Source organism: Trachypithecus francoisi, unplaced genomic scaffold (genome assembly GCF_009764315.1).
Source record: "Trachypithecus francoisi isolate TF-2019V2 unplaced genomic scaffold, Tfra_2.0 Lachesis_group7, whole genome shotgun sequence".
Lineage (NCBI taxonomy): Eukaryota > Metazoa > Chordata > Mammalia > Primates > Cercopithecidae > Trachypithecus > Trachypithecus francoisi.
Window position 1 is genome coordinate 56,352,812 of NW_022681472.1, and position 278,356 is coordinate 56,631,167.

The 278,356-nt window shown below is 42.6% G+C and overlaps 2 protein-coding genes, 2 long non-coding RNA genes and 2 pseudogenes across 6 annotated transcripts; 1 reads left to right on the forward strand and 5 right to left on the reverse strand.

Annotated features, from left to right (window-relative positions):
* Positions 1-18,473: 18,473 nt before the first annotated feature.
* LOC117079195 lies at positions 18,474-20,475 on the reverse strand. Its single transcript, XR_004435305.1, has 2 exons — positions 20,216-20,475; positions 18,474-18,567 (listed from the first exon to the last, which is right to left on the reverse strand). It is a non-coding gene; the product is annotated as an uncharacterized LOC117079195 (long non-coding RNA).
* Positions 20,476-78,956: 58,481 nt separating this feature from the next.
* ANKRD46 (ankyrin repeat domain 46) lies at positions 78,957-121,802 on the reverse strand. Its single transcript, XM_033202390.1, has 4 exons — positions 121,730-121,802; positions 88,104-88,441; positions 86,434-86,592; positions 78,957-80,948 (listed from the first exon to the last, which is right to left on the reverse strand). The coding sequence occupies exons 2-4, from the start codon at positions 88,412-88,414 to the stop codon at positions 80,732-80,734; spliced, it is 687 nt and encodes a 228-aa protein (XP_033058281.1). The 5' UTR covers positions 88,415-88,441; positions 121,730-121,802; the 3' UTR covers positions 78,957-80,731.
* LOC117078875 lies at positions 109,990-111,164 on the reverse strand (annotated as a pseudogene).
* Positions 121,803-143,641: 21,839 nt separating the features above from the next.
* On the reverse strand, positions 143,642-221,988 carry SNX31 (sorting nexin 31). Of its 3 annotated transcripts, XM_033203177.1 has the most exons (14): positions 221,772-221,988; positions 221,599-221,673; positions 201,735-201,849; positions 196,114-196,178; positions 188,165-188,275; positions 183,277-183,367; positions 181,964-182,051; positions 178,502-178,571; positions 170,321-170,413; positions 166,604-166,807; positions 158,656-158,769; positions 153,894-153,971; positions 147,625-147,681; positions 143,642-144,570 (listed from the first exon to the last, which is right to left on the reverse strand). In XM_033203177.1, the coding sequence occupies exons 1-14, from the start codon at positions 221,835-221,837 to the stop codon at positions 144,475-144,477; spliced, it is 1,323 nt and encodes a 440-aa protein (XP_033059068.1). In that variant the 5' UTR covers positions 221,838-221,988; the 3' UTR covers positions 143,642-144,474. The 3 variants fall into 3 exon arrangements, with proteins under 3 accessions (XP_033059068.1, XP_033059067.1, XP_033059066.1); XM_033203176.1 differs by lacking the exon at positions 158,656-158,769 and having other exon boundaries at positions 147,621-147,681; XM_033203175.1 differs by lacking the exons at positions 143,642-144,570; positions 147,625-147,681; positions 158,656-158,769 and having other exon boundaries at positions 153,696-153,971.
* Positions 221,989-260,815: 38,827 nt separating this feature from the next.
* On the forward strand, positions 260,816-260,915 carry LOC117079674 (annotated as a pseudogene).
* Positions 260,916-262,645: 1,730 nt separating this feature from the next.
* Positions 262,646-272,347, reverse strand: LOC117079212. Its single transcript, XR_004435318.1, has 3 exons — positions 271,223-272,347; positions 268,983-269,075; positions 262,646-263,194 (listed from the first exon to the last, which is right to left on the reverse strand). It is a non-coding gene; the product is annotated as an uncharacterized LOC117079212 (long non-coding RNA).
* Positions 272,348-278,356: the final 6,009 nt, after the last annotated feature.

A 278,356-nucleotide genomic window follows, 5' to 3' on the forward strand; every position in this document is an offset into this window, starting at 1 on the left:
CCAGATATGCCCAAAGCCAGGATGTCCCCCTAACAGAAGAAACATAGCACTCCTTTTGCAGGCTGTTCATACAATCACTAAGGACCGCCTAGAGAAGATTTGAAATGTGTTGGGGAAAGGAATTTATCCCAAAGATAACTCAGGGACTTCTGGGAAACTTTTTATGCCTGTGATGCAGAGAACTCCCAAACCTCTTGAGTATAGTATGGTTGGAAAAAGCCTAAGATTGACTTTGGTGAGATGGACGTCAAAATAGCAAAAACAAGAATCACTGTAGAATTTAAGAAAAGCAAAATAATGTCTTTTCTTGGGGCTAACACTCCTACTTTAACTATAGCCCTGGTGGTGTGTTCCCTGTAATTTTCAGGGTGTCTGACTCTGTGTATGAGAGGCTTCCCATTTCAGTTTGACTCTGATATTAGTGGTCCAGGCATAATTGCTGTTCAAACACTAACAGGCAGGACAGGGATGCAATGTTTGACATGGGAGTGACATCCATTTATTCATGCAACCAGCATTTCTGTGAATGTATTAGTGCCAGGTATTTCCTCAGGCCTGTTATCTCTAATGGTCTTTGGACTAGTTCATCCCTCATTGTTAAGATTAGGAAGTCATGTTGCCAAAGTTGTTTCTGTGGCTGGCAGCAGTTGGGTCTCTTTCCTTCTTTGGGGGATCATCAGTGCAGCAGGGGCTGGGTATAGAATATTGTGAAGGAGGCCTCTGAGCATACAGGAGGCTCTGCACCAGCTTCTGTAGTTGGAGCCTCAGCTTGAGGAGGCAGTGTGGCCACCGGGAAGAAGCTCGCACAAATCCATTTCCTAGGTGTGACCTCAGACAAGGCCCTTTACTTCTCTTTGAGCCTAGCTTCCCTTGACTGCACGGTACAAGCAATTAAACCTTCCTCACTGGATTGTGGTGAGGATGATATGAAATAATAAGCAGCAAAGTTGAGGGCAAGTTTTAATGACCCTATATATAATTTTTGGTAATTACAAATTTTCCAAAACATTTAGGTCTCATAAACACCGTCCACTTTCTTTTTTTTTAATTAAAAAAAGGAGGGAAGGCAAGGGCAGGGGAAGAATGAAATACTACCTATTGGGTACAATGGGTACTATTGGGATGATGGGCACAACCAAAGCCCAAATTTTACCACTGCACAGTATATTTATGTGGCACAGCTGCAATTGTACCCACTAAATCTATTTACATTTTTTTTTAAGTTAAGGAAAAAAGAAAGGAGATTAGGGCATCTAAAGCTTTGATTTCTGGCATACAGCAAGCCAGCACAAAACTTAACTATTAATGAGCAGAACACCCCCCGGATGCAGGCTTGTCGAAGCAAGTCTGGGGAACTGGAGAATCTAGCCTTCCATGGTTATATTTGTGCGATGGTCTGAGGCTCCTCTTAGGAGAGAATTTGTGCTAAAGGAAGAGAATTAAAGTTCGCAAGTTTGATGGAGGGCAGTGGATAAAAGCTGAAGGGCACAGGTATTAATACTTCTGAGCACAGCCCTGTGTTTATCCCCCTAATTCCTCACTCTACCTCCTCTTCTAGCCCCCATGGACTCCTGCCTGAGCTCCAGGGGAGGAGTAACAAAGCTGAAAAGCCATTTCTTAAAAGCTCTTCTATACTTTGAGGACTTTAGGCAGTCCAGCTTGTGACCTTTTAACACAGTATACATGTTGGGGGACAGAGGGTGTATCTCTTCTCTGATGCCAGGAGGTGTCTGTTGGAGTCTGCAGTACGGGAATCAGAAACTCAGATGTCTCAGTACAGTAACCTGCAAGGCAGTTTTTATTGTAGGGAGAAAATACAGCAGCCACATGGTACCTAAGGAAATTTCCAAAGCACACCTGGGACATCTCTCTAGGGTTGCCAGATCTATTTAGGAAAATCTTTTTGGAGAAGTCAGAGTATAACTGCATGGTCACCTGAGGCAGAGAAAGCCTGGGGCCTGGGCCAGGGAGGGGTGGGGTCTCCTGAGGGGGCCTGGGCCAGGGAGGGGTGGATTCTCCTGAGGGCCTGCTCTGTTGGCTGGTGGGTAAACAAGTGAACCTGTCTTGTTTTCCTCTATTGGGTTTTCCTTAATGGCCTTAATAATGACTGAGTTAACAAGATATCTTTAAAAATACTGACAAGAGCCAGCCTGTAATCCCAGCACTTTGGATGGCAGGAAGATGGTTTGAGGCCAGGAGCTGGAGACCCTGGAGACCAGCCTGGGCAACATAGTATGAAATATAAAAAAGATTAGCTGGTCATAGTGGTGGAGGCCTTGCTGAAGCAGGAGGATTGTTTGAGCCAGGAGTTTCAGGCTGCAGTGAGCATTGATTGAGACAATGCACTTTAGCCTGGGTGATAGAGCAAGACCTGATATCATAGGAAAGGAAAGAAAGGGAGGGGAGGGGAGGGGAGGGAAAAAGAAAGGAAAGAAAAGAGAGTGGAGTGAGTTGTCAAAGAAGAAAGTGCCCCAGGAAAAGTAAGAGATCCCCTTCCTTTATCCCACCTATACTTTTTTTTTAATCGTGGTAAAATATCGATAACATAAGACTTGCCATTTTAACCATTTTTTCAATGTGCAATTCATTGGCATTAATTACATTGACAGTGTTGTACAACCATCACTGTTGTATTTCCAAAACTTTTTCATTGCTCCAAACAGAATCTCTGTAACCATCAAAGAATAACTCCCCATTCTCCCCTCCTCTAGTTCCTGGTGATCTCGAATCTACTTTCTGCTGCTGAGAATTTACCTATTTTGGATACTTCATGTAAGTGGAATCATATAATATTTGTTCTTTTGTGTTTTATTTCATTAGCACAATGTATTCAAGGTCATCCATGTTGTAGCATGTATTAGGACTTCACTCTTTTATCCAGCTGAATAATATTCCACTGTACGTATACAGCACATTTGGTTTATGGGTATCCATTATGTTCATCCATTTATGGACACTGGTGTTGTTTCTACCTTTTGGCTAATGTGAATAATGCTGCAATGAATATTGACATACAAGTATCAGTTTTTTGAGTCCTTCCTTTCAGCTCTTTTGGGCATATACTGAGGAATGAAGTTGTTGAATCATATGGTAATTCTATGTGTGACTTTTTGAGGAACCACTAAACGTTTTCCACACTGGCTGCATCATTTTACATTCCCACTAGCAATGTATGAAGGTTCCAACTTCCCATATTCTTGCCAACATTTGTTATTTTCTATTTTTTAAAAAATTATAACCGTCCTAGTAAGTATGAAGTGGTATCTTGTTGGAGTTTTGATTTGTATTTCCTTAATGACTACTGATGTTGAGCATCTTTTCGTGTGTTTATTGGCCACTTACGTATCTTCTTTGGAAAAATGTCTACTTAATCTTTTTTCTATTTTTAAATTTTTTTTTTCTGTTGTTGCATTGTAGGAGTTCTTTATTTATTCTGTATACTAATCTGTTATCAGATATATGACATGTGAATATTTTCTCCCCTCTGTGGGTTCTTTTGATTTTCTCAACAGTGTCCTTTGTGGCACAAAAATTCTTAATTTAGATGAAGCCCGATTTATCTATTTTTTCTTTTGTTGCCTGTTTTTGGTGTCTCATCCACAAAACCACTGCCAAATCCAATGTCATGAAGGTTTCCCCCAGTGTTTTCTCCTAAAAGTTTTATAGTTTTAGCTCTTAAACTTAGGTCTTTGATCCATTTTGAGTTAATTTTTGTAAATGGTATGTATAAGGTAAGAGTCTAACTTTTTTGTGTGTTCATCTTGTGCCCTGAAACTTTGCTGGCTTTGCTGGCTTTGTTTATTAGCTCTAGTAGATTTCTTGTGGATTCTTTGGGATTTTCTATATATAGGATCATGGCATCTACAAATAGAGATCGTTTTACATCTTCCTTTACAATTTGGATGCCTTTAATTTCTTTTCAATCTGGTAGCTAGAGCTTCCAGTACAATGTTGAATAGCAGCAGTGAAAGCAGGCATCCTTGCCTTGGTTCTGATCTTAGCGGGAGAGCTTTAGTCTTTCACCATTAAGTCCAATGTTATCTTTTTTTTTTTTCATTAGTACCCTTTATTATATTGAGAAAGTTCCCCTCTGTTCCTCATTTTCTAAGAGTTTTTTCTTATCATAAAAGGATATTAGATTTTTCCTCTATTATTGCCTTCTTTTGTGACTAATTGATTTTTTTTCATAGTGAAAGGTTTTGATTTCTTTTCATTTCCTTTTATCTATATTTTCTAAATATTTCCTTTGTGTTTATCTTGGAGATTACATTTAGCATCCTAAATTTATAATAATCTAAGTTGAGTTGATACCAATTTGCCTTCAACAGTGTGTAAAACCTACGCTCCCACATGGCTCTTTCCCCTCCTTGTATGTCATTGTTGTCAGAAATGACATTTCTTTACATATAATATTTCTAATACCGTAGATTTATAATTATTTTTATGCATGCGTCTTCTAAATCATGTAGGAAATTAAAAATGCAGTTACAGACCAAAAATACACAAATACTGGCTTTTATACTAGCCCATGTATTTCCCACGACCAGAGATCTTTATTTCCTCATAATGGCTTCATTATGGCAACAGCCTAGTGTCCTCTTATTTCAACCTGGAGGACTCCCTTTAGCAATCTTTAGGGCTAAACAAACTCCTTCAGCTTTTATCAGCTGGAGGCGAGAGTTTAGAGTCTTCCCATGTCTTTTCTGAGCATGCATCTTGCCCTGAGAATGTGCATGGTTTTCTAGATTCCCCCATACACCCAGGCACTTTTAAATGTCCTATTTTACAAAGAATTTGCCCCAGCTTTTCTTCCTGAGCCTCAGACAGTCTATTGAATATCTGTACCATAAGCTCTTTCCCCAGGTTTCTGTGAATGGTCAGTTCACCTTGCTGTATTTTTGAGCGATGGCCACCACTTTTCCGGCCTAAGTTAGGTGAAACCAATACAGGCATCTGTGTCAGTCTTTCACATAGTCCCCAGACAGGTTATAACAGACACATGGGATAATTTGTGAGTGAGATCTTCTCTGCTTCTTCTGGAACCTGGGACCAGAGTTCCTCTCTGGAAACATGGGCTGCTACCTCTTTAGGACTGTTGCTATGCTGGGGAGGAGGTGGGCAAGGACAGGAAAAAGTGCCACAAAGCTTTCCTACCATTTTCAAGTTGCTTTTTCTCAATTCAGCATTCTTATGGTTGCTGTAAACCTTTGGCTGTTTTCCAGAGTTCTGACAAAGTTGGTTCTGACAGTTTCTGCTTTTGTGTGTGTGTGTGTGTGTGTGTGTGTGTTCATGTGTGTTCATGTGTTTGTAGGGAGATGAGAGCTTGGAGCTACCCACTCCACCATTTGCTGACATCATTCCCCAGCTGTATTTTTAACAGTGACCTTATTTTTACCTGTATACTACTGTGGCCTGGGGAACTGGATTACACACATGAATCCACTTTGATCAAATCCTTGAACCTGGTGGATAATACTTGCATTTAGTGGAGTAAGTTAAAAAGGCCTTGGGAAACAGACCAGAGTCAAACAAAATAATCAGTCTCCACAGGTCACACTTTTACTTGTGTACAATTGTAAATACTGTGTAAGTGGCATCTACATTGTAGTGGAAAGATGGCTAAAGTTAGTCTTCATCTACAATTAAGACTAAAGGGACACTTTCTAAAATGTTTGCTTAAATATTCAACTTTTCTAGTTGGTCCCCCAGATCTGTGCTGGCAAATGGGTTTCATCTCTGATGGTGGTGGCTGCCTAATGCAATGTGTGATGGGTTATGAAGCCATGTTCAGGTTCAGGAGAAAAGAGTTCCATAACAAATGGTTATGGCACAGGAGGGTAGAGTGCCAATGTTTTTCTATTGCTCTGTAATGCGTTATCCCAAAACTTAGTGGTTTAAAACAATATCTCTCACAATTTTTATGGGTCAGGAGTATGGGAGTAGCTGGATTGCGTGAGTTTGGTTCAGGGTCTTTTATGAAGTTAAGTCAAGATATTGGCTGGGGCTGGGTGCAGTGGCTCATGCCCATAATCCCAGCACTTTGGGAGGCCAAGGTGGAAGGATTGCTTGAGCCCAGGAGTTTGAGATCAGCCTGGGCAATGTAGGGAGACAGCAATTTCACTACTGGGTGTCTATCTAAAGGGAAATAAATCATTTTATCAAAAAGACATCTGCACTTGTATGCTTATTGCAGCATTATTACAATAGCGTAGTCATGGAATCAACCTATTGTTGATTGGATAAAGAGAATGTGGTGTATATACATCATGAAATGCTATGCAGCCATAAAAAGAAAAAGAATGCCATCATGTCCTTTGCAGCAATATGGGTGGAGGTCATTATCCTAAGTGAACAAACTCAGAAACAGAAAATCAAATGCCCCATGTTCTCACTTATGTGAAAACTAAAAACTAGATTTATTAATGGCTAAACACATGAACATATTTCCAAAGATGTAAATAATAGACACTGGGGACTTCATAAAAGGGACAGAGTGGGAGGAACATGAGGGCTGAAAACTTACCTATTGGGTATAATATTGACTATTTGGATGACGGGTTCCCTGGAAGCTCAAACCTCACCATTATATAATATATCCATGTAAAAAACCTGCATGTGTATTGTCTGAACTTAAAATAAAATAAAATAACAAAAATAAATATAAAAAAATAAATTTCCTTAACATTAAAAAAAAAAATAGCTGGATGTGGTGGCATGTACCTGTAGTCTCAGCTCCTTGGGAGGCTGAGGTCAGAGAATTGCTTGAGCCTAGGAGGTTAAGGCTGCAGTAAGAAAAGAAAAAAATGAAACGAAACAAAAGATGTTGGCTGGGATTACAATCATCTGAATTCTTGATCGGGGTGGAGGATTCACTTCTAAGAGGGTTCACTCACATGACTGGCAAGTAGATGCTAACTCCTGGTGTGAGGTGCAACCCTTCAACACCTGGGCCTCTCCTGAGGGCTGCTCAGTGTTCCTACTACCCAGCAGTTGTCTTCCTCCAAGACAAGCAATACAAGAGTGAACCAGGCAGGAGTTACCGTTTTTATGACTTAACCTCACATTTCTGCCACATTCTCTTCATTTGCAATCAGTCAGTAAATCTGGCCACACTCAAGAAGGAAGGAATTAGGTTCTACTTCTTGAAGGAAGGCATGCCAAAGAATTTGTAGACATATTTTAATAACACCACATAACACTGTGACAGGTGTTTACTGACCTACTTCAGAACACCCAGAGGACATTCACACAATCTGAGCAACAAAAATTCGTCTTCTTTTATTTAAAAAAAATTACAGAGTTGGCTGCATGAAGCCTTTTTTAAAAAGTTCAGAGTCAAACATAGAGAATATGTGTGTGTGATGGAAGACGAAGAAAAATTTTCATCTTCTCAGTCAATTCTCCTGGTTTCTTAGAGAATTACTCAAAAACAGCTTAACTCCAACAATTTAACAGCTCACTGTCTCAAGGAGTGCTCCATCTAAAATCTATTTCTGCCAGGCGGCGGTGGCTCACACCTGTAATCCCAGCATGTTTGGAGGCCAACTTGGGCAGATCACCTGAGGTCAGGAATTCTAGACCAGCCTGACCAACATGGCGAAACCCCGTCTCTACTAAAAATACAAAAATTAGGTGGGTATAGTGGTGGGTGCCTGTAGTCCCAGTTACTCAGGAAGCTGAGGCAGGAAAATCGCTTGAACCCAGGAGGCGGAGGTTGCAGTGAGCTGAGATGGTGCCACTGCACTCCTGCCTGGGTGGCAGAGAGAGACTCTTTCTCAAAAAAAATACTAATAATAAATAAAATAAAATCTATCTCTTAGCATACTGGCAGAGGAAGGTGTGAAATGGCTCTGATGATACCCTCCTCACTTCTGTCCTCCACTAGAAGGCTATGCCACAGTTTTGGGATTTTAAGTCCTGGGGATGGCTCTAAGTTAAAACAAGGATATTTGAGCAGAACATCCTAGTTAGGTCAAGTCAATGTAAAGAGTTTCCTTGGTTAACAGAAATAACCCAACAAGCCAATGCCACCAGCAAACAGAATTGCAGTGTGGGAAGTACATATGCAAATGTGGACACCTGCTTTCAGTATTCCACACTCAGCCCAAGAGAAAAACAACTGCTCAAGCACAAAATGGTGATCCTGTTTTCTGAACATTTGGTCCTGAGTGTCATGTGGTCTGGTCTGTGGTGTCCTAGCTTTGAAATATGTCTTCTCTTATTTTCAGGAGACGATTCCTCTTAGCAAAACGGCACTGTGTACCCTCCACGGCTGGAAATGATAGGTTTAGGGCGAGGAGTGAAAATATTGTGCTGACAGCCCTTTGCCTGTGTAGAGCAGGGTTGTTTACTTGGGCTGGAGCACAGCTTTATTGAAGCAGAGAGTCATGGTCCCATCTTCAGGGTTGCCTAGCAACCGGTCTACGCCACACCACAGAGTTTCAGAATGGACTGGACCACAAGTACCCATTTTGGGGGATTTCCAGATGACAGCCCTACTCTCACTCCATCACATCACTTCTAAAATCTGAGTCACATAGAAAGACACAAGATTAATTGTTCAGCATCTCCCTTTCTTCTTTGAAAGTTGAAAAGAGTATTTGTTGGTTGAGTTATTGAGAATATCTTATCTTAGTTTAACCGGACCTTTTTCTCTCCAATTCCTTTAATATTTTATTTAATATGGTATTAAGAGCATAGTCTGTAACTGAATCTTATTATGACTAGACGGTTTAACATTCAGCAAAGTAACTGAATGTATACAATACACATTTTATCAACAAAGATGCATGGTACCACATGCATTTGAAAAGATACTTTGTCATTAAAAATGTTGCTACCAAGGCAACAAATCCTACATATGCATAAAGACACATTCTACTAAGCGACAGATTGAAGGAGTTGGACATGATAGAAAAACAAACAAAAAGACACATTTGTAACATCTCTTTAATAAACAAACATTTATGGACTGACCATTATATAGATGTGTCACTTACTGACATGGATACATTCTGAGAAATGTGTCATTAGATGATTTTGTTATCGTGCAACCATCACAGAGTGTACTTACATCAACCTACATGGCATAGCCTACTATACACCCAGGCTATACAGTATAGCCTGTTGCTCTTAGGCTGCAAACCTGTACAGCGGGTTACTGTGCTGAATACTGTAGGCAGATGCAACACAATGGTAAGTATTTGTGTATCTAAATACGAAAAAGTTAGGGTAAAAATATGGTATGAAAGATAAAAAATGATACACCTGCATAGGGCACTTACCACGAATGAAGCTTGCAGGACTGGAAGTTGCTCTGAGAGAGTCAGTGAGTGATGAGTGAATGTGAACGCCTAGGGCAGGGGTGTTCAATCTTTTGGCTTCCCTGAGCAACACTGGAAGAAGAATTGTCTTGGGCCACACATAAAATACATTGACACTAATGATAGTTGATGAAAGAAAGAAAGACAGACAGAGAGAGAGAGAGAGAGAGAGAGAGGAGGGAGGGAGGGAGGGAGGGAGGGAGGGAGGGAAAGAAAGGAGGGAAGAGGGGGGGAAGGAAGGAAAGAAGGAAGGAAGGAAGGAAATAAAGGAGAGAGAGAGAAAGAAGAAAGAAAGAGAGAGAGAGAGAAAGAAAGAAAAGAGAAAGAGAGAGGGAAGGAGGGAAAGAAGGAAGGAAGGAAGGAAAAGAAAGAAAGGAGGGAGGGAGGGGGAGAGAAAGAAAGAAAGAAGGAAAGAAAGAGAGAGAGAAAGAAAAAGAAAAAAGAAAAAAGAAAGAAAAAGAAAAGAAAAAGAAAGAAAGAAAGAAAAAAGATCTGTGCATAAATCTCATAATGTTTTAAGAAAGTTTATGAATTTGCGTTGGGCTGTATTCAAAGCTTGAGCCATATTCAAAGGCGTCCTTGGCTACATGCGGCCCATGGGCCATGGGTTGTACAAGCTTGGTCTAGGACATTACCGTACACTACTGCAGACCTTATAAACACTGTATTCATAGGGTATACTATATTTATTAATTATTTTTCTCTCTTCAGTGATAAATTAAACCTAGCTTACTCTAATTTTTATTTTATAAACTTTTAAAAAACATTATCTTTTATAATAACACTTAGCTTAAAATACACATGGTACAACTGAACAAAAATATTTCTCTCTTTACATCCTTATGCTACTAGCTTTGTTATATTTTTAAATTACTTTATTCTTTTTTCTTTAAATTTTTTTTTTTGTTAAAAACTAAGACAGAGGCCGGGCACGGTGGTTCATGCCTGTAATCCCAGCACCTTGGGAGGCTGAAGCAGGTGGATCACTTGAGGCCAGGAGCTCAAGACCAGCCTGGCCAACATGGTGAAACCCCATCTCTACTAAAAATACAAAAATTAGCTGGCATGGTAGCACATGCCTATAATCCCAGCTATTTGGGTGGTGAATCCTCATCTCTACTAAAAATACAAAAATTAGCTGGGCATGGTGGCATGTGCCTGTAGTCCAAGCTACTTGGGAGGCTGAGGCAGGAGAATCGCTTGAACCTGGGAGGTGGAGGTTGCAGTGAGCAGAGATTGTGCCACTGCACTCCAGCCTGGTGACACAGCAAGACCCCATCTCAAAAAAATTAATAAATAAAAATAAATAATCACAAATGTTGTGGGGAAAAAGACAATGAGTTTTTGGGAACCACAGTATGCAGAGGGAGAAGTTAAGGTCAAGGAGAAAGAGTCTGAAGATGAGACTGTGCTTGAGGACATTCTCCATGCTGGACAGTGATGATAGGGTATGCAGTACACCCCCACAGATACTCCTGAAAACAGAGCTCAACTGCAACATGCCTCCTTTCCCACCACTAGAAGATGAGCAGGTGATGGTATTTTTGTGGGGTACAGTGGTGGACCTGTGTATCTTTGTGGGGCAATTGCTATTGACATTGGCCCTGTTTTACAATATTTATGATTTGTAAAAGCAGTATTGATTTTATTATAAAGGAACTATTTTTCCTTGGAGGATTTGCTAATTTATGTTTGTTTCAGTTAAAGTTTCAATGTAGCCACTACTGATTTTTGTCACTTAATCTTTCTATCAAATGTTTTTATTAACGACTGTACATTTTATGTGTTCAGGAACTCAACGGCAAGTAGATTTATGGTCAGATCAGATTGAAGGCTTGGGTTAAAAAATAAGTGTAATTTTTTCTATGTCAGTCTTTAGACATTCTTCATGGTTAAAGATTAGCATGTTAATATCAATTTATGCCAGCTTGGGTCTTTACAAGAATATATACAAAGTAGATCATTGATCTTTAAATATTGCCTCTATTACCTCTTTAAGGGCATAATCTCAATCTTTCCAACTACTTTTTTGTTTCTTGTTTGTTTTGTTTTGTTTTTTTTGAGACAGAGTTTCACTCTTCCCAGGCTGGAGTACAATAGGTAAGATCTTGGCTCACTGGAACCTCCACCTCCTGGGTTCAAGCAATTCTCCTGCCTCAGCCTCCTGAGTAGCTAGGACTACAAACACATGCCACCACACCCGGCTAATTTTTTGTATTTTTAGTAGAGACGGGGTTTCACCATGTTAGCCAGGCTGGTCTCGAACTCCTGACTTCAGGTAATCCACCCACCTTGGCTTCCCAAAGTGCTGGGATTATAGGCGTGAGCCACCATGCCCGGCCCCGACTTACTTTTTATAGTAACTTTGACAAAACCATGTATAACAGACATTGGACATATACTTTTTGTGATGAGAATGACATATTCATTGTTGCTAATTGCAGAACTATGGCAAACATTAACTAGTTATTCAAACACCAGCAACATTTGCTGGGGATTTCTAACATTTTAGAGGAAGCCAGCAGTTCATGTTTATCTGGAAAGTTTGGAATATTCAGTTCAAGAATAGTTTCAAATCATAGTTGCTCATTTTATTTCCTGTTAAGATTATCAGTCTCATATCTAGCTAGTGTGCTTGGAGTGGCAAGGGCGGAGCGGAAAGGACTGGCAACATAGATATTATGTTTGAGTGACACAGTTGGATTACTGATAAGCTATTTTGAATAAATTACAATGAATAGGAATCTCAAAAGAGGTAAGGAATATTGAGGACTTAGACCAGATAATCTTGAGATAATCCAGCCTATCAACAAAATTATATAATTTTATATTTAAAGTAGAGAAAAATAAACATTGATGTTTCTTACCTGCTCAGTGTAGCTTTTGTTTCTGTTTTTGTGTAATGTTCAAATTTCACAGTACAAAGTGTGTTCTTGAGATCTGGGATTCTCTCCAAAATGGATAATCATTATTGGTTTTCTAAAGCAATGCCAAGACCATCAACAATGTAAGCTTAATTATTTATTGCTTTGCTTTTTCTTTAGCTTGGTCTTAAAAATGCTTCTCAATTTTCTCTGTATTATCACACAGAAATAGCATATGCCATGCATCTCCTTCAAAATTTCAATAATGTCAGGCATTATGTCTCTTTCAAAGATATTTCATTCATTCTCATCAATGTATATGTGCTAAGTGTTAGTAAAGGTTTTTTTCTTTCTTTTCTTTCTTTTCTTTCTTTTTTTTTTTTTTTTTTGAGACAGAGTCTTGCTCTGGCTGGAGTACAGTGGCACAATCTCAGCTCACTGCAACCTCTGCCTCCCGGGTTCAAGCAATACTCCTGCCTCAGCCTCCCTAATAGCTGGGATTACAGGTATGCACCACTACAGCCAGCTAATTTTTCTGTATTTTAGTAGAGGTGGGGTTTCACCATGTTGTCCAGGCTGATCTTGAACTCCTGAGCTCAGGCAATCCACCTGCCTCAGCCTCCCAAAATGCTAGGATTACAGGAAGTTGTTTTGGTTAGTTCACCAGGAATGGAAATGGTTGTAGAATTCTTTAAAACTTGGATCCCTTTGGAGTTGGACAGGCCTGGGCTCGCTTTATGTTATATGCACTTCACTTCCTACCCTGTGCTTCATCATGTGTAACCTCGGGCAAGGCAGTTAACCTCAAGCCTTCATCACCAATGTGTAATATGAGAAGAACGATGATGCCCACCATATGGGACTATTTTTAAGGGATAAATTCAAGTTAAGCATTCACTACAGTTTTAAACACTTCATAGGCTTTTGGGAAAGGTTGGCTCTTCTCGTCACTCACACTTGGTAGAGGCTGAATTGTGTCACCCTCAAAATTCATATGTTGAAGTCCTATCTCCCAGTACCTCAGAACGTGACTGCATTTGGAGATAGACTCTTAAAGAGATAATTAAAGTAAAATGCAGTCACAGGGGTAGACCCTAATCCCATGTGACTGGCATCCTCATAAGATGAGGGGATAAGGACGCAGATACACACAGAGGAAAGACCACATGAAGATGCAGGGAGAGGCCAGCCATCCACAAGCCATGGACAGAAGCTAAAAAAGACACCAACCCTGCTGCCACCTCGATCTTGGACTTCTAGCCTCTAGCACTGTGAAAAACAAATTTCTGTTGTTGGAGCCACCTGCTCTGTGGTACTCTGTTATGGCAACCCTAAAAAATTGATACTGATGAAGAGTCTATTTCTAAATTACATGTTAAACAGTGTGAGATAAGGATGTTTCTGAAAGTTACTGTATTTGTTCTGTTTGTATAATTTTCTTGCATGGGGAAATAAAACCAACTGCATATTCTGTTCTCTGGCCCTAAGCTGCCATCTGTGGGGTTCAGCCAGCCTGAGTTAGGCTGTAGCTGGAATACAGACACAAAGATCAGGCCGCCGTCGTGGTAACCAAGATGCCCCAGGACATGAAATCAACAGTGTAATGATTTAGCATTTGTTATGTCAATACCATGCTGGTTAGAGTAGCTAGCCTGGGATAAGCACATCAGAGGTAAATCAGAGTGAGCTCATATTTAAACACCACTCCGTTAGAACCATTTCTGCTTTTCTCCAAGCAGAGCTAAAGATGTTGTTTGTTCATTTAGCGTTATTATGGGAACAAAATCATTAAACTCTATAGATTTTATTTTATTTTCCTTAAACCAGATGGAATCCTGATTTCACTGGAATCGAGGATAATAATGTCCACAGGAATCATTGATTGCTCTTGGTGGATAACTCCCCTAACTCCACGTGACTCTTTCCTTCTCCCTGCTAATTTGCATTCTTTCTCTTTCCTGCTTCCAAGCCTATCCTTGGGGCTGCTCATCTGCCCTTTGTGCTGCTTTCTTTCCCATCTAGGCAAGGTGTGGACACAAGGACAACCCTGACAGCCTCGGAATCCAGGCCACTTGAATCCTTTTGTCCTGCTTTCATTCATCCTGGGTTCACCAACGCTAGGGACAGGGAGCAAGGACTTCCCCATCCTCACTACCTTCGGACCTTTCTGCAGCCACACTGAAGCCCTGACAGCTCTCTTGCTGATGAAAAGCAACTTGTCCATTGTCACGGGTGGGGAAAAAAGAGACCTAAATCATTAAAACATCGATCCCCGGAGTTTGGGGAGGTTGGCTCTCTGTAAGTGACACCAGGGTCCGGGTTCTTAAATTGGAGATGGTAAAAGGATAGAGTTTAGCATTTCCACTGCAGGGTCCACACTGAGAGTCAGGGCCTCCTGACATGCTGCGTCCCAGGTGCCCTGCTTGCTTGCCTCTGCTTGTCCTGCGATGTGCCCTGTGACTACTCCCCGCTGTTGGCAATCGTAACAAGGAGCAGCTGGCAGGGGGAGCGTGGTTGGCAGAGTCCCAGCTCCAGCATCCCAGAGTAGAGGCGGATTAGTGCTGAGAAACAATAGCTTAACAGCCAGCATAGTCACATAGGCTCTGTCACTTAGTTTGAACCTCATGACAATCCCGAGAAGTAGAGCAGGTACTGTCATCCCCATGACTCAGCTCAGAGACTTGCTGAGGTCTTGGGAGGAGATCTGGAGCTGGCCTTCGAGTCTTCTGAGTGTCCTGATGTTTCATCACCCCTCAGATCACGCCAAGGAGGCAGCTGCCCACTCAGCTGATCCACAGCCTGGCCTGATCCCCTCCCTCTGTCAAGAATATTGTGGGGCTGTGCCACGCTTTTAGCAAACCCAGCCTGCACAGTCTTACCCAACCCCTGGTTGCATCTTTTTCTTGTATCCTATGACATCAATTTCATTTACGGATAACTTTTCTTATTGCTGGATATCTGAGGGCTGCCTGAAATGTCCTGAGCACTTTATTTTCCAGAGTAGGGATTAGCAGGAAGTCTTTTATTTCTGCCAGCAAGAGCCACCTGAATCTCTCCGGCACAATGACTACCATGATCTGTTTCCTGCTGTATCTTGCATCCAGAAAAAGAAATGCAAAGAGTACAGGTTGGAAGTACAAATCCTAAGCCTGGATTTTTCCCAGCTGGGAAGGCCCAAACCTGGAAGTCATGCCCAGTGCCCTGGTGGCCACTATAACTTTGCCTGCCTTTGCTTTGTAGAAGTAGTTTGACCTGACAGAAGCTGCAAATTAAAACCATAAAAATTGAGCCAGGTGCGGTGTCTCACGCCTGTCATCCCAGAATTTTTGGAGGCTGAGGCAGGTGGATCACTGGAAGCCCGGAGTTCGAGACCAGCCTGGTCAACATGGTGAAACCCCGTCTCTACTAAAAATACAAAAATTAGCCAGGCGTGGTGCCTAATCCCAGCTACTCAGGAGGCTGAGGCAGGAGAATCGCTTGAATCTGGGAGGCAGAGGTTGCAGTGAGCCGAGATCACGCCACAGCACTCCAGCCTGGGCGATGGAGCAAGACTTTGTTAAAAGAAACAAAAACAAAAACATAAAAATTGACGTAGGGCCTGTTAGGTGATTATACATTGATTTTATACTTTGTGCCAAAACCTGTCAGATCTTGGCCTGCCTGTCTCCAGCTTACACAATTGGGCGCATTCCTCAGTGCTAGGGGTTGGCTGGGGCAACAGTGTTGGGGAAAGAAAATGAAGAAAAGCAAGGCGTTTTGTGCTGAGCCTCTCAATCTGTGTGCCAGCGTTCTTGAGCAACTGTTAGAGAAGCCAAGTCCAGGCAGCAGGCGGTTTATGGGGCTTGGAATTCCCCTACAGGTTCCCGTGGAGACTCCCCTAAGAGAGCTGCTCCCAGCAGCCCCAGTCGTGGAAGGAACAGGCAGAGCTTGGTAAAGGAGGAGAGAAGGTCTTAGGGATGGCAGCGTGGGAGCCCGGGCAGGTGACCTCTGTGCCTGCCTTGTTGGGAACTGACCTCGAGAAAAAGTGTTACTCCTGCTGAAAGGGGTGTTCCTGTGGTACCCTCTCTCCAGACATCATGTCCGTTTCCCTGGGACGGCCTGGGGGATCCTGGGAGGGGCAGGGTGTGCTCTGAAAGTGTGATTTCCCCTGCTGGTCCCAGCTGCTTCTGCTCCAGCCACACCCTTCAGGACTGCCAGGGTCTGGGCTGAAGGTGGCTGTGAAGCGGGAAGGTAGGTGCGGCTCTGTCACAGGTTCTCCTTCAGGCCCTGACTAGCTATTGGTAGTCTAGCTCTTGGTACCCATTGGCCACCTGGCTGCCATCCCAGCCACAAGCCCCACAGACCCAAGGAGACACCCTTATCCTGATCCACTCACATTTGGAGTGGGAAGGAAGACCAGGTCGGCTTTCGCAGTAGGACTTAACTGTTGTGAGAATGGAAACACGTGAATTAGAGGCAGGAATATTGGTGCCCAGATACCCTTTGAGCCTATTTGTTCATTCATTCATTTGAGTAGAGCTGCTGAGGCCTACTATGTGTCAGGTTGGATGCCAGGCCCTGGAGACAGAAAGGTAAGTAGGCCAAAGTTACTGCTGAGCCCACCATGAAGAAACAAAGTGAGTTTAAGCAATGACAGTCCAGTGTGGTAGGCGCTGAGATGAGAGCCTGGCCCACAAGCTGTAGGATACATTGGAGAATGGGCTTCCAACTCAGTCACACAAGACAGGGAAGAATTCCTGGAAGAAGCAACAGTGAAGCTGAGGCCTTGGGCTTGGTTTAAACCCTGGACTCCCACTTGGTCTGTCTGTATAGCCCATTTCTTGTCCTTCTATCCACATGTGTTCCTCTGCCTCTTTCCTCTGCTGATTTCCATCCCTGTCCACACCCCATATCAAGCCTCTTTTACTTCTAAATCTTTGTTGAGTGTTGACTCTGTGCATTGAGCTAGAAGCAACCATTGCCTCCTAGCAGCCCTACAAGATAATGATGTCAGACCACCTGGCTTCAAACCCCAGCTCAATCACTGCAAGCCATGAGATCTGGGGCAAGTTAGTGAACCTCTCTGTGTCTGTTTCCCTAACAGTACACCGAGCCTAATGACAGTACACACTCCACAGTGTTGGTGTGAGGTCTAAATGAGTTAATATATGTAAAATGCACAGAGAGACATCAGGGATATATTCAGAGCTGCACACGTGTTAGCTAATGTTGTGGTAGCCTCCACTTTATAGATGAGGAAGTCAAATTCAGAGACGTTAACCATTTGTCCAAAGCCACACAACTGGTAACGGGTCAGAGACAGGATTTTAAGTCAGGGTTTCTGACTTCATGTCCAAAGTTCCCTTTTCCATGACACCACAGCTGTCTACTCTACAGCTGCCTCTGATACCATCTCTGGTTCAGAGTCCCACCTGCCCCTGTGGCCAAGGTCGTGACCTCCTGCCGTGCTATCTCAGCTCTGTCCCACCAACCCATTGCGGCAGCTGAGCCTGGTCCTGTCCACCACAGCCCACATCTGGGCACTGGAACACACAAGAGTTTGGGCCCCCAAGACCACTCTCAGCCTGAGCCCTGCCCATTTAAACTGGCTGTTCTTGTGCAGAGAGGGAAGAGGGTCACCTGAGTGGCAGGAAGGGGGCATCAAGTAGGCAACTGAGAAAGCTGCAGTGTTGAAATGAGAGAAGTGTCAAGGTGTCATAGTGGAGGCATGGAGTGGAGTCAGGCAGGTGGAGTGAGGCTGATAGGTACACAAGGATTTCAAATAAAGGCAAACTTTCCTCTTTCGGAGGTGGTTTTGTTGTTGTTGTTGTTTGTTTTGGAGACAGGGTTTTGCTCCGTGGCCCAGGCTGGAGTGCAGTGGTATGATCACAGCTTACTGTCGCCTCAACCTCCTGGGCTCAAATGACCCTTTGGAGGCTTTTTAATGTGACTTTCTAATGCTAACTAAGGCACTGAGCACTAATTTCAAATGGAAATTCCTACAATTATCCTAAACGTTCTCATAACAACTCACTAGATCCCTATGAGTCTATCCTGTGTCCTTGATAGAAATTGACAAGGGGGTCAGAAATTGGGAATCAGAGTCTCCAAGTTCTGTGCTTGCCCCGTGACCTTGGAGAGATGTTTGTCTTTTTAAGAATCTGTTTCCTCATCTGGAAACCAAGGGAAATATTATGGTTTTCCTCTGAGGGGTATTTTCGCGGGTAGTTGTAGACCATCCTCCAAGTACAAAGCCTCAGATATGCAGAAAGAGAGCTGGCATTTCAGAAAATGTGGAGCTCAAGTGTTTTCAAATCCATTATTATTTCCATCTAGGAGCATTTTTTTTTTTTTAAAGGCCGGGTTAGTTCCAATGGATTCAATACTGTGTTCATCCACTCCTGAAAAACAATAATCAAAGTTCTTTATTTGAGTTTCGTTTGAGACATTTCAGCCCATTATCCCTGAGCCACTGAACCTACATTCAGAAATGAGAACCAGCTGACTAAATAAATAGTTGCATATGGAAAAGAAGCAGGAAACGCCTTTCCAAAACTAATAATATTAACAAACTTCCAAGAGACACACAATCCATAATTAATGACTATTTGAGGGGGGGGAAAAAGACATAAACCTTGGAATTTGAAATATGATTCTGAGAACAGCCTGGTGTGTTTTTTCTTGCTCAGAATCTGTCCACCCTTTTTTTTGGCCCCTTTCCCTTCTGACAGCCACATTAATTCAAATTCTTTCTCTACATGTCTGTAGGCTGCAAATTTAGATACTGGGATTCAATACTTCTTGCCTGAACTCTCAGAGTCGCCAGTCAACAAAGGCTTATTAAAAACCTCAGTATGTCATGTGACCAGACAGAACTGATTCTAACTCAGGCCACAGGAAGGATGGCCTTGCTCTCAGAAACCAAATCTCTGGCAAGGCTGCCTTGGGGTTCAGATTCAGTGACATTGGACTGTATGCCGGGGCAGACATACAGTCTGGGGAAGACATACAGATTGGGGCAGAGCCAATCAGTGTGCCTAGGCCAAGAGTCAGCAGGTCACAGATGCTTGGGGAATGAGCTTGACCCCCGGAGTCACTCCTTAAGAGAAGCACCCAGCCTACATCCCTGGGTTGTCCCACTTCTAACACAGCCCAAATAATGCTGAAATTCATGTGCCATTTACTAACCTCTGCCAGATCATCATATCACCCTCCCGTCTCTCAAGTGTGATAGAAATGGCTAGTTGACCCCTGAAAAGTCATGATCTCCTTGACTCCTTGATCGGCATAGTATGAACTTGCTGTTGAGAAGTAGGTGACTAACCAGGGACTCCATTTCCCAGCCTCTCAACCCATCCCATGTCCTTCATTCTGGCCGGTAAAATAAGAGCCTGAGAGATGTGTCACTTTCTGGCTGAGGGGGTTAAGTATCCAGTGTGGCTTTCCTCACTCTCTTCCCCAGCTTGTGTCACTAAGGGACAGAGGCCTGGAGCCCTGAGCCGCTGGGTGGAGGAAGAGCCCAGGACTGCTGCCTGACCAGGAATGTCTGATTAGAGTTTGTGCGAGTCGGAAATACATTTTTGTGTTCAGCTGTTAATATCGTGGGTTTTTTCTTACAGCGGTTTGCTGTGTTGACTAAGATAATGCCAATGCAGCATTTCCTAAGCAGCGCATCTCGTAACAGTGGGATTTTCCTATCTTTGTGCAGAGAGCACCAGTGCTGCCCACGTGCCCTGTGGCCTTGTTTGAGTCTCTGTATACCTCTCTTTTCACCCTCCGGAATGGAACGTTGCTTTGTGAAGAGGCAGTAGAGTGTGGGCAGAAGTTACAAGCATGGTTTCTGATCAGATTGCTTAGGTTCAAATCCTGACTCCACCACTTACGGACATGTGAGGCCTTGAGCAAATGACTTAACTTCTCTTAGCTTTAAATTCTCTCCCTAACAGAGGGAGAGTACCTTGCAGAGTTGTCATGCAGAATAAACAAAAGAGTGTAAAGTACCTGGCACATAATCCACACAGTAAATATTAGTATTGTTATAGCTCTTACCTACTGAGCCAGCTTCAGCATAATAGATATGCAGATTGACTGCAACCAATCAGCATCGTCGCCACTCTTCTCTCCTCCTTTCTTCTGTTCATGTCAGTAACTCCCACCTGTAATGCACAACTAAATTTTCTTTCACGGGTACTGATGTTTCTTCTAGCTCTGTCCCATGGTCACCACTGACCTTCTATTCTGAGGTGCCACAACAAATTTGAAATGTATAAGAATTTTTTTTTCAGAATGAGAAAGTAGGGTGGATCCCAAGGAAGTGGCCCCAAGCATGTGCTGGATGAACACTTACCTGCTTTGGTAAATATCTGGTCCTGCTCAGGAACAGCTGTCCTGATGGGTCAGCGCTGCCCTCCCTGCCTCTCATCAGGGTTCTGTGTTTCCAGCTCAGATGTTGGGAGCTTTGGTAATGCAGAAAGTCAAGTGAGTAGAAGGATAAGAAGCACCCAGACTAGTATTAGAGAGGGTTTCCCCGAGATTTCAGAGGCAAGAGAAGCTAGGGCATTTGTGGGTTAAGAAGGAAGCAGAGAAAAAGAGAAGGAGGGCTGAGAACTGTATTGCCTGACACCCATTTTCTTTAGGATGGCCAAGGAGTACAAATAAAGGCCTTATGTGATTTCTAATCGCTTTTTGGTGGCTAGACTGTCTTTCATGTATCGTGGTCTTACTCTGAGACTGGACTGTGAAGCCACAGCTTCAACAGGGTCATAACACTTTTTGCACAGATTGATAGTCATCCATCCTATATACAGATGATAAACCTTATTTGAGAAATTAAATGAACACCGCAGCATTTGTTCAGCTGAATGACAGGATTGAGGGGTTCCATCGGGGGCAACAAGTGGGGCAGAGCAGTGAGAAAAGCTGGCACATTCCCAGAGGAGGCAGCAGCCCCAACCTTGCTTCTAGCTCTCTGAATATTGAACAGACAAAGGCCAGCACAGACAGCATGAGACAGACATCCCTGATCCCACAGAGTCTCGGGCATTCACCTCCTAACGCCATGAGTAAACCAGCGCTGCCATCAGAATGTCTTGGCTCTTGGCACCAGAGCCGTGACTGTCATCCCATTTCAGGTTCTAGTTAGAATGCAGATAAGTTCACAGTTTACAGGCATTGAAGCCCTAACGGAACCTTTCTCCTCCACTGGGATTCTCATGAATTTGGGCCCAGAAGGACTTTAAAGGTCATATAGCCCTACTCCTTCATTTGAGAGAGGAGGGCACTTGAATTCCTGTGGATTCTCCTCTAACACATGCTTTGCTAACTGAGATGGTAACAGAAGCTGAACTTGGCCAGCAAGACCAAGGGGCTAGCATTTCCCTGGGTGTTAGGAGTAAAAGAGAAACATGCTCACTGGGACCTGGGGTGCTGAGACTTCACAGCCGTGGGCTGGGATGGCCTGGAAAATGGGCTCCCTTCCTCTAGGCTGATGGTCTGAATTGCCTGTGAGTGGAGGGCATCAGGGGTCCATTGGGTGCTGGTGTCACAGAGCTGCATTTCTGTTCACTCTATCGTGACCTGCCAGTGGCCTCCTGGAAAAGGCTGAGCTGATCCCCAGCAATCCTTAGCATGAGGGCTCAAAGGTGACTGATGTTTCACAACAGGAGACTCAGTCCTTTGGCTTAAGTCTACATCCTCTATTAAAATGCAAATATCCCTGAACAAGAGGTGCTATAGTGGGAGAGTAGAGAACTGGATGCTAGTGCCAATTCTGCTGTCGGCTCCTGGGTAACTGTGGGCAGCATTCTCACACTTGGAGCCTCAGCCTGTAGGTCACAGGACACTACCTCTGGGAGACCTGACAGTGCTGCTAGGATTCTAACATAACCAGAGAAGAATGAATGACCCCTCACACTTGACTGTGGTCCTTTTCTGGAGAGCAGCTTAGGGGAAAAGGGATGTGGAGAGTAATTGGGAACCTGGCTCAGAGCTGCACAACACAGGAAAGGCAATGCTCACGGCTCAGAGCCCACCAGTGCTGCTGGTCTGGACAGCGACATCTCGAGCCCTTATGAGGGGGCAGCTCCGTTCCCTGATGTGTGTCACTCAGAGTCCAAAGCGTCTGTCACTTCAGAGGAAGCTGGAGAGATGATTCTGGAATAGCTCCTCTCTCCTGTGTGAGACAAGGAATAAGTGAGCTCTTACAAGGAAAGGTGCCCAGCTAGGTGCGGTGACTCACGCCTGTAATCCCAGCACTTTGGGAGGCTGAGGCGGGTGGGTCACTTGAGGTCAAGAGTTTGAGACCAGCCTGGCCAACATGGTGAAAATCCATCTCTACGAAAAATACAAAAATTAGCCAGGCATGATGCTGCGCACCTATAATCCCAGCTACTTGGGAGGCTGAGACACAAGAATCTCTTGAACCTGGGAGGTGGAGGTTGCAGTGAGCTGAGATCGTGCCACGGTACTTCAGCCTGGGCGAGAGAGAGAAACTCTGTCTCCAACAAATAAATAAATCAACAAACAAACAAACAAACAAATAAATAAATAAATAAAAATAAACAAAAGGAGAGATCCCCATCGGTTTTTGTTTGTTTAAGACAGGGCCTCTGTCACCCAGGCTGGAGTGCAGTGGTACAAGCATAGCCCATGGCAGCCTTGAACTTCTGGGCTCAAGCGATCCTCCTGCCTTCCAAGTAGCCTGTAGTCTTGGCTGGAATGGGACATGCACCACCAAGCTGAGCTAATTTTTTAATTTTTTGTAGAGGCGGGAGTCTCCCTATGTTACCTAGGCTGGTTTGAACTCCTGGGCGCAAGTGATCCTTCCACCTTGGCCTCCCAAAACATTGGGATTACAGATGTGAGCCACCACGCCTGGCCCCACTGGGTTCTTGATAATTCTTTAATCAAGCAATCGCTCCCCAAAAGTTTTATACAATAAATACTCTTGCTAGTTTTCTCCAATAAAAGATGAGATGGCTTCTCTTTTGTTTGTTTGACTTTGGAGGGCCCATTACTGTTTGAACTTGAGTTTGAGCTACCCCCACTTCAGGCAGAAGAGGAGTCTTTTTAGCCTGCATGAGGGAGAGCTGAACTGTGTTAGGCAGGAGAATTTTGTTGTAGTTAATGTTGTGCTTAACATTGGTGGATGGTGGATGTTGGCTTTGGGGCCCATTAAGCAATTGAATGAAACAAACACCTGCCATGTTTCCTGGCTGTTCAGCAACTTTTTAAACTCACCTTTGCTCTACTTGGGAAATGTCCTGCTTTGTAAGTCCTACTTTCACCTGGAACAACCCAGAAAATTCAGTTTACAAACTCCTCTGCCATTAGCGCACAAGTAAGATGAGCTGGGTTCTCCCAATCAAGTTACCTGTGGGGGACCTGGACTTAGAAGTGAGGACCTTACAGAACCCAATTTGCTGGCAAGGCAGGTAACAGAGGTTTCTTTGCGAAGAAATGTGGTTAAGATGGCATCAGTGGAGTTACCTGGATGGGAACCCTTGCCCTGGTGGCAGCAGCTTCCTCATCAGGACAGGGCTGTAGCATATATTTGGACATCGTTCTATGAAATTGCTTCTCCAGGCTCCCGCTAAGTCTGTGCGTTAGCCAATTCCCTTTTCATAAACTCTTTTATTTGTTATTACCAGAGCTGGCCTTTGTGGCTTACTGTTGAAGCACCAAATACAAATCTCAAAAGAGACAAAGAAGACCATTACATAATGGTAAAGGGATCAACTCAATAAGAATAGCTAACTATCCTAAATATATATGCACCCAATACAGGAGCACCCAGATTCATAAAGCAAGTCCTTAGAGACTTACAAAGAGACTTAAACTCCCACACAATAATAATGGGAGACTTTACCACTCCACTGTCAACATTAGACAGATAAATGAGACAGAAAGTTAACAAGGATATCCAGGCCTCGAATTCAGCTCTGCACCAAGTGGACCTAATAGACATCTACAGAGCTCTTCACCCCAAATCAACAGAATATACATTCTTCTCAGCACCACAATGCACTTATTCCAAAATTGACCACACAGTTGGAGGTAAAGCACTCCTCAGTAAATGTAAAAGAACAGAAATTGTAACAAACTTGTCTCTCAGACCACAGTGCAATCAAACTAGAATTCAGGATTAAGAAACTCAATCAAAACCACTCAACTACGTGGAAACTGAACAACCTGCTCCTGAATGACTACTGTGTACATAATGAAATGAAAGCAGAAATAAAGATGTTCTTTGAAATCAGTGAGAACAAAGACACAACATACCAGAATCTCTGGGACACATCTAAAGTAGTGTGTAGAGGGAAATTTATAGCACTAAATGATGCCCACAAGAGAAAGCAGGAAAGATCTAAAATTAACACCCTAACATCACAATTAAAAGAACTAGAGAAGCAAGAGCAAACACATTCAAAAGCTAGCAGAAGGCAAGAAATAACTGAGATCAAAGCAGAACTGAAGGAGATAGACACAAAAAACGCCTCAAAAAATCAATGAATCCAGGAGCTGGGTTTTTTGTTTTTGTTTTTAAAGATCAACAAAATTGATAGCCTGCTAGAAAGACTAATAAAGAAGAAAAGAGAGAAGAATCAAACAGATGCAATAAAAAATGATAAAGGGGATATCACCACTGACCCACAGAAATACAAACTACCATCAGAGAATACTATAAACACCTCTACGCAAATCAACTAGAAAACCTAGAAGAAATGGATAATTTCCTGGATACATACACTCTCCCAAGACTAAACCAGGAAGAAGTTGAATCCCTGAATAGACCAATAACAGGCTCTGAAATTGAGGCAATAATTAATAGCCTACCAACCATAAAAAGTCCAGGACCAGACGGATTCACAGCCTAATTCTACCAGAGGTGTAAGGAGGAGCTGGTACCATTCTTTCTGAAACTATTCCAATCAATAGAAAAAGAGGGAATCCTCCCTAACTCATTTTATGAGGCCAACATCATCCTGATACCAAAGCCTGGCAGAGACACAACAAAAAAAGAGAATTTTAGACCAATATCCCTGATGAACATCGATGCAAAAATCCTCAATAAAATACTGGCAAACCGAATCCAGCAGCACATCAAAAAGCTTATCCACCATGATCAAGTGAGGGCTTCATCTCTGGGATGCAAGGCTGGTTCAACATACGCAAATCAATAAACATAATCTAGAATATAAACAGAACCAAAGACAAAAACCACATGATTATCTCAATAGATGCAGAAAAGGCCTTTGACAAAATTCAACAGTCTTTCATGCTAAAAACTCCCAATAAATTCAGTATTGATGGAACATATCTCAAAATAATAAGAGCTATTTATGACAGACCCACAGCCAATATCACACTGAATGGGCAAAAACTGGAAGCATTCCCTTTGAAAACTGGCACAAGACAGTGATGCCCTCTCTCACCACTCCTATTCAACATAGTGTTGGAAGTTCTGGCCAGGGCAATCAGGCAGGAGAAAGAAATAAAGGGTACTCAGTTAGGAAAAAAGGAAGTCAAATTGTCCCTCTTTGCAGATGACATGATTGCATATTTAGAAAACCCCATCATCTCAGCCCAAAATCTCCTTAAGCTGATAAGCAACTTCAGCAGTCTCAGGACACAAAATCAATGTGCAAAAATCACATTCTTATACACCAATAACAGATAAACAGATGTATAAGCATTCTTATACACCAATAACAGATAAACAGAGAGTCAAATCATGAGTGAACTCCCATTCACAATTGCTTCAAATAGAATAAAATACCTAGGAATCCAAATTACAAGGAATGTGAAGGACCTCTTCAAAGAGAACTACAAACCACTGCTCAATGAAATAAAAGAGGACACAAACAAATGGAAGAACATTCCATGCTCATGGATAGGAAGAATCAACATCATGAAAATGGCCATACTGCCCAAGGTAATTTATAGATTCAATGCCATCCCCATTAAACTACCAATGACTTTCTTCACAGAATTGGAAAAAACTACTTTAAAATTCATATGGAACTAAAAAAAGAGCCCGGATTGCCAAGTCAATCCTAAGCCAAAAGAACAAAGCTGGAGGCATCATGCTACCTGACTTCAAACTATACTACAAGGCCACAGTAACCAAAACAGCATGGTACTGGTACCAAAACAGATATATAGACCAATGGAACAGAACAGAGCCCTCAGAAATAATACCACACATCTACAACCATCTGATATTTGACAAACCTGACAAAAAAAAAAGAAATGGGAAAAGGGTTCCCTATTTAATAAATGGTTCTAGGAAAAGTGGCTAGCCATATGTAGAAAGTTGAAACTGGATCCCTTCTTTACACCTTATACAAAAATAAATTCAAGATGGATTAGAGACTTAAATGTTAGACCTAAAACCATAAAAATCCTAGAAGAAAACCTAAGCAATACCATTGAGGACATAGGCATGGGCAAGGACTTCATGTCTAAAACACCAAAAGCAATGGCAACAAAAGCCAAAATTGACAAATGGGATATCATTAAACAAAAGAGCTTCTGCACAGCAAAAGAAACTACCATCAGAGTGAACAGGCAATCTACAGAATGGGAGAACATTTTTGCAATCTACTTATCTAACAAAGGGCTGATATCCAGAACCTACAAAGAAGTCAAACAAATTTATAAGAAAAAAACAAACAACCCCATCAAAAAGTGGGCAAAGGATATGAACAGACACTTCTCAAAAGAAGACATTTATGTAGCCAATAGACACATGAAAAAATGCTCATCATCACTAGCCATCAGAGAAATGCAAATTAAAACCACAGTGAGATACCATCTCACACCAGTTAGAATGGCGATCATTAAAAAGTCAGGAAACAACAGGTGCTGGAGAGGATGTGGAGAAACAGGAACACTTTTACACTGTTGGTGGGACTATAAACTAGTTCAACCATTGTGGAAGACAGTGTGGCGATTCCTCAAGGATCTAGAGCTAGAAATACCATTTGACCCAGCCATCCCATTACTGGGTATATACCCAAAGGATTATAAATCATGCTGCCATAAAGACACATGCACACATATGTTTATTGTGGCACTGTTCACAATAGCAAAGACTTGGAACCAACCCAAATGTCCATCAGTGACAGACTGGATTAAGAAAATGTGGCACAGCCAGGCGCGGTGGCTCAAGCCTATAATCCCAGCACTTTGGGAGGCCGAGGCGGGCGGATCACGAGGTCAGGAGATCGAGACCATCCTGGCTAACACGGTGACACCCCGTCTCTACTAAAAAATACAAAAAACTAGCCGGGCGAGGTGGTGGGCGCCTATAGCCCCAGCTACTCGGGAGGCTGAGGCAGGAGAATGGCTTAAACCCGGGAGGCGGAGCTTGCAGTGAGCTGAGATCTGGCCACTGCACTCCAGCCTGGGCGACAGAGCGAGACTCCGTCTCAAAAAAAAAAAAAAAAAAAAAAAAAAAAAAAAAAAGTGGCACATAAACCCATGGAGTACTATGCAGCCATAAAAAAGGATGAGTTCATGTCCTTTGTAGGTACATCGCTGAAGCTGGAAACCATCATTCTCAGCAAACTATCGCAAGAACAGAAAACCAAACACCTCATGTTCTCACTCATAGGTGGGAATTGAACAATGAGAACACTTGGACACAGGAAGGGGAACATCACACACTGGGGCTTGTTGTTGGGTGGGGGGATGGGGGAGGGATAGCATTAGGAGATATACCTAATGTAAATGACCAGTTAATGGGTGCAGCACACCAACATGGCACATGTATACATATGTAGCAAACCTGCACGTTGTGCACATGTACCCTAGAACTTAAAGTATAATAATAAATAAATAAATAAATAAAAATAAGAAAAAAGAAAAAGAGTTGGTTCCTGAGCTGCTCTGCCATTTCAATGTAACAATATACTTTCTGGAGAAATACAAAATAATAGAAATAACTAGCACTTGATTGGTAGTTTATTGTAAACCAAGCAGTCGCATCTGAATGATCTCACTTAATCCTGGCAGCAGCCCTGCCAGGTACTAGGTACTAAGATATCAGTCTGAGACACGTGAAGTCTGAAGTTCAAAGAAGTTGGCAGTTTGTACTGGGCAAGTCCTGCGCTTGAACCCATTTATTCATATTCCAAATCCTGTAATAAAATTGTATTAGCACCACTGAAAAAAAATGTGTTGGCATTTTACACATTTTTATTCTAGAAAGCCCTGCAAAATCTCTACTATTTGCAAAGTACCTTGTTGTCTTCTTCTCCTTCTCCTTCTTCTTCTTTTAAAAAAAGGGGCAACAGTGTATATTGACATTTTTAGTTTTAAGTCTGCTTGAAACTGGTCTTCAATGTCTATATAAATTTAATACAAGCTTCCTGATGACATCACCCTCTTGCTGTGGCCTTTGGGAGATAGTGGAGAGTCTCACATCGAATGCATTTTTAGTCTGTGGTTGACAAGTATGTTGAAGCTTTTGCATGCATCACCTCAGTTATCCTTCAAGGACCTTGAAAGATACAAGTCATATAATAATTTCCATTTGACAGTTAACGAAAGTGGTACATAGAGAGGTTGATTTACTTACTAGTGAATGGTGGAGCCAAGATTCCAATCCAGTTCAGCTGACACCAGAGCCTGCGGACCTGACCATCGAGTGTTCTGAAACTGGTAGACCAGAGGGCTTCTGGGGCTCCTCTAGTGTCTATGTACACTAGAAAATGCTCAAAGATGATTGTCATCCCCAAATATTCAGCTCCTACTGTAAATCTCACAGCATCTACTAGAGGCACGATGATAACTTAGCCCAGGCAATAGTCATTGCTTCTAGGATGTTATTCTCTAGTCTTATACTCTAGCATGCCCCATCCACACAAATGCAACTTTTTAAAACCAATACTTCACAGCTGGGTGTGGTGGCTCACACCTGTAATCCTAGCTGCTTGGAAGGCTGAGGCGGGAGGATCACTGGAGCCCAGGAGTTTGAGACTAGCCTGGACAACATAGTGAGACCATGTCTCAAAAACTGAAATGAAATCAAGCATGTCTAGAAAATTCTCTGTGTGCTCACTCAACAGAATACAGAGGCCCAATTTCCCATCTTAGTTTTTAGCTCAAATGTTCTATGTCTTCTAACCTTGCTCTAAGCACATTGAATCCACTTTCAGAATTTCTTTGATGCCAGAGTTGCTCTGAATTGCCAAGTGACCTCAGTGGTAAAGGTTTGACGGTAACATTAGTTGCTTTAAATTGTCAGCAGGAAATACTTTATCACCAGTTACTCTAGTATTTCAAATTTATCTTCAATTTGCTGAAGAAAGTTTGCCTAGGCTGGGCACGGTGGCTCATTCCCATAATCCCAGCACTTTGGGAGGCTGAGGCAGGAGGATTGCTTGAGCCTAGGAGTTTGAGACCAGCCTGAGCAACATAGTGAGACCCTGTCTGTACAAAAAAAATAAAAATTAGCTGCGGTGGGTGGCACGAATCTGTGGTCTCAGCTACTCGGGAGGTGGAGGCAGGAGGATCACTTGAGCCTAGGAGGTTGAGGTTGCAGTGAGCTGTGATTGCACCACTGCACTCCAGCCTGGGTGACAGAGCAAAATCCTGTCTCAAACAGAAAAGAAAAAGAAGTGCCTGAATAGTTTAAACGCTTGTGGGAAATGGAGTGGCGTGGGGGATGAAGTGTTTCTTCCTCTATTTTCCAATTCCTTCACCTCTTATCCATCAAAGTAAGGATATGATATGATTTGGCTCTGTATCCCCACCCAAATCTCATCTTGTAACTCCCATAATTCCCACGTGTTGTAAGAGGGACCGGGTGGAAGATGACTGAGTCATGGGGGCGGGTCTTTCCATACTGTTCTGGTGATAGTGAACGGGTCTCACAAGATCTGATGGTTTTAAAAATGGGAGTTTCTTTGCACAAGCTCTCTCTTTGCCTGCTGCCATCCACCTAAGATGTGACTTGCTCCTCCTTGCCCTTCTGCCATGATGGTGAGGCTTCCCCAGCCACACAGAGTCTTTCCTTTGTAAATTGCCCATTCTCTGCTATGTCTTTATTAGCAACGTGAAAACGGACAAATATAGGATGTAATTTTCAGACTATTTTAAAGATAACAGCATCTCAGTCATAGAGCTCTTTTGAAATTAACTGTGAATACAAATAATTTTTCAGATGCTACAAACATATTAGTATGTTTGTGGAGAAGTTTGTTGTCATTGTCTAAGGCCCAGGTATAAGCAGGGCTTTGTTGAGATTAAGTCAGCTGATGAAGGCTCTTATTTTTACTTCCATCTTTTTTCACAAGAATGACACTTAGGGACAGTTTCCTTCTTAGGATGCTATGCTGAGAGCGTCTCCCAGGAGGGGAGCAAATGTTGTCCCTAGCTGATTCTGTATGGAAGCTCTTGACTTGGTCTGCTTGTGTTCCATTCTGCTACCCAAAGTCAAACCTAAAAATACAAATCTGAAATTATAGCCAGCACCAGGATATAAAAAAAAACAAGAACCAATAAAACCATTTCCACTTCTTTGCTAGAAGAGAAAGTTGTCCCCAAATAGAGGATGTGGATGCTTAGGTTTCAAAGAAAGGCCAAGAAAGGGTAATCCAGCACAGCTGAGGCAGGTTTTTTTTTGGGTGGGGGGGTGTGGAGTGCTGACTTCTCACACTTCTAAGAGGTTGCTAAGCAGGGCATCTTATTAAATGCCCAGCAATGGAAATCAGCCAAGTGTTCCCAGGGAGGGGGCCCTCTCCCTGTTCCAGACTCCCCTGGGAAAATAGATCTTAACAAAGCTCTTGATTATTTTGCCATGTCCATGATGTGGCATTTTTCCTGGAGTTGGAAAACAGCTGAGAACATTGAGCAAGTTCTTTTTGCTCATAGATAATTCCTTTAGTTTGGTTCTTACCACTTTTTTGAAACCAGGGACTGGCTCCAGCCTGTTCCTTATACGGATGGCACCTCTAATTTGGTTTCAGTTTGATTCATGCCAGGATCTAACTCACTATGGAGCTCAACTAAGAATTTTACAAACACTTTTTGATGCTAAGGATATGTGTCTCACAACCTAGACATCTGGACATAATGTCAAACAAATATTACCCAACACAAAAACCAGTTGGATCTGTTTGTGGTTACTTCAGCGCTGAGCAGTTCCTTCTTTAAAGGCTCTGACCTGATAAAGTAGTTTTGGGCCCCATCAGGCTGCTGACTAGGTGAGATAAAGCGATCCCTGAACCATTTGCTCTTTTTTTTTTTTTTCAGACCTACACTCTGAAGCTGGATGGCCCAGCCCCTCCCCAGCACAAAAACTTCACGTGGTCCTGTTGGTTAAGATGCTTTTTTCGGCCGGGCACGGTGGCTCAAGCCTGTAATCCCAGCACTTTGGGAGGCCGAGACGGGCGGATCACGAGGTCAGGAGATCGAGACCATCCTGGCTAACACGGTGAAACCCCGTCTCTACTAAAAATACAAAAAAAACTAGCCGGGCGAGGTGGCGGTGCCTGTAGTCCCAGCTACTCGGGAGGCTGAGGCAGGAGAATGGCGTGAACCCGGGAGGCAGAGCTTGCAGTGAGCTGAAATCTGGCCACTGCACTCCAGCCTGGGTGACAGAGCGAGACTCCGTCTCAAAAAAAAAAAAAAAAAAAAAGATGCTTTTTTCTGGGCCAGATTCTCCACAAAAGCAATGCAGGATTCGGATATGACGGTCATTTGCTTGGAGATCCAGGTGGTATTTGGAAGCGGCTTGCACAATCGCATCCCTATAGGAATTTACCTCCCATGTGCTTTTGGGAAAGTTTCCCACTCAACTTCATCCTCCCTGAATATAAGATAGAGGTCACAGGGGTTGATTCACCAGCACTTTCTAACCAAAGTTTCTTTACATTGTTTTTATATTACCCACAATCCTATTACGTCAATTACACTCACTATGCATATAAAGAATCATTAAACCTTTTTCATGCAAGATCTCATTTCCTTCTCATAACTGCCCTGTGAGCTGGGTATCACTGTTATTTTAGTGGGAATGGGTAGGGAAACTGAGGAAGAGTATGGTGTGTTAGCTTCCTCAAGAGCACACAGTTTATAAATAACAGAGCCACCACTAACCCAGGTCTGTCTGATCCCCAAATTCATGTTCTTAATCATGGCACTAGGCTGCCTGTCAAGTTAGGGTTAATGATAGAGAAAACAAACCCAAGTTTTATATAACTGATGTGAGTTATGTGACATGAGAGGCTCACATGAATAGTTCTTATTCATCCCCAGATCCCTCTCTTGGGGTGATCTTTCTCCCTTTCCCAGGATGCTGGAGGGCACAGGACTCCAGCTGGAGGAGGTAACAGGGTGAAGGTGTGGCTTAAAGATGCAGAGCGGTGGGAAGGGAAGGGGAATGTAGAGGGTAGAAGGGTGATTCTTGGGGAAATTCAGGGAGTGAAGGCCTCCGAACTGCATAAAAAGGGTCAAAGATCATCAGCTGAGGGATCATCTTGGAGCAAAGCTGCTGGTGCTGCCAATACAACCAGTGCTTTGACTGTGAGTTCCAGAATGTCCAGCCACCGGCACCTAGACACCTGAGGGGGTTGTGATAGCAGAGTGGCCTGGTGGGCTTCATGGAGGGGGTTTCTCAGTCCTATATTGCCCTGGCCTTAGCAGTCTCAGAGAGGTTTATGCTTTTTGAGGGTAGATTAGACTCCCTAGCTCTGTTTCCACCCCTACCCTTCCAACAGAAACTCACAGAAACCTCTCCCACCCTTTCTGCTTTGACCACACAGCAAAGGACTCCCCAGAAACAGCCCGAGCTTGTTGCCAGTAAGGCTGAAGAGCAGAGCACAGCAGGGTATCAGATTACCAAGACTTCTTTCCCTTGTATCCTCATTCTGCGGGACATTTTTAGTGGCTTATAAGTTTCGGCATAAATAATTAAAACTAGGTTAGCCTTGTCAGAGATGAACAGATGCAGCATGAGCTATCATTCAGTCTTGGAGGGCATGTGGGTTTTGTGTTTCTTGCTGATTTATAAACGTTGGTGATGCGCAGGCCCCCATTCCAAGGGTCACATTCCTGTATCTGTTGCACAGGACTGTGAATTTTATCCCCTTTAACCAAGCAGCTACCTGCAGCTGACGCAAGCTGCCACCGCCAGTGTGCCCTGGGGCAGCTGTGAGCTGTAAACCCATGGGTCTGGGTTAATGTTTACTGATGTTTTTACCTTACCTAATAGGTGGATGGAATTTGCCTAATGATTGTGTTTCCTTGAAAAGTTAATCAATGTCTAAGTGAGCCAGTCACAGACCACCTCGGAAGTACAGTGAAGTTGGACTCCCAGCACTTTTCCCCCAAGGTCATGTCCCTGGGGTCAGAGTGACAGGAAAGTTGTAGTGAGCAACAGATATGACCAGAGGGACCTGGGGGCTCTCTTAGTGGTGGGCTGCTGCACAACTTGTGCAAAGCTCTAGAGTCCAGACGTAAGGGGCAAACCCACAAGGCATAATGTGGCCTGGTCCACCAGCACTCCCAGCCACAGCCCTGCTTTCTTCAGGCCCTGTTATCACTTTAAATAGGGGACCTCTGTGCCCATGTCTTCAGGCCTTTTCATCCTGGAGTTGTCAGCCAGAAGGGACCCCTTCCTTCCTGCAAACATATCTCAAGCATGTATGCTGTGCCAGATCTTTACGATACTGAGAGGAAGAAAGCGGACGAGATCCAGCCCTCAAGCTGCTAATAGTTGCGAGAAAAGAAGCGAAAAGGCGGCCGGGCGCGGTGGCTCAAGCCTGTAATCCCAGCACTTTGGGAGGCCGAGACGGGCGGATCACGAGGTCAGGAGATCGAGACCATCCTGGCTAATACGCTGAAACCCCGTCTCTACTAAAAATACAAAAACTAGCCAGGCGAGGTGGCGGGCGCCTGTAGTCCCAGCTACTCGGGAGGCTGAGGCAGGAGAATGGCGTAAACCCGGGAGGCGGAGCTTGCAGTGAGCTGAGATCTGGCCACTGCACTCCAGTCCGGGCGACAGAGCGAGACTTCGCCTCAAAAAAAAAAAAAAACCAAAAAAAAGCAAAGAGAAGCGAAAAGGCAGTTACAATCCAGGGCACTTCAGGGCACTGCAGCAGGGAGCCAGGGGCTGTGGAGAGCAAAGGTGCACCCCCAACACAACCTTGGGGATCGGGGAGGCCACTCAGAGGAGAATGATGAAGTCTGAGCAGAACCTGGAAGGCAGACAGGGAGTTACCAGCTTGGTGAGTGTGGTAATCTCCAAAACATCTGCATCCTAATCACTGGAACCTATCAATGTCACCATATGTGGCATACAGAACATTGCAGATGTGACTGAATTAAGGGTTTTGAGGTAAGAGTTTGTCCTGGATTATCTGGGCAGCCCTGCATGTATCACCGGGGTTCTTAGAAGAGGGAGGCAGAGGAAGATTCGACCACAGAGGTAGAGAAGGCCTTGTGACCTCACTGACGGAGACTGGAGGGGTGTGCTTTGAAGCAGGAAGGGCTCACAAGCCTTGGAACACAGTGTCCCCCAGAAACCGATGAAGGCAAGAAAACAGGTTCCATCCTCAGAGCCTCCAGAAGGAGCCAGCCTGGCCAACACCTTGACTTCAGCCCTGTGAAACTGGTTTCAGGCTTCCGGCCTCCAGACCCTGACCTACTAAAAACAAAAATTTGTTTTTTGTTTTTGTTTTTGTTTTTGAGATGGAGTCTCACTCTGTCACCTAGGCTGAAGTGCAGTGGCGCGATCTCAGGTCATTGCAACCTCTGCCTCCCCCGTTCAAGTGATTCTCCTACCTCAGTTTCCCAAGTAGCTGGGATTAAAGGCACCTGCCACCACGCCCCACTAATTTTTATCTTTTTAGTAAAGATGAGGTTTCACCATGTTTGGCCAGGCTGGTTTCGAACTCTGACCTCAAGTGATCCACCAGCCTCGGCCTCCCAAAGTGCTGGGATTACAGGTGTGAGCCGCCACACCTGACCTGTTTTATTTTAAGCCACAAAGTCCGTGGAAATTTGTAACAGCAGCAATAGGAAACTGATCCAGTGGGGTGGGGCCAGGGGATGGCAGTGGCCCAGGTGGAGGGGACGACGGGGCCACAGGCTGGGCATGACACATCTTGTTATCCATGCAATGTTGGGGTCAGAGAGTGGAGAGATTGGTGTGGGGAGAGTGCAGGCTGAAGAGCTACCGAAGGTCAAAGTCCTGACTTATGAGCCAAGCCATCCATTTGGGATTTCTACCGAGGGCACCGGAAGTCATGAAGAGCATCTGAACGGTGAGTGAGGAAGATGTGTCTGGCCAGCCCTGTGGGACCCCGGTTAAGGAGTGGGGAAGTGGCATCACACTAGTCAGAGAGGCCCCAAGGGAGGCTGTCGCCACCATTCAATCCCTGATCTGTGACTCTAGAGCTCCACTAGAGTTCCAGGCTCTCCTCTGAAGTTCCAAGGACCTAGGGCAACCCCATTGCATTCCATAAACTCGAGTCGTTCTTGGCTTATATAGGGTTATCCAAGTTTGTTCTTTATGATCCTTGCCCACAAATGGCGCTGATGAGGCCTGAATTTTTGAGATATAAAATTAGGCTGTTCAGGTGGATGTTTCCAACTGTAGCTTGTGTGACCAGAAGGAGGAACCTAAATAATTTGTGAGAGCAGCTGGGTCTGGGAGTGGCAGGCTGAAACTTGGGGCCTACGAAGTGAGTTCCCATGTCTTGACCGGCCCCACTCAGATATGAATCTGTGGCTCAGGCTGTCTGGTTTTTGGACCCTTTATTCAGGTGCCAAGGGCCCAGCCAGCATGCAAGTTTTCTTGTACTCTTCTAGATGCCTGTAAATAGAACTTGCCACCAGGGCTACTAACCTAAATGCCTACTGGGGCAGCCAAAACACAATAGAGAGTGGCTGGACCTGAGAATCACTGGAGAGTTCTCATCCTGCCCAAAAGCATTTAAATCTGAATGTTCAAAAAATACATTTGAGGATCCCATTCAGCCTTCAACCAATTTTGTAACCCTAGTGAGACTACACCCTTGTCAAAATCATCCTTCTCTCACAGTCTCATTAGGAGGCAGGTATTTTAAAAGGAAACCCCACCACTGTAGGGTTTTTTTTGTTTGTTTGTTTGTTTTGTTTTGTTTTTGAGACGGAGTCTCTCAGCCTAGTGATTGGACTCGTGATAAAGTTTTGGGCAAGCTCGCGTACAGGAGTAAGGGAAATAGGTGGTGAGGGAAGGTGATGACAATGAAGTAAATTAGCAACGACTGAGAGGCTTGAAGACCACCATGTATGGCTTCTGTTTATAGTTTTGGCATCTTCAGTCTGGCAAAAAGTCACTAGATAAATTAAAATGTAATTCTAAAAACAAAATCTATTAAAACTGTAAAGAAAGCAGGAAGGAAGAGCAGGGGGAAAAGAAAAGATTAGACAAACTAAAAACAAATAATAAATAACTATATCAATGATTATATTAAATGTAAATTGACTAAAACACTACAGTTAAAAGTCAAGTATTATCAGATTGGGAAAAAAAATCAGGACCCAATTTTATGCTATCTACAAGCACAGAACAAATATAAAGTCAGAAATGGGTTGTAAATGTAAGGGTGGAAAAAGAGATATTACCTAAATTATTTTATAAAATAGAATAGGAGAGAATACTTCCCAATGCATTTTATGAGATCATCCAAACCCAAAGAAGGCTGATACCTGATACCTAAACCAAAGAAGGCTATTATAATAAAAGTAAATTACACACCAATATTTTTAATGAATATGGATATATAAAATTCTTAACTACTAGCAAGTTGAATCTCAAAAGTAAAAAGACAACTCCATTAAACATGGGCAAAAGATGTGAACAGATACTTCACAAAGGAAGACATAATACCGGCTAGTAAGCATGTGACAAAGTGCTCAATGCCATTAATCATCAGAGAAATATTAATTAAAATAATAATAAGATACCACTACATACCTACCTGAGAGGCTAAGATTAAGAAGACTGAAAAACTAAATGTTGGAAGGATGTCATGCAACCAGGACTCTCACACACATCTTTAGTAGGAGTGTAAAATGCCAAAACCGCTTTTGAAAAAATGTCAGTCAGTTTCTTATAAAACTAAACACATGCATACCCTACAACTCAGCAATTCTACTCCTAAGTATTTATGTAAGAGGCATAGAAACCTATAACCTCAAAAACCTTGCACAAGTTCATGGCAGCAGCTTCATTTATAATAACAAAAAAGAAGAGACAACCCAAATGTCCATCAACAAGAGAATTGGAGCATGAACTATGCTATAGTCATATAAATGAAATAACATCAATAAGAAAAAGGAATTAACTACTTTTTTTTGAGACAGGGTCTGGCTCATTCACTCAGATTGGAATGCAGTGGTTCAATCACAGCTCACAGCAGCCTCAACCTCCCAGGGTCAAGTGATCCTCCCACCTCAGCCCCCTGAGTAGCTGGAACTATAGGCATGCACCACCATGCCCCCAGCTAGTGTATATATATATATGTATCTGTGTATGTGTGTATATCTATACACACACACACATATATAGTAGCGACAAGTTTTTGCCATCTTGCCCAGGCTGGTCTTGAACTCCTGGGCTCAAGCAATCAGCCTACCTTGGCCTCCCAAAGTGCTGAGATTACAGGCATAAGCCACTGTGCCTGACCTGAAATGAATTACTTTTTAAAAACTTTTCTTGAGAAGAATAAAACATTAAAATACTATTTTATTCAGTGACAAAATCATAAAAGAGTAGATACTGAACAATGTCATTTATATGAAATTCTAGAATAGGCAAACCTAATCATCTAAGGTAGAAAAAAGTCAGAACAGTGTTCTGGAAGTGGGAATAGGGATTTAGGTACGTGGGAATGCTTTCAGGTAATGGAAATATTCTGTATCAGATGAGGATTTGGGTTACACAGGTATGTGAATTTGTCAAAGCACATTGAATAGTAGACTTATGATTTGTGCATTTGAGGTTTTGTAATTTTTTTCTTTATATTTTTTTACTTTTATTTTTGGAGACGGAGTCTCGCTCTGTCGCCCAGGCTGGAGTGCCGTGGTGCAGTCTCGGCTCACTTCAACTCCACCTCCCGGGTTCAATTAATTCTCCTGCCTCAGCCTCCCGAGTAGCTGGGACGACAGGCGTCTGCCACCATGCCCGGCTAATTTTTTGTATTTTTAGTAGAGATGGGGTTTCCCCATGTTAGCCAGGATGGTCACGATCTCCTGATCTTGTGATCCACCCGCCTTGGCCTCCCAAAGTGCTGGTATTACAGGCGTCAGCCACCGCGCCTGGCTGAGGTTTTATAGTTTTTTAAAAAAGAACTGCTGGGCCCAGCACTTTGGGAGACTGAGGTGGGTGGATCACTTGAGCCTAGGAGTTTGAGACCAGCCTGGGCAACTTAAGGAGACACATCTCTACCAGCCCCAAAGAAACTTAGCCAGGTATAGATAGTGGCATGAGCCTGTGGTCCTGGCTACTGAGAAGGCTGAGGTGGGACTATTGCTTGAGGCCAGGAGGTTGAGGCTGCTGTGAGCCATGATTGCACCACTGCACTCCAGCCTAGGTGACAGAGCAAGACTCTATCTTAAATAAATAAATAACAAAATTAAAAAATACAAAACAACCATTCACAAACATTGAACTTTAGATAATGATATGCATGCTAAACTGTTTATGGGTCAAGGATACTGAGGTCTTCCACTCACTTAGAAATACATCAGAAATTAGGATGGAAGGATGTTTGGACAGATGGTTGGATAGACAAAGGATAAAGCAAATACTATAGTGAAATGTTAACAAATGTATAATCTAGAGATAAGGCATATGCATGATTACTGTATAATTCTTTCAACTTTTCTGTATGTTTTGAAATTTTTTGGCTGGGCGCGGTGGCTCATGCCTGTAATCCCAGCACTTTGGGAGGCCGAGGCGGGCGGATCACAAGGTCAGGAGATCAAGACCACGGTGAAACCCCGTCTCTACTAACAATACAAAAAATTAGCTGGGTATGGTGGCGGGCGCCTGTAGTCCCAGCTACTCAGGAGGCTGAGGCAGGAGAATGGCATGAACCCGGGAGGCGAAGCTTGCAGTGAGCTGAGATCCGGCCACTGCACTCCAGCCTGGGCGACAGAGTGAGACTCCGTCTCAAAAAAAAAAAAAAAAAAAAAAAAAAAAAGAAAATTTTCATAGTAAAATGTTGGGGAAAAGGAGTAAAAAATGTGGTTAGGTGGGAAGAAAAATGAAGAGACAGTTTTAGGATATATAAGAAACCAAAGGAATATATGAGCAAAGTGAGGCATATTGAGAGGTCTAGGACACAGTTTCCAAATCTGCCTGTTCCCCAAAATATCCTGGAGAGCCTTTCAAAAATATGGATACCTCAGTTCTACTCATAGAAGTCCTGATTAAGTAGATCTGGGATGGATCTGGGAATCATTTTTAAAAGCTCACTAGTTGATGATCATCCATATTGGTCGTTGGTCTAAGGCCACACATAGTTGCTTTTCTCTACAAGGAGTATCATGAAAGATACTATGCACAAGCAAAAACAATTGATATTTTCATTTTTAATAATCTCTCTTCCCCAGGCTAAACTGACACTTTAAGGACAGTACAACATTGAGCAATTAGTAGCAACACATTTCAGCTCATTGTCACTCCAAGTGTAACAGAGTTGGGCTGTCAAAAGCTAGCCCTCCTCCTTCACTCACTCAGAGGAGTAGTGGTGATGCCACTGTCAGTTAAGACTACAGGGTGATGCTGAAGAGACTGTGTCAGATGGTAGATAAGATGGGTCCCAGCATGTCAGACCTTAATCCTACAGAGAGCTGGCATGTGAGAGAGGTCAGGCTGTCTCCTCACTGCCCCGACACTGTGTCAAGCTAACTCCCATCACTGTGTAGCTTCCCCAGGCTGAGGTCCCTCTCCACTCCTCCCCACCTCTCCCAAACCTTCACACTCTTCAAGGGCTCCCTTTTCATTAAGAATCCCCCAACTCCCACTGGGCAGAAGCTTATTATATTGATAACCAGCACAATGCCTAATCTGAATAATTCCTTTAAAAAAACATATAAATTGGCCAGGTGCAGTGGCTCACACCTGTAATTCTAGCACTTTGGGAAGCCGAGGCGGATGGATAGCTTAAGGCCAGGAGTTCAAGACCAGCTGGCCAACATGGTGAAACTCCGTCTCTACTAAAAATACAAAAAAATTAGCCAGGCATGGTGGCATGCACCTGTAATCTCAGCTACTTGGGAGGCTGAGACATGAGAATTGCTTGAATCCGAGAGGCAGAGGTTGCAGTGAACCGAGATTGTACTACTGCACTCCAGCCTGGGCAACAGAGTGAGACTCTGTCTCAGAAAAAAAAAAAAAAAAAAAACTGTTTGCTATTCTTTCACATTCATACTTCTTGTTCCTGTGCAAGATATGGGAGGTGTGGTGAACATACGTGATTGATTTTGGCTGCCTTGCACCTGAACCCCTTCCTATGTTTGTGAAATTCCGTGCCTCATGCATGGGTGCCCACCTCCCCTTAAAAACCAGAAACTTCCAGATACTCTATTTCCAGCTTCCCTTGCAGCTAGGATGTGGGCATGTGGCTCAGGACTCTGGCCCCAGACTTAGAGTTGACAACTAATGATTAAAAGAAACAGGGATTATAGAGAAGCTGCTCAAGTTTCAGTGGCAGCCAGGGCAGAGGCTCCACTGTGGTGTGCAGAGTCCAGTGCCAGGGTGTGGGTGGTGCAAACCCTGGAGTCCTGGATCTTGCTGTGATGACAATGGGGTTATTCCTTATTCCTGTATTTATTCCTGCAGTGTTACCCAGTGGTGCTTCCTGCTGTACAACCTCTCATAGTTTCTGCCTTTTTCTGAGCCTAGTTCCTTAACCTTTCAGGTACGTATTTACTACTATATTTCTTTTCATTTCAAGTCAGGTAAAGTTGCTTGCAACTGAGTACTCTATGACAAGTAGATTTCAACTATAGAAGTATGGAAGATACTGAAAAATTGAATATTTAGGATTCAAAGTAAGGCTCAGAATCTGAGCCTTTGAGGCCAGCGACTGTTCTGCATAGCTTTTGTACACTAGCAGAGAGGCTGGCCTGTAGTGAATGCTTGGTAAATGCTTGTTGATTGATTGAGACATGAATGAAGGTGATTTGCTTTTCACAAGCATGAATGAGCATGATCCTCATGGGCCAATCATTTGCACTTCTTCCCATGCTTGTGTTATGTGCATTTCCCAGATCCAGCAAGAGACCCTTCATTTTTGGTTGTTAGAGCGTTGTCCGAGGGCTATTTCAGACTTTTCTGATTTCCTTTTGGACTTTGACTTATGAGAAAATTGTATCCAGAGGATTTAAGTTTTCTCCAGGCCACATTCAAATACCTACTCTTCTTTTAAACTGAGCGATCCCAGGCCCCAGTCAGACCCTGCAAGAGGCTCAAAAATCCAGGAGTCCAGAGAAGCAAGGTCAGCTCATTTCCAGCAAGTTCCTTGGTTAGGCACCTCCCCCTCACCTTGAGTAAGTGAGAAAGGCCATCCCAGTCACTGACTCCCACATCATTCTGCTGGAAACTGGGAGGACTTGAGGGACAGCTGTAGACAGAAGCCATACATGATGCCTCCAAGCAGGCCTACAGGGCATTGCCAAACAGGCTGTTCATTGAGTAAGACCTGGCCATGACCTTTGCCATGGGATAGCCTCTCCCCATGACATTTTTGAGGACCAGAGTCCTTGTGGGAGTTTACCAGCCACACCAGAGGTATACCAAGGACAGCTGATATAACTCTAATGCTAGAGAACAATAGCCAAAACTGCCCACAGAAGTTCTGTCTGGCCATGTCATTGTTAAAAGCCCTCAAGGTTGACTTCATTCACTTACCAGTGTAGGCTCTTTCTCAGAAAACTCATCTGTGCTGATGTCTGCCTTTCCTGAGTCATGCCAAGGGTGTCCCTGCCCAGCTGAGAATCTATGAACAGTGAACATGAATGAAATAGCTTCTTCTGCCTCCAGAAACCACTGGAGGAGCCATGTGGCTGGGTGATAACTAAAGTGTCTGTCTCCTCTTCTCTTTACTTTTGTTGATACAGCCTGGACCCACGCCTTCATCAATCTACTGTCAGGAATAGATTGTGCACTTTCTGTGTCCCAGTCGGTGGCCCCCCAAAATAGAGCAGACAATGCCTGGCCTACAAGGGTACTGGTTTAGTTCAACAAATATCCATAGAATGCCCACTTAGGCAAAATGGCATAGGGCACATTGCCAAAATCAGGGTTGACTCAGCCTGGAGCCACGAAGTGGGTCCAACAGGTCTCTGAACTGAGGCGGGAGGCCCCAGGACCTCAAGGTATGCTGCAAGGCCCTTGATGACAGCATCTTGTGCCTAACACCTGACCACATCTGAGCCACTAGAGACGGTACCTGATAAGGATGCAGATGCCTGGGCCCTGCCTTCCAAAGTTCTTGTTCAGTAGGTTTGGGGAAGGCCAGCAATCTTCATTTTAACAAGTGGTCCAAGGACCACACCTGGAGAAACTTCCACCTCTAGAGGCAGCTGGGGTAAAAATTACACCCAAACCTCCTAAGGTCACAATATATTCCCCCCAACAAAGAAAGCAGTGACTTTTGGTCACAGCCCCTAGAGATGGGATTCCCCTGGGGTTTCTACACTGTCCTCTGTCCAAGGACAAAGTGTGCCTTACCCCACAACTGCTTTGTCGTTAAAAGCTTCTATTGAGGGATGATTTATTTACTTCTAGCCCTATGAAGCAATATAGCAGGGTTTTTATTCCCTTTGAATCCCAGTCATTCCCTTTTGTTCCCTTTGAATCCCAGAGTGGAGGACTCTGCTTAAGTACTACCCACCTGGGTCTGGTAAAAGCTACCCAAACCAATGGTCCTGAACAATTAATATGGTTTGACTATTCCCCTCCCCACCTCCAAATCTCATCTTGAATTGTAGTTCCTATAATCCCCACATGTTGCAGGAGGGACCTGGTGGGAGGTAATTGAATCATGGGGGTGGTTACCCTTATGTTCTCATGATAGTGAGTGAGTTCTCACAAGATCTGACGGTTTTATAAGGGGTTTTCCCCCTTTTGCTTGGCACTTCTTGCTGCCACCATGTAAAGAAGGACATGTTTGCTTCCCCTTGTGCCATGATTGTAAGTTTCCTGATGCCTCCCAAGCCATGCAGAACTGTGAGTCAATTAAACCTCTTTCCTTTAGAAATTACCCAGTCTCAGATGTGTCTTTATTAGCAGTGTGAGAATGGGTTAACACAATGAGATAGAACTTAAATTCCCTGCAGGCTTATCAGAGGAGGCTCCATGGAAGACCATGGACCTTGAACAAGGTGCAGGTAAGCCTAGACAAAATGCAATGGATCAGGGATTTCAGGCTGGGAAATCAGCGGGAAGGAAGGGGGACAGGTGGAAGTGGCCCTCAGTTCCTGTGTGGGCTCTGGCATCAGGCAGCACACAGGAGTCTTCCCTGCTGGTGGGGAGAGAAAGGAGCAGTAGAAGGGGTCCTGAGCTGGAAGGACCAGCAGCCACTGCAGACTGCTGATGGAGGCAGTGCCAGGGAGGAAGAGGGCAGTGCCTAATGGTGTCCAGGCCTTGGCATGCAGGATGCAGTTCAGGCACTGGTACCTGGGAGAGTTAAAACTGGGGGAAGGGGAGACAGCAGGGGGTTCTCACAAGGAATTTGGAGCAGAGGCCCAGGCAGGGAGCCATCAAGGTGGAGAGGACTGAACCTGGAAATGGAAGCTTTCCAAGTCACACATTGAAGAGTATCAGCAAGATCTTAAGCCCTGGAACAGTGATGGATGGCATCAGGACAGACTGAGGTCAGTGAGTGTGTTAGCAGCAGAATACCCAGCTCCAAATGGCACAAACTCCATCTGGGATGGGGAATCTAGCAGAAGACCTAGGAAGAATTTGAAGAGGACTCAGAGGTGAATTAGGGATGCTTATAGCTTTTGTGTGGGCAGTGCATTACCAGGGTGTAGTCCCCATTGAAGGCCCAAGATTCTGCCTCTAAGGGTGTAACTCTGCTGAATCCAGCTCCTGAGAGGCTATCCAGAGCAGGCAGGAGGTCAGCCGTCAGTCTGTGGGCCTGGTTTTAGAGTCAAAGTGAATTTCCAGTGGGGAAGACCAAAGCTAAAGTCCATCCTCCGGAGGGTGAGAGAAAGGAAGCGTGCAGCTCAGGCAGCTCAGGGAGTCTGTGGCAGCAAATGAACTCTGGACCGTGAAGTGGGGAGAGTGAGTCCTATTATCTCACCACAGTGCTCAGATCAGCTCAGAAACCAGGTGGGCACACAGCTGTGACAGGTGGGAGATGATTCCATGGGTACCTGGGATACCAGATTCATGCTGGGAAGTAGGATGGATGTGGTGGTTTGCAAAAGGCTTTGTCTGCTAAATTGAGGATACTGGATCACACCCCAAGAGAAAGGGAGCTCCAGTGGAAAAGCCATCTGCACCATGATGCTGCCTGTTACTTGACTGAGCGTTCCTGCTGACCAGAAGCTCCTGTTGTCCTCCCAACTGATGGGATGCTCTTGGACAGTGATGCCAGCTGGAATTAAGATTGGGTTTCCAAGGCCACTGTGACCAGCATGATTGATGTGAGTATCGCCAGGTCTTCTCCTCCATATAGGCCCCGTCAACATGGTTGTCCCCATAGCCCTGAGCCCAGCTTTTCCTGGTTTTCTGCCTCCTTTAGCAATCCCTACTGCTAGGGCTCCGATATGCCTCAGCCAGAAAGCTGTCATCTCTTTCCTGGGAACATTCCTTAAGAAAGAACCATCATGGGGTTGGATGGAACTAAACTTGCAAAGAAGGTGATGTGTAACCAGGTTGGAGTGTGGAGTGTCGGGTCAAAGATGATGGCATTCTGTGTGGGGACGCAGTGGTAGGAATAGAAGTGAGGAGGAAGAAATGAATCCAGGAGGCAGCGTGACAGAAAACACAGACTTTGCTGACTACATGTGAGCAGCTGTAAACTGATAAGAAGAAAAGATGTCTCCAGCATGTTTGGGTTAGTGTCATCAACCCATGGATCCTGCCCACAGCAAGACTTGGCCCAGCCACAACCCCCTTTCTAGCAATGTGGAGATAGATGCCTTCAACAGAAAGGGCTGGGAATCCCACGTGACAGCTGAGCTCTGTTCTGCCTTTGACAGAGTCTGATGCGACATGGAACATCTCAGGGAAGTGCCTTGCTGGCTTCGCCCACCTGGATCCTCAGGTGAAGTCTCAGGTGGGAGATGTTGATTTGAGAGGCCTGGGTATAAAAGTAATCCCAAGAAATCACACGATAGAATAATTTCTCTGAGGCACAAAGAGGGAGAAAAAAAAGAACAGAGCCCCTTAGCAGGGCACTCATAATAAGAAGAATTAGGAAAAGAAAAGGGAACCTGGGGTGACACAAAACTGGGGGAGTCTGTTATCACAAGGTAGACGGCTACCTCCAGTTGGACAAATTTCTGTGGACCACCATGCAATTTCTGGAGATGCCGCCTTTGATCCCCGCTTCTCCCTTTGCTCCTCCCCCATCTCCACACCCAAAGTGCACATTATTCAGATGTCTATCATGCCCCTAAATCAACTTGACTTCTGTTGTTCCTTGGCAGATTTGAGGACCAGCCTTCACTGGAGTTGGGGTGGAAGCTACACACTTGTATCAAAGGTTGCAATCCCAAGTCTGGTCCTGTTTTCTGCGAACAATATAATTGTAAATACATTGAATGTGTCTGAATGGGATTCACATAACCTATTCAAAGGTTATATCATAAGACTGATAGTGAGCTGGAAGCTCTGAAACATATTTGTGCTCAAGGAAGATATTTGCTAATGTTTGGCTTTTATTTCCCCTGGAACTTGTACACGTCAGTGAGGCCTGGAGATAATGAATAACAGCATGGACAATAAATTTTAAAACAAACAAAATAAAAACTCAAAGAACATTAATGTAGACCAGTGCTAGGATATGATGTGTGTTACAAGAGAGCACTGATTACTCCTTGGTGAGCAGATTCTATTATCTGCTTCTTAGGAGCAGTAGGTGGCTGCCTCTTGATTGTATTAGTCCTGGAGTTATAAAAACCTCAATCTTTTACATTGCAAGAGTGACACATGGGGCGAGTAGGCAGGTAAGAGAAGGAGCAATTGGAGGAAGAGAAATGGGATCTGTGGCAGGGACTGCTGGCTTTCCACTAAAACCCATTCTCTCCTTTTTGCTGGGCAAGAGCTAGGCAGTATTTACCAGCCCCTCTTGCATTTGGGGTGGCCACAAACTGAATTCTGGCCAGTGGAGTGAGGGGCTTCTGAGACAGCTGCCTGCCCCTTCCACACTCCTGTTCCCCTTGCAGTAGCTCAGAGCCCTTGGATGTTGATGGAATCATAGCGGGAAAAAGCCTGGGTCCCTGAGTCACCACACAGCACAGTCAGCTGCTGCCCTGGAGCCTCTACGCAAGAAGGTGGTCTAGAAATACACTTCCGTATTTCGGCCAGCATGCCTTGGGAATCTTCTTTTAATGGTGGTTCAGCCTACCCTAACTAAAACAGGGCCCACTCAGCACGCCCCACTCAGGGATTCTGGAATGGGAGCAGGGTCCACCGAAACTCTGCTTTTCAGAGAGCTCACACCCTAGGGGAGAAAAGGTGAGGACACCAGAGCTGGCAGTCAAGACCCAGGATGCCAAAATTAGGGCCCCTAAACACAGCAGGGAGGGTGAGCTATCCTCTTGTGAGGTGGGAGGAGGGTCCCCGTGAGCAGGGCTCTTCTTGAGCCACACCTGGGTCATGAGGAGGAGAGATGCTGAGTGTGACGTGCCATTCAAAATGGTGTCTGGAAACTTGAGTTTGTTTCTTCAGTGGAGGGCAGCACAGGTTAATCAGACAAACCAGCCATCAACAGGCGTCCTTTGAGGCGCTTGGTAAGAATAGAAAACCCAGGGCTGAGGGGCTTACAGCGCTTACAGAGCAGCACAGTATCAGGGGCCCAAGGCACCAGGAGCTCCTCTGGAAACTGGCAGGAACTGCTGGGGCAAAGCTGAGGTGACAGTACCCCTGGTGATGGGATGGCAGAGACCCTCCATGGTATAGGGAGTGGCGAGACCCCAAGCGACAGTGTGCAAGGACTCTGATGGCAGCAACAGACTTCTCTAGGAGCTGACGAGAAAGGCCTGGAATCCCAAGACTCGCCCCTGAGGTTCACCTCCTACCCTGATCATCTCCTCCAAGATTCTGTGACCTGGGGAAGTCAATAGTACATTTCAACACGTGTGAAGTCAGCATGTGAATGACATTCCAATGCTGCTCGTGGGGTCAACCCTGCAAAGATGAACTCAGTGGAAAGACCTTGTCAAACCGGAAGGAAAACAAGATACTTTTCTCCAAAATACTCATTCAATAAATATTTACTTAGGCATTACAAAGACAAATAAGACTGCCCCGCCTGTTAGAGGTATGCATGTCGAAAAAAGGAAGGGGCGATTCAATAAGAAAAACAGCATTCAGGGAAGAGAAAGAAGGAAAACATATAAAAATTCAGGTCATATTAGAATAATGTATATTACAATGAGTTTGACTATATTTCAGAAATTTCCCGAAATATTTCTCTCAAATTTGATTGACATTCGAAACTATTTAGCTTGATATAAATGAGATCTTTGTGTACCCTCAGCAGGAACTGCATCTTAGCTGGTTTTAAATCTCAACAATCACTTTCCTGCCTTGGAGAATGTATGAACTAGGCCATTTATGTAGAATCCAGGTGGGTTTGAGAGCAGCTTCAGCTGAATGGAGAATGACAGGGAGGCTGAGGAACGGAGGGAGGGGACCCTGGGCTGTCACACCCCAGGGACTTACGAAGGCTCTTGCTCTTGCTGGAAGGGTTGCAAATCCCTAAACCAAGTAATCTCGTTAAAACATGAAACATCCAGAGTAAAATTAAGTTTAAAATACTATTTGCAAAGTCAAACATGGTCTTACCATAGGATCCAGGCATCACACTCTTTGGTATTTACCCAAATGGGTTGGAAACTTCCATATAAAACCTGCACACGGGCCGGGCACAGTGGCTCACACCTGTAATCCCAGCACTTTGGGAGGCTGAGGTGGGCTGATCACCTGAGGTTGGGAGTTCGAGACCAGCCTGACCAACATGGAGAAACCCTATCTCTGCTAAAAATACAAAATTAACTGGGTGTGGTGGCACATGCCTGTAGTACCAGCTACTCGGGAGGCTGAAGCAGGAGAATCGCTTGAACCCAGGAGGCAGAGGTTGCGGTGAGCTGAGATTGTGCCATTGCACTCCAGCCTGGGCAACAAGAGCAAAACTCCGTCTCATAAAATAAATAAATAAATAAATAAATATAGAAATAAATAAATAAAAATAAACCTGCACACAGGCCAGGCGGGGTGGGTCACCCTGTAATCCCAGCACTTTGGGAGGCCGAGGCGGGTGGGGTGGATCAAGAGGTTGAGAGATTGAGACTATCTTGGCCAAGATGGTGAAACCCCATGTCTACTAAAAATACAAAATTTGCTGGGTGTGGTGGCACACACCTGTAATCCCAGCTACTCAGGAGGCTGAGACAGGAGAATCGCTTGAACCAGGGAGTCGGAGGTTGTGGTGAGCCAAGATCGCACTACTGCACTCCAGCCTGGCAACAGAGCAAGACTCCGTCTCAACAACAACAACAAAAAACCTGCACACAAATGTTCACGGTAGCTTTATTCATACTTGCCAAAACCTGGAAGCAACCAAGATGTCCTTCAATAGGTGAATGAGTAAATAAACTGTGGTACATTCAGACAATGCAATATTATTTGATGATTAAAAAAGAGAAATGAGTTAAAATCCTGAATATTTTTTTTTCTAATGAGCTATGAAGCCACAGAAAGACCTTAAATACATATTGTTAAGTGAAAGAAGCTCACCTGCAAAGCTACATCTAGATATGACTGTATGATAGTCTAGAAAAAGCAAAACTATAGAAACAGTGAAAACATCAGCGATTGCCAGGGGTTAAGAAGGAAGGATGAAAAGGCAGAGGACAGAGGATTTTAAGGCCGATGAAACAATTCCATATCATACCAGAATGGTGGATATGTGAGCTGGGGTTCGGAAAACAATACCCCCAAATGAATGCCTCAGAAGCAAAAGTTTCTCCTGCCCTCCCATCCCTGACCTCATTCTCCCCCGAGGTTAGCCATAGACATCAGAAGTCCTTTTTCCCAAGGTGAGTCATAGAAACTTTCAAACCCCTTCTCCCCAAAGCCAGTCACAAAACCTAAAAATGTTACTCTAACTTCCACCCCCCGACCACCCTTCCGTGTGAAAATGTGTCATAAGGAAATCATCTGACCCGCCTTGTTTGGTGGTAGGTCATAAGACCCCCATTCCAGAGAGGGCCCTGCCCCGTACCCAGCAGGAAGCAATGCTGCCTAGAGAGGACACGAGGAATCTAGACAGGGCTTGTGGGGGGCCCTACTCACTCTACGAGCGTTAGATCATTCCCTTTTTTTTGTCCAATCACATTTCTACATATTTTATTGTGCCTAAGCATAGAAGTGGGCAGTGTCCCCTGCATCTCTGGGTCTTCATTCTGAAGGCTCCCCTGTCATGTAAAATTATGACCAAATAGATGTGTGTGCCTTTTCTCCTATTCGTCTGCCTTTTGTCAGTTAATTTTCAGTGAAACTTCAGAGGGTGAAGGGGAAGTTTTCCTTGGCCCCTACACACGTCATTACAAGCCCATAGAATGTACAATACCAAGAGTGGACCTTAGTGCAAGCCAGGGACATTAGTCAGTAATAATGTTCCATGCTGACGCACAAATGAAAGTTATTTTATTTGTGTGAATAGGAGAGCTGACATGGTCTGTACTGATGCCTCCTGTGCAGGGAGGTGGTAGGCACGGCCCAAGAATTCTGACCTGCCAGCAGCCAGGCAGGTCTGCGTCCTGGAGCTTGACCAATTCAGCTGCCCAAGTTCTGGTCATGGGTCTGCAGCCCCCTGGCCTCTGCCTGCATAAGCAGGAGATGAACGAGAGAGAAGCACAGGACTGACACAGGAGGCAGGAGGAAGCCACCGGGAAGCTCACTGGCTCCAGGGGCAGCAGATCTGGGATGGGGTCCCAGTTCTCTCCTTCCTCATCCTTGAAATGGGCAACGATAGTACTTACTTCATTGGAGGTTCTTGGAGCACAGTCCCTGGCACACCGAAAAAGTTTAATAAATGTTACCAATTCATTGTTCTTAATATATAATGTCGTCCTCATGGGTTTTTGGGAAGGGATAAATCATAGGTGAGAAAATACATACAAAAACCTGACCGAGGAAAAACCTAGCTTATACACAAGAAGCGGCAGCTTGGTGAGCACACTGCTATGTTGTATTGTGCACAGTCATGACATAGCCAAGGACTGATGTAGGTGCTCCCGTAACCCATGTATGGATTCCTGCTAGGCTCTATTCACGAAGGTTGCGATTCTAATGTTTTTAAATCCGTGGATAAAACAGCTACCAGAAAATCCCATTTGGTTTTGCATGTTGTTCTTTGGCTTTGGTGGGCAGCAATCATGTCAGTTGCATTTCCCAAGCTAGAGCTCTGAGGCTTAGTCATCCCCCTCCCTGGCTGGCTTCCATGCTGTCTGCAGTGGGAGCATCTTTTATGAGATGACAGGAGGGGACTTCATAGCTGTGCAGCCTGGGCTGCTGGGACTGCCAGGACTGCAGGAGAGGGATGGTTGCTATTAATCCTCACAACGGGAGGGCCCAGTGGGCTGTCACGGCCCAGGCAGGGAATCACAGGCCTCCCTGGGTGACCAGCTGTCCTGGCTGCTACCAGATTCCGACTCCAGCCGGCTTTCCCTGGGGGCAGAGATGATCTTGATCTCTGGGCAGCTAGGCTTGGTGTCCTTGATATTTGTGGCTCTGCATTGTTGGGGCACAGGATGCAGAGCTGGGGATGGCTGAGCTTAAACACCTGCTGCTATGGAGGGCTGCCTCCTTGCCCTGAAAGCCCTGGGAGCCCATTTAAAAACACAGGTCCAAGGAGTGATAACATGAGGGGCAGCATCTCTGGCCCCTGATGGGGAAACCTGTCCAGCGGTACGTGCACAAGCAACATCTCCAGGCATTCCTTCCAGACAAGGCAAGAGGCCCCCGGGTGAGATATGTTAGCTACACACTGGTTTGGTCTGTACTGCAAATATGTACCCAGTGATGGGGCCATTAGATATTTGGCTCCTATGTTGCTGTGATGAAATTTACAAAGAATATTCATGGGGAAAACAGCTCCCATCCATGGGCAGCAAGGAATGTTGTCCAAGATTTACTTGGACAGGTAAGACTAAGGTCTCATCCCATCCCCAGCAGTTCTGTGACTTTTTACTGAACATAGGGAGGCAAGAAGGGAAATAAGCCTTAGTTAGCCTTGGGGAGAACCAAGCCAGGTCTGTTTAGGGTCACCACCCTCACTGAACTGCCCTCCACTGGAGGCTGTGCTAGGAACTACAGGACATGAGCTCAACATCAAAATAGTAAAAATAGTGGCAAATGTTTAGGAGTGTTCGCAACATATCAGGTGCCACAGCAACCTCTGCAGGAGAGGTGAGCAGCGCTAATATTTAGCAGGTGCACCCTTGTACTGGCTGCCTGCCATTTAATAGGTTAGTGCCTCAGCTGGTTATTGAATATTTTCAACATCGGCCTTGGGTCCTAGGATTGGTTCCCATTTTACTGATTAGGAAATCGAGGTTAAGAGAGGGTAGCCGACTTGCCTGAGATCACACAGCCTCGTGTGTGGCAGAGCCTTGGATTCCAAGCCAGGCTGTCTAATCCCAGATCTTCACAGCTAGCCTGCACCTCCACGGCACCCCGGACTTCCCCTTGGAGCACTGGCCAGTGAAACACACATGCCCTGGAGAAATGCCTGGGTGAGTGTGCTGTTTTCCTTGCACAGAGACGGGCCTCTTGCACCCCCTGCTTTCCTACTGTGGCTGGGGTGAGGTGGCGGGTAGAAGGGCATGGGTTGTAGCTCACTGTCTTCTTCAGGAGTCCCACAGTGGGTAGGAGCACCAGCTCTTCAACAAGAGAAGACCATTAGGCTTCAGGAGGGAGAGGGAGTTTTTTTGGGAAGGAGAGGACCAAGAGAAATGAGGCACAAGGGAGATCGGCCCTAAGGCTTGTCCTGAAAAAAGAACATCATCTTCTTCTAAGGTCCTGAGAGTGGGATTTGTCTGACACATTCTTCCACATGCTTATTGCAAGATGAGCATTGTGTTAAGTGCTTTGCGTGCATTATCTCATTTAAACCAAAAGCAACCCAGTGTGACTGAATGACTATATGATGTCCATGTTACAGATGAGGAAAGGGAGACTGAGAGAACTTCAAGGACACACCACTTGTGAGTGGCAGAGCTGGGATGCAAACCAGACCTGACTGCTGTTAAAGCTTGTGATGTTTGTAGTCATTCTTCTATACTGTCCCCTCACAGGCAGTTCAAAAACAGAGAGGGTGGGATTTGGTCTTTGGCTTTTGTTTAAATTTATGTTTTTATAGATATATTTCCTTGGCACATGCTATGAACCAGGAGCATCCATTTGTTTATTTAACTGATTTATTAAGCCTTTTTAGGGGCCAGCCCAGGTTCTGGGCACACACTGGGGAAGGAGAGCTGCTGCGATCCCTAACTCATGCCTCTTGCAGCAGTGAGTGGGTGGGAAGAAGGAGGAGGGGAGGAGATGTGAGAAGTCTGCTTCATGTTATTCAGAGTTTCCTGTGAGCCAGGCACGGCGCTTGGTGCTAAGTGATTATATCATTCAGCCCTCCCAATAGACTCTCAGGTAGACACTCTCTTATTTCCACTTTTTTCCATTTATAGATGGGGAAATTAAGACTTAGGAAACTTAGGTAATCTACCCGAAGTCTTATAGCCAATACATGGTAAAGCTGAGATTTGAACTCTAGTATCTCACTCCAAAGCCTGGGTTTTTTCACTTTCTCTCTCTTGCTCTCTCTCTCTTTTTTTTTTTTTTTTTTTTTGAGATAGGGTCTCACTCTGTCACCCAGGCTGGAGTGCAGTGGCGTGGTCATAACTCACTGTAATCTCAAACTCCTGGGCTCAGGTGATCCTCCTTCCTCAGCCTCCTGAGTATCTGGGACTACAGGTACACACTACTATGCCTCGGTAATTTTTGTAATTTTTTGTAAACAGGGTCTTACTGTGTTGCCCAGGCTGGTCTGGAACTCCTAGGCTCAAATGACCCTCCTGCCTTAGCCTCCCAAATTGCTGGGATTACAGGTGTGAGCCACTGTGCCCGGCCAAAGCCCGTGCTTTGATTTGCTGCCTAATCTTCCTCCCTTTTGTGTGTAATGTTAACCCTGAACCTGCAGGGTAGCCATTATCAGCCTCATTTAACTGACAAGGAAGCCCAGTCTCAGTGGGGAGGCTGCATGCCCAAGGCCTTGCTGGGCAGAATGGGATTCTGGGCTCAGGCACTCCAGGGCCAAGTCCAGGGTGTGCTTGGTACTCTGCAGTCCCTCTCTGTGACAAGAGCCTCACCGGGAACTCGGTGGGGGGCTCCCTCAAGCCTCGTGGCTGGACCCCATTCCAAGCGTTAGTGTAACAGATGTTGTGTGGCGGGAGTCTGTTGTGCTCCTGGTGTGTGGCTGGGATTTTCAGAGGTGTCTTGAAGCGCTCTAGGAAGACAGCAGGCGGGGCCGTGGCCGCAGGAGTGAGTTCAAGGGTGGGGAACACAGGGAGTCCCTTGACCAGAGGAGACTTTGGAGGCACTTGTGCTGTTCGCCTAAACTCCGCATCCACGGCCTACCCTGTGATTGTCATCACTTCTATGTGAGAAAAAAGCAGCTACTGATTCACAGTGAAAGGAAATGGACTAGGTTCTGAAACTTCCTGTTTGTCTGGTATCTGCAAAGATATCTGTGTTATGCAAATACCCTGACTCCCCAAAACTGCAGGTATGTACAGACACACACACACACGCACACGCCCCCTCTGCCTGGCCCCATGCAGTGGGTCTCCTCTGTACCCAGTAAACTGAAACATGACTCTGCTAACATAGTAGCCAGGACACTGGGGACACTGCTGTCGGAATCCCTGATCATAGGGGCAGCAGCCTTGGCCTTTGGCTCAAAGAACTTCACAGATGTCCCTTGTAGGCAAGTCCTGGCTCCAGCTCCTGGCCCACTGCAGAGCCTGGGAGTGAGGCAGGCAGATAGGCGAGGGGGTCTTGCCCAGGCCCAGGAACTCCATTTTCTCTCAGCTACATTCCTCCCTTTCTAGGCTCCCTGACCGTGCTAAACGCAGCTCCCAAGCAGGAGGAGAGTCCAGATAATGACAGATGTTGATTGTTTCCTTTTGGTTCACTGTGTCCTTTTGGCAAGCCTTTCTTTCTTTCAAAATATATTCAGGTTTGAGCCCAGTACTGCAGCTTGCTGACTGGGTCTATGTTTCTACAGAGCAGTGTGACTTGGGGCACAGGCCTGAGACCCAGCCTGCCTGCGGGCTGCTAGCTGGCAGCTACTTCTGCACTGGGAAGCTTTTTAAACAGCTGAATGTAAGCTTCAGCGTTAATAGGTGAAAGTGAAAATGACATGTGACTTCTAGACAGTTCTCATAGATTCAAAATAATTGTTCTCTGTAATAAGTAAAATAACACTCTTGCAACAGCTGAATGCTTTTCTCACATTCTGAGTTGCCCGAATTAGGGGAAATGGCAGTTTTGTCAGCTAGACACCTTTTTACAATTATATTTCATCCTTTAGTCTCTTCCTGCCCCACCCTAAGACCCTCACCTGGGAAGTGGGAGGATGGCTTGGAAGGCGATGAAGCTGAGGTTGCAGGAAAAGGAGTGATCTCCTGGCTCAGAGCTGGGCCCTAAAAGTCTAGGCCAGCGCCTGCCTCTTGTGAAAGAGAGCAGAAGGAGCAGGGGCTGAGACGGGTCAAACTGGGTGGAAAGCTGGGCTCTGCTGTTTAGAAGCTGTATGATCTTAAGCAAGTTGCTTAACCCTTGCTAAGCCTCAGTTTCCCTTCCTGCAGAAAGGGATTACTGTGGGGACGAAAGGGGATCCAGAACTGGGAGCGGAGGATGGGGTGGGTAAGTGGAAGGTGTCATGACCACCCTTTCCGAGGACGCCTCAGTCGCTGCAGCCGGTCACATGGTGCCTGAAACTCGTTTTTCGGAGTTGTGCTGGTTTGTGGAATGAAAAGCGAAGCCAGGCTTCCTTCTTACTAGCTCTGACTGCCTTGTTTTAAGGATCCTTCACCTTCCCTAAGGATGGGATAAAGCCTTCCTGTAGAGCAGACCGATCTCCTTCTTTATCCCTATGGTTCTCCCATGTGGCCATGGCCTTAGGGGCTGCTTTAACTCTTACATTTATATATCACTCCTACTTTCCCAGCCAGCAGGAGAGAGACCTGAGCAGGGAATTCTGCCTTATAAACGTTTCTTACACACAGTGCAGACAGGTTGTTTCTCTTTTACCAAGGAAGCTCCGGGCAATTCTGGTTGCAGAAATGTTAAGCACTGATAAAGAAGAGAAGATAAAATCTTCACCCTCCAGGGCCTGGTATTTCCCCATTCCTGAGCCCTGGCTTCCCTGTCTGAGATAGAGACTGTCAGTCACCTACCAATTCCCAATTTCTCTTTCTGCTTTACCAAAAGTACTTGATTTGAGATGGGGGTCGGGGGTGGCAGGCAGCAATACACCCAAGTAAAAGACTCTACTTCCCAAATCTCTTGCAACTAGGGACAGCCAATGAGGTATAAATGAAAATTATTGGGGCTGGGGTCCTAAAAGCTTCTCTTTTTTTTGAGACAGAGTCTCACTTTGTCATCCAGGCTGGAGTGCAGCGGCAGCATCACGGCTGTAAAATCAAAAGTGTCAAAGACAGGTCTCAATCAATTTAGAAAGCTTATTTGCTAAGGGCACACCCTTAACCTCAGGTGATCCTGACAGCATGTACCCAAGGTGGTTGGTGTCCAACTTGGTTTTATACATTTTAGGGAGCATAAGGCATCAATCGATATGTGTACGATGTACATTGGTTTGGTCTGGAAAGGTGGGACAACTGAAAGCTGGGACTTCCAAGTCTTAGATGGATTCAAAGATTTTCTGATTGGCAATTGGTTGAAAGAGTTATTATCCATAGAAAAGAATGTCGGGGTTATGATGAGGGGTTTTGAAGGGAGGAGGGTAGAATGAGGCATGTCTGACTCCCCCTTCCTGTCGTGGCCTGAACTAGTTTTTCAGGTTAACTTTGGAATGCCCTTGACTAAGAGGAAGGGTCCATTCAGATGGTTGAGGGGACTTAGAATTTTATTTTTGGCTTACGTGACTCGGTGCAGCCTTCACCTCCTGGGCTCAAATGATCCTCCTATCTCAGCCTCTTGAGTAGTTGTGACCACAGGCGCGTGCCACCATGCCTGGCTTTTTTTTTTTTTTTTTGGTAGATATGGGGTCTTGCCATGTTGCCCAGGCTGGTTTTGAATTCCCAGGCTCAAGTTACGCTCCTGTTACAGGAAAGGGGTCCTGATCCAGATCCCAAGGGTTTTAGCTGGCTTCTTTACAGCAGCCTGTTTTATCAGCAAGGTCTTTGTGACCTGTATCTTGTGCTGACCTCCCATCTCATCCCGTGACTTAGAATGCCTAACCTTCTGGGAATGCAGCCTAATAGGTCTCAGCCTTATTTTACCCAGCCCCTACTTAAGATGGAGTCCCTCTGGTTCAGATGCCTCTGACACTCCCACCTCAGCCTCCCAAAGTGTTGGGATTACAGGCTTGAGCCACTGCGCCAGGCCTTAAAAGCTTCTTAAAGGGATCTAAGAAATGTGCTGTTCACTCTCCCCATCCTCTTCTTAACTGTAAAACACTAATGTAATGGCTGGAGTTCTAGCAACCATATTGGGCCATAAGGCAACCTTGAAAAAGGAAGCCACAAACTAAAACATTGACTCTCAACCTTTAATGCTGAGAAAAGAAAAAGTATCCCCTGACATCCAGGAAATGGCCTGACACTTTGAGCTAGGGCTTAATCTTATTAAAAGCTTGCCTGGCTATTTTCACAAACACTGTTGTCAGTTGCCATTCTGCAACTGTGATGAAGAGGTCAAAAGAGACCCCTTCATAACTCTGTCTAAGCACAAACAAAAGACCCCAGAAAACACTAAACACACGCCCTCCTGGCTCATTAAGTGACAAGGGCCTCCTTATCAACTACAACTATAGGCTTGATCTTGTCTGCTGTCCTTAAAGATAAGATTTACTAACATACCCAGCCACAGAATTGTACCATTTCCAGACAGCAGACAATGCAGAGCAAGCCCTCCCCTCCTAGAGCATCCCCAAATTCACCTAACCAAAGCCCAAAGCCTATAAGTCCTTTCAAACACCTTTTACTGAAATAGTTCCCCCATGGTGTCTTCCTCGTTGCAACCAGTAATAAGGCCAACTTGTTCAACTACCAGTTTGCAAATAAATCACTTGGGGATTTGTTAAAAGGCAGACCATGGTTCAGTAGGTCTGGAGTAGAGTTCATTCAGTGTTTCTAACAAGCACCCAGTGAGGCACTTGCTCCTGGACCATGGTCCTACTTTTAGTAGCAAGGCAGTTAAGGGTGGTGGATTAGAATGCTGGACATTCTTAACCTTGACCATGGGACCACTGTATGCATCCTGTTCTGTTTCCCAGGGAAAAATGCCCATATTTCATGTAAGCCACCACTATATATGTTTGCTATTAGCAACTTAACCAATACATTGTCCTTGTCCTTAGAAAAATGTGTGGTTACAGGCAGATGTGTGCAGGCCTAGACCAGGCTTGGGGATTTATTGACAAAATGTGGTGCCTTTGAGGTGAAACCACAAGTAATCAGAGAAGTCGAGTCACTCCACTTAGCGGACCGGTGGAAAATTCTCAAATGGTCCAAAGCTGGCCCCAAGTTGGGCTGAGGACTAGAGACCTCAGAGGCTCCACTTGCCCATCCAATTGCAGGTGTCTGGGCCTGGCCCCACCTCGCCTTCCCGCTCCATTGCTCACCATTCCACACCCAAGGGCACCATGATGTTTTGTACCTTCTTGCTTTGCCTTTGCTCTTCCCTTTGCCAGGGATGCCCTTCCCACCTTCCTCCATGAGGCTAACCCTCCCTCAGCTCTGCTTCCAGGGTGTCTCCCCAGGTCCCCAAGGGCTGGCTAGGTGCCTCTTCTTTGCTCCCAGGGCATGCTGTGCCTTTCTCTGCCCCAGCTATTTCCCAGTTGTGTAGCAGTTATTTGTTTTGTGGTCATCTTCTCATTGGTCCTCAGCTCTTAGAGGGCAGGGATCATGTTTTGGGTTATTCGTCACTGCATCCCTGGCATAGTCCCCAACACTCGAGAACTATGAAACTGCACCAAAGGCTCCAGCTCCCCTACAGCCTGCCCTTAACGTTGACCCATTTGAAGGGTGATTATGAGACAATAGTGAAAGAAACGCTTCTCTAATGTTTTCCCCATTTAGGTTATGTGAAGTTGGCAGTTCCCAAGGGCTTTAGGCATGAAGCTGTGGGTCATACCCTTTGGAAACTTGGTCCCCAAAAGAAATGTATGCTTCTGAAAACCACAGGTGCATGAATCAGTGTTTAGTAAATGACTACTAAACTGAAATCAGGACTTATCTATATCTTGGCTTCTCAAACTTGAATATGCTTATCATCTGGATAGCAGAAGCATTCCTACACGTTGAGGCCTGCCAGCGTGGGTGTCACCCAGGAGCCACTCGGAAAGGTTCATCGGAAACCACCCCGGACCAACTGAGGCAGAATCTCTGGGGGAGGGACCCAGGCCTCAGCATAAAAACTCTAGGTGACGGAACAGCTCCCACCTAACAGGTGTGTTGACATTGTTGTAGGTGACTGACGTAGTTTCCCATCTCACAACTCTACCTCCACTAAGAAAAGTCATGGAAAATTGAGACGTTGGGCTGAGTGTGGCTCATTCCTGTAATCATTAGTGCTTTGGGAGGCTGAGGTGGGGGGATCGCTTGAGGCCAGGAATTTGAGGTCCGCCTGAGCAACCTCTTCAAAAAACTAAGTTTATTCTTTCCTCTTTTTTAGTTTTTATTTTTATTTTACACAGCTCACTGCGGCCTTGACCTCCCACACTCAAGCAATCCTCCTATCTCAACCTCTCAAGTATCTGGGAGCACAGGCATGCACCACCACACCTGGCTAATTTTTTTCTTCTTTGTTTTAAAGAGACAGAGTCTCACCATGTTGCCCAGGCCCTGTTGACCAGGAAAAAAAAAATTTTTTTTTTTTTTAAGAAAAAGAAAGAAAAGAGACTGAGAAACCACGGAAAGAAAGAAGTGCTGTTGACAATGCCTGCTTGCTGATGGTTCTGATGATCATAGCAGTGTACATTTTGTATGCATGAAGCCTGTGGCTATATAAACGTGTGGGGAAATATTTGTAAGGAAATAAGCAATTAATAAAATAAGCTAAAATCACAGTTGCTGGACTATGACTGATTTTTTCCCTTTCTGTCATTTAAAATTAAATATTTGTATGACTTGTATAATAGAAAAATACATGTATTCAATCTTAAAAAGATATTCTTATTTTATACTTTACGGGACAAAAGAGGTTGTGGGTTGGGATGGTTCAGTCTCCTTGTGACAACTCAAAACAGAGACCTTAAGCCTTTCTCAACCAACGTTGGGGGACAGACAGGCATGTGAGGTGACAATGCCATTAGGGTATTTTTTGGGAAAATTTTAGTGCAAGACACAAAAGCCAAATTCAAACTGACCTGAGCCAAAATAAGAAGGAAAGAGAGAAGTGGGGACGGAGGGAAGAAAGAAAAAGAAAAGGAAAGAAAAAGGGAGACATGTCAAAAGGCAAAATTACAACAAATTTAGTTAAATGATTGAATTAGTTTTTATTTGTAATTCATGAATTGGAGCAGCATCTCCTCTAAAACTTTAGGAGAAGTGTTCTGATGAGCTGAACAGAGAAGCTGGGCTTTTTAGGCAGAAAAGGGTGAAGAAAGCAGACACAGGGAACACAAAGCAGATTGGTGAGCTCAGGTTACTTCAGGTTACTTTCCTTAGGAAGATTAAAGTAGAGGGGACTTCCTTATCCTGCTGGTTACAACTGGCCTGTTTGGGGATTTGCATATTATCTCTCTCTGTCTTGAGTTCTGGGAAGGTCTGACGACTTAGTTTCATTTTGGTGATATCGAACTTAGCATGAGTGACTCCATCTTGGTTTGGTCTACTGGGGCCTCCTGCAGGAGCTCAGCCCAAATCAGTGACCTCCTATAAATTTCATTCAATAGAAAAGGAAGGAAGGAAGGAAGAAAGGAAGAAAGGGAGGGAGGGAGGGAAGGAGGGAGGGAAGGAAGGAAAGAAAGAAAGTTGCTTATAAGTTGCTTATAACTAAAAAGACCAGCTGGACCCAGGAGCTCTGAGGTTGCTTTCAGTCCTCTGTCCATCTCTTAATTTTCCATCCTCAGACAGGCTCTGCCCTGCATTACAGTCTAGCAGTGTTGGCCAAAGGTGACTGGCTGGTCCAGCTTGGGCTATATGTCCTTCGCTGTGGCCAGAGAGATGTACCTCTGTGATGGCCAGGCTTGGGTCACATACTCCTTCCCCTACCAGAATCACATGAAAAGAGGGAAGAAGAGCCGCTTTCCCCCAAAGGAAAACTGAAGTGCTATTGTCAGAGGGGTTGGTGGGCAGACCAAAAAGATGACAATATCTGCTCCAGTCACTCGGGTTGTTGGTGCTTGGCAGATTTGCCCCTACGTCACTTTTCAGATGTGGATAAGACTGAGAGTGACCACAGGCTTCCGAGAGGAAAGCTGCCATGAGGGGTGTGAGGGGAGGGGGAATTCTTACTCACCAAGGTTAACACTGTGCACACTGTTCTCCGAGGAAGTGGGAATTTCCACATGGTGAGTTCCTTTCCCTGTACAATGAATTACTATCTTGATGAGAAACCCGTGGGTAGCTGGTTGAGAAAAGTATTCTCTGAATGAGAGGGAATTTACCACCTTCCTTTCAATGGTGACAGGTTTTTCGGGTGTCACCGCAGGGTGTGGATTGATTCATATACAAATATACACATCTATATAGATGCCATTCTGCTAGCCTCTGCAAAATGCATGCCTGGAGACCATTTCTGCTGCCCAGGAGATGTCACCTTTGTCACCACCACTCTCTCTTCACCACTCCCACACCCTGCAAGGGCCAGGTGTGTGGGTGGGGAGCTCCCAAGCTGGAGGCCAGATTAGAGGTCTCTGTGTGGTGGGGATGTGGAGGGTGGGGTGAGAATGGGGTGGTAAGCCACTGGCAGTGGTCCAAGTTCCATCCAGGATTTGTCCTAGGCCTCTCCCCGGGCTGTCACTTCCACCATTGAATTTCTAACCTGGGTCTCTGAGGTTATGAATATCTCATTCCTGCATCCTGGGGTGCTCAGATCTGTCTCCCCTGAGGCCCCAGTTGGGCTTGTGGCTGTGACCATTGTCCTCAGAGTTCCATCCTCCCAACAAAGGGACAGAAGAAACACAGGACCCATTTTTCTGGATTCTGAGTTGGAGCCAAGAAATTCGATCTGCTGCTTCCTTCCTGTTGAATTATCCCCCACGAACCCTTAGCCCCTCCAGTCTCCTCCAGAGGCCTATAGCTGCCCCAGCTCCCCATGATGGATACCTGGCTCTTTCCTACCCAGAGGAAAATGCAGGCCCTTCCCCAGCCCTGCACTGAACTCCTGTGAGTGGCTGAGGAGATGAGGAGATGTGAAGAGTGAGTGCTGGGGAGAGAGGCGACCCCTGCCACCAGGTACCAAGGACTTCTGCCAGATCACCAGAACTGATACCTGGTTCCACCAGGCAGCTGTGAAGTATCTGCCCTGACATTAACAGCAGACCTCCTACAGGGCCTAAGGAAACAGAATTGTGGGTAAAAGAACATTTTTATTTATTTTATTTTTATAAATGTTTGGGAAGACAGTTTTGCCATGTTGCCAAGGCTGGGCTTGATCTCCTGACCTTAAGTGATCCTCCTGCCTTGGCCTCCTGTGCTGAGATTACAGGTGTGAACCACCATGCCTGGCCAAGAAGTGCATTTGTAAAAGACATGAGGAAAGGCCTGGTGGAAAGCTAACAGTGAAAAAAATTTTCAACACTTGCTGTAGAAACTAAAGAAACTCACAATAATTTGCTTTCTATTGGATCATTTCCATCAACATACAAATAAATACCTGTTATTTTTTCCATCTTTAAAAAAATGCCTTCATTATAAGTGATTCAACAAATAAATAAACAAGAAGGGAAAAATCTTCTCTATAGAAGAATTCCAAATAGCATATGTAGATACTCTCCCCTCCAGGAAGCCGAGCTTAAATCCACTCTCTTTGAGAGTGAACTGGATTTAGTGACTCGTTTCCAAAGAGTAGAGTATGGAAAGGGAAAATAGTAACTTTAAAGGCAAGAAACCCAGCACATACCTTGTTAACCAAATGATGGTTAACATCACCGCTGATAAGTCATGTTGCTATCATGCACCTGCTGATACGATCTCATGAGAAGGTCACTTCCCAACTGTGGTATTCTTCAAATCTTTTGAGTTATAAGAAAACATGAGATAAACCCAAATTGAGGAACATTCTACAGAATACATGACCAGTATTTTTCAAAGCCCTTAAGGTCATGATAAACAAGGGAAGACTAAGAAATGATCACAGATCGGGATGACTGAGACATGACGACAAAATGCAGAGCGGTATCTTGGAACAGAAAAAAGACATCAGTAAGAAAATTGAAAAAAATCTGATCAGAGTTTGTAGTTGGGCTATTAGTATTATACCAATGTGAATTTCTTAGTTTTGACAAATATACCTGAGGGAAAGCTAGGTGAAGGGCATATGGGAACTCTCTACCCTGTACTGTCTTTTCACCTTTTCTATGAATCTAAAGCTATTCCAAAGGTAAGTCTACTAAAAAACAAACAACAAAAACTTCCTCTAAAATTTAAAGATGGACAATATCAGGTGTTGATAAACCTGTGGAGCAATTGGAGCTCATACCTTGCTGGTGAGAATGTGAAATTATGTAGTCATTTTGGAAACCAGCTTGGTAGTTCTTATAAAATTAAAGATACATCACTAAATGACCCAACAATTCTACTCCTTGATATCTACCCAGTAGAAAGGAAATGTATATCCACACAAAGACTTGTATACAAATATTCATACCATTTTTCATCATAATGGGCATAAACTAGAAACAACTCAAATGTCCATCAACAAGTAATGGGTAGTCAAATTGTGGTACATGTATACAATGAAAGATAACTCAACAAGAAAACTACTCATAGATACAGCAACATGGATATTTCTCAAATATATGCTAAGCAAAAAAAGCAGACACAGGAGCACATCCTATATGATTCAGTTTATACGACATTTGAGAAAAGGCAAAACTAATCTCAGAGACAGAAAGCAGGTCTGTGACTGCCTAGAGCTGGGGACTGGGGAGGTAATGATGGGAAAGATTGACAAAAGGGGCACAGGGAACCTTTTGGGATGAAGTTAGTGATATATATCTTGATGTCATGGTTACTTGGATGCATACATTTGTCAAAAATCATTAAATTGTACACTTCAAATTTATTGTATGTAAATTATGCCTTAATAAAGCTGATTTTCTGAAAAGCTTTGTTTGATCCTACTTACCCTGCCAGCTTTTTGCAAGACTCCTGAAAGAGCTGTTGATACTCATTGTGTCCACTTCTACCCCATACATTCTTTCTGAAGCCCACCCCAGCCAGGCTTCTATTCCCATTGTGCCATGGAAACCATTCTCATCAAGGCGGCAGTGACCTCCATGTTGCTAAATCCAATGGTTGGTTCACATTTCCCATTCACATTTTATTTGACCTGTCAGGAGCATTCCATAGTGTTGACTCCTTTTTCTTCCTTTGGCTTCCAGGACACAGCAGTCTGTCGGTTTTCCGCCTACCTCTGATTACTCCTGTCCTCTTCTGTCTTCTGTGCTGATTCTCCTTACCTCTCCAAAACTCCTTCATGTTGGCTGCCTCAGGATTCCCCTTTCTGTGCTCCCTCCTCAGATGATTTCACCGAGTCCCAGGGCTGTAAATTCCACCTATATGCTGAGAATTTCCAATACGATTGAGAAATTCTCTCTCTGCCAGGCCCTTCTCCTAAATTTTGACTCATAATTCCAATGGCCTACTTGGCATTTCTCTTTGGATGTTGAATAGACATCTCCAACCTAACATGTCCCAAACCGAACTGATCTTCTCCCTTAAACCTGTTCCTGCTGCAGCCTTTCCTGAGCTGGCATCTTGCAATTTTCTCAAATTAAAAATCTAGGAGTCATCCTTGACTACCCTTTTTCATGCCCCACTAGCTCTACCTTCAAAATACATCCACAATCCATTGATCCTTCGGCATCTTCACTGCTACTACATTCAAAATCACATAGCAATTCTTCATTTCTCCCAAAATTAAAGCCAGTGCCCTGGCAATGGCCTGCAAGGCCCTAAATGATCTGCTTCTCCTTCCCGACATCTTACCTCTGTGATTTCAGCTCCCAACACTCTCGTCCTTGCCCAGTCTTCTCCAGACATTCAGGTCTTTTTGTAGTTTCTCGATCATGTCAGGCGTGCTCCCGCCCACCTGAGAGCCTCTGCTCTAGCTGTTCTCTCTGTTTGGGGTATGCTCCTGACCATCTCGCTCACTTCCTTCAACCCTGTGCATTCAAACTTCTCAAATCTCACCTTCTCCATGAGGCCAGCTCTGACCGCAGAATTTAATGTAACCTACCCCACTCCCAGCACTTCTTATTTCCTTACCTTGTTTTATTTTTCCTTTGTTTTCACAACACTCACTACTTTCCAGTACATTATTCAATCTGCTTGTTTATGCTGTTTACTTTTCATTGTCTATCTACTCAAAGGCAGGCAACTGTTTTGTTCACGGCTATATCCCAAGTCCTAGAGCAGAGCCTGGTCCGTCATAGCTGCCCAGTAGGTACTTGTTGAATGACGTAATAAAGTTTCACCAGCAGGAGCACACTTCCTACCTCTGGCCTATCAGCCCAGGTCTGAGCAGACTGAGACGACAGAGAAAAGGTGGATCTGGAGGGATCCTGCCCTGTCCCAGGACTGGGAGAATTGAGAGAGGCTCAGGACTCCTCCTGCATTGTCTTTGGTTGTGCCTCGTGACCTCAGACAGACCTGGGCCTCTGGTTCGCTAGGCTGCAGCTGTGTGCTCAGAGCCACTGCCCACTGCTTAGCGTCATAGTTCTTGGGGACCTTCCAGGAATACTCAGACGACATATGTCTATGACTGCACTGTCCACTGTAGCAGCCACTGGCCATGTGGCTACTGAGAACTTACTTGGCCAGTCCCAACTGAGATGTGTTGAAAGGGTAAAATTTCAAAGATTTAGTACAAAAAGAATGTAAAATATCTCATTAATAATTTTAAATATTGATTACATGTCAATACTATTTTGGGTATATTGGGTTAAATAAAATACATGATTAAAATTAAGTTCACTTCTTTCTTTTCTTTCTTTCTTTCTTTCTTTCTTTCTTTCTTTCTTTTCTTCTTCCTTTCTTTCTTTTCTTTCTTTCTTTCCTTCTTTCTTTCTTTCTTCTTTTTTCTTTCTTTCTTTCTTTCTTTTTTTTTTGATACAAGGTCTCACTCTGTCACCCAGGCCAGAGTGTGGTAGTGGAATCATGGCTCACTGAAGCCTCGACCTCCTGGGCTTAAGCAATCCTCCCACTTCAACCTCTGAGTAGCTGGGACCACAGGTGTGTGCCAACACACCTGGCCAAATTTTTGATATTTTGTAGAGACTGGGGGGGCGGGGAGGTTTCAATAGGTTGCCCAGGCTGGTCTCGAATTCCTAGGCTCAAACATTTCCCTCCTAGGCCTCCCAAAGTGCTGGGATTACAGACATGAGTCACCATGCCCAGCTGCTTGTATCTTATTACTCTTTTAATGTGACTACTAGAAAATTTAAAATGATACCAGTGGCTTGCATTATATTTCTACAGAATGGTTCTGGTGTATGAGGAAAAACAACTCACATCTAGAAATCAAATCCCAAGACCCTGAAAATCCACATTTCCTAAACCCAAACTGATGGCTCCTTTATTTCAAATGATACTGAGATACAGTAAAATTCCATTAAGATAAAAGCCACTTCAGAACATGACTAATTCAGTTAATGAGGCTTTCTTTAAAAGCTTTGGCTTTGTATTCTTATATCATCTTGTGATGCTTTGCCTGAGGAAGCCCTCACGAAACATTCAGAGTCTCCTCCATTTGTTCCTTAGACATTTATTGAACTCCTACAGTATGCCAGGAGCTGGGTAAGGAGTTGGGGATTCAACAAGCCTGGCTCCAGCCTCCCTTCCCTAAGCTTCCCTCCTAACATGGCACACGTGGTGGGTCACCCACTGAGGCTCACGCAGGCAGCCATGGAACTGGGGGCTGGGTGCCTGATCAGATCTGGGCCAGTGTCAGTACAGGCCTGGAAGAGGAGCTTGGGCCCTGAGCTCAGGCCTGTGGACAGGCTACTGGCGGCCGGCAGGGTATTCTAGAGGAAAGACTTGCAGGTTGAAGAGGTCTGCAGTATGCCACAGGACCATGTGGAGTATTTTGAGCTGAAGACATTTGAGAATCAACAGCTGCAGGAAGAGGCTCTTCGTGAACTCCCCTTATCTTCCTAAATGCAAAGCCTCCCCAAAGAATTCAACTATAATAAATCCCTTTCCCAGGAATTTCACAAGAAGAGAAGATTGACTCTTATCACTGAAGAGAAGTCAACACAAGGTATCACCTGAATAAGAAATTGCCTGAACGGATGTTGTCACAAAACTATCCCCGCAGTCCATGGAGACAATACATACTTCCCGTGGAGTCACCTAAGAATCTATTTATTTTTCCTAAGTTGTTTGGTCACATAGAAGTTCCCCTCTGCATCTGCCCACTCCCTATTAAGACGGCACATGAGCCCCAGATTCTAACCTCCTCAGCTTTTGTGTGTGTGTGTGAACTCTCACGTACATACAAATTTGAACAATAGTATGTTTTCTTTTTTTCTTTTTTTTCGGAGGCAGGGTCTCACTGTCACCCAGGCTAAAGTGCAGTGGCATGATCAGGGTTCACTGCAGCCTCGAATTCCTGGGCTTAAGCGATCCTCCTGCCTCAGCCTCCGGAGTCACTGTGATTACAGGCACGAGCCACACCATGCCTGGTTTTTCTTTTGCTAATCTGCCTTTTGTCAGTTTAATGTACAGGCCCCTAAACACTGAATGTAAGAGCATAGAAGAAAATTTTCCTCCCCAGCAACGGTCAGGCACTGACACCGCACGTGCTGCTCAGAGATCTGCGTGCTTTGTAGGCCAAGGGAAGGAGGCTTTGTGTTCTGAGGACTAAACGCAAGGGACCCATTGACTCTGGGAACTGTTTTGGGGATGGATATAAGAGGCTGTGGGAGAGTTTCAGGAAAGATGAGTCTGAGAGCCTGGGGAATGTCATGCAGCTGCGACTTCCTGGAGGCCAGGCCCAGGGGAGAAGGGTGCCCTAACAAAGCTAGGAGTCACAGGGGAGCAGGGAAGACAGAGAGGAGCTCAGTGGCCAACAGGACCTGGCACCAGGAAGACAAGTAATGAAAGGAGGGGGGGTCTAGAGAGACTTTCTCCTCTTTTCCAAGATTCTGTTATTTTGCCATATTGTTTTTATGGGATTAAAAAAATAAAGTGGGAGAATCCAGAGAGCAACATCTCTAGAAAAGTTGCGCCCTGGATCTAAGCTCTCTGGCCCTGGTCTTTCCCAGCAGGGATGATTCCTTCCTGACTTAGGGCTGAAGATGTGGACTGGGAATTACATGCTAAGTTTCTTATGAAAAGAGCAATAACATTTACCCTCTGTTTCTGCCTCTTTCTCACTGTGCCAAGTGTAAAGAAAAAAGAAAAGAGTAAGAAGGCAAAAAGGATTCACTAGAGATCGCAAGGCTAGAAAGCGAATAAGAAATGAAAACAACAAAATGTTATTTTAAATTTGCTTTAACAGCAACTCAGAGATGCAGGTCAACCATTTACGAGAGGGAAGTGACTGATACTTCAGGGATGGACTCTGGGCAGGAGACAATTTAGGATGAGAACCAGGGAAAACACATCCCCTGCCAACTTGCCACTGGGTCATGGAGAGTCTCCTTGGGGAAGGGGATTGCTTGGGATCTTGCCAGAACCATGCACACGTCTATCTGCTGGCAGAAGCGGGCTGCCAGTGGCGATGGGTGGGAGTGAAGGGGCTCAGCCTTGGGGGTGGGAAGTCTTTTCTTCCACCCAAATCCATTGTCTGAGTGTGAAAGTGCTTTCCTCAGCTGCAAACTGTATTTATGGCTTCTCGGAATTTTCCGAATGAAGTAACTTTTTTCCCCAGACCGTTTTCTTCACAACTGAAATTGGATCCACACAGTCCATGGAGACAAACAAAACAGCATGACATCACCCGCCTGGGGGTTGTCATTTCAGACACCATGGCAGCCTTTTGTTCAAGATCAAATGGATGTGATTTGCCTTGTGGAGGTGGCATCCTGCCCGGGTGGAGGAAGGGATAGTTCCTGGAGCTCCGTCTTGAGGATCTGGGAGGCCAGGAAGACAGCAGGTGCCTGGGCTGCCTGCAGGGCAGGACTGGAGAGGAGGGGACAGGTGGTAGCAGGTCCCTCTGCCTCCTAACTGCAGAGCTTTGTGATGATGCTCCATGACACGAGTCGTGACGGAGACAGCCCCACCTATCAGGGACGCTGACGTCTGTGTCCCTTCTTTCTTGCCTTCTGAGGCTCAGGAGCACGGGACACTGACCTGGAGGTTAGATGGCCTGGACTCAGCTTCTGTCTTGCCTTGCAAAGCGTCCAAGCCTCAGTGTCCTTCTCTGTAAATGTGGGGAAGGTTAAAAAAAAAAAAAAAAATCCCAGTTCTGTTAAGCTGCAGAGATGTGCCAGGACCAGATACAATCATAAATATATAGAACCAGAAAGCATGGGCTTGCTTCTCCTCTGCCCATCTCAGTTCTCAACGCTCACAAGAAGGGTCCTGCCACTCCACAGCTGTCCCTGGCTTCCAGTAGGGAAGGCTGGGAAGCTTGGCAGGGACTGTGTTCAATGTCCTCTTGAGCTAATAATTAAGGTATTATTTAATGAAAGCTCAAAGAAGAGCTGAAGCCATCTGGGAACCCAATCACCCAGTGCCTGCAGACCTAACCAATTACACAAGAATAGAGGTTGGCCTGTCTTTCAGCAAATAAATGCTTCCAAATGCAGCACAAGGCAGAGCTCTAGATTGTGCTTGGCCTAAAGAGGAAGTAATCATATAATTACACTGATTACTGAGAGCTGCTGTGCACCAACACCAGCGCTGAGTGGCTTACACATTGCAGTTGATCCCCTGGTTAGCGTTACTATTCACATGTAACAGATGATGAGCTGAGTCAGGAAGGAATATACCCATTAAACAGATGGTGCACCTGAGGCTAGGGGAGCGGGGGTAGGTAACCTGCCCAAGGCCACTTCATCATAATGTAGGCTGGGGATCCAAACCCAGGTCTGTCTGATTGCAAGACCCCTGTGTTCACCACTACACTCTTCTGCCTCGCAGTCACAGAAGAGGGGGTATCTGTGACAAGGAGTGCCTTATTTTCTTATGCGTCTGGTAAATGGTGAGGCAGACACCAAGTTGTGTGTATGTGTGTGTGTGTGTGTGTGTGTGTGTGTCCTGTGGGGTGCTGGCTGAGGGTCGGCATGGCGTCTCATCTTTTCACATCTATTCTTGTAACTCAGAAGCACTGTTTCCCATTACTACTTATTTTATCCAAATTAAATGACAAAAAACATCATATACACATACCTATTTTAAAAGGTTGACATTGAAATAAGTTGACTATCTGTATTTACTCCATGGCTGGGAATGTTATTTGAACAGTTGTAAACCGATAAACCAAAGTTAGGCTGTTGGCTGAGTCATTAGGATTCCTTTAAAGATAATGAAGACTTTCGGCTGGGCATGGTGGCTCACACCTATAATTCCAGCACTTTGGGAGGTCAGTGCGGGTGGATCACTTGAGGTCAGGAGTTCGAGACCATCCTGGCCAACAATGGTGAAACCCCAACTTTACTAAAAATACAAAAATTAGCTGGGTGGGGTGGCGCATGCCTATAACCCCAGCTACTCGGGAGGTTGAGTCAGAAGAATCACTCGAACCCAGAAGGCGGAGGCTGCAGTGAGCTGAGACTGCGCCTCTGTACTTCAGCCTGGGTTACAGAGTAAGACTCCATCTTAAACAAACAAAAAGACAATAAAGAATTTCAATCAGTAGGAGAAAGGGGGTAAGGAGGCTCTGCCACATAACTCTGGAATTGGAATAACTTCTTTATAGTGAGAGTGAATGTGCCTGTTTATTTAACAGAAACTGCATTCTGAGCAAGGTCAGGCGTTTGGTCTGTAGAACAGCATCATCTCGAGGGTGGGGAGCTCCAGGACCCTGGTATTTATAGCATTCTCTGAGCCAGGTGCAGGGAGCAAGGCGGCTGCTTACCTTCAAGCCTCTCTTCCACCTGCAGCTCAAGGTTAGGGCAGGGCAGGCCTTGAAAAGGTGTAGAATTTGTCAAGGAGAAACAGGATAGAGCTCTTCCACTGGGGACTGGGACTGGCACTTCCCAGAATGAGAATTCCAGAATGATGACCAGACAATAGCTGAAGGTGTTCATTGAGGATGTAGTGCATTCCTGTTTCTTGTGACCAACACATACTTTTTGAAGATTATAAGAAGTTTAGTGGATTTCTGAGCTCAGCCATTAGAACTCTTTTGTAAGTTCTAAGGCAAGATGATGTCACCACAGTTCTAGGGTCTTATAGTGTCAAAAATCGTGAGAGAACAGTTTCATGCTTCCTAAACAGAAAAAAAAATCTCAACCAGAAAGAAAATATAAGCTTCCATAATTCTCACTGACCCTTAGCTCTGAGAGTAGTTCTATTAGAGGAATACCTTTTGAATTTTGCAATGGTGACTACCAATATTTGAATTTTTGCTCATGGAACTAAATCAAAATCATCCTCTAGAGTGTCACAGGATGTGCACTGGGCATTGGAAAATTTCATGATTGGTTAAAAAGTATACACTTCCCTGTTCAGTGTAAACCTGAGATTGGCCAGTTTGGGGGTTAGAAGCCCGGGCATTTTCCTTCTCCCATCACTAGAAAGGTCTCTGGGCTCTCTTGAGGCTTTCTTTTTTTTTTTTTTTTGTTTGAGACGGAGTCTCACTCTGTCGCCCGGGCTGGAGTGCAGTGGCCGGATCTCAGCTCACTGCAAGCTCCGCCTCCCGGGTTCACGCCATTTTCCTGCCTCAGCCTCCGGAGTAGCTGGGACTACAGGCGCCGCCACCTCGCCCGGCTATTTTTTGTATTTTTAGTAGAGACGGGGTTTCACCGTGTTAGCCAGGATGGTCTCGATCTCCTGACCTTGTGATCCACCCGTCTCGGCCTCCCAAAGTGCTGGGATTACAGGCTTGAGCCACCGCACCCGGCCTCTTGAGGCTTTCTTGAGAAGAGACTGCTAGAGTTCCCGAGAGGATGCCTGGAAGGTTCCATGGGCTCTTACAAGGCCATTGCTATGAAAAACCCCGAACAGGATTTGTAACTGATAATGTTGTTATTAATACTTCCTCAGCATATCAGAAATTTTGAGATAGTATATAGATGAGTTGACCATAAGAAGCTGGAGTTTAGTCAATAAAACACATATAACAGACATTGAGTCCCTACAGAGTACCAGGTCCTTTCAGATGTGGGTCTTCCTTCAAAGAAGCACCATGAATGGCATAATAGTTGAGCACAAAATCACTGGAGTGAGTTAGGCAAAATCTGGTTTCAAAACTGACTCTACCCCCTGACTTTAGGATACATACTTAACTTCTGAAGCCTCACTTTCTTTATGGGGATAATAACAGTATCAATGCTGGTAGGGCCTAGTACATATGCAGCACTTAAATAACATAATTATTATTTTTATTAATCATGATAGGTCTGTGAGGTTGCTATTGTTTTAAACATGAAAACAGATTCAGAAAATGTATTTGACCAAGGTCAGTTCATATGAAGTCGGGATTTGTTGGCTCCAAGTCTACGTGTTTTCTTGTATAACCACAGCCTCCACTGTCTGATCCAAAATTGGAACTTACCTAAAATAACAAATAAATGTGGATTGTTCAATAAGGTGAAATACAGAACTGTTAGCTGGTTAAATATGCCTACCTTTCCCCTAAATCAGGGGATCTACAAAGAGAATTACCCAAACAAAAGTTCTAGTGTAAGAATGCAAAAGCACTTTTGGGGTTAGGGTAACATTTAAGGATCTCTAAATTTTCTTTTCTCCTAAACTTGAATCACAATCTAAAAGAACAGACTGTGCTGGTGGAATTGTACTAACTAGGACTATCCAAAGTAAGTTACAGATTTTTGCCAGCTTTCTGTGCCAGTGACCTAGAAACTACTTCAAAACCTATTTTTATTTCTTATGGGCTGAAATTTCGGTGAAACAGTCCAGACAACTGTGACCCAGAGTCTTCAAATTTAGAAATTAATCCCCAAAGAAAAGGAGCAACTTTTATTGTGGCAGAGAATAATCTTCTCATAGCCCAATCATAGGAAGAAATAACTAACTCTTCAATGCCACATTTCTTATTTGCAATTTATGATATAAAGATGCAAGAGAATTAGGCTAGCAATTATTCTTGAACCTCCAAAAAGTAATTTAGCCTAGGGACACATAAAAATACAAAAGCATTCTGTAAAGCTGATGTTGCATACCATAAAATTGTAAATGTACATAAAGGGATACTGTGAAAAAGAGGAAAACCATTGAAATTTGCCAAGATGTATCTATCCATAAAGTAATATACACAGACATTAATTTGTAATGATTCCAGCAAATATTTATCTATTTTTTTAATTTAGGAGATTTACTATTGTGCATTTTAAGTAGAAATTTCCCTAGGTCAGAGCTTATGTTTAAATTGATTCTTAAACTGATTCAGACATGAAAAAATAATCCAAGTTAAAAACAACAAAACAATAATAAATCTCTATGGAAAAAAGGGAGAAGAATCTATTCAACATCCTGAAAAAAAGTGATTCCTAAGCAGAAACAATGATACTTTTATCCTAAGTGTTCTTCCTCTTCCTGTTTTTTTTTTTTTTTTTTTTTTTTGAGACAGAGTCTCACTCTGTCGCCCAGGCTGGAGTGCAGTGGTGCAATCTCGGCTCACTGCAAGCTCCACCTCTGGGGCTCAAGTGATTCCCGGGGCTCGCTCAAGTGATTCTGGTGTCTCAACCTCCTGAGTAGCTGGGACTACAGACACGTGCCACGACACCTGGCTAATTTTTGTATTTTTAGTAGAGATGGGGTTTCGCCATATTGGCCAGGCTGGTCTCGAACTCCTGACCTCAAGTGATCCACCCACCTTGGCCTCCCAAAGTGCTGGGATTACAGGCGTAAGCCACCATGTCAAGCCCTATTCCCCCATCTTCACACATATTTCATTGCCTTTTCAGAGATGCTTCTAAAGATGTGGCAAAGGATACAGAGGAAAACATACTGAAGAGCTTAATTAATACCTTGAAGACATCTCTGGCAGACTGGAGAAACAGGCAGTAATTTTTTTTTTAATGCCATCAAAAAAGGCATTTTATAATCCCAGGGCTTAAGTTGACAAACGTTCCTGCAGCCATTGATCTTCTAACGTGAATCAAAAGTATGCAGCAGACAATGAGCTTGAATAAATAATTGCTTTCCTATTAAGAAAAGTATCGTGACTAGCCAGTGCAAAATGTAGTAACATCATGTCTGCTCTTGAAACCCTGGGGCCTGTTGCTCAGCTTCCTCACAGTATTTCCATGGTGCAAGGTGCTTTACAGAGAAAGTGCATTAATTGAAATGGATTTTTTTTTTTTTTTTGAGAAGTGGCAAAGTTTCTCAAAAGAAAATTGTTCATCAAGAGAAGGTAAGGTTAGAGTGAGTCTCCTGTTAACACAAAAATAGAAACTAGGTTACAGAAATCCACATCCTCAGCTATGACTATCAGTTTGATGAAAAGATCAGTCCGTATTTGGCCTATGAAAGTACACAGAACACACCAGACTATTGTAATTTTAATATTTAGAATGGCACACTGAGGTGGGGGGCCGGTGATGGCAGCATGTGAGGGGGGGCAGTATGGAAGAGGGAAGAGCAACAGACTGTGCCTGGATTCAAATAATGGTTCTGCTCCTTTCCTAAGAATGGGACCATAGTGATTCAGTTCCCCTTGGTCTCCCCATCCCTCTCTACTCCGGATGACTTCTAATGCCCCAGCTCTAAAATTCTATGATTCCAGTAACTTGTTAATATTCATTTTTCAGGCTTCATTCAAATGATTCATCAGAATGCTAGAACAGAACTCAGATCATTTGATTTCCATAGTTTAGAATAAGATCTGTTTATTCAGCTGAACATACATCCTTTTTTGGAACACAGAAAGACACAAATAAGGTAAACTGACATTTCCAGGTATGCTAGAAACCATAACTACATTTTGATTATGAGGCAACAAAGTATTGTTTCAAATTGCAAAAGGTCAATACATTTGCTGCTGTTATGTTCCAGAAATCAAAAAGTAATTTTATGGTAGTCATATCAACTCATACTAATAGCTGTCTAACTATCCACCACCCCCCATCATAATCTAAAAATAACTTAAGTAGGCTAAAGTGAACATTTAGAACAAGAAAATAAAACGAAAGATGAGGATTTAAAATACACAGGAATGAGGTTCTAGTAAATCATCATAATGACGTATATTACAGTTGCTTGTGGAAACCCAAATTTAGCATTAAGCTTTTCGGCATCCAGTGTGAAAGACGAATTCTACCTGATCCATTACGCAACTCCTAGAGAACATAAAACGACAGTAAGGTAACTGCTCAGCAGAAATGCAGTTGTGTGCAATAAGAAACAAAAGTTCCCTGTCAGGGGTCTTCATAAAGAATGGTGCCAACAGTATCCTCAGTAGCTTTCCTTTATAGATCCAATGGTTCAATCCACAGGGCAGAATGCAATTTTCACTTTAAGACAATCGCATCACAACTAAGTAGACAGGCATCACAGCATGATGGTGACAAGAGACCCCAGTTCCATACTGCTGAGTTCAAATCCCAGCTCTGCCGCTTACTGGTCATGTTGCCCTGGGCATGCTATTCAAACCTGCCTCATGTGCCTTAGTTTCTCTAATGGTGAGGTGCGGATAAGAACAGCATTTGTGAAGATTGAGTTAGTAAGTATAGCATTACCACTTATTAATGAAAAGTTCAGTAAAAGCATTTGGGGTGGGCACTACCATTAGCACAGTTCCAGTACCCAGCTCTCCACCAACCTGACTTGAACTCAAGGCAGTTTCCACAACAGTGTGGTCCCAGAGAACTTTCTGTAAAAATGGAATCTTCTTTACCTGTGCTGCCCAAAAGTACTAGAAATGTGGCTAATATAAGGAAGAAATGAATTTCTAATGTAATTTAAACAGCCACAGGTGGCAAGTGGCTACTGCATTGGACAGCATATAGAAAATTTTCAACGTTGCCAAGTTTGATTGGACAGTGTTGCTCTAAAACATCCTCCAAGCAATACTCTCTAAATACTGTTATCAGCTAAGCTTTTAAGGAGTGTTAGGTAATGAGGAACTCCAGATTGTAGTCCTGGATATCTAAGGAGTGTGGCCAAATCTCTGTCCCCAGGTGAATGCAGACACCCATGCCTCTGGCTGTGGAGCAGTCTGGTTGTGCTGTGAAACGTCAAGATTGAGCAGCAGAACAGAATGCCAGCCTATGTGTGCTTCGAGGGGAGCCAAGGCCGAGATCTGTCTCTAGAAAATTGTTTTGAATCTACTTGGAGCACAAAGGAATGAACCTCATCCCAAAGTTCTACTTTAGCACAGTTGGAATTGCTTCGTCCTGAACAATTTTAAAAGTGGTTTAATCAGATACTGGCCTCATTTTCCCAAAATGTTCTATTAACTTTGGGAAAAGCTACTTCCTGGTATTCACTCCAAGATAAACTATCTGGAAAAGGTACATCAAGATGACTAAACAAGGGTGGACGCAATGGTTCACATCTGTAATCCCAGCACTTTGGGAGGCCGAGACAGGCAGATCACTTGAGGTCAGAAGTTCAAGACCAGCCTGGCCAACATGACAAAACCCCATCTCTACTAAAAATACAAAAAGTAGCCAGGCGTGGTGGTGCACACCTGTAATCCCAGCTACTAGGCAGGCTGAGGCAGGAGAATAGCTTGAACCCAGAAGGCAGAGGTTGTAGTGAGCCTAGGTCATAGAACTGCACTCCAGCCTGGGTGAAAGAGTGAGACTCTGTCTTAAAAAAGATTAAATAAGTTAAGCTATATGATGGGTCTCAGATAAGTAGGAGTTAACAATTGTCAAAATCAATAAAATGATTTCACATAAATTATGTAATAGAAACACAAAATAAAGGGAAAGAAATTTATAATAAAGTGTATATTTCAATATGTAAATGCTCAGGCCCAACTACATTAGAAGAAACAACAAAGTCATTAATATCTGTAATAGAATTATGTTGATGACTTAAGTAGCACTGCTGTCAATAACAAGATTTTTGAAAAGTGGTGCAATTCTTGATAAAGTTTTGAACAAAATGAAGCCGATTCTTCTGTTAATTATCTTGTGGCTGTATTCTTGGAAAATTTATGATACATTAACACTATCCCAAATAATACCTTGTTTTAAAATGTGAACTGGCTGGGTTTTAGGTTCAGATATCTAAAATTGTTTGTTTTCTAAACACATGAATGTCCAGCAGAACATTCAAGAATCATGTGGGATGTAGAACAATCCTTTGTTAGGCTAAACTGTCCCATGTACTGTGGGATGTAAAACAACTATGGTCCCTGCCCACTGATTGCCAGGAGTGGCCCCAATCACTTCTAAAACCATTAGTCCAAGCCTAACATATGAATTCTACCAACCCCACCCCTGCCAATGACTGGTTCATCAATCCAGGCCTAAGTCAACCTGTGGAGGGTATTGGTTGGTTTGAGAATGGGGTATGTGATATAATGTCAGCCAATGAAACAGCTTAAGTTTGCATCAAAGTCCCCTAAGAGGGAGTCACAGGAAAGACGGTCTCTTCTCTATGTGGTTATAAATGGATGTGATGTCTAAAAATTCTGTACTCATCACAGAACCAGTTGGAGGAAGCAGTCAACAAAGAGGGCAAGGCAAGAGCACAAGGGAACTGGGCTAAAGATTCTGGATGATGTCACCCTTGGGGTCTACCCTACCTTTTTATGTAAATGGGCTTTATGTAACTGGACTTCCAGTTACATAAACAAATACATTTCCTATGGGGTAAGCTGTTTTGAATTTAGATTTTGGTTCTTGCAGCTGAAAGCACTTTGATACATGCATAAACAATTTCACAAGTCAAAGACTGAGGCCTGGTTTTGAAATAAAAACATCGAAACCAAAACAGCAGCAGTGGCAGGTGAACATTGTTTCTGGGCTTCTATACCAAGCAGTAAACTTGTGGCAGGTGCCGCTGATCAGAAGCCTGCATGCTCCACAGGTGCGGGGTCTCCACACTGCCAGCCTGTATAGTTAGTTCATCAAGCTACAGAAACGCTGTGGAAGGAGGACCAAACACAACTCACACCTGCAGCTTGTTGCGGGGGATGCATAAAAGGCAAAGAGCTATTCAACCTGAAAAGAAAAAATATAGCTACAGGTATAAAAGTAATGTTATTAGTATTTGTGTACAAAGAGCTCTACAGGATGCTCTGTGGACAGATGGGGTTATAAAAACAGACCAAGTCCCTGCTCTCATGAAGCTTACAATTAAACAAGTTAGAAAGAAAATCATGTTTACAGAGAAATAGATCAAGGAATGCAAAATACAAGTAATAAACCTGGGTGTGGTAAGTGGTGGGGAAAGGAGGGGTTGGGAAGGAGGCAGTCAGGTACGGTTAACTATGGAAGACTTTCTGACAAGCCAGGGTTGGAGTTTGAGTATTAAAGGTTCTATCGTTGGGAAGATGTGTAAAAAACGAAAAAAAGTAAGTATATAGGACCACGAGTGGAAAATTTAGTAATGTCCTGCTGAAATGGTATCAGGCGAGGTTCTGAATAAACATGGTTCCATTTCCAGATTCATGAGAGACAGTGGGACAGGAGGAAAGAGCAAGCATAATTGGGGCTGGAGCCTCAATATGGGATCCCTCTTCTACCAAGACCTACCTGTTTGACCTTGGACAAGTTCCTTAGCCTTCCCTGTGTCCATTTTCTCATCTTATAAACTGGGGACATGTAGTGCTCAAGGGAGCGTAGGGTAAAATGAGGGGAGGCATGCTAAAAACTTGCATAATTGGGAGGGGCTTAATTGTGGTAGTTATTATCATCACCCTTAAATCTACAAGCAATTCACTCAAATTAGTTTGAGTACATAAATGAAACTCCATATACCTATTACATTCGGTTTGAAAAACAGCTGTGTTTTAAAAAGCAGCTAATTGCAATCCGTTACAAAATCCCCAAATTACAAGAAAAACTATAATACACTTAAAAAAAAAAAAAAAGACAAATCATGATTAAGGGATATATAAATACATTTATTGGTAGTATTCCTGAATGATAAATGCAGAGAACAAATACAAAGAAATCAGCACATAAAAGGAACCATTAATCTTCAAAAATGCTATACACTTACATTTTGACCAATTTTGCATATTTGTTTAAATTTACAAACAAATGTAAAGCAAAGTTTTCTTCTGAATATACTTCAAATTTGAATTGTAGTGTTCTCCATTCTAAAGCCAGCTATTTTTTGCTGTATTTACACCAACTATGATTTACTTTGTTTGTATCTAACCTAAAAGCAAGACTCTGCAAGCTGATCCTGAAGCAGCCAGTTACTCAGGAATTTTACAACAGCTATTAGAGAGAGGATAAAGCCACATGAAAGAGCGAGCCTCAATACTAGATATATAGATACAAGAGAAAACATCAAGAAGCAAAAAGAATCACAGAAATACCAATTCTATTCTAAAGCATAATTTCTAATTCTAGCAGCAATTCAATTAGCAATAGCTTAGGTGCCTGTATTCCAAAAAACAAAACCATTAGTTCTTTCACTACAATTTCCTGACTTTACCCAATGAATAATTATCAAGCCTTCATATTCTTTTTTAATAACTCAAGAACATAATTCACACATTACAGGATCATTAACAAAAGAGGCCTTCAAATATACTGCTGAAAGCTGCAATATAGTTTGAGGGCCAGATTTCAATTTACATAATATTACCATTCATAAAGAGTTTATGACACCCAGTACAATACTTTTCAGCACTGTTAACTCAGAAATGCTCCATCCATTCTTGCCATCAGAGAATTACAGATATGGGCGGGATTGTTAAAAGTCTAACAGGGCCTCTAAATAGGACTGCACATGAAATAATTACCAACTATGATAAAACTGTGACAACACAGCTAGCTTATAGAACTGAGTTTTTCACTATAATAGCACTACAGATTTATGACAGTTAAATATCAGAATTATTTTTCCCTGCTAACTATTTAGTAGAAAAAGGATTTTCTGACTGTAATTCTGATGAACGGTTATCTCTGATGAACAGGGTACTAGGGAAAATTGGAAAGTGAACAAAATGAACTCGTTTCACAGATACTAACGAGCAAAGCAGTTTACAAAAAATCAAAAATTAACCTAAAAACAAATAAATATAAGATCAAATCAATCACCTTTGAACAAAATATAGCTCATTTTCAAAAGTTTTGTTTGGTTTGTGACTAGACTTAAAAATACTAAAATAAGCCGAATAGATTCTAACAATACTGATTTGCTACACAAGATTTGAAAAAAGTACTTCAAGTTTTAAATTATCTCTTATCCCTAGAGACAGTAAATAAAAAGTGGCTCTTGCAAAAATAAATGAAAACAAAACCACCAACAAAAACTAATCATATAAGATACTGTTTTTCTTTTTGAATACTTCAATTGGTCCTATATTAGGATAAGGTTTTGATAGCAAGGACTTCCTAGCCTCTTCCTTTATCTTCCATTCTCTAGTCATGTCTGTGTTTTTATCAAACAAGGCTATGTGTAGGTTTTCCTACAAAGTCAGGTTGAGTCAGAGGTAGCGTTAGGATGCAATATACTTGATCATAGTATGCAGTTAGTTCAAATGAACACATCGTTATCTAAAAGGATTACAATAATTAAAAATGCAAAAAGAAACATGTACCGCCCTCACTGCTTTGCACTAAGAAAAATTCCGAGAAACTGAGGACAAACATTGGAAGCCAGGAAATAGGCAATTAATTGCCTCATCTTCCATGAGCTCCTTTAATGCACCAGTTCAGGCTGGTTTTCCACAAAGGGTAGCACCCCACTCACATAATAGGCAATGCCAAGAGACAGCAAAGCAATGACGAAGATCAAAAGCAACACTCTCCAGAAGCCCAGATCCTCCACAAACTCCTGCCACGTGGTTCGGAAGCTGGAAAGGACTCCTTCACCTTGCTGCAGGTTGGGATTGAGGAGTGAATGGCTTTCCATAGCACTGTGGAAGAAGAAAGAGCAAAAAGGGCATTAAAAAACACAGCAATTCCAAAAACGTAAAACTATACGACTATTATTTAGAAAAGACCAAATACACACACACACACATATATATATACACTCTTACATGCTTATGTATCTGAACAATATATCCTAAACTGTAAATTGCTAAATGGTAATGAGTATGTTTCTCTTGGTTTAGAATTTAGTAAAGTCAAGTTAAAAATTCTATTTAAAAGGTCCTGGTTGGGCGTGGCGGCTCATGCCTGTAATCCTGGCACTTTTGGAGGCCAAGGAGGGAGGATCACTTGAGCCCAGGAGTTGGGGACCAGCCTGGGTAACATAGCGAGACCCCATCTCTATTTTTTTTAAGGTGTCCTGAGCAGAAGTCTTGAAATAGGTTAAATGAGTTGTTTCCATCAAGATATTAAACCACAACACATTATTATGTTAAATTTAGAAGATTCAAAGTGTAGACTCATAATTTAAGAATGTGTTAATATGAATAAGCAGACACGCAGGTGATGACACCTGAAGAGGACAGTCATCTACAAGTCAAGCAGGGAGGCCTTAGAAGAAACCAACTTTGTGACACCTTGATCTCAGACTTCTAGGCCCTAGAACTGAGAAAACAAACGTCTGTTTGAGGGGGCAGCGGAGGGAAAGATGGGTAAATCTAAAAAGTCACTTATATAGTGTGTGTGAATCTTAAAGTTAAAAGGGAATTTTTATTAATTTAGTTCAATAATCTGACCAATGGAGGAATTCCTTCTTTAAGTGTAATTCTCTAATAAGGGAAGCTTACTCCTCAGCCTGTTGTCCATGTGGACTTGTCTAGTTATCAGAATTTTTTTTTTTTTGGAGACAGAATCTCACTCTGCCGCCCAGGCTGGAATGCAGTGATGTGATCTCGGCTCACTGCAACCTCCACCTCCCCGGCTCAAGCAATCCTCCTGCCTCAGTCCCTGACTACAGGTGCACACCACCATGGCTTGGCTAATTTTTGTATTTTCAGTAGAGAGAGGGTTTCGACATGTTGCCCAGGTTGGTCTTGAACTCCTGAGCTTAGGTGATCCACCTGCCTTGACCTCCCAAAGTGCTAGGATTACAGGCATGAGCCACCACAGCTGGCCTAGTCATTAGGAATTCTTTTTTTTTTTTTTTTTTTTTTTTTTTTTTTGAGACGGAGTCTCGCTCTGTAGCCCAGGCTGGAGTGCAGTGGCCGGATCGGATCTCAGCTCACTGCCAGCTCCGCCTCCCTGGTTTACGCCATTCTCCTGCCTCAGCCTCCCGAGTAGCTGGGAATTCTTAATAGTTTCTTCCTACTGGTTTTAGTTCTATCTTATACAATAAGACAGAATATGTTCATTTCTCTTCTGCATAAAGGCTAGTCTAATTGAAAATAAGGTAGTGCAAATATCATAAAAACACTGATTCTGGTTTTCAGAACTTTATCAATGAGAAATATGACTACCACAAAGAGAAACTGCATCTGACTTTGGTACACGGAAGCACTAAGGGAAGAGCACCCATGGTTATGTCGCAACATACCGGCCCAATAAGAGGGTATCATTTAGACTAAAGCCACAATGACCATGATCATAGGAACCAACTATCTACTGGTTATCAAAGTTCATTACTATCCTTCCTAACTCCCACAAAACAATCTCTTAGAGTCTCATTCACTATGAACTATGAGTAAACATGCAAAACTGGCATTTTTTTAACCTACAACTTTATTTTACTTCTTGATACCATCAAACAAAAGTCCTTCAGCCTTTACCAGCATTAGAGGTCTTCTCTGATCATGGGAAACTGACTTCCTAATGGGCCAGTCTATTTAACACCCAAATTTTTTTTTTAAATAATTAAAACATGTTTATTCTCTGAATAAGAGATGATGTTTTCAGTGGGAATCTACAACAATACAGTAATTTCGGACAACTTGAGAGCAAGTTTAAAAATAAGATTAGAATTTTGACAAGGCCTAAAAAAGTAAAACTACAAATGGGTAACAAATTTCTGGAGAGGCTTAGTTTGGCCTATGTAAATTTATTGATTACGAGTTGACATGCCCTTATACTCAAACATGTTAGGTATAAAATGAAAATTCAATGAGCATTCTCTCATTGCTCTTCAGAGCTCATGAAGCACTGCCAACCAGGATTTTCTATAAAGACTTTATCCAATGAAATGCTTTCTACTGTCGAGGGAATATCTGATTCTAACATAATGGGGTGTGTGTATAACCCTTTTTTAAAAACATAGTATCTACACTGTCTTAGGGGGTTGTGTTTGTGTGTATTTTTTTAAAAAAATGTGACAGCTATACTGTTTTTGTTATCCCATACCTACAAAGTAAAAAGGAATTAAGAGTTTATATGGAGGAGTGGGGAAATATTTTTCATTAACTTGATTTATAGTTCCTTCTAAGGCCTGTAGAAGTTGTGCTGTCTCGGGGGACTCCTAAGAGAAAAGAAAAATATTATAGTAAACACATTTAAAACCCTGCTTTATCTTCTGCTCTAGAAAAAGCTGTTACACAATTATGCCATAATGCCATGTGCTAGCCAATCTCTTTAAACCTTTTCCTCTACTTTTTATTGAGATATAATTCACATCCCATAATATTTACCTTTTGAAACTGTACAATTCAGTGGCTTTTCATATATTCCCAAAATTGTACAACCATCTCTTCTAATTCCAGCACACTTTCAGCACCTCTATCAGAAACTCTGTACTATTAGCGGTCACTCCTCCACTGCCGCTTCTCCCAGCTCCTAGTCTACTTTCTCATCTACTTTCTGTCTCTATGGATTTGCTTATTCTGGATATTTCACATAAACAGAATCATATAATACGTGGCCTTTTGTGCCTGGCTTCTCCCATGTAGCATGTTTTCAAAATTTATCCATGCTGTAGCATGTATCAGTACAAAATAATCACATTAATAATATTCCACTGGATGAACAGATGATGTTTATTCCTTCATCAGCTGATGGATGTTTGGGTGGTATCCACGTTTTGGCTATTATGAATAATGATGCTATGAACATTCATATATGTTTTTGTGTGGACATGTTTCAGTTTTCTTTGGTATATTCCTAGAAGTGGCACTGCTGGTCAGACGGTAACTCTATGTGTAGCTTTTTGAAGGACTGCCAGACTTTTCCAAAGAAGCTGCTCTACTTTCCATTCCCATCAGCAGTGTATGAGGGGTTCCAATTTCTCCACATCCTCCAGAGCACTTGTTATTACCTTTTTAATGGCAGCTATCCTAGTGGGTGTGAAGTGGCATTTCACTGTGGTCCTCATCTGCATTTTCCTAATGACATTACCTTTCAACTTTCTGATTTAAGCTTCAACCACTGAATTTCTACCATGACACTGAGGGATAGGAGTAAGATAGGAAAACTAGGCAATAAAAGTGTTAATAACTCAATTTTTGAAAAACGAGCTTTACACAGTGTTACAATTAATACAAACTCTCATGCTGCAGTGAAATGGCAGGTATGTGAAGGAAGCAGGAGTACTTCAACTGCTCATCCAATGGAATATTATTTTGTACTAATCACTTCTTAGTAAATAATCACAACTGAGGCAAACTAATGCTAAAAGTATATTTCTGCTAAAGAGGTGCCAAGAAACTGGCAATTAACAAAATAAAGGCCCTAAAAATATACCAAACAAAAACACATTCTTGGCTGTTTTTCATGGTAAAGAAGCTTAAAGTACTTAATGTTATTTTATAAAAGGATAAAAATAAATTTCAAGTTATTTTGGAGGAACAAATCTTTAACAAATAATAGTTAACTCAATGTTGTTAAAGTGCTTATGCCATTCTGTCAATCCAAAGCACACAGGAGAGAAAAAAAAGGGCTTGTAAATACATCTCTGACTTCTTGTTTATCTGTCAGCTTTCAGTGATCACTCATGAGGAGTATGCACTGTTCCAGAAGTAAAGCTCCTGGATTTCTTCAGGACTGTACTAAGCGCTTGAAAGTATCTAAACAAAACAGACCTAAGCTTCAGAGCGGAATTAATGGTCCCCAAAGAGCACATCAACTGGCACACGAGAGGAGGAAAGCAAAAATGGGTACAAAGGAATCAAATGAACGGTGAGCTATGAAAAACAGAGAGGATTTCATTTAGAACTCACAGAAACAAGGATCCCAATGGTCTAAGTGGACTATGTGATTCGAAATCCAAGTCCTAGTCCATCAGCTAGGAGGTAAACAGCTGATGTGGGCCCTTGCTTATTCTACTTACAACCTACCGAGAATGTTGGGAAGAGACTATGGAAGCTCGGCATCCTTTTTCTTTCACTTGTATAAACTGCATGGGGGTCAACCAGACTATATGCTACTAGAATTAAGTCTGGCCTATTTAACTTTACGTGTTGAGCCCAGTGATGTCAGGAGAAAAGATGGTTTGCTACCTTTTTGGAGCTTCCTGAACTGTGTTCTCCATTGCTTCTACATGAGAAATGATGAGCTATTCAAGACCCGGTCAGTCACCACATCTTAGCTTCAATTACTTACAGGAGTCCAAATTTCATTAGCTCCAACTCATATGATCATCACTTTCGCTTTCACATCACTGAACTGTGCATGTGTTAAATACTATCGTGCTTTCCCTCTCCTATTTTCTTGCTTCTCAGCAGCCCACTTCCCTATCCTAGAAACTACCTTTTGGTCTTTTCTAAAATTGCCCAAGTTCTTGGCTTTACTTATACTTCTTTTTTTTTTGAAATTCCATTCTTTTTTTTTTTTTTTTTTTTTTTTGAGACAGAGTCTCGCTCTGTCGCCCGCGCTGGAGTGCAGTGGCCGGATCTCAGCTCACTGCAAGCTCCGCCTCCCGGGTTGAAGCCATTCTCCTGCCTCAGCCTCCCGAGTAGCTGGGACTACAGGCGCCCGCTGCCTCGCCTGGCTAGTTTTTTGTATTTTTTAGTAGAGACGGGGTTTCAGCATGTTAGCCAGGATGGTCTCGATCTCCTGACCTCGTGATCCGCCCGTCTCGGCCTCCCAAAGTGCTGGGATTACAGGCTTGAGCCACCGCGCCCGGCCTGAAATTCCATTCTTTTTGTGACCTGTACTTAAACTCCTCAAGCTCCGGGTTTCCTTCCCTTAGATTCACTTGTCACTATTTCTTCTTTGTACTGTCAATACAGCAAGTAGCTAACAGAACATTATGTGCACATGACATGTAGTACTTTCTGTTAATAGCTTCTCAATTGTAATCTGCAGCCATAAGGTCCTAGATAAAGTTCAAGTTGCACTTAAAAGCAAATGAATATTAAAGTTCACAAAGTTACCACAAATCCAGGTACTTAAAGTGACTTTCCCCTTAAAAAATCATATTATCTTGCTGGGAGTGGCTGCATGTGCCTATAGTCCCAGCTAGTCAGGAGGCTGAGGCAGGAGGAATGCCCAGGAGTTCAAGTCCAGCATAAATAATACAATGAGAGAAAAAAAAATTTCCAGTACCTTTCACTCTCAGCTGTCTGCATGGTCTCCAGTTTCGAGTGGGTTCCTCTGTTAAATCCTTTTACCTCCTGTTCTTCCAAAGATTCCAGCAATCGGATGACATCTTTATTTACTCCTCTGCGCTTTGCCAGAACTAAAGGGGTAGCACCTTGATGATTGCTAAAAAAAAGTTCATAAAAATAAAGAAGCCATCATAACATACTATATTGTCAGCTCCATTTTTAGTACCCATTTGTATAGATCTAAGTGAAGAAAGAATGGGCCCAATTAGGACCTACCCTAGGGCTGTGGGGAACTAAAGGAGTATTTGGCTCACTGCAACTCTTCCACCATAAGCCTTGACCAGCAGGCTGCAATCAGACCTTGCCTGATGGGATTTCTGCACAGTTCATCACAGAGGCCATTATCCTGTTACCCAAACACATCCCCCACTTCCAGCCCCATCCTCACACTGAATGTCTCCTCAACAGCAGATTGTGGTGGATATTATAGCCGTGTGCCTCCATTTTTTTTCTGAATTGTACTATAGAAAGTGTTTATGAAGAATAAACAAATCACCAGGGGGAAAAAAAAAAAAGGATGGGTCCAATTAACTCAAAAGTAAAACCCAGAGCTGAGCCAAACATCCAGTGGAGCTGAATTTTGAATTAACCCTTGTTTTTTTTTTTTTTTTTTTTTTTTTTACTTCCAGGGAAAAGGAAAAAGAGAACATATAGTCAAAAAAAGTGGATAAATCTAGTTCTAAACACATTCTTATTTGATATTTACATTTTATGAGATGAGTACTTTTTTTAACGTCTAAGAAAAAATGTCAAATAAGCTGCTGTGGTTCATACAGCTATTTAACACTAATAATAGGAGAGAACCACATTAAATCCTGCAGTCAATTCCTACCCCATTGTGTCCTGCAGAAACAGAAGCATTTACTGTCTTATTCAGATTTAGGGGCATTATAGCATCAATAAATTAGGGCAGTGTGTAACTGTAATTTAAAGGTCAAGCTCAGTTTTACAGGTGACTTGACATCGTTCCCACTGAAAAAGCAGAGTATCACCAAAACAAACAAAAAGCCCCATAACTTCCTCAAATTGTTCAGTTTAAAAAGGATCTTGGACTCCAGGGAGATTATGAAGCTCACATAGTGCATTACATGACAGAAGGCACATAAGCGTTGGAGTCAGCGGAACTAGGTTCAAATTCCAGCTCTGTCCCTTATAAACTGTGACCTTTTCAAATCCTCTATAAACTGTGTGAACTTTGTCCAATCCTTTTTTGTCTTAACTATCAAATCTGTAAAATGAAGAAAACACCTATCGTGAGAGCTCTTCATTCTGAGGACTAAATGAGCTAACAAGTAAACAGGGTCCAGCTCACAGATTTTCAACAAATGTTCTTTTCTTCTTCTTCCCTTGTTGTAACACTACATAATTAATTAGTAGCAGAAACTACCCACTATTTTCATAGAAAAAAATATGCTGCTTCAGCAAAAACCTAGAGGTCAGTCCCTCATTCCCTCACTTACCTAACAGAATTACACTGTCTTCAATGCCTTTCTGAACTTCTTTCAACTGATTAATGAGAAAACAAAATCCAAAGACCCAAGATAAGACTATCAGTTGAGAGACTAATGGGAAGAAATGACTAGACTTCTAAAACCATAGAGAACTTACCAAATATCAATTTTGAGTCCATTGGAAACCAAAAACTGGATAGTATCCACATGGCCACAGAGGTGAAGAGCCGTGTTTCCTTGATAATCTGTGGCCAGAAGATCAGCACCGAATTTATGCAGTAACTGGCAGATGTCTACATTTCCTCGAGCTGCTGCAAGGTGAAGGCCTGTTCTGCCCCTGCTGTCACGAATATTTGGGTCAAAGCCACTTTCCAAAAGCCGCTTGGAATAATTAAAGTCCCCATCAATACAGGCTTGTAGCAAGGGCACGTTAGTCTGAGAAGAATCATTTACAAAAACATACGACATTGTTCTGATGTGGTGGATGGAACACACCTGTAATGAGATAGGTGAGTGAGATGCCATGAAGACAAATGAAATCAAGGCAAAGGAGTCATTTAGAAAAGCACTATTTTTCATCCTTTTTGGCGTCCTGCCTCAAATAAATAAATTACTTTACCAAACATAAACAACAACAAATTTATCAATTATATTTTATTTTCCATTAAAACATTTTATTTTCTTCATATCTGCTGGATTAAAATTCTAATTCAATTACTGTAAAGCTCTATTTTGCTTTTCATCACGTAAAAAGATTAAGAGATATTTTTAAAGTTAAGCAAGATATAATAGCTTAGATTTAAGTATTACGTTGTCAGAACACATAGATAACATGATGTTTAAACATCAAAGAACTACCCATATATAAACGCTACTGCTGGTAGACATTCTTATTTAAACAAACTGATTCTCTTTGATATATTTGCTTCTTCTTGTATTTGAGATATTCTACATGGTAACTAAAACTACTTGCATGAAAAGAAGTTATACTCAAGAAAGACCTGTAGAATGTTATGTTTATAGCACAATTTTTTTTTTTTTTTTTTTTGAGATGGTATCTCGCTCTGTTGCCCAGGCTGGAGTGCAGTGGCGTGGTCTCAGCTTATCACAACCTCCACCTCCTGGGTTCAATTCTCCTGCCTCCGCCTCCCAAGTAGCTGGAATTACAGGCGCTTGCCACCATGCCTGGCTAATTTTTTGTATTTTTAGTAGAGATAGGGTTTTACCATGTTGGCCAGGCTGGTCTTGAACTCCTAACCTCATGATGTGCCCGCGTCAGCCTAGAAAAAGTGCTGGGACTACAGGTGTGAGCCACCGTGCCTGGCCTATAGCACAAATTTTAAGAGAAAGGCTAAGGAAAGTAACAAACTGAATTTAAAAATCAGAGCACGAAATCAATTCAGATTATGCTTCTTTTTACAGTATTGATCTTATTCTGCTGTGCTCTGTGGTTATCTCAATATGTGACTGTGCCAAATTCCCACTGTACAAAGACTGAGAGACGAGGAAAAAAAAAGTAAGGCTGTCTGGGAATACCAAGTCAGGACAAAGCAGCAATCTCAACCAGGTCCAATGTGAATTGCATCTCTGGGACTCATCCAGCTCACCAGTTTGCTCACATCTCTTTCACGGATGTTTCCCGGCCCCACTGGTGCACCTGAACTCAGGTGAGAGTTCAGCACCTGCCTGGTGCACCTGAACTCTCAGGACATTCTGCTCTACCAAAGTGCATACCACTAGGTCTCTCTCTCTTCCCCTAGGTTCATTTAAGAAAGAGTTAAAGCCTGTCAAAAGAAACTTCGCTACAAAATTGACAAGAAAACAAATAAGAAAACAGAAAGGCAGACACCAATGCTTTTCTAGAGATGGCTTTTAAATTCTTAGGTTACAAAAGCTTAGTCACAGAGGGACTTGGCTTATACAGCTGATCAGGTAAAGTCTCTTTCTGAAACACTGACGGAACTGGATGCTAGACCCATCTATTCTTGTGCCTAACCTCAAGGGGATTCAGGGAAGCCTGGTTACTGAGTTTGGTGAGACTGCTGCCCCTATTCATTTCAACTTGGCTTCTCAGCAAAGCCATTGTCCCAAAATCTGGGGCTGCCTTACACAAGGGCTCTGCTGCTACCACAGGCTCTCTGTGGGAAGAGTGGGCATTAACATATATTGAGACTCGTTCTGAGCCAGGTGCAAACTAGGAGGTTTTAATGAATTTAATTTAATCTTACTAACGCCACAGTAAGGTTTTTTTTATATCTGAATTTCAGTGAGGAGCCACTGAAGGATTTTTTGTTTTAAATTGAGACAGGTTCTCGCTCTGCCACCCAGGCTGGAGTGCGGTGGTACAATCATGGCTCACTGCAGCCTCAAACTCCTCGGTTCAAGCCATCCTCCCACATCAGCCTCCTAAATAGCTGGGACTACTATTTCAATGAGTCCAGCCCTTTGAAGGATTTTAAGTCAAAGAAATGGCACGGTCTTATTAGTCTTTCAGAAAGATTACTTGGATGGTAATATGGAGGGGTTAGATTGTAGAGAAAAAGACTGGAGGCAGGGAGATCAATCATTAGGTCATTGCAGCTATCTAGGCAAGAAATGAAAACCTGACCTAAGGCAGTGGCAGGCAGAAGGGGACACACTGGAGAGGAATAGAGAAGACAGAATTAGCGCAATTTAATGACTCACTGGATATGAAATGAAGAGTGAAAATGGGCTGTTAAGAATAATTTCAAATAAAAAAATATGTTTATGATTAAAGAATACAGAGATTAAAATAAACTTCAGATTATGATACATACGATGACTTTTTAAAAATCTGGCTGGGCACAGTGGCTCATACCTGTAATCCCAGCACTTTGGAAGGCCAAGACAGGAGGATAGCTTGAAGCCCAGGAGTTCAAAACTAGCCTGGGTAACATAGCGAGAGACCCTGTCTCTATAAAACATTTAAAAATTAGCCAGGCACGGTGGCGCGCGTCTTTCGTCCCACCTGTTCAAGACGCTGAGGTGAGAGGATCACTTGAGCCTGGGAGACTGAGGTTACGATGAGCTGAGATTGAGCCACGGCACTCCAGCCTGGGCATCAGAGTGAGACCCTGTCTCAAAAAAACAAACCAAACCAAACCAAACCAACAAACAGAAAAACTCAATAAGAAGAATTTACTCAATAAAAGAGTCAGAAATTCTTTTGTGAGGGTAATCTAAATATCTTCCCTTACAGCAAGGGTGTCCAACATTTTGGCTTCCCTGTGTCACACTGAAAGAAAAATTGTCTTGGGCTACACATAAAATACATAATGATAGCTGATAAGCTTTAAAAAATTGCAAAAAAAAAATCTCAGAATGTTTTTTAAAAGTTTATGAATTTGTGTTGGGCTACATTCAAAGCTGTTCTGGCCTGCAGGTTGGACGAGCTTGCACAGTATTGAATCACAAAAATGGAAAAGCTATCATAAACCTTTTTAAAAATGAAATGCCACATATGAAGTACTTTTCAAAAGGTAACGTGTTTTGGTTAAATTTTTAAGAATAATTTTTTAAATCTACTTGGTGTTTTTGATTCAAACACAGTAAGAATTCTTGTGGTTTGCAGACTAGGATTCTTCTCAATGTTGGCTCAGCAAGAAATACAAGTCTCTGTGTCTACTTTTCAGGTGAGAATAAGTGTGTATTTTGTCAGTTTCTCTGTGTCCCTGAGCAACTGCTAAACTTAATCCCACATTTAATAAGCCCAATGATAGATATTTTTCATCTTGATCACAGAACCAAATCTGCCCTAAAGTAGTTCACTGAAGGTTTCACATCTTGTGAGGAAGTCCACAGTAGTAAATACTCATGTAAGTCTAAAGATTAGATCTTTCGTTCAGTGGTCACTCAGCAGTTTCTCTGAATTCTCAAGAAGGTTCAACAAAAATATTCTGTAATGTGCTGGCAAGGATCTACAGGAAATAGAAAATTCAGTTATAACAGAAGTGTGGTGAGAAAAAGAACTCACTGTTCTATTAAATACAGACAGGTTACTGAGCCTGTAGAAATTCTCTAGAAAATCTGTAGGTGAGGCCAGAAAAATACATGACAAGTAACAAAGTAGTGAAAAGGCAGCAAAGAAGGGCTTAATAGAAGCTGCTCTGTGGCCCACAAACAAGAAAGCAAGACAGAAAGATAAAAGAATAAGAACCAAATTATGTGTCATCAGGAAAGAACAAATTGGGCTCCAAAAATTCTCTCTCAGTCATTACTTGGAATTCAGAATGCATATTTTTCACATTATAAATGGAGGCTAGATCCCAGATTAGTTCACAAAAGCATTTTTATAAATAAAATACTATTCATAATGGGGAAAAAATGAAAGTTTAAAAAGCTAATACTTATATTTAAACCAAACAGGATACATTTAAGAAAAAATATTTCTAATCTACCTTGAATGCTGATACTTAAATCTCTTTAAATCTGTTCCCTTCCCTGTTTTTTCAGTGTGAGAGAAAACATGGCCCAAATCTATCTGTAATCTTCTTTACATAGCCTGACCCTGCTCCCCCTTAACTGTGGTGCTGCCCCGCCCAGGCTACAGCCCTCTGCACTGAGAGAGGCTACAAGGGCACCCTGTCTACCTGCTCAGCTCTTCTCTGGAGGGACCGTGGAAGCAGGGCCATGGGCAGGCAGTAAGGCCCACAAAAATAGCAATATTAGTTCATGAAACAAACATTCACTGTATGCCTGAAACGTGCCAGATACCAAGCTATCAAGTCCAAATCCCAAATTCCTGGTCAGGGTGAAACACAGGTTAACTGTTTACTGGTCATCCACGCTCATCGTTATCGAATCCCCGTGAACAAATTTATATAGGGAAATAATTAATGGTATTTTACGGAGCTCCATTTACAATATGTAAGTCAGACTGTATCATAAAGGCTATCAGTGCTAAGCTGGAACTGATGACAATGGCTGACAAACGGTACGTGAGGACCAGTCCCACACGAGGGTCAGCAAATTTCACGGAGACACGATAATACACAAAACATCTACGCTCCTCATTTCCTACTTTTTTTTATGATACTACAGTATCAATTTAGATAAACTTCATATCACAGAGCCACTTGATTTCCTTAAACAAATATTATGTATTTACCCAAAGCCTAATATTTTTCCTCTCTTGTTCTGACAGCTAGAGCTGGGTCTTTAACAACTAGAGCCTGTCTCTAATGTATGATTTGGTTTCAATTTTCAATGTTAATTAAAATGGTGCAAGTGGGTTATTCTGGATGTGGTAGAGCTCACATTATGGAAAAAGAATAACTTTTGTTTTTTATCTAGAGATAGAATTATAGTTCATATGGTTATGCCCCCCAATAATCCTAATGTTCTCTTAAATCCACAAGAAAGACAATGCTTCTGTAATTTTCTTTTTCTTTTCTTTTTTTTTTTTTTCTTTTTGAGACAGAGTCTCGCTCTGTCGCTCATGCTGGAGTGCAGTGGTGCAATCTCAACTCACCTGTGGAGGTCTCCCACGTTCAAGTGATTATCCTGCCTCAGCCTCTCCAGTAGCTGGGACTACAGGCATGTGCCGTCATGCCTGGGTAATTTTTGTATTTTTAGTAGAGATGAGGTTTTGCCATGTTGGCTAGGCAGGTCTTGAACACCTGACCTCAGGATCCACCCACCTTGGCCTCCCAAAATGCTGGGATTACAGGTGTGAGCCACCGTACCCAGTCTGCCATTTTCTATGGATATTACAATGCCCCATAAGAAAAGATACTTGAACAAATGACAGATTTGTGTGACTTCATATTAATATTACACAAATTCATTAGACTAAATTACTAGAAACCTGCCAAGAAAACTTCCAAGACCTCAATTAGACCTTATTCACTAGACTCTATTAATAGCTGACCTAAGAAGTCATAAAGTGAATACAAATCAGAGCACATATTTAACGACTGTCAAATGAGTGAAGAGTAAAGACTTTTTTAAATTAAACTTTTTGAGATAATTATAAATTCGTATGCAATTGTATGAAATAACACAGAGTGATCCTGTGCACCCTTTACCCAGTTTCCCCAATGGTAACATCTTCCAAAACTATATTACAACATCGCGACCAGGATACTGACATTGATATAGTCAAGATACAGAACATTTCCATCACCACAAACCATCTCTCATATGTTGCCCTTTTATAGCTATTCCTGCTTCCCTCCCATTCCAGTCTCTCCTCAACACCTAGAAACGACTACTTAGTCTTCCATTTCTTTAATTCTGTCAATGTTGTGTAAATGGAGCCATACAGCACATACAGGAACCTTTTGGGATTGGCCTTTTTCACCCAGTATAACTCTCTGGAGATTCATCCAGGGTAGCTGTGTGTATCCAGAGTTTGTCCATTTTTTATTGCTGAACAGTATTCCATGGCATGGGTGTACCACAATGTAACAGTCCATCTACTGAAGGACGTCTGGTGTCTCCAGTTTTTGGCCATTGTTAAAATTTCTACAAACATTTGTTTGTATGTGGCTGTAAATCTTCGTTTCTCTAGGATAAATGGTCAGGAGAACAACTAGTGAGTTGTATGAAGGCCTAAAAGACTGTTGAGCATGATGGTGTCTATTTTCCCCATTCAAGAAGAATGTAAGGTCATCTTTGGAGTCATGTGTCTCAGTGTCAGGTTATTTATGGAAGAACCTGTAGGACCAAGCATTTCCAAGGTCACAGGTGGATATACTGGCATTTACCAAAGGGAGTGTTTAATAAAAACCATTCTACAAACAGAATTAGAGGCACTAATTGAAGTGTCAATAATGAACCAGTAATCTTTCAAGATTCACTGAGTCTGAGTCTGTGCCCCAGTGAATGGATGTGAAACCTAAGTAAACATAATGAAGTCTGCTTGCAGAGGTGGGAAAAGTAGGGGGGAGAGATATGTGACAGTCTGACTCTCCTGAAAGGCACTACTCTTATGAGTGTACCATAGAGAGACCATTTTCTTGTCAGATACTGTTAAAAGAACTTGATTACTCCACCCGGAATGTATATGGAGCTGGACTGCCTGGGTTTGAACCCCAGCTCAGCTACTTACTAGCTGTATGACTTAGCACTCAAAAATATGTTATTATCCTTTTCAGGCTAGCACAGCTCTGGGGAGACCGTCCTCAGCTGTACAGAAGCAAGCTTGCGTACAGCACTGATCCCCTGGGAATAGAGCAGCTTCTGATAATGGGGTGACATCTAGTGGGGAGTGAAGACCTCCAAGAAAGAAAAATAAAACAACTGGTTCCTGGCAGAGGAAAAACCACGTAGTCTAGTGCAAGAACAGTCAATATGGGAATAACCACGCCCCAGAAAGCACACTGGTTGCTGACCAGCGCCCTGGTTCCCAAGGAACAGTGTCCATGAGGAACAGTGTCCAATGACTGGTTCAGAGGCAGACTAGCTGGCATTGTTAAAAGCAGAACTTTGGGAGTCAGGTTTTAGAGGGCTGGTGCAGCCTGACACTTAAAACTCCTCACTCTGTGCTCTGTGGCACAGCCTGAGAGACTCAATGAAGATGGAGTCATTTATCCTTTCTTCACATGACGCAGTCACTTAGACTCAGCAACAAGAGCTTCTTACGTCAACCAGCTCGCTTGTCCCAACCCAAACAACAATAAAAAGATTTTGATGGAAGCTTGTGATTCACTGATTTGATGAAAAGTCATGCCTAATTTTCTTTTATATCTCAAATTCTGGATCCACAATCTTAGGTCAATCTGTAAAACTTTAAGATATAATAGTATTCTTAATGGTTAACAACTAATGGAGAAAATATGTTTGATTAATACATACTTATAACTAAAAATTGTTCTATATCCAATATCAACAAGAATACATAATAGATTGATTTTTCATTTTGAAAGGCCATTTGGAAAGGCAGGACTAAGTACCACATTCTTGCTTCAAATGGACTGACTACATTATGCCTACACAAGCAATTTTGGTCAGAGATCAAAGCAATAGACATTTCAGCAAAACGCAAGGAAAAAAACGACATAGTTGGAAAGATATTCTATCAGATCTTATTGCCTTTGCCATTTTCTAATGTCAAAGAAAAGTACTAAAACTGAAAAAATGAATGATCCACAGTAAATAAAACCCCAAATCTAGATTCTATCACTTGGTTATTCTTATCCTTTTACGAGGATGCAGTTGTTTCAAAATACAATCTCAGAGAACTATAAAACAAAAATTTCCAGTGAAGTCATTAAATCCTAACTGCTAGTACTTTAAAATTACTGTTCTTAAAACCTGAGCTCTGCAAAAATCCAAAGATACTGGGAAAGGAAAAAAGCCATGTTGAAAAGAAATTTAGCTGTAAGCACGTAAGAATTTCAACAATTTAAAATCCTTCCCAAAACATTAACAATATATTTCTTCAGTCTGCTTATCTTCAGCAGCTATTTAAACAGTAACTATTTCTCTAACAGAGTGATCTTAATTCCTAAGGCCCACAGGCATTGAGTCTAGGGCCATACTGCTTTAAGTGGCAGGGTGAGGCTTCATATTTAGTTTATATATTTTCAATGTGCCCTGCAGCCACTGTAAGTTGTCAAGATAATCAGGAGAAAACAGTTCATGCAAAACTTTGTTGCTTGTTCACAACTGTCCTAAAATTCCTGCCAGAATATGTTTCTAGAAGCCAAGAAATGGGTCTGATTTGTCTATATATACTGGCTGACTGCAATGCCTGGTACATTAATTTTTCTTGAAGTCTAGACATAGGGAAATGCAATAATTCTTTCCTGAATGTACACTCAATTAAGTTCATTGTCACAGGATTTTAAAGTAATATTTTTTTCTTATGACTAGTTCTGCAGTGCATTGTAAAAATTTTTAGGAAATAAGTATGAAAAAAGAGAAGAAACTAAAAGCTGCACACAATCAAATCAAATTCATGATTCAACCAACCATGAATCAAAAATATTCAGGGAAAAAAACTGCATCTGTGAATCTGGTAACTGCATGAGGTCCTGAAACCCATCCCCATGGATACTAAGGGATGACTGTATTCTGGGTATGTACCGTAATTTTATTGAATTCCTTAGCATATTAAAAGAGAATTTGTCCTATATTTTTCCTATCACATAGATTCACTGACATTTTTGGCTAATCAAAATGTAAACAGAATTTTGTGATGCAGATGAAAGCTGTCTAATGTATGGCTGTGGAACCAGTCTCTGACCGGTGAACAGTTTTACTGTGATGGCAATCTTGATGCAATGCTTTCTTTGCTCACTGCAAAACTTCTAAGATTCTGGTTTACGGCTCATCCTAAACCAGGCTGGATTTAAGTTCCTTATTTCTCTATTTTTTAGAAAACTGTATTACAAGGGCCTAGGAAGTAAATTCTCACTGATCATACGGCTAGGACCCCAGTTTTTAACCTTTTAGTGATCTGTCCTAAATAAAGATAAAATATGTGAATATTTATTTGGATTCTTAGGAAAAGAGTTGCTCTCTTTCTGCAGGAAGTAAATAAAAGAAGGAACTAAGAACACTATCCTTTTAGGATATCCCAGTACTATGAAGAACATTGGAAGGAAGTTTATAAGCAGAATCTTCTGAATTTTATTTCCAAGGCTCAATAATAACAGAAGTTCCAATTTTTAGCAATTTTTTGGAGCAATTTTAGGCAGATATGGATCTACCACAAACACACATTTTTATTTTATATCCAGCTTTGTAGAAAACACACATTTTGTGGTATTTCCAACATTTTAGTCTAATGTGGCTGTGTCTAAAATTAACTTCATGATGTCTTTAATACAAAGCTATTAGTAACTTCATAATTAAAACTATTAATGCAGTAAAAGTGAGGTTAATTTGAAGTATGTGAATTACAGAATGATACTTAAAGACAGGTCACTAGCCAGGTGCAGTGGCTTATACCTATAATCCCAGCACTTTGGGAGGCCAAGGTGAGAGGATTGCTTGAGCCCAGGAGTCCAAGACCAGCCTGGGCAACAATGTAAGACCCTGTCTCTACAAAAAACAAAAAAGGCCAGTTCATTGTGTTAAGTTCATATAATAATTAAAACTCAGTTAATCAGATATTACTTGGATGTTCTTCTGGAATTAAGCTTAATGAAAAGGGAAAAAAGAATTTCTTGTTTGTTATGTCTGGTATTACTATGCAAATAATTACTTGGCAACATTCGAGATACACAGTATTCTACATTTATTAAGTTACACTGCAGGCATAGTTCTAAGTGTTTTTCCTGTAATAACTCATTTAATCCTCATAGAAACCCTAACAAAGTACATGCATACTATTATTATAACCATTTCATGAGTTAAAAAAAAAAAAAGTCACTAAGTTTGTTTCATTAGATTTTTTGTCTAATGAATTAGCTTAGCAAATGTCTTCATCAAACATAAGGAAGAACACTAGTCTAGCGTATACATTCCATATAACTCTTTACAATCATTTCATTCAAAGTGAACTTCTTTTTAAATGGTAGAAACAATACTTGGAAATGTCTTTTACTTTACAGAAAATATTCTAGCACACATAAGCCAAATGAACTCTTTTTAATCATCTCATACAAAGTAACTTTTTAAAGTATGGAAAAATAACAATAAAATATTTTTGGAAAAATCTTCTACTTCACAGGTGACTAAATTCTTAGGTTCATTATTCTCAAGTACTTCTTACTGACTGGGATAACAAGAAAACACCTAAATTTTTCTTTCTCCTTCAGGAAATCAAAAAACACCAAACAAGGATTTCTGATATATTTCTGGCAATATTTATATTGCTTAACTATTATTTGTTTGCATTATTAAAGTTTAGTTACAATTCAACTTTTAGAAAAGGTACTGGCTTAAGACAAATCAAAATTAATTGTTCACAAAAGGAATGCTGGTTATTTTGGACATTTTATTTCACATTCTAATATCTTAGTATTTTCCAAAATCTTTACTATGTAATTTTACCATGTTTAAAATTCTTAGCAAGGGACTTCCTCCTCAGGAGGCTTCCAGTTTATTGTCTATCATTACATAATAAAGTTATTTGATTCTTTAGAACTGTTTTCTCTAGTTGCAACAGCACTTTATTTATATGGCCTAAGGGTGCCACCTTGTGGCCTGCGTAGGCTTTAAGTTCAACAGCATCTAGTATGGCATAAGGTGAGAAGACTGTTACCTCTGACGTTTCACTGTTCCATTTCAAGTTATTTACCATAATTCTCACTAACTGTGAATTTGTGAAAATCTAAAGTTGGGATGAAATTCAATTTTCCTTTTAAAAAAACTTTATCAAGAAAATTAATAGCAAAAATATGATTCCAGGCCTATTCAGAAATCTAAACCTCATTAAACTCACCTTAGCAGACTTTACATAAAGTGCTGCTTAAATGGCATTCTAACTTATTCATTTATTGTGTTGTTTCAAAATATAAGAATTGTGGCTTTTGCAAAATATTCATTATTTTCTAACTACTCTACAAAACTTAAATCAGACTTCACCCTAAATAAGTTTGAAGGTATGAGACTGTATTCTTAGAAGAAGCTTAACTGTAGTAGCCATGTGTCGCTTAATGATGGGGATATGTTCTGAGAATAGCACTGTCAGGTGCTTTCACTGTTATGTGAACATCAGAGTATCCTTAGGTTCCTACACAAGTCTAGAGGACATAGCCTACTTCATGCCCATGCTATACACGACTGTATTTCCACAAAATTCTTAGAGCTGGAAGGCTATCCAACATCATTTATTAACTCAATCTCATTATTTTACAAATAAGGACACTGCAACCAGAAAGGCTGTAACTTTGCTACTTTACACGTTACCCCTTATCCCCACAGGTTCGAGTCCTATTCATGATTCACCGTTGAAATACAAAATGCAGTCGTGCACTGCATAACAACATTTTGGTCAACGATGGACTGCATATATGAAGGTGGTCCCATAAGATTAGAATACAGTATTCCTACTATAACTTTTCTATGTTTAGATATACAAATATTCACCACAGTGTTAAAACTGCCTACAGTAGTCAGTACAGTAACATGCTGTATAGGGCTGTAGCCTAGGAACAACAGGCCATACCATATGGCCTGGGTGTGCAGTAGGCTCTTCTATCTAGGTTTGGGTAGTAAGTACACTCTGCAATGTTTACACAACAGTGAAATAATCTAACGGTGCATTTCTCAGAATGCATGTGCCTGTCATTAAGCAATGCATGACTGTACATCATCTTCAACATAATAGTTTATTTTTCACAATTCTATTGTAATTTGTTCCTTTCCATGCTCTAGATTATGTGCTAGATGGGTACAAGCATGTACTGCATCCTTCACACAAAACACACCTAACGACAGTAGGTGGACAAGGGCCCTCCTCCCTACACTATAAAACCCTGGAGGATCTAGTAGACTTCTTTAAGGTGGGGTCTGCTGTGTGTGAAGCTATGCAAATCACTCTAGCCTACATTTACCATATATACATTTATGGCCTAGGTAAACCCTTAAAATTCAGAATTCCTTATGTATCCTTATTTCACCCACATCCCACCTCACTCACTCCAACCTTCAGGGGCCCTCGTAAATAAGGATATACAACAAAAGACAACTGGACAGTGGACTAAAGAGATGGCTTAGTCAAACTGTATTTTTAAAATGGTATGTTTCTAGAACAGACGTGAAACAACTGAGGAACAGTAGAATGACTCATATGTGTGGTATTAGATGTATTTCTTTTCTCTCCACTGGAAATGTTGATTTAATGCTGAGACCTTTAGTAGAAAAGGAATAAATAGTCTTATATCTAAGGGAGTTGAGCAGTGTCTGTGGCTTTAAAGGGAATCTGTGGCTCTTTTCCTGCTGTCCCTGCTCTGGACTGGGGGTAACCTATTTTGGGAAGGAGTCTTTTTTGAAAAGAAAGTAGGAAGTACATGCTTAGAAATGGCTCCAGATTCACAAAAGAAAAACAGAGATTCGCTGCTCCCCAGGTTTTCTAGCCTAGTTTACGAGGATAGAAATAAAGGATTATAGGCAGAAGTTGTAACTTTTGGCTAGTGCCTTCTTCATGCTGCTAATTAGGAAGAGGTGGGGCAGGAAGCGGAAGACACCAATATTCTACAGCAGAGCTCAATCACCAGTCCTGATAACTTCTTCAGCAGAGTAATAATTTCAAGCAGAAGACAATGAATTATAGCAATTCTCTTTCTGACTGAGCCCTGGCCCCTACACACAGCCTCTCCTATTAAAATGGTGAATCTGTGAGTTAGCTCAGTTTACATGTGTGTACTCAGAGCATTCTGGACAATCTTTTAGAAATGGGAATAGAGGATGACAAGTTCCTGTATCAGTTTCCCATGGAGCTATTTTCGCAAACTGCCCAGAGACCAGAGACCTGCCCATTGTGACTAACATGGGAAAGAATGGTCAAAGACTATGGATCTTAAGTTTTAATAGCTACATAGCTCTTCCAGATTTGCTGCTTTCTAGGAAATGTCTTTAATAAACAGGCTTTGTTTGTTTAAACACTGTCAATTAAAATTAATTCCTAGTGTTAGCAACTGTTAATACAAACCTTATTTCCTTCTAATTCTTATTCTCAATCTCAAAACCATTTAATATTTTGCCATTTGTTCTATAACAAATCCTAAGGAAACTGGAAATAATATGGTAAATTTCTTTATCTCAAAAAACAATTTTCTAAATGACTTGTAGATAGGAGCAGGACACAATATAAAGCTGTTAAGAACTCGTTTTTAAAAGTCTGAACAACTGCTAAACTTTTGTCCTTGTACTCAAGAAAACTACAGTGTTAATCAAAGATAATTATGATTTAAAAATTGTTCTTTAAAATGCTATCAGAAGATAACGGCTTCACAGTCTTCAAACAATAAGAGAGTAAGTTTCCTGTTTTTAAATAAATAAAACAAATTACACTCTCAGGATTGACAAGCTTTGGATTTGGGGAAATTAACTATAATATAAAATGTTATATCTTAAGCTGTAGAGAAGTATAAGAAAAAACACACAAAAACAAATTAAAGGCAAACTTTCAGGTTTACGGTAGCTATTAAATTTACCACTAATATTTTTGCATGTCTTCTTCAGTGACAACTACCAAAATAAATCTATTCCAAATACATCTAAATATTTTATTCAAATAGTGTCCTTTCATACCATGTCTCTCTGGCCCAAATTTTTGTTTTTAATTCTATTTTATTGGATGGTTTCAGCAGTGTAACTGAAATCATTTAAAGATTAACCCCAGAGTTTTTAATGTCAAAGACCTTTATCTCCACATCACTTCCATCACTTAGTTGGACTTTGCACACTTAGAACTTAACTCCACCGCCCAGATCTTGACCCACAACTACCTTTTCTATTCCCTTACACTTTAGGAAATATTTCTCATTTATGTCTCTCAATCTCTCCCTTATCCTCCTTTTGGCTACCCCTAGCGGGAAGAAATCTGCCTGTACCACCATCCCTAACTCTCTTCAGCCAGCTTCTGGTCCATCTAAGGCTCAAAGCAGATCATTTCCCCTTCCACCAGGAAAGAAAAATCCCTTACCCATCCATGGGACCAAGACATACAGAAGCAAGGACAATGAACATAAGTATAAAGTTGAGGAGAGGCCTAGCAACTGGAGAAAAGACTATAATCAACATCTAGAAAGAACTGAGCATTGGATCAAATCTCAGTGTCAGGATTCTGCTAACCTCAAAGTACAACTTGCCTCTCACTCCAGACAAGGCTGAAGCTAGGAAAAACAATCAAGTGATCTTAAATGATAAATAGCGAAGGCAGACTTCCAGACTTGAATCAAGAGATCCATGATCTGTGAATTTATCAAGAATTTTTTTTTCAGGATAAGCACTAAGTACTACACACCAATCAAAAGGTTTGCATCTTAGGTCCTAACTCTGCCATTTTCTAAGGTGCTCTCTTGAGTAGTCCAACTCTAAGAGTCCCAGTTTCCTCATTTGCAAAACTGGGATAATATCTGTCTTACCTACTTCACAATATTTTTGTACAGAACTTTGAAAACTATAATGAAATATACAAATATAAGATGCCATACTTTTTTTATTAGTTTCTTAGTAAAAGTTCCCCTCAAAATAAGCTCACTTTGAGTTAAGGGTAAAATGATTTCCACATCTTCGTAACAACAAGTAAAAAGATCTCTGCCTTGAACGGGGTCAGGGCAACTTGTAGAGTTTGGTGCTCTTCACAGAGTGAACAAGCAGAGAAGCCCAAGGAGATAATAACAGTATTGTACACTGGCACAGGAGTACGTACATAGGGCAGATCAAAGTCCCAAATGGATATTTTGCCAAAGCTTTAATATCATATCTAAAACCAGCACTCCAGAGGCTGGGTGTGCTGACTCATGCCTGTAATCCCAGCACTTTGGGAGGCAGAGGTGGGAGAATTGCTTCAGCCCAGGCATTCGAGACAAGCCTGGGCAACATAGTGAGACCCTGTCTCTTAAAAAATATATATACGCGCACACACACACACACACACACACACACACACACAAAGACCGGTGGCACTTTGCCCCTGCCCTAGAGATCTGTGGAACTTTGAACTTGAGAGAGATGATTTAGGGTATCTGGCAGAAGAATATACATATATATGTGTGTGTGTGTGTATATATATATATTAGTTGGGTGTGGTGACACGCTAATCCCAGCTACTCAGGAGACTGAGATGTAGTCCCAACTACTAGGGAGACTGAGGTGGGAGGATGGTGATATTATTTGGCTTTGTGTCCTCACTCAAATCTCATTTTAAATTGTAGTCCCCACATGTCAAGGGAGGGACCTGGTGGGAGGGGAATGGAGCATAGGGGTGGTTTCTCCCATGCTGTTCTCATGATAGTGAGGGAGGGCTAACAAATCAGATGGTTTTAAAATTGACAGTTTCCCCCACACACTCTCTCTTGCCACCATGTAAGACGTTCCTTGCTTCTCCATAACCTTCTGCCATGATTCTAAGTTTCTTGAAGCCTCCCCAACCATGTGGAACCATGCGTCAATTAAACCTTTTGTTTATAAATTACCCAGCCTCAAGTAGTGTCTTTTCTTTTCTTTTTTTTTTTTTTTTTTTTGACACGGAGTCTTGCTCTGTCGCCCAGGCTGGAGGGCTGTGGCGCAATCTCGGCTCACTGCAAGCTCTAGTTCACGGGTTCACACCGTTCTCCTGCCTCAGCCTCCCAAGAAGCTGGGACTACAGGTGCCCGCCACCACGCCCGGCTAATTTTTTGTATTTTTTAGTACAGACGGTGTTTCACCATGTTAGCCAGGATGGTCTCAATCTCCTGACCTCGTGATCCACCCGCCTCGGCCTCCCAAAGTGCTGGGATTACAGGCGTGAGCCACCGTGCCCAGCCTCAAGTAGTATCTTTATAGCAGTGTGAAAACAGACTAATACAGAGAATTAGTACCAGGATTGGGGCGCTGCCATAAAAATAACTTGAAAAAATGGAAGTGACTTTGGAATTGGGTAACAGGCAAAGGTTGGAACAGTTTGGGGGGCTCAGAAGATATGGGAAAGCCTGGAACTTCCTAGAGACTTGCTGAATGATTTTAACCAAAATGCTGATAGTGATATGGACAATGAAATCAAGGCTGAGGTGGTCTCAGAAAGAGATGAGGAACTTATTGGGAACCGGAGTAAAGGTCACTCATGCTATGCTTTAATAAAAAGACCGGTGGCACTTTGCCCCGCCCTAGAGATCTGTGGAACTTTGAACTTGAGAGAGATGATTTAGGGTATCTGGCAGAAGAAATTTCTAAGCAGCAAAGCATTAAAGATGGGGCCTGGATTTTTCTGAGTGTACAAATGTGTTCACAAAGAGATAATCTGCAATTGGAATTTATGCTTAAAAGGGAAGCAGAGCATAAAAGTCTGGAAATTTGCAGCCTGAGTGGTAGAAAAGAAAACCCCATTTTCTGGGGAGAAACTCAAGCATGCTGCAAAAATTTGCCTAAAGAACAAGGAACAGAATGTTAATAGCCAAGAAAATGGGAAAAATTTCGCCAAGGCATGTCAGAGATCTTCATGGCAGCCCCTTCTATCACAGGCCAGAAGGCCTAGGAGGGAAAAATGGTTTTGTGGGCTGGGATCAGGCCCCTGCTGCTCTCTGCAGTCTCGGAATATGGTGTCCAGCGTCCCGGCTACTCCAGCTCCAGCCACGGCTAAAAGGGGCCAGACTACAGCTCAGACCACTGCTTCTGAGGGTGCGGGCCCCAAGCCTTGGCAGCTTCCATGTGGTGTTGGGCCTGCAGGTGTGCAGAAGAGTTGAGCTTTGGGAACCACCATCTAGATTTCAGAGGACATATGGAAATGCCTGGATGTCCAGACGGAAGTCTGCTGCAGGGGCAGAACCCTTATAGAGAACCTCTGCTAGGGCAGTGTGGAAGGGAAATGTGGGGATAGAGTCCCCACTGGGGCACTGCCTAGTGGAACTATGAGAAGAGGGCCACTGTCCTCCAGACCACAGAAAAGTAGATCTAATGACAGCTTGCACCGTGTGTCTGGAAAAGCAACAGGCATTCAATGCCAGCCCATGAAAGCACCGCAGGGGCTGTACCCTGCAGAGCCACAGAGGCAAAGCTGCCCAAGGTCGTGGGAGCACACCATTTGCATCAACGTACCCTGGGTGTGAGACATGGAGTTAAAAGAGATTTTGGAGTTTAAGATTTAATGACTGCGTGGCTGGGTTTCAGACTTGCATAGGGCCTGAGGCCCGTTTGTTTTGGCCAATTTCTCCCATTTGGAATGGGAGCATCTACCCAATGCCTGTGCCCCCATTGTATCTTGGAAGTAACTAACTTGCTTTTGATTTTACAGACTCATAGGTGGAAGAGACTTGCCTTGTCTCAGATCAGACTTTGGACTTGGACTTTAGGTTAATGCTGGAATGAACTAAGACTTTGGGGGACTATTGGGAAGGCATGATTGGTTTGAAATGTGAAAAGGACATATTTGGGAGGGGCCAGGGGCAGAACAATATGGTTTGGCTCTATATCCCCACCCAAATCTCACCTCAAATTGTAATCCCCACATGTCAAGGGAGGGACCTGCTGGGAGGTGACTGGATCATGGGGGAGGTTTCCCCCATGCTGTTTTCATGATACTGAGGGAGTGCTCATGAGATCTGATGGTTTTAAAAGTGGCATTTTCTCTCTCTCTCCTGTTGTCATATAAGATGTGCCTTGCTTACCTTTTACCTTCCTCAGGGATTCTAAGTTTCCCCAGGCCTCTCCAGCCATAAGGAACTGTTAGTCAATTGAACTTCTTTTGTTTATAAGTTATTTAGAGCAGTGTGAAAACAGACTAATTCAAATGGCTTAAGCCTGGGAGCTTGAGGCTGCAGTGAGCTGTGATCATGCCACAGCACTCTAGCCTGGGGAACAGAGTAAGACCTTGTCTCAAAAAATAGAATAAAATAAAACAAAACCAGTACTCCATACATATATTCCAAAGACACTGCTCCAAAATTCTCTGCCAATGGTAACAATACCTCCCTAGAAACCCTGTCTTCAAATCCTTGATGCTTTCTTTTCTCCTGACACTGAATCAGACACAAAGCCCTGTCAGTTCTTTCATTGTCTTGCAAATTCTTTTTCCATTTTATTGACACTGCCTTCACTCTTAATTTGTGCCCTAACAAACAATTTTATACATGAAGTTTTCCAATGTCTTCCTAACTAGTCTCTCAGTCTCTTTCTCTCTTCTGTCACCCCCTACTCCAGTCAATCGCATGAAGCTACCATACTCATTTTTTCATCCCATGCTTTGTGAACATCACTTCCACGCTAAAAGTACTTTTAGTAGCTCCCACGGCCCAAGCATGGCCTTCTACCTTAGCTATTCTCCATTTCCACTTTTGCCTCTCTACAATCTGTTCTCAATACAGGGGAAAAAAAAATCTTCCAAAAACACAAACCATTTCCTTACCTGAAATATGTCAATGGCAGCCCAATGCATTTAAAGCAACAGCCAAAATCCTTTAATAAAGGATAAATTATAAGGCTACAAAGCACTGATAATTTTGTTCCTGCCTACCTCTCCAAATTCATCTTTAACCATTCCCCTTTCTTGTTTTCTGTACTCTAACCATGACTTGCCTCCTTTACATTCCCTGAAGCTCCCTCCTGCCTAATGGGTGCACTTACTTTTCTTTCTGCTGGAATGTACTTCCCCTGGATGGAGAATCATTCAGGTCTCAGCTCAAATGTCACCTATTTCTCCCCACGTTACTTCTCACATTACCCTGCTTACTTTGAATTTGTTCGTGTTCTCATTACAATCTATAATTTTCTTTTCTTTTTTTTTTTTTTTTTTTGAGACGGAGTCTTGCTTTGCCACCCAGGCTGGAGTGCAGTGGCCGGATCTCAGCTCACTGCAAGCTCCGCCTCCCGGGTTTACGCCATTCTCCTGCCTCAGCCTCCCGAGTAGCTGGGACTACAGGCGCCCGCCTCGTCGCCCGGCTAGTTTTTTGTATTTTTAAGTAGAGACAGGGTTTCACCATATTAGCCAGGATGGTCTCGATCTCCTGACCTCGTGATCCGCCCGTCTCGGCCTCCCAAAGTGCTGGGATTACAGGCTTGAGCCACCGCGCCCGGCCACAATCTATAATTTTCTTATTTATGTGCTTAATCATGATGTACACATCTCCCCAGTTTGAAAGTAAACTTTGAGCGCATGAGTTTGTCTTGTTCCGCACTATCCACAGTAGTTCACATTACCTATTACACACTAAGTGCTCAACCTGTATCTTCTCTGTTAAGTGAATGTATGGTCCAAACACAAAATATGCATTCAAACAAGTCTTTCAGTGGACTCTGGAAGTCAATATAAATGCTTATATAATGACAATGAAAATGAAGGAATTGGCAGGGCACAGTGGCTCACGTCTGTAATCCCAGCACTTTGGGAGGCTGGGCAGGTGGATCACGAGGTCAGGAGATCGAGACCACCCTGGCTAACATGGTGAAACCCCGTCTCTACTAAAAATACAAAAAATTAGCCGGGTATGGTGGCGGGCGCCTGTAGTCCCAGCTTCTCGGGAGGCTGAGGCAGGAGGATGGCGTGAACCCGGGAGGGCGGAGCTTGCAGTGAGCTGAGATCACGCTACTGCACTCCAGCCTGGGTGACAGAGCGAGACTCCGTCTCAAAAAAAAAAAAAGAAAAGAAAATGAAGGCATTCACTGAAGATACCCAAAAAATATAACTAAACTAAAAATGTATGACAAAAACGGGGTACCAATAAAATTGGTATCACATTTAAAAAGAAATCATGTTCACATGACTACTTCTTGAACATCTTTTAATGTACGAGAAATAGGAGTATTTAGAAATAATAAACATTTGTTGACTCTTCCCATAAGCAGGTACATATTAGATAGAAATGCAATATGATATACACCTATTTATGTATCCACAAAAATTTTTAGAAATAAGAAATTTTTTAAAATTAAAAACAAATTTTAAAGATCTACTCAGAAATGAAAAAAAAAAGAAAGAAATGCAATAGCAATATGAAAGCAAAACAATAGTTTGTGTATTTCACACTTATTTTACATAATATGGAACACTAGCATTAATGCTGGTTTTTTTTTTTATTCAGATTTTTTTTTTTTAAACAGATAGTGTCTCACTATGCTGCCCAGGCTGGCCTCAAACTCCTGGGCTCAAGTGATCCTCCTGCCTTAACCTCCCAAAATGCTAGGACTACAGGTGTGAGCCACTGTGCCCAGCCTGGAATGTTTTAACAAGTTAAATATTCAACACATTTGAAGTAAAAAACAACATTTCAGAACATTAAAAACCCATAAATGTATAAAACTACAAGTGTTAAACATATATTGCCATTCTAATATAAATTAGGAAAAGAATAAAGTGAAACATTTTAAAAGAAACCATATAAAAATGGGGAAAATTTAAATAATCACCAAAAAATTGAGAATAACATTCTGATTTCTTCAAAAGCACAATTCTGCAAAAAAAAAAAAAAAAAAAAAAAAAACTGGATTACTAGTATCACAACTGAGCTGTCAGCATATTTTATTATTTATCTTTTTTAAAATGGTCTTTATTTTTTAGACCAGTTTTGGGTTCACAGCAACACTGAGCAGATTTCCCATATCCCCCACCCTGCCACCACCAGAGGGTACATCTGTTATGACTGATGATCCTACATTAACACATCATTATCACCCAGAGTCCATAGTTTACATTAGGGTTCACTCTTGGTGTTACACATTCTATGGGTTTAGACAAATGAGTAACGACATGTATTCATCATTACAGTATCACGCAGATTAGGTTCACTGCCCTAAAAATCTTCTGGGCTCTGCCTATGCATCCCTCCCTTTACCCAACCCCTGATATTTTTATTGTCTCTATCATTTTGCCTTTTCCAGAATGTCATATAATGGAAATCATACAGTATGTAGCTGTTTCAGATTGGCTTCTTTCTCTCATAATATGTGTTAAGTTTCCTGTATCTTTTCACGGCTTCATAGCTTCTCTTTAGGACTGCATAATATACTATTCTTTGTATGTATTACAGTTTATTGTTCACCTACTGAAAGACATCTTGGTTGCTTCCATGTTCTGGCAATTATGAATAAGGCTGATGTGAACATCCACATGCAGGTTTTTGTGTGGACAGGTTTTCACTCCTTTGGGTAAACACCAAGGAATGTGATTGCTGGATGGTAAGAGCATGTTTAGTTTTTTTTAAAAAAACCACCAAATTGTCTCCCAAAGTGGCTGTACCATTTTGCATTCCCACTAGCAATGAATAAGAGTTCCTGTTAATCCACATTCTCACCAGCATTTGGTGGTGGTGTCAGCATTCTAGATTTTAGCCATTTTAGTAAGTGTGTAGTGGGATCTCATTGTTTTATTTTGCATTTCCCTGATGACATATGACGTGGAGCATCTTTTTCATATGTTTATTTGCCATGTGTCTATCTTCTGTGATGAGGTGTCCATTAAGATCTTTGGCTTATTTTAAAAATCAGGTTGTTCATTTTCTTTCTTTTTTTTTTTTTTTTTGAGTACAGGGGACTTCATTGATGGTACACGACAAGGTAGAGCTCTTTGTGGGGTCTGCATGGAAATTGTGAGGAGGGGAGATTCCAAGTGTGGTGGGGTACTGAGCCTGACAGGGACTCCCCAGAAGCTGAAGGTCTCTCTCTTCCTCTTGTGCTCTCACTGGGGCTGGCTGTCAAGGAGTCTTACTCCTTGGAGGCCATATGGGCCACCACCCTGTTGCTGTAGCCAAATTCATTTTTGTATGAGGAAATGATCTTGACAAAGTGGTCACTGAGGGCAATGCCAGCCCCAGCACTGAAAGTGGAAGAGTGGGTGTCACTGTTAAAGTCAGAAGAAACAACCTGGTGTTCACCGTAGCCCAGGATGCCCTTGAGGGGCCCTCCGATGCCTGCTTCACCACCTCTTTGATGTCATATTTGGCAGGTTTCTCCAGATGGCAGGTCAGGTCCACAACACATTTGCAGAAGGGACACGGAAGGCCATGTCAGTGAGCTTCCTGTTCAGCTCGGGGATGGCCTTGCCTACAGTCTTGGCAGCACCAGTAGATGCAGGGACGATGTTCTGGAGAGCCCCACAGACATCAAGCCACAGTATCCCACAGAGGCCACCCAGTCTTCTGGGTCACGAGTCCTTCCACAATGCCAGAGTTGTCATGGATGGGCTTGGTCAGTGGGATTAAGCAGTTGGTAGTACAGGAGGCATTGCTGATGATCTTGAGGCTGTTTTCATACTTCTCATGGATCATGCCCATTATGAACAGGGGGGCATCAGCAGAGGGGGCAATGACCCTTTTGGCTCCCCTCTGTTACGTAAGCCCCAGCCTAGATTCTCCATGGTCGTGAAGATGCCAGTGGACTCCACAGCGTACTCAGCGTCAGCATCATCCCATCTGATTTTGATGGGATCTTGCTCCTGGAAGATGGTGATGGGATTTCCATTAATGACAAGCTTCCCATTCTCAGCCTTGACCGTGCAGTGGGATTTGCCATGGGTAGAAATACTGGAAGATGTTGACCATGTAGCTGAGGTCAATGAAGGGTCATTGATGGCAACAATATCCACTTTACTAGAGTTAAAAGCAGCCCTGGTGACCAGGTGCTCAATATGGCCAAATCTATTTACTCTGGCCTTCACCTTCACCATGGTGTCTCAGAGAATGGCTTTGAGAAGAGGATGGTGAGCACTGAGCAACCCCAGCCAGCGCCCATACCCACCTTTCTTTTTGTTGAGTTTTAAGAGTTCTTTGTGTATTTTGGATAACAGCCTTTATCATATATGTCTTTTGAAAACATTTTGGGCTGGGTGCGGTGGCTCACACCTGTAATCCCAGCACTTTGGGAGGCCGAGGTGCGCGGATCACCTGAGGTCAGGAGTTCGAGACCAGCCTGGCCAACATGGTGAAAACCCGTCTCTACTAAAAATACAAAAATTAGCCAGGCATGGTGGTGCACATCTGTAATTCCAGGAACTCAGGAGGCTGAGGCAGGAGAGGAGGTTGCAGTGAGCCAAGATCGCACCACTGCACTCCAGCCTGGGTGACAGAGTGAGACTCCGTCTCAAAAAAAAAAAAAAAAGAAAGAAAAGAAAACATTTCTCCCCATCTGTGCCTTTTATTTTTATTCTCTTAATGGTATCTCTGCAGAGCAGAGAATTTTAATTTTAATGTAGTCCAACTATCAATTCTTTCATACTGTACAATTTCAATTAAGTGACACTCTGGGAAGGATAAAATTAAAGAGACAGCAAAAATATCCATGGTTTGGGGTTAGAAAGGAGGGAGAAAAGAACAGGCAGGGCATAGACGATTTTTAGGGCAGTGAACCTAATCTGTATGATACTATAATATGGATACATGTCATTATAAATTTGTCCAAATACACAGAAAATGTAACACTGAGTGAACCCTAATCGTGAAAGAAATCATGCCTTTGGTGTCGTATCTAAAAGGTCATCACCAAACGCAAGGTCATCTGGATTTTCTCCTATGTTATCTTCTAGGAGTTTTACAGTTCTGTTTTACATTTAGGTCTGTGATCCATTTTCAGTTAATTTTTACGATGGGTGTAAAGTCTGTGTCGAGATCAAATTTTTTTGCATGTAAATGTCCAGTTGTTCCAGCATCATTTATTGAAAAACTATTTTTCTCCATTGTATCCTTTGCTTTTTTGTCAAAGATCAGCTGACTATATTTATGCAGGTCTATTTCTAGGCTTTCTATTTGGTTCCATTACCATAGCTTCACAGTAAATCCTGAAGGTGGGGAGTGTCAGTCTTCCAACTTTGCTCTCTTCCAATCTTGTGTTAGTTATTCTGGGTCTTTTGCCTTTCCACATAACCTTTATAATCAGTTTGTCAATATCCACAAAACAACTTGCTAGGATTTTGACTGGGATTGATTAGGAAAAAGTGACATCTTGACAATACTGAGTCTTTCTATACACAAGCCTGGAATATCTCTCCATTAGTTTAGTTCTTTTTTGATTTATTTAATCAGTTTTGTAGTTTTCCTCCTATAGTCTAATGCATATTTTGTTAGATTGCTTTTGGAGGGTGCTAATGTAAACAGTACTGTGTTTTTAATTACAAATTCCACTTGTTCATTGCTGTTATATAGGAAAGCAATTAATTTTTGCCTATTACCTTTGTATCCTGCATTTTTGCTATAATTGTTTATTAGTTCCAGGAGGGTTTTTGTCAGTTTATTCAGATTTTCTACATAGATGATCATGTCACCTGCAAATAAAGGTAGTTTTAATTCTTTATTCCCAATCTGTATAACTTTTATTTATTTTACTTTATGTTTTGAGATGGAGTCTCATGCTGTCACCCTGGCTGGAGTTTAGTGGTGCAATCTCGGCTCACTGCAACCTCTGCTTCCTGGGCTCAAGCGATTCTCCTGCCTCAGAATCCCAAGTAGCTGGGATTACAGGCATGAGCCACTGCGCCCGGCCTGTGTAATTTTTTCTTTTCTTTTCTTACTGCATTAGCTAGGACTTCCAATATGACATTGAAAAGCAGTGGTGAAAAGGAACATCCTTGCTTTGTTCCTCATCTCAGTGAGAAACCTCCAAGTTTCTCACCATTAGGTATGTTAGCTGTAGGGTTTTTGAAGATCTTTTTTTAATTGGGTTAAGGAAGTTCTCCTTTATTTGTAGTTTACTGAGAGTTTTTTCGTAATCATAAACAGGTTTTAGATTTTATTAAATGCTTTTCTTACACCTACTTATAGTATCATGTGATTTTTCTTCTTTAGCCTAATGAATGTGATGAATTACATTAACTGATTTTCAAATGTTGAAGCAGCCTGGCATATCTGGGATAAATTCCACTTGGTGAGGATGCTAAGTATTTTTGTACATTGTTAGATCTGATTTGCTAATACTTTGTTGAGGATTTTTGCATCTTTGTTCATGAGAAATATTAGTCTATAGTTTTATTTTCCTGTAATGTCTTTGGTTTTGGTATTAGGAGAATGTTGGCCTCACTGAATGAGTTAAGAAGTATTGCCTCTGCTTCTATCCTCTGAAAGAGGTTGTAGGGAGTTGGTATAACTTCTTCCTTACATGTGTGGTAGAATTCACCAGTGAACCCACCTGGGCCTGATCCTATTTTAGGAGGTTATGGATTTTTTATTAAATTTCTCTAATGAATGAATATAAGCCTATTCTGATGGTTTATTTCTTTTTGTGTGAATTTTGGTAGCTTGTGCTTTTCAAATAATTGGTGAATTTCATCTAGGTTATCAAATTTGTGGGCAGAGAGTTGTTCATAGTATTCCTTTATTATCCTTTTAATGTCCATGGGATCTCTAGTGATGTCCTCTCTCATTTCTGATATTAGTAATATATGTCCTCTCTTTTCTTAGTGTGGCTGTAGGCTTATTTTACTGATCTTTTCAAAGAACCAACTTTTGGTTTCCCTGATTTTCTCTATTGATTTCTATTTTCAGTTTTATTAATTTATGCTCTAATTCTTATTTCTTTTCTTCTGCTTACTTTGGGTTTAATTTGCTCTTCTTTTTCTAGTTTCATAAGGTGGAAGCTTTAGATGGTTGATTTTGGATGTTTCTTCGTTTCCAATATATACATTCAATGCTATAAATTTTCCTCTAAGCACTGCTTTTGCTGTATCCCACAAATGTCAGGCTATGTTTTCACTTTCATTTAGTTCAAAATATGTATTAATTTCTCTAGAGATTTCTTCATTGACTTATGTTATTTAGCAATGTGTTATTTAATTTCTAAGTATTCAGTGATTTTCCAGCTATCTTTCTGTTATCAAATTCTAATTCAATTCCTTTTGGTCTGAGATCAGATATTGGATGATTTCTATTTTGGCCAATTCCAAAACAGCTACAGCCTCACTCATTACTTTGTGCTTGTACTCTATAGAGATGGTTAACCTATTTACTATTCTGACTATACTTTAGTGCTTTTTTTTTTTCTCTCTCTCATCAGTTATTGCCAGGTGCCCAAACATGAATTTAATATATTATTTTGACTGAAAATCAACTATGTGTTTTTAATTTCCTCAGATGTGCACTGCCTACCTAGACTCCATTCCCGCCTGTTCCACTGGTACCCAGCTCTACTACTCTTCACTGCTCATGTGCTTTGGAGGGGTCAGTCTTCATTACCTAAAGCCATGTAACAGATCACATTCCCCCAGCTATTGTGGTTTATTTAAAGGTGAGCAAGTGACCAGTCCAATAAAAACTCTTTGCTTGGAATGCCAGAGAAATACATTCACTTTATTTTTCTAAAAATATGGTGTGTAAATGATATCTAAAACTGCTTTTGTCATTTTGATATATATTTCATAGACAGCAAGTATACAGAGTGAGGCAGAACAGATAAACAGGGCCAAGCCTTGGGCTTTTCATATTATGGGTATCAATAAAGGATCTTTTTAAGACAGTTTAAATTAGGTTTTCTGTTACTTAGAACAAAATATCTAAACGACACAGAATCTGAAGTGGTCATTACTATTTGATTTCCACTCTTATATGCTTCTGTCATTGCTTCCTAAAAAAGGAAAAAAATATTGTTTGTGGTACATGTTTCAGCAAAAGATAAAGGTCAAAGGAAGGGTGAAGTACACTGATATTTAACTCCCTTCGAGAAGGAGTTGAATTAAGGACTAAGAAATCTCATGTTCAGCACAGGAGATTGAACACTGACTGAGAACTTGGTAAATTCTAGGAAGTAACCAAGGAGATAACCTGAAGAACATGCTGAAAGGACATTCTGAACAAACAAGTGAAATAAAAATAAGCCTATTGTGAGAAGACTCTTTTATAAGCAATCCACAGTTTCTGTTGTGTTTAAAAAAAAGATCAGCATTAACAGTCAATGGGCAAAATACAGCCAAAAGACTGAGGAGAGGGCAGAAGGGCAGATTTAAATTAAAGTAGTAGCACTGCTGGGCTAATGGAAAAAAGATGACTGATAGTAGGACTAAAACTGCCACCAAAGTTTAAATGCCTATATAAGTTGTTTCAACAAAGTCACACTCAGAACATTTTTGTTTTTTCAATTAAACTTAGGCAGGTTGGGCTCGGTGGCTCATGCCTGTAATCTTAGCACTTTGGGAGGCCCCAGCAGATCACTTGAGGTCAGGAGTTTGAGACCAGCCTGGCCAATATAGTCAAACCCCGTCTCCACTAAAAATACAAAAATTAGCTGGGTGTGATGGCATGTGCCTGTAGTCACAGCTACTTGGGAGGCTGAGACAGGAGAATTGCTTCAACCCAGGAGGCAGAGGCTACAGTGAGCTGAGGTTGCACCACTGCACTCCAGCCTGTAGACAGAGCAAAATTCCATCTCAAAAACAAACAAACAAAAAACAAAAAAACTTAAGCGAACCAAAAAAAGGCATCATAATGTAATAAAAGAAAATATAGGTTATTTAGCTAGTTTTTCACATGTTTAGTTTAAAAATTAAAATATAGAGGGTATTGAATGTCATAAAGACCCAATATGGAAAGGTAGCTAAATAAACCATTTGTGCTCTTGCATTTGTTTCTGATTTACTTGGTACCATACTAAATAATATTGTGCACAAATCTTTTAATTGATTGTATTCAGAAATTTATTAAAAGTACCACTTACTAGATAGTTTATTAAATGCATGCAAGTATCTGTATATGATTTCTTTGGCATATGTGTGTTTAAGGCAACATAAGAGAGAGCTAGAGACAGGAAAGCTGTCCATTTTAAAATCAAATTGGTGTATATCTCTTGTTTATTCAGCATGTTTGGGTCTTGGAATTGTTTCTCTAATAATGTACTGGCAAGTCAGACATTCAGTTATTTAAGGTATCTAAACACTGATTTGGTGGAAGTGCTAACAATCCTTGTGAACAAAGATAAGCTTCAGAAAAACTCAACAGCACTAAAGAAAAGTATCTACTTTGGAAAATAATGATCCTTTGTAACTGATTTTGGTTTTAGATATAAAGTTTACATTAGTAATTCTAATGTCTGTTTACCAGTTTAATTTTTAAAAGTACTTGGCTGGGTGCAGTGACTCACACCTGTAGTCCCAGCACTTTTGGAAAACTGGAGCAAGAGGATCACTTGAGCCTAAGAATTCCAGACCAGCCTGGGCAACATAGTGTGAAACCCCATCTCTACAAAAAAATTTAAAAATAAACCTTGCATGGTGGTGTGTGCCTGTCGTCCCAGGTACTCCAGGCTAAGGCAGGAGGTCACTCGAGCCCAGGAGGTGGAGGGTGGTGCATTCAGCCATGATTGTGCCACTGCACTCCAGCCTGGGCAACAGAGCAAAACCCTGTCTCAAAAAAAAATACAAGGAAAAAAAAAAGGACTTAGCCAGGCACAGTGGCTCATGCCTATAATCCCAGCACTTTGAGAGGCTGAGGTGGATCACCTGAGGTCAGGAGTTAGAGACCAGCCTGGCCAACATGGTGAAACCTCATCTCTACTAAAAATACAAAAATTAGCTGGGTGTGGTGGTGTGTGCCTGTGGTCCCAGCTACTCAGGAGGCTGAGGCAGAAGAATCGTTTGATGCAGTGAGCCAAGATTGTGCCACTGCATTCCAACTTGGGTGACAGAGTGAGACTCCATCTCCAAAAAAAAAAGTACTTATCACAAAGACATAACCATAGACTTAAGTTTTAATAATACTGAAAGTTATTTTAAATAGAAATCTTTTACAAACATCACAATAGTGTTTTTTATAGAATGCCTAGACAAAACCCAATTCTCTATTTTCCGTATAGGAAATCTAGAGAAAATCTTTAGTAGAATGGTACTAGTATGACAAATTTAAAATTATAGTCTCAAAAGTTCTTTCATTTTTAAAGGATAAAAAAAAACAAACAAAAGAAAGTCAACATGGAGTCAGTGAAAAAATTCTACACCAGAAGCAAAGAGGTGCATTAGATCTACATGAAGAAAAGCACACCACTGAGAATTATTTACCATAAGAAAATGAAAAAAATCCAGAAAAATTCTGTGCTCTCAGGGACATACAAAAAATTAAGAACTCAGGGTAGAGGGAAAAACAGTATTGGAGAAGATTGGGACTTTAAAAAAAGACTAAGTTAAATAAAAACACAACAGAAATTTAAAATCCAAATTGCAAGCAGTAAGGAAATCAGTGATGGAAGGGCCTAACTTAAGAAGCTATGCAAAACAAAAAAGTTAGAAAGGATGTGTGAGATAACAGCAATGAGAACAAGAAAGGAAAGCCAACCAATGAAAAATTCCTGGAGAAAAAAGAAGAAAACAAAAGGTACCAACTTAATATTTCCCTCAGCTAAAAAGAAAAAAAGATTTCAATGTATAAAGGACCTGTCACCTTTTAGATTAAATTATTGGATTTAAAAAATCAGTAGCTATAACCCTAAACTTTGAAATATTTTAATCATTTTACATCTACAATGCAACAGATGGCTGTATTTGCTATGGAAAAGGCACATGTGTCCACTCAGGATGGTGTAAATCTGGTATTTTACTGCATACCTTGATTATTTTGTATTTGGGTTTGGACATTAACTTGCTGGGGCAGAAACAAGAACCTGAACTCATGTCTTAAGGTAAAAACTGCATTCTTTTTATACACTTACTACCTTTTGAAACTAAGCAGTGGCTCAGTCATGGCTCACTGAAGCCTCAATCTCCCAGGCCCATGAGATGCTTCCACCTCAGCCTCCCAAGCAGCTGGGACCACAGCTGTGTGCTACCACGCCCAATTAATTTTTAAATTTTTTGTAGAGATGAGCTCTCCCTATGTTGTCCAGGCTGGTCTCGAACTCCTGAGATCCTCCCATGTCAGCCTCCCAAAGTGCTGCGATTACAGGTATGAGCCACTGCGCCCAGCTCCCCCAAGCATTTTTATGGGCTCTGAAATGTACCACGTAAAAAGGACAAGCTTTATTGGTTTAGAAAGTTAAGTATACATTATTATTATGATTAGCAGTAGGATAGCTATTTTATTTCCACCAGTCATTGATAAAACAATTCAAGTGCAGTAGGTATTAATCAGTAGCTTAAGTTAGAAATAAAAATTTATTATGGGAATGACTACAGTGCTTTCAAATAACCGACATATGAAAAATTTACAGCTAACCTCTTCCAAAGAGCTGCCCATACTGCAGTCTCCAATTCCTTTCCTCCTGTTGTCTGCTGAAACCACACCAATCAGGTTTTCTTCCTCACTATTCTCCCGAAAATGCTCTTGCAAGGTTACCAAGGACCTTCCTATTACTATATCCAATGGTCATCTCCTAGTCTTCATCTTACTTGACTTGTCAATCAGCAGGAGGTGACACAGTTAGCCACTTTCTCCCTGAAATACTCTTTACTTGGCCTTCAGTACTCCATACTAGGCCCCTTTCCCTCCTACCTTCAAAAGCCTCTCCTCTGTAGTCTCCTTTGTAATTATTCATCTCTCCAATATCTGAAAGTGGAAAGCCCTAGGGCTCAACTGCCATTTCCTTACACTAGATCTCATAGGCTCATGGCTTTAAATACCACCCTTCCATGCAGGGGTGGCCTATCTTTTGGCTTTCCTGGGCCACAGTGGAAGAACAACTGTCTTGGGCCACACACATAACGATAGCCGATGAGCTTAAAAAAAAAATGCAAACCATCTCATAATGCTTTAAGAAAGTTTACAAATTTGGGTTGCACAAGCTTGCATTAGTGACTCCCAAACCTCTATTTCCAGTTGGACCTTTCTCTTCAACTCCCGTCTCTATAACCCCACTTGAACAGGCATCTCAAACCTGACTAAAACTGGCTCCACCTACCTTCACACTCAGTCTTCTCCATCTCAGTACACTGTAACTAAAGCCTTCCAATAGCTCAGGCCAAAAGCCACTGAGTCATGCTTCACCCTTTCTCTCATAAGCACATCCAAACCATAAGCAAATCCTATCAGCAATATTCAGAATACGACGGCTTCTTACTGCCTTTCTTACTACCCACCTGGTCTAAGCCACCATTCTCTCTGGCTTCCATTACTGCATCAACCTAACAGGTTGCCCTGCTTCCATCTTTGCCCTTACAGTCAACTCTGAACACAGCAGCCAGAATGATCCTTTAAAAATCCTCTCACTACTCTGCTCAAAACCCTCCAACCACCTCCCTTCTCACTCAAAGTAAAAGCAAAAGTCCTTACCTGGGCCCATTAGCTCTCTGACCTTGTCTCACCCTCCTTCCCTTCGGGTGCTCAAATCTACTGGCCCCCTTGCTGTTCCTCCAACGAGACTGACGGGTTCTGGGCTTTTGCCCTTGCTTGGTATGCTCTTTCCCTAGACAGCTGCACGGTGGTCCCCGATGCCTTCAGTTTTGCTTGAGTCTTTTCCATGGCACCGGTCCTTATTTTAAAACTGCACCTGTTCCTTCCTTGGTGCTTCCTATCCCCCCTTTGCTACTTTATTTTTCTTCTTAGTAACTGTTACCATCTGACTGCAGATACATTAACTTTCACAAATTCTGTTTATTGTCCCCAACCCCACCTTCCCCCAGTGACATGTTAGCTTCTGGAAGACAAGGACTTCATTTGTTCACTCTCACATCCCAAGTGCTTAGAACAGAGCCTGGCCATAGAAGGCACTCAATATATGCTTGCTATATGGATGCCGAATATGCAAATTCTTAAATCTATAATACGTAAGGCTAAGAAGTTTGGGACTATAAAGCCCAACTTCTTTCCACAATGGGAAATACAATTTCCCTTTTGACAAAGAACTGTGAGAATCCCTTGTTTTCCATAGTAACACAATTTACTCTAAATAACATGCCAAAAATTCCTTATCACTTCACAGCCTCTCTCCAATGCCTTTCCTGTATTCTGTAAAATATTAACTTACTATCATCAAAAAATATTTGATTTCCCTTTGGTACTGCTATCATAATATTGCAAAGGCAAAGTGAACTCATTAAAAATGGTATGGAAACATAAATAATGAAGAAATGTAATAAAGTGTGTTAACAACCAAACAAATTCATCTCGATTTCAAATCAAATTGTACTGGCACAGTGAGAACCCCAGTCCAAGTTTAACTTTATTATCACTATAGTCCTTAATGAGCTAACATTTTTCTTATTAAACTCCTTTTAAACTAAAAAGGAGTTCATATAGGACTCCTGCATATAGCCATGAAAACTAAGCCTGAGAGAAAACTGTTCAGGCTACAGATCTAATTGATAAAACTCTTAGCACTACATGTTTGGCTAGATAACAGACGCAGGGATACTGAGGTAAGGAAGATGAGACCAAATCTCGCTCAGCCTTTGCTAGCTGTCTGACCTTGGACAAGTCAGACTCTCGGTGCCTCAGTTTCCTTATCTGTATAATGGAAATGGTACCTGATAGGGTTGCTTCAAGGATTAAAGGTACTAGGTATTTAAAGCAATGGCACCGTGTCTGACATAAAATAAGCACTGAAAATATCTATTACTAGAGCATAAAAACAATCCCCACACCACTCACATTACAGCTCTTTAAGAGGCTCCTAAATACCACCGTCATTTTTTAAAGATTGAGAAGTGTTAATATTCAATGGCGTATTTTTACTTTATTACGTTCTGTAGCCAATTCCGAATACCGTGGAACGTTTTAAAAAACAGATTTTTTTTCTTGAGGTACTTTTGGGAAAACCTGAGAGAGAACGATCTGCTTTTTAGCATTGCACGCCAATTCAGAATGGACGTTTGCGATTACCCGAGCCCTAAGTGGAAGGTGTGCAAATCCTGCCTTTTAACACGGGCACCCCGTGTTAAATGTGCCATTCTGGAGAGCTCACTCACACCCCAACAGCTTGTCCCGGGGCCTGAACTGTGCGCTTCTCCAAGCACACGCCGCGAAAGCACCGTCTCGCACCGGCCGAGCGGCTGGACTTGCAGCGGGGCTTCCGCGCTCACTCCCAGATTAACCGCGAGCCAGCAATGCCCTCGCCGCCGAGGCGTTCCCCGTACCACAGCCCTAACCCGCAAGCGCAAACGAGAACCCTCGCAGGCCTCCTCCCGGCCCTCTTGAACACACAGACCGCGAAGAACCCATCACGGACCCGCGGTCGCTTCCTCGGCCCGGCTCCCTCCAGTCGCCGCGGAAGGTGCGGGAAGCCGGGGCACCCTCGCCCCCCCTCAGCCAGGCCTACTGGACCTCCAGTGCTACAGGGACGGTGCAAGAGGCAAGTGGCTCTCGCCTAGGCTCTGCCCATGGGCCCCGGGCCAGTTACCTGCGACTCCAACGAGCAGCGGCAACAGCAGCAGCTTCCCAGCGGTGGTGACGGGCGGAGGGGAGGGGCCAGACGGGGGCAGTCGGAGTCCCAGCTGGGCCAGAGCGGTCTCGCGCTGCAGCCCCCGGCGCGCCCCCTGCAGGTGGGCTGTCCTCACGTTGGCTCGGGCTGCTCTGAGTCAGAGACTCCGGGAAAGTTTGCTCTGAATTAGGGAAAGCGTCAAAACTGTGGCTTCAGAAGAGAAAGACAGCCTAGAAGAGGTTTATCCGATCTGAGTCCGGGAACATTTTGCACTTTTCACGTCCTATTCTAAATTCACATCCAATCCCCTTAGCTAAATGGGGGCTTCAAAGGCAAGGGCAGTTTCATTAGGTGCTATAAGTAAGCATCAATTAATAGTTGCTGGCCGCTAGGCAGGTCTTCTATAGACCCCAAATTGACATATCAGGAATAGCCACTAGTGATTGGCTGCGCTATTTCTAAAATATAACCCTGCATTTTAATTTATTTCAAAAGCAGTTTGAATTTTTTTTTTTTTTTAGACGGAGTCTCACTCTGTCGCTCAGGCTGAAGTGCAGTTGCGTAACCACGGCTCACTGCATACTCCAAACTCCGTCTTCTGAGTTCAAGCGATTCGGTTTTAATCCTTCCATCCTACTTTGTAGGGTTCCTTGGTTTATTGCAACATGTACAATTAAGACTAACTAAAAGCATGGTGGGACATTCATATGCTGGAAACATTCTTTCACGCAAAACTAGTTTTTTCTTTTTTTCAGTTTACCATCTCCAGTCCTACAGCCAAGACAACTCCCACTGCACAGTGACCGTCCTCTGATTTCTAACACCCTCATCCAACCAAGCCACACTCTATGGCAAACTTGTCCAACCCATGGCCCACACCTGCAGGCTGCATGCAGCCAAGACAGTTTAGAATGCAGCCCAACACAAATTCGTAACCTTTCTTAAAACATTATGAAGGTTTTTTTTTTGCAATTTTTTTTAGCTCATCAACAATTGCTGGTGTTAGTGTATTTTATGTGTGGCCCAAGACAATTCTTCTTCCAATGTGGCCCAGGGAAGCCAAAAGATTGGACACACCTGCTCTAGGGCATCTCATGGTTCATTCATTCAAGGACCATCTACCCCGTCCAATAATTTGTTCTTGAAAATGTCATGTAAAGGTTTAGGACTATTGTCATATTTGAGGAAATCACGATTAAATTTCTTTCATGTAAGAATTATAAGATCTGGCCATGCACAGTGGCTCACACCTGTAATCCCAGCACTTTGGGATGCTGGGGTGGGCAGATCATTTGAGGTCAGGAGTTCGAGACCAGCCTGGCCAACATGGTGAAACCCCGGTTCTACTAAAAATACAAAAATTAGCCAGGCATGGTGTTGCACACCTGTAATCCCAGCTACTCAGGAGGCTGAGGCACAAGAATCCTTGAATACCAAAAGGCTCACAATGAGCCGAGATCTCACCACTGCACTCCAGCCTGGGTAACAGAACAAGACTCCATCTCAAAAAAAAAAAAAAAAAAAAAGTTTTAAGATCTCAGGGCATTTCACATTTTATTGTGCTATGACTAATCAGCAATATTACTTGTTAAATTGATATTTATTAATCAGTTCGTTATTGATGTCCTCCTTGTGGTCATGTATTGAGTTTGTAATACCTCCACTGATGCCTACAAATTATGCCAAATTAGCAAGGAAATTAAAGCTTTTCCCAATGTATTCGTAAGATTTACTCTTCATTAGTTGACTCATCCAACAATCTAAGACCCTCTCCTTTTACTTCTATTCAAATTTATCTCTTCCTCTTCATGAATTACTGCTTTTGATTGATATGAAAAAATTTAGGGATGGTGAAGACAGCTTTTTCTCTGATGGGATTAAAGAAGTGAACTGCATGCTGCACATATTCTATGACTCCTTCATGTTACCACACCTGGGCACTTTGACACAGTGGCTGTTGGGAGCTGATATGGTTTGGCTGTGTCCCTGCCCAAAATCTCATCTTGAATTATAATAATACCCATAGGTCAAGGGCAGGACCAGGTGGAGATAATTGAATCATGGAGGCAGTTTCCCCTATGCTATTCTCATGAGAGCGAGTGAGTTCTCATGAGATCTGATGGTTTTATAAGGGGCTTCTCCTTTTGCTCAGCACTCATTCTGTCTCCTACCAGCCTGTCAAGAAATGCCTTCTGCCATGATTGTAAGTTTCCTAAGGCTGCCCCAGCCATACAGAACTGTGATTCAACTGTGAGTCAATTACATCTCTTTTCTTATAAATTACTCAGTCTTAGGTATTTCTTCATAGCAGTGTGAGAATGGACTAATACAGGAGCGTTCATAGAAGCCATTGCTACACTCCAGCAATAACTTAATGCTGCATGGAAGTGACGATGAATCACATGAACATGTCCCATTAAATGCAAACCGAAGTACCCCCAGCTGCATTTCTGCTTAACTGGATCCCAAAAATGCCTCTAGTCACTCCAATGTTAGCCAGTAGAAGAATACTCAGGAAGTCTGAGTGGAAAGAGAGAAATCTTAATCAATTGTAGGTAAAGTATTTTAATTTTGCAAGCTTTACAAAAACATATAATCATGTCAACACATTTCCAGACTGCTTCCCAGGGTCTTGGAAGGGGCCTGAACAAGGGAGGGCTGTATATTGGCTTCCTATTGTCACTGTAACAAATTCTCCTAAATTTAATAATTTAAAACAAGAATTATCTTACAGTTTAAGAGGTCAGAAGTCCAATATCAGTTTCAGTGAGCTAAAATCAAAGTGCGGGAACTGCTTTCCTTCTGGAGATTCTCTGGAGAGTTGGTTGCCATGCCTTCTCCAGCTCCTAGAAGCCACCTACATCTCCTGGCTCATGGCTCCTTTTTCCATCCTCGAAGCTAGCAGTGTAGCATCTTTTCTCCCCTCTGACTTCTGCTTCTGTCCTTGCATTTCCTCTATGATTCTCCTGCCTCCTTATAAGGACCCTTGTGATTATACTGGGCACACTTGGATAATCCAGAATAATCTCCCCATCTCAGGATCTTTCACTTAATCACATTTGCAAAGCCCTTTTTACCATGCAAAGCAACATATTCATAGATTCTGGGGATTAGGATTAGGATGTGGACATCTCTGAGGAACTGTTATCCAGCCTACCACAAGGGCCCTGAAGCTTAAACTTCATTCTCTTCAGGTAAGTCTGGCTCTTCTTACCAAATCTGCATGGAAGTGACCACGAACCACATGAACATGTCCCGTTAAATGCAAACCGAAGTACCCCCAACTGCATTTCTGCTTAGCTGGATCCCAAAAATGCCTCTAGTCAGTCTGATGTTAGCCAGAATTACCAAAATCTATTTGGTCCTGAGTTTTGATTGTGAGAGTTCCGATGGCGGGGGAATACCTGGAATTACAACTGGGATAAATGTCATGAAGGGAAAGAGAAAAGATTCCTTGAGGGCAAACAATATGGGAGTTAATTTAGATAGAAGGGCAACAATGTCTTTAAATAAGTGATATTTAATCTAAGATGCGAAGCATGAGGAATTAATTATGTAATGAACAGGGAGGTATTCTAGACAGAGGAGATGGTGTGTATGGCCTGTGAATGGTGATAGCAGAAAGCTGTCACCTTCTGTGGCAGTATCTCTACCACTGAATCCTTAGCACCACCACAGTGACTGGCAGATCAGACGTGTTCAGGAATATTAGCTTAGTAGTTTTCAACCTGGCAGCATGTTACAATCATGCAGCAGCTTAAAAAATACCAATGCCAGCCGGGCAAGGCATCTCATGCCTGTAATCCCAGCACTTTGTGAGGCCGAGGTGGGTGGATCATGAGATCAGGAGTTCAAGAGCAGCCTGGCCAAGATAGTGAAACCCCGTCTCTACTAAAGATACAAACTTATTCGGGCGTGGTGGTGGGCTCCTGTAATCCCAGCTACTTGGGAGGCTGAGGCAGAGACTTGCTTGAACCTGGGAGCTGGAGGTTGCAGTGAGCCAAGATCGCACCATTGCACTCCAGCCTGGGTGACAGGGCGAGACTCTGTCTCAAAAAACAAAAACAAAAACAAAAAAAACCAGTGCCTGGGCCCTAGCCAAGATCAAGTTAGAATTGTTTGGAAGTACGGCCCAGATATCTGCATTTTTTAAAGCTGCTCAGGGGACTCTAACGTGCAGCCAGGATTGAGTTGAGAATCGCTGTATTAGATACAATTGAGTGAATGAATGAATAAGTGAAAGGAAATATTTGCTTTGGGTAGGGTTTTCATTTAGAAAGTTTTCTGATTAGAGATAAGAAGGGTTTTGGCTTTATTTGTGATATAAGTTCCTATCCAGTCTTAAAAAATACAGACAGACTTTCTTTCTTTTTTTTTTTTTTTTTTTTTTTTGAGACGGAGTCTCGCTCTAGCCCAGGCTGGAGTGCAGTGGCCGGATCTCAGCTCACTGCAAGCTCCGCCTCCCGGGTTCACGCCATTCTCCTGCCTCAGCCTCCCGAGTAGCTGGGACTACAGGCGCCCGCCACCTCGCCCGGCTAGTTTTTTTGTATTTTTTAGTAGAGACGGGGTTTCACCGTGTTAGCCAGGATGGTCTCGACCTCCTGACCTCGTGATCCGCCCGTCTCGGCCTCCCAAAGTACTGGGATTACAGGCTTGAGCCACCGCGCCCGGCCAACTTTCAAAAATATTATACTTGAATGCTCATCAAGAGACAGAAAGTAATCTAGCAACTATCCCAAAGTAACTAGTTGTCTCTGTAGAAAGGAGATATGGTCAGAATGGGGAGGTGTTTGAAAAAAATACACCGCACCTACGAAGTAAGGGGTTTTGAGCTCTACTTTCCTGTTCCAGGATGCGTTTGGTTTCTGTAGTACTGATGAATGACCATGAGAGGGAGACATGCTCCTGACCGGTGTTGCTTCCATGGGTTCCCCCATCTCTCAAGCCTGGCTAGCACGAATCAGGTGTTTTCCACAACACTGAGTTCTGAGGCATAACAATGGAATGAGTAAGCCACAGGAGAGGAGACAAGTATCACATGTTTATCTACACCAAAGTTAGGGTCATTTCAGTTCCCCAACAATTTCAAACATTTAAACAACCAGAAAAAAAAAAACGAAGTGTTTTTTGTGCCGGACATATTTGCGAAACTGTTAGAGAAAACATTTGAAGCCCAGGAGAATAATATTTTCCTAGAGCAACTGGCACAACTAAAAAATATTCAAGCAAAACTTTCAGAAAGGGATCTCGTTTCTTAATTGCAACGTAAACATTTTAGATGTCCTTGAGTTTCTGAAATTACTAAGATAACAGTTGGACCCTTGGAAAGAAAAAAAAAAGATCTCAGCTCCTTGCCATAACATCCACCTGTCATTTCTCTTTCCACTTACCTACACATGCCAGAACCACACAGATTGTCACACACACACACACACACACACACACAGCGAAATAATGTGATGGGATGTAATTTAGGCAGGTTACCTAACATATGGTGCTCAGTTTTCTCATCCACAAAATTAGTTGTAAGAGCCTATATGTGTGCTGGATTATTTTTGTTTTATATCAGTTTGACTAAGTTGGAAACTACATTCCCCAGAATCCCCTCTCCCTGATTAATATTCCCTTCTAAAAATTAAGGAATTGATTGTAAGGAAATACCTTTTGCAAAAGTTTAAGCAAATGCTGTGTAAGGCCTGTAAAGGTGGTCAGTGAAATGCTGGTGTCAGTCAGGGAAGCAGAACTACTGTGTTATGGGATAACAGATTTATTCCAGGAATTCCACCTTACACAGCAGCAGCAGGGGTGCAGAAAGTGAAGGTTTGGGAGGGATTTTTCAAGGATCAGATAAAAAAATCACAAACTAGTCTGACGATTCTGGGAAGCCAAGCATGGCTTGGGTCCCTACTGATGTGGAGCCACTAAGAGGAAGCTGGTGGAATGGTCTGTGGATGCTGTTGCCTCTGTGTAGCTACTGCTTCTGAGAGGCCTCCACCAAGCATCTGGTGGTGGGCCTGGGGTTCTGGTGGTCTGAAGGGCCAGCAGTCAGGAAGAGCTGAATATGGACTGGAGGGTGTCAAGAGCAAGCTGGAGACTGCCAGGCACCTCTTCCTCTGCACGTCATCCTATGTGATTGTAAAACGACCTTCAGAGGGTATCAGCCATTCCCTATTGTCTCCCAACTTTCATGCAAAGTCCTCTTTGGGCTAAATCTAAACTGGAACCATATAGGAGAGGGGATTCTGGAAAAATGTAGTTCCCAACTTAGCCAAATTGACATAACACAAAAATAATCTAACACACATGTAGACTCTTACAACTAATTCTGCAGATGAGAAAACTGAGTACCATGTAAGTTAGGTAACTTGCCTAAATGTACATTGGTAACTAGAGGCAGAAGCAAGCGTAGAGTTCAGATCAGAGGGGTCATCTTCCACTGCACTGTCATGCCTCTCATCTTTTGTGGAACTTAAACACTTACGTTTTTCAAGCAGATAATCATAGAAATATTTTATGCGTCACTTCTGAGTTTCCTCCCTAGGCTAGGAGTCCATGAGTAGTTTCCATACCATCATTATGCCTAAGTTGGACTATCTAGATTCTGTCATCTCTGGGCACCTGGGTTACAGGAGATTTTTGGTGGGAAGTTATGCTTGTGGCCACCAGATCTCAAACTGAGTAGTGAGATACGACTATCAGGCGTTTTAAAGTAGTACAGTAGTCCCCGCTTACCTATGGAGGATAAGTTCCAAGACCCCCAGTGGATACCTGAAGCCATAGGTAGTATCAAATACTACATGTCCCATGTTTTTTCTTGTACATACATACCTATGATAAAATTTAATTTATAAATTAGGCACAGCAAAAAATTAATGAACAATTATAACAATACACTGTAATAAAAGTTATATGAGTATAATCTCTTTCTCTCTCAGAAGATCTTATTGTGGTGTATTTACCTAGTTTCAGACCACAGTTGACCACTGGTAACAAAAACCATGGAAAGTGAAACTGAGGATGAGAGCAGAACACTGTATCTTACTCGGGATTTAGAATATGAGAACTTGGATTCCAAAGTTCCTAAAAATGATACCAAAGAGCACTGTTGAATATCATTGAAAAAGTCAATGAAAACTCCAAAATGTGTAAGAAGTGATGATGCCCACGTATTTGGTCATTTATTTTACACTTCAGAACAAGCACCAGAAATTCTGGAAGTCAATAGGTGTCTTAGTCCATTTTGTGTTTCTATAACAGAATACTCAAGACTGGGTAATTTATAAAGAAAAGATACCTTTTTTATATACAATTCTGGAGGCTAGGAAGTCCAATATCAAGATGCTGGCCAGCATCTGGGGAGGACCTTCTTGCTGTGTCATCCCATGATGGAAGGCCAGAGGGTGAAAGAGAGAGCAAGAGATTGACCTTGAAGACTCAAGCCCTTTTATAAGCTGCATTAATCCATCCATGAAGTCAGGGTGGAGCTCTCATGTCCTATATACCCCCTAGCCCTGCTGCTTTGGGAATTAAGTTTCCAACACATGTTTTCTGAGGAACATATTCAAATCATAGCAAATAGTTTGATAAATTTGCTTAGAAGCAGGCAAGGAAAAGTAACAGAAGATAATACTAGAAAAGCTCGTGGTCCAGGCTCATCTTACCTTTCCTCCAGTTCCTTTCTGACCCTAGTTTCCTTTCTAATCTTGTAATATTTCAACTCCTTTGAGACCAGGATAGTTCATGGCTTGTTAAGTCTGGGCAAAGGTAAAGTTAAGGGATCATATGGGTCCCATAAGTCTCTGGGATAACCATTCAGTTCAGATAATGAGGAGATTTGAGGATTCCAGCAATCTGTGTTGTTAAAAGATTCACTTCAACCCTAAAATGGAACTTAACTTACCCCAGAGACTTAAACTGAACTGAAATCTTAGGCTTAGAGGGATCTTAACTCTCACATTAGCTCAAAACAAACTCCTGGCAATCATTGAAATAGAAGCAAAGCACATCTCCTGCTAAATCTTGAAACATATGCCAGGAGCTATATTAGACTTTGCCTCAGTTCTGCTCTCCTCCTCTCAGAACACTGATCCTGTGGTTTCATTTCCACCTTTACAAAATTGTGATGCCAATGTCAGGGTAAAGCCTGAGGCTATCCTACTCTGACTTTTGAGGATATAGTTATACTCTGACAACTATTTTCTGCAAATACAACTGAACAAACATATCTTTTGAACATACACTCCTGCCTTATTCCATTTAGGCTGCTATAATGAAATAACCACAGACTGAATAATTTAAAAAGAATAGAAATCGATTTCTCACAGCTCTGGAGGTTGGGAAGTCCAAGATCAAGGCACCAGCAGATTCTGTGTCTGGTGAAGGCTTCTCTCTGCTTCCAAGGTGGTGCCTTCTTGCTGTGTCCTCATGTGGCAGAAGTTGAAAGGGCAAAATGCACTAGGGTGTTCCCATCAACCGCCTTTATAAGAGCACTAATCCATTCATGAGGGAGGGCCCTCTTAACTTAGTCATTTTCCAAAAGGCCCTACCTTTTAGTACCATCACTTTGGGGTTTAAGCACCAACATATGAAATTTGGAGAGACACATACATTGAAACTATAGCAACTTGTGACCAGCAAGAAAGGAAACTTTTGACATTTTTATAAGAAAAACAAATAGGTAGATAAGTAATACAAATTGCTCTTAGCCTATGCATTTATTTTAAGGCAAACAGAATGAGAAAAGACTCTTAACAATGACTTCAAATTATTTTATTTTATTTTATTATTATTTTTTGAGATGGAGTCTTGCTCTGTTGCCCAGGCTGGAGTGCAGTGGTGCGATCTCGGCTCACTGCAAGCTCCACCTCCCAGGTTCAAGCCATTCTCCTGCCTCAGCCTCCCGAGTAGCTGGGACTACAGGTGCCCACCACCATGCCTGGCTAATTTTTTGTATTTTTAGTAGAGAAGGGGTTTCACCGTGTTGGTCTCAATCTCCTGACCTCGTGATCCTCCTGCCTCAGCCTCCCAAAGTGCTGGGATTACAGGCATGAGCCACCATGCCTGGCCTGACTTTTATTTTTCAGAGACCTGAAAACTGAATTTTATATGTTTATCTGGCAGGTCACAAGAGACATTAACAAAATAAATGGAGTTAGTTGCTTTTTGTGTTTTTGTTTTGTTAGTCACCCAACAGGATTTTTTAAGTCCCAGGTAGGAATTTGCAGTAGGGACCTCTTGAGATCAAGGCAAAGGGAGAAGGAACAACACGCACACTCCCTGCTGGATTTAGAGAGTACTGAGAGGAGGCTGCAGTTTAACTGGACCTTCCTTAGGATTTCCAGTACTACGTTGAAGAGGAGTGGTGAGAGTGGGCATCCTCGTCTTGTTCCAGTTCTCAAAAGGGATGTTTTCAGGGCAGAGCAAGATGGCCGAATAGGAACAGCTCCAGTCTCCAACTCTCAGCGTGAGCGACACAGAAGACCGGTGATTTCTGCATTTTCAACTGAGGTACTGGGGTCATCTCACTAGGGAGTGCCAGACAATCGGTGCTGGTCAGCTGCTGCAGCCCGACCAGCAAGAGCTGAAGCAGGGCGAGGCATCGCCTCACCTGGGAAGCACAAGGGGGAAGGGAATCCCTTTTCCTAGCCAGGGGAACTGAGACACACAACACCTGGAAAATCGGGTGACTCCCACCCCAATACTGCGCTTTAAGCAAATGGGCACACCAGAAGAATATATCCCACACCTGGCCGGGAGGGTCCCACGCCCACGGAGCCTCCCTCATTGCTAACACAGCAGTCTGCGATCTAACCGCAAGGCAGCAGCGAGGCTGGGGGAGGGGTGCCCGCCATTGCTGAGGCTTAAGTAGGTAAACAAAGCCGCTGGGAAGCTCGAACTGGGTGGAGCTCACAGCAGCTCAAGGAAACCTGCCCGTCTCTGTAGACTCCACCTCTGGGGACAGGGCACAGTTAACAACAACAACAACAAAAGCAGCAGGAACCTCTGAAGACGCAAACGACTCTGTCTGACAGCTTTGAAGAGAGCAGTGGATCTCCCAACACCGAGGTTGAGATCTGAGAAGGGACAGACTGCCTGCTCAGGTGAGTCCCTGACCCCTGAGTAGCCTAACTGGGAGACATCCCCCACTAGGGGCAGTCTGACACCCCACACCTCACAGGGTGGAATACACCCCTGAGAGGAAGCTTCCAAAGGAAGAATCAGACAGGTACACTCGCTGTTCAGCAATATTCTATCTTCTGCAACCTCTGCTGCTGATACCCAGGCAAACAGGGTCTGGAGTGGACCTCAAGCAATCTCCAACAGACCTATAGCTGAGGGTCCTGACTGTTAGAAGGAAAACTATCAAACAGGAAGGACACCTATACCAAAACACCATCAGTACGTCACCATCATCAAAGACCAGAGGCAGATAAAACCACAAAGATGTGGAAAAAACAGGGCAGAAAAGCTGGAAATTCAAAAAATAAGAGCGCATCTCCCCCTGCAAAGGAGCGCAGCCCATCGCCAGCAACGGATCAAAGCTGGTCAGAGAATGACTTTGACGAGATGAGAGAAGAAGGCTTCAGTCCATCAAACTTCTCAGAGCTAAAGGAGGAATTACGTACCCAGCGCAAAGAAACTAAAAATCTTGAAAAAAGAGTGGAAGAATTGACAGCTAGACTAATTAATGCAGAGAAGGTCATAAATGAAATGACAGAGATGAAAACCATGACACGAGAAATACCTGACAAATGCACAAGCTTCAGTAACTGACTCGATCAACTGGAAGAAAGAGTATCAGCGATTGAGGATCAAATGAATGAAATGAAGCGAGAAGAGAAACCAAAAGAAAAAAGAAGAAAAAGAAATGAACAAAGCCTGCAAGAAGTATGGGATTATGTAAAAAGACCAAATGTACGTCTGATTGGGGTGCCTGAAAGTGAGGGGGAAAATGGAACCAAGTTGGAAAACACTCTTCAGGATATCATCCAGGAGAACTTGCCCAACTTAGTAGGGCAGGCCAACATTCAAATTCAGGAAATACAGAGAACGCCACAAAGATACTCCTCCAGAAGAGCAACTCCAAGACACATAATTGCCAGATTCACCAAAGTTGAAATGAAGGAAAAAATCTTAAGGGCAGCCAGAGAGAAAGGTCGGGTTACCCACAAAGGGAAGCCCATCAGACTAACAGTAGATCTCTCGGCAGAAACTCTACAAGCCAGAAGAGAGTGGGGGCCAATATTCAATGTTCTTAAAGAAAAGAATTTTCAACCCAGAATTTCATATCCAGCCAAACTAAGTTTCATCAGTGAAGGAGAAATAAAATCCTTTACAGAGAAGCAAATGCTTAGAGATTTTGTCACCACCAGGCCTGCCTTACAAGAGACCCTGAAGGAAGCCCTAAACATGGAAAGGAACAACCAGTACCAGCCATTGCAAAAACATGACAAAATGTAAAGACCATCGAGGCTAGGAAGAAACTGCATCAACTAACGAGCAAAATAACCAGTTAATATCATAATGGCAGGATCAAGTTCACACATAACAATATTAACCTTAAATGTTAATGGACTAAATGCTGCAATTAAAAGACACAGACTGGCAAACTGGATAAAGAGTCAAGACCCATCAGTCTGCTGTATTCAAGAGATCCATCTCACATGCAGAGACATACATAGGCTCAAAATAAAGGGATGGAGGAAGATCTACCAAGCAAATGGAGAACAAAAAAAAGCAGGGGTTGCAATCCTAGTCTCTGATAAAACAGACTTTAAACCATCAAAGATCAAAAGAGACAAAGAAGGCCATTACATAATGGTTAAGGGATCAATTCAACAGGAAGAGCTAACTATCCTAAATATATATGCACCCAATACAGGAGCACCCAGATTTATAAAGCAAGTCCTTAGAGACTTACAAAGAGAATTAGACTCCGATACAATAATAATGAGAGACGTCAACACTCCACTGTCAACATTAGACAGATCAACGAGACAGAAAGTTAACAAGGATATCCAGGAATTGAACTCATCTCTGCACCAAGCAGACCTAATAGACATCTATAGAACTCTCCACCCCAAATCAACAGAATATACATTCTTCTCAGCACCACATCGCACTTATTCCAAAATCGACCACATAATGGAAGTAAAGCACTCCTCAGCAAATGTACAAGAACAGAAATTATAACAACTGTCTCTCAGACCACAGTGCAATCAAACTAGAACTCAGGATTAAGAAACTCAACCAAAACCACTCAACTACATGGAAACTGAACAACCTGCTCCTGAATGACTACTGGGTACATAACAAAATGAAGGCAAAAATAAATATGTTCTTTGAAACCAATAAGAACAAAGATACAACATACCAGAATCTCTGGGACACATTTAAAGCAGTGTGTAGAGGGAAATTTATAGCACTAAATGCCCACAAGAGAAAGCAGGAAAGATCTAAAATTGACACCCTAACATCACAATTAAAAGAACTAGAGAGGCAAGAGCAAACACATTCAAAAGCTAGCAGAAGGCAAGAAATAACTAAGATCAGAGCAGAACTGAAGGAGATAGAGACACAAAAAACCCTCCAAAAAATCAGTGAATCCAGGAGTTGGTTTTTTGAAAAGATCAACAAAATTGACAGACCGCTAGCAAGACTAATAAAGAAGAAAAGAGAGAGGAATCAAATAGACGCAATAAAAAATGATAAAGGGGATATCACCACCGACCCCACAGAAATACAAACTACCATCAGAGAATACTATAAACACCTCTACGCAAATCAACTAGAAAATCGAGAAGAAATGGATAATTTCCTGGACACTTACACTCTTCCAAGACTAAACCAGGAAGAAGTGGAATCCCTGAATAGACCAATAGCAGGCTCTGAAATTGAGGCAATAATTAATAGCCTACCAACCAAAAAAAGTCCAGGACCAGATGGATTCACAGCTGAATTCTACCAGAGGTACAAGGAGGAGCTGGTACCATTCCTTCTGAAACTATTCCAATCAATAGAAAAAGAGGGAATCCTCCCTAACTCATTTTATGAGGCCAACATCATCCTGATACCAAAGCCTGGCAGAGACACAACAAAAAAAGAGAATTTTAGACCAATATCCCTGATGAACATCGATGCAAAAATCCTCAATAAAATACTGGCAAATTGGATTCAGCAGCACATCCAAAAGCTTATCCACCATGATCAAGTGGGCTTCATCCCTGGGATGCAAGGCTGGTTCAACATTCGCAAATCAATAAACGTAATCCAGCATATAAACAGAACCAAAGACAAGAACCACATGATTATCTCAATAGATGCAGAAAAGGCTTTTGACAAAATTCAACAGCCCTTCATGCTAAAAACGCTCAATAAATTCGGTATTGATGGAACGTACCTCAAAATAATAAGAGCTATTTATGACAAACCCACAGCTAATATCATACTGAATGGGCAAAAACTGGAAAAATTCCCTTTGAAAACTGGCACAAGACAGGGATGCCCTCTCTCACCACTCCTATTCAACGTAGTGTTGGAAGTTCTGGCCAGGGCAATCAGGCAAGAGAAAGAAATCAAGGGTATTCAGTTAGGAAAAGAAGAAGTCAAATTGTCCCTGTTTGCAGATGACATGATTGTATATTTAGAAAACCCCATTGTCTCAGCCCAAAATCTCCTTAAGCTGATAAGCAACTTCAGCAAAGTCTCAGGATATACAATTAATGTGCAAAAATCACAAGCATTCTTATACACCAGTAACAGACAAGCAGAGAGCCAAATCAGGAATGAACTTCCATTCACAATTGCTTCAAAGAGAATAAATACCTAGGAATCCAACTTACAAGGGATGTAAAGGACCTCTTCAAGGAGAACTACAAACCACTGCTCAGTGAAATCAAAGAGGACACAAACAAATGGAAGAACATACCATGCTCATGGATAGGAAGAATCAATATCGTGAAAATGGCCATACTGCCCAGGTGATTTATAGATTCAATGCCATCCCCATCAAGCTACCAATGAGTTTCTTCACAGAATTGGAAAAAACTGCTTTAAAGTTCATATGGAACCAAAAAAGAGCCCGCACTGCCAAGACAATCCTAAGTCAAAAGGACAAAGCTGGAGGCGTCATGCTACCTGACTTCAAACTATACTACAAGGCTACAAAACAGCATGGTACTGGTACCAAAACAGAGATATAGACCAATGGAACAGAACAGAGTCCTCAGAAATAATACCACACATCTACAGCCATCTGATCTTTGACAAACCTGAGAGAAACAAGAAATGGGGAAAGGATTCCCTATTTAATAAATGATGCTGGGAAAATTGGCTAGCCATAAGTAGAAAGCTGAAACTGGATCCTTTCCTTACTCCTTATACAAAGATTAATTCAAGATGGATTAGAGACTTAAATGTTAGACTTAATACCATAAAAACCCTAGAAGAAAACCTAGGTAATACCATTCAGGAAATAGGCATGGGCAAGGACTTCATGTCTAAAACACCAAAAGCAATGGCAGCAAAAGCGAAAATTGACAAATGGGATCTCATTAAACTAAAGAGCTTCTGCACAGCAAAAGAAACTACCATCAGAGTGAACAGGCAACCTACAGAATGGGAGAAAATTTTTGCAATGTACTCATCTGACAAAGGGCTAATATCCAGAATCTACAAAGAACTCAAACAAAAAACAAACAACCCCATCAAAAAGTGGGGAAAGGATATGAAGAGACATTTCTCAAAAGAAGACATTCATACAGCCAACAGACACATGAAAAAATGCTCATCATCACTGGCCATCAGAGAAATGCAAATCAAAACCACAATGAGATACCATCTCACACCAGTGAGAATGGCAATCATTAAAAAATCAGGAAACAACAGGTGTTGGAGAGGATGTGGAGAAATAGGAACACTTTTACACTGTTGGTGGGATTGTAAAGTAGTTCAACCATTATGGAAAACAGTATGGCAATTCCTCAAGGATCTAGAATTAGATGTACCATATGACCCAGCCATCCCACTACTGGGTATATACCCAAAGGATTATAAATCATGCTGCTATAAAGACACATGCACACGTATGTTTATTGCGGCACTATTCACAATAGCAAAGACTTGGAATCAACCCAAATGTCCATCTGTGACAGACTGGATTAAGAAAATGTGGCACATATACACCATGGAATACTATGCAGCCATAAAAAAGGATGAGTTTGCGTCCTTTGTAGGGACATGGATGCAGCTGGAAACCATCATTCTTAGCAAACTATCACAAGAACAGAAAACCAAACACCGCATGTTCTCACTCATAGGTGGGAACTGAACAATGAGATCACTTGGACTGGGGAAGGGGAACATCACACACTGGGGCCTATCATGGGGAGGGGGAAGGGGGGAGGGATTGCATTGGGAGTTATACCTGATATAAATGATGAATTGATGGGTGCTGACGAGATGATGGGTGCAGCACACCAACATGGCACAAGTATACATATGTAACAAACCTGCACGTTATGCACATGTACCCTAGAACTTAAAGTATAATAATAATAAATAAATAAATAAATAAATAAATAAATAAATAAATAAAAGAGTTTGCAGTAGGGCAGTAAGGTTTTAGGATTTTTCTACAGTGAATTCACTGGCTGAGATTTCCTCATCCTATCTTCATTGTGAACCCCCGGACTGTATGCCTGTCACCTGTTTTAATTTTGACAAAGAAAAAGGGAAAACAGAGGCAGTTAAAAAAAGGAGGGGGATTTAAAAAAAAATCTATGAATCTATGACACAAACAACCCATAGTTAATTGCAAAAGAGTAACTAATACTTATATTACATGATTAGTAAAAATCCAGTTGCCTGTAAAAATGTTAGGTTTAACCACTATGACTTGTATCCAGTCAATAATTAAAAATAAGCCCTAATTTATCATCCCACCATTTTCTTCCTTAATGTGGTGCTATGCAAGTCATGGTAGTGGAATCACTTTCTCTTTGTGTGTAAGTGGGATACTTGTTGGCAATTTGCCTCTGGAGAGCATGATGCTCTACCAGCTATTGTGAGGCAACACCCAGGTATCAATTCAATAGCTGATTTTGGAACAGAATTTGCCTTCAGGTAGCTGACTTTTACAATATACCTAAGAAGTTTAATAACTGCCATTTCACTTGTTTTACTCAGCATTTTTGTTTTCTGGAAAATCAAATTCTGTACTTCCCCTGATCAGGACCCAAATATAGTAGTAGATTTCCATCTTCTCTTCCTCTGCACACTAGACACCATGACAAAGGGGATCTCCCCAGAAATTCTGCCAGGACCAGTTTCCAGTGAGGATAAGAGCATGCATGCCCACAGCAAAGGCAACTCAGGACGAGTTTCAGCCTGCTGCTCTGAGTGCCTCCACCCAGACAACTGCTGCAACTCGGAACCCATCAAATACATATGAGCTCATGCGGACAGATGGAAAACCCATTAGGAAGGACAGCCAACTGTGTGTTCCCACATTTCTGGGGAAAAAAAATCACATTTGGTGCAGGAGCAGTGCAAAATCACTAAGGTCAGCACCTTTAAATCAACAGAATGTCTAACTTCTTTCAAGCTATCACACAAGTAAAGCTATCTGGTTAGCTAAAGACTTTGCCCTACAGAAAAATACATGGGCTAGGGCTAGACCAAAGACCCAAGCCCACCAATGACATCATGTACTTTTCAGTAGCTGTCTAATTTTTCTTAAAATTGTGATACAAACAATTTACTTCATAAGAATACAACTGTTAGCTATTATAAAGTAACTTATGAGCAAAATATAATTATACCTCAATAAAGTGGGGAGAAAATACAATTAGAAAGCTTAAAAGCCACCTTGTAAGAAATCATTGGTTAGCGATACTTTTTTAAAGTTAACTCAGCATGTCTTTTTTTGTGTAACAGAAAATCATACTTACTTTTTGACATTTTTCTTGGACTGTGGGTGACAGGAAGGAGACCACCCTGCAAAGGAGAGGATTCCCATCTTCCACAGTCCTGTGTCCACACAAGCCACTCCCCTCAGCCTGCCTGATGGGCCACTGAATGCACACTGCAGGACAAGGGACAGCTAAAACAGCAGCTGAGAAGGTAGACTTGCCTCTATTTCTTTTGTAGTTTTCCTTTGTTTGGTATTTTAGAAACATTTTGCCACTGTTTTACCACCAAAGGTTGGCACCTACTTGTTTTTTCCACAATTAGGATCACCAACCTCATCTCAAATTTACTTTGAGGGTAATCTTAAGATAATTTCTAACTGAAATGTTTAATGCAAAATTTGCTTAAATGTCCATATAGGGATGTGTGCAAGCTGTATATTGTGTGCAAGATATACACATATATATCCCAGGGATTTTAGGAGTTAGAAGCGAGGAACCATGGATGAAAACATATATATATATATCATAACACCACCGGCCACTGATGGGGACAGTCCTTTAGTCCCTTCATGTTGAGTGTGAACACATACTTGTGAAGGCATGTAAGCCAGTCCTTCATACTTTTATCTCCCCGTTCTAGACAACCAATGCTCTAATTAGTTGTTCTACCTCTTTATTATTAAATGATTACTCTAAACTCTCAGGCCACCCCCTGGTTTTCAAACACAGATCCCTTACATCAAAAGAATATAGAGGTCAGGCATGGTGGCTCATGCCTGTCATTCCAGCACTTTGGGAGGCAGAGGTAGAAGGATCACTTCAGCCCAGGAGTTTGAGACCAGCCTAGGTAACATAGCAAGACCTTGTCTCTACAGAAAAATAATTTTTAAAAAAGGATATATAATTCAAAAGATACTGCCTTATTACTAGAATCCCATGTAGTAATTAATAATTAGTCCAGTCCATCATAGTGTATGAATGTCTCCCAGAGTGAAGTCACTCAGGTTTGCAAGTTTCCTCTCAATCTTGTCAGGTGCCAAAAACAGGAGTGGTCTTGGCAACTGTATAGTCTCACCCTTTCAGGCATCTAGAATAACTGAACTGAGACACCATGTCATCTTTTGCTCTGAGACTCTTTTGAGGTGTTAATGTAATATTGAATTTCTTTCCATTAATCACCATTTTTTTCTTTACTCTCAGCTACTATTTCTCCTTCTCTCCATTAATACTCAAACATTTTCACCTTTGGAAGGGACATAGAATTGCCACTGTGCTGGTCTAGATTGTGGGCAGAAATACTAGTCTAGCAAGTAGCTCCTCCTCAGTCCACTGCCATTCAGATAGGGTAAGGTTACACAGGTGCAGAACCAGTGAACTAGTTTTGCCACCAGAGAACATAGCTGCATTCACTCTTGATCCCAATTTCTTAGATGAGGTGAAGGCACAATCCGCCCCCATTATCCCGTTAGGAATTCAGATACAAACTTTAAAACTGTAGTTACAGCTTCTTGCTTAGAAATCATCCTTGCTTCCAGCACTTGTAGTTGTAGCCCTGGTCCTAGGATCATTGCATCAGGTAGAGGAGAGAAAAAAAAATTGAGGTTATTTCAGGAAGAAAGAGAAAATTATAGTCATTATACCAGTGTACTCCTCTCTTGGCAAGAATTGCATAGTGCTATCAGCATCCTCCCCAACCCCTCTTCCCCAGATCAACCAAAAAAAAAAAAAATTAAAAAACCAGAAAAATCTAGTGGGGACACTCCTTTAGTCCCACTCATGTTGAGTGTGAGCACCTACCTGTGAAGGCCTGTAAGCCAGCCCTTCATACTTTATCTCCCTGTTCTAGACAACCAAAGTTTTATACTTGTTCTGCTTCTCTATTACTAAACTATTACTCTAAGGAGGTATCTCTCTGCTCATCATTAGATATTATGGCTTATACATTGTTCCTTGGTCTGAAGAAATGACAGTAGTCTGTACAAATCCATGCGTGTCTTCCGTTCTTGTTTTTTTTTTTTTTATGGTGCTCTGAGCATTTTCATCTTCCACTAAGGAAGCAAAGCCCAGTCCAGAGTCAGTGTCTAATTCCTGTCAAGACCCATTTGTAGCCCCCCAGGGCTACCAGCATCAGTCTCACTTGCCAGCTCTGGTCAGGGCCTTCCCACCAGGCAATCTGCCCCACAGCCATCGGCAGTTTCTGTCTCTCTTGCTGACAAACAGGACAGTTCTTCTTATTGGCATTCTGTGCCTGCAAGGATGCAAAATGAACATGTTTCGATTCAGGCCATCTCTGTACTCTGCAGTACAGAGAATACTCTGCAGTATTCCTATATCCACTCCCTTCAGGGACCCAGGTGGCGACCACAAGGGCAGACACGGAGATAACTGCTTGTCTATTCCAGTCACCTTCCCATCCTGGGGAGGAAGTTCTTCTGATGGGCATTGACTTATTCTCCTTTAATGCACCCCTCAAATTTCTATAGGACTATGTCCCATATAGACATTCCTTTAATAGACCAGATTTCCATTGTCCTCTTGCCTGAGTGTATGGCCAGGTCATTGGTCACTGACCATGAATCAGTAAAAACCCAAACATGGGGGCTTCTACTACTGTTCAGTTCTTCCATTACTGTAAGAAAAACAGCATGCAGTTCAGCCCACTGAGCTGATCTGTTTTTACCTTCTTTGATCAAAGCAGCAGCCTTCCAAACAGGAGGATGTTGTCCATTCACTTTGGAAATGCTTTCTGTAAACAGAGCAGCTCCTTGTTGGTCAGTCAAGAGCTGTTCACAGGGCACCATCCAAGTGTCTATAGAAACCAGCAGCACCTCACAGTTTGTGTCAGTCCTGGGGGCAAAGAGGCTCCCTGCTCATGAGTATCTCCTTCTTGCATTCCCCAGATGGCATCATCCCCTAGAAACCATTTCCATGTTATTGTGGAACTCTTCTGGGCACTGCCACTCCCTGTAGCATGTTTGTCTGCTGTCAGCTCTTCAATCAAACCTGCACATGCTTCCCTCCATAGGTCCAAGGGGGCTCGGTGGGGCCTGACCACAATTTAATCACCTTTGTCCAATAGTTATCTCATTATGATTTGTGTGAAATTTTCAAACTCAGTTGTGTTTGCCTGTGGGCAAATTGCTTATGCTAGTTATTTTAGGAGTATAAACAGCAGTAAAATCTTATATGAATGTCTAGAAGTGGAAAGAAGTGGTGGTGGACATAGACACGGCAGGAGAAAATGTGGCTGCCTGGGGACCATTTTTGCAGAGATATGAGGAGTGAATCTGTGGACAAAGACTGGTAATTGGCAAAGTCATGTCACACCCCTTAGGTTTAGCAGTTACTGAAAGATATCAACAGTCACCTACCTGATAAAGCCATGCACCAGCTGACGGCTTCTCCAGTGCTGGGGCAGCTGTGCCGGTGGCAGGGACTGCCGCAGGCTGAGGTCCTCACCTCCCAGAGTGATGAGGGGGTCTCACTCACCATCTTCTCCCAGTCCCTGCAGCTGGGGAGCTCACTCTGGCAGCTGAAGTTCTGACTTTTTACGCAATGATCAAGTGTTTTGATCCAGAAGTGATTTAAACTCCTAAATTCCTAGATAAAACTAGGCCCAGTAATCCCAGAAAAAGGCTAATAGCTCCTTCTTTTCTCACATAACTAATAAGAAATGTATCATTTCACAAAATAAGTTTTGAATTTTGTTTGAATTTTTGTTTTGTTTATCAGGTGCTACCCTAGTTCCTTTATTCTTCATGTTATAATTATATACTGTAGAATGCATGTCATCAATTGTATTTTTCTTCTCATATTCTGACACTGATGATAATCTCAATGTTTGGGGAAAAAACTATTAAATAAAATGCTTCTGTTTTTGTCATCCTCAAAGGATAAACTGCTCTAAATATATTGTGGAGATGCTGCATTAGGATATGCATATATTTCTGATCCATCCCACCTCTTAGCTTTATCTCCTAACTACTCCCTTAACCTAAAACTTTGCTAGCACAGAGCAGGTTTACTCATTTTTTCTGCAATGACACATTTATTCTCCCATCTGTAACTATCCTTCCCTTTCTCTAGGGTGCCCCCACCTTTGCTCACATGGATCTACTCTTTCTTCAAAGTCCCTCTTCCCCTTGGGGCTTTCCTGATGGCCCGACTTCCTTTGACATGCAGGTCCACACTATGTTGTTGTTGTTGTTGTTGTTTTTTAATAGATATTGGGTCTCACCATGTTACCCAGGCTGGTCTTGAACTACTGGGCTCAAGTAATCCTCCCGCCTTGGCCTCCCAAAGTGCTGAGATTACAGGAGTGAGCCACTGTGCCCGGCTCACATACCACACTTTTAATACAAGCCACATGTTGTCTGGGATTACTCACTCTCTTATATATCAAGTTGAAATGTGAAATTGTCAACATAAAACTATTTTTGGCCTACAAGGACAGCAGTTGTATACAGTTCAATTTATGTGTCTTCTTATCCCAAATACAATTCTTTGCATTCTTGTTTTCTCTTATAGCCTCTTCCATTGTGTAGATGTTTGCTATTAAAAAGAGATAGAGCTTGACTACTCTTAAATTGGCAAAATAGTAGATAAACTTCCATTTTAATATGAAGAGGATCCTAGTCCATTAATACATTTACTTAGGATGATTTGACATGTTTGTGAGTCTCTGCAAAAACATCCTACTACAGCCTAAGATTTAAAAATAAAAACTTCCAGTACTAGGAGTTACGGCTATAGGCATATGTTTATAAATATTATAGAATTTTTAATATATTCTATATTTCAAAAAGATTATTCATGGAATTTTAATCAACAAATTTTATATTCACTAGAATTATTTTGTATTTATTATATAATTAGGTGTACACCCCAGTTAGAACATTAGAATATTACACTTTTTCTAATTACACTATACAGATTCCTCTGATCATCTTCTTTATTGTGGTCTTAATTCTATACATAATTACATTAATTACCATGAGAGAAATGAAGCTAGATAAGGAAAAACCTTGTGAGAAAGTATACATATTTTTAAAGCTAAGAGACTTATAAGGTATCTGATATCAGGTGCAGGGCCTTGTTGCTTTCCAAATTAAAACATTCCAAATAGCATGTTGATTATTGAACTGCTTTCAGTACTCTAAGGACAGAATACAATTATAACAATGATCAAGCAGAGAACGGGGCAGCCTTTTACTTTGAGTACATCCATACTGGTAGGCTCAGCCTGATGTGAGGAAACAAATCAGTATTTCATCACCTCCTTGCTCTAATTCTGTGTGGATAGATCAGAGAAACCCAGGTTTCTTCTTCAGTGATTCCACTTCTTAGAGCCATATTTTCCTCCGTTGAAGAGTCACATCTTTAGAAATTGACCCAAAATACATTTATGATATTTTATGAGACTTTCATTTATGTAAATCCAGAACACATAAAAGACTTCATGAAGCCATATAAACATGTATTTTAGAGAAAAAATAGAATGAACTTCATATGAGTTGATTTGAATTTGCCACTTGTCATTTATAAGACATTAAAAACAAACTCTATACGGTCATGACGAAGTGCAAAAATAAAATAAAAACTAACTCTATAACTTGGTTCCTTTTTTTTCTAATCTTGAGACTTCCATAGAGTGCTGTGGTATAATATCTTGATGAATACAGTCTATCTTAATGCTAAAACAATGGGAAGAGGTCAAATTTCCTCCACTGATGGTAGGTAGCCCACCTGAATCCCCAAGTTCTTTCACTGTCTTGAGATAGTCTCCAAGGATATTTTAAAATATGAGAGTTTTCTTCAGAGGTCTTCTTCCTTTATGTTCCCAAAAACGCAGTCATCTTTAGCTATCTTAATCTTGCTTTTTCTTGATAGAAAACTAGAATAGTCTTTCTGCTATGAAGTAAACAGAGAGGTCAGAAATATAAATGAAAGGAAATCATTTCCATAACAATAACAAAGTCACAGAGGTTAAAATAGTACTGAAAGGGCAACAGGAAGATTATATTTGTATAAGCAATGGTTATTTTAAACAGTTTTATTCTGTAGAAGCTTTATTTTGGGGTGAGTGTAAAAACACTCGTTACGGCTGAGAAGAGCGCCGCCTACTGGTTTGATGTGTCCTGAGCATCTTTTGGGGCCCTGTAATGTCTGTCACCCAGGTAACATTTAACTCTACCTGTCTTGCCTCTTTCCCCCTTAAAGCCATGCAACTTTCCATTTTTAACTTTGCCCAAAATCTTTAGTGCACATTCCACACAAACACAAATTTTAAAAAAGAGGCTGGGCGGCCGAGCGCAGTAGTTCACGCCTGTAATCCCAGTAGTTCACGCCTGTAATCCCAGCACTTTGGGAGGCCAAGGCAGGTGGCAGGCGGACCACGAGGTCAGGAGATCAAGACCATCCTGGCCAACATGGTGAAACACTGCCTCTACTAAAATACAAAAAAATTAGCTAAGCATGGTGGCTGGTGCCTGTGGTCCCAGCTACTCAGAAGGCTGAGGCAGGGGAATCGCTTGAACCCTGGAGGCAGAGGTTTCAGTGAGCCGAGATTATGCCACTGCACTCCAGCCTGGTGACAGAGTGACACTCCGTCTCAAGAAAAAAAAAAAAAAAGAGGCCTGGCACAGTGGCTCACTCCTGTAATCCCAGCACTTTGGGAGGCTGAGGCGGTGGATCACTTGAGGCCAGGAGTTCAAGACTAGCCTGGCCAACATGGTGAAACCCGTCTCTACCAAAACTACAAAAACTAGCCAGACGTGGTGGTGTGCTCCTCTAATCCCGGCTACTCAGGAGGCTGAGCTTGAACCTGGGAGGCAGAGGTTGTAGTGAGCCGAGATCATACCACCACACTCCAGCCTGGGTGAGAGAGCGAGACTCTGTCTCAATAAAAAAAAAAAAAAAAAAAAATGTATTACACTTAATACGTTTTAGATGTTAGGGTTACCGCAAATCTTTGATGAGTAATTTGCCTTCGGTACTTAAGAAATCTCAAAGACAGGGTTATGGAAAGTGGAAAGTGAAAAAAAACTGCAGAGCCCCTCAATGGGCAGGTGGGCTACAATTTTTTTTTTCTACGAGGGATTTGTTTGGATAGAGGGCCCGCACTCCCGAGTGGTTAAAGCAACAAACTAATTTTATTTGTTAAACAATGAATAAAGACTGCGTGGGTTCAAATACTGGCTCTGATGTTAACTGACTGTGTGACCTTGAGCAAGTGACTTAACCTTTCTGTGTTTCAGTTCTCTATGTGGATAACAACAGTGCTTTGGTTGTTTCTGGAATTAAAAGAGTTATACATAAAAAGTAATTATAGCAGTTCATGGCTCAGGATAAGGTCTATATAAGGGTTTGCAAAATAAATTAAAACTCAATACAGTTGGACATTAGGTCTCTTTCTGACCTGCTGGTCCTAGTCACAGCATGAGGTAGGTTGGCCTGTATTAGAGTTACCACTCATCTGAGAGGCCAGCTGAGCTGATCACAGTTGTGCTGAATGTTATCTGTTGTTCTAGGACAGTGGCTCTCAAACTTGAACATGCATCAGGTTTGTCTGGTGGGCTTATTAAAGAGATTGCTGCGGACTTCCCCCAGAGCTGCTGATCCAGTAGGTTTGGGGCCTGAGAATTTGCATTTCTAATAAGATCCACGTGATACAGATGCTGTTGGTCCAGGGACCACACACTGAGAACTGGTGTTCTAGGATAATGGTTCCAAGTCTGGTTGTATAATAGGACCACTTAGGGAGCTTTTAAAAATTCCATTGCCCAGGCCCCTCAGACCAATTAATTCCCAGTTTCTGAGGGTGGGACTCAAGCATTGGTTTTTAGAGGTCCCCAGGTGATTCCAATGTGCAGCCAAGGTTGAGAACCACAGCTCCATGCTGTCGGCATGCTGCTAAATGGGTGCATTAAAATGATGAAGTGATTACCATCTACATTTTACAGATAAAGAAATGGAAGTGCAGTGCAGTTAGGTTTTGGATCTGCCTAACAACACATAGCCAGTAAGCAGTGGAGTTCCTATCTCCTCTCTCTGTCCAAGCAGCCAGAAATGCTCTGATTATGAAGGAGAATGCTTTGCATTTATACTAGTTTATTTTTCCCTGACTGTATTCATTCAAGAAAGGATGTTATATACTTACATATTTATAAATACTGTACATATACACTAAGGATATTTACATACACACCAGTCTCTGTGGCAGGTGCTGGAGCAATAAGAAATCCCATTCAAATGCTACTTAGAAGTCACTTTTCTTTCATTCATCTACACTAGGATTTGGACTTAGAAAGGAAGAGTTAGTAAGGGCACAGTTAGTTAAGGGCACAGTTCCAGGGTCAGACTGCCTGCTTCCTTCCATCATTGACTGCTGTGCAACCTTTGGCAGGTCACATAAGCTCTCTGTGCCCTAATTTCCTCAACTTATTTACAGGGCTGTGAGGAATGTGTTAATTCACATAAAAGTGCTTAGAATACTGCCTGGCAATAATGAGTGCTCAAAAATGCCATTGATTTTGATTTTTTTCTTTTATTATCTGCACAGCAGACCTAAATGGTCAAAAAAGTATTTTATAAACTTAAAAGTTGCCTTATACAGAGTATACTGCAGAAAACCTATGAGACCAAAATATACTAGATATATAACATACACAAACTAGAGAGTTGCCTCCAAAAAAATGCATGGGGTGTACAAAAAAAAATCACCAAAGAAATTTTGTGTTTCTCTTGGAAATTTTCTATGTAAAAATTCTTGGTAGTGCTATGGGGTGCTACAATAAAAATACTATATTTCTGTGATGGCCTTCCAATTGGCCCAATCTACAAAGAGGAGCTTCTGAGAAACAGAATTCTGACTCATTATTGAAAGTGGGATGACTGGTTAAAGAGGAAAAAAGATCAGATTTATCAAAATTATAATATATCAGTTACATAATTTTACTCACAGACTTGGCTTTGTTGAATGTGGTATTTTTTACTTTTGCTTTGTTCCGGAACTTCAATCTGCTAAATAGATTAGTAAAATGTCAATCAGCTCAGCCCAGAGAAGCAAGCACACAAACAATCTATTTAACTAGCACATTTTCCCTTCCACGATAATCCTCTTAATGGTCCCAAAGGCTACCAGTCAGCAGGTACACCTGCTTGTCATCTGTGCATTCCTCTTTCATTTGTCAGGGTCTAAATGTTATAGAAATAAGAGTCCCCAAAAGTTAGGTAAAACTTAATGTTTCACATTAGTGGTTGCCTATGGATTTTGTGATTGAAGAAAGCTTTTAAAAGAACATCACACAAAATGAAATGTCCTTCTAAATCCTGAAATAATTCTTGGGGTTGCAATCCGTATGCTGACTCAAAGCCCAGCGGGGCTTTGGTTAATCAAAAGGCACCATTAATCAAACGAAGAATCAAAGCGAAGTTCAAGACACTTGAATATACTTCATGTACATAAGGTAAACTCAATATACCAGCAGGAAACAGATGGTGCAATCTTGGGGTAATTGAGGAGTATTTTAGGAAGGAACCGTTTAACTATTTAATGGAGGTGTGGGCAGGATTACATTGAATCCATGAAGGGATACTGGGGCCCCCAGGGGCTAGCAATGAGGGGGATTTCCAGAGGATTCTTACCACCTCTAGGCCTGAAGGGGCGAGGGAGCAGCTGTGGCTGGAACCAGAGAGTAGCTGTGGCTATAAGGAGGAGAGATTGCCTGACGGGAGCTGTAGCCCTCAGTAGAGGGACATTCCAACCACAGAGACCCAGCAGGTTCCAACGTGGAGAAATAAACACCCCACTGTCACTTTTCTCCCAGCCTCCAATCTCCTGCTGGGTTTCCCAATGAGTTATCCAGTGATGTCCAATCTTTTGGCTTTCCTGGACCACACTGGAAGAAGAGAATTGTCTTGGTCCCCACGTAACATAGCTAATGAGCTTTTTAAAAATCGCAAAAAAAAACTCAGTGTTTTAAGAAAGTTTATGAATTTGCATTAGACCACATTCAGACCTGTCCTGGGCTGCATGCAGCCCACAGGCTGTGAGTTGGACAAGCTTGAGTTATCCCACTGAGGGTAAGGTTGCAGTACACAGTCTCCCAGGGCACAGAGCAGAGTGGGAGTGAATCTGGAAAGGCAGAGTGCCTGGCACACCTAGTAAACACCACCTAGCCAGGTTTTTTGGGGAAAGAGTACTTAGATTCTTCTTAATGGGAAAGAAAAGAACTGCTATTAAACAACTGTGCATTAGGTATGTAACTCAAACAGGGCACAGTATTTATTTACTCTACAATTGTCAACATCTCTGTACTAATTGCCTTTCTCCTCCAACATAGTAGCTCTTTGACCCTGGATCCTCAGGTTTAGCCATCATACAGTACACACAGGCATTCATAAATGACAGAATGAAAGAGTGAATTAATTATTTATTATTGCTTACTTCTCATGAGAATGTAGACTGAGACACTTCAAAATAAGTGGGCTAAATAACATGACACTGCAAAAACACATTACCTTTTAACTATGGTTAACTTTGTTGTAAAATCAATTGCTTTAAGGAGGTGTGCATAAGACTTCCTTTAGGTTAGTATTCTTAATGGAAATGTTCACATATTCAAGCTTATTTCAATTATTTTGTTTTATTTTGAGACAGAGTCTTGCTGTGTTGCCCAGGCTAGAATGCAGTGGCACAATCTTGGCTCACTGCAACCTCCACCTCCTGGATTCAAACGATTCTCTTGCCTCAGCTTCCCAAGTAGCTGGGACTACAGGTACGCACCACCATGCCCATCTAATTTTTGTGTTTTTGGTAGAGATGCGGTTTCATCATGTTGGCCAGGCTGGTCTCAAACTCCTGACCTCAAGTTATCCACCTGCCTCGGCCTCCCAAAGTGGTGGGATTACAGGTGCGAGCCACCGTGCCCCGCCTCAATATTTTTTTAAAAACCAGTTATTAAGTCTTGGTAAATGAGAAATTAACACTCTGATGTCTTATGTGTTTTGCTACTATTATTATTATTTTGCAGTGTTACCTTAGAGTCTGTCAAGAGTCTTGCAGCCATGAAATACAGAACTTGGAGGAAAATTCTCAGATTTTCTCTCTCCTAGTCTCCTTCCCCTCCTGACCCCTATGTCAAAGTAAATAAAATAGAACCACTACAAATGTTAAGCGATTCCTGATATAATCAGCTTCCTTGACTTGTTGCAGTAAGACCTTCAATACTTTATATACTAGGGGGAACTAAAGCTGGGGAAACAAGCAAATCTTTTTTCATAATGCAGTATTCCTACACTTTCTTTTTCATCAATAGAATAGTTTCTGTTAATAACATAATCACTCCCCCTGACTCTCTAAAACTGTGTCCTCCTGCTATGCTCATACCATTATCCTGACTGCCATACTCAGTTTTTCCATTTTCTATATTGGACTAGCTCTTCAAAAGGCTAACATTCCTCAGATATCAGAGGCCACTGCCCTTGGTGTTTCCCCTCCACACCATATAATAGAAACATTTTTTAAATTGCCAGTTGCCTTTTCAATAGTTTCACCTTGCCTAAAAGGAAAGAAGAATGGAGGGAAAAATACATCTGGTGATGGTAGTCGAGGATGGAGTGAGAGATGAAAGGTAATCAGAAATCAGAAAGCCGTCTTGTTCTTTGCCATTTTTGAGGGAAACTAATTTTGAGATCAGATCTACTTTTAAGAAAATCAAAGGGAAAAATATACAAACTAGGTATAGATTATTAGAAATATAAATTGTTTCTTGCCAGGCATGGTGGCTTATACCTGTAATCCCAGCACTTTAGGAGGCCAAGACAGGCTGAGCTCAAGCTCAGGAGTTTGAGACAAGCTTGGGCAACATAGTGAGACCCCTGTCTCTACCAAAAATACAAAATTAGCCAGGCATGGTGGTGTGTGCCTATAGTACCAGCTACTTAGGAGACTGAGGTGGGGAGGATGGCTTTAACTTGGGAGGCGGAGGTTGCAGTGAGCTGAGATTGCACCACTGCACTCCAGCCTGGAGACAGAGCCTGTCAAAAAAAAAAAAGTCTTTTTAAGTCAGAAAATTATTCACCAGCATACTCCTGATGTACATCTCATATATCCAGATTATGGTTCAATATGTAAAACAATAATAATGCACTTTCAGAAATTCCTTAGGAACACATCTATTGCATAAAATACATCGACTTTCATTTCTTGGTGTCTTTTGGAATTCTCTAAACGGCAGAGATTGTTGGTAGTTTACTCCATTATCCATTCTGCCCTTCTTCCTTAGTAATTACACCCAGTTTTATTTGAACAGACAACACACCCTGCTAAAAGACTACATTTACCAGACTCCCTTGCAGCTAGGCGTGGGCCTGTGATGTGACTATCTTCTGGCCAATGGTCGCAGGGGACATTCTGTGTGAGACTTCTGAAAGTCCTCCTTAAAGAGAAGAAGTAAGCCCTGCTTCATATTTTCCTCATACTTGCTGCCTAGAATGTGGATGTAATGATGAATGTTCTGGCAGCCATTTTGGGCATGAGGTGAAGGCCACACACAGAAGATGGCACAACAGAAAGGTTTGTGTTGATATTATGGAGCCACCATCCAGCCCTAGACTGCCTACCTCTGAACTTCTTTTAGATGAGAGAGAAACAAACTTTTATTGTGTCTAAGACACTTGTTTTGTCTTCTATTTTCTATTATATGCAGCAAAACCTAAGTCTAACTATTATACTTTATTTTTAAATAAAGAACTCCTTTATAATTCTGCTCTAATTAAGATCAGCAAATATTAAGGAAATTGATTCAAGCTTTTGTACAGGAGCATAGCTGTAAGAAGAATGTTACACTTTTTTTTTCTTCTTCTTCTGGTTTATGGTTAATATTGCCTTTAAGGGCCAGGTACAGTGGCTCTTGTCTGTAATCTCAGCACTTTGGGAAGCCGAGGTGGGATGAGCTCAGGAGCTCAAGACCAGCCTGGGAAACATAGGGAGACCTTATCTCTACAAAAAAATAAAAATAAAAATAAAAAATTAGCTGGGTGTGGTGGCACATGCCAGTGGTCCCAGCTACTTGGGAGGCCGAAGTAAGAGAATCACCTCAGTCTGGGAAGTTGAGGCTGCAGTGAGCCATGACTGCACCACTGCACTCCAGCCTGGGTGACAGAGCGAGGCCCTGTCTTTAAAAAAATTGTATATATATGTGTGTGTGCCTCCCAAAGTGCTGGGACTACAGGCGTGAGCCACCATGCCTGGCTGGGAAACTTTTCCAACGTTTTCATTTAAATTTAGTCTAAGAGGGTGGGTGACATCTTTAGTTAACATTGATCTTTACTTGACTTTCCAGCTTTTTTCTAAGAAAATAGTTGTGTTTTGTAATCATTTCTCTTTTGTCTAGAACTGAACATACCTTTTCCAAGGAAAATAAATTCACTGCCTCTTGTTGATCGAACAATTCAAAATGTACTAGAGAGTAGTAAATGAAAGCAATAAAAGAATCAAGGAAACTCTTTTTAAAATAGTAGTATAATAAAATCCAACCTCTCAGGCAGGATGGACCCTCTTAGGCTGAGATTATTGTATGTATGAAAAAGAAGAAAGAAAAAAGTAATTAACTGAAGTAGCCTCATTAAAAGGGAGAAGTGCTCTCAAATGTGGATGAATAAAGTGTAAACTACTTGATTCAGGAAATACTTGTACAATGAGTAGCTAGAGTTAACTCAGTAAAATGGAGAAAGTAGTAATCCATTTAAAGTTTTCAAGAAAAACAACCACACTATATTCCTTAAGTTTGCACATGAGTTGAAATCTGTAATTTATCTCTGAGGTTAGCAAAATCAGCACATTAGTCAGTACCCTTGTATTGCTTTATCTAAATATTTAACACATTTTATTTCCGGAAACTCTTTATTTTTTTACTTATTTTGGCTCTTGGAATGAAAAGTTCAGACGTTTCATTTTGAAAATTGGGTTTCCAAGAGGATTTTGTAAGGATAGTCTGCATTTTAATCTCAAATTTTATCTACAAAGCTCTGGGTAGAATGGAACCTGGAAGGTAGAGAGAACAGACAGTTCGGTGTTTGAACTCTTCCTGAGTGCTGGGCGCCCTCACAAGTACAGTCAATTGAAGTCATTCTGTGGCTCAAGGAAACCATATAAATGTACCATGGTGACATTCCCTTGTTTTCCAGGGAAACACACCAAGTCAAAACTGACACATAGCACTTGTAGAAGGCTTGTATGGACTAGGACACAGAGGTCTGTATTTTTCAGGGCAGGTTCTGAGTTCAAGATTTTGATCATCTTAAAGAATCTGAAGCAGGGGAGAGAACTGTAATCAAATGAGCCCCATAAATAAGGCAGATGGTCCCCAGAAGCAGATTAAATAGTGCTAGTTTTATCCTAGTAAGAAGAAATGAGGGAAAAAAGAAATGTATTGTTAGCTTAGTTAGCTTTAGGTAATGTTTCAAAGATAAAACTTGTGCTCTGTTTATGAAGACATCATTAAAATTTTGGTCAAGCAAATGCACTGAAGAATAATGTAAACATACAGCCACAACAAAAATATATTAAGTTATTAAATTGTACTGTCTTGTTTGGGACATACTTGTATTATGAAGATGACTAGGCAATTAAAACAGTTTAAAATCTAATTTTTTCACAGCCTTCTCACCAACCTTTTTGATGAGTTACTAGGCCATTAATAAATAAATGTACACTAGAACAATAAAGTTTAATTTTATATTGAGGAAAAAAATAGCCTTGAGAGTTTATTTTACTCCTCTCAACTGTTAAAGGCATTTTCATTTGGCACAATGGAATTATCAAGAAGCTATGGATTCTTTCTAGAGACAAATTTATTATAAGATTATTGTGTTAAAGACCCCCTCAAGACCCTGAATTGAAGACGTAGCTTCTGTAATAAATCTGAAAGCCTCCATGTCAGAGAAGGCTGAAATAAAACAATACAAAGTCGAGGGTTAGAATTCTCAGTAACCCAAAGATGACTTCTCATTGGAAAAATGACTTTAATTCTAAAGACAGGCTTCCTTCTGCCCTGCCATCCTGAGCACTGAGCTACCAGTGGGAAGAAGAGCTTACTTCTATGGTTTGGAGTCCTCCCTTTAGGACCAGACCTGCTGGCCCGGAGAGCTCATGAGTGTAGATTGGTCTCCAACTGTTGGCTGATGGTGGGAACGTAAAGTGAAAAATATACACAGATAAGAGCACTCACCATTTCTGGATTCTTAGCAGCTAGCTTTACCATCTTTTCTGAGATCATCTTTTTCAAGCAGCTACTCAGCAAAAAAGCCTAAGAAATGCAGGAATAAAGAACTCTTGTAACTGAAGAAATCTTCACTCTCTTCCTTCCCTCCTCACACCACGAGGCAGATTTTGAGCTCTGCCCTCCAATAACACACATTCAAGAACTTAGATTTCTTCGTTAACTTCCAGAAGTTTTCTTAAGATCCAATTAGGAAGTAACTATAAATTTTCTCAATTATGTGGATATATTTACAGCAAATTTTTTAAAGAAATGAAAAATGTCCAGGATCTGACTATTAATATTTTTCCTCTTAAAACTCACCCCCTTGCATCCCATGTTTTCTATTATTTTGTAAGCAGATCGTGTTTTTTGAGCAACAAACAATAAAAACGAATTATTATTATTATAATGAGATGAACTGATGATGGTCAATCCTATATTTAATTCTAGACATTGTATACATAATTATTGAGAGACCTCTACTGAGCATAAATAGTAACTGGTTTGTTTGAAAGAATATATTAGCAACTTATTGCTTTTACTAAACTGAAAAAAAAGGTTAGCTGTTTTTCTTCACTTCACTTTCTTCTTTTTCTTTGTCTTTCTTTCTTTTTTTCTTTTTTTCTGAGACAGAGTCTTGCTCTGTCACCCAGGCTGGAGTGCTGTGGCTGCGATCTCGGCTCACAGCAGTCCCTGACTCCTGGGTTCAAGCGATTCTCCCACCTCAGCCCGCCACCACACCCAGCTAATTTTTTTGTATTTTTAGTAGAGACAGGGTTTCACCATGTTGGCCAGGCTGGTCTCGAACTCCTGACCTCAAGTGATCCACCCGCCTCGGCCTCCCAAAGTGCTGGGATTACAGGGGTGAGCCGCTGCATCTGGCCCACTTTCTTATTTTTCTAGTATCTTTAATCACTCATGTTCTAGACTGACGGTCACCTCCACTATCCTTCATGGCTTAATCATCAATGGTGCCAAGACACTCACAGTTGTACATCTTGCTACACAAAAGCTGGGCTTCCTTATTCCAGGCTTTGCACTACTATGAGCAAAATTGAAGGTTCCCTATAATTTTCCCATTTGCTCCTTTCCCACTAATCCTTTTTCTCTCTTGTCCTGCTCTTGATTCTTGGCTTGCTGTTTTCTCCTTTGGCCCTACTAAGGTTTGGGAAAACTGCCAATGAACGTTGAGGCTATAAGACCTTAGCACAGTGCTGTGTTCAGGGTTGGTTACTGTGTTGGAGGGGAGGATGGAAAGGAGAAGGGAGGAGACAGTGAGAGAAAGCACAGTCTGGGGTGGTAGCCAAGTAGAAAGTTCTTGGAGGGGACAACACGGAAAGCAGAATTAGAGGGAAAATGGGCTACATACAGTTCTCAGTGTCTTGCAGGGGTGTAGAGCATGATAGGAATTAATTTTATTTAAAAGGGGAAAAGAGGGAAGGAGAAAAAAGGACTGACATCAATTTTTAAAAGAATTAACAGATGTGGCATTTGTGCAAACATTTTGACTTCCCAGTTTTGCTAAGAACTAGCACTGTTTATATGTTCATATATGTAACCTATGCAAAACCAGATAATAAAATAAACAACAAAACCCTGAGCAAATGCACCTAGGTAGGACTTTTAACAGTGTCCAATAAGATGCAGACCAATTCCATATTCCTATACAATGTACACAAGTATGTAGGCCAGGACTCAGCTATAAACTGTCAGGTTTGTTAAATATGAAAAGATTGAAAATGAATAAAAAATTTTAAAAAGACAAAGTAATAGGATTGAGTTGTTGTGGTTTTTGGTTTTTTTTTTTTTTTTTTGAGACTGTCTTGCTCTGTCACCCAGGCTGGAGCACAGTGGTGTAATCTTGGCTCACTGCAACCTTCGCCTCCCAGGTTCATGGGATTCTCCTGCCTTAACCTCCCGAGTAGCTGGGATTACAGGTGCCTGCCACCATGCCAGGATAATTTTTGTTCTTTTAGTAGAGATGGTGTTTCACCATATTGACCAGGCTGGTCTCGAGCTCCCGACCTCAAGTGATCTGCCCGCCTTGGCCTCCCAAAGTGCTGGGATTACAGGATGAACCACCGCTTCTGGCCAAGGATTCAGATTTCATTTAAAAGGTCTCAAAAAGATTTGGGCCCAAGCCCTCATTTGTATTTGCAAAGCACACAAGTCACATCTCCAATTTTGCAAAACTAGCCCTTGAGTATGTGTAACTATTATATATCCATAAAAATTATAACTTCTTAAAAAGTAGCCCTTGGGTGTACATCAATAAAATTCACACTCCAGGGGAAATAAGACCTTAGTAGGAATCCTTTGAAAGAATGTTTATTGCACCTCTTTATGGTGGTTTAAACTCATTTGCTACTGACTAGATTTAAAAATCATAGTAAAATTTAACCGCACTTAGCATTCTGAGGTTGGGAGGTAGTTTCACTACCCAAAGCTCTCTGTGTCTCTCCAAGTGACTGACAATCTTGCCTCAGCAATCCAGTCTACCATTTCCCTAAAGATGTTTCATATTTAAGGTGAACCTAAGGACCCACTTCTTTAACCTAGAATTTCGGTTTAGTACTTCATGTTTTCAAAGGACTTTGATATAATGACTCAACTATACTAGAAGTAAAGAGTCGAAAGGGGCCTTGGTTTCTGAACCAGAACGTTCCATGGAACGTAGCCTGATCACCAGAGACTCAAGTTGAATATGACATTGATGCAAAGAGTACTTCACTATTTTGATTCATTTCAGAATATCTACAATTTTGGTTCCAATTTGAAATGGCTTAATTTAGTAAAAAGGACTTTTCAATTGGATTTGGTGTTTAGATGTTCTCTTTTTTAGCATTTCTACTCCAGTTTTAGTTAAAAGCCTGTGGTAGACATGGATAGTTGGCTACCCAACAGCCATCGCCCCTTCTTTCCTAAGAGATCCTGATTTTGTTTGGGACAATAACGTGCTCAGCCCCTGGCAATGGTTCATGCTTACTCTAAGCCAATCATAAAGCCTGTTTCTCTTTGCTAGATGCTTGGTTCCCAGACTCCCTTGCAGCTAGGAGTGGTCATAGGATCCAGTTCTGGCCATTGAAACATAATAAGAAGTCTATTGGAAGTTTCTGGGGTAAAACTTTTGCTTTCCAGATAGGAGAGATATGGGTTGAGCATCCCTAATCCAAAAGTCCAAAATGTGAAACTTCTTGAGCCACTTACATGATGCCACAAGTGGGAAATTCCACACCTGACCTCCTGTGACTAGTAACAGTCAAAATCCATGTGTACAGCACAGATTCTGTTACTGTTGTTTCACAGGTTTCACAGCTGATACAGGTATTCTGGTGATACTATTGTGCTGATTAGCTATCCTGAACACATAATTTTTCACTGTATTAATGGTATGTCATATTTTCTACTGTCGATTATTCACATGTGAATAAGTATAAGAAATGGATTGCTTATCAGTAGCATATAAATTCAGAGTCAGGAATGATGGTGATGCCCAACAACAACCACAGATGGTCCACATGGGTGGCTGAGGTAGTGACGCCTTTGCTTTCTGATGGTTCAATGTCCACAAACTTTGTTCCATACACAAATTTATTTAAAATATCATATAAAATTACCTTCAGGCTATGTGTTTAAGGTGTATATGAAATATAATTGAATCATGTTTAGACTTGGGTCTCATCCTCAAGATATCTCATTATATACAGTTATATATCACTTAATGATGATGGGGGTATGTTCTGAGAAATGCATCATTAGGCAAGTTTGTCATTGTGCAAACAACATAGAGTGTAGTTACATAAACCTAGATGGTAGAGCCTGCTATATACCTAAGCTAGATGATAGAGCCTCCCACTCCTAGGCTATAAACCTGTGCAGTATGCTACTGTACTGAATAAATACTGAGGCAATTGTAACATGGTGATAAGTATGTGTATCACCTAAACATTGAAAAGGTACTGCAGGAAAAAGGTGAAACATTTAAAAAAAAAAAACATAAAAAAGGTACAGTAAAAATACCATATTATAATCTTATGGGACCACTGCCATATATACACACTGTCACTGACCAAAAAGTTATGTACTACATGAATGTATATGCAAATATTTCAAGATAAAAAAAATCTGCAATTGGAAACAATTCTGTCCTAAGCATTTGGAATAAGGGCTACTCAACCAGTGGCTTTTTATCTGCTTGGAAAAGGTCAAGAGAATAATATAATCTACCTTCAGTATTCTTATTAACTGAGATCATAAAAATCTATATTGCCTAAGTCAGGAGTTGGCAAACAAGGCCAGATCACCATCTGTTTCTATAAATAAAGTTTTATTGGAACATAACCAGACCCACTTGTTTATATACTGTCTATGGCTGCTTTTAACAGAGTTGAGCAGTTGCAACAGAGACTGTATGGATCTCAAATCCTAAAATATTTACTATCTGGTCCTTTAAGAAAAAGTCTATGGACTCCTGCTCTAAGCCACTGTTGGTTGAATCTTCTATTACTTGGTAACTAAATTCATTTCTAACTGACACAAAGGCCATGGTGACTTGTAAAATAAAACAAAACCTAAAACAAAATAAAAGGTATTACAGTCCAAAACGAGAGTACATAGAATACTCTACTGTCCTGCTCTAGTTGGGTTAGGGTCATGTGCTTCGTCCATCCCAGCAAGCAAGACAGCATTTCAGCACAGAGGGTGTTCAAGGTCTGCCCTGAGAACTCACCTGTTTGGTGTAAATAACAAACCACTGCCAGCAACTATCCTCACTGTATTGAAATCTGAGCTCTAACTTCTGGTTGAGAGTTCTCTGGGGCCCATCCACATCCAGCAGAGTTCCCTACAAACGAAAATATTTTATATTCAATGTAAATTTAAATGCCCATTAATTGGTCAGATGTGGTGGCTAACACCTGTAATCCCAGCCGAGGCAGGCAGATTGCCTGAGGTCAGGAGTTCGAGACCAGCCTGGCCAACATGGTGAAACCCTGTCTCTACTAAAAATACAAAAATTAGCCAGGCATGGTGGCAGGCGCCTGTAATCCCAGCTACTCGGGAGGCTGAGGCAGGAGAATCACTTGAACTAGAGAGGCAGAGTTTGCAGTGAGCCAAGATCACGCCATTGCACTCCAGCCTGGGTGAAAAGAACGAGACTTCGCTTCAAAAAAAACAAAACAAAAAAAGGCTCATTAATGTGTTGGGCAAAATATCAAAATGAGGGAGACTGTCCCTATTTCCAGGAAGGTATCAGTCTATGGAGGAGCCATGAAAGTAAATCACCACAGTTTGATATATTAATAGTTAAGTGTTAGGAAGGAAACACAGGTCTATGGAAGTAAATAGGAGGGGCACCTAACCCAGGCTAGGAGGGCAAAGGAAGGCTCCCTGGAAGGGCCATGTGAGCAGAGGTAGAAACTACCCAAGTTTGTTGTGGTGGTTTTATTTTGGTGGTGTGTGGGGGAGGTGAGAGGTGATTTTTGAAAGAGGAAATACCATAGTGAGTGCAAATGTCCTGAGGCATATTGGAGACACTGAAAGGGACCATACGTGTCGCTGCAGCACAGGCTCCAAGGCATGGAGGGTGATATGAGAAGAGGCTTAGGACCAGATCCTGAAAGCCTGGTAGGCAACATCTGTGATTTTTGCTTTGCAGCATCCATCATTCTTTTTCCTAGTAATGGAGTCTCAGATACCCTTGGGAAAACCATCCCTCTTCCATTGTTGGCTATCTATGTAGGACTGTCAGGGAATGAAAAGTGAGAGGGTGGCATATGACCCAATTTCAGGCCAACTGGACAAGTAATTCTCTCTGCTTCTCATGTTATTTCAGTCAGAGAGACCCAAATGGTAGGTACTGATAGAGTTCCTATTTCTTAGAAAGCTTGAGCTCCTTTGGTTCTTAACTTTCTAAAACCTCCGCATCAGTTTTTCTTTTGAATCTGTAGGTTACTCCATATCCTTCCAACACATCCCGTTTTCCACTAGAGTCCAATGTGTTGGTTTCTATTGCTTGCCACCAAAGAGCCCTAACTCTTACAGGTTTTATAAGCTAAGAATCCCTTCCTGCAGATCATATGCAGTACAGAAAAAATAAATAGGGTAAGAAAAAAGATATTTTCCCCCAGGGGGAAACAGACATTATCCCAAGGGCAACAGATTTTCCTTAAGAGGTTTTAGCCAGGTATGGTAGCTCATGCCTGTAATCCCAGCACTTTGGGAGGCTGAGGCAAGAGAATCTCTTGAGCCCAGGAGTTCAAAACCAGCCTGGGCACCATAGCAAGACCTTGTCTCCAAAAAATAGGAATTATATTTATATTTTAGAAATATTGGTCTGGCAGCATCAGTTAAAACATGAATTGGAGGCTGGGTGCAGTGGTTCATGCCTGTAATCCCAACAATTTGGGAGGCTGAGGCAGGCAGATCACTTGAGGTCAGGAGTTTGAGACCAGCCTGGCCAACATGGTGACACCCCATCTCTACTAAAAACACACCAAAAATTAGCTGGGTGTGGTGGCTGGTGCCTGTAATCCCAGCTACTCAGGAGGCTGAGGCAGGATAATCGCTTGATCCTGGGAGGTGAAGGTTGCAGTGAGCTGAGATTGTGCCACTGCACTCTAGCCTGGACAACAGAGTAAGACTCCATCTCCAAAACAACAACAACAACAACAACAACAAAACATGAATTGGAAAACAGCTGTTTTCAGACACTGAACAACAGATAATGCAGCACTGTTAACCCAGAGAGAAGGAAAACCAAATGAAGTGAGCCCCGTAAGTATCCCAGCTTACTACCTGAAGGGGTTTCCAGGATATAACACAAAGACAGGGAACCCAAACAGAGCCCAGGGGTCTCAATGAGTGGAGGAGAAAGGGTAAAAGTTTCAAGAAGTTGAGATTGCAATTTGTGGTGCAGAATACCAAAGACTAGGGCTTTAAACACAGCGAGAGCTCTAGAGAGTTTCTGACAGATCTTTGGCTGAATAATGATCTGTGTGTGTATGGAGTAAACCTACACGAGGCTGGGGAAAGAACATCTGGAAAGCAGTAGGTTGGAAATTGCAGGAGCTCACAAACAAGGATGGAAAGAGTTCATGTTCCCATCGGCCAGAGCAGAGAGACAATAGACAAGATGTCAAGTAGAGTCTTAAGAATGGTAGCTAAGGCGTAAAGGGCTAAATTAGCCTTAAAGACTGCTCTGCAACTTCATTAAGGCAAGTGGGCACCTATAGTCCCAGCTACTCGGGAGGCTGAGGCAGGACAATGGTCTGAATCCGGGAGGCAGAGCTTGCAGTGAGCCGAGATCGCACCACTGCACTCCAGCCTGAGGGACAAGAGCGAGACTCCGTCTCAAAAAAATAAATAAAGAAAAAAGAAAAAAAGAAAAGAAAGTTTAAAAGCAAGCATCAAAAAAGTAAAACTGGCCAGGCATGGGGGCTCATGCCTGTAATCCCAGCACTTTGGGAAGGTGAAGTAAATGATTGCTTGAGGCCAGGAGTTCAAGATTAGTGTGGGAAACATAGCAAGACCCTGTTTCTGCAAAAAATGAAAATTAGCGGGGCACAGGCACATGCTTGTAGTCCCAGCTATTTGGGAGGCTGAGGCAGGAGGATCTCTTGAGCCCACAGGGTTGAGGCTGCAGTGAGCCATAATTGTGCCACTGCACTCCAGCCTGGGTAAGAGAGTGAGACCCTGTCTCTTAAAAAAAAAAAAAAAAAAAAAAGTAAAACCAATCCTAAGTAATTTAACTGCACGCCAGAATAAAATCTAATATTCTTTAAAGGAATTCAGTAAAATGCGACATTCAACAATGTAAAATTCGCAATGTTTAGCATACCACAAAAAATTACCTGGCATGCATAGGAGGAAGATACGATCTGCAAACAGTAGAAAAATCAATGAATAGTGCATACTCAGTGTCAGGTGATAAAAACAAACAAACAAAAAGAAAAAAGAAAAAAGTATCGATCAGTAGAAGTAGATCCAGAAATGACAGAGATGATGGAAATAGTAGCAAAAATATTGAAACTGCTATTTAAAGTATGTTCCATACACTCAGGAATTTGGAGAAAAATAGAAGCATGATAAGGAGAGAAATGGAAGATGTAAAAAAGACCTAAACAGAACTTCTAGAGATGAAAAATACAACACTAGAAGTATAAATGCACTGGATAGGATAAATAGCAATGTTAGACATTACAGAAGAAAATAGCAATAATCTTAAAGCTATAGCAATAGAAACAACCCTAAATAAAGCAGAGAGAGAAAAAATACTAAGATAAACAAAATCACAATGGGATACCATGTCACATCTATCTACTAGGTTGGCTATAATAAAAAATTAATAACAAGTACTGGCAAGGATGGGGAGAAATCAAAACCCTCCACTGCTGGTGGGGATATAAAATGGTGCAGCCACTTTGGAAAGTAGGTTGGCAGCTCCTCAAAAAGTTAAACACAGAATATCATTTGACCCAATGATAATTCTACTCCTAGGTATATACCCAAGAGACATAAAAACATATGTCTACACAAAAGCTTGTGCATAAATGTTCATAGCAGCATAAATCATAACAGCCAAAATATAAAAGCAACCCAAATGTCTATCAATGGACAAATGGGTGGAATATGCTATAACCATAAAGTGGACTATTATTTGGCCATAAAAAATAATAAAGTACTGATGATACATGCTACAAGAATGAACCGGGAAACATGTTAAGTAAAATGCTAGTCACAAGCATCACATGTTATATGATTCCATTAATATAAAATATCCAGAATAGGCAAATCTATTCTATAGAGACAGAAAGTAGATTAGTGGTTTTTTAGGGCTGGGGGAACAGGAAGGTGACAACTAAAGGGTATGGGGCTTCTTTTTCAGGTGATAAAGTGTTCTAAAATTGATTGTGGTGATGGCTGCACAACTCTGTGAATATACTAAATACCATACCATTGAATCGTATACTTTATATGGGTGAATTGTACGGTATGTGAATTATATCTCAATAAAGATGTTACAAAGAAAGACATGTGTGATATTGATGGGGAAATACACACGTAGATCAGCCAAACAGAACAGAGAACCTAGAAACAGACCCATACAAACATGCCCTACTGATTTTTGACAAAGGTGTAAAAATAACTAAATTGAGGACAGACAGTCATTTCAACAAATGGTACTGGAGCAACTGGATCTCCAGAAGCAAACAAACAAACAAACAAACAAAAGGTTGGGGATGGGGGAATAACCATCTTATTTTTATTTTATTTTATTTTGTTTTATTTTATTTTGAGACAGGGTCTTGCTCTGTCTCCCAGGTTGGAGTGCAGTGGCGTAATCTCAGCTCACTGCAACCTCCCCCTCCCAGACTCAAGGGATTCTCCTGCCTCAGCCTCCCGAGTAGCTGGGATTACAGGTGTACACCACCACAGCCTGCTCATTTTTGTAGTTTTAGTAGAGACAGGGTTTCTCCATGTTGGCCAGGCTGGTCTCAGACTCCTGACCTCAAGCAATCTGCCCGCCTCGGCCTCCCAAAGCACTGGGATTATAGGCATGAGCCACTGCGCCTGGTCTGATAACCTTATCCTAAGTCTCATACTCTATACAAAAATTAACTGAAAATGGATCATGAACTTACATGTAAAACCCCTAACTGTAAAACTTTTAGGAAAAAAAAATAGAAAAACTTCAGCATCTATAACAGGATTTATCAAAGAGTTCTTGGACTTGACAGTAAAAGCACAATCCAAAGAAGGAAAACTGATGAATTAGATTTAATCAAAATAAAAAATTTTTGCTCTGCCACAGACCTTGTTTAAGAGGATGAAAAACTATAGAGTGGGCCAGGTGTGGTGGCTCACACCTATAATCCCAGAACTTTGGGAGGCCGAGATGGGCAGATTGTTTGAGGTCAGGAGTTTGAGACCAGCCAGGACAACATGGTGAAACCCCAGCTCTACTAAAAATACAAAAAATTAGCCGGGCCTGGTGGCGCATGCCTATATTCCCAGCTACTTGGGAGGGTGAGGCAGGAGAATCCCTTGAACCTGGGAGGCAGAGGCTGCAGTGAGCTGAGATTGCACCACTGCACTCCAGCCTGGGTGACAGAGTAAGACTCTGTCTCAAAACAAAAACAAGCAAACAAACAAACAAAAAACCCGAAACTATAGAGTAAGAGAAAATATTTGGAAACCAGATGGCCAACAAAGAACACATATCTAGAACCCATCAATAACTCTCAAAACTCAACAGGAAAAGCCAAACAGTCCAATTCAAAAATGGGTAAAATATATGAGAAGACATTTTACCAAAGAAGATATACAGATGGCAAATAAACACATGAAGATATTCAGCATCATAACCCATTGGGAAATGCAAACTTAAGTCACAATGAAATACCTTTACACATATATTAGAATGACTACAATAAAAAAAAAATAGTGACCACACCAAATGCTGGTGAGAATGCAGAAAACTGGCTCACTCGTACATTCCTGGTGGGAATGCAAAATGATATAGCCATTCTCAAAAACAGTTTGGCAGTTTCTTTAAAAAGTAAACATGCAATTACTATATGACCCACAATTGTACTCCTGGGCATTTATTCCAGGAAAATGAAGACTTATGGTCAAACACACACCCGTATGTGAAGGTGTATAGCAGCTCTATTCATAACAGCTAAAAACTAGAAACAACCAGAGGTTCTTCAATAAGTAAATGGTGAAGCAAACTTTGGAACAACCAGACCATGGACTGCTGCTCAACAATAAAAAGAGACAAACTACTGATATAGTCAGCAACTGGATGGACTTCCAACAAGTTGTACAGAGCAAAAACGAGCCAATCTCTAAGGCAATTGATATTTATAGAATGTTCTACCCAAAATGGAAGGCACATTCTTTTAAGATACATGTGGAGATCGAGACCATCCTGACTAACACGGTGAAACCCCGTCTCTACTAAAAAATACAAAAAAACTAGCCGGGCGAGGTGGTGGGCGCCTGTAGTCCCAGCTACTCGGGAGGCTGAGGCAGGAGAATGGCGGCGTGAACCCGGGAGGCGGAGCTTGCAGTGAGCTGAGATCCGGCCACTGCACTCCAGCCTGGGCGACAGAGCGAGACTCCGTCTCAAAAAAAAAAAAAAAAAAAGATACATGTGAAACATTTACCAAGGTAGATCAAATCTGGGGCCACAAAACATGTTTCCATATGTTTCAAAGGGCTAAGATCATACAATATATTTTCTCTGACCTCCAGGAGGAAAGAGTGGTGTAGGGAGAAGGGTTAGGAAACTGTTCAATCCATCCACACAGGGCATGTTGAGACCAAGCTGTGAGTGCGGACATACAGGGAATTTTTTTTTTTTTTGAGACAGGGTTTCACTGTTGCCCAGGCTGGAGTGCAGTGGCATAATCATAGCTCACTGCAGCCTCTACCTTCCATGCTCAAGGGCTCCTCCCACCTCAGCCTCCCCAGTAGCTGGGACCACAGGTGCACACCACCATGCCTGGCTTACTTTTCGTATTAGTTTGTAGAGATGGGATTTTGCCATGTTGCCCAGGCTGGTAAGGGAGACTTTTGAGGGAGAGAAAAGTATAGAATGGATAGGCCTCCATTAGCCCTTAAATGTGTAGGGTCAGAGAGAGAGAAAAGTCAGAGATAATTTCAAGATTTCTGGTTTGGCAGTTAGGGTGTAGTAGTGGAAATTCCCTTGACCAAGATAGGGAACACAGGCAGAAGAACCCCATGAAAGGCATAAGGAGGAAAGGACACGTCTACTTTGGGTAAAGGCTGAGTTTGAGATGTCTGTGAGACACCTGGTTAAAGGCATCTGGAGGTAGAAAAAACTGGGCCTTTGAGAAGAATCTGGGCGATTGATTTCATAGAATATGTAGAGGAATTATGCTAGAATGCAATGCCAGAAACACCAGCATTTCAGGAATGCTCAGAGGGAGAAGTGGCCCACAAAAGTAGGGGAGAAAGGAGATTTTTGAGAAGGAAGAAATGGTTGACAGTATCGAATGCCACAGAGAGGTCAAGTATGAGCCCAGCTAAAAAATTCCCAGGGATTCCATGGATTTAACAAGTGGGTGTCATGCTCTGATAACTTTTGTCCTCTATTAGTTAACCTCAGCTTCCTATGTAAAGAGGATAACACCACTTAGCTCACTGGGGTCTTACGGGCTGAATTACATAATAGATGAGACTGTGCAGCACAGCCCCTGGTACAAAGTGGGCACTCAGTAAATCTGATAAGGGTTTCTCTTGCGAGGAGCTGGCAATGCAAGCATGATGCCAAGGTGTTGTAAGAAAAAGTCTGCCAGTCGGTGCCAGTCTTGCAGGGTAGAGACCTTGTCAGCACTGAGCATGTAGTAAGTGTTCAATAAATGGTAGCTGTTATTGCCATCTGCTGTTATTACTACAGGCACCCTTCAAGCAGTAGGGAGGCCTGCTGTTGGAAGGTGGAAAGATCGATGTTTCTGATTCCCTGGGTGGGGAACCTGCATCAGACTACAGATAGGTTTTACCACTAGGTGATATTCAATGTGGCTTAGATGTCATTCCACTCAAGGTACAGATTCAAATGGCAAACCTGTCTCCCTAGTGCCAACTTTGTCATCCAAGTGTACTAGGATTTTTAAGTCATGGGCAAAGCAAGGTGCCAAGATACTTACAAGGAAAGTGACCTGCCAGCACTTCACCCTGCTCATCTGGAAAATGACATCCTGGGTCTGGCTGTCAGGCAGGGTGATGCAGCAGCTGATCTCGTTATTGCCGACAGAAAGAACAGCTCCAGAGCCTGGTTCTGGGTAGTCACAGGTACAAGGATCCAGCTGCAAGTATCCATAGTGCTGTACCTCCCGGGCCAGCTCCAAAAACTGCTCCGAAGAGGGTGATGGGTGGGAGGGGAAGCAAGAAGAAGCAAAAGACCACTTGAAACAGATGAAAACCTCATGTCAGAAGCTACTGCCATTCTAGGAGAATACATGGAACTAAGTCACAGTGAAAGCACCTTTTCTTCTTGATCATACAAATGGAGATAATGCCCCTGGTGCTCACCAGAAGCCTGGGGGAAATTCCTGGAGTGTCATTCCAGGGAAGGGACCATTCCTGCCTCTTTCACTATTGTGTCCCTGCCCCTGTTATGGTGCTTGGTACACAGTGGAAATGAAAATATTCCATGAGTAAATGAAGAATGAAGAAAAGAGTCCATAAAATGGATGAACAGATATGATTCTGTCTCAGCAGATTATAATAGCAAGTAAACAAAAAAAGTGTATGTTGGCTTTTTTTTAAAAAGAAAAAAAAAACAAAGTCTCACTCTATCACCCAGGCTGAAGTGCTACGGTGCGGTGCGATCTCGGCTTACTGCGACCTCCGACTCCCTGGTTCATGCATTTCTCCTGCCTTAGCCTCCCAAGTAGATTACAGGCAAGTGCCACCGTACCCAGCTAATTTTTGTATTTTTAGCAGAGACAGGGTTTCACCATGTCGGCCAGGATGGTCTCGACCTCCTGACCTCGTCGTGATCTGCCTGCCTCAGATCCCAAAGTGCTGGAATTACAGACGTGAGCCACTGTGCCTGGCCTAAAATACTGGCTTTTAAAAAGTTAAGCTGAGATCTATGTAGGAAGAAAAGTAGTTCATTTCTACAGGCTGCTTTATGTGATGATGTTATTAATTGCCAGAGAAAGAGATTTTAGAAATGGCAATGAGGCCACGAGCTGGTCTGCTTTCTAAATAGAATTCCAGAGGGCCCCCAGTTGCCAAGGGAACACTTTTATGTGATTTTTAAAATTTAACTTTTCCCTCTGTTTCTGAAGTGACGTAAGAACTGAGGACAGTTGCAGTCACACCACTGATCAAGGCATCCTGTCTCATTAACATCTGTCCAGGGCTTTTCATTTTATTAATGATTGCATTTAAATAAGCTGGTATGGGTTTGGTGACTTCCATTCTGTTCTTCCAGCTTTCACCATGGGCCTGGCCTAGTGCTATGTGAGATGTGCATGCAGAGAACAGTTCCCACTTTAGCACATGGCTAAATCAGAAAGAAGACTACCCAGTGACAACTTGTGATCCTTTCCTGAAGCAAGGTACCTCACACCTCCTTTACAAAGACTCCAGAGGCGTTCTCTGATACAGTGAAACAGGCTGAGACAGAAGCAGTAAGGGACAGCTGACTCCTGATCTCGTGCCGGCAGGAGTATTCAAAGCCACTGTCCCATCCAGCCACATGTGCCAGCTCATTGTGCCATGGTCCAGGCTTCAGCTAGGGAGATGCAGTAAGGTGCTGGCCTTTGGTTGGGTCAGTGAGAAACATCAGAAAGGACAGGCTGTGAGTACACGGTACTTGTGCAGTGACTGGGGGCAGGAACTGAGTCATCTTGCCGCAGAGCAGACAGAGAGTAGTGTCATGCTTTTGCTACGACACTTTCTAACTGATATGGTATAAATCTATAATTGTTTATCTTATTGTTTGATAACACTTCTTTAAAATTCTAATAATCTCTTGGCTGCAATGAACTAAAAGAAATGAAAGTGTTTGAAAAGTGAAGCTCTATTTTGCAAAAAAGTTGGTGATGAGTAAGTAACTTATATAAAATGCCTGTTGGCATTTGACATTCGATAAACGGGTGTTGTAATATTACTAACTATATGAACACCAGAAGACAGAAAGCTACAAGGATTATCTCCTTGAAAATTAGTTAAGATTGTATCTTAAAAAGACAATTTGGCATACACAGCTGCAGAAAATATGTTTATATTAATTTATTTTCATTTTGATCAGGGATTGGTAAACTTTTATGTAAAGAACCATCTAGTAAATATTTTCAGCTATACAGACATACAGTCCCTGTTGCAACTACTTACCTCTGCCACTGCAACACAAAAGCAGCCTTAGACAATACATGAATGAATGATTGTAACTGTGTGCCAATAAAACTTTATTTACAAAAAACATGGCCCATGGACCACAGCCTTTGTCAGATTTAGATCAAATGAGTCTTCTTTAAGTTAATTTCACTCATTTTCAGTTCCAAGTTTTCTTGTACATAAAATATAGTTGTTAATGTGTTTGCTCCATTAGCCGAAGAACTTCACAAACAAATAATGTTGGTTGCATATCAGTACATGCAGATGCTTTGAGAGAAAGTAAATTTCAATAATAATTAATTTTTTTTCATTCAATTTATGTAGTCAAAGCAAAGCTTTTTAAAAATAGCATTATTGCAAATAGTATGGTAAATTCAGATCAAATGTTTATCATAGAAGATAAAGTTTATTTTGTGGAAAAACTACAAATACACATTTTGGCAGAGCATGGTAAGAACAACATTCTTACTAAATTAAGAGGTTTATAGGGCAGATACGTACAAAGACTTGGTTGTGGTATACACAGTTTGTAATTGCATCTAAAGTAACAGCAATATTCTATCAATCAAAATAGAAGCTGCACTTGTCAAAATTTCCAAACACAGAGAAAAACTGAGCTCCTTTTTTTGTGACAAAGATGAGGTAGAACACGGGGCTGGCTGGTGGCAGGCGATACTAAATTGTGGCAGTATGTGCCTTTCCTTTTTCTTTTTTGCAGTTCATCAATAAAAATCTCAGTGAGCCTTTGAAGAATTATTTTCTGTTACGTATAAATGAGTCCTCTAAATTTTGGTTGTATTTCATTCAAAAATCAATGTTGCAGTTGTGAACATTGGCAAAGTCAAAAGAATTTTTAAAAAGACAGCACAGCGAAACAGAGGCCATTTCTTCTGTTCAAATACGTCTTGTCTGTCAGACTCACATTCGCTGCTTGGGGGCAGGAGGTATGTGAGTTAGTAACACCTTTATGGAAACTTTAAAAATGAGTATTTAGAAATATATCCTGAGGAATAATAGAACACATACTCAAAGAAAGAGGATGTTGGCTGCAGTATTCAGGGACTTCAGCCAGGAGCTGTACCAGGTGCTGTGAATACACAGAGTATGTATAAATTAGACACAGCCCTGGGCCTCATGGCTCTTGCTGCCAAAGTGATTTATAGCAGCAAGAGCTGGAAACAACCCGACTTCCAATAACAGAAAAGTGGTTAGCCAAACGATAATACAACCATAAAATGGAATACTCTGTAGTCACTAAAAATAATGCGGAGTATCTATATTAATTAACTTAGCAGAGGACTCACAATATACCGTCTGTATTTTTTTAGAATCTTTAAACAATAAGCTTTTACTAATTCCGTACTCAGAACAATCAATGAATATATTCTCATTTTTTAAAAAAGAGCCCCACTTTTAGTGCTTGGTAGGTTTATAAATTACAGAAACAGTTCAATTCTAATGTGTTTCTTTAACTCCCTTTCAAGGGATTTATCTTGGAGCAATATTTGATTCACCTTTGTTTGATTGTCTTCTTCCTGGAAAGCTGCTAATTTCTGCCTCTGCGCCTGTGTGGGTTTGGCCCATTCTTTTTCAATGTCCTGTATTGCCTTAAAATAACAGAAGTTGTAAAATTAGCAGTCTTAGCAGAAATTAATCAATCTGACAAAAACATACTCTTGTACGAAGGGATATAAAAACAAACCCAAGTGGATATATATTTAGGGATTTAGCATGTTACAAGCCTTATTTTTTAAATTAGTAAGAAAGGATTGTTCAACAGCTTGGGGACAATTGGCAATACTTGGCAAAAAAGAAAATAAAATCAGCTCTTTCCCCACACCACCCAATCAAATAAATTCCAGATAAAGATTTAAATGTATAAGACCATAAAAGAATTAGAAAAAAAAAAAAAAGGTAAATATTTTTATCTGAACTTGAGGTAGGGAATATCTTTTTTAAGATATAAAAACAAAATGTCATAATGAAGAAATAGTCATATATAATTATGTGAAAACATAAAACTTCTGTACATGAAAACCACCACGAACAAAACTAAGAATCAAATGGAAAACCAAGGAGAATGATTGCATCATATATACCAAACAGTTAATATTTATATAAAGCAGTAGGAAAAACGTAAGCATCACCAGCAGGAAAATGGACAACAGCTATGTATTGGCAATTGACAAAAAGGAATTCCAAATAATAAGTATATTTGAATCATAAACATAGATATTGGAAAAAATATATTGATAAGTCAATTACTGCTATTGTTTATAACAATGACACATTTTCAACTTGATAGTGGCAAACACATGTATAGTGCTTACTGTGTGTCAGACAATGTTCTAATTGCTTCAGAACAAAAGTCAATCCTTACCGCCATCCTGTGACATAGGTACTGTTATGAAATGCCCCAAAAGAGGTAATTGAGTTTGGGTATAACTAAATAATAGGCTATGCTATCATTAAAAATTACACAGAATGTTTAACAACATAGGAAATGTGTGTAATGGACATGAAAAATATCATATTACCAAGTAAGAGTCTAGTAGTAGACCCTAATTTTTATAAAACAACAAAAAATAAATGTAAAACAACAAGAATTCCTCATATGGATACTTACAAGTCAAGGAAATGGATGTGCAAATACGTGAAATGTATATGAAATAAATATACCCAAAGAGTTAATTAATAGTTTATATGTCTGGTTGATTTAAGATTTGAGGTGACATCTACTTTCATTTTTGAACTCTTCCACACTTGCAAACTTTTTATAAGATAAAAACTAATTTTACATTAAAAAAATTAAAGTTGAATATATTGTTGGGTCCTGTCTGGTCAGCCTAGGGTAACCACCATCAGCAAGTGTTCCCAAACTCTAAATCCCTAATGGGGTTCTCGGTTGCTTCCTAATCCACTGCAGGCTTCAGCAGAACGACACTGGGCTCAAAGGCAGAAATCACCTGGAAGGCAACAGCCCCCTGTGGAAGCCCGTCCGGATTGTGGTGAAGCAACATGAAACGTGGAAGCAACAAAGCCTATTGTCTCAGCCTACCCTCCCTGGGCTAGGCACCTTTTCCTGTGCTCTTTCCCTCTCCTCTCGGCACCCAGCTCCCTTCCCCTTTTAGCCAGTCTGGCCCCAGGGAAGCCGTGGAATCAGCTGTCCACCTCCTCAGCTGCACACACTCAGCCTGTGCTGCTCTGACTTGTCATGACAGGGCAGAACTGACCATTGTCCCTCAGGCTGTCAACCCCTAAGGGAAGACACTGCGCCTGTCATTTCAGCGTGCCTTGCCCAGTGTCCTACATACGGCAATGCCCAGCGATTCTTTGCGAATTATCAGGCGCTTATTTTCACCTTAGTCTGAACATAAGCCTATCTGTTATATCCCTCAGTCATATTGGCAGGTTATGCTTTATCTCTCAGAGAATAATGAAAAGCTGAATACGCCTTAAATATTGCTTTAGGCTGGGGGAAAAGGACATGGAGTTTAGAGAAGAGAAGAAAAATAACTAATATTTGTTGAAAACTTGCTTTAGATTGATTTTGTTATTGACTTTTTCCCCAACTACAGTGGTCCCCCTTATCCTCGGGGGATACTATCCAAGACTCCCAGAAGGGATGCACTGGTACTATCATGGATAATATCAAACTCTATATATACTATGTTTTCTCCTGCATATACATACCTATGATAAAGTTTAATTTATAAATTAGGCACAGTAAGAGATGAACAACAATAACTAAAAAGAAAATAGAACAAGTATAACAATATGTCAGCATTGCTACTCTTGCACTTTAGGGCCATTATTAAGTAAAACTGAGGCCCTGAACACAAGCGTTGGGATAACAGGACGGTGATAACTGAGATCACTACTGAGTGACTGATGGGTGGATGATGCAGACAAGATGAATAAACTGGACAAAGAGATGATTCATGTTCTGGGCCAGGAAGACATTTCATTACACTACGTAGAATGGCGTGCAATTTAAAACTTATGAATTGTTTATTTCTGAGAATTTTCCACTTAATATTTTCAGACCATGGCTGACCGCAGGTAACTGAAACCACAGAAAGCCAGACCAAGGATAAGGGGGGCCTACTCTATTCTGTGGGGAGGAACAATACCACCATTTTACAGATGAGTAAATTGAGGTTCAGAGAGGTTATGATGTTCAAGATGACCCAGCGAGTAAGTGGCAGGAGTTAGAGCAAATCCAGGTCTGGGCACTTATAGCAGGCCCTCCTACCCTTGCCCAAGCCACTGAATTCTTACCAGGTAGGCAGCTACCTACCCCAAGGCTTTCTCCTTGTCGCCAGTTCTTCTTCAAACCAAACCTACAGAGCATATGAGAAAGCATGGGTGTGAAGAACTAAACATTGCCTTCTTTCCTGAATTGTACTTGATGGTAGAATCTGGTAAAGGCTGTTAGCACAGGGAACAATATCGAAAAGAAGGGATGGCTGTGTAAAGATAAACAGGAGTCACAGCAGTAAGTACTAACCCAAGACGTGTCATTCACCATCAGAGTAACTGGATCCTCAGACACAGAGATGCAGATGTCCTACAGCAAAGGTAACGTAACTGTTTTGTTTCATTACCTTTTTTTTTTTTTGAGACAGAGTTTCACTCCTGTTGCCCAGGCTGGAGTACAATGGTGTAATCTCGGCTCACTGCAACCTCTGCCTTCTGAGTTCAAGCGATTCTCCTGTTACAGTCTCCCAAGTAGCTGGGATTACAGGCGTGTGCCACCATGCTCAGCTAATTTTTTGTCTTTTTAGTACAGATGGAGTTTCACCATGTTGGTCAGGCTGGTCTGGAACTCCTGACCTCAGATACCTCAGATGATTGGCCTGACTTGGCCTCCCAAAGTTCTGGGATTACAGGCATGAACCACCACACTTGGCCTTTTTTTTTTTTTTTTTTTTTTTTGAGACAGTCTTACTCTGTTGCCCAGGCTGGAGTGCAGTGGTGTGATCTCAGCTCACTGTAATCTCTGCCTCCTGGGCTCAAGCCGTACTCTCGCCCCAGCCTCCCAAGTAGCTGGGACTATAGGCATGTGCCACTACACCTGGCTAATTTTTGTATTTTTAGTAGAGATGGGGTTTCACCACATTGGCCAGGCTGGTCTCAAACTCCTAATCTCAGGTGATCTGCCCACCTCTGCCTCCCAAAGTGCTGGGATTACAGGCGTGAGCCACTGTGCCCAGCCTTATATCATTACCTTTGAAAAGAGTTGACCCTGATTATGGGTTCACAAGTCATCACTCAAATGTGATTTTACACAGTGCCTCACTCTGAGTAGGTCCAGACAATGAGAGTTGAGTCTAGACAAGTCTACTCAGTTACACGGTTCCCTGAACACTGGCTGAGAGGGGCTTATGCAGAACTGAACTTAAAAAATCAAGCATCCTAAAGGTGCTGCAGATAGAAAAAAAGAAAAAAATAATAAAATTAAAAAATTAAAAAATCAAGCAAAATCACATAAGCCATGGTCTTCCTGAGCTTCAATCACACATGCTCTAGCATCTTCTGCAGAGGGCACAGTAGCGAGAAATGGAGGTCACATGCCTCTCAAAGGCAGGCACTGGCCACTCGGTTCTGGCTAACGCGTGGTAGAGAAGGGCGAGGGACGCATTTGCCTGGACAAGGTCACCAGGGCATGGGGGAGTCAGGAAGCCAAAGGTCAGCCCCCCTCCACTCACCAAGCCATGGGCCCTGACGCAGGGCTAGCCCCACCTGGAGGATGGGGTGCCTTTTTCTCATCTGTATTACTGTCCAGGCCAGCAATGGCCCTGCTGAAATGCAGGCCCAGAATTGACTGAGCCTTCAAAATTTATATTTACTTACAGTTTTAAATGTAATCTCTCATTTTTAAACTCAGGTTAAAAGAGGAGGAGAAGAAAGGAAACAGGCTGTGGGAATTCAGTTGACTCATTGGCTATCACTGGGCACATCTGCTTTAGAAAATCAAAGCTGTGCCCCTTAATAGTTAATTATGATGGTTCCATTATTTATCAGAACTCAAGAGCTTTTCATGTTAACTTTTTTAAAGTATAACTGCTTCTTAGTCTTTTTTTTCTTTTTTGACAGAGTCTCATGCTGTCGCCCAAGCAGGAGTACAGTGACGTATTCTTGGCTCACTGCAACCTCTGCCTCCTGGGTTCAAGTGATTCTCCTGCCTCAGCCTCCCAAGTAACTGGGACTACAGGCATGCGCCACCGTGCCCAGCTAATTTTTGTATTTTTAGTAGAGACAGGGTTTCACCATGTTGACCAGGCTATTCTTGAACTCCTGACCTCAGGTGATCCACCTGCCTTGGCCTCTCAAAGTGCTGGGATTACAAGTGTGAGCCACCACGCCTGGCCACTTCTTAGTCTTTCACATATTCCAGGCACCCAGGACACAGAAGGAATAAGACAGTCTCTGCCCTTGGCCATTCAGTCTGGTTGGCAGAAGTTGGAGGAAGGCAGGCATTTTCTTCTGGGGAGAGCCAAGGCAGGCCTCCCAAAAGAGGCAGTGATTGTGGTCCTGACTCTCCTGCTGAACTTGGACCCATCTTTGACTTCTTAGCTCCTCTACCCAGATTCAGGGAACAATGATGATGATGATGATGATGACGACGACGACAACAGTGATGATAAAGATTATTATGACATCAACGACAATTTTTTGGAGACTTTGCCAGGCAATGAGCTAAGGCTAGAATGACAGTCTATTAAAGTTTGCAGAAAACTTAGAGATGATGTTAGTTCCACCTTGTCTCAACAGGGAGACGTCGTGGTTCAGAAGGATGCAGTGGCTGGCCCAGAGTCACCCAGAGAGAGGACTGGTGGCAAAACAAGGGACAGAATTCATTTCTTAAATTGCAGTTCAGTGTGCCTCCCATGAAGCCCCCCCTTTTTTTTTTAGCTTTGAGCAGAGGAAGTACCATCATCTGTTTCCCTCTGGTTATAACTCTTTAATGAAGACAGATTTAAAAAGTCACATTATGATGCTCGAAGCTCTGACCTCTCATCATAATGAGAAGCAAAAGACATGCCATAAAGATGACATTTCCCACAGGAACAATATTAGAACTATGTGATGCACTCTCAACCAAGGACGTGGTACCAAACCAGACACAGCTAATAATGTATCATAATAGCAAGGATACAGTAGCAAGGATGGGCCTCAATAAACATTTAAAGTGGAAAATTATGCTCTAACTCATATAACACAAGTACACTGAACATGATTTTTTTTTTTTTTTTTTTTTTGAGACAGGTTCTTGGTATGTTGCCCAGACTGGAGTGTAATGGTATGATCACATCTCAAGTGACCTCTGCCTTCTGGGCTCAAGCCATCCTCCTACCTCAGCCTCCTGAGTAGCTGGAACCACAGGCACACACCAACATGCCTGGCTGACTTTTATATTTTTGGTAGAGATGGGATTTTGCCATAGTGCCCAGGCTGATCTTGAACTTCTGAGCTCAAGTAATCCACCTGCCTCAGCCTCTCAAAGTGCTGGGATTACAGGTGTGTGCCCCCGTGCCCAGGCTGAACCAGAACATAATTATACATTGATTAATGTATAATATGGAATGAACTCAAAGCTATATTCTAGCCATAAAAATACAATAGTGAACATTAAACATCTAATAAGTGATATTTTGATTTACCCTCTTAGAATTTAGAAGAGCTTTGGGGTCTTGATCTCTAAAAGTCACTTAAGGAGGCATGGGCTAAGTTTCTTTCCCCTTCTACGCCCTCTGGTAAGCCAGGGTATCAAAATCCACCAAAATTGACCTTCTTCTATACACAAAGTACTACAGTAGGTTTTATTAACATTCCACTTGAAAAGCTCATTAAAAGTAAGAACTTACCCACCACCTCTCTCTCTCTCCTGAGTTTATAAAAGCTATCGAGTGTAGCAGCTTAGAATCACGCTAAATAAAAGCCACCTGCAAATAAGTGTTGTTAAATTTCTTCATCTACATCTTCTATTAATCCAAACCCACTACTCAATCTTTTGTCAGCAAACCTAATGTTTTTCTTCCGAAAATGTGGATGGTACCAACTGCCTTACAGAGCTGTTATGAAGCTCCAATGACATAATGCACTTAATTAATACGATGCCAGGCCCACCACAGGGCTTAATGCCGACATTGTGCCAGGAACAGTTCCAGTTTCTGGGGACGCAGCAGTGAACAAATAAATACCCACTTTCATGGAGAAATCATTCCAGTAGGGAGAGAGTAAACAAATGTACACAACACACACACATACTTACATTGGCAGATGGTAGAAATGCTACGGAGGAAACAGAACAAGGACGTTGGGATTTGGGGTTTAGCCTGAGTGAGACAGCAAGTCTGGGAGGGGTTGGAGCAGGGCAGGGCTGTGACCCACCACCCTGCCTGCTGCCTAAGAATAGACTGTGAGATATTCTCAGGCAACTCACTGAAAGAAGTTTCTGAGCTTTCTTCCCAGAATTGTGGAAGCCAAGCCTGGAAAAGATCAAGTCTCTGAAGATGGCGGTGTGGTGAGTGTGAACACCTGGGGCAGCTAGTGACCTGGGTGTGTATGTTGGGGGCAGCACGGGCTGACCATTCCACGACTTGGCAGAAGCTTCACCACACGAGGCAGGAGAAGAGAACTGAAGCCAAGCTCGAAATTTACTTTATTAGAGGCTGGGGGTAGGAGTAGGTAGGGCCAACTACATAATTTTCAGGGTCTACCTAGTGCAAAATGAAAATGCTGTTCAAAAATTAAAAATTTTGGTTAATGGGCACAACAAAATAGAATGAATAAGACCTAGTATTTGCTAGCACAACAGGATGACTACAGTAAAAAAAAAAAAAAAATTAATTGTACATTTAAAAATAACTAAAAGAGTATAATTGGAGTGTTTGTAACGTAAAGGATAAATGCTTGAGGAAATAGATACCTTATTTACCCTGATGGGATTATTACACACTGCATGCCTGCATCAAAATATCTCATGTAACCCATAAATATTATATATACACCTACTATGTACCAATGAAAATTTAATTTTTTTAATAAAAAATAAAAATAAAATGAATTTCAAGATGATAACAGCGATCATTACAGAAGCATGGGTTCTCTGAGCCCGGAGCCCAGCGCAACCCCGCAGGCCACACACCCACCCAGGCTGCTTCTTGGCTCAGGGGAGAGAAGGCTATGCTAGAGTGAGATTTAGGGATCACATGTGACTTTAAGTTATCAGGGATAGCCTTTCTAGGCTCATGATGACAGTGCGTCAGCTGCAAATTCAGAGAGGGATTGTTAAAACAGAGATAGAATTCCTTTTCTCTCTCTAAACTCCTCTACTTTTTACATTTTATTGTTATCGAGGTAAAATATATACAACATAACTTGTCATTTTAACTGTTCACAAAATTCAGAGTCATTATATACATTCACAATGTTGGATAATCGTCACCACTATTTAGAGCTAAAACTTTTTGTCACCCCCAACAAAAACTTGCACTCATCAAACAACAACAACTTCTCCTCCACTCCCCGCAGCCCCTGGTAACTTCTGTTCTACTTTCCCTCTCTATGAATTTGCCTATTTTAGGTATGGAGGTAGAATTATTAACTACCACAGATTTTTTTTCAGTGATTCCAAGCCAACATGGCCTATGATCTGCAGTGCTGTCAGAGCTCTTGGTGACCCTCACCTGCATGTAGAGCAAATCTAGGGCCGCCCTGCAGTCCATCAGCATGGAGTCGAGGGATGGATCCATATACCTGCAAAATTCAGGAGCGCGAAATTCATTCCTGTGACATGGCTCATGGACACACCTGGCAAGTGCTTTGGAAAGTGGTGGCCCTCTACCCTATGAACCAGGGCCCCCTTTTCTAACAAAACCACACCTCCACTCGCCCAGCTTTCACTCTGCGCCTCCATCTCTTTTGTTTCCTAATTTCTTTACACTGTAAGCTCTTACCTGGAGGGCTCTGAGAGTCAAGAGGCACAAAAATAAAGCTTTAGGGGAATAGTCTGCATCCCTGTTAATACTCAGCCTCACTCTTGGCCACCAAGCCCTGGAATCCCTTTCTCCACCGCACAATACCTGGCACAGTCGTCTGCCCATACGGACCCACCCCCATATTCACCACCCTGCAGCAGGGCCACCCTCATGGGTTGCCTGAGCTGCTCTGGGAGCCTCCTTCCCAGGCTTTCTGTGGCAGCCATGTGCCCTTAACCTCATGCTTCACATTCTAACCAGAGTGGTCTTTCCTGTGAAACTTTTCAGACTCTCATGGTTCCCAGAGTTAGATATTTATTCTGCTCGCTTTCAAGGCTCCTCCTGGGACCACCCCCACTTTCATTTCCAGTTCCATCTCTCACCAACCCCACCACCAATGCTACATTGCAACCATGTTTTCTCTCCTGTCTCCCTGCCTGGAAGACCAAGGCCCTCGCCAATCTCCTCCCCTGATTGGCCTTTCTTTGGAAGCCTCAAGCAATGCCCCCTCCTCTGGTCCCTACTTCCCAAGGCTGTATTAGCCCGCCCATCCACTGTGCTTCCTCTGCACCCTAAGTTTATTCCAATTGCCGCCCTGATTAAGTTTTCTTGACACCATCTGTGAAGAACCCCAAGGCCAGGAGCCTATCCAGAGTTGCCCCTCTGGATCTTGGTAGAGTGATTTGCAAATAGCAGGGGCTCCGTGTCTGCCTATCAGATCCAGAATCACGAGGAGCTGAAATTAATGACTGTAGAAGCACAGTAGTATGTTAAGAAGGGACTGAAACTGTCAGGAAAGGGTACCTATGGCTGATCTCTACCAACCAGAAGGCAGAGGTAAGCAGAGTTGCTACACTCAGAAGAATAGGGTTAGACCAATGGGGTTGGCTTAGACCAGGAAAGGGATAAATATGGTGCTTGAAGGTCAACTTCATTTTGGGGTGGGGAGAAGTAACTGAAGCATCCCTACTTACATTCCAGGTAACTCTGCACCCGCACATCCCAGAGGCCCCTGTGTGCGGAGAAAAGACCCACCCCAGACTGGGGCTCCCACAGGCCAGCACAGGCACCCTTTGGCCTGGAGGAAGCCATATCATCAACACTGGCGAGATGCACCCAGGCATCTCTCCTTAAGGACAGAAAAGTTCTTAAGATGCCACTCAGGCCTCACTGAGGCTTCACCTGCTGGGAATCACTCAGCTTTTGGAGTTAGCCTTCCAGCTCCCACCCAATGACTTCCCTCTGGAAAGAGGGCAAGGCACCTGCAGGAGCCTATGCCAGAATCTCCCCTCCGGAGACCTGATCCTTAGCTGTAACAACAGAAGTGGGACCTCCTTTCTTCCCGGTTCCCATCAACAGAGGCAACCTGCCTGAATCTGAGATGCTGGCTTATAATTTGGGGTAGATGTTTTCTCTTGCATGTATCACCTAGAGTTTACCTATTTCATAAAGACACAGGCAGTGCCTAATTTCTAATTCAAGCTTCAAGATAAGAAACAGAATTGTCATCTCTCCTTTGATCTCAAGTTTTCAGGAGAGCACATGAGTGAAAATCTAAGCCCCAGGGATTTTTTTTTTTTTTACTTCCTATAATCACCCTCATCATCAATATAACAGTCACAAACATTACTGAGTATATGGGACTATTCTACATAACCCTTACAATAATCCTATGATGTAGACACTATTTTTATTATTCCCATTTTACAGATAAAGAAACTGAGGCTTAGAGAGCTTGAACAAACTTGGCTAGGTTTATGCAGCTAAGACCTGAGCAAGCCGCAACTTAGATTCGCATACTTTAATTCTAGGAACAACTGTGCTCAGCCACTCACTACAGTAAGCAGCTTCCAGAAGAGCTGTTCTCTAAACCATTGGATGGAACCAAGTCCTTCTCCCCTTCTCAGGGTTTCACACCTCAAGATCTGGACCATTCCTCAAGATACTTCTGAACAGCAGTATATGAACTGCCTTGCTGGGAATATCCTTCCACAATTCAAAGCCACAAACTGGAGCTCTAGAGCAAGGCATCACAAGGTCAAGGGAATTCTTAGATTTCAAAATACTTTTATTTAAAACCTCTGTACTCAGATAGCAGAATAAATGGGCTGGGAGAGAGCGAGCCTAAGGAGCCATCGCCTGCAGCCACGGTAAAAAACGCTGGGAGCTGCAGGTTATAGGACCTGCTGCTCGGTGCTATTTTCTATAATATTTTGTTCTCCACAGGCCCCTGTGTTACTAGAGGAAATGACAGTATTTTCTGCTAAGGGACATTCGTGTCCTATCTATCTAGGAATAAGGATGACCCTGGTACACATCCTTTAGGCATGTGTAAGCCCAGTACTTAGAGTTCAAATTCACTGCAAACTGGCTGAATGCACCCTTCACCTTCAGGGAATGCCACACTTCTACAGATGAATTGGATCTGGTTGTAATCACCAACAAAGTCCCTCCATTAATACAGTCAGTGATGCACTGCAAAGCAAACCCAAGGCCAGCCATTTCCCACCGTTACCTGCTTTGATCCACGTCCCCTGGCCCCGCCCCTGGTTTTCAAGTCTTACTTTCTTGTTCGCCTATCAGTAGAGATGCAGAAAGATGGCTACCCTCCTCATTTTCATACCCCACCCAGCCCTGAGTATTTACCTGAGACTACTGAAAGTCATCCTCAACATCCTATTCTTTAGGACAAATATTCAGAAACTAGTTTATTTCACCATCTCTCATTTTCATGGCTTTTCTTTTTGAGACAGGGTCTTGCACTGCTTCCCAGGTTGGAGTGCAGTGGTGTAATCTTGGCTCACTGCAGCCTCAATCTTCTGGGCTCAAGTGATTTTCCTGCCTCAGCCTCCTGAATAGCTGGGACCACAGATGCACACCACCACAGCTGGCTTTTTTTTTATTTTTAGTGGAGATGAGGTCTTGCTGTGTTGCCCAGGTTGATCTTGAACTCCTGGGCTCCAGCAATCCTCTTGCCTTGGTCTCCCAAAGCCCTGGGATTATAGGCATAAGACACAGCACCTGGCCATCATTGCTTTTCTTACAACCTTCTCTAAGTTCTTGGTCTCCAGCTGTCAGGCTGTAAGCAGGATGTGACGGGACTCTGATAAGTCTTGATGGGCAATGGCAAAATGTCCTCAAACGCCTCTGTCATTTTCAGTACCTACTTACCACTTTCGGAGTCCAACCTTACAGTTTTCCACTTCAGAACTTCCAAGACTAACATAAGGGAGTTCAAAGTCGGCAAATTTTTTCACAACTAGAGAAAGGGGAAAGCCGGTCTTACTGGCTGAAATAGCACAGACAGCTTATGTATAGCAGCTTTCAAATGAGAAAATAAAACCTTATTATTGGAAATAATAAAATCATAGTAAGAATATCCTCTGTATTTACATGTAATTTTAACTTTCTGAAGTTCATTCAAAAAATAAATATCGGCCGGGCGCGGTGGCTCAAGCCTGTAATCCCAGCACTTTGGGAGGCCGAGACGGGCGGATCACGAGGTCAGGAGATCGAGACCATCCTGGCTAACACGGTGAAACCCCGTCTCTACTAAAAAAATACAAAAAACTAGCCGGGCGCGGTGGCGGGCGCCTGTAGTCCCAGCTACTCCGGAGGCTGAGGCAGGAGAATAGCGTGAACCCGGGAGGCGGAGCTTGCAGTGAGCTGAGATCCGGCCACTGCACTCCAGCCTGGGCGACAGAGCGAGACTCCGTCTCAAAAAAAATAAATAAATAAATAAATAAATAAATAAATAAATAAATAAATATCATTTGATCCTCAAAAATATCAGCCCCTTGAGTGGGGGATGTTTTACACTGTGATATAGATGAAAAAACAGATCCAGAGACATCCAGCGCCTTCGCAGCTCACCACAGGGCCTAGCAGCCAACCCTCTACACAAGCCCCTTATCTTCCAACTCAAAACCACCTCCCCTGGCTTCTTGAGGACATTTACAAACTACTTTGATGTAACTGATACAAACCTTGTAATATCTAGAAACATACTGTAGAGAAAACAAAAGATATGAGAATCAGATTGTCTTCTTACACTATCTCATTATGCTTTTAAAAAAGTATCTAATAACTCATTGATATCATCCACAAATATTCTTTAACAAGGAAAAGTGATGTTGTGGTGGGGCGTCCTGACCCCCGGAGTCTAGCACTCCACTCACAGGAAAGGGTGCAGGCGGGTGGTCAGTGGTCAGGCCCAAGTCTGGAGTAAAGGGGGTCCGAATTAGGGCTGGGGGTGCACAAGTGCAGTTACTGAACCACCCAAGGTATGAGTGGTTTGCCTCCACTCTCCCCTAACAAGGACGCAACCTCCCATTCCCCAAACCCTTAACCCAGTGACTGAGAACAGTAGTAGGGATCATAGCCCAGTGGGTGGCCAGTCCCTCAGCTGTGAGTCCTGCATCAAGCCCCTGCTCACACCTGTCCACCCCGTCTCCTAGCTGATTCATTTGTTCCTTCCTTCTTACCAGAGAGCTTGCCCTCCTTGCCAAACTCAATGAGAAAGAGGCCGAAGTAGCCCAAGAGCTCCCGACACAGTCCAATTTTGTGTGATGCCACCTTTAACCAAAAACAAGCAGAAGGGGGAAAAGTTAGGTGTGCCCACCATGCATCCTAACTGTGACATGCAGACTTGGAAATGGCCGGTACACAGCAATAAAAAGTGAACACTCAAAGAAAGCTTTTTGGAATCCAAAAACAGTATCCATTTTAGAAAATTTCAAAACACAAAAAATTAGAATAAAGAAAATAAATATCAGTCCCACCACAATGGACAGAGGCTGGCCCCAGTTGAGGTTAGTCATCCCATCTCAGATGTGGACACGCTCCCGGATCATCTTGGTCTTTATTTTCCCCTAGAGGGCAGCAGCCATGCTCCATGAACATCTGTCCTTCTGTGATGTCTGTCCCTGGAGCCTGCACACTAATTTACCTTCCTGTGAGCTGCATTGCCAGCTCTTGGGAAGAGGATCACTCCCCGCCGCTTGGCTGGCATACAAACACGCACGTGCTACTGCCCACCTTTGGCACGCCAGGCCTGCTTTGCCTTGATGTTTCCTGTGATGGTCAACTGGAATTTACTACGATGTTTGCAAAAAACCTCCGATCCCAGACACAGGTTGCCTTCCTTCACATTCCTCTTTGACTTTTGTATCAAACAGCTTTCATTTCAACACCAGTGGCTTCATTTTTGCCATCAGCCTATCAGGTGTCACCTCATAGCACTGGACATCTACTCATGCTCCCTTAGCAGAAACTTCTACATAACCACAGGCTACCTCCATCTTTAACACTGAGCTCTCGAGTAATTTCTTTATACTCCTGGTATTAACTCACTAAATCACCTCTGTAACACTCAAGGAGTCACCGCCAAGCACTGCCCTCGAGAGCTGCTTTACCCACGGCTCCCAGTTCTCTAGATGGCAGTTGTACAAATACCAGGCTCACAGGGGGCCTTCTCTTGTCGGAGATACATAAATTACCCCCAGGAAGCAGTCTGATTAGGTGGCTGGTATAATTGGGTGTTCTCAGCATAGCTTTGAAAATAAAGAGCAGCTCAGGAATAGTTTCACCACTTTCAAAGCAATTCCCTTTCCCCTTCTTTCTGTCTCTCTCTTTCCCCCATGTTTTGGGTTGCAAAACGCCCAAAAGCCAAACACAGTGGGTGAGTGTGTGGTAGGTAACAGCATAGTAAAGACATCTTTCCCAGAGTAAACCTGACCCAGGTCCACTCAAATTAGATTTCCTTCTTTTCTGTCTAATTTAGGGAAAACAACAAGCTTACATGCCAAGGCAGACAGAGGAAAGGCGTGGGGACAAAAGGAGAATGAAGAAGCCTTTCACATTCATAAAGACATAAATATAAACACCTTCTTTCGAGAAGAGTGAGCATCAGCAAAAAAATACATAATAATATTTTTCCTGGCCGGGCGCAGTGGCTCAAGCCTATAATCCCAGCACTTTGGGAGGCCGAGACGGGTGGATCACGAGGTCAGGAGATCGAGACCATCCTGGCTAACACGGTGAAAACCCGTCTCTACTAAAAAATACAAAAAAACTAGCCGGGCAAGGTGGCGGGTGCCTGTAGTCCCAGCTACTCAGGAGGCTGAGGCAGGAGAATGGCATGAACCAGGGAAGTGGAGCTTGCAGTGAGCTGAGATCTGGCCACTGCACTCCAGCCTGGGCGACAGAGCAAGACTCCGTCTCAAAATAATAATAATAATAATATTTTTCCTCTTAGCAAATGTTAATGATGATTCAAAACACGAACACCATCACTAGCACCACAGTAGTCCTAGATTTTAGCTTGCTGCTGGCCCTTAAAGAGCGCACTGAGGCCCGGCACAGTGGCTCACGCCTGTAATCCCAGCACTTTGGAAGGCCAAGGTGGGTGGATCACCTAAGGTCAGGAGTTGGAAACCAGCCCGGCCAACATGGTGAAACCCGTCTTTACTAAAAAAAAAAAAAAAAAATTAGCTGGGCATGGTGGCACGTGCTTGTAATCCCAGCTACTCGGGAGCTGAGGAAGGAGAATCGCTTGAACCTGGGAGGCGGAGGTTGCAATGAGCCAAGATCACACCACTGCACTCTAGCCTAGGCGACAAGAGTGAAACTCCATTTCAAAACAAACAAAAAAAAGAGATCATTGAAAAGTAAAAGGCAGGCTGTGGGTAAGGCAAACCTGGGGAAGCAAAGTGAGAATGGCAGCAAGTGTACTGGAGAAGATGCAGAAGGTGATTTTTAATTACAAAACTTAAATTACGGTTTTATGCAAGCTAGAGAATTTCCCAGCTCTTGGAAGGAAATTCACACCTGTCGCTGGCCAAGTGATCACTTCACCTGTTACGGAAACTACCCCTTCTAGGGTAGAACCTCCAGTTAAACTTATCTGATCTGATGATGTCAGTGTCTTGGGTCTGAATTTCTCACAAGCCAACATGATTGGAAGAGAGGAAGCACATTTTTCTGACTACGAATGTACCTCATCAAATGTATGCTATTAGTTTCCAGGGAAACGGACAAAATACGTAGTACCACAGAACCCTATTCAGCACTCCCTCCAATATCAATATCAATACCAATACCAATAATGATCAACAAACACAACTGCCATTGTCACAGGAACGTGAACTATTTCTATAATTATTTACTTAGACATTGTCTGTAAAGTAACCTACCCAAATTCACACTGTCCTTACACAGCAGCACTGTACAGTTGTGTGTTGCTTAATGACAGGAATACGTTCTGAGAAATGCATCGTTAGGCGATTTTGTTGTTGTGTGAACACCACGAAGTGAACTTACACAAATCTAAATGGCATTGCTTACCATATGCCTAGGCTAGATGATATGGCCCGTTGTTCCTGGACTATAAGCCTGTTAGCCCAGGTTTATAGTAGTATAGTAGGCATGTTACTGTACTAAATACTGTAGGCAACTGTAATATTGGTGTATCTAAACATATCTATTGTTATTATTATTATTATTGGAGTTGGAGTCTTGCTCTGTGGCCCAGGCTGGAATGCAGTGGCATGATTTCGGCTCACTGCAAGCTCCGCCTCCTGGGTTCACGCCATTCTCCTGCCTCAGCCTCCTGAGTAGCTGGGACTACAGGCACCCACCACCACGCCTGTCTAAATTTTTTTGTATTTTTTAGTAGAGACGGGGTTTCACCACGTTAGCCAGGATGGTCTCGATCTCCTGACCTCATGATCCACCCGCCTCGGCCTCCCAAAGTGCTGGGATTGCAGGCATGAGCCACCGTGCCTGGCCAAAACATATCTAGACATAGAGAAAGTACAGTAAAATATTGTATCATAAACTTATGGGACAATCATTGTATATGCAGTCCAATGTCGGCAGAAACATCATTATTATGTGGCACATGACTGTAATTTGAATCCAGGACTCATCCTAAACCCAGAAGATAGAAGACCCCAAACTACCACCACCACCACCTGCAGGCATGTCTAGTTTGGTCAGCAAGCCCAGTGTGTGAAAACAGAAGTCAATGATGATGTCTCTCCTGTTCTAAACAATTCCATCCATTTCCAAATTATCTCTGATCCTGCAGCTGTACCCCAGACCTACCTGCCTGGCCCTAGACACATGTAGTATGTGGTTCCGACTCTATCACTGCCTTCCTACTCCTCCTTCATTTATGAGTCTGTCTCTCACTTCTAGATCCTGGGCAATTGAGGTTTTTGTGTTTGGGGTACAAACTCCCTCAAGCATCAAGGACCTTTGATACTTTTTAGAAAGACAATGCTGGAAATCGATACAGAAGATTAGCAAGACTGGAAGCAGGGAGATTAGTTTAGGGGCAGCAGTAGAGATCTAGCTGCGAAATGATAAAGGCTGGAACTAAGGTCGAGATGTAGAATGGAGAGGAGGAAACGGAGAGGCGATGAATATGAGAGAAGCTGGAGATACAGGAATAGGTTAAGTCAAGGCAGGCCGGAAGAGCTAGCAGCCAAAATGGGAGGGCTTCCATTTCTCGGCTCAGAAAGGGTCAGACACCATAACCCAAGCACAAGAACTTTCTGTCCTTTGAAAAGTCCTAGAAACTTTCTGACTCTTCTTCATGTTTATGACTTTGTATTTTCTCTTGTATGTTTCTCTGGAGGATTAGAGCTAAAACCTTCCAGAGGAAAAGGGCCTGGGAGCTGGCCCCCGGGGAGCAGGATGTGGGTGTCAGAAGACAGCCCTCGCTCCGCAGCCCCGCTTAGCAGATGGAAAAGGGGTCTGGGAGGCAGAGCTGCTGAAGAAGGATGAAACCTTCTGAGTCTTGTCCTGTTAGTCCTCAGAGAGCTGACTACAACTCACGTCTGGGCCCTCTGCATCCAGAATTAGCCCTGACGGAGCATTGGTTTCAAGAATTTTCCCTATGGGAGAATAGGAATCTTCAAGAACTCCTCTGTCACCCTCTGCCAGGAACTGTCACCCGCACACCTAGGTATGACCTGTTTCAGCCTCTGCCAAGCCCCACTTTCCTTCCTGCTCCCAAAGATGGGACATCCAATAATAAAGCGTTTTACATATTTCCAGGCCACATCCTTGGCTAAGTTCCAAGGAAGTGCCAGCAGCCTTCCAGGAGATCTCTGGAAAATTGGTGCCCCCAGGGAGGGTGAAATCAAAGAGGCCCTGGAGGATTGGCTGTGTCTCAGGTTCCTTGGTTGTTCTCCCAGGAAATGCCAGTACCTCTGCAAATAATCATCCACAGAGTAAAACAACAGGCCAGAAGCTCCTGGAAGGCAGCTGTATCCCACTCTCCGCTTTCCAAACTAGATTTGGATAGTCCAAATCTAGAACTATCCCTAGATTCAGTTCAGGACCTGGAGTCTAAACAAAGCTTACCTCTAGGACTCTTTCAGCAGTGTCTGATGTTATAATTTCGATTTTAATACTCTCTTCATTGGGCAGAAATATGTCCAGATAAGCTTTCTTGGTGGTGATGTCAAATGTATTCTATAAGCAAAAGAAAAGCAAAATAAATTTCCACACCATTTTTTTTTTTTTTTTTTGGAGGTGGAGTCTCACTCCACATTGCCCAGGCTGGAGTGCAGTGGCATGATCTCGACTCACTGCAACCTCTGCCTCCCCGGTTCAAGCGATTGTCCTACCTCGGCCTCCTGAGTAGCTGGGACTACAGGCACCCACCACCACATCCAGCTAATTTTTTATATTTTTAGTAGAGATGGGGTTTTACTGTGTTGGACTAGGCTGGTCTCAAACTCCTGACCGCAGTGCAATTCTCACTCCCTTGGAAGGAGGAAGGAAGGGCAGGGTCCTCACCTTCAGCTGAGGCTGCTAATCTTGAAGCAAATGGAGGGAAGCTCTGTGAGAATGAAGTCAATGGACAGAAGAGTAGGGCTGGGGGTAGGGCTGAGAAGTAGGAGCCAGCCAACCTTCCATGACCTTTTAGTTAAATAAACAAATTTCTCTTTTGTGATTTTGGCCTTGACAATGAAAATCACCTGACTAATTGGAAGTAGTTGAGTTCTACCTTCTCCACTCTAAATGCTTATTTGTAGAATGTTCTTGGCTTTTTTTTACGCTTAATTAGTTTAAAGCCAGGTTAGATGGCTGCCTAGAAGGTAAGCTCCTTCAGATCAGGATTATGTGGTGAGTTTATCTTGAAGAGTGCCCTGTACAAATAGACACTTAATAATCTTGGTTCCATATTTCTCAAAATAATCCAAGTGAGAAGAGAAAAATTACTAGCATAGTAGTGTCCAAAATGGGGCATTTGCCAGGCACCGTGGCTCACGCCTGTAATCCCAGAACTTTGGGAGGCTGAGGTAGGCAGGTCATTTGAGGTCAGGAGTTCGAGACCAGCCTGGCCAACGTGGTGAAATCCTGTCTCTACTAAAATACAGAAATTAGCTGGGTGTGGTGGCACACGCCTCTAATCTCAGCTACTTGGGAAGCTGAGGCAGGAGAATTGCTTGAACCCAGGAGGGGGAGGCTACAGTGAGCTAAGATTGCACCACTGCACTCCAGCCTGGGCAACAGAGCAAGACTCCCTCTTAAAATAAATAAATAAATATATATATATATACACACACACACACAGACACATATGCACACATACACACATACATATAATAAATTAAATGGGAGCATTTAAAAATGGAGTGTTGATGCACGAACTTCCCTCTCTAGCCCACGACTGCATACTTATCCTACAGATATGTAAGAAGAGAATATTAAGGTTAAAGCCTCCAATGTTCTGTTTTGACGTTGCAGCACTGGCTTTGGCTGACGTAATCTCCTCTCAGGAGAGAACCTGCACATCAAGGGAGGCAAGAGGTTAAAGAGCCACCCGACCCGCAGCCATTGGCCAAGATGCACAAATCAGTTGGCAACTGCACTCACTTTCCTTCCTCCTTCTGTCACACCCTACTGGTTTGTATTACTCTGTTCTCACATTGCTATAAAGAAATACCTGATGGCCCGGCGCGGTGGCTCAAGCCTGTAATCCCAGCACTTTGGGAGGCCAAGATGGGCGGATCACGAGGTCAGGAGATCGAGACTATCCTGGCTAACACGGTGAAACCCCATCTCTACTAAAAAATACAAAAAAACTAGCCGGGCGAGGTGGCGGGCGCCTGTAGTCCCAGCTACTCGGGAGGTGAGGCAGGAGAATGGCCTGAACCCGGGAGGCGGAGCGTGCAGTGAGCTGAGATCCGGCCACTGCACTCCAGTCTGGGCGACAGAGCGAGACTCCGTCTCAAAAAAAAAAAAAAAAAAAAAGAAATACCTGAGATGCGGTAATTTTTATATAGAAAAGAGGTTTAATTGGCTCACTGTTCTGCATGCTGTACAGGAAGCGTGATGCTGGCAGCTACTCAGTTTCTGGGAAGGCCTCAGGAAGCTTACAATCATGGTGGAATGTGAAACGCAAGCAGGCATGAGCAGGAGCAAGGGTGGGTGGAGGTGCCACACACTTTTAAACAACCAGATCTCGTGAGAACTCACTCACTGTCACGAGAACAACAACAAGGGGATGGTGCTAAACCGTTCATGAGAAACCACCCATGATCCAATCACCTCCTGCCAGGCTTCACCTCCAACACTGGGAGCTACACTTCAACATGGGATTTGGGGGAGAACAGAAAACCAAACAGTTGCCCTACCCAGTGGAATTCTGACTCACATTCATCTTCAACCTCATCCACTTTCCCCAAGACTCCAGCCACACTATCCTCCTCCCTCATTCCCACTAGCTAACCTCACTTCCTATTAGTCACAGAGAAAACAGCAAGATGGGAACTTACTCGACTTCTACTCACCATCCAGCCTTGGACCCTGCCTGTTGCCTTGCTCTTTCTTTGTCCTACACTCAATTTAAAAGGTGCCCTTCCTCCACCTGATCCCGGACCTTGTGCAATTCTCCTTCCAGAAGGTCTTGGAGCCACTGACTATCAAGGTCCCTCCTGCATACTCCCATCTTCCACTTCTCTTTCTCTATCAGCTCCTACTCTAAAGCAAACAACAGAAAGTCAGAGACTTTGGGTAGATTATCTCCAAGGGAAAGAACCTGATGTGCTTGACTATGGGGAAAATTCTGTCTTCAGCACTGCTATATAACGGAAAGTTAGTCGTATGTTTTGAGACAACTAATCATATTTTTTTCTTTTAAGTGATTCAGTTTTAACTCTAGCTGGTGGGGGTGCTGGGGGATGCGGCAGGGGCAAGGGGAAGGTGTTGACTAAGGACTTAATTTTTTAAAATTAAAGTTGGGAAGAAGGGAAGAATAGAAGAAGTGACATAAGAAAGCTGAAATCCTCACCTTCATCACAGTCAGTGGATAAGGTTTAAAAATTGAAGAATAATAGCTGGGTGCTATGGCATATACCTGTAATCCCAGCTCCTGGGGAAGCTGAGGAGGAAGGATCACTTGAGCCCAGGAGATGGAGTCCTGGGCAACATAGTGAGATCCTGTATCTAGAAAAAATAAAATGAAGAATAAGAGATATATGTATATAATTAATCTCCATATTTTCAAATATCTGAAGAAAAGGCTGTACGATTTGAAAGTCATTGCCTCTGGAGGACAGGGGAGTGTTATAATCCTTTTTAGCACTATCTCACTGTTATTTTTAGATTTTAAAGTTTTATTCCATCCTTGATATCTATTTCATTTTCCTAACTATAAGCACATTTTGCTTTGGTAAGTAAACAAACATTTCAGAGCAATATAATGAAGAGGAGAATTGATGGCAACAAAAGATCTTTGTGTGATAAGATCAAAGCAACCACAAAACAGATCAAACAAGTTTAGAGTGGAAATCAGAGAACAATTTGGCTCTATTTGTGATATTTGAATTTTACTAGAATGTTCTAATGTATTACTTACAAAATTAATGAAATGTAAAAGCAACACAAAAACCAATTAGGGGGAAAAGTCAACCTGGTAGAACTGGCTTGTATAAAAAACAAAACATTAAATAAGCTGCTATCTTTTTTTGTTTTGTTTTGAGTCAGGGTCTTGCTGTATTCAGGCTCGAGTACAATGGGATGATCATAGCCCACTGTAGCCTCAAAGCTCTGAGCTCAAGCAATCCTCCTGCCTCCGCCTCCAGAGTAGCTGGGGCTATCGACACGTGCCACTACCCCCATCTAAACATCTCTTATTATTATTTTTTTGTAGAGACAGAGTCTCACTATGTTGCCCAGGCTGGTCTTCAACTCCTGGCCTCAAATAATTCTCCCTCAAAGTTCTGGGATTACAGGTGTGAGCCACTTGCCATGTGCTTGGCTCAGCTGCCATACTGATCTATGATGCAGCAGGAATGAAAAAACACAATTCACACTAGAAAACTAACAAAAACACATTCATTTTAAAGAAACTTCAAAATCCGCCAATACATGGGCTGCCTTAACACGTTTTAAAATATGTGCTTTGTTGCTATTCTGCTCTGAGGCAGAGGAACATTCTTAAGAATGTTTCCTATTTCCCTTGTAGAGAGATGACAGTAGCCCATCATTGCATGTGATGAGGTTTCCAGCCCGGTGAATCTGCATATGGATTTTCCTGGATGGGCACCATGGCTATTAGACATTCCTCTACCTCAGAGCAGAATAGCAACAAAGCGCACTGATCTTGAAAAATTAAAAGATTTCTCCAGTTGTTAAATTCAACACAATTCAACTCAAAAAGAGCACATATTTTAAAACATGTTAAGGCTCTGGGAAGTGACTGTTACCTCTGTCCTGACCTCTCTTTAGAGGCAGACAGAAAACAATGAAAAGAAAAGCATCCTTGAAGAAACTTACAAATAGCCTGAGGTTTTCAGAAGGGCTGCCAAGTGCAGTGAAATTGAACCTGGTCAGGAAGGAGGGAATTAGAAGTCTCAAAGTGCTGCAGAACTCAAGGAATACATAAGCTGCCTCAAAGCAGTTAATCACGTGGTGCTCAGCCTGTCTGGGAGCGCTACTCCGGGCCCCATTGGATACCACCTAGTGGCAGGGGATGCTGAAGAGATATACAGATACTCCATCTTTGCAAAAGGCAATCTCTCAGCATGGCTGGGGAAAGAAAAGGGACTGGCATTAAGATTTTGCTTTTTAAAACCTATGTCTTGGCCGGGCGTGGTGGCTCACACCTATAATCCCAGCACTTTAGGAGGCCGAGATGGGTAGATCACCTAAGGTCAGAAGTTCAAGACCAGCTTGACCAACATGGAGAAATCCCATCTCTACTAAAAATACGAAAATTAGCCAGGCGTGGTGGCAGGCGCCTGTAGTCCCAGCAACTCGGGAGGCTGAGACAGGAGAATCACTTGAACCCAAGAAGCGGAGGGAGTGACTACCTCTTATCTATTAACATTGTGCCAGATGATATGTCTTAAGGGCATCAGTTAATTTAATCCTCAAAGCAACCCCAAGAGACAGAAGCTCTTCTCCCCATTTTACAGATGGGGAAACTGCAGCACAAAAAGCCTAAGTAAATTGACCCAAGTCATATAAATCAAAAGTAGGGCAGCCAAAATTTGAATCGAGGCCATCTCACTACTTAACCTGAACTCTGAACCCCTAAACCGAGTCAGGGGATGCTGATCTTAGTCAATCAAAATATTAGAAGGCTAGATCATGGTATGAGGAGCTGTAGTTTAAAGCTTTGCTGCTAGACAGTCTGCTCAGGCCTTAGGTAGAGTGTTCATAAGAAAGTGTTCAGAAACAAGAAACAAGACCTGGAAATACAAGATATTCGATGAATTCAACTCAGGCCCCCTCCCCAATACTATGTGTCAGCAAACAGCTAGCTCACAACAGCAGCCCCTTTCAAAGTTGATTGATGACCTCAAGACAACTGGCAAGGGACCTGTGCAAAACTCCTGCAAGAAAGGAGGAAAGAAACGTGACCAATGAAAGGCAAAAAACATACACCAAAAAAATTACATCATTAAGCAGATGAAAATGATGGATGTGTTAATAAAAAGAAGGTGTTTCTGAATGAAGACCTCAAAGAATAGATAAAAGCCTCAAGAAATAAGATAACAAAAAGATATAAAAGCGAGCTGGCAGAGTTCATGGAAGAAATGGAAGAGGAAAATAAAGCCATTACAAAAGTGAAAATTGTGTTAGAAAAAGTAAAAAGAGGCACTGAAAAACACAGCTAGAGGCATAAGGCTTTTGTATGAAGTCACAAAGGCAAAATATTGAACTAAAATCAGGTATAAAACCTTTCAAATTATCAGGAAAATAAGATATACAAAACTGGCTGGGCAGGGTGGCTCATGCCTGTAATGCCAGCCCTTTGGGAGGCTGAGGCAGGAAGATCACAAGGTCAGGAGTTCAAGACCAGCCTGACTAATATGGTAAAAATCCTGTCTCTACTAAAAATACAAAAATTAGCTGGGCGTGGTGGCTCATGCCTTTAATCCCAGCTACTTGGGAGGCTGAGGCAATAGAATCACTTGAACCCGGAAGGTGGAGGTTGCGGTGAGCCGAGATCATGCCACTGCACCCTAGCCTGGGCAACAAGAGCGAAACTCTGTCTGAAAAACAAACAAACAAGGATATATAAGACAAAGCTCAGAAACACTGAATGATCCCATGAATGACGGAAAACAAAACCCATAGTGCACCCCCAAAAGATGACTGAACTAAAGTCAACTTACTATCATATGTGCAGATATAGAATGATCTGCAAGACATAGGTTTTAAACAGCAAGGTCAATTTAAAAAAAAATTTTTTTTCGGGATAGAGTCTTGCTCTGTCACCCAGGCTGGATTGCAGTGGCATGATCTCAGCTCACTGTAACCTCCACCTCCCGGGTTCAAGCAATGCTGTCTCAGCCTCCCAAGTAGCTGGGATTGTAGGTGTGAGCCATCACGACTGGCTGAATTTTTATTTTTATAGAGACAGGGGTTCACCACATTGGCCAGACTGGTCTCGAACTCCTGACCTCAGCTGATCTGTCCACCTCAGTCTCCCAAAGTGCTGGGATTACAGACGTGAGCCACAGCACCCAGCCATTAAAAAGCAAGTTCAAAAAGTGTGTTGAGTGTGTGCTTGCTTATAAAATAAAATGTGTGTGTGTGTGTGTAAGTACACTCCATGGTGTTCACACAACGACAAAATCGCCTAATGATGCATTTGTCAGAATGAATCCATATTGTTAAGTGACACATGGTTGTGTGTGTGCATGTATGTATATATATGCATGCTTATATATGTGCATGTATGTATAGCAAAAGAGCACTATAAACTATTAGACTATAAACAACAGTTGTCACTGAGGAGGGGAATCATAAGGGAAGAAAAGTTACTTTTCATTGTATACACTTGTGCTATTTGAATTTTACTATCATCACCACTTCCAGAACAAACTTTTCAAAGAATAAGAAAGTATGTGTATATACAAACCATCAAGCAAATGTGAAAATATGAACCACTACAGAACAGAAGGCTCTAGGGCCATTTCTCAGGTTGAGTGGGCCAGTAAATATCCCAACACATTTGAACCCCTGTCTACATGAGACTTGTTCTGAGAACCCAATAGGATTTTATTTTATAAATGAGTAAATAAATGAATGAAATGTGTTCCAGTTTTTGCAAATCCGATCCTTCCTCCCCTGGCTAAGGTTCCAGTTAACTAGTATCATATTACTGCAGAACATCAATTCTTTCAGAGCTTTTCCAGCCAAGCTCATACATACAGGCATAACAATGTTTCTTTATGTGCCATTAGAATGAGTGTTGTTCTGAACAAATGTACTTAACAATTTCAGCCTAGGGAGCAAGTGACCCATGATTCTTTAGATCAACAAAGGAAAGGGAGTTGCTGTATGTCATTCTGTTCATGTTGAATTTTCTCTATGATTCATTTACAATAAAGGTAGAGGTAGAGAATACACAAGGAATAGACAGCATGGCCTGCTTTCCTGATGTCTTCACTGTGGCCCACTTGGAAATCTCAGCTACAGAAGCTGGGTCACAGACATGTTATGGGAACCCTTAATGATAAAGGCTGTAGTTCTCGTACTGTACTCAGAGGGCCTCTTCTTCATATCCTGTTTTGAGATGTATGATTCTTAGGCTACAGAAAAAGGGATCTACTTAATAAAATGAGCCAAAGGTCAAGTGACACACTTCACTTTCCATCTAAAGTCTAAACCTCCAAAAGAACAAAATAGGAACCATCCCCCAATTGACTTGAAATGAATATATTTTGCCCAAGTCCAGGCTCTGTGGGACTGTGGCCAATGCACACATGTGTGTGTACCTGCACACATGGTTCATGAAGAGTGTCCTGCAGAGGAATGATGGCCCCATTAAAGAAGAACAAGCTTACCAGCTGTGCCAGTTTTAAAAACTCAACGAAGACATCACTTCTCAACACGTTTGGGTCCATGGTTACTGAAAAACATGGACGGTGAGCCAGGTTAGCATGGGCTGGGCTGGGCCTTGCCTATTAATTGCTGTGTCCTCCAGAGATCGCTCATGCCTTGCCAGTGCTCTGTCTCCTCCCTGAAGTGATGAATGCTGAAACCTTTCAGATACAGGAAAACCCCCAAAGGTTGCCTCCTACAGGCAGCCTTAACAACAGGAACTCATGACACCCATCCAGGGTGACAGTGTTCCCAGGCATCTCACTTTATTTATACACACCCATACTACTCAACATCCATTTTGTTGCCCTACCAGGATGATAATGAAGTTTATATGAAGAATCAGAATGATCTTAAAACCTACGTCTAGGCTCCCAGACTAGCAAGACACAGGGTAATTTGAAAATTTAATCCAACCAAGAAACATCCATTGAGAGCATCTCTTTGGAGTCTCACCCAGTCGCCCAGGCTGGAGTGTAGTGACGTGATCTTGGCTCACTGCAATGTCCGCCTCCTGGGTTAAGGTGATTCTCTTGCCTCAGCCTCCAAAGTAGCTGGGGTTACAGGCACCTGCCACCACGCCTGGCTAATTTTTGTGTTTTTAGTAGAGATGGGGTTTCATCATGTTGGCCAGGCTAGTCTCAAACACCCAAACTCAGGTGATCTGCCCGCCTCGGCCTCCCAACATGCTGGGATTACGGGTGTGAGCCACCGCGCCCGGCCAAGAGCACCCCTTTGAATCATAGGAGTTCTCAAGATGTTACCAAAAAAAAAAAAACAATGACAAGGCAGTCAGAGAGATTTAAAATATTTCATTCTTCTATACTTAACAAAAATATTTTCACCCTTAGTTTTAAAGCTCCTGACACAAATAGCCAGGAGATATGGGCAGAGCAGATGGGGCAGACACACCCCCATGAGAACTGCAAACCCACAAGGTATGGCCCAGCCTGGTTCCTCCTGGTTCACCCCCCTTGCCACAGATCCTCTCCTATATCGTGTGCTTCAGCTACACTTACGTACTTACTAAATGCTGCCAAATTTCTTTCTTCCTTCTGTTTTCATTACTGTTTTCCTTTTTTTTCTTTTTTGAGACAGAGTCTTGCTCTGTCACCCAGGCTGGAGTGGAATGGCGTGATCTCAGCTCACTGCAACCTCTGCCTCCCGGGTTCAAGCAATTTCCTGCCTCATTCTCTCAAGGTGCCGGGATTACAGGCATGTGCCACCATGCCCGGCCTGTTTTACTAATTTCATCAAACATCCTCTACCAGCATTTTTTATGACTCACTTCATTGCAGGCTGTGCCTTTCCCAAAAAACATCATGTGTTGCAAAATAAACGAAGAGAGAAAGTCCCTGCAACATGAGAAACTATTTATAAAAATCATTCTGTCTTTTCTGGGGAGTAATTCCCGGGGTGGAGGAGGGAAAGCCCTTGCATGATTTTCCGCAACGGGGCATATAGTCAAACTATGAATAGCTATATTCATCAGCATAAATTATTGGGAATGAGGAAAGCTGCTGAAAAAGGTATTCACCCAACTGGTATTTACTGCATGACTATTACGTACCAGTACTAGGCTAAAACCTTTGTATATTTTAGCTTATCTAATCTTCATGACAAACTCTGAGGTAAATTATTTCTATTTCATGGATTTAAAAAATGGAGACTCAGAGAAGGTAGGTATCTTGCCCACGGTCACACAACTGGTAAGGAACTAAAGTGGGATTTGACACTGGGTCTGATTCTAGAACCTGTGCTCTGAGTCATGAGGCGAAGCCATACTGTCTTCTTACTTGACCTTGTCAAAGAGGGTACACAAGTCATTCTGATAAGAATAAAGACCAGTCCTGGAAAAGCAAAACCTTAAGCAGTGTGATCACTTGTAAAAAGGCCAGGTATTAAAGGAGCATTTTGCTAAGACACGAGAAAACAAACCAAGGGAGAATGAAAATTCAAAAGATATTACATTTTGAACTTGAACTTTGAAAGAGCTCATTCAGTAGGTCTAAAAAGAAGTATGGTCCCATGACAAAAAAAAAAAAAAAAAAAATTAATGGAAAATAGATGGCTTCTAGAGTTTTTACTTACTATGTTTAAGAAAAAGATGCAGCCATGAAAAACAATGAGGTAAATCTATGACTGCTGATGTAGAATGACCTCTAAGATACATATTTTAAGAGAAAAAAGTCAACATACAGGAGAAAATCTTTTTTCTTGAGCTATGAAGGACATTAGTATAATAGTTGGTGATGTTTTATTTATTTATTTTTAGAGACAGGGTCTCCATCTGTCACCCAAGCTGGAGTGCAGTTGCTCAAATCATAGCTCAGGAGGTCGAGACTGCAGTGAGCTGTGACTGCACCACCGCACTCCAGCGTGGGTGGCACAACAAGACAGTGACTCTAAAATAAAAATAAAAAGAGATGAGATCTGTGTTGCCCAGGTTGGTCTCAAATTCCTGGGCTCAAGTGATCCTCCTGCCTCAGCTTCCCAGAGTGCTGGGATTACAGGTGTGAGCCATCACTCCCAGCCTAAATGTCTCAGCAGTTTTATGTTTGCTGACTTTATTTTATTTTTTGAGACAGGGTCTTTCTCTGTTGCCCAGGATGGACTGCAGTGGCAGGATCAGAGTTTACTGCAGCCTGAAACTCCTGGGCTCAAGCAATCCTCCCACCTCAGCCTTCCAAGTAGGTGCAGGCATGTGCCACTACACCCAGCTAATTTTTGTTTATTTTTAATTTTTTGATACAGACAGGGTCTTGTTATATTGCCCAGGCTGGCCTTGAACTCCTGGGCTTAAGGGATCCTCCTGCCTTAACCTCCTAAAGTGCTGGAATTGCAGGCATGAGCTACCATGCCTAGCCTAATTGTTGAAGTTTGAATAAGGTCTCTAGATAAATTATTGTATCAATGTTGTTTCCTGGTTTTGATACATTGAACATTATTGTATCAATGTTGTTTCCTGATTTTGATACATTGAACATTATTATATCAATACTGTTTCCTGATTTTGCTAACTATACTGTGGTTATATAAGAATCTCTGTGATCTTAGGAAATACACAAAGTATTTTATTTTTTTTTTTTATTTTTTTGAGGTGGAGTTTCACTCTCATTGCCCAGGCTGGAGTGCAATGGCACAATCTCGGCTCACTGCAGCCTCCACTTCCTGGGTTCCAGCAATTCTCCTGCCTCAGCCTCCCGAGGAGCTGGGATTGCAGGGACCTGCTACCATAGCCAGCCAATTTTTTGTATGTTTAGTAGAGACGGAGTTTTGCCATATAGGCCAGGTTGGTCTTGAACTCCTGGCCTCAGGTGATCTGCCCACTTCAGCCTCCCAAAGTCACAAAGTATCTTAAAATAAGATGGCTGAGGTGTGTAACATTCAAGTGAGTCTAAAAAAAGATGCAAGAGATTCATATATACACATACACACACAAGGAAAAAAGAATGAAAAGACAAATGTAAAATGTAAACATCTGGGCAATCTGGGTGGAGTATACAGAAATTCTTTGCATTATGTTTGCAACTTTTCTGTAAACCAAAATTTTAGAATAAAAAGCTCTGAAAATCAGGTACAGAAAAGTATGTATAGTAAACTTCAATTTGTGTTGAGCAAAAAGGGATCTACATACAGGCAAATTGCTGCTAGGGAATATACAAACAGCCTGGAATATACAAACAGCCTGGAAGGGGAACTTACCTTTCATTGTATATTCTTTTGGGTAGTTTATATTTTTAAAAATATTATGTGTGTACACTTTTCCAATTTTAAAAACTTTAAGTCTTTAAGTGCCATTTTTGCCATTTCCCCTCAACATCCTCTTTTTGGTGACAGCCTAATCTTGCCAACCACAGCTTTGCTGTGCACAGCATTTCTAGGACCCAGGCGATGGGCAAGCTGTTGTATTGTGAGCCTCACAGGGGCCAGAGCTGAATGTCCTTGGTGCCTTAGCGTGGCTTCCTGGTAAGGACTAAGATGGAGGCACAAGCTCTGTCATTGCTAATAAAGACCTCTGATATCTCTTAAGAGCTTTCCTGTAAGTGGTTCATCTCATCCTTTTGTTTATTCCCAATCCAGACACTTTTTCTTTTAACCTCCCAATCAAAGCCAAAATACAGCACCTAAGTGTGACTCTAAACATAAAGTAGGCCAGGCGTGGTGGCTCACTCCTGTAATCCCAGTACTTTGGGAAGCTGAATTGGGCAGATCATTTGAGGTCAGGAGCTGGAGACCAGCCTGGCCAACATGGTGAAACCCCATCTCTACTAAAAAAATACAAAAATTAGCTGAGCATGGTGGCAAGCACCTGTAATCCCAGCTACCTGAGAGGCTGAGGCAGGAGAATCACTTGAACCTAGTAGGCAGAGGTTGCAGTGAGCCAAGATCACACCACTACACTCCAGCCTGGGCGACAGAGCGAGACTCTGTCATGAATAAATAAATAAATAAATACATACATACTGGCTGGATGCAGTGGCTCATATCTGTAATTCCAGCACTTTGGGAGGCTGACATGGGAGGATTGCTTAAGGCCAGGGGTTTGAGACCAGCCTGGGCAATATAGTGAGACTCCATCTCTATAAAAAAAAGTTTTTTTAATTGGCCAGGCATGGTATGTTGCACATATAGCCCCAGATTCTTGGGAAGCTGTGGTGGGAGGATTGCTTGACTCCAGGAGATCAAGGCTATAGTGAGCCATGATTGTGCCACTGCACTCCAGCCTGGGCAACAGGGAAAGATCCTGTCTCAAAAAATAAAATAAAATCAGCAAGCATATAACTGCTGAGACATTTAAGTTGGGTGTGGTGGCTCACATCGGTAATCCTAACACTTTAGGAAGCTGAGGCAGGAGGATCACTTGAGCCCAGGAATTTGAGACCAGCCTGAGCAACATAGTGAGACCTCATCTATTTATTTTTTTAATCTTTTTTAGAGTCACTGTCTTGCTGTGTCACCCAGGCTGGAGTGCAGTGGAGCAGTCATGGCTCACTGTAGCCTCAGCCTCCTGTGCTCAAGCAATCCTCCCACCTCAGCTTCCTGAGTAGCTGGGATTATAGGCACGCACCACCATATCTGACTAATTTTTAAAATTTTGTTTAGAGACAGGTTCTCTCTATGTTGCTCAGGCTGGTCTTGAACTCCTGGCCTCAAGTGATCCTCCTGCCTCAGCCTCCCAAAGCGCTGCGATTACAGGTGTGAGAAACCATGCCCAGCCAGACCTCATCTCTTTAAAAAAAAAAAAAAAACGGTATTTTTAAAGCCAAATACAAAGAACACATTTTATATGATCCCTTATATATGAAATGTCCAGAATAGGCAAATCTTTAGAGATAAAAATTACAGTAGTAGTTGCCAGGGCCTGGTGGGGGAGGGAAAGAGGACGTGATTGCCAATGGGTATGAGGTTTCTTTCGGGGGTGATGACAATATTCTAAAATTAGATTATGGTAATGGTCACACAATTAATTACATAAATATATTGTAAAAGAATTGACTTGTACACTTCAGCAGGTGAATTTTGTGGCATATAACTTACATTGCAATAAATCTGTTTTTTTAAAAACCCTGAAAATACATACCATTTTGCAAATATTGTTCCAGTTGGTTCCTCCTCTCATCAGCCATAGCTGTGGTCATTGCCAAATAGTACTTTGGTGGGAAGGGTGGCAGGCAATTTCCAAAGACCCGTCTTAGCTGAAAGATCCAGGAAACACAGTTAGGCAGGTGACCTACCAGTTCAGGGTTGATGAGATTACTAAAGTCTCCTCTAGGGCAAGTCCCATCCCAGCACTTTAGTTCAAGTTAAGCCTTCCTGGTGGCTCAAAGAGGGAAAAGAGGACAATTTGATTTTCTTAAGGAGGAATTTATTTCAGTATATATTCTGGAGATGTTACTAGACACATCACAGACCGGCAGCTCCAGTCTAAGTTTGGTAGAGCTGAGATGTATGTTTATCTTTCATTTGTTTTACAAGACTAGCCACTGCTCACATCATACAATATTATCTTGATTCATTCCACAATAGTGTCTGTGATATCAATGACAACGGGAATTAAATTCCTCAACCCTACCTCCACCAAATCCGAACTTGACAGATGCTTACAGCTGTGTCACCTAATGCGGTAGCCACCAGCCACCTGTGGTGAATCAGCACCTGAACGTGGCTAGTTTGGATTGAGATGTGTTGTAGGTGTAACATGCATTCCAAATTTCAAAGAAGAGAGAATGTAAAATATCTCACTGATAATTTTTATATTGATTACATGTTGAAATGATAATATTTTGGATACATTGAATTAAATAAAATATATTATTAAAATGAATTCCATCTGTTTCCTTTTACTCTTTTTAACATGCCTATCAGAAAATTTTAAATTGCATAAGTGATTCTTTCTTTCTTTCTTTCTTTCTTTCTTTCTCTTTCTTTCTCTCTCTCTCTCTTTCTTTCTATCTTTCTTTCTTTCTTTTCTTTCTTTCTTTCTTTTTTTTTTTTGAGGTGGAGTTTTACTCTTGTTGCCCAGGTTGGAGCACAACGGCTCGATCTCGGCTTACTGCAACCTCCGCCTCCCGGATTTGAGCAATTATCCTGCCTCAGCCTCCTGAGTAGCTGGGATTACAGGCATGTGCCACCAGGCCAGGCTAATTTTGTATTTTTAGTAGATACAATGTTTTTCCCTGTTGGTCAGGCTGGTCTTGAACTCTCAACCTTAGGTGATCCGCCCGCCTCTGCCTCCCAAAGTGCTGAGATTACAGGCGTGAGCCCGCCGCACGCAGCCGAGGACGTACATTATGTTTCTATTGGACCAGTGCTGGTTACAGAATTCCAATAATGCTGACATATGATCCCAAGTAGAAACCAGCCAGGTCCTTCTCTCCCACTTACTCGTATATGACCCATGACCATGGCAGTAATTATTTTTATGGAACCTAAAAAGTGGATATATAAAAAATTATTTTAAAATTAAGAACAAAAAGTGTGCATCTTTATTCCAGCCCTACACTTGTAGTGGCAACTTGAAGGTAAGGCACAGAATCATTCTCCTGAAAATAAGACAAAGGAAACCACTCAGAAACCCAATCAGGTTTTAACACGGTATCTCTAGAGCAGGAGGGCTGAAATCTTACTATTACCATACTTAGTGGCTTAAAGAAAATGAAAGATGGAATAAGAAAAATGAGGCTGCAAACAGTAAGGATTTTTAATTCCATGGCCTTTGTCACAAATACAGTGAGTATTTGGCAAATATTTACCTTGTATAGATAGGCCCTAACTTCAAAAAAGTCAAGAATCTGATGACTTCCCTCCATGCCCACTACCATCACCCTGGTCCAAGCCACTGTCATCTCTTCTCTAGATTATTGCAGTAGCCTTCCAACAAGTCTCTCTGCTTCTACCCATGACTCCTTCAGTCTATTCCTAACATAGCATCTAAAGTGATACTTTATTTTTATTTTATTTTATTTTATTGAGACAGAGTCTTGCTCTGCTGCCCAGGCTGGAGTGCAGTGGCATGATCTTGGCTCACTGCAACCTCCACCTCCTGGGTTCAAGCGATTCTCCTGCCTCAGTCTCCCAAGTAGTTGGGACTACAGGTGTGCACCACCACACCTGGCTAATTCTTGTATTTTTAGTAGAGATGGGGTTTTGCCATGTTGGCTAGGCTGCTCTTGAACTCCTGACCACAGGTGATCTGGCTGCCTCGGCCTCCCAAAGTGCTGGGATTACAGGTGTGAACTACTGCACCCAGCCTAAAGTGATACTTTTAAAATGTAAGTCAGCCAGGTGCAGTAATGTGCACCTGTAGTCCCAGCTACTTGGGAGGCTGAGGCAGGAGGGTTGCTCGAGCCCAGGAGGTCAAGGCTGTGATGCACTATGATAGCCACTGCCCTCCAGCCTGGGCGACAGAGCAAGACTCTATCATCTCTTAAAATAAGAAAAGTAAGTCAGATCATTCCACTGTCTTGCTCAAAATCCTCCTCAACTTCTCATCTCACTCAAGTAAACCCAAAATTCTTACAATGACTTAGAACTGTGCCATCTAATATGGTAGGCATTAGCCACCTGTGAGTAAATTTGAACCTAATTAAAGTAATATAAAATTTTTAAATTCAATCTTCAGTCTTGCTAGCTACATCTCAAATGCTTAATAGTCACTTGAAATATTGCAATTTGCTATTCAGTTGGGCAAAGCAGATATAGAGCATTTCCATCAGCACAAAAGTTCTATTGGAAAACATTGGTCTAACATCTGGAGCGGTTATTAACTGCCTGCCTGTGGGCAAAACATGTTTTTTTTGTTTGTTTGTTTTTTGTTTTTGAGACCAAGTCTCGCTCTGTCACCCAGGCTGGAGTGCAGTGGGGCAATCCCAGCTCACTACAAGCTCTTTCTCCTGGGTTCACGCCATTCTCCCGCCTCAGCCTCCCAAGTAACTGGGACTACAGGCACCCGCCACCTGGCTAATTTTTTTTTGTATTTTTAGTAGAGACGGGGTTTCACCATGTTAGCCAGGATGGTCTCGATCTCCTGACCGCGTGATCCGTCTGCTTTGGCCTCCCAAAGTGCTGAGATTACAGGCATGAGCCACCACACCTGGCCCCCTGGTTCATTTTTTTGGTGGTTGGTTGTTTGATTTTTAGATAACTGGAATTTGGTAACAGCAGTTATTTGTGTGATTGAAAATTTTAAAAACTTGTATCTCGAAGAGAATACAGAATATTACAACCACTTTGAAAGACAGTTTGGCAATTTCTTACAAAGCTAAACATAGACTTACTCTATAATCCAGCAATAAATACCCAACTGATTTGAAAACTGTCCATACAAAATGTTTACGGCAACTTTATTCATAACCCCCAAATGTTTATGGCAACTTTATTCATAATCCCCAAAATTTAAACAACAAAGATGTCCTTCAATCTGTGAATGGATAAGCAAATTGTGATATATCCACACAATGAAATGTTATTCAGAAATAAAATGAAATAAGCTATCAAAACACAAAAGACATGAATGAAACATAAATAAATATAGCTAAGTGACAGAAGCCAGTCTGGAAAAGCTATATACTATATGATTTCAATTATATGACATTCTGGAAAAGGCAAAAGTATAGAGACTTTATAAAAAGATCAACAGCCACCAAGTTTTGGGGCAGGGAGGTACTGAATAGCTGAAACACATGGAGTTTTTTAGGGCAATAAAACTAATCTATATGAAACTAGAATTGTGGATGCATGACACTATGCATTAGTCAAAATTACAACAGAACTTCATGTTTTCTGAAGTTTACAACAGAAGCTTCATGTTTGCAAATATTTTTAGAAATAATTTAGGAGATTGGAGGAATCTGAGGATGGAATGTAGAATGTGATAAAACTACGTTACAAATGTATGAAACCAGTTCACTGAACGTGATGAGAAACAAAGTGCTGACCTAAGTCGCTTTAAATGAGTGGAGTCTGTAAACTAAAGGCAAAGAAACTAACTGTACACAGGCATTGGACTCTGGCTGATAAAGCTGTTTCCCACAGAAGTATAGGTTAACAGCGCTATACTCCTACATGTGTATACAGAATCAAACAAGTAAATGCACGGCAGATAGTGGGAGTCAGGTTTCCAACTGTTGTAGTGGAAGTTTACACATAAGGGGAAGAGGCTAGAATGATCCATGTGGTAATGCACTAGAGTTGAATATATTAGTATGACCACATGTTTAGTTTAATATAGATACAGATGATTACATATAGAAATATTTGTTCATATGTCCGTATACATGGGTTAGTATACACACATATATTTCCTTGCTCTGTCAACTGAGAGGACATAGATGCAACAACACTCCAGTAGCAATGAACATATCTAGTGCCCAGATCTTAGTTTCCAATACCATTCTACAACAAATGCAACCAAGGATCTATGGAGAAATGGCTGATTTCTAGGACTGAGGCAGGAAATATACAAGATGGGCCTGGAGTATCTTGTAGCTCCAGAAAGTAAGGAAATATTCAAAACAAATGAAAAAAACAAATCATGAATGGGAGTGCCTCAGAGACAAAGGAGCAAAATGAAAGAGCTTCCATGGGCCAAGATGGAATCATTTGACCAACCAAGTGGTAGTGAAATATAACCCAAAGTATAAAGTGAATATCCATGAGTCCTTATAGATTTGTTATTAAATAAATAGGAGTAACTAGACAAATCTCTTGTGCAGAAGAACATCAGATAATTTCTTTTTCTTTCTTTTTTTCGGAGACAGAGTCTTGCTCTTGTTGCCCAGACCACAGTGCAATGGTGCGATCTCGGCTCACTGCAACCTCTGCCTCCTGGGTTCAAGCGATTCTCCTGCCTTAGCCTCCCAAGTAGCTGGGATTAAAGGCATGCACCACCACGCCTGGCTAATTTTGTATTTTTAGTAGAGATGGGGTTTCTCCATGTTGGTCAAGCTGGTCTTGAACTCCTGACCTCAAGTGATCTGCCCACCTCGGCCTCCCAAAGTGCTGGGATTACAGGCCTGAGACACTGCACCAAGCCATATCAGATAATTTCTATAGATACTCCTCAAGGAGGGGGAGCATAAATCCCCACTCTCAGTGTGGGCTGCACGTAGTGACTTCCTTCCAAAGAGGACACTTTGGAAAGAGAAGACAAAAGAGGAACTTTACAGTGGAGAAACCTGACAAATACTACCTCACCCAAGTGAAGAAGATCAACATCAAGAGTGTAAGTCAGATGATGGTAGGTACCCTTGATACGATGTGATTAAAGTGGTACTTTATCTCTGGGGTCTTCATCCCCCCAACCCGTAACCCCCATCTAATCATGTGAAAAATGTAAGACAAATTCCATGAAGGATATTCTACAAAATATCTGACAAGTACTCCTTAAAATTATCAAGGTCATTAAACATAAGGAAAATCTAAGAAACTGTCACAGTCAAGAGGAACTCAAGGAGACCTAACAACTCAATGTAACATGGTACCCTGGCCGGGGTCCTGGAAGAGAAACAGGACATTAGGTAAACACTAAGGATGTCTGAAAAGTTATAGATTGTAGTTAATAAGAATGTATCAATACTGATTTGTTAATTGTAATGAATGTACCATATTAATATAAAACCTTAGTAATAGAGGAAACTGTGGATTATATAGAAACCCTCTGTCCTATCTTCTCTGTTAACTAAAACTGTTTCAAAAAATAAAGTTTATTAAAAAAAAAAAAAAACTGATGTTCTGGCTTCTCTTGAAAACTGAGATCTGGAATCAGTGGGTTCACACTCAGGCAACTGTCTGGTGAGGGGACCTAATCCGTTCCCACCACTCTCCACTGTTGTTCACTTGACCCTCATCTCTCATTTAAAGTACTTGCCGGTTGGCTGCGGTGGCTCACACCTGTAATCCCAACACTTTGGGAGGCCTAGGCAGGCAGAGTGCTTGAGCCCATGAGTTTAAGACCAGCCTAGGTAACATGGCAAGATGTTGTCTCTACTAAAAATACAAAAAATTAAGCCAAGTGTGGTAGCATGTGCCTGTAGTCCCAGCTACTCAGGAGGTTGAGATGGGAGAATAACCTTAGCTGGAGACGTCAATGCTAAGGCTACAGTGAGCCGAGATCACACCACTGCACTCGGCCTGGGCCACAGGAGTGACACTTTGTCTCAAGAAAACAAAACAAAACAAACAAAAAGTGTGTGTGTGTGTGTGGTGTGTGTGTGTGTATAGCCATTTAAGTTTGCAATCTCTCATCTAAACCTAGAATAATTTTTTTTTTTTTTGAGACAGGGTCTTACTCCTGTGGCCCAGGCTATTAAACCTAGTATAAAATATTATGGCGACAATTCTGTTTCTTTTAAACTCAAGGAAATTTTTCCGCCCTTCCAGAAACTGTCAAAAGGCATCCCAGTTGGAGCGTTATCCCAGGCAGTGCTGCTGAAACAACCTGGAATTGATGCACCCATCTCTGCTAATTCCATTAAATAGAAGCAAAAATTTGACTTCTTTGTGTACAATTATTTCTTGGCTAACTGATGAAGTGATCTTGAAAAGGCAATTGTCTTCATTGGCATGTGTTTGTTAATGTCGCAGATGTTCCCAAATCAGTTCTAATCACAGCAGCCTTGAATGAACAGGGCTGCCTGAGTTATCCATCTGTAGGACAGTATCTTGGGGAAGCTCTGAGGCCAAGATCTGGGGAAAAATCAACAAGGATTAAGGTTCTAATACCTATCACAGAGCAGAAACCCTCCCAGCAGGTTTTTACAACCTGAGCTGACTTGTCAAGGAATCTTTCCCCTCCCTTCTCTGATACTGATCTAAGGGGGACAATGAACATAAAAGAAACTGAGTAGTTAAATGTGCCAAAAGTCAACAATCAAATCCAAATTCAACGCCACCAAAAGAGGACCTATTCTATGGGTCTCGGTGCACAGTTGAGCTATCAAAACCACCAGCGTACTGAGAATTATCTGGTACTACAGTTCAGCCCTATCTGTCTTTCAAAAACCTATTTAAAGAGATCAGAAGGAAAACATACCTCTCCTGCTCTTTTATTATGTGGTGTTTTTGTTTGTTTGGGATATTGTGGGGTTTTTTTAAGACTATTATCTGACAAACATTTTCACAAACCCCAGAACAGGCTGGGCGTTGGCTCATGCCTGTAATCCTAGCACTTTGGGAGGCTGAGGCGGGCAGATCACCTGAGGTCAGGAGTTCAAGGCCAGCCTGGCCAACACGGCAAAACCCCGTCTCTACTAAAAATACAAAAATTAGCCAGGTGTGGTGGCAGGCACCTGTAATCCCAGGTACCCGGGAAGCTGAAGCAGGAGAATCACTTGAACTTGGCAGGGGTGGAAATTGCAGTGAGCGGAGATCGCACCACTTCACTGCAGCCTAGGTAAAAGAGCGAGACTCCGTCTCAAAACAAAACAAAACAAAACAAAACAAAAAACAAAAACAAAAAACAATCCCAGAACAATCTCCTGTACCAACTTCCTTTTCGTACAGCTCTGCCTTTTAACATGGCCATAAAGAGGCCTTTACAGGTCAGTTGAAAATGTCACCTAGTTCCCCTACCTTACTGCATCCACACACCCCCCTCCATACCTATGTCAAAAGGTGATGGCCAGGGACAAGTAGAATTACAGACACAAACGGTGTCTGTTTCTAAGTCAACTCATTCATCCCACCTCTCCAAGTCCCCTTATAGTTAAAAACCCAAATTCACTAGATAAAGGGCCACAGCTCAGAGTCTGGGTGGTGGCATCTAGCACCTAAGAGCATGGCCTAGAGCTTGCATATTATCCCATTTGCTCCTCAAAACAGTACTACGAGGTAGATAGATCCTCAGCACCAAGAACATTGTCAAATTCCACCTTGAGCAGGAGCAACCCCAGACTCAGGGAGATGAAGTGACTTAAAACTAGGACATCCAAGCTAACAACTGGCAGAAGATGGAGTCAGTCTTCTCACTGCTGTCATCACCATCACCATCACCTTTTCCACCAAATCTCTGCTGAGCAACTACCAAGGCAGAATTCCATGCTGGGTGTTCCATACCCACAAGCCTTCGTTCTGCCCCTTCACTCAAATATTTGCATTTTGCTTGTAAATAATCAGGGAAGACAAAATATACACACAAAAAGAGGAAGGAGCATGACAAGGTTGAAACATGAGGTGGCACAGCAATCAGAGAAAGGCATCTCATGTCATCAAGGGGGACTTCCTAGAGGACATGGGACTAAGATGGGCTTTGAGAAATGATTGCACCCTTGAGGGGTAGACTAAAACCAGGAGTCATCCCCTGTAGAGAAAGTGAGCCAGGTAGAGACAAAGAGTGAGCCAGCCTGATAGGAACAGGAGGTATGGGCAGGGAAAGAGGAGATCAGGTTAGGTCAGAGGGGAAGCAGCCAGGTTGGGTCAGCACTTGGCAGGGAGGACAACTGAGCCAGCGCATACAGGCTGCACAGCCCTCCCCTCCTGCTGACAGGTCCTTTGCAAGCTTTCCCAACTTGTCCCCATTGCCATGTCTGATGCTGGCAGAGTACAAAGAAACGGAGCCCCATATCACTATTCACAGAGCCCCATATCACTTACACAAGATGGCCTCATCTGTAACTTGGTCTAAATGAGCTGATTAAATGCTTCCCTCACAGATTTCTTTAAATCTATTTGGGCAGGGTGGTGCTGGCAAGAGCAGGGGCATAAATCAAACTGGTTTTGTTTTTCTAAAGGCACAGAAAAAGGTGAGGTCAGCCAGTTCACACAACAGGAAGACAGGCAGCACTGAGCAGCACAGGGTCAAGCTGCCAGAGCCTGAGGGAGCCTCACTGCGGACAGGGCTGTAGGTGAGGATGACAGGGGGTGCAGGTCACAGCAGAGCCCATGGAAACACACCCACCTCTTCCCAAGGTCCAGTTTTTCCTTTTTGTTTTTATTTTTGTTTTGAGACTGAGTCTCCCTCTGTTGCCCAGCCTCGAATGCAGTGGTGGTGAGATCTCAGGTCACTGCAATCTGTGCCTCCTGGGTTCCAGCAATTCTCATCCTCCCAAGTAGCTCCCAAGTAGCTGGTATTCTAGGCACATGCCACCACACCTGGCTTAATTTTTTCTATTTTAGTAGAGACAGGCTTTTACCATGTTGCCCGGACTGCTCTCAAACTCTTGAGCTGAAGTGATCCACCCACCTTGGCCTCCCAAAATGCTGGGATTCCAGGTGTGAGCCACTGCACCTGGCCAACCCAGGTCCGGTTTTTATGCCTTAGCTCTCCACATACCCTGGCTGAGATGGAGTAGAGGCCACCTCACCTGTGCCAGGTACTGCCCCTCAATCTCAGTTATCCAACATGCAAAATATAAGCCCAATTCTTAAAGCCAAAGATCACACATGCTACAGTAATAGTCGTAATTTAACAGAATGCATGGCATATAATAGAAACTTAGTAAATATTTCTTTTTTTTTTTTTTTACTTTTATTTTTATTATACTTTAAGTTCTAGGGTACATGTACATAACGTGCAGGTTTGTTACATATGTATACTTGTGCCATGTTGGTGTGCTGCACCCATCAACTCGTCAGCACCCATCAATTCATCATTTATATCATGTATAACTCACCAATGCAATCCCTCCCCCTCCTCCCTCCCCATGATAGGCCCCGGTGTGTGATGTTCCCCTTCCCGAGTCCAAGTGATCTCATTGTTCAGTTCCCACCTATGAGTGAGAACATGCGGTGTTTGGTTTTCTGTTCTTGTGATAGTTTGCTAAGAATGATGGTTTCCAGCTGCATCCATGTCCCTACAAAGGACGCAAACTCATCCTTTTTTATGGCTGCATAGTATTCCATGGTGTATATGTGCCACATTTTCTTAATCCAGTCTGTCACAGATGGACATTTGGGTTGATTCCAAGTCTTTGCTATTGTGAATAGTGCCGCAATAAACATACATGTGCATGTGTCTTTATAGCAGCATGATTTATAATCCTTTGGGTATATACCCAGTAGTGGGATGGCTGGGTCATATGGTACATCTAGTTCTAGATCCTTGAGGAATTGCCATACTGTTTTCCATAATGGTTGAACTAGTTTACAATCCCACCAACAGTGTAAAAGTGTTCCTATTTCTCCACATCTTCTCCAACACCTGTTGTTTCCTGACTTTTTAATGATTGCCATTCTCACTGGTGTGAGATGGTATCTCATTGTGGTTTTGATTTGCATTTCTCTGATGGCCAGTGATGATGAGCATTTTTTCATGTGTCTGTTGGCTGTATGAATGTCTTCTTTTGAGAAATGTCTGTTCATATCCTTTGCCCACTTTTTGATGGGGTTGTTTGTTTTTTTCTTGTATATTTGTTTGAGATCTTTGTAGATTCTGGATATTAGCCCTTTGTCAGATGAGTACATTGCAAAAATTTTCTCCCATTCTGTAGGTTGCCTGTTCACTCTGATGGTAGTTTCTTTTGCTGTGCAGAAGCTCTTTAGTTTAATGAGATCCCATTTGTCAATTTTTGCTTTTGCTGCCATTGCTTTTGGTGTTTTAGACATGAAGTCCTTGCCCATGCCTATTTCCTGAATGGTATTACCTAGGTTTTCTTCTAGGGTTTTTATGGTATTAGGTCTAACATTTAAGTCTCTAATCCATCTTGAATTAATCTTCGTATAAGGGGTAAGGAAAGGATCCAGTTTCAGCTTTCTACTTATGGCTAGCCAATTTTCCCAGCACCATTTATTAAATAGGGAATCCTTTCCCCATTTCTTGTTTCTCTCAGGTTTGTCAAAGATCAGATGGCTGTAGATGTGTGGTATTATTTCTGAGGACTCTGTTCTGTTCCATTGGTCTATATCTCTGTTTTGGTACCAGTACCATGCTGTTTTGGTTACTGTAGCCTTGTAGTATAGTTTGAAGTCAGGTAGCATGACACCTCCAGCTTTGTCCTTTTGACTTAGGATTGTCTTGGCAGTGCGGGCTCTTTTTTGGTTCCATATGAACTTTAAAGCAGTTTTTTCCAATTCTGTGAAGAAACTCATTGGTAGCTTGATGGGGATGGCATTGAATCTATAAATAACCTTGGGCAGTATGGCCATTTTCACGATATTGATTCTTCCTATCCATGAGCATGGTATGTTCTTCCATTTGTTTGTGTCCTCTTTTATTTCTCTGAGCAGTGGTTTGTAGTTCTCCTTGAAGAGGTCCTTTACATCCCTTGTAAGTTGGATTCCTAGGTATTTTATTCTCTTTGAAGCAATTGTGAATGGAAGTTCATTCCTGATTTGGCTCTCTGCTTGTCTGTTACTGGTGTATAAGAATGCTTGTGATTTTTGCACATTAATTTTGTATCCTGAGACTTTGCTGAAGTTGCTTATCAGTTTAAGGAGATTTTGGGCTGAGACGATGGGGTTTTCTAAATATACAATCATGTCATCTGCAAACAGGGACAATTTAACTTCTTCTTTTCCTAACTGAATACCCTTGATTTCTTTCTCTTGCCTGATTGCCCTAGCCAGAACTTCCAAGACTATGTTGAATAGGAGTGGTGAGAGAGGGCATCCCTGTCTTGTGCCAGTTTTCAAAGGGAATTTTTCCAGTTTTTGCCCATTCAGTATGATATTAGCTGTGGGTTTGTCATAAATAGCTCTTATTATTTTGAGGTACGTTCCATCAATACCGAATTTATTGAGCGTTTTTAGCATGAAGGGCTGTTGAATTTTGTCAAAGGCCTTTTCTGCATCTATTGAGATAATCATGTGGTTCTTGTCTTTGGTTCTGTTTATATGCTGGATTACGTTTATTGATTTGCGAATGTTGAACCAGCCTTGCATCCCAGGGATGAAGCCCACTTGATCATGGTGGATAAGCTTTTGGATGTGCTGCTGAATCCGTTTGCCAGTATTTTATTGAGGATTTTTGCATCGATGTTCATCAGGGATATTGGTCTAAAATTCTCTTTTTTTGTTGTGTCTCTGCCAGGCTTTGGTATCAGGATGATGTTGGCCTCATAAAATGAGTTAGGGAGGATTCCCTCTTTTTCTATTGATTGGAATAGTTTCAGAAGGAATGGTACCAGCTCCTCCTTGTACCTCTGGTAGAATTCAGCTGTGAATCCATCTGGTTCTGGACTTTTTTTGGTGGGTAGGCTATTAATTGTTGCCTCAATTTCAGAGCCTGCTATTGGTCTATTCAGGGATTCAACTTCTTCCTGGTTTAGTCTTGGGAGAGTGTAAGTGTCCAGGAAATTATCCATTTCTTCTCGATTTTCCAGTTGATTTGCATAGAGGTGTTTATAGTATTCTCTGATGGTAGTTTGTATTTCTGTGGGGTCGGTGGTGATATCCCCTTTATCATTTTTTATTGCGTCTATTTGATTCCTCTCTCTTTTCTTCTTTATTAGCCTTGCTAGTGGTCTGTCAATTTTGTTGATCTTTTCAAAAAACCAACTCCTGGATTCATTGATTTTTTGGAGGGTTTTTTGTGTTTCTATCTCCTTCAGTTCTGCTCTGATCTTAGCTATTTCTTGCCTTCTGCTAGCTTTTGAATGTGTTTGCTCTTGCCTCTCTAGTTCTTTTAATTGTGATGTTAGAGTGTCAATTTTAGATCTTTCCAGCTTTCTCTTGTGGGCATTTAGTGCTATAAATTTCCCTCTACACACTGCTTTAAATGTGTCCCAGAGATTCTGGTATGTTGTATCTTTGTTCTCATCGGTTTCAAAGAACATCTTTATTTCTGCTTTCATTTCGTTATGTACCCAGTAGTCATTCAGGAGCAGGTTGTTCAGTTTCCATGTAGTTGAGCAGTTTTGATTGAGTTTCTTAGTCCTGAGTTCTAGTTTGATTGCACTGTGGTCTGAGAGACAGTTTGTTATAATTTCTGTTCTTTTACATTTGCTGAGGAGTGCTTTACTTCCAATTATGTGGTCAATTTTGGAATAAGTGCGATGTGCTGCTGAGAAGAATGTATATTCTGTTGATTTGGGGTGGAGAGTTCTATAGATGTCTATTAGGTCTGCTTGGTGCAGAGATGAGTTCAATTCCTGGATATCCTTGTTAACTTTCTGTCTCGTTGATCTGTCTAATGTTGACAGTGGAGTGTTGATGTCTCCCATTATTATTGTATGGGAGTCTAAGTCTCTTTGTAAGTCTCTAAGGACTTGCTTTATGAATCTGGGTGCTCCTGTATTGGGTGCATATATATTTAGGATAGTTAGCTCTTCCTGTTGAATTGATCCCTTTACCATTATGTAATGGCCTTCTTTGTCTCTTTTGATCTTTGATGGTTTAAAGTCTGTTTTATCAGAGACTAGGATTGCAACCCCTGCTTATTTTTGTTTTCCATTTGCTTGGTAGATCTTACTCCATCCCTTTATTTTGAGCCTATGTATGTCTCTGCATGTGAGATAGGTCTCCTGAATACAGCAGACTGATGGGTCTTGACTCTTTATCCAGTTTGCCAGTCTGTGTCTTTTAATTGCAGCATTTAGTCCATTAACATTTAAGGTTAATATTGTTATGTGTGAACGTGATCCTGCCATTATGATATTAACTGGTTATTTTGCTCGTTAGTTGATGCAGTTTCTTCCTAGCCTCGATGGTCTTTACATTTTGTCATGTTTTTGCAATGGCTGGTACTGGTTGTTCCTTTCCATGTTTAGGGCTTCCTTCAGGGTCTCTTGTAAGGCAGGCCTGGTGGTGACAAAATCTCTAAGCATTTGCTTATCTGTAAAGGATTTTATTTCTCCTTCACTGATGAAACTTAGTTTGGCTGGATATGAAATTCTGGGTTGAAAATTCTTTTCTTTAAGAACATTGAATATTGGCCCCCACTCTCTTCTGGCTTGTAGAGTTTCTGCCAAGAGATCTGCTGTTAGTCTGATGGGCTTCCCTTTGTGGGTAACCCGACCTTTCTCTCTGGCTGCCCTTAAGATTTTTTCCTTCATGGTGAATCTGGCAATTATGTGTCTTGGAGTTGCTCTTCTGGAGGAGTATCTTTGTGGCGTTCTCTGTATTTCCTGAATTTGAATGTTGGTCTGCCCTACTAGGTTGGGGAAGTTCTCCTGGATGATATCCTGAAGAGTGTTTTCCAACTTGGTTCCATTTTCCCCCTCACTTTCAGGCACCCCAATCAGACGTACATTTGGTCTTTTTACATAATCCCATACTTCTTGCAGGCTTTGTTCATTTCTTTTTCTTCTTTTTTCTTTTGGTTTCTCTTCTCGCTTCATTTCATTCATTTGATCCTCAATCGCTGATACTCTTTCTTCCAGTTGATCGAGTCAGTTACTGAAGCTTGTGCATTTGTCAGGTATTTCTCGTGTCATGGTTTTCATCTCTGTCATTGCGTTTATGACCTTCTCTGCATTAATTAGTCTAGCTGTCAATTCTTCCACTCTTTTTTCAAGATTTTTAGTTTCTTTGCGCTGGGTATGTAATTCCTCCTTTAGCTCTGAGAAGTTTGATGGACTGAAGCCTTCTTCTCTCATCTCGTCAAAGTCATTCTCTGACCAGCTTTGATCCGTTGCTGGCGATGGGCTGCGCTCCTTTGCAGGGGGAGATGCGCTCTTATTTTTTGAATTTCCAGCTTTTCTGCTCTGCTTTTTCCCCATCTTTGTGGTTTTATCTGTCTCTGGTCTTTGATGATGGTGACGTACTGATGGGGTTTTGGTATAGGTGTCCTTCCTGTTTGATAGTTTTCCTTCTGACAGTCAGGACCCTCAGCTATAGGTCTGTTGGAGATTGCTTGAGGTCCACTCCAGACCCTGTTTGCCTGGGTATCAGCAGCAGAGGTTGCAGAAGATAGAATATTGCTGAACAGCGAGTGTACCTGTCTGATTCTTCCTTTGGAAGCTTCCTCTCAGGGGTGTACTCCACCCTGTGAGGTGTGGGGTGTCAGACTGCCCCTAGTGGGGGATGTCTCCCAGTTAGGCTACTCAGGGGTCAGGGACCCACTTGAGCAGGCAGTCTGTCCGTTCTCAGATCTCAACCACCGTGTTGGGAGATCCACTGCTCTCTTCAAAGCTGTCAGAGAGTCGTTCACGTCTGCACAGGCCTCTGCTGCTTCTCCTGTTGTTTTTTAGCTGTGCCCTGTCCCCAGAGGTGGAGTCTACAGAGACAGGCAGGTTTCCTTGAGCTGCTGTGAGCTCCACCCAGTTCGAGCTTCCCAGCGGCTTTGTTTAGCTACTTAAGCCTCAGCAATGGTGGGCACCCCTCCCCCAGCCTCGCTGCTGCCTTGCAGTTAGATTGCCGCAGACTGCTGTGTTAGCAATGAGGGAGGCTCCGTGGGCGTGGGACCCTCCCGGCCAGGTGTGGGATATATTCTCCTGGTGTGCCTGTTTGCTTAAAGCGTAGTATTGGGGTGGGAGTTACCCGATTTTCCAGGTGTTGTGTGTCTCAGTTCCCCTGGCTAGGAAAAGGGATTCCCTTCCCCCTTGCACTTCCCAGGTGAGGCGATGCCTCACCCTGCTTCAACTCTCGCTGGTCAGGCTGCAGCAGTTGACCAGCACCGATTGTCCAGCACTCCCTAGTGAGATGACCCCAGTACCTCAGTTGAAAATGCAGAAATCACCAGTCTTCTGTGTCACTCGCGCTGGGAGTTGGAGACTGGAGCTATTCCTATTCGACCATCTTGCTCCATCCCCTTAGTAAATATTTCTTAAGCAAATAATCAGTTAATTCTATAGATGAAAACTATCCTATCAGGATGCAGAACTTCCCAGAAAATAAACTGGAAATAAGCTCATATTCCCCAAACACACGCACAGATGGGACCTTTCTACTATTTCATTTTTGACAGTGCTCTGTGTTAAATCAGATTAAGAATTCTGAGCTGGGCCGGGCGCGGTGGCTCAAGCCTGTAATCCCAGCACTTTGGGAGGCCGAGACGGGTGGATCACGAGGTCAGGAGATCGAGACCATCCTGGCTAACACCGTGAAACCCCGTCTCTACTAAAAAATACAAAAAACTAGCCGGGCGTGGTGGCGGGCGCCTGTAGTCCCAGCTACTCGGGAGGCTGAGGCAGGAGAATGGCGTAAACCCGGGAGGCAGAGCTTGCAGTGAGCTGAGATCCGGCCACTGCACTCCAGCCTGGGCGATAGAGCGAGACTCCATCTCAAAAAAAAAAAAAAAAAGAATTCTGAGCTGTTTCACATCCTCCACTGAATAGGAGAAATAAAAACTAGCTGAGAAGTATCTGGGAGAGGTCACCCAACCTTTCAGTCTCAGACTTTGGGTGGTCAGATAAAATACAGGATGCTCAATTAAATATGTATCAAGTGGTGCATGGGACATACTAAAAAAAATTGTTTGTTGTTGACTTGTAATTTAAATTTAACTGGGAGACTTTGTATTTGAATTTGCTAAATCTAGCAACCCTACGGAGACTCTTCCTGGTTTTTTTTGTTTTTGTTTTTGTTTTTTGGTTTTTTTTGAAACAGGGTCTCAGTCACCCAGGTTGGAGCGCAGTGGCACAATCTGGGCTCACTGCAACCTCCACCTCCCAGGCTCAAGCAATCCTCCCACCTCAGGCTCCTGAATAGCTGGGATTACAGGAGCACCACCATGCCTAGCTAATTTTTTGTATTTTTGGTAGAGACAGGGTTTTGCCATGTTTCCCAGGCTGGTCTTGAACTCCCGAGCTCAGGCAGTCCACCCACCTTAACCTCTCAAAGTGCTGGGATTGCAGGTGTGAAACACCATACCCAGCCTCAGACTCTTTACCTATAAAATGAGAGTGATGATGATGATTGAACTGATGACCTCACTGGGGACTTGCTGGAACAAAATCCTGTGTCTGGAGCTCTCACGACAGAGAGTGGATGTTGGAGGCCTGCGGTCAGGGCTGAGTGAAGGGGATTGAGAGCAAAAAGAATATTGGGGCCAAGGGCAAACTTCCCCTTCATCCTCTGAAGCTTCACTGAAAAATCAACTGACAAAAGGCAGATTCATAGGAGAAAAGGCATACAAATTTACTAACATGCGCGGGAGTCTTACAAAATATAAGAACTCAAAGAAATGACCAGATGGTTGATGGTTTTATACCATCTTGAGATTACAGAAAAAAAAGCAGGGCTTAGAGCATGGCCAAAAACAGGCTATGGTGGCAAATCAGGTTATGGTGGCAAGACAGGTCATGGGAAGAAGAGGAGAGACCTGGCTAGCAAAGGTGGTCACAGCGGAAACCCACAGGTAGCAGCTCTCAGAGAAAATAGTTGGTAAACATTTCTTTCAGACGTTTAAAGGTGTCAGACTCTCTGTGATTATGTCCTAAATCTGAACAAGTGAGGACTTCAGAGAAAGCCTGGCTTCATCAATACAAATTCTCTCTACAGGTGCAAATCTCCTCCACAAAAGGCAGCTTTTCAGCTATTCTGATATTTCCAGCTCTCTACACAGCCATCTTGAAATATGTCATAGTAGTACATTTTGGGATAAAATATTTTGGTTTCCTTCAAGGACAAGGGACTTTTAGAGTGAGGCCAAAAAAAATTTTAACCTTGATCATGGTGGTGGTAATTGTATACATTTACCAAAATTCATTACACTGAACTCATAAAGTTGGGGAATTTTATTGCATTACATGATTCCAAAATATAGTAAAAGTATGTTAGTTTAGGACTTAGTCATTTGACTCATTGTTTTACTAATACGATTTATTTTATCAACTTTAGAAAGAAACCACATTAATGTAATAGGTCAGAGCAGGTTTTGGAAATCAAATCCTGCCTCCAACAGTAACAATATGACTTTGGGAAAATTGTGCCTCAGTTTCTTCATCTGTTAAATTGGACTAATTCTAATGCTAGCTCATAAGGCTATTGTAAAAATTAAGCTATTACAGGTAAAGTGTTTGGTACCAAACTCAGCACACAGTAACTACCTGTTATTGTTTCATATTGATTATAAATACCAACAGCCATCTAAGATCTAAATAGTTTCTTTAAAAATGTAGTAGTTTGTATAGAAAGGGGAAAAATGATAAATATTGATATAAGATATATGGAAGCTGGAAACTAGACAAAGAAATTTCCATTTTAGGATTTTGAGAAATCTAGGACAAATATGAAATATTTATTAAAATCTATTTTATCAAAATCTATTGTATATCCTACTGAGGGCACTAAGCCATGGTAATTCAATATTTATTTAAAGGCCCCTATAGTCAATAACAGACAATTTCTACCTCATATCTTACCAAATAGAAGATTGAGAATAAAAGTTATTCACTCTATGCCTCTGCTTCTGAACCTGCCAGGATTTGGTTCATCTGAGTTTTTCTGAAAATAAGCATTTTCCCAAGTCTGTTGGGTAAGGAGGGCCAGATTCAGGAAAAAGCTTGAAGCCTCTGAGTCCACAAATGTTTGCTGAGCATACATTATGTACCAGGCTCTACAAACAGCTGGCCCCTAATCTTCACAAGCACACTGTGAGGCTGACACCCATAAGGACCTATTTGCTTATTATTTCCCCTTCCCCACCTCAAGCTGCAGGAAGACGAAGGAGGGTAGGAGAGGATACCCTGCCTCCCCCTGCCAGTGCCTAAGACACCCATCATTTCTCTTCCTTTGAGATCCCTGCCTCTGCAGTCCTCACAATTCCCCATGTGTTTCAGTCACAAGTAGCTTCTTACCTTCCAGAGGTCTGAATCTATGCCATTCTTCATTCAATCATTTGACAATCGTTCCAAAGGACCTACTGGGTCACAGCACTAGTAATACAAAGATGACCACTCAAATTAACTAGTAACCACATTACAACTGCTCTTGGTTGACTTCAAAGATACTTAATCTCACCTTGAAAATGGACTTTCCGATACTAGCAAGAAGGCTTGCTACAGTGGCAATTTCAATAGCAGAAAAAAACAAACCAAGCTGTCGGTCAGCAGAAGATGGTTAAATGAAACATGGTGTATCTAACTCACTAGAAACCCAGAGACTGTCTGAAAAAACTCTCTCTCAAAAAAAAATTAATAGTTGTTGCCTCTGGGAAAGTTTTTTCTGTTTTCTCTATACTTTTTTTTTTTTTTTTTGAATAGAGACAAGGTCTCGTCTATGTTGCCCAGGCTGGTCTCAAACTCTGGGACTCAAGTAATCCTCCCGCCTCAGTCTCCCAAAGTATTAGTATTATAAGCATGAGCCAAGGTGCCTGGGCGATACCTTTGTTTTTAATGTTAGGTATGTGCTCGCTATAATCTAAAATCTAAAACAAACAAACAAACAAACAAGCACTATTCGTGGGAGAGTGGAGGAGGAGGGTAAAGCTTATTGTCTAAACTTTCATTTACTTCTCTAATCCATTGTGAAGACTTATAACACCTCCTTATAAGAACAATGAAACCCATTAGAGCAGACTAATAAATCAGTCTGCCTCCCAGAGAAAATACTGTCAAGACAACAGGGTGAGAAACAATCCTAGCTTGGTAGGTCATGTTCCCTGGTTCCCAGCTTGCCAGTACTTGAAGCCTCACGGCCATTCGAAAACAAAACTAGTGACACACCTTTTTAAAGGGGGCAAACTTAAGAAACTCTCGAGACAAAGGAGATTAAATACCCATATACAAGACTCCAAAGACTCTAGGCCTTGATTTAGACCCAGTTTGCTCATTTTGGAGGGAGACATTGTCCTGGGGAACAGCGGGCACTGAAATGGGGCCCAGCATAGCCCCAGCACCCTGCCAGGCAGGGCTAGCGGGGATCACCGGGCTGCGAGGGGCTTGGGAGAATCACCTACGCCCCGTTTCCTCATCTCACAGCTGTAGGCCACCGGGAGCCGCAGCGTGCATTCATCCAACTGTGTGCCAAGCAATTCAGTTCATCTTTACCACGACCCTGTTTCACAATAGGAAGCCCGAGGCCCTGAAAGGCCGAGTGTCTTGCCAGAGTCAGAGGAACAGAGCGCTTTGGGGACAGCTTTCTCCACCTGTCTCAGTGGATGGGCTCGTACCAGCCTCCAACCTGCTCACCTGTTCGTTCCAATCGTGCAGCTGGCTGTAGCGCACCCTGCAGAAGAGGAACCCGTCCAGATACACTGAATACAGCTGCAAACACAGACACCCCGTCCAGGGTAAGCCGAGGGATAGGTGAGCATTGTCACCGGCCCCCTCCCTGCCCAGCCCGACCCCGGCCCTGGGCGCACCACGTAGCGGCCCCCCAGCGCGTCGGACCGCTGCTGGGACACCGGGATACAGAAATGCATCTTCATGGCTGGGCGGTGGCCTGGGAGCAGCGCTGGAAACCCGACCTGCGGCGGCGGCGCGGTGCGCAGCTCTGAGCTCGGCAGCAGCGGACGCAGCTGGGTCTGCCACGCGACTCAGGGCGAACCCCGGCGCCCGCTCTCCCTGGCCCTGGGCATCCACAGGTGGGGCCGGGGCCGGGCCGGGCCGCCTCCCAGTGCCCGCCCCATCCAGCCCCGCCGCTCGGTCCCGGGATAGGTGGCGACTGGGGCTGGGGCGCGTCCACGGCCACCCCCAGCCCAGACATCGGCCACTGTTGGCATTTTCTCCAAGCTGGCCCGCGAGGGGCTTGAAAACAGTTTGAGTCCCATTACCTGCCAACACTGCCTGCAGTGCACTAATTAAGATTTCTGGAATTACATAGATCTGGTAACTGCCTTATGATTAGCAGGGTTATGTTTGGTCAGGGCTCACTACAGAACAGGTTGACGAGAGCTGCAACATCTCTGTGCTCAGTGATCACGGCGAGGTGGGAGGAATTCTAATCTCATTTAACTAAAATAAGAGAATCAGGAAGAGGCCGGGCACGGTAGCTCAAGCCTGTAATCCCAGCACCTTGGGAGGCCGAGACGGGCGGATCACGAGGTCAGGAGATCGAGACCATCCTGGCGAACACGGTGAAACCCCGTCTCTACTAAAAAATACAAAAAAAAAAAAAACTAGCCGGGCAAGGTGGCGGGCGCCTGTTGTCCCAGCTACTCGGGAGGCTGAGGCAGGAGAACGGCGTAAACCCTCCCTTAATCCACCCATTACTCTTCCAGGTAAACAGAGGACATCCTACCATGGATGAAACAGGCCCAGGGGGAGGAGGAACTTGTCCAAGTTCACAGGGCATTTTTTTCATGGGTCTGAGTCATTTACTGCATGACTTGATCAGGATCATTGAAAGTCCTTTCAAATGCCAGTCATCTCTGGGTAAGAGCTGCATGTCTGAAATGGGAATCTGAAGCTAGGCAAGGGGAAGCGACACCTGACAAACACCGGTGCCTCCTGTGTGCTTGCTGTGTGCCAGGACCTGACATATGCTATGTCATTTAATTTTCACAGTCATCTTGGGCTAGGAGCAATTGACAGTTCTGGTCTTATAGAAAAGGAAATTGAGACATAGGGCCATTAAGTGAGGGAAGCAATATCATATAGTAGTTAAGAGAATGGCAACAGGAATTCGTGTCCCAGCTTAGTGGCTTCTAATTGAGATACCTTGGGCAAATTAGTGGTCTCTTTTTTTTTTTTTTTTTGAGACAGAGTTTTGCTCTTGTTGCCCAGGTTGGAGTGCAATGGCACGATCTCAGCTCACCACAACCTCTGCCTCCCGGGTTCAAGTGATTATCCTGCCTCAGCCTCCTGAGTAGCAGGGATTATAGGCATGCGCCACCACACCTGGCTAATTTTGTATTTTTTAATAGAGACAGGGTTTCTCCATGTTGGTTAGGCTGGTCTCGAACTCCTGACCTCAGATGATCCACCCACCTCGGCCTCCCAAAGTGCTGAGATTACAGGTGTGAAATTAGTGCACTCTTTAAGCTGCAGATACTTCTTATAAAATCATGTTAATAACTCTACTCACTTCAAGGGAATTTTCACTCCATGATAGATTGGCCTTAGGGTATTTCCCCTGCCCATAGGCCATCTCTGATCTGGAAGGCCTCCCTATACCAAGGCCAGGGGCATTCCTGAGTGCCTCTTGGGGCAAAGGCTGATCAGGGCAGCTCCGGAATCTGGTCTGATCTTCAGGGCAAAGCAGAGCATTTTGGTTAGACCCAGAAGTGGCCCCAGCCTTCCTGGAACTTTCTTGCTCCAGTGAATGGCCTGGACCCTGGCTTCACCCCATGGCGATGTCCACACAGGGCCGTTCCCTTCCTTTCACTAAGTGCCCCCCAGGAGTTGAACTGGAACAGGACAGGCCTCTGTGCAAGTCACTCTCCTCTTGCATACCTGACCTCTGTTGTAGCCATTCAGTCATTCAGTCAGTGAACATTATTGAGCTCCTTCTGTGTACTCCACACTGCAAGACAATCTTCAAACATAACCAAGAGATAAGTATAATAATGGTAGCTTACGCGATTGGACGCGCTGCTCTGAACACTTTACATGAATGAAGTCATTTAATTCTCACAATTGCCTGAAGTAAGTACTGATGTTATTCTCATTTCACAGATGGGGAAACTGAGGCATAGAGCAATGAAGAAACCTGTTCTGAATTGCAGAATTTGTGAGTGGTAGAGTGGGGATGTGAAGTAGGTGGGCTGCCTCTAGAGCCTGTGCTCTGTGAAGCTGCTTTTCAGGGGTGTCTGGGGAAATCTGTACCATGACTTGACAAGCGCACCCTTTACAAGTTTTTTATTTATTTATTTTTTTTTGAGATGGTGTCTTGCTCAGTCAGCCATGCTGGCGTGCAGTGGCGTGATCTTGGCTCACTGCAAGCTCTGCCTCCCAGGTTCACGCCATTCTCCTGCCTCAGCTTCCCAAGTAGCTGCAACTACAGGCATCCGCCACAACGCCCGGCTAATTTTTGTGGGGTTTTTTTTGTTTTTTTTTTTTGTTTTTTTTTTGAGACGGAGTCTCACTCTGTCGCCCAGGCTGGAGTACAGTGGCCGGATCTCAGCTCACTGCAAGCTCCGCCTCCCGGGTTTACACCATTCTCCTGCCTCAGCCTCCCAAGTAGCTGGGACTACAGGCGCCTGCCACCTCGCCCGGCTAATTTTTTGTATTTTTAGTAGAGATGGGGTTTCACCGTTTTAGCCAGGATGGTCTCGATCTCCTGACCTCTTGATCCGTCCACCTCGGCCTCCCAAAGTGTTGGGATTACAGGCGTGAGCCACCGCGCCCAGCCCACAAGTTTTTAATTCCTAGTGGAATTTTAAATAAACGTTTATGGTGCTCAATTTCTGAATCAATTCTCTATTGTTTCCAAGGAGTATTTTAATTTACTCTGTGCCTGGCGCAGGTTCAGCACTCAATAAAAGCTTAACATTTCTTCATTCAGGGAATACTCATTGAGTGCCTCTTATGGGCCAGGTGCTGCAGTGAGGCTGTTAGACACGGCAGCCTCAGTCCCCTAACCTCATGGAGCCTAAGCTTATTTAAAAAAGTCAATTTCTATAGTGTGGTCCATAGTGTTACAGAACAAGTACACTATTTCCTACTTTTAAAGCTTTAGGCATTATTTGCATGTTGCCTCTCATCTACTTGGTGTGTAACCTTTTTGGCTCTTTGATATCTGGTACCCACACTCTTGGAGGTATGGATAATGAGGTATAGCTCTGTCTTGTTGTGGAACTTTCCACCTCTCCTGAGTCCTTCACACCCTTGGGCCTCTGGGATGGGGAGGGCAGTAGGGTCCACAAGGGAACCAGCAAGGTGGATCCTAATGGCTGGTGCTCTACACTTCAGCCAATGTGCATTATGGGTTCCTTTGCTGAATCTTTTCTTATAGCCCAGGTGTTGGGCACATTACCCCAACAGTCAAAACTGTCACCATATGAAAAAAACGGTCTTGAGCAAACATGGAAGAGATTCCTGGTTGGTGGACACCTATATTGAGCAAACACAGAAAGGGATAGGAGCTGGAAGGTGGGGTATGCAGAGTTAAGGCTTCACATCCTGTGTATCTTTCTTCATCTGCCCACCTCCTCCTCACTCTCTTGGGGTTCAGACCAGTAAGTCAGAAAGGTAAGGCTGGGTGGCTTGGGATGTGTGTCTTTCTCTGTCTTTACCTGTATTGGTCTGTGTTGAGTGTTCTAGGGCCTTTTGGAATTTGAGGAAATATACAAAATTATACGATACATAGGAGAACTACAAAATCACACTAGTGGTTCTAAAATGTCCATGGTTCCTGGAGGATTTTCTGGCCCAGAACAACTAAACTCAGAGACTCACTGTAGTTGGTTGAATAGTGTCCTGATTTAGAAATAGGGTCTTGGCAGACGTCATCAAGGTAAGGCTCAAGATGAGATCCTACTGGATTAGGGCAGCTCTATATCCAATTAGCGTGTCCTTATAAGGCACAGAAAAGGAAATACAGAGACACAGAGGTGAAGGCCACGTGAAGATGGAGGCAGAGCTGGAGTTCTGCTTCCAGAAGCCAAGGAGCACCTCAGGCCACCAGAAGCTCAGGAGAACAAGGAAGGAGTCAGCCTTCAGAGGGAGCACAGCTCTGCCGACACTTTGATTTCAGACTTCCAACCTCCAGAACTACGAGAGAATTCATTTCTGTGGTTGTAAGCCATCCATTTGAGGCACTTTGTTATGCAGCCATGAGAAAAACCTACACTGATGCTGTCGCCACAGTCAGCCTCATGCCAGAGAACAGAGGGCTGAGCCCCTGGCCATGTGTGCATCTGGGAGGAGAATGGAACAGAGAAAGAGCAGCTCAGAGGAAAGGAGACCTGCAGTCTGAGGAACAGTGTCCTGAATGTAGTAACAAGACTGGCTAACCCTACACAGCACTCACTCTGGGCCAGACGTAACTCTGTGTAACATGCACAAACTCATTTAATGCTTGCAACAACCATCTGAACTTGGTTGGTTTTGTTTTTGTTTTTGTTTTTGAGTCAGGGTCTTGCTCTGTTGCCCAGGCTGGAGTGGAGTGGCATGATCATGGCTCACTGCAGCCTTGACCCCCCCAGGCTCAGGTGATCCTCCCACCTCAGCCTCCCAAGTAGCTAGGACTACAGGGGTGCACCATCACACCCGGCTAATTTTTTTTTTTTTTTTTTTGGTAGAGATGGGGTTTTGCCCATGTCGCTCAGGCCAGTCTCTAATCCCTTGGTCTCAAGTGCTCCTCCCGCCTCAGCCTCCCAAAGTGCTGGGATTACAGACGTGAGCCACCACCCTGGTCTTTCGTGTGATTGTTATCCCTATTTTATAGGAGATGAAACTGAGGTGGAGGGAAATCAATAACTCACCTGAAGTCACACAGTTTGTAAGAGAAGAGTCAAGGTTCAAATCCAGGCTGCCTGGAAAGTCTCCAAAGCCCTCGCTCCTAATCACTTATCCAAACCAAAACAACTCTTCAGTCTGTACTTACTCATGTGAGGAACTCTGGAAAATCAAGAGTCTGCAGAATTGAGGGCTGACATCAGGAAAATACCATTCTATGGAAATGAAACTGCTGGGAATCGAGCCATGGCAGAAGTGACCCCCACCCCAGGGCACCTGGGAATGTGCTGCTGAGAAGCACACGTCCCTTCCAGGGCCTCTGTGCAAGCACCACATTCAATGTGGGAACTGAAAGATGACGATGGAAAAAGTAAAGATGCGGCTGGGTGTGGTGGCTCATGCTTGTAATCCCAGCACTTTGGGAGGCCAAGGCATGGGGATCACTTGAGGTCAGGAGTTCGAGACCAGCCTGGCCAATATGGTGAAACCCTATCTCTACTAAAAATACAAAAATTAGCCAAGCGTGGTAGTACACATCTGTAAGCCCAGCTGTCAGGGAGGCTAAGGCAGGAAAATCACCCAGGAGGTAGAGGTTGCATGAGCTGAGATTGTGCCATTGTACTTCGGCCTGAGCGACAGAGTGAGAATCTATCTCAAAAAAAAAAAAGAAAATGAAGACAGCAAGTGGGGCCAGCTGCCAGAGTATTATCTGCCTCACTGCCTAGTAAGAGGAGGCAGACAATACTCAAAAACTGCTAAATACCAGCACCTTGGGGACAGGGCATGGTGACGCCCAGTCTGCCACAACAGCACACAGGAGGGACATTGACCCAGCAGGCATGAAGGGAGGAGTGGGGAGGGAAAGGCTTTCTGGAGAAAGGGATGTTTGAGAGAGATTATTCAGGAAGAGTTAACTGGTAAGAGCATTTTAGGAAGGCAACACAGCAAAGACGTGGGATAATTAAAAGAAACAACAAGCCAGGAGATATGGTTTGGCTGTGTCCCCACCCAAATCTCATCTTGAATTGTAGCTCCCGTAATTCCCACATGTTGTGGGAGGGACCCTGTGGGAGATAACTGAATCATGGGGGTTTACCTCATGCTGTTCTCATGGCAGTGAATACCTCTCACGAGATCAGATAGTTTTATAAGGGGAACCCCCTTTTTGCTTGGCTCATTCTCTCTTGTCTGCCACCATGTAAGAAGTGCCTCTCACCTTCTGCCTTCCGCCATGATTGTGAGGCCTCCCCAGCCACGTGGAACTGTAAGTCCATTAAACCTCTTTTTCTTTATAAATTACCTAGTCTCGAGTATGTCTTTATCAGCAGGAGTTTGTTGTTATGGAGAAGTATAGGTGAGGCCTAAGAAGTGGACAGTGAGGCTGAGGAGGGAGGCAGTCTGATCTTTTGAAGGTTGCAGCTGCTGGGCCAAGAAGCTTGGAGTTTGCCTGTAGATGAAGAAGAGCTACCTATGGAAGAAGGTGTGGACAGCATGTGTTCTAGATGGAGATAACTGTGGCCAGTGTGCAGGGAATGAGGGGGCTGTCGCATAACTAGAGGCAGTCAGACCAGCAAGGAAGTTTTTTGACAGAAAAGATTGTAGAATATGAGTTTTGTAAAGTGCTCCTCAAAAACTGGGTGGGAGGCCTGGGTGGCGTCATCCGTGATAACCCCACTTGGATGTTCACAAAGTTCTTTAGTGTATGGAGGGCGCTGAGATGTCTGCAGCAAGGAAACCTGGGACTCTGTTTTACATTGTACCTGTTCACATCACAGGGGCTAATGTCTCAGGAATGTCTGTCAACAGAAGACAGAGGCCTAGGCTAGGGCGGTGTCAAAAAGGATGGATTTTAAAATATTTAAGAAGCATGCTTTGTCTCTCGAGTCATCCGCTTGTCCCTCTTCCAAGTGTACTTTCCTTCCTTTTTTTCTTTCCTTACTGTTCTAAAGCTTTTTAAGAAACTTCCACTTCTGCTCTGAAAAATAAATAAATAAAAACAGCCAGACACAGTGGCTTACACCTGTAATCCCAGCACTTTGGGAGGCCAAGGCAGGCAGATCACCTGAGGTCAGGAGTTTGAGACCAGCCTAGTCCAACATGGTGAAACCCTGTCTCTACTAAAAATACAAAAATTAGCCGGACGTGGTGGTGGGTGCCTGTAATCCCAGCTACTCGGGAGGCCGAGGCAAGAGAATCTCTTGAACCTGGGAGGCAGAGGTTGTAGTGAGCCAAGATAACGCCACTGCACTCCAGCCTGGGCAACAGAGTGAGACTCTGTCTCAAAAAAAAACAAACAAACAAATAAAAAATTTAAGATCAAAGCACAAACTGTGTAATTAGCTAGAAATAGCTCCCGTCCTCAAAAAGCCAAAAGACAATCATTTAGGCTTTAACGATTTGTTGACCCTAAACTACTTTGGGATCCTTTCACAATGCATTGCAAAGTTTGGCTACTTGTACTTGATCCACATTCTGGTGGTTTTCATTTCCTTTCTCTTAGATCCTCTCTTCATGTGTAATAGTTGCTGCCGACAATGATTTCCAGATGTGAGCCTGCTGTGTCCCAGTCCAGCAGTGAGAAGTATGGAAAAACTGAACCAGGCATTGAATTCTGAAGAAATACAGGTGCAAGAGCAAGCATTCGACAGTCATTCACTATGCTAATGAGGCTTACACAGAAAGATGGCATGCCATTGGATATTGTACCTTACAGTAAATTAATATTTTGTTAAAATGTATTGAAAAAAAAAATGAGGGAAAGTGACACAAGACTTGGATTAATCAGGCATGGCAAGTAAAGAGAAGGGGGAGAGGCTGGGCACAGTGGCTCACACCTGTAATCCCAGCACTTTGGGAGGCCGAAGCAGGCGGATCACCTGAGGTCGAGAGTTCAAGACCAGCCTGACCAAGATGGAGAAACCCCGTCTCTACTAAAAATACAAAATTAGCAGAGTGTGGTGGTGCATGCCTGTAATCCCAGCTACTCAGGAGGCTGAGGCAGGAGAAGTGCTTGAACCCGGGAGGCAGGATTTGCGATGAGCCAAGATCGCACCATTGCACTCCAGCCTGAGCAACAAGAGCAAAACTCCAACTCAAAAAAAAAAAAAAAAGGAAAAAAGAAAGAAAGAAAAGGGAGGGAAGGGAGCCCCGAGGCTGCCTCTGGGTTTGGGTGGAACAGGTTTGCTGGCCAAGGGGACCTCATTTGGGGAGGCAGCAGGTGTAGCTTTGGAGTCCAGACTGTGCTTGGATGTGTGGGAAGGAGGTCCAGCTGGAAGGCTTGGGAGCCAATCTGAAGTGGAGGGACAAGACGGGGATTGGGAATATGGGTCAAGATCAGGGTCACAGGAGAGGGTGCAGTCACCTGGCAAAGGTCCAGAGGTGAGGAATAAAGTGGACTCATGATTTTGAGTCTTGGTCAAAGCCTGCCAGGTATGGCCAAGGCAACCGGAAGACTTCTTTGGGAGCCAAGTGCAATTAGACCCATACTCTAACCAATGCCATTATCCTGTGAGTGTCTGGAAAAGGATGTGAAATACTCAGGGTCCTGAGGAGTAGGTGGACTGCCTAGGAAAAGGCTCCCAATAAGCCAAGGCTGCTCCAAGGTCCGTTCACAGGAGGAGGAGGTGCATCTTGTAGATGGGGATTCTAATCCCCGGTATCCGTGCAGGAAAGGTTCAGCAAGCTTCTGTACAGCCAGGGTAAAATTTCATTCAAGACCATCCAGTTTTCTCTGCTTCGAACCGATGCTCACCAAACAGCCTCTGATTGGTCATTCGAGTTCCTGAGAATACCAGGAAAGGGGTGGTGCTCTGCAGAGCCCAGACAGGAATATTGTCTCACGGAAAGATGCCCATCCCCGTGGCACCTTAATGAGTCAGACGCTGGCTGGCACACGGGTCTCCTGGGAGCCTGGTCCATATGTCCTTTCTGAGCCTGACCTATCCCCACAGGGGGCTGGGAGCAAGCACCCACTTTGGCAACTGCCCCAAAGGGCAGCACAGCCTTTTTTGTGTGTGTGGAAAGATGAGTGGTTTTAATGAGAATGATACAAGACAGATGACCTTTCTCCAAGAAATGAGATAAAAGTGAACACGTGCTATTGCTGTCACGTGGATGCCAATCATGATGATAACATAAATACAAATCTTGACCATCAGGGTTCTAAGGACCACTCAAAGCATTACCCAAAAGCTACAATGGAAAAGAATTTTCTGCCTCTCAAAGGTGATGAGAATGTTATTGAGGAAAATTTCAGCCAAGGTGTAGAAAAGTCTAAATCATCATCTCTCCTTTCCATAATATTAGTAAGTACAGCTAACCCTGGGAAGATTTTCTCAGGGCCAAGCACTACCCACTTTTCATATTCTGTACTAACTCACAGTGACCTTGAAATAGGCACTATTATACCTATTTTATATTTGAAGAAACAGAAGCACAGTGAGCTGAAGGAGCTTCCCCAGGGACATTCCCCTACTGACCCTCCCTGGTGGCCTCCCCTGAGCCACCCCCCAGCTCCTCTGGGACTCTCCGCAGCTCCCCCGCTCCAGGATTCTGGGCCTGGCTTCCTGTCAGGAAGCCTTCAGCACCACTGGAGACTGGTTATTTACCTTTCGTCTATCAACTCTCCTCAGTGAGACCCCAGAAGACTGGAGAGAGCAGGGCCACTTCAGAGATGTGAGGCTCACCCAGCTTGGTCTTCTCTTTGGACTCCTGGGGGATTCTATGGAGAGCAAGGTGGATGTCTGCAGATGGAAGGCACCGTTCCCATAAAGCTCTGTAAAATACCAGGACACAAGCACTACTACCCGGAACCCCTCAAAACCAAGCGTCTTTCACACAGGCAAGAGAATAAATACCTTACGGCTTTGGTGTCTTGAGGGTCTCATACCTGAGCTTTTTCTGCCCTTCATTCTTGTCAGTTTACGAAATTAACATCTGCTGATGGTTTTCAGTAGTAACATTGGTCACCATGACTGGGCACAGTGGCTCACGCCTGTAATCCCAGCACTTTGGGAGGCCAGGGCAGGTGGATCACCTTAGGTCAGGCGTTCAAGACCAGCCTGGACAACATGGTGAAACCCCGTCTCTACTAAAAATACAAAAAAATTAGACAGGCATGTTGGTGGGCGCCTGTAGTCCTAGCTACTTGGGAGGCTGAAGCAGGAGAATCCCTTGAACTTGGGAGTCAGAGGTTGCAGTAAGCTAAGATCGCCCCACTGCATTCCAGCCTGGGTGACAAAGGTAGACTCCATCTCAAAAAAATAAAAATAAAAATAAAAATAACAACAACAACAACAACAAAGAAAACCCTAAAAAAATGGTCCCCACCTGTGATTTATTACCACTGTGAAAAATTACAAATACCTTGCATTTTGTTTAGACCTCGGCAGGTCAGCTCAGCCCAGCCTAGACTGACCATGGGAATCATCTGGGAAGCTTTAAAAAAATGCTGATGTCTGGGTCCCAACTTCAGGGATCCTGATTTAATTGTTTTTTGGAGGATAGCCTGGGCATCGGGATGCTAATGCTTCCTGAGTGTGAAAACTATTGGAGAGTGAGTAAAACCCACCATGGTCAGAGTCCCTCACAGCTCTGAAGATTCTGAAGGCTGCAATTTTGGCTCCAGCTTGCTGTCTAGGAGATGGAGGCTACTGATGGAAAAACGCCTCCCTGGGAAGCTGCGTTAGAATCTCATCCAAGCAGCTTGCAGGGACAAAACTGCAGTCTGTGAAACATTGCCTGGGATTTTATTCAAAGTCTTTTTCATTCATTCGTAGAATGAAAGTTCGTTTCTTGTGCTGCTAGGAACCTATTGAGCCACAGGGAGTGGATGCTCAAATGCTGCTACAGAGGCATTAGCCAGTATTAAAGAGCATAGTAAACATGTAGTGGGTACGTCCCATGTGTCAGACACTATTCAGGCACTTTACAATATTACTTCACTTGATCCGCACAACAACCCTATGAAATAGGTACTACTGTATGCACTTTACTGACAAGGAAACCAAGATCAGAGAGGTTAAGTATCTTGCCCAAAGTTGCACAGCTGGTAAGTCCCACAGCCAGACTTTGAAACTCAAGTGCCCAGGCTCTTCAGTGACCTGTGAGACACTAGGACCACAGTGGGGCATGGCCAGTGTGGACTTTGTGTAAGCACACATGAGATGTTTCCGGGATCACCATACTTTTCAAGAGCTTCTTTGAGATGAGTCAAGGTCTCGGTTAGGGGTGAACCAATGACTGCTGTTTGATCACTCCTGGTGGGACCTACTCTGTGCCCACTGGCTGCTAGGCTTGGGGGAATTCAAATTTTAATAGAGTTGCTTCCAACTGCATTGTAAAGGCGGGAAATATGTTGATTTAAGAAGAACTTAGATTCATGAGGGATTCACATATGGATTACAAAGCAGGATCAAGAATTAAGTAAGGGACATAAGAAGGCATGGGGGCTGGCCAGGCACAGTGGCTCATGCCTGTAATCCCAGCACTTTGGGAGGCTGAGGTGGGTGGATCACCTGAGGTCAGGAGTTCAAGACCAGACTGGCCAACATGGTGAAGCCCCATCTCTACTAAAAATATAAAAATTAGCCGGGCCTGGTGGCGGGCACCTGTAATCCTAGCTACTTGGGAGGCTGAGACAGGAGAATCACTTGAACCTGGAATGCAGAGGTTGCAGGAGCCGAGATAGCGCCACTGCACTCCAGCCTCTCCACTCTCCAGCCTGGTCGACAGAGCAAGACTCCATCTCAAAAAAAAAAAAAAAGGCATTGGGGGACATCACTGTTCTTTTCATTCAGGGTCAAGGAGCACAGCAGGAGATTCCTGAGGCTGTCCCATGTACAGTTCTCAGAGACAGATATCTAAGATATTTGGTTTGAGGCATTTTAATTATTTTTGCTTGCTTACAGATGGCTATCTCTATTAGTTACAAGTAATGAGAATGTTTCCTGCTTTTCTGAACAAAGGTAGCAACTCCGTAGATATTAGAACTCTTTTTTAAGTGTTCTTTTTGTAAAAGCAATATCCATCCATTGTATAAAATTTAGAAAACATAGATAAACCAAAAGAAGAGAGTAAAAAGCTTCCCCAACCCCAAGACAAAGAGTAATTACTATTTGTGTTTTGGTTTGGATCTTTTGGCAAACATCTGGTACAATTTTAGTTTATATCTTTCCAGTCTTTTTAACTCTGGCTTTATAAGTTACCCGCCACCCTCAAAATGAGGTCTTTCAAGACATACAGTTTTAGAGCTGTTTTTTATTTTCACTTAATAATCCTTTTCTTTTTTCTCCTTATTCTCCTTTCATAGGTAAAATGAGACAAACTCTTTGATCTACTGACAACTCTACTGTATCATTTCTCCCATATAATGAAAAAGATGACAATAGAAGGATTGATGATAGAAAAATGATTTAGGAACTACAGGAGGAAAAAAGAATGAAAATATAATTAAGATCACTCTTTGGCTGAAAGTAAATTACGACAGTGGAAATGATTTTGCTTAAATTATGTATCAGTTATTATGATTATTACTTACCTTTCTTTGAGCACTTACCATCTTCCAGAGAACCATTTTACCTAAACTACTTTGTTCAATCTTCACACCTACCCACAGATTAGCTAATGGTATTAGCTGTAATAATAATAGTAGAATGCCGATTTTCAGATTAAAAAACTAAAGCAGAAAGAGGTGAGCTTGTCCCAGTCACACCGTTTAAAAGTGGCAGGGCCAGAAATTGAATCCAGGCTCTCTAAGCCTAAACTCTTTGCAGCAATTTTTATTATTTATCTTAAACTTACTTCATTTGAGTTATTAGCCACTAACGTATGCTGTTTCCTATAAACACAATGTTTTACCCATGCCTGCTGTTCAGAGTGATACTAAATAATCGTGTTTTACACAAGAGGTCAAATCAGATCCTGCAATGTCACTCAGCACTGGGCTCTAACTCAAGTGGCAGGGGTCCCTGACCCAACGGAAGAAGGTTCTGTAGGGATCAAACTTGATGCCCAGAAAGTTCCTCTCTTCAGCCTTCCCCACTAACACTGGCCTGGCCTCTCCTAGCAGCCTGGCCGGGCCTCTCCTAGCAACCTGGCCTGGGCCTGTCAAACTCCAGTGTCCTTGCTCTGAATCCCTCCTCTCCACAGACCCCAATGATTAGCCATAGAATGAGCTCACAAAGACATTTACTCTAAAATCATAAATCTGAATGATATTTGTAAAAGGGCTGCTTTGAGAGGTTCTACTCAGTATCGGGTTCTGCTGGCAGACCAAGCCCTGGCAAACACACACTCGCACTAATGCAGCATGGATCACCCCTTTATATTTTCCTCATACCATACAGTTTTTAGGAGCATTTTGATGAACATTCAATCTTCACAACAATCCTACCTACCAGAAAAGCAGGTAGATATTATAAGTTCCATATTACTGATGAAAAATACGAAGGCCCAGAGAGGTTCAGAGGATTAGAAAGTTATAGAATCATAAATTCTCATAAATGCAAGAGGATCAAAAAAGTCCATCAAAACCAGGAATAACCAATAAGGCTAGAACTGAGTGTTGACTCTGATTCAGGTAGTGAACATCTGAGGCCCTGTGTTAAAAAGAATAAGGTTAGTGGGAAATAATGATAGCTAATGTCGTTTTTTGGGTTTTTGTTTTTGTTTTTGTTTTAATCTCGATAGGGTCTCACTCTGTCACCCAGGCAGGATTATGGTTCACTGCAGCCTCGACCCCCTGGGCTCATGTCATCCTCTCACCTCGGCCTCCCAAGGAGCTGTGACTATAATATGCACCACCACACATGGCCAATTTTTTTTTCAATTTTGTAGAAACAAGGTCTAACTATTTTGCTCAGGCTGGTCTCAAACTCCTGGGCTCTAGAGATCCTCCTGCCTCAGCCTCCCAAAGTGCTGGGATTATAGGTGTGAGCCACTGCATCCAGACCCTGTTTTGTTTTTATTTTTGTTTTTGTTTGAGACAGAATCTTGCTCTCTTGCCCAGGCTGGAGTGCAGTGGCATAATCTTGGCTCACTGCAACCTCTGCCTTCCAGGTTCAAGCAATTCTTGTGCCTCAGCCTCCGGAGTAGCTGGGATTACAGACATGCACCGCCATGTCCAGCTAATTTTTATATTTTTAGTAGAGACAGGGTTTTGCCATGTTGGCCAGGCTGGTCTTGAACTCCTGGCCTCAAGTGATCCGCCTGCCTTGGCCTCCAAGAGTGCTAGGATTACAAGCATGAGCCACCGTACGTGGCCATATTAAATCATTTAACCTCATGACATGCAGTAGGTACTCTTCTGCTCCTCCCTTTATTGATGAGCTAACTGAAGAACTGCATGATTGAGAAAACTGCCCAAGGTTATGCAGCTGTTAAATGACAGCACCAGGATATGAACCCAAACAGTGTGATTCTAGAGCTGGTATTCTCAACTGTCGTGCTAAACTGCTATGATCACTTAGCAACACCTGTCAGGGGCAGGGGTAGGGAGAGATGGCACTTGTACCATCATGGGCAAAAGAGTACCTAGGTGCCAAGGCAAGGGACTGAAGGCACAAACTGTTTCAGTATAATAAAGAAAATAGTTAGAATAAGAATAGTCATAATACAAATTGGATATAGAGATGATCATGAACAATTATCAATCACTAGTATAAACATGATTAATCATTAGTTTTTAATATTACTCTTCGTTGTATTACTAATATAACCAAGGAATAACTGGCAGGTAGAGGGTAGGTGCTGAAGGGACATTGTGAAAAGTGACCTAGAAGGCAAGAGGTGAGCCCTCTGTCACGCCCACGTAAGGGCCACTTGAGGGCTCCTTGGTCAAGCGGTAACACCACTGCCTGGGAAGGCACTCGTTACTTAGCAGACCACGAAAGGGAGTCTCCTTTCCTTGGAGGAGTCAGGGAATACTCTGCTCCACCAGCTTCTTGTGGGAGGCTGGATATTATCCAGGCCTGCCCGCAGTCATCCGGAGGCCTAAACCCCTCCCTATGGTGCTGTGCTTCAGTGGTCACGCTCCTTGTCCACTTTTATGCTCCTCCCGTACTCCTGGTTCCTCTTTGAAGTTCGTAGTAGATAGCAGTAGAAGAAATAGTGAAAGTCTTAAAGTCCTTGATCTTTCTTGTAAGTACAGAAAAGAAAACGCTGACTTATGTTGCCTTCTCTCTCTGCTTCAGCTACCTAAAAGGGAAGGGCCCCCTATCCTGTAATCACGTGACTTGCTTCACCTTGTCAATCACTTAGAAGATTCATCCTCCTTACCCTGCCCGCTTGTCTTGCGTGCAATAAATATCAGCAAGCCCAGCCGTTTGGGGCCACTACCGGTCTCCACATCTTGATGGTAGTGGTCCCCCGGGCCCAGCTGCTTTTTCTTTATATCTTTGTTTTGTGTCTTCATTTATTACAATCTCTCGTCTCCCCACACAGGGAGAACACCCGCCAAGCCCCATAGGGCTGGACCCTACATACCATGTATTTGCAGCACCCAAGCTCTTAATAACTGCCATGCTGGGTCGGGCACGGTGGCTCACGCCTGTAATCCCAGCATACTGGGAGGCAGAGGCAGGCAGATCACTTGAGGTCAGGAGTTCAAGACCAGATTGGCCAACATGGTGAAACTCCATCTCTACTAAAATACAAAAATTAGCCGGGCGTGGTGGCAGGTGCCTGTAATCCCAGCTACTTAGGAGGCTGAGGCAGGAGAATCACTTGAACCCAGGAGGCAGAGGTTGCAGTGAGCCGAGATTGCACCATTGCACTCCAGCCTAGGCCACAGAACGAGACTCCATCTCAAAAAAATAAAATAAAAATAAATAACTGCCATCCTTTCTCATCTAAACTGTCCCACCAGATGTTTAAGTCCCCTCTACAATATCCGTTTCAGCTGTTGCTTGAATGGAAATATTTTGAGGTAGGAATTTGCTCAGTGTTAGAAATTTTTGTTCCCCAAAATAGAGTATCATAACACACTTGGCCTAATTTAAAAATACATATTTTTGACTTTTGAAAAAATATCAATGCTCTGCTATTTAAAAAAAGAACAAAATAATGCTCTTTGCAGCAACATGGATGTAGCTGGAAGCCATTATCCTAAGCGAATTAATGCAGGAACAGAAAACAAAATACCGCATGCTCTCACTTGTAGATGGGACGTAAACACTGGGTCCACACAGACGCGAAGCTGGAAACAACAAACACCGGGGCTCCAAAAGGAGCGGGGGTGGAAAAACTACCTGTTGGGTGCCATGTTGCCACTTGAGCGACAGGATCATTAGAAGCCCAGACCTCAGCATCATGTAGTATATTGGCTGCCCAGGTACCCCCCAAATCCAAAATAAAAATGAAAAAAGAAATAAAAATCAGGAATATTCGATTGCCACTGAGCAGTATCTTTGTATTTGAGAGTTAAAAGAGAGAGAGAGCTCTTTTCTCGACAGTACAACTGGAAATAACCCAACCAAGGCTTTTTTGAATGCACAGGGCTTTTGAGGAATGCTTTCTCAGAGTTGTTTTGTTTCTGCTTTTGATTCTTTTTGGCTCCTCTTCCTCAGTTGCGAGGATACCATGTGAATTAAGACGGCGATGTCCCCCAGCTCTGAAGCAGTCAGAGTGGGGCCCTCTGGAAACCCTATCGAGTAAAAGGTCATATAAAGAAGATTTTGTTTCTTCAACAGAAATGAGAACCACAGCTGTGTGGCTGGAGAATAAAGGAAAGGCATTTTCAGCCATGCCAGGGTGCACTATAAATAAGAATGTGCCTGGGTATGTCCTGCCTGCTGAGCTTGTCTTACTATTCAACTATCGGACTTTGATTTCGGTTAAGTAAACATGAACTTGGGGACAACCAGCTTTTCTGCATCTCTAGTCAGGGAGTTGTAGGCGCAAGGTTGAGCTGGCGGCTCTGGCAGTGAGCTGGCCAAGCGAGGTGGCCTGGTATTCAGCCCAGAAAGGAGAGAATGAATATATAGTGGATACCTACGGTAGGTCTGGCACTGTGGATGGGCTGTGGGTCCCACAGTAGACGTCTCTGTGCTCGTACAGTCTTACGGGGAAGCCAGACATTCAGCAAGAAAGAACACAAGTGGATTAGATTTCAAGCGTGATCCACTTTAGGAAGGGCAAGCACAGAGCAGCGACTGTGCACAGCGGGTGCAGCTCTGGGGAAGTCAGCCCTGACTCTGGGCACAGGAAGGCTTACTGGACCAGGGACATTTAACCAATGCCTGAAGCATGAGTTGAGATTAGCTAGATGAAGAGGTCTCGTAGAAGGTGAGAGTGACGGTGAAACCAGCCCAATTTTCCAACAACCTGAATGCCCATAGAACTGAAGCTTGAGAAACTTGAACATTCACCCAGTGAGATGCACCTGCTGCATGTTGACCCACTCCCCTTCCTTACCACCCCCCTCAACTCCTGTTTTCCTACACATGATTACAGTGAGACTCTAGAACCCTCATTCAACCACCTGCTGCCTGCTGGCCAATGTCACTTCCTTGCCTGGCTTTAACTGGAAATGCGGGATGTATTTGAGGCTTAGCTCCTCTCTCTTTGGCTGATGCTACCTGTAATGTAATAAAGCCTTATTTTCTGGCAATACTGCTGTCCCACTCATTGGTTTTCTGTGCAGCGAGCAACAGGACCTAGACCGAATCCCTGGTGTTCAGTAACAAAGGGAGTTTAGTCAGAAAAAACAGCAAATGTAAGAAAGCTTCAGGCCGGGCGCAGTGGTTCACACCTGTAATCCCAGCACTTTGGAAGGCCAAGGCAGGCGGATCACCTGAGGCCAGGAGTTTGAGACCAGTCTGGCCAACATGGTGAAATCCCGTCTCTGCTAAAAATAAAAAATTAGCTGGGTGTGGTGGCAGGCGCCTATAGTCTGAGCTACTTAGGAGGCTGAGGTAGGAGAATCACTTGAACCCAGGAGGCAGAGGTTACAGTGAGCCGAGATGGCACCAGTGCACTCCAGCCTGGGCTACAATAGCAAAACTCCATCTCAAAAAAAAAGAAAGAAAGAAAGCTTCAAGTTTTCTTGGAGACACAGTGGCCTGGAGGGAAAGTGCAGGAAGCGTGGGGTGTTGCTGAGTGTAAGGGCTCCCACAGGCCACACCAAGGATTTAGTTTTGCTTTACAAATCCTACCTCATATAATCTTACAAAAAACACCGTGAGGTTGGTATTATCTGCTCAACGGTACTAAAGAGAAAAATCAGGCTCTGAGAACTGAAGTAATGTGCCCAAGTTTCTGTAGCTGGAACTCCCAATCATCACTCATCCTTATACAACATTTAACCATGTCACCCCACTTTATTTCTATAAGTCCTTTAAAATGTGCCCAATTTAAAGAAGGAGAGGCCAGGTGCGGTGGCTACCACCTGTAATCCCAGCACTTTGGGAGGTCTAGGTGGGTGGACCACTTAAGGTCAGGAGCTGAAGAGGAGCCTGACCAGCATGGTGTACTCCGTGTTTACTAAAAATACAAAAATTAGCTGGGTGTGGTGGCACACGCCTATAGTCCCCATTACTTGGGAGGCTGAGGCATGAGAATCACTTGAAACTGGGAGGCAGAGGTTGCAGTGAGCTGAGATCGCGCCACTACACTCCAGTCTGGGTGACAGAGTGAGACCTTGTCTCAAAAAAATAAAGATGGAGAAACTGAGGCTCAGAAAAGTTTTGCTCAAGATAATGTAGCCAGAAAGCATCAGAGCTGAGATTTAAATCCTGCAGTTCTGCCTCCAAAGCTTTCTGTCTCTGCCTTAGGAGTAGCTTTCAAACTTGAGTGTGAAAAAAATACTAAGGAGCTTTTAAAAAGTGCAGGGTCTCTGGCCTTATTCCATTATCTGCTTCAGTATGACCTTGGACAAATCGCCCGGCTCTAACCATATCCGCTTTCTGATCTGCAAAACAAGGAGGCAGATCTTCATTCTCCACAGTGGGAGATCAGTTGCTGGTGCCTACTCCAGAAAAGAAGTGGCATCACAAGCATGACGTTTGGTGGCGTAGAGGGTGATCAGCTAGGTGCAGAAAAACCTTGCCTCTTGACAGGGAGACAATGGGGTGAGCTCATCTACATAAATCTTATAGAACTAGTTGATTCTTTAACCTGTATACAACTACAGTCTTGATAAAAAATTTAAAAATGAAGAATAAAATCAGGTGAGGGGGTGGGACTAGATAACCTCTGTGCTTTATCAGAATTTCTAAGATAATCTTAGATCTGAAAAGATACTGCCTGTTGTGCTAATGCTTTGGGAAGAACTGGTTAACAGTTAAACACCATGAAAATACTGGAGTTCATCTCCTCTCTCCCCACCTTTTAAAAAAAATTTTTTTTTTTGAGACAGAGTCTCACTTTGTCACCCAGGCTGGAGTGTAGTAGTGCGATCTTAGCTCACTGCAACCTCTGCCTCCTCCTCCCGGGTTCAAGCGATTCTCCTGCCTCAGCCTCCTGTGTTGCTGGGATTAGAGATGTGCACCATGATGCCCAACTAATTTTTGTGTTTTTAGTAGAGATGGGTTTTCACTATGTTGACCAGGCTGGTCTTGAACTCCTGACCTTAAGTGATCCACCCTCCTCAGCCTCACCAAAGTGCTGGGATTATAGGCGTGAGCCACCACGCCTGGCCCATTTTCCTTTTCTTGAAACGTGGTAAGGAGGAAAGGGGAAGACATAGGAGAAATAATGTTTGGGCCCTGACTTAGGCCCAGGTGCTGTGCTAAGCACATTTGTTATCATCTCAATTAGCTGTCGTGGTTATTATTGTCCCAAGTTTAAAGATCAGGAGAGTCTGAAGTAATTTACCTAAAGAAACACAGCTGATGAGAGTCCAAGCCTGAATTTGAACCACAACTCCAGTTGTTTCTAGTGTTGACATTTGATTAAACCCAAAGGCAACACATTACCTCCCCATCCCGAGCAGAACCCCTTGAAGGCAATTTTGCAGGAGCTGATCCTGCTATGCGGTGTGGCGTTATGATGTAATCTGATCTAATCCTATCTAATTTGAGGAGAAAACTTAGAAGCTATAGGAGTGAGATGTGAGCTTAGAACTCTTTAGACACTTGTCATAGAAACTCACTAGAAATATCCTTTTTTTTTTTTTTTTTTGTAAAGACAGGGTTTTGCCATGTTGCCCAGGCTGGTCTCGAACTCTTGGACTCACGCGATCCGCCCAACTCAGCCTCCCAAAGTGCTGGGATTACAGGCATGAGCCACCGTGCATGGCTGAGACATCCTGAATAAAAAGGGGAAATGTATTTATTTAGTGCACAGGGATTCTTTTAAGAACTGTAGGACAGGATATATATAGTTGGGTCTTGAGAAGGGATGGATCTTGAAACTGGAAAGTTTCTGAAACTCTCTGTATCTCTTTTCTCTGCACATCTGCTAATCCATTTTCCCTTCCTCCCAAAATAACCTGAAAGAATATAGTCACTGTATAACTCTTGCCCTTCTCCATCCTCGTTTTCATGTTACCTGTAACAGTTCCAGCCTCAGAGAGTGACTCATCTGCTAGCGCCCTTGTTTGAAATTCCTGGGAAAGAGAATTTGATTTGTCCATGCCTGGTCTAATCAGCAGAGAATGTGGCCGTCCTACATGAATACGCCTGTGCGTGTGCGTGCGTGTGAGTGTGTGTGTGTGTGTGTGTGGTGTGTGTAGCAGTTCCATGAGAAAAAGAAAAGGTAGGACCATGTGCTCACAGGCTTTACTAAGTCTGACCTGCTAGGACACAGCGCCCTGGAGTTCACTTCCTCTTTCTATTCCTACTTTACAGGACTAAAAAATAAATTTGTGATAATAAAATATCGTTAAAGAAGCAAAACAAAAAGGTTAAATTATATGTACAGCGGCCTTTTGAAATAAGTATTAGTCTGATTTAATTTTTGGTTGCATATGTCAGAAACTACACTCAATGTAACTCAAGCAGAAAGAAAATTGAACATTCATGCGAATTGGGAAATACAGATGTGATCTGACATCATGCATACGTGAATCTGGGAGCTCAAATAATATCTTCGGGCTCTGCCTCTCTCTTACCACTTCTCATTTCTGCCTTCCTCTCCATGTTGGTTTCATTTGCTGCTTCTATAGATGGCTGCTTCCATGAAGCTGGGAAGGATGACTACTAGTAGCTCTGGTTTGCCAGTAGTTACAGCCACTCATTCCAGAACAGTGCTTCTCCATGTATGGAAGGGGAGGTCAGTAGCACCCCCTGAAGAGCATTTTGGGGATTTGTGGGGATGGTTTTGGTTGTCACAATGAAGTGGAAAGCTACTGCTTAAATTTTATGCTAGACTTGCTGTGAAGCATGGAATAGTCCTACACAAAGAATTATCCTGTGTCCCACACAAATTTATAATGTCCAGCCAGACATCGATGTGGGTGGAAAGCCTATTTGTAATTAGTTGAGCCTAGACTTAACCTCATTTTATATATAAAGTATTTCTTGCACAGTTTTAATATATATTGAGTTGTCCATACATACTACCTTGTGTAAAACAAGGGAAAGTTGTATTTTCTTTTGTTTGAAATTTTGCCAAGGGCTGTTCATGATTTCACTGTTTCAGAAACCACATCGCCGATGGCAATGCCACTTATGGTGTTGAAGGTGTCACACAGCACACCTGCATATGGCTTCATCTGTGGCTATCACACTCATGGTGATTCTACATGTTTGAGCAAGCATCCGACTCCCTCATTGTGTCTTCTGGTGTGGACATAACCATGCATTTACATATTGATGCATTATTATTTTATTACATGCTATTTAAAAAATGATTTTATTTTATTATAAGGTATTATAATTTCTCTTTTGTCTTGCAGTTAGAGCATCATATTGATTTTTATTTATTTATTTATTTATTTTGGTATAGACGGGGTCTTTTTTTGTTGCCCAGGCTGGTCTTGAACTCCTGGCTTCAAGCCATTCTCCACCCCCAAAGTGCTGGGATTACAGGTGTGAGCCACTGCACCCTGCCTGAAGTTTTAAATAACATGTACATTATCTATGAATTACCTTTCGGTATATTAAAAGGATAATAAAGTATTTGTTTATAAAAAGGAAGTGTTAGATTTTAGAACCACTGTCTTAGAGGAAGAGGACTGTGTATTCCCTCCTAATAAGCATCACCTTGCCAACTTGTAAGGATGAGCCAGATGGTCTAGTGTGGGTCATAGTCCACCCCTGAACCCAAGGGGTGACCAGGAAAGAAAGTGCTCCTGGCTAGTTTGGCTAGTGGGGCACCCTTTGGAAAGGGGTATGGAGGGAGACAGAATAGGCAGGACCCCAAGATACATAGCCCCTCAAGGTGACATGGAGTAGGGAGGGGCTCCTGAAAGGGAAAATGGGGTGCCGTCATTACATGAAGGCAGAAGGGAAGTTGGACAGGCTAAAGCAACAATTATACACAAGACAAAACAAAAAAACATAGAAAAAGACTTAGAAACCTAAGAAATGGTAAACTGTTGACAAAACATTCCCTACTATAGCCTGCAGGGCTTACAGAACAAGTCCACAGCAAACCAAATTGCTAAGGATGAAGAGAAACAGAAAATGATCATTGAAATGCAAGAAAACTGCAAGAGAAAGCCATGATCCCCTCTAAACAACATCAATGATGCAACAATAACAAAGCTTCCTGCCTAAGATTGGCAGGAATTCCAGCTATGCTGTGCACAGTGGGAGATGGCCACGCCAGAGAGCTGGGCTTGGCAGCCAAGCTCCTCTGTTGAATGTTGAACCAGTCCCCAGGAAATACTAGTGGTGCACTAATTTTGGTAACCCCTGACTGCATATATGCAGTTGTTCATAATAATGGCACTCCAGGGAATTGAATCCACTCACTTGGAAGAACCAAGCAAAGGATTTGCATTGTTCTCATCAACTGATTGCCCATCTGGACATCCTCCTTGTGGGCTGAACTCTATATTTTTTCATAAAAACAAATCCTTAGGAGAGCTCCATAAATATCACTTCTTTCAGCTGGGTTGTGCCTGGAACTAGGGAGTGAACAATTGAGCCTAGAATATTGATATTCTAATTTGCTGATGGAGGGGTTGTACGGGTTAATCATTATTTTTTCTTTATTCAATAAACATTTGTACAGCATATTCCATGGCCTGGTACAGGACCGCGTGATGCAAAGACTTGAGACTCACAGCTAGTGTGAGATCATGATCCACAAGCAGAAGTGCTGGATGACACCATGGGTTCATTCCCCATTCACTCCACGCCATGCATTGCTGCCCTCTTCTTCTTGGGCCCATCAAGCTGACTCCTGCCTCAGGCCCTTGTTTTTGGCTGTTTTCTTATCCCTAGATAGTTTATGAGTCCATTCCTCTCTTCCTTCAGGTCTCTGCATAATTGCCACCTCCACAAAGAGGCTTTCCCTTCCCTAAACACCCAGCTAAAAGAACCCCTCTCACTTCCCCTCCCAGCCCTTATTCTCTTATTCCTGCCTGTTTTATCCCCTAACCTAGTTTGATTTTTCATCAAAATAGTCTCATTAATAAAACTGGAGAAGAAAATATTATCAGTATCTTTTGTTAAATAATGGTTACTTCTTATTAAATATTTTCTATTTAGGCCGGGTGCGGTGGCTCATACCTGTAATCCCAGCATTTCGGGAGGCCGAGGCAGGTGGATCACCTGAGGTCAGGAGTTCGAGACCAGCCTGGCCAACATGGTGAAACCCCATCTCTACTAAAAATATAAAATCAGGTGGGTGGTGCACACCTGTAATCCTAGCTACTCGGGAGAGTGAGGCATGAAAATCACTTGAACCCGGGAGGCAAAGGTTGCAGTGAGCCAAGATCGCACCATAGCACTCCAACCTAGGCAACAAGAGCAAAACTCCATCTCAAAATACATATGTGTGCGTGTGTGTGTGCATGTATTTATCGGAAATTGCTGTGTTTTAAGTACATTAACTTTTTTTTCTTTTTTGAGACGAGGTCTCACTCTGTCACCCAGGCTGGAGTGGAGAGGCACTATCATAACTCATAGATGCCTCGAACTCCTGAGCTCAAGCGATACTCTGGTCTCCGCTTCCCAAGTAGCTGGGACTACAGGTGGATGCCACCATACGCAGCTAATTAAGGGCATTAACACTAATTCTCTCCCAATAACTTTATGAATTGGTACTGAGCTTGTTCTTATCATCTTTTTGAAAAAAATAATAGGCTGGGTGTGGTGGCTCATGACTGTAATCCCAGCACTTTGGGAGGCCAAGTTGGGAGGGTTGCTTGTGGCCAGGAGTTTGAGACCAGTCTGGTCAATATAGTGAGATAAAACAGGTGGAAATATAGTGGGAAAACAAATAAATAAATTCAAAAATTAATAAACTTTACTTTTTAATCAGTTTCAGGTTCACAACAAAATTGAATGTAAAGTGCAGAGAATTTCCATCCATACACTCCTTGCTGCCCACCCCACAGTCTCCCCCACCAGAATGGTACTTTTGTTATAATTGATGAGTCTACATTGACACATTATTATCATCCAGAGTCCATCATTTATATTAGAGCTCACTCTTTTTTTTTGAGATGGAGTTTCGCTCTTGTTGCCCGGGCTGGAGTGCTCACTCTTAATGCTGTATATTCATCATCTTCTTTTTACAAATGAGGAGGCCAGGTACAGTAATTCATGCTTGTAATCCCAGCACTGCGGGAGGCCAAGGCAGGTGAATCACAAGGTCAGGAGTTTGAGACCAGCCTGGACAACATGGTGAAACCCCATCTCTACTAAAAATACAAAAAATTAGCTGGGCTCGGTAGCAGGCACCTGTAATTCCAGCTACTTGGGAGGCTGAGGCAGGAGAATCACTTGAACCTGGGAGGCAGAGGTTGCAGTGAGCCAAGATCGTGCCACTGCACTCTAGCTCAGGGGACAGTGCGAGACTCTGTCTCAAAAAAACAAAACAAAACAAAAAACAAACAAATGAGGAAACTGAGGCAAAAGGGGTTAAGTAACTTGCCCAAGGTCACACACAGCCAGGGTTTGGACTCCAGCCAGGTTGAGTCCAGGCTCTGAACCACTAAGCTCTACAGCTGCTCTCTACATTGTCACTTATCTATTGACTTCATTTGACTGACAACCGCCTCCCCTCTAGAATACAATCTCCAACAGGACAGAGATTTGTCTACTCCACTGCTGTACCTCCAGTATCTTGGGGAGTGGCTGGCACAGAGTTAGCACTCAACAAACCCTAGAGGAATGAATGGATAGAGGCAGGAGGCAGAGAAATCCTAGGCAGACAGGGACGGGTTCCCAGTGGAACCCCACCTTCAAGCCGAGGACAGTTTAAAGCCTAGCCATAAGTCCCAGATAAATTCATGGACTGGATCGAGAACCTTTCTTCCTATTTGGCACACTTACCTCTGACTGATCCCCACTCTTTACCTATTTTACTTACATATACCTGCCCTTCCCTAATTGGTTTATTACACTGTCATGCCCACTTTTGAGTGGCAATTTTGTTTTAGCCTTTTTTGCATACTCACAAGCCAATCAGCATGCACTCTCCAATTCTTAGCCCATAAAAGCCCTGGACCCAGCCACACTGAGAGAGAGACCACCTGACTTCAGGTGGGGGACCACTCTCACGTCCTCTCTCCACTGAGAGCTGTTTTGTCACTCAATAAAACTCTTCTCTGCCCTCCTCACCATCCAGTTGTCAGTGTAATCTCATTCTTCTTGGATGTGGGACAAGAGCTTAAGACCCACCAAACACAAATATGAAGAAGTCTGTAGCACTATAACCCTCCTGGCCTCTGCTGGCAGAGGGTAGCTGCCCCACATGGCAGGAAGCAGTGGTAGGGCTGGGCTAGTTTCGGAGCCTAGGGCCAGAGGGGAGCAACAGGACTGACAGAGCTGTTAACATGCCCCCATTCATTGGTCCATGGATGGCAGGAGAAAAGAGCTATTAGCATGCTGTAACACCCCCTCTAGGGCTTCAGGGTCATGGGCATCCCCATTCAGGTGCCACTGCATTCCCCTTGTCTAGACGTTGGAGTCCACCGCAACACACCTGGTCGAGTCTCAAGCCCTGCACAGGGCCCACTCCTGTGCCGGTGCTTGGAGCAGCCAGCTGGACCACACACTCACTCACTCACATGTTCCCTCCTGCTGCAGGCTGAGCGTGCAGTTGCGAAGGCTGCAGGATCCACCCCAGAGCGCAAGCCAGGTGTGGTCCAGCAGGCCAAGTGAGTGGGGACATTGCCAGCTGTGGAGGTCTCCAGCTGGCAAAGCAGCATTAAAAAATATCCTGCATCATTTCAACATTGGTAAATATTCCTGCCCTGGCCCCTGACGTACTCCAAGACCCTAAAGAGTTCCCTGAATTGCCACATGATCAGGACTTGGGAAGCTGTGGCCTCACACTTAACAAGAGTAGCACTTTCCACCAACAGATCTCAAAGCTGGCTGCACACTGGCATCACCTGCAAGCTATTAAAATGCTAATGCCTTGACCTCACCCTAGATCAATCAAATCAGTGTCTCTGGGTGGGACACCAGCCTCAATGTTTACAGAGCTCTGTTGTTGATTCCACTGTGTAGCCAAGTTTAAGAACCATGTTCAGAGTTGAATCCCATCAAGTGGTAAAGCAACCTGAGTGGAGTTATAAAATATCATCTCCTCAAATCTGGGGATAAAGTCAACAAAAATTACAAAAGAATTAAGCAGTGAGTATTTGAGCAATTTAAATTTGGGGACTGTTAAACCCCAACCCACCATAACCTTCTGGGAGAGCAAGAAATCCTTTCCTGTAGGCTCAACTTGCTCCTCCTCATCATTAAAAAAATCAAACCAAAACAAAAACACCCAAAACTCTCCTTAGATCTCTGTATCTTCAGAACTTGCATTCTGGTCAAAACTATCTGATTGGTCAGTAATCTTAGCCCAGTCAATAGAAGGTACCCCCTAGTTTGCCTGGAATGTTTCCTTCCCAGGTATGTGACTTTACCCCGGAAAACTCTTAGACTTAATCTTAGAGATAATAAAGTTAAATCCACTGTATCAATGCTTTTGTGTTACATTTAGAAGTGGTCTATGTAATATTTATCAATAGGCACCTACAATGATACAATGTTTGTGATGTTTAAGAGGACTTGGCATGGTAGGGTATGCAACATATTAGCCTTGGGAGTCCAGTGTAAAACGTGCAATTGAGTATTCAATTGTAGATATTAGATTTTAAGTTGAAAAATAAAATAGCATTTTTTCAAGATTATTAACAATATTGTAATGTTTGAGATAACTAGCAAATCACTGTTGTTATTCATTTAATTCATTAGCTTTCCTATAGTGGCTTAAGTATTTGGGAAAGATTTAGCTTCTTAGTCTAGCATTCGAGGAGCTTAAAGTTAAATATGTTTAATGTGTAAATGTAGCTTAACATATTAATATTTACAGGAGTTGAACTGTGTTGTAGAAGGGGGCTACTGTTTGCTTTGGAGACACCCTGGACTCTCTCTCTCCCTCACACACTCCATAACTCATCCATTGACAAAGCCTGTTTGCTTTCCTTTAAAATATACCCAGAATTCCACCCCTTTCACCTTCTCCTACACCCACCCTGGTGTAACTACCATTTTCTCTCACCTGGAGTAATAACATAGACTCCAACTGGTCCCTCTGCTTCTATCCTTTTCCCCTCCTATAAGCCAGGCCATATCACTCCTACCCAGCTTCCAGCAGTTCACATGGGATAGTAATTCACCCTGCTCCCATCCTTTTCTGACCTCATCTCTTCCTGCTCTCTCTTCCTTGGGGGAAGTCACTCTGGACTCATGGCTGAAGCAAACACATCCCTACTCTAGGGCCTCTGCACTGGCTGTTCTCTCTGCCTCATGTTCTTTCCCCTGATGGCCACCTGCCTCATCCCTCACTTTCTTCAGGTCTCTGTTAAAATGTCACCTCCTCTGAGATGCCTTTTCTGAACATCCTATGCAAACCCCTCCATGCCCTCCTCCCACCCCTTCACTCCTGCCCCACTTACCCTGCTATTGTTCTATAGAGCACTTATTGCCATCCAACAGATCATATAGTGAACATCAGAGCCATCCAAAAAAGTTACACTGACATGACAATGGGAAATCATATTACATTTATAATGATGTCAGCATTAATTGTTATATATACATAAAATATATGATATATATTATATATCATATATAAAATATATATGATATTATACATATAATATATAATATGTGTGTGATATATATGATGTAGATGTGATATATATTATATATGTGATATATATCACACAATCCTCCTACCTAGGCCTCCCAAAGTGCTAGGATTATAGGCATGAGCCACCATGTCCAGCTGTTTTATATTTTAACATTTATTATTCATATGTTTTTAAAAATAGAGAGCAGCACCATGTAAATAAAAACTAACGACGCTCTTCCAGTTGGTAGGTATCATTCTAAGTACTTGAATCACTTAATTCTTACAACCACGTTAGTTGGTTATTACTCCTAGTTCTATTTTTCAGATAAGGAAGTTGAAGCACAAAAAGAAGTGTGTTGCCCAAGCTCACACAACTACAGGTGGCACAACAGCGATGCCAGGCCAGGCCATCTGGCTCCAAGGCCCTTGCTCTTAACCACTAACCATATTCTATTGAAGGCCCCTTTCCTATGAGAGATAGAGAACAAGTCTAGGCTAGTCTCTGCCACCAGTCAACAGGGTGACCTTGGACAAACTAATTGCTTAACCTCCATCTTATCCGCACAGTGACTCCCTTTCAGCTCTGAGTCTTGATTAATTGACATCAGGTAACAATTATCTGGGTTGCTGCAGAAAACTCAGGATAAGAGAAAATTGATTTAGAAGACATGAAGGATCTGGCTCACATGCCTACTTAGAATAAAGACCCACTCTCCAGGAAAACTTACATGTGCCTACAATTTTGTAAACTATTTCAGGTGGTTTATAAATTCCCTACTGCCCTAAGTCCTGGGTTAAGAACCCTTATTATAAACAATAAATTTCAGACCCTGGAAAGAGTTCTAAGGAATATGGGTTCTCGGTCGGGCGTGGTGGATCACGCCTATAATCCCAGCACTTTGGGAGGTGAAGGCAGATGCATCACGAGGTCAGGAGTTCAAGACCAGGCTGGCCAAGATGGTGAAACCCTGTCTCTACTAAAAATACAAAAAGTAGCTGGGCACAGTGGCAGGCACCTGTAATCCCAACTACTGGGGAGGCTGAGGCAGGAGAATCACTTGAACTCGGGGGGCGGAGATTGCAGTGAGCCAAGATCATGCCACTGCACTCCAGCCTGGGCAGCAAAGTGAGACTCTGTCTCAAAAAAAAAAAAAAAAAAAAAAAAAGGTGGGGAGAACCCCTCTTTCTCTGGAAGAGTTTTTAAAAATAAAGCTGGCCTTCCTTCCTTCCTTCCTTCCTTCCTTCCTTCCTTGAGAGACAGGGTCATGCTCTGCCACCCAGGATGGAGTGCAGTGGTATGATCACAGCTCACTGCAGCCTCAACCTTCTGGGCTTAAGCAATCCTCCTGCCTCAGCCTTCTGAGTAGCTGGGATTACAAGCATGCATCGCCACACCTGGCTAATTTTCTTGATTTTTTTTTTTGTAGAGATGGGGTCTCACTATGTTGCCTAGGCTGGTCTCTAACTCCTGGGCTTAAGCAATTCTCCCCCTTGGCCTCCCAAAGCTGGGATTACAGGCATGAACCACTGCACTGAGCCAAGGCCGGAGGTTTGAAAGGTTCGAAGTTATCTAGATGTGGTTCAGTTGGAGGAAGGGAGAATAAGGACCCTCAGGGCTTCCCAAACTCCTAGCTGTGCACCTGAGTCACCTGGGGCAGAGATTCTCAACTCAGGCACTATAGACATTTCACAGGATGACTGTTGTGGAGGCTGTCCTGTACACTGTAGGATCTTTAGCAGCATCCATAGCTGCTATCTGTTTGCTGCCAGGACCACTCCTCCTCCAGGTGTGACAACCAAAAATATCTCCACACATTGCCTCTGGGGGTAAAAAATCAAGACTGGCTGACAGCCACTGACCTAGGGGAGCACTTTATTTTTATTTTTGTTTTTTGAGACAGGGTCTCACTCTGTTGCCCAGATTGGAGTATAGTGGTATGAAGATGGCCCACTGCAGCCTCAATCTCCTGGGCTCAAGAGATCTTCCTGCCTTAGCTTCCTAGGGTAGCACTTTATTTTATTTTATTTATTTTGAGACGGAGTCTTGCTCTGTCACCCATCCTGGAGTGCAGTGGCACCATCTCAGCTCACTGCAACCTCTGCCTCCCAGGTTCAAGCAATTATCCTGCCTCAGCCTCCCAAGTAGCTGGAACTACAGGCATGTGCCACCATGCCCAGCTAAGTTTTGTATTTTTAGTAGAGACAGTTTTCACCATGTTAACCAGGCTGGTCTTGAACTCCTGACCTCAGGCGATCTGCTCTCCTCAGCCTCCCAAAGTGCTGGGATTACAGGTGTGAGCCACCATGCCCAACCAGGGAGCACTTTAAAAATAAGCCTGTTCACACAAAAACTTGTACATGAATAATCGTACCAGCATTATTAACAATAGCCAAAAAGTGGAAAGAGCCCAAATGTCCATCAAAAATGTGGATATCCATACAATGGAATATTATTCATCCATAAAAACAATGGAATATTGATACATACTACAACATGAATGAACCTAGAAACATGGAAAGTGAAAGAAGCCAGTCACAAAAGATCACAAAATATTAATATATGACTCAATTTATATGAAATATGCAGGATAGGTAAATCTATAGAGACAGAAAGTAGATGAGCCAGGTACAGTGGTTTACGCCTATCATTCCAGCACTTTGGGAGACTGAGGCAGGCAGATCACCTGAGGTCAGGAGTTTGAGACCAGCTGGCCAACATGGTGAAACTCTATCTCTACTAAAAATACACAATTCTGCTGCCTCAACCTCCCCAGCAGCTGGGACTACAGGTGTCCGCCTCCACACCCAGCTAATTTTTTAGAGATCGCACCATTGCACTCCAGCCTGGATGACAAGAGTGAAACTCTGTTTCAAAAAAGAAGAAAGAAAGAAAGAGAGTGAAAGAGAGAGAGAGGGGGAGGGAGGGAGGGAAGGAGGAGGGGGAGAGAGAGAGAGACAGAAAGAAAGAGAAAGAAAGAAAGAAGAAAGAAAAAGAAAGAGAGAGAGAGAGAAAGAAGAAAGAAAGAAAGAAAGAAAGAAAGAAAGAAAGAAAGAAAGAAAGAAAGAAAGAAAGAAAGAGAAAGAAAGAAAGAAAGAAAAGGAAGGAAGGAAGGAAGGAAGAAGGAAGGAAGGAAGGAAGGAAGGAAGGAAGGAAGGAAGGAAGGAAGGTGAGTGGGTGCCTAGGACTGGGGAGACTGGGGAGACAGGGTGATTAGGGAGTGACAGCTAATGGTCACAGGATTTCTTTTTGGGGTTGGTTAAAATGTTTTAAAATTGATTGTGGTTATGTTTGGCATAACTCTATGGATATACTAAAAACCACTTAATTGTACACTTTAAAAGGGTGAATTGTATGGTATGTGAATTGTATCTCAATAAAGCCGTTTACAAAAAAAAAAAAAAAGGCCGAGCGTGGTGGCTCATGCCTGTAATTCCAGCACTTTGGGAGGCCGAGGCGGGCGGATCACGAGGTCAGGAGGAGATCGGGACCACTCTGGCTAACACAGTGAAACCCCGTCTCTACTAAAACTATGAAAAAATTAGCCGGGTGTGGCGGTGGACGCCTGTAGTCCCAGCTGCTGGGGAGGCTGAGGCAGCAGAATGGCGTGAACCCGGGAGGCGGAGCTTGCTGTGAGCCGAGATCGCGCCACTGCGCTCCAGCCTGGGCGACAGAGCAAGATTCCGTCACCAAAAAAAAAAAAAAAAAAAAAGTCTCTACCATGTCTCTACCATGCCCCCACCTCCTCCCTCAGGCCTATTAAATCAGGTTCTCCAAGCGACAGGCCCTGGGAATCCAGCACATGTCAAAGCTCCTGGATGGCCCTGATGCAGCTGGGGAGCCTCCTCTAACTGTGGGAGTGACTCAGACTGAGTATAATTTTTTTTTTCATTAACCCTTGCTTGCTAGTCAGAGGAGGAAAGAGGAGCATGAATTAATGAAGACCAGCAAGTTTCCCCATTGAGACAATAATGGAGTTGTCATTTGTCTATGTCCAGGAGTTGTTTTCCATCTTCTGGTGTCTAGCAATGGAATGGAAAATTCCACAAATTATGAACTGGCATGCAATGCCCCCCTGTGGACTGTTGCAATAAGAAGTCCCAGTATTTACGTTGCTTTTAGATCTTTTAACCAAGTATCTTTCCTGCCTGCATCATTTTATCTTCAGTTCATTTGTCTTAGAATCCAGATAGAGAGCACATCTCAGGTCTTGGAAAGTATAAGAGGAGAGAAAGCACTTTGAAATGTGACATTCTCAGAACTGGTGAAAGTTCAGGAACAGATTTCTTGAAGGTAAGTGAGGTCTGGTCACATCGTTTTCTTTCAGGTTGCCACTGTAAAAGGCTCCAGCTGCATCTGTGGCCTTTTCAGTCGGCGAAGCAGTACAACATGGTCGTGTTAGCACAGCATCCTTACCTGCTCCTGGTGGAGAGTATCTTAGTGCCCTCTCTTCTCCTTTATTTATTTATTTTTATTTTTTATTTTTTTTTCTGAGATGGAGTTTTGCTCTGTCACCCAGGCTGGAGTGCAGTAGCGCGATCTCGGCTCACTGCAACCTCCACCTCCCAGGTTCAAGAGATTCTCCTACCTCAGCCTCCGGAGTAACTGGGATTACAAGCATGTGCCACCATGCCTGGTTAATTTTTGTATTGTTAGTAGAGATGGGGTTTTATCATGTTGGTCAGGCTGGTCTCGAACTCCTGACCTCGTGATCTTCCCGCCTCAGCCTCTCAAAGTGCTAAGATTACAGGAGTGAGCCACCGTGCCCGGTCTTTTCCTCTTTTGTTGTCTGTTCCTTCACCAAATGGACCTTGGCTTCAAGCGCTTCCTAGCCACTCAGACACCTGGGCTCCAATGCTGGCTTGCTAAAGCACTGTGGCAAGTGCTTTTGATTAATTATCAAAACAATCCTATGAGACAGGTGCTCTTTTTTTTTTTTTTTTAAGACAGGGTCTCACTCTGCCACCCAGGCAGGAGTGCAGTGGCACTATCTTGGTTCACTGCAGCCTTGACCTCCAGGCTCAAGTGATCCTCCTATCTCAGCCTCCTGAGTAGCTGGGACCACAGGTGCATGCCACCATACCTGACTAAATGTCCTTAGGGTCTTCAGTTGTGGAAACTGGGCCACCAAGAGCTTAGGTCAATTCGGTGCGAGAAGCACAATCCACGGTGCATGGTATTCTGCTCTTTGCTGATCAATGTAACTGACCCTTGATAAGTGTCCATGTCTTCCAATGACTAATTAAAAAGTACAAATAAAAGTATTTGCACTTTTAGGCCAGGCACAGTGGTGGCTCACGCCTGTAATCCCAACACTTTGGGAAGCCGAGGTAGGTGGATCACCTGAGATCAGGAGTTCAAGACCAGCCTGACCAACATGGTGAAACCCAGTCTCTACTAAAAATACAAAATTAGCCGGGCGTGGTGGTGCATGCCTGTAATCACAGCTACTTGGGAGGCCGAGGCAGGAGAATCACTTGAACCCAGGCGGCAGAGGTTGCAGTGAGCCAAGATCACGCCATTGCACTCCAGCCTGGGCAACAAGAGCGAAACTCCCTATCAAAAAAAAAAAAAAAAAAGTATTAGCGCTTTCAAATAGCATGTATACATTTTAACAGGGGTCTTCCAGCAATCAAACCATAAACCCCAAACTGAATCCCTAATGCTGGGATTTCAAGAGCTACGTCTTTCATGGGGGTGAAACAGTATGATCTGGGCCTGGGACTTTCTAGGTTGGCTGCAAAGCATCACCTGGGCATATGGTAACACTTACTTCCATTTGCTGAATGCTCCTCTGCTGGGGAGCTTATGTATTTTATCTCTGTCAATCCTCCTGATTACCCACAAGGGCATGATTATCCCCATTTTACAGCAGAGGAAACGATGTAAGCCAGAGTGGCGGTGAGCAGCAGAGCCGACATTCACACCCAGGTCTTCCTGGCTCTGAAATTTGTGCTCCTGGGCATGCTGCCTGACCCCTCATGCAAGGAAATGGTGCTTGCACTAAGACAAAAAGGATGAGTTACGTAGGTGGAGGGTTAGGGAAAGGGCATTTTGGATGGAAGAACCGCTATGTACAAAGCAGCATGTTAGTTATTACCAGCCTTCCAGGAGTGAGCTCCATCAGAGGTCTGGGCACTTTCTGTCTTTCTATTTATGTCTATGCCACACTCCCTCACAAACTATGCTATAAACCTCTTCAGGGGACTGAAGCTTATTCACTATTTCCTGTAGCATCTGTGTTGCTCATAGGTGCATAATGCATGTGTGATGCATCCCCGGATGGCTGCTTAGACATGTGGCTGCTTGTTTGTTGCAGACATGTACTCAGCATTCAAATAAAATATCTCAGCCATGCCACAAATGCTTGCCAGCAGGTTATGAACACTTTTCCTATGGCAGATAGCAATGGGCATCTGTGCAGTCTAACTGTAGTAGGCAAAGTTAGCCATATCAGATACAAGTTTTAACTTATCTTTAGGCCAGTTTTTTCCCTAACGTCCTAACCTAATGTCTCTCCAGTCCTGGATCTCTAGACTCAGGCCACTGGGTTAACTTGCCTTAGCCAGAGATCTTTATTTTGTGAGTGACAAAACCCCAACTCAAACAAGCTTGCATAAACTGGAGAGCTATTGGCTTTCACAACTGGGAATGACTTGGGAGGCTTGGAGAACTGAAGGAAAAGTTCCTGAGCCCAGAGACCTGGGGATGGAATGAGGGACCCTACCTGGCAGGACCTTCTCTCCTCTCTACTTGCCAGGTTTTATTTTGTAGACAGGTGAGCACATAAGGCAGGAAAGATAGTCATCTGTAACCCAGAACCTTCCTCCTTGTATCTTATGATCCCAGAGGAAAGGAGAGCAACTCGCCTCCCAGTTTGATTTGGGAAATTTGGGGGAAAGGCTCCAGTTGGCCTGATTTATGTTGGATGCCCACCTCTTGGACCAATTCATTTACTGCCAATCATTCAACAAATATGAGCAAAAAATGGTACTAGGCCTAGCCCCATGGAGTTCATAATCACTGGGGAGACAAACATAAATCAATTAGCCAGCAAGTGTGAAGCTGCACTGTGGCAAGTGCTTTGCAAAGGAGATAGGTGGTACTTTGAGAGTGTACATGGAGGATTTGACCTTGGAGGTTGGGAAAAGCTTCCCTAAGGAAATGATGCTTGCACTAAGACAAAAAGGATGAATTACCTAGGTGGAGGGTTAGGGAGAGGGCATTTTGGGTGGAAGAACTGCTATGTACAAAGCAGCATGTTAGTTAATACCAGAAACTGGGGCTGCAAGAATGTCTAGTAGCTAAAACAGCAGAGAGCAGGACAAGGTGGGACAGAAGAGGCAGGGGGAGTAATCCATGGGGCTTATGGGCCACATTAAGGAATTTTGTATTTATCCTAAGGCTGTAGGAAGCCGAGACGAAAATTGGGGGTATTTGTCCTTTGAAAGAATGACTCCATGGCAGGGCATGGTGGCTCACACCTGTAATCCCAACACTTTGGGAGGCCAAGGCAGGCAGATTACCTGAGGTCAGGGGTTCGAGACCAGCCTGACCAATATGATGAAACCCCGCCTTTACTAAAGATACAAAAATTAGCTGGGCATGGTGGCGAGCGCCTGTCATCCCAGCTACTCAGGAGGCTGAGACAGGAAAATCGCTGAGACAGGAAAATCGCTGAGCCATTTTCCTGGAGGTGGCAGTGAGCCAAGATTGCGCCATTGCACTCCAGCCTGGGCAACAAGAGCAAAACTCCGTCTCAAAAAAAAAAAAAAAAAAAAAATGACTCCAGCTGCAGTAGACTGCATGCAGGTAGCCCGGAGCAAATGTGAGAACATCAGTTAGGAGGACACTAACTGAGAAGTTAGATAATAACAGCTGGGACTTGGGTGATTGAGGAGATGGACAGGAAAGAGATCCAGGAGGCAAAACTGGCAGATCTGGGAGCTTGGATATGGCAGCTAAGGGAGAGGATGTTGTCAAGGATGACATCCAGCTTTCTAGCTTACTCAACAATGTCCAAAGGAATGCAGGACTAAGTTTGGCCTGGCTGGGTCCCATTCTCACCCCTATGGACAGGATCAGGTACTGTGGCTCATCAAACTCACTGGATTCACGTAGAGTTTGGGAGAGATTTTCTGAAGAGAAGTGGTGCTGTTACCAGGAAAAGAAGGATGGAAAAAATGGCTGAACAGATCCCAGCTGTAGCTACCACAGCCACTGCAGGGAAAACAGAGTGGCCAGTCTCTGGCTGCCCTGAGATACTTAGCAGTAACTGCTACATTTATATTTGCCATTAAACATGAGTTTGCATAAGCCATAGGGCAAGACACCAAAGGTCACGTTCCAGCTGCTTCAGGAGCCCCCTGGGGAAGGTTTCCTACTGTCAAATTCACTGTCATAAGCACTCGCCAGTAGGGGCACTGTTACTCTTCTCAGCCACTTCCCTGGCCCCTGAGGTGGCATCTTGGCCCCAGCTTGAGTTGGAGGTTAAAAGGACAGTGAGATTAGTTCCAAAAGTTTCAGCCAGCCTTGGAAGTGGCAGAATGAGCTACAGTCATACTGTACAGGAACATTTAATCCTAGTTTTGCATAAAGACCCACAAAGACACACACTCATGCACTCTTTGGCATTCTTTAAATCTTTCCCCATTGTGATGTGGAGACATGGATCTTAAGAAGAAAAAATGGTCTTTGTTTATCTTAGGTATTTCTTTCAGTGGTACCTAGAGGCCATTGGCATTTGGTGTTCGAATTATACACCAAAATGATAAGCCAGGGAGGAAGTTAAAATAATAAGAACTGGTCTTTCAAGGTTCCCTAAGGTACTCAGCCAAACCGGTTGTATTAACAACAAAGTAAAAGAAGCCAAACTGCCAGGATGTTTGTCTAAGAAAATGACAGTGCCACTTTTCACGTATCGAGTGACAGATGCAGACTTGCGAGGGTTTGCTAAGTTCTTGTAAAGGGGCAGGGGTGGCTGCAGGTTTTGTCTTGCAGAGGATGTGTGCAAAGTCAAATGCTCTATCTAGCAGGTCAATTTGTTTCCTTGCTTGTTTTTTTCCAAAATACTGTTTTTAAAAAAATTCTGTTGGAAATACTTCGAGCAGTCAAGAAAAAAAAGCAAACTCAGGTAAAGAAAATACGCTGTCTACACGATAACAAAACAGGAAAGTCCTGGGTGTCTGTCACAGAGGTGTAGAATGGCAAATGGAGCTGGCTTCAATCTTCTCCAAAATGGTGGAAATACTGGGCTTTTTACTTAATGCTTTAGTACTAAGTAAATCGATGGCACCTCCAAGTTGGTGGTTTCTGTACTTTCTGTGGAACGGGTCTGTGGGCCTGACCCCACCGTCAGGCTTGGCAGCCACCTCCAGGGCGGTACTATCTTTGCTATGGTGTCTCTGCTTAGTAATAAGAACTAAGGTGTATGGGAGCTCACTGTGGGCCAGGTGCTCCACGAGCTTTGTATAATAGTTATTTCCATCAAATCTTCACCACAACCTGTGAGGTAGCCCTATACACATCCCACTTTTTTTTTTTTTTTTTAAGACGGAGTCTCACTTTGTCACCAGGCTGGGGTGCAGTGGCGCAATCTTGATTCACTACAACCTCTGCCTCCCGGGTTCAAGTGATTCTCCTGCCTCCTGAGTAGCTGGGACTGCAGGCGCACACCACCACACCCAGCTAATTTTTGTCTTTTTAGTAGAGATGGGGTTTCACCATTTTGGCCAGGATGGTCTCAATCTCTTGACCTTGTGATCCACTGGGTTCAGCTTCCCAAAGTGCTTAGATTACCGGCATGAGCCACTGTGCCTGGCTTTTTTTTTTTTACTTTTTTTTACTTTTTAAAAATTTTGTTTAAGTAGAGATGAGATCTCCTTATGTGGCCCAGGCTGGTCTCAAACTCCTGAGCTCAAGCCATCACCCACCTCTTGGTCTCCCAAAGCACTGGGATTATGGGCATGAGCCACTGAACCCAGCCTCATCCCCATTTTAATACTAGTACACTGAGCCCTAGCAAAGAGCTATCACTTACTGAAAACCCCACAGCTGATAAGTGGTGGCACTGGGATTTGAACCTGAGCAGTCTGTTTCCAGAGTCTGCCAGCTGAGCTACTGTGTGAAACAGTGCCTTCCAAACATTCTTTTCTACCTTATTGCTCCTTGAATTCTAGCCCTGGCTCCAGTTTGGGGCCAGGCAGAAGATAGGATTTGTGGGCATGATGGTAACAGGGTCCATATCAAAGTGAGCATTTGGGGCTGGGCGCAGGGGCTCACATCTGTAATCTCAGCATTTTTGGGAGGCTGAGGTAAAAGGATCACTTGAGGCCAGAAGTTCAAGACCAGACTGGGCAACACAACAAGATGCCATCTTTAAAAAATAAAAAAAGTAGCCAGGCATGGTGGTGTGTACCTGTAGTCTCAGCTACTTGGGAGGCTGAGGTGGGAGGATCTCTGGAGCCTGGGAGTTTAAGTGTGCTGTAAGCCATGATTGTACCAGTGCACTCATGGAAAGAAGGAAAGAGAACGAGAGAAAGAGGACAGGTGCAGTGGCTCATGCCTATAATCCCAGCACTTTGGTAGGCTGAGGGGGGTGGACCACATGAGGTCAGAAGTTCGAGACCAGCCTGGCCAATTTGGTGAAACCCCATCTTTACTAAAATACAAATTAGCTGGGCTTGGTGGCACATGCCTGTAGTCCCAGCTTCTTGGGATGCATGAGTCCCAGCTTCTTGAGGCACGAGAATTGCTTGAACCCGGGAGGTGGAGGTTGCAGTGAGCAGAGATCACGCTGCTCAGAGACTGCACTGCACTCCAGCCTGGGTGACACAGCAAGACTCTGTCTCAAGAAAAGAAAAAAGAAAGAAAGAGCGCGCGCGTTGGCAGCATATGTACTAAAATTGGAATGATACAGAGATTAGCATGGCTCCTGTGCAAGGATGACACAAATTCCAAAGCATTCCATATAAGAAATAAAGAAAGGGAAGGGAAGAAAGAAAGGGAAGAAAGAAAGAAAGAAAGAAAGAAAGAAAGAAAGAAAGAAAGAAAGAAAGAAAGAAAGAAAGAAAGAAAGAAAGAAGAAAGAAAGAAAGAAAGAGAGAGAGGGTTGAGGTAGGGGTTTTACATTTGTCCTTCAACTGTGGGCTGACCATAGTGACTTCCCTGCTGTCCACATAAGGGTGATTGGTTGTTGTGCCCAGTGTTGGCTGCTGGTACCAACAATTTCCCTGTATGCTGAGAGGACACACAGGCTGCTACTAAGAGAGACCAGAGGTGTAAAGACTCTTATAACCCACCCAATAGCTAGCATCTCCTTTTTTTCCTTAGAAACACAACATTAAGGCAAGGAGCGGTGGCTCATGCCTGTAATCCCAGAACTTTGGGAAGCCGAGGTGGGTGGATCACCTGAGATCAGGAGTTCGAGATCAGCCTGACCAACATGGTGAAACCCCATCTCTACTAAAAATACAAAATTATCAGGGTGTGGTGGTGAATGCCTGGGAATCCCAGCTACTTGGGAGGCTGAGGCAGGAGAATTGCTTGAAGCCAGGAGGTGGAGGTTGCAGTGAGCCGAGATCGTACCACTGCACTCCAGCCTAGGTGACAAGAGCAAAACTCCATCTCAAAAAAAAAAAAAGGAACATTAATTTTATTTAGCTGGGCAATGGCCCCCAAGTAAAACACTAGATTTCCCTGTCTCCTTTGCATGTAGGCATGTGACTAAGTTCTAAATAATGAGACATTAGCAGAAGTGTTCTGAGAGACTTCTGGGATTCAAGGGACCTAACTCAACAGGAAGTGAATTCTTTTGTTCCCCTCCTCCTTCCTGATGGCTGAAATGAAACATGATGGCTTCCCCTCCTCCTTCCTGATGGCTGAACTGAAACATGATGGCTAACGTGCAACACGATGGCTGACACTCAAATAGCTAGCTTGGAGAGCAGAGTCTACTCTATAGATGAGCAGTGCTTCCAAAGCTTTAAAGTGCATGCAAATCGCCTAGGGATCTTGTTAACACTGCAGACTGATTCAGTAGGTGTTGGATGTGTTTCCTACATTCCCTAGTTCTGTTCACAAAGGGAGCGTAGGTGCAGTGACCACCCTGATGTATAGGAGCACAGCTGACACCCAGATCTTGGCTTCCAAATGCCATATTGCACTAAAAGAAACCAGGGCTTCTTGCAAAAATGGGTAACCGCAGGGCAGGGTATTAGACAAGACTGGCACATCTTGTGCCATAAAGCCAGGAAGTAAGCTGGGCGCGGGGCTCACACCTGTAATCCCAACACTTTGGAAGGCTGAGGTAGGCTGATCACAAGGTCAGGAGTTCGAGACCAGCATGGCCAACAAGGTGAGGCCGAGGCAGAGAATCGCTTGAACCTGGGAGGCAGAAGTTGCAGTGAGCTGAGATCACACCACTGCACTCCAGCCTGGGTGACAGGGTGAGATTCCATTTCGAAAAATAAATAAATAAATACAATAAAATGAATAATAGGGACATGTCAAAAGGTCAAAGAAACCAACTTGAAGGATCTGCCACGAGTCACATCAGGGACAATCTAAGCACTAACATTAATAATGATAGTCATCGTTTCCTGCTGGGGAACCAAAGAAAACAGAAAAAAAATTTAAATAATGATAGTAATAGATTATAACTCATTGAGTAAAATAGGAAACCATAAACTCATACAGATACAAATAAATCAGTGAACACGTGGAATGTTTGATGGGCAAGGAAACATTTACATAGTTTCAAAATACCTCCCTACAACATAGTAATTATAAAGAGAAAAATAACAACTTTACAGTGGCAGATAACTTAATCAAATGCTCAAAACGAACGCCATTGGTAATGAGATAAAATAGAATCATAGGCCACCAGAGAGGATGTAATGAGGAGAGTGCAATGTCAATTCTGTGATATTTCCACCAAAAATGTATCATTTCAGTTTAATAATAAAGAGGTATCTGACAAATCCAGATTGAAAGCTATTCTAGAGAATAACTGGTCTATAATGTTCAAAAATGTCAAGGTCATGAAAATCAAGGATAGACTGAAGAACTGCTCCAAAGTAAATGAGCAATTCTTATGTTTTAGGCACGACAATAAAATGTAGCTCCCGATTTTGAACTAGATCCTTTTGCTACGGAGGACATTATTGAAGTAATCAAGGAACTTGAGTGGGGCGTGAGAATTCGATGGTGCTGATCGTTTCCATGGCAGTCTCATGGTTATGGAGAACGTCCTTGTTTCTAGGAAATAAATATGTGTTTGGGGTATGATGCATTAGGTTAGCAACTCTCAAATGGTTTAGAAAATAAATTTTTGTACTGTGTTTCCACCTTTTCCACAGCCTTTGTCACTGTTTCAAATTAAAAAAAATTAAATTCCATTATTTAAAAAAGCTTAGCACAAAAGCAAGACATTTTGATTCTGCTACTCTGTTGTAGGGGATGCGGAGGCTTGGGCGTGGATATCATTGTTTTGATTTGTTTAAAAATGTAAAATATTTCTTTAGGTACAATGGACTTAAGTTTCACTTCAGACCTAACTCGCCGTCTTGCCCCCCACCCCCCTCAATTATGAAGGACTTTTACTTTCTGCTGAATTCTGAGTTAGTTTTTTAAAGGAGTTACTAGTTTTAAAATAAGAGCAAGAACAAAACAATGAAGACACCTTTAAAAAATATGCTGTAACTGGGTTACCCTCTAAGGTTGTGCTGTTTAGTGCCTCTTCATACCTCACCTCCAAACAGTTAAAAATATTATTTTAAATTGTTAAAATTTAAAATATTAATATACTTAATATAATGAATTATAGCATAATTAAGTATAATATATAATTAAGTATAATATATAAATATAGTAAAATTAAGTATAATAAAATATACTTTAAATATTCAGTATAACATGTCCGGGGGCAGTGGCTCATGCCTGTAATCCCAGCATTTTGGGAGGCTGGGGTGGGTGGATCACTGGAGGCCAGGAGTTTGAGGCCAGCCTGACCAATATGGTGAAACCCCCTCTGTACTAAAAATATAAAAATTAGCTAGGCACGGTGGTCTGCGCCTGTAATCCCAGCTACAGAGGAGGCTGAAGCAGGAGAATCGCTTGAACCCGGGAGGTGGAGGTTGCAGTAAGCCAAGATTGTGCCACTGCACTTCAGTCTGGGCAACAGAGTGAGACTTTGTCTCAAAAAAAAAAAAAAAAATACACTGGACTTTATCCAAATTAAAACCTTCTGCTCATCAAAAGATGCCATGAAGAGAATGAATAGATAAGTTGTCTATTAGACATATAGAATGGGAGACTATATTCAAGACAGATGTACATGACAAAGGACTTGTATCCAGAACATATAAAGAAATTCTACATCTCAGCAATGAGGAGACAAAAACCCAATTAAAAATAATTGGGCAAAAGTCTTGAACAGACACTTCATAAGAGATATGAATGGCCAATATGCAAGAAAAAAAGTGCCCAGAATCCCTAGTCATCAGTAACAAGAACCTTTAAATTAAAAGAAGCTTAAGAGATATGTTGACCAACACAAATAACTAGAACTTATTTAAACCTTAATTCAGACAAACAACATGTAAAAAAATTATAAAACAACTGGAGATGTATGAACACTCACTGGATATTTTATATTAAGGTATTCTTGACAGGGTATGGTGGCTCACGCCTGTAATTCCAGCACTTTGGGACACTGAGGCAGGCTGATCACTTGAGGTCAGGAGTTTGAGACCATCATGGCCAACATGGTGAAACCCTGTCTCTACTAAAAATACAAAAATTAGCTGGCCATGGAGGCACACACCTGTAGTCTCAGCTAATCGGGAGGCAGAGGCAGGAGAATCGCTTGAACCCAGGAGGTGGAGGTTGCAGTGAGCTGAGATACTGCCACTGCACTCCAGCCTGTGTGACAGAGTGAGACTCTGTCTCAGAAAAAAAGGAGAAAGAGAGAGAAAAAGGAATTCTTATTCATTTATTTTAACTGGGATAATGGTATTGTGGCAGTAATTTTAAAGTCTTTATCTTTATATATACTTTGAAATAGTTACAGATAAAATGATATGAGGTTTGAAATTTGCTTCAGAATAATCTAGGGACATGTGAATTGGGGAAATGTAAATGAAAGAAAATGAACCAAATGTTGAGAGTTGTTGAAAGCAGGTGATAGGAACACCGGCTTTATTACATTACTTTATATACTTTCGTACACATTTGCAAGTTTCCAAAATAAAAAGAGAAAAGGGCAAAACAAACAAACAAACAAACAAAAAATTGAGAGGAGAAGCGAGAGAGGAGAGAGAAGGGAAAATAGAATAAGATCATTGAGTGTTAGATTGTAAGTTGATACCATTAAAAAATTGACAGACCAGATAATAAAAGGTTTAGTTAAAAAAAAAAAAAGGGCCAGGCGCGGTGGCTCATGCCTATAATCCCAGCACTTTGGGAGGCCAAGGCAGGGGGATCACGAGGTCACAAGTTCAAGACCAGCCTGGCCAACATGGTGAAACTCCATCTGTACTAAAAATACAAAAATTAGCCGGGCGTGGTGGCACATGCCTGTAATCCCAGCTACTTGGGAGGCTGAGGCAGAAGAATTGCTTAAACCCGGGAGGCGGAGGTTGCAGTGAGCAGAGATCATGCCATTGCACTCTAGCCTGGATGACAGAGCAAGATTCTGTCACGGAAACAAACAAACAAACAAACAAAAACAGGTGGGCTGGGCTCGGTAGTTCATGCTTGCAATCCTGGCACTTTGGGAGATTGAGGCAGGAGAGTTGCCTGAGCCCCAAAGTTCAAGACCAGTCTGGGCACCACAGTGAGACCTCATCTCTTCAAAAAATAAAAAATAAATTAGTCAAGCATGGTGATAAGTGGTTGTCTCAGCTACTTGGGAGGCTGAAGTGGGAGGATCACTTGAGCCTGGGAATTTGAGACTGAAGCGAGCAGTAATCACACCACTGCACTCCAGCCCAGGCAACACAGTGAGACCCCATCTCAAAAAAAAAAAAAAAAGTAACATAATTAGAACAAAAATGAAAACGTTCCTAAATACCAAAAGGAAAAATAGTAAAGAAGATGTACTACATAAAGAAAAACATAACATTACATATCTAGCAATAAGGTATTAAATGTGTCAAAGGACATGTTTAAAAGACACAATTCATAATGGATATGCATACATGAACATACATACACATATATTTTACTTTATTCAAAATATATATATTAGTACATATATTTATATGCACGTATCTCCTATATAAATTACGTGTGTGTGTGTAGGTATATAGAGATACATATCTCCATCCTAAAGCTGGCATCTTACGTAACAGTGAAATACTAAAGACTTTTCGACTAAGGTCAGAAACAAGACAAAGATTCCTACTGTCTCCACTACTTTATTTATTTATTTATTTATTTATTTATTTATTTATTTTTTGAGACAGAGTCTGGCTCTGTTGCCCAGGCTGAGTGCAGTGACGGGATATCGGCTCACTGCAACCTCCACCTCCCGGATTCAAGCAATTCTCCCACCTCAGCCTCCGAAGTAGCCGAGATTACAGGTACCTGCTACCACTCGCGGCTAATTTTTGTATTTTTAGTAGAGACGGGGGTTTCACCATGGTGGTCAAGCTGGTCTCAAACTCCTGACCTCAAGTGATCCGCACATCTAGGCCTCCCAAAGTGCTGAGATTACAGGTGTGAGCCACCATACCCGGCCCACTAGTATTTACACAACAGGTATTTGACCAATACAATTAGACAAAGCAAAGGCATAAAAATTAGAAGAAAAGAAGAAGTGAAAGTATCGCTATTTGTACATGACATGATAGCACACCTGAGACCCTGGGAAAAAATGATAAAATAAACTCAATTAAAAAAAAAATCAGTGTAGCAGTATATAAAAATAACATACAAAAATCAGAACAAGTAATGTTTTTTCATATACACAAGTAATAACCAGTTGGGATATATAATGGTGGAAGAAAAAACCCCATTTACAAAAGCAACAAAAAGCTAAAATAGAAATAAAACTTAACAAGAAATGTTCAAAACTTATATGAATGAAACTATGAAACACTCTTGAAAGACCTGAAAGTGAACTTAAACAAAAAGAAAGACTTCTGTTCTTGCCTAGGATATCTCAGCTTCATTAAGATTTCAATTCTAGGCGGGGTGTGGTAGCTCATCCCTATAATCCCAGCACTTTGAGAGGGAGGACAAGGTGGGAGGATCACTTGAGATCAGGAGTTCAAGACCAGCCTGGCTAACCTGGTGAAACTCTGTCTCTACTAAAAATACAAAACTTAGTTGGACATGGTGGCCCACACGCCTGTAGTCCCAGCTACTTGGGAGGCTGAGGCATGAGAATCGCTTGAACCTGGGAGGCAGAGGGCTGCAGTGAGCTGAGATCACACCACTGCACTCCAGACTGGGCAACAGAGTGAGGCTCAGTCTCAAAAAGAAAAAAAAAAGATTTCAATTCTAAGTCAATATATAAATTTAATGTGATCCAAATATAATTCTCAAAAGGTTTTTTTTTTTCTGGGAGATAGACAAATTGAAATGATCATATAGAAAAATAAATATGTGAGGATAGCTAGGAAAACTAAGAAGGAAGGGCTCTGAGGAGATACCAGTCCTGTAAGACATTAAACCACATTACAAAGCTGGTATGATAGAGTATGGTTGTGGAGCATGAATAGACAGACTAATGAAACAGAATAGGGAGCCCAGAAATAGACACAATTACAAATAGAAATTTAGTGTATGATAAAGGTGGTACCAGAAGTTACCAGGGAAAAGGTGGGCTTTTAAATAAATGATATTCAAACAACCAAACATGCCAAATCTGTCTGGCTTAGGGAGAAAAAGAGAAAGAAAAACAAAATACTGGACAGCCATTTGGGAAAAGGTAAAATTAGATCCATTCTTCACACGATCTTTTCACACAAGCATAAACTCCAAATAGATCAAAGATCTAAATGTAAAAAACGAAACTAAAAATAGTGGAAGAAAACGTGGGCAAATTTCTCCATAAAATGAGTGTAGGAAAAGTCTTTTTCATTATGACTCAAAATCTAAATGAAATGAAAGATTGATAAATTTGACTACATAAAAAAACTTTTGCATGACCAAAAAAATCACTGTAAATAAACTTAAAAGACAAAATACAAATTGGGAGGAAGTATTCCCGACATACATCACAGACAAATGGTTACTATCCCTGATACAGCACATAAAACTGTCTTTAAAATTGAGCAGGACAAAAAGTCCAAAAACCCAATAGCAAAATGGCCAAAAGGCATGAACAGACAATTCAAAAAGATATAAAAGTGGTCTACATATATATATGTGTGGGTCACACCTGTGGTCTCAGCTACTTGGGAGGCTGAGGTGGGAGAATGGCTTGAACCCAGGATGTTAATGTTGAGACTGCAGTGAGCCGCGTTTGCCCCACTGTACTCCAGCCTGCATGACAGACTCTGTCTCAAAAAAAGAAAAAGAAAAAAAGCATATATATATGTGTATATATATGCTCATATATATGTGTATATATATGCTCATATATATGTGTATATATATGCTCATATATATATATATACACACACACATATAAATGTTTAGCTTCACTCATAGTAAGAGAAATGCAGATTAAAATTACACTGGGCCAGGCACAGTGGTTCACGCCTGTAATCCTAGCACTTGGGAGGCCAAGGTAGGTGGATTGTTTAAGCCCAGGAGTTTGAGACCAGCATGCGCAACATGGTGAGACTCCCATCTCAACAAAAAATTTTAAAAAATTAGCCAGGCGTGGTGGCATACACCTGTGGTCCCAGCTACTCCAGAGGCTGAGGTGGGAGGATGGCTTGAACCCAGGAGGTTGAGGCTGCAGTGAGCTGTAATCACACTACTGCACTCCAGCCTGAGTGAGTGAGACACTGTCTTAAATAAATAAATAAATAAATAAACAAACAAACAAATAAATAAATAATAAAATTAGGCCAGGCACAGTGGCTCATACCTGGAATCCCAGCATTTTGGGAGGCTGAGGCAGGAGGATCCCTTGAGCCCAGTAGTTTGAGACCACTTTGAACAACATGGGGAAATCCTCTCTCTACAAAAAAAAAAAAAAAATTAAAAATTAGCCAGGCACAGTGGCACACACCTGTGGTGGCAGTTACTTGGGAGGCTGAGGTGGGAGAATTGCTTAAGCCCAGGAGACGGAGGCTGCAGTGAGCCTAGATTGCACCATTGCACTCCAGCCTGGGTGAGAGAGCGAGACTCCATCTCAAAAAAAAAAAAAAAAAATTGGAGGTTGGATTGAGATTGAGACTTATCAGCATGGACTTTTATAACTCTTAAATTTCCTAACTCTGAAAGGGCTTAGAAGCAATGTCAAATCAGTTGCAATGAGCACACCTAAAGCCTTATCTTGGTTTTTACTCCTTAGAGGAATGTCTGGTCCCAGGGCTGGGGTAAGGGAAGTACAAAATAAATCTCGAACATCTTGTTAAGCCAAGAAGTGAGAAAGTGTTCAAAACATGATGGGAGATTGTTATATGCACACAGGACCCAATTTGAACGGGCTACCACTGGCCAAGTGTGAGAAAATGTGAGCATCAAACTAAGAATATAATGGATTATAACTCTGGTTATAAAACAAGAATTCTTTAGGTCATACTGATAATCAATCAATCAATAAGTATGGGAGGTGCCCTTCCTTATACCAACTGATAACATGTGAAGGGAGTTATGAAATTGGAAAATCACCATTCTCAACCAACCTTATGAAATTGGAAAATCACCATTCTCAACCATCCTCGTAAAGGTTGGTCCAAGCAAGAATAATTAATGAATGCTAAATCTAGGGGGAAAGTTTGGTGAGGAACAGAATATTTAAATAGTTTCAAAGTGTCTCTCCACTTTGTAACTGCTAATTCGTTACAAAAGGTAAAATAGTAACTCTACAGTAGAGAAAACAGACATCACCTTAATCAAAATGATCACCAATGAGGAAGAGAGGAACAAAATGTGCCTCAGGATGTGATACACTGGAAAAAAATACATTATTTGGGTTGGAATAAGTTAGCTGAAATCTAATCTTTTTTTTTTTTTTTTTTTTTTTGAGACGGAGTCTTGCTCTGTCACCCAGGCTGGAGTGCAGTGGCCAGATCTCAGCTCACTGCAAGCTCCGCCTCCCAGGTTCACACCATTCTCCTGCCTCAGCCTCCCAAGTAGCTGGGACTACAGGCACCCGCCACCTCGCCCGGCTAGTTTTTTGTATTTTTTAGTAGAGACGGGGTTTCACCGTGTTAGCCAGGATGGTCTCGATCTCCTGACCTTGTGATCCGCCCGTCTCAGCCTCCCAAAGTGCTGGGATTACAGGCTTGAGCCACCGCGCCCGGCCTGCTGAAATCTAATCTTAAGGAAATGCATAACAAACTCAAACTGAAGAACATTTATAAAATAAGGATTGATTTAATGAAAGCTACTAAAAGGCTGAGGAACAGTTGCAGACTAAAAAAAAACAAAACAAACAAAAAACAACAAAATGCAAAACATCATCCTGGACTGGAGGGAAAAAAATTTCATGAACATTATCAGAGCAACTGAAGAAGTTGAGGTAAGAAGACTTATGATTTTTTCAATGTTAAATTCTTGAATGTAATAATTGGTGTATAGCTATATAAGAGAACACCTTTGTTCTCAGGAAATACACAAATAAGAAGAGCGGGCCAGGCGCAGTGGCTCATGCCTGTTATCCCAACACTTTGGGAGGCCAAGGTGGGAGAACTGCTTGAGCCCAGGAGTTCAAGACCAGCCTGGACAACATAGCAAGACCCCCATCTATAAATTATATATATAAAGAATTTTTTAAAGTAGTAAGAGGTAAAGGGAAATGATATATGCAACCTATTCTAAAATGGTTCAGAAAAAATATATATATATGCAGGAAATGAAAAAAAGAATATGTGGCAAAATGTTAAACACTGGTAAATCTGGGTAAAGGATATATGAAAATTCTGAATATTATTCTTGCAATTTTAAGCTTTAATTATTTCATTGAAAAGAAGTATGCCATGTCTCAAGTAATCATTTTCTAATTTTAGAAATTCATAACCTGAAGAAAAATGGTATCTCATGTTTGAACCATTCATTCAAGTATTTACTGAATTCATTCAACAAGTATTTACCGAATGTGCCAAGCAGTAAAGCGAGAGAGAATACCCCAGTCATGCCCCTACTCTTAAGTGCTCTTACAGAGATAGGCCTGGCTCTACATGCTTTTTCCATTTTGCTGGAGTCACCCCATCTAGGATTCAAACATCAGGGGTGGGTATCAATGCAAATTCCTGAATCATCGTCATTGTTTTTATCACTGTAGTTGTCATTAGCGTTGTAGTCTTTTTCTTCTTTAAATAGCAAAACCCCTTCCTAACGCCTGAGAAAAGGTGAATTAAGAGAAAGGAAATTATACGTAGCTTTGTTTTGAAGTCACAAAGTAGTAATAGCATACATTTCAAGACATTTCATTTTATGCAGACAGTAATTGTTCTCATTTTAAGACTTGCTCTGATTTTGCAGAGCTTTTGAAGACATTTTCCCCTTGTTTGGGAATCAATATGAAAACATTGATTGTCCTGCAATTATCAATGTTACATTGTCTCTGGAGTTTTTGGCCTTGTTTCAACGCAATAAATCAAGTTGTAGATTGCTGGTGGCCTTAGCAGAGCAATTATCACTGCAGCACACAATATCCAGCTTGCTGCCTTACTGTGATTCAGAGACCTAGTCACAAGCTTGTTTTTTGTCTAACAGCCAAGAACTAAAAACCCAAGTTTCCATCATCAATAGAAGGAATAAATTGTGATATATTCATACATGGAGTACTATGCGGCAACACAGGAGCTAACTACTGCTACATATAATATGGAGAAATCTCAGACATCATGTTGGACAAAAGCAGACAAGCACAATATGTATTTATTTACATGAAATTCAAAATAGCTACCACAAATATAGGACATAGGAAGAATGTCTACCTTTGGGGAAGGGGACAAATATTAACTGAGTAGGGGCCCAAGGGAACCCTCTGAGGTACTGGAAATGTTCTACATTTTTATATGAGTGATTACAGGATACAAACATTGGTCAGGGCCAGGCACGGTGGCTCACCCCTGTAATCCCAGCACTCTGGAAGGCCGAGGCGGGTGGATCACCTGAGGTTTGAGACCACCTGAGGAGTTTGAGACCAGCCTGACCAACATGGCAAAACCCGGTCTCCACTAAAAATATAAAAAATTAGCTGGGCGTGGTGGCGGGCGCCTGTAATCCCAGCTACTCGGAGGCTGAGGCAGGAGAATTGCTTGAACCCGGGAGGCAGAGGTTGCAGTGAGCCGAAATTGCGCCACTGCACTCCAGACTGGGTGACAGAGCAAGACTCTGTCTCAAAAAATAAAATACAATAGGCCAGGGGTGGTGGCTCATGCCTGTAATCTCAGCACCTTGGGAGGCCGAGGCGGGCGATCACCTGAGGTCAGGAGTTCGAGACCAGCCTGCCCAACATGACAAACCCCTTCTCTACTAAAAATATAAAAAATTAGCTGGGCGTGGTGGTGGGCGCCTGTAATCCCAGCTACTCAGGAGGCTGAGGCAGGAGAATCACTTGAACCCAAGAGGTGGAGGTTGCAGTGAGCCGAGGTCTCATCCCTGCACTCCAGCCTGGCGACAAGAGCGAAATTCCGTGTCAAAAAAAAAAAGAAATATGAAAAACAAAAATAAACATTGGTCAAAAATCATAAAGCCGTATCAATTGTACATAAATAACTCCATTAAAATATCATGCATAAAATCTGGGTGTAGTAAAAACAAAGAATAATATTTTTTTAAAACCCAAAGCAAGGCAAGGGGTGATGTTCCCAAACTGCCATGTATCAAAGATGTGATTAAAAGGAAATTCTTCAAGGGGAGCTTATTTATGGTATGCTAGATGTCTTCTGGCTCCATTCACACACGATAAATAACACCACCTCTCCAAGTCCACTGGTTTGTTTCTTCAAGGAAAGAGCTGGAACAGGATCAGTGTTTACACTCACATGGCACAAAACATCTATGTCATCTCCATGAGATCAGATGAAAGCTAAGTTTAAATGACAGTAGTTATTATTCATTAATATAATTGGTAAAGAAAATATCAAACATTGTCTCCATAAATAGCAAGAGAAATAAAAGCAAAATTAAACAAGTTAATAGCACAGACCCTGATGTCCGAGAGCCAGGAGTTCTAGATTGGGCTTTGCTACTTAACTGGCAGTCTGTGTTACTCATCTGAAAGAAAACATTTCCAATTTGTTGGAAAGTTCTTCTTTAGTAGTAGTAATCAGTGTTTTATCTAACATATTTCTTAATAACTGTTGAGAAAAGGTTGAGACATCTTCCTAATTGGCACAGAAGTGCAATACAAGGTCAGAACATTAATTTCACATGTTCTATTAAAACCTCATGGTAATTAAAAGGTTTTCATTAAGTCTATTTATCAATTCTAAGAGAACCTAGAACAGGAATATGAACAAGCTCAGCAAAATGATCACAAGGCCACTAAAGGAATGTCTGATATTCCCCAGGCAGTCGAAGATGCTCAAAGGAAGTATCCTGATTTAGAATTTTATACCCAGCACGGGTAAAGATCTCCTTTTTCTTCTATTTGTTTTTTAACTTTTTTTTCTTCTCTTTCAAGACAACTCGTCACTAGGATTCCTTTTCTTCTAAACAATGACTTTCTCATTCCTTTTGACTGCCTTAAAATATGACAACAAAAAAGCATCTTTGCACATTAGGAAGCCGAGGCAGGTGGATCACTTGAGGTCAGGAGTTCGAGATTTGCCTGAGCAACATGGTAAAACCCCATCTCTACTAAAAATACAAAAATTAGCTAGGTGTGGCGACATGCGCCTGTAGTACCAGCTACTTGGGAGGCTGGCGCAGGAGACGTGCTTCAACCTGGGAGGTGGAAGCTGCGGTTAGCTGAGATCGCACCACTGCAGTCCAGTCTGGGTGACAGTGAGATTCCGTAAAAAAATAAAAATTTAAATTAAAAAAAACAAAAGCATCTTTGTTTTTGCTTTATATTTCATGCTTTAATAAACATAAAAATTTGCTACCTGTGTCTCCCCATCCCCCATCTCTCAGACTGAAGGTAGTCCAAGCACCTGAGATTTTATGGAGTTTTACTTTTTTATAGTTTATAGGCAGTTTATGCCAAGCCTAAAAGCGTGAACTCTAGAGTCTGTAGGTCGGCTTGGATTTACAGCCCAGCTCCACCCCAACTTACTCTGTGACTTTGGACAAGTAACAGTTCAGTTTGATGCTTCAGTTTCCTCATCTGCAAAATCGGAACATACTACTGAACCAATTTCATAGGGTGGTTTTAAGGATTAAATGAGATAGGGCAAGTAAAGAGTTTGCTTGATAAGTAAACACATACATATACTCAATATTAGCAGTTACAAATGTTAATTCTGAGTTGGCTCTGGTAAATTTTTTTAAAATTGGTTGATTAAAAAACAGGCTTATCAGCCGGGCACAGTGACTCACAGCTGCAATCCTAGCACTTTGGGAGGCCGAGGCAGGATAACTGGACTGCCTGAGCTCAGGAGCTCAAGACTACTCTGGGCAACATGGTGAAACTCTGTCTCTACTAAAAATACAAAAATCAGCCAGGCACAGTGGCGGGTGCCTGCAGTCCCAGCCACTGGGGAGGCTGAGGCAGTAAAATCATTTGAACCTAGGAGATGGAGGTTGTAGTGAGCAGATATTGCACCACTGCACTCCAACCTGGGCAACAGAGCAAGACTCCATCTCCAAAAAACTCACTGCTCTATACTTCTAACAATCTTCTAAGAATCCCTGCCTCTCTTTTTTTTTTTAGTGCACATGAGCTTCGTTCCTCAGGCAATTATTTTACAATTTTCATTGTTGGCCATAATTGCGGTGCCATCAAATTACCAGCACGTCACAATTGGATTTGTAAAGAATAGTCACCCATATTTATAAATGATTTGCTTATAAAAATATGTTAAAGCTGGGCGCAGCGCTCATGCCTGTAATCCCAGCACTTTTGGGAAGCTGAGGCAGGCGGATCACCTGAGGTTGGGAGCTCGAGACCAGCCTGACCAACATAGAGAAACCCCATCTCTACTAAAAATACAAAATTAGCTGCTGGATGTGGTGGCACACGCCTGTAATCCCAGCTACTCAGGAGGCTGAGGCAGGAGAATCGCGTGAACCCGGGAGGTGGTGGTTGCAGTGAACCAAGATTGTGCCATTGCACTCCAGCCTGGGCAACAAGAGTGCAACTCCATCTCCAAAAAAAAAAAAAAATTCTGTTAGAAATATTAAGTTAAAAATTTAAAAGACTTGTTTAGCACATAATCTGGCATTTAGTCCATTTTACATTACGACTTTTTATTCTTAATAGCAAAAATGTCTTCTACTGATTTAAATAGTTTGGGAAATATTGACATTTAGGGGCTGATAAAATACTTTTGAATGTCAGGCTGGCCATCTACCTGGCAATTCGAAATAAGCATAATAAAAAATATTTCATGTACCACACATTTTTTTTTTTCACTTGGGGTGGGGTATAGAAACAAAAACCCATCACCAATCATAAATCCGGCTGCTCATGTATGCCTTATCAGTGATTATGTATCTTGTGGGAACTTTCTGAAAAGGACAAATATTCTAACATGTAGAGCTTTTTCTCTACAAAAAGAACATCAGAGCTAATGAAAAACTCATGTTGTTTCTGTTTCTGGGGATACTGTAACAAAGTAAATATATTGCATGTTTTTCTACTTTTTTAGATAATACAGTATTTTGCAAACTTGCCATGATTTTGAGGGTCAAATAAAAGAATACTATCTTAAATTTAAAAATTAGGTTATCCTGGCTGGGTGTAGTGGCTCATGCCTGTGATCACAGCACTATCGGAGGCCAAGGCCAGTGGATCACCTGAAGTCAGGAGTTCGAGACCAGCCTGGCCAACATGGCGAAACCCCGTTATCTACTAAAAATACAAAAATTAGCTGGGTGTGGTGGCATGTGCCTGTAGTCCCAGCTACTCCGGATGCTGAGGCAAGAGAATCGCTTAAACCTGGGAGGTGGAGGCTGCAGTGGGCCTAGATTGCACTACTGCACTCCAGCCTGGATGACAGAGCAAGACTCCCATCTCAAGAAAAAATAAATAACAAATAAAAATTAGGTTATCCTGCAATCCTGCCATGTATCTCCCTAGCATGTGAAACTAGGTGGTAGAGAAGATACAGTAACAGGAGATGTATCAAAGTGATCTTGAGTGTTATACAAAGTGGTAACTAAAAACTCTTAAATTTAATTTAGAAGACAGGCTATATTTACTGAAGAGGGAGAGTCAATATGAGGCGTAGAAAATGGAAGACAAATAATTCATTCCCAGGCATGGTGGCTGACACCTATAAGCCCAGCACTTTGGGAGGCCTAGGCAGGAGAATCGGGAGTTCAAGACTAACCTGGGCAACAGAGCAAGACCCCATTTCTAAATAAGTAATAAACTAACCAGATGTGGTGGAGTGTACCTGTAGTCTCAGCTACTCAGGAGGCTAGCCAGGGAGGATGGCTTGAGCCCAGGAGGTTGAGGCTGCAGTGAGCTGTGATCATGCCACTGAACTCCAGCCTGGGTGACAGAGCAAAGACCCTGTCTCTATAAAAAATAAATACAAAAATAAAAAAAATCATTGGTGTAGGGCCAGGTGTAGTGGCTCACACCTGTAATCCCAGTACTTCGGGAGGCCAGGAGTTTGAGACTGGCCTGGGCAACATAGCAAGACCTCCACCTCTACAAATAAAAAAATTAGCTGGACGAGGTGGTGAGTGCCTGTAGTCTCAGCCACTTGGAGACCGAGGTGGGAGGGTCTCTTGAACCCAGGAATTGGAGGCTACAGTGAGCTACAATTGTGTCACTGCACTCCAGCCTGGGCAACAGAGTGAGACTCTGTCTCTATAATACAAAAAAGTAAAAAAAATTCGTTGGTGTAGCACTGGCATTGTGTGTCTGCCCTGACTGGTTTACTCAAAGATGTCCCTATGACTGGCTAGGTCTCCTAGCAGAGAGCCAAGAAGCAGACTATCATAGCTGGACAGTGTTAGGCAGTATACTGAGCAGCTCCACCCATGGTGCTTCCAACTCAGACTTAGGATTTTACTTTGCTTCCATGACAACTTGTCTAGTGCACTCATTAAACGTTAAGTATCCAGAGCCTCTTCAAAGTTATATACTTGATTTCGGCCAGGCGTGGTGGCTCACGCCTGTAGTTCCAATACTTTAGAGAGACTGAGGCAGGCAGATCACTTGGGGTCAGGAGTTCAAGACCAGCCTGGCCAACATGGCGAAACTCTGTCTCTACTAAAAATACAAAAATTTTAGCCGGATGTAGTATTGTGCACCTGTAATTCCAGCTACTTGGGAGGCTGAGACATAAGAATTGCTTGAACTCGGGAGGCGGTGCTTGCAACGAACTGGGATCACGCCACTGCACTCCAGCCTGGGTAACAGAGCAAGACTCTGTCTCAAAAACAAAAACCAAACAACAACAACAAAAAAAGTCATATACTTGCTTTAAATGAATAATCTGGGATCACAATTTTAAACCAAAAATAAGCAATTTTCAAAGTACTCTCCATTAACGTCTCTCGCATAACCAAACCAAAGATAGCATACTATAAACAAGGCACATTACTTGAGCTTATTTCATCTATGCAAGTCTTAGCATACATATTGAAACAGAAAAAATCCCAGAAGTTTCCAATTAACCATTATACATCTAGTATCCACAGAAAAATGTCACCTATTAGTTTGTGTCAAAACTGTCAAATGATGCAGTCATACACATGCTTTAAAAGATACGTGGTAGCCCAAAAAATGTCAGTTGTCTTATTCTGTTTTGCATCTCAAATCCTATGAAACCAGGTAGTTTCAAACAAACCATTGTGGATTATAAACTATGTTATTTACCATATACACAACTACAGTCAGTTCTTTTTACTCATAGCAGTTATATTCTATGAAATCACCATGGGCCAGGCCCCATGGCTCACGCCTGTAATCCCAACACTTTGGGAGGCTGAGGAGGGTTATCACCTGAGATCAGGAGTTTGCTATCAGCTGGGCCAACGTGGTGAAACTGTCTCTACTAAAAATGCAAAAATTAGCCAGGCATGGTGGTACACGCCTGTAATCCCAGCTACTTGAGAGATTGAGGCACAAGAATCGTTTGAACCCGGGAGGCAGAGGCTGTAGTGAGCCGAGATCGTGCCACTGCACTCCAGCCTGGGCATCAAGAGCGAGACTCTGTCTCA

What these genes read in the sequence shown, in the direction of transcription:
- SNX31 (XM_033203177.1), bottom strand. Translation starts at nt 221,837, where the DNA reads ATGAAGATGCATTTCTGTATCCCGGTGTCCCAGCAGCGGTCCGACGCG. An exon ending in CGCTGGGGGGCCGCTACGTG is followed by an intron (nt 221,674 to 221,771) that starts GTGCGCCCAGGG and finishes CTGTGTTTGCAG; the next exon opens with CTGTATTCAGTGTATCTGGA. An exon ending in AAGGTTGGACTCCGAAAGTG is followed by an intron (nt 178,572 to 181,963) that starts GTAAGTAGGTAC and finishes TGAATTTTGCAG; the next exon opens with GTATATGGATCCATCCCTCG.
- ANKRD46 (XM_033202390.1), bottom strand. Translation starts at nt 88,414, where the DNA reads ATGTCGTATGTTTTTGTAAATGATTCTTCTCAGACTAACGTGCCCTTG. An exon ending in GGACTCAAAATTGATATTTG is followed by an intron (nt 86,593 to 88,103) that starts GTAAGTTCTCTA and finishes ACTTTTTTTTAG; the next exon opens with CAATCATCAAGGTGCTACCC. An exon ending in CAGACAGCTGAGAGTGAAAG is followed by an intron (nt 80,949 to 86,433) that starts GTACTGGAAATT and finishes CTTCTTCCACAG; the next exon opens with TGCTATGGAAAGCCATTCAC.